At 41.8% G+C, this 288,358-nt stretch overlaps 5 protein-coding genes, 2 long non-coding RNA genes and 1 pseudogene across 21 annotated transcripts; 3 read left to right on the forward strand and 5 right to left on the reverse strand.

Moving 5' to 3' along the window:
• Positions 1-845: 845 nt before the first annotated feature.
• On the reverse strand, positions 846-115,823 carry MEGF9 (multiple EGF like domains 9). 2 transcript variants are annotated; one of them, XM_003911303.5, is made up of 6 exons: positions 115,105-115,823; positions 60,461-60,662; positions 24,240-24,379; positions 13,920-14,060; positions 9,366-9,635; positions 846-7,262 (listed from the first exon to the last, which is right to left on the reverse strand). In XM_003911303.5, the coding sequence occupies exons 1-6, from the start codon at positions 115,700-115,702 to the stop codon at positions 6,811-6,813; spliced, it is 1,803 nt and encodes a 600-aa protein (XP_003911352.2). In that variant the 5' UTR covers positions 115,703-115,823; the 3' UTR covers positions 846-6,810. The 2 variants fall into 2 exon arrangements, with proteins under 2 accessions (XP_003911352.2, XP_021782903.2); XM_021927211.2 differs by lacking the exon at positions 13,920-14,060.
• LOC116270067 lies at positions 68,968-97,908 on the reverse strand. Its single transcript, XR_004177984.1, has 4 exons — positions 97,869-97,908; positions 93,243-93,245; positions 77,504-77,509; positions 68,968-70,498 (listed from the first exon to the last, which is right to left on the reverse strand). It is a non-coding gene; the product is annotated as an uncharacterized LOC116270067 (long non-coding RNA).
• A 6,198-nt stretch (positions 115,824-122,021) lies between the features above and the next one.
• Positions 122,022-124,356, forward strand: LOC101006028 (annotated as a pseudogene). The gene has a single exon (XR_162589.5). The product of XR_162589.5 is annotated as an adenosylhomocysteinase-like (transcript).
• Positions 124,357-157,147: 32,791 nt separating this feature from the next.
• On the reverse strand, positions 157,148-193,229 carry FBXW2 (F-box and WD repeat domain containing 2). 4 transcript variants are annotated; one of them, XM_009188178.4, is made up of 8 exons: positions 193,122-193,229; positions 192,917-193,025; positions 187,228-187,645; positions 177,528-177,722; positions 175,271-175,404; positions 171,489-171,575; positions 170,107-170,276; positions 157,152-164,857 (listed from the first exon to the last, which is right to left on the reverse strand). In XM_009188178.4, the coding sequence occupies exons 3-8, from the start codon at positions 187,328-187,330 to the stop codon at positions 164,569-164,571; spliced, it is 978 nt and encodes a 325-aa protein (XP_009186442.1). In that variant the 5' UTR covers positions 187,331-187,645; positions 192,917-193,025; positions 193,122-193,229; the 3' UTR covers positions 157,152-164,568. The 4 variants fall into 4 exon arrangements, with proteins under 4 accessions (XP_017805084.1, XP_009186442.1, XP_003911350.1 ...); XM_003911301.5 differs by having other exon boundaries at positions 187,228-187,737; XM_009188177.4 differs by lacking the exon at positions 177,528-177,722 and having other exon boundaries at positions 187,228-187,737.
• Positions 193,230-193,272: 43 nt separating this feature from the next.
• On the forward strand, positions 193,273-200,385 carry LOC101004054 (putative UDP-GlcNAc:betaGal beta-1,3-N-acetylglucosaminyltransferase LOC100288842). Of its 3 annotated transcripts, XM_009188173.4 has the most exons (3): positions 193,274-193,715; positions 196,532-196,719; positions 199,044-200,385. In XM_009188173.4, the coding sequence occupies exons 2-3, from the start codon at positions 196,645-196,647 to the stop codon at positions 200,145-200,147; spliced, it is 1,179 nt and encodes a 392-aa protein (XP_009186437.1). In that variant the 5' UTR covers positions 193,274-193,715; positions 196,532-196,644; the 3' UTR covers positions 200,148-200,385. The 3 variants fall into 3 exon arrangements, with proteins under 3 accessions (XP_003911349.1, XP_009186437.1, XP_009186440.1); XM_003911300.5 differs by lacking the exon at positions 196,532-196,719 and having other exon boundaries at positions 193,273-193,422; XM_009188176.4 differs by lacking the exon at positions 196,532-196,719 and having other exon boundaries at positions 193,276-193,715.
• Positions 200,386-218,951: 18,566 nt separating this feature from the next.
• PSMD5 (proteasome 26S subunit, non-ATPase 5) lies at positions 218,952-245,370 on the reverse strand. Its single transcript, XM_031654466.1, has 10 exons — positions 242,824-245,370; positions 234,458-234,602; positions 232,981-233,094; positions 232,463-232,591; positions 230,167-230,276; positions 227,513-227,655; positions 225,301-225,492; positions 222,188-222,297; positions 221,656-221,796; positions 218,952-219,570 (listed from the first exon to the last, which is right to left on the reverse strand). The coding sequence occupies exons 1-10, from the start codon at positions 242,994-242,996 to the stop codon at positions 219,313-219,315; spliced, it is 1,515 nt and encodes a 504-aa protein (XP_031510326.1). The 5' UTR covers positions 242,997-245,370; the 3' UTR covers positions 218,952-219,312.
• Positions 245,370-256,837, forward strand: LOC116270068. The gene is made up of 3 exons (XR_004177985.1): positions 245,370-245,771; positions 250,433-250,482; positions 253,732-256,837. It is a non-coding gene; the product is annotated as an uncharacterized LOC116270068 (long non-coding RNA).
• A 1,312-nt stretch (positions 256,838-258,149) lies between these two features.
• PHF19 (PHD finger protein 19) lies at positions 258,150-282,442 on the reverse strand. 8 transcript variants are annotated; one of them, XM_021927210.2, is made up of 15 exons: positions 282,082-282,442; positions 278,034-278,234; positions 277,469-277,550; positions 273,652-273,747; positions 273,052-273,152; positions 272,404-272,552; positions 270,049-270,144; positions 269,214-269,282; positions 268,894-269,014; positions 266,920-266,987; positions 265,467-265,628; positions 264,797-264,884; positions 263,655-263,740; positions 262,620-262,715; positions 258,150-260,698 (listed from the first exon to the last, which is right to left on the reverse strand). In XM_021927210.2, exons 2-15 carry the CDS (start codon positions 278,217-278,219, stop codon positions 260,356-260,358), a joined length of 1,743 nt encoding a protein of 580 aa, XP_021782902.1. In that variant the 5' UTR covers positions 278,220-278,234; positions 282,082-282,442; the 3' UTR covers positions 258,150-260,355. The 8 variants fall into 8 exon arrangements, with proteins under 8 accessions (XP_021782902.1, XP_003911345.1, XP_031510325.1 ...); XM_003911296.5 differs by lacking the exon at positions 282,082-282,442 and adding an exon at positions 280,566-282,023; XM_031654465.1 differs by lacking the exon at positions 282,082-282,442 and having other exon boundaries at positions 278,034-279,898.
• Positions 282,443-288,358: the final 5,916 nt, after the last annotated feature.

Below are 288,358 nucleotides of genomic sequence, written 5' to 3' on the forward strand. Positions count from 1 at the left end.
TATTTTTAGTAGAGATGGGGTTTCACCATGTTGGCCAGGCTGGTCTCGAACTCCTCACCTCAGGTGATCCACCCACCTCGGCCTCCCAAAATGCTGGGATTACAGGCGTGAGCCACCGCGCCAGGCAGATCATGGATCCTTTTGAGACAGTGATTAAAGTATGGGTCTTCTCTCCAGAAAAAAAGAAACACAATTGCATCAATAAACAAAACAGCATGAAATTTCAAGGGTTTCTCAGAACCTCTGAAGCCCATGTAAACTGACACCTCTCTTGAATAAGAAATATTATCCTATCCACTGAATAGAAGTTTTCTTGCCATACTTCAACAAATAAGTTCACATACAAACTCTTGTATTGTCAACTACCTTTTGTACATAAACCATCACTTACTGAGCACCCACAATGTACCAGCAACATGCCAGATGCCAGAGGCAGAAGAATAAATGCTACTGATTTCAAGGAATACAGAGTCCACTGGGAAAGGCACAAACTAACAAGTATTTATAATAAAATATGTGCAGTAGTAGAAGTATTCATTAGGCAAAATGGAGGTACAAATTTAAGAATTGATAAACTTTTCTTTATCAAAGGTTTGCAAAGAATGAATGAGCATTCTCAAGGATATTATAAGTAGGGGAAGCAGTACCGGCAAAGGGAGGAAGACATCATATAACCTGGCATATATAGGAAATTGCAGGAGTTTAACATGGTTAAATTGGAACAGTAATTAACACTGGAAGAGCTGAGACTTTTCCTTCCTTGGGTCAAAGACTAAAAGAACCAATACTGACATATACAATTTTAGCAGTTTGTCTGACAACACAAAGGAAACCACAAAAGAAGATTTCCTCCCAAACACTTCTTTTATTACCCAAACCTACTCTTATTACATACAAAGAAAACATTTTGCCTGTTTTCTTTTGCAACTGTTTGAAGTGCAGTGTTCCATTCAACAGACAAGGTTTAAAATCTACTTATTATTAATACAAACAAGCAGCACATTGTGAATTTAACATTGTCTGATGGCTTTCATTTTGTACACAGAAGTACTAGAAAGCCTGTACAATTACTACAATAATTCCTCATAAAATTGCCTTGAAAGACTAACTTATAGGTAAAACTACAATTTTAACATTGATTTAGATAGAATGTTGATTTTCAGCCTGTCAATTAACACTCCTAATGCTATCATCTCATGAAAAACATTGTTTTTAATTCAGCTTAACTTTTAAAATATAAGTAAGCACACTGTTACTCTGAAGTTACTGACTTAATTATAATGGAGCATGTGGAACTTTAAAAAACATAGGTGTCTTATACGCCTATGGAAAATGAATACAACCAGTTTTGATAATGCAACCTTGCAAATGTCTTTACTTGTTTGTATATATATATACTTTCTCTTGAAAATGTAATTTGATTAGATTTCTGCCATGCTTATTCTTTTCCCTTAATAACCAATTCATATACATCACAGAACCACATGTATAAACATAAGGTGTTATTATAAAGTAATAAAACCTGTTTTCTTGTGTGGCTAGAAAAGAAAGAAAATATAAGAGTTTAAAAATTTAAATGTCAACCAACTGAAGTTGAACAAAACAATTTAAGTTTATAAAGCTCGCAGCACAAAGAACTGCCTGACTTGTTTTTTCTTTTTTTTTTTCAAATAAAGGAATCTCTCAGATGGCATCCCATTAAACACTATCTAGCTTTGTCAAAATAAAGGTTCTTCAAGAGTAGCTTAAAATATTAAAAAGATGTACTCTTATTACAAGTTACCTAATAAATATGTAGAATATGGTTTCTCTTCAGATTTCTACCAAAGAAAGGAAATTCTTCATATGTGTGACAAAGAAATCCAAAGTGAGCAAGTTTTCTCTATAAAATCCAATGGATCTCAGAGGGAACACGCAAAAGCACAAACAAAAATGTATGTTAATATATTTTCTTCTTAGGTTTTGTTTTGTTTTCCTCTAAGAGAAGGAATCTTCTTCATGGATTTTTTTTTCCCCCAAGTAGAAAACATTCTTTAAATGAACTTAAACAAAATGCATGGCCAATAAATGAAGGGTTCAAAGATTTTTATGAAGTGGGCTGAAAATAAATGATCCTTGGCATGTATTTGAAGATATCAAACAACTCTGACCACAAAAAAAAGTAAACAACAAATCTACAATAGGTACAAATTATATACATTTATTTTTAATAATTTTAAATAACACTCTTGTATAAATTCTTTCATATATTCAAATCATACACAAATTTAGAAATGCATGATGAAGCCTAGTACAGCATATGTATGAGACACGTTTTTAAAGTTTGTGTTAGAATTTTAGTGACATAAATACAAGTTTAATGTTTCAGAAACATTCCCTAATTTCTCGGGCTATAATTTAATGTATTATAGAGTGCTTATGCCTAGCATTACAACTTGACTTTAAATCATTTAGCTTTTGGACTTAGATCTGAAGCCCTGGGCTCACTTTCTAGGGCTGCTGCTGCAGTTATTGCGTATGCATAAGTAACAAGAAAGATTCCCATATTGCCTTTGAGCAAACATCATTCAACCACTGACATTTTAATGATCCATAACCTTTAGTCCGTTTGCTATTATTTGACTTCTTCAGATGTATAAGTGTATTCTTCCTGCCTTTCCCTTTGGCATAGACACTGGCTCAGGGTTAAACAGAAAAATGCACTAACCTTCCCTTACTCCCCCGCACACACCAAATTCATTTAAGCTCCCAAACTCCTTACTATCAAGAAGAGTATAACAGACCAAAGATTCTTTGTGGATGAAGCCAGAAATGCTTTTCTTGCTGTAATACGTTACGCTGGGTTGCCTTTTACTTCTCTGAACTTTTTGTCAGAGATCTTGCCTTGAGCTGTGGAAATTCAATTCCTACCCACCTAGCCCAAAATATAAGAACCAGGTATGTTCATTTTAAGTGGTGTTACGTTCACCAAGCGTCCTAAAAAGTGTAGGACAAAAGTGAATGATCTAATAACCCTGTTCCAATCAAAGCTGTCAAGAGGATTCTCTACTCCCAAAACAGCACTTAAAGGGCTAAAGATCCTGATGGCACTCAGCTGACCAAAATAAACTAGTAGGTCAGTGAGTATTGCTTTAATGGTCAATTTACCTGGGAATATTGGCGCTAGAGAATAGTGATATAATTTGAGGTGTCTACAAATGTTGTCTAAAAAACCTCTCTCCTCTCATCCCATGTTTCATCCGTTCTCTACTCTTAAAATCTAGGTATCACTGGGAAGAGTAATGCACTAGGCCCACAGGACCTTAGTATTAATATAAATGAGCTTTAGTTTTCAAGTGTCATTTTTTTCTCTGTAACTGCAGAAATTCCATTAATAAAAGAACCCTGGGGGACAGAGGGTACAGGGAGTGAGAGGGGAGTAAGGGAGGACAAGGACATACTTAACACTACGTACGGCACCTAACCATCAGAAATGCATAGGCATTAATGAAGATAAAAGCATCGCTTAATGGCAGTATCTGTAATTTCCAAATAAGATTCACATCAGTGCTATCTTATTTAAAAATAAACACATTTCCAATCCTTACACAAACATTCTCCCAATATTAGGCTTTCTTTTTCTTTTTTCTTTTTTTTTTTTTTTTTGAGATGGTGTCTTGCTCTGTCGCCCAGGCTGGAATGAAATGGCACCGTCTCGGCTCACTGTAACTTCTGCCTCCCGAGTTCAAGTGCTTCTCCTTCCTCAGCCTCCCGAGTAGCTGAGACTACAGGCACGCACCACCACACCCAGCTAATTTTTGTATTTTTAGTAGAGACGGGATTTCGCCATGTTGACCAGGCTCGTCTCGAACTCCTGACCTCGTGATCCACCCGCCTCAGCCTACCAAAGTGCTGGGATCACAGGCGTGAGCCACTGCACCTGGCCCAATATTAGGCTTTCTGAAGGACAGATGGCATCCTGCTGCTGGATGCCACAGTTTATGGGGCTCATGCCTTTAGAGGAAAGAACATTGTGCGGTGCATCCCATACTAGTTTCCTAGACTGATTTCAGTGGTAGATCATTTCGTGATTGGTTTATATTTTAAAGCAAATTATTTCCAGAAGCAAAAAGCTGGAGACATTAGAGGATATTATTTAAAACAAATGTTAAGACTTTTTTCCCTTTGAGAAAAATTATAACCATAACCTAGGAGCCATTAACAAATATTTAAAGGTAAACTTCCTTTGTGATTCAATTTTTCAATACTTTTTAAGGTCTGTTTCAAGGAATTTCTACATGGTCAAAATCCTCTTAGATTCCAACAAACCTCTTTTCTCTATTGGTTTAACTTCTGTTTAATAAATGTTCACTTCTCACTACCTTTAATCCTGACCTTTTTTGGGGGGTGGGGGGCGGTGTAACTGGGAGAAAGTCGGGTATGCCATTTTGCATAATTTCTTAGAATTGTGCAGTCTGTACACACATATGCAGCAACTGCTAGGGAAAGCAAGTTTTCCCTCCCTGCGTGAAAGATGAGTTCACCTTAATGAAGCACAAAACTGGCAGTTTTGTTTTCTAATCACTAACACTAGCTTCAGATAGTAAATCTTCCTGTGTTCATTTCGCTAAGTGCTTCATGGTTGTATGGCCCTGGATTGCTCCTGATATTTAAAAAAAATAAAAAACATCCACAAGTAGAACTCTTCCTCCTAGCTTTCTTGTGTCCATGGCTAGGCAATTTCTGCATATAGTTGAAAAAACATATGCTTTAGAGTTAGAAGCCCTGATTCCAAGCCTAATAATGACACACATTGTATAGCCTTGAACAAGACATTTAGCTCCTCTGTGCCTCAGTCTTTTCATCTATAAAATGGGGAGAACAATTACTTCCTCAGGGGGCTATGGTGTGGAAGAGAGGACACACATATGGAAAAGTGCTTTGCAAACTACAAAGGGCTATAGAAAAACTAAATAATTTTCATATAATGTAATATAATGTAACCTCTATTCTTCTGAGCAATGACCAAATATGCAAAGCACCCTCAGATTACCAGAAGTAGATTATCTGCTTGTACTCCCTCCAGAACATCATCTCCAAACCCTGAGAACAACTTAGGGGTCTCCTATAAAGGGATGACCAAGTTCTAGTTTTTTCTCTAGGGAAGTTAGGCAAAGGGGTCAGCTTGGATTTCCTAGGTCTAATCTAATAAGTTTTTATTTTTTTTTCTAACCACTTCACAGTTCACTGTTCCTCCTAATAAGTTATATTTGACTTCTGACCACCTTTCCCACCCACCTTGCTTAACCCAAAATGTCAATATCATAATAAATGAGAGCAACAGTAGTTAGCCTCTAGGAAAAAACTGCATCAAAAAGCAAGAACTAACTATACACACCCATCTACAAAGCTACCCACTAACCAGACAGGAAGACGATGGGAGAACTATAGCACTGCAGGGAGATGGCACATACCCCATGGCAAATGAGTGACAGGCTATGTTCACATTTAGGAGATTTTTTATTTGGGGTGAGGGAGAGATTATAAATATTTCACAGGCATGAAAACTACAGATCCCAAGTAATATGATGGCTTTTCTCTTGGAACTAAAATATTTCTATCCTTTGGAAGACTATCTTTTACATTCAAGAAAAACATTTTTTAATGAGGATATGTTTTATATTAATCTATGTAAAATATATAGGGTAGCTAGTGTCTACTTAGATTAATGTTTTTGGAGAATGCATCCTATGTCCCAGCTTAATGATTATTGACTTCAAAATCTATTGCTTGAATCATAGTAAGTCAAAGAGCATGTAACTCTACTTTTAGACTGAGAAAGGAAAGAAAGATTAGAAACATTCAACCTCTTATAAATTTCAGCAATGTCCTCAAGAGGGACTAAAAATGACTGATGCTCACCAGAGTCCCAGCTCTAGCAATATTGCCATCTATTTTACAGTATTTTAAGCAATCCCCATATTTTTCTTTTTACAACACCATTAACTGCTGTACAAATAAATTCCAGATGATAAAATATGACATGATTTTTTTTTTACAAATAGATACAAATACAATGTTGACCAGATATGCTACATTAACTATGTACACCTTATTTCTCTAGAGGCAGGAATATTCCTTACTTTTAGACAATTGATCATTTACACTGAGACCCTGAGGAGGACCATCAGCCTCCTGCTCCCCAATGCTGCCTTCCTCCATTAGAAGCTTATCCTGTGCTTTCATCTCATCACTGAGCAAGAATCCTAGGAGGAAAAAACCAAGCCCTTCTGAAGATCTTGGGACTTTTCTATCCCTCTTCTAGAAACTATCAAGATTATTTATTGTGATACAGCCTAGAAACCAGCTTTTCCTCAATGATGTCCTTTTGTATAGTAAAATGAATATAATCCCTGACACTGTTTTTAAAAAAATGTTTCAGGAATGGAGATGAAGTCTTCCAGCAGTCTTTTCCCCCTCCACATCCATCATCTTGTTACCACTGGCTTGGTGAACACTTTCCCAGGAGTCTATCTGGAGGTCAAAGTGGTTTGGGGCTGCACAATGGGGTTTAGCCTTTCCATACTCCCACGTGGTTTAGTACAAAAATATACTTTACTTCAAGTCCTAATGACAATGAACACTTCAGATCTTCATGGGAAAACTAAGAGCAATAGATAGGCTAAGCGCATTACAAATTTGTACCTGAAAATTTCAGATGCACTATTTGCCTTTGCTTTCTCAGCAAACTCTAGCCAGGCTTTGTCTGGCCCAGGGGCTGATGCTTATAAGCACTGTGGTTTAACAATTCAGGAGAATATTTCTAGCTCCTTAGGCTTTGTAGTTATGTATGGGAGTCGTCAGGGTCAGTTGCCCATTGGGAGCCACTTCATTGCCATCATCTTCCAACAATCCCGAAACATCTGCATTGGGAATGCTGTCATGGTAGCTGCTGAAACTGATATTGTCTTCTTTCAGCTCGATGGTCCAAAAGGGGGCATTGAGTTTCCGGTTTTGGTACTCACGGTACATATATACAGCCCCCACAAATCCCATTAGCAGCACCACAACAATGATGATGACTGTCAAAATGATGATGTTAAACTGGGTCCATGATACATCAGCTAAAGCTGAAGTGCTGTTTTCAGAAGTGCTTACTGAAAAGACAGTCTGCAGGGTTGTAGGGGTAAAAGTACTATTTATAACAGGGGTGGGCACTGATGTGGTCAAAGAGGCATTGGAAACCAAAATGGTAGAACCTTCAGGTGTTGGAACAATAACTTCTGAAAATAAAAACAGAGAATGAAATGTAAAAGACAAAATTATCTAGTTTTGAGAAACAATAAAAGAAATACACATGGGAGTGAATGTTGATGTAGGATGTTGACATGATATTCTGCTTTAAGATAATGCAAGTTAAAAATAATTTTTAAAGAAATATAGTGATAAGGGTAAGAATCAGGGTCTATAAAGCTAGATTATTACATCTATGGCTGTTTTCCAATATGTATAATATCTACATTAAAATCTTTGAGTCGGGTGTGGTGGCTCACACCTGTAATCCCAGCACTTTAGGAGGCCGAGGCGGATGGATCACGAGTTCAGGAGTTCAAGACCAGCCTGGCCAAGATGGTGAAACTCTGTCTCTACTGAAAATACAAAAATTAGCTGGGCGTGGTGGCGGGCACCTGTAATCCCAGCTATTCAAGAGGCTGAGGCAGAGAATTTTTTGAACCCGGGAGGCGGAGGTTGCAGTGAGCTGAGATTGTGCCACTGCACTCCAGCCTGGGTGACAGAGCAAGACTCTGTCTCAAAAAAAAAAAAAAAAAATTGGGAAAATTCCAGTGGAGTTGTCCATTCTTATTTACTCTTAGATAAAATCATACAAATTCCTGCAAAGGCAGTAAATTTGTCACTACTGAGTTCTAAATCACATAGTTAAAAGTGACAGGGGTATATGGCAATCATTTGAACAAAAATAAGTCTAACAAGTCTGATGGCATTTCATAAAGGTAAAATAATTATCTGCAAAGGAGGTGTAGGCAAAACTGTACCTCGAGTTATGTCTGAAAAACAAATTTTAAATGTCCGAGGCTGACGTCAGCCAAGAGAGAAAACAGCTTTCCTTAATGCCATGTGTAGGAATTCTTCCTTTGTGTAAATTACAACTACTTTATAATTTAGGTACTATACTTTGTATGTCTAATGGCAGCATAGTTTGGTGGAAAGACTAAAGGCTTTGGAATCAAATAGAAGTGTGTGGCTATAGATAAGTAAATTTTTTTAAAGCTCAATTTCCTTATCTGTAAAATGTGAATAACATCAACTTTGCAGAGTTCTTGGGAAGGATTAAATGAAATAATGTACCACACGCATTATCACATTTAATGCTTGGCATATAGCAGGTACTCAATAAAATTATTACTATTATTATTATAATTCTTCACCACAAAAGCCATATCAACTTATTCTAAAAAGAGGCAAAGTTTGTACATATTACTTAATAGCTAATAAGAAAAATCATCAGTCCTGTCAGTTAAGTATGGACAAAGTGTGCCTCCCAAATAGGTAACAGAACTGAGTAGTGGGATCTCTAGCTAGTAATAGGGTTCAATCTGAATCTTTTTGTCTTAATCACAACAGTATCAAGATATCAAGAAAATGGCAGAAAGATGGCACTTGCCACAGACCAACTGCTCATCAGCCTCGTGTTCACAATGTTAGAATATCAAAGAGTGGTTTGTAGAACAGCATGGTCCAATCTCTCTGTGACCTAATAAACCCTCAATATCCCTAACTTATCCTGAATTTATAATCATTAATTTTTAAAATTAATCTTTACTGAGCTTTCCAGTAAGAAATATTTTGCCATGTGAATAAGTTTGCTTTTAAAAATCAAAAGGAATATTATTATTTCCTCCTTTGTACATGGGGGAAACTTAGGCCCAAAGTTAGGACAGATGCTAGAATGAACTCCAGCTTCTCAGCTAGAACTTCTAACCAGATTAGATGTCCCTACTTCAAAAGACCTTTGATGATCCCTCAAAGTGATGAGAATAAAGGAAGCAAAGAATAAAAGAAATGATAGGATTCTTAAATTATTAACATAAAAATAAAAATAGATGAAGAGAAAAATGTGAGAACATTTTGTCTCACTCTCACAACGACTTTGTCTTGGTCCTCAAATTTCTGGAGTTGACTGTGGAGTGTCAGAAGAGCAGCAGGAATGGAAAGAAACCTCTTTAGGCAAATATCTATCAAAATCTATTTCCAAAACCTCCTCTGGTAGGGTTGGAAGGTTTTACAAAGCCTTCCATTTTTCACTGCTGAAATTTTCACTGCTAGGTTTAGATATTAAATTTACAATCACTTAGGTGAAGTTTTACCTTTCTTGATGCAATTTCCCTCGAGGTCTTGAACATAACCTTCTAGGCAGTTCTCACACCAAAACCCAGTGGTGTTATGGAGGCAGTTGATGCACTCACCACTCTCAGGCTTACAAATCTTTGGAGTTTTAACTGGGTCCACATGGCCGTGACATTGGCACTTTCTACAGATGCTGTCAAAATTGTAATAACCATTTTCACATTTATTGCAGTTCGGGCCCATGTAACCATCTTTACACTGGTCACATTCAGGTTCCAATTCACTTGATTCTAAAAGAGAGAATGCCAGAATAGTTTAGTACAGTCGGAAGCTACAATTAAAAATGCAAAACAACAACTAGTCCTTAGAAAGATTTATAACCCCAGAACTTTGGAGGCCAAGTGGAAGGATTGCTTGAGCCCAGGAGTTTGAGACCAGCCTGGGCAACATAGTGAGACCCTGTCTCTAATTTTTATAAAAAGTTTTATAAACCTTCCCTACTGTCTCCTCTCTAGAGACATATAATAATCTCTATTAATTAATTAAACTAAGAATCTATAATCTATTTACTAATTTTCCAGCTTATTGTAGGAATGATGGGGCCATTCAGAGAACCTATTCAGGTAGAGAGCAAAACAAATAGGCTTACAAAAGAAGTCTGACTGATTATGATGAGTTGGCACTCTCATAACTGTGTTATTCCCTTCTTTTTATAGATGACAGATTGGATAAAATATTGTTTTAACAAAAACTTCCTCCATCCCTCTCATACTTAAATGTTGGTACTCTGCAGACTTCTACTCTTAGTTTCTTTCTCTTCTCTGCTCATTTTCCATGGGTGGACTCATCCACTGACATCATTAACAATTCCAACATGTGTATCTCTAGTCTATATCTCTGTCCTAAATTCCAAACTATATACTAACTTCCTGTACACCTGGATCCACAAACAGCTCAAACTTAACATGTACAACACTGTCCTCAGTATCTTCCCTTCCTGAGTCCTGTCTTCCTCCAATGTCCCCTATATCTCAGTGAATGGTACCAACATCTACCCACTTGCATAAGCCAAAACACTGAGAATCATCTCTCAATCCTCCTTCTCCCTGTGTCCCTTCTAAGCAGTTATCAATTCATATCAATTGTACCTGATTAAAGTCTTTCCAATCCACAGATGTCTCTTTTCATTCCCACTGGAGTGATCTTAGATTAAGCCTTCATCATTTCTCACCTAAATTATTGTAGCTACTTCCTCATGGTTCTTTTTATCACAATGCACCCCTACATTCACTTTGAACTTCAAAGTAAATAAGAACATTTTACTTCTCTAGAGAAATCTCTTCAATGGCTCCCTGACTCCTTCAGGATTAAGTGAAAATGTAATAGAATTTTTAGTACCTTTCATAATCTGACCTCTGCCTACTTCTCTCAACTTTTCTCTCTTCACTTCACACTCCACCACCCCCTAAGGTTCAGGCACATTAAATGGCTTAAGAGAACTCCCAAAAACTGCCTGCTTTCTTTTCTCTGAGATTTTGTACATACTGCTTTCTCTGCATGGGACATCCTCTTGTCTATTTCTAGTTCAGTTAGCAAATTCAATCTGTAGAAATTAACTCAGATATTATTTCTTCTCAGAAGCACAAAAGTTTTCCTTGATTTCCTCAGTTTGGGATAGGGTTAGTCTATGCTTAACTGTAACACATGTCATTTGAAATTGTAATTACCTAATTACTTGTGTGTCTCTTCCATTAAACTATGAGCTACTTGATATTTTTCTGTCTTTATTGCTAATGTTTAGCACAGTGCCTAAAACACAGCATGTGTTCAATATATATATACTGAGTAATTTCACCTTAGGCAGTAGGACATAACAACTCATACCTATCTGCTTCTTTTTAATTCTTTATAGGATTTCAATTCTGGATTCTTCATTATATTTAATAAATAATTTTTAATAATGAACAAATCATCTTTTAAATCTGCTAGATAGATCTTTTCTTAGAATTTACTATTATAATTACACTAACAGGATCACTCTGTTATCTAAACACAGACTAATGTTATTATAGCAGGAATACTTTACAGTGGTCATAGAACTTGTGGCAATGAATCATATTTCTGATGCTCTTTATGAAAAATAAATTCCTTTCATCTTTCACTTTTACTTTTTAAAATGGCTTTGAGATATAATTTATATACTGTAACATTCATTAAAAGCATACAATTCAATGGTTTGTATATTCCCAGAGTGTGCAATTGATAAAGAATTCTAACTTACCACTTACAATCCTAGTTGGTAGTGTGACCTCAAGTAAGTTACTAAACTCTGAGCCTCAGCTTTCCATATTTCAAATAAGGGAATTAAACCAGAAATACTTAGGTTACTTTTAGCAATAAAAGGTGGCAGCTGAATTATTCATAACCCATGCAAACAACAATATACAGGAAAAAAATAATTAGTGAAAAGGCATATACTCCTTGTTCTCAATGAAGTTATAGCTTACAACAGTACCATATTTTACAGCATTTTTGTACTTCAACAACTATAGCAACAATAACTAATCTAAAGAATTCCTGATGAAGTAGATTGAAGGACTGAAATTAAGGTTTGTGAAAGTCTTTCATGCCTGTCATGGGCAGACCAACTGGACCTCAAACATGACATTCAATGTGCCTGCCTCATGTTTCACTCCTTCTGTCTTATACTTTGTTTCTGCCATTCCTAAGTAGTTTCTTGATCAAATCGGCTGTTTTAAGATTTCTGTACCATTGTTCCTATTGATCTTTTTATCTGAAATGACCTTCCTTCTCCTGTCTACCTGCTAAATGCAGACTCCCATCACAAGACTCAGCTTTTATGTCACATCCTCCCTGAAGCCATTGCTGATATTCCCCCACTTCAGGTAAAGTAATTATTCCCTCTTGGTGCATCCACTGTACATAAATGCATGATATTGCACTGCAGTACGAGAGTTTGAGGGAGAGGATAATTTCCTACTGGGAGATACAGAAAAGTTTTTATGAAGCAGGTAACATTTGAACTGGGCCTTGCTGGGAAGGTCACCAAAAAGCAAGCAAAAAATTAAACTACAAAATAGAAAAAATATTTATAAATCATATATCTGTTAAGGGACTTGTATCCAGAACATATAAAGAATTATTTCAACTCAATGATAACAAGATAAGTAATCCAAACTTTAAATGGGCAAAGGATCTGAACAGACATTTCTCTAAATATATAAATGACCAATAAGCACATAACTAGCCATCAGGAACATGCAACTTAAAATCACAGTGGAATATCACTTCATATCTACTAGAATGGCTATAATTATATAAAGGCAGATAGTAAGTGTTGGTGAAGCTGTGGAAAATCTGGAACCCACATACAGGGCTGGTAAGAATGAGAATGTAAAATGGTGTACTCATTTTGGAAAACAGCCTGACAGTTCCTCAAATGGATAAACATAGTTACTACATGACCCAGGAATTCCACTCCTAGGTATATACTGAAGATAAATGAAAATGTATGTACACACAAAAACCTGTATACAAATGTTCACAGCAGCATTATTTGTAATAGCCAGAAATTGGAAACAACACGAATGTCTATCAATTGAAGAACACATAAATGAAATGGGGTATAACACAATAAAATATTATTTAGTAACAAAAAGGAATGAAGTATTGGACATGTTATAACATGAATGAACCGAAAATACTATGCTAAGTGAAAAAAGCCAGACACACAAGGCCATATATTGTATGACTTCACTTATATGAAATGTTCAGAATGGGCAAATCCATAGAGCAGAAAAAGCAGGTTACTGGTTGCCTACGGCCAGACAAAAAGGGAGTAATTGCTAATGATTATAGGATTGTTTTTTAGGTCCTTTTGATGGGGGAGGTGATGAAAATTTCTAAAATTGATTGTGGTCATGGTTGCACAACTTTGAGACTATGTACTAAAAAAACTGAATTTTGCATCTTAAATTGTATGAAATGTGAATTATAGCTCAAGAAAGCTATTATTTAAACAGACAGGGAGAAAGAAAGGAAGGGAGGAAAGAATTCAAACCAGCACCACCCAGCTAAGCTGCTTTGAAAGTCCTAGTGAAAATATGTGAAATAATGAATGCTTATTGTTTTAAGTCACTAAATTTTAAGGTAATTGGTTATTTAGCAATAGATAACTAATACATACATCAGTATTAAATGATTCAACTATATTTATTAGATTGCCATATATACGCAATTAGTCAACATTATTTGGTATCTAGGAGAAACTAATTAGTAAATATTACCTTGAAATAGGTGAGCAAAAGTTGCTCAGTCTTGAAGTTCCTGTATTAACTCATTGTGCAGGTTTTTAGACACTTTAAGTCTCATTCACATATATATATTTGAATTAGATTATAAATTCCTGGAAAGGAAAACTTTTGCTGTTTTTTTAACTCCCTTTCACCTATGGCATCCAGAACTTTATTCATTAATGCAATTTATACCTATTGATAACTGATTCACTGATTTTTTTTTCCCCTCTAAAATGAAGAGTTAGAGAAAAGCCTTACTTATAGAGCAGCTGCCTGTAGATGTCACTGCTGAACAAGGGCAGCGAAGACATTCTTTAGTGGCATCAGGACTCTGATAAAATCCTTCTTTACACTCTTCACAGTGATTTCCTTTGCTATTCTGGCAGTTTAAACAAGCACCTAAAAGAAGTAAATTAATTTTAAAAGTTAAAGATTTACCTTGAAAGCCAAGTAACTTTCAAAAATCATGCCTGCAACAAAAAGATCATAAGAAAAAGAAAAACTAATAGGGGTTGATAGAGTTAATTTCTACCCCACCTGATTTCTATACTGCCCATGCCTCTGAATTGTGTCCCCTACTAGTTTGTAAACTCCTTAGGAAAAGGTGAGATACAGGATTAGTGGCTCAGCAAACCCTTGCTGGTTGATCTGATTATACACCAAAAGTAGGCCAAGTATACACCAAGGAAAAAATAAAAACAATCCAAATACATATTAATAGAAGAAACTGTGGCATTTTCATAAGTGAACTAATCATACATGCATGAACATGCATAAATCTTTTTTTTTTTTTTTTAAGAGATGGGGCCTCCCAAGTGGCTGGGACTATAGGAGCATGCCATTACACCCGGCTAATTTTTAAATTATTTGTAGAAACAGGATTTCACTGTGTTCTCCAGGCTGATACTGAACTCCCAGCCTCCAATGCTTCTCCTGCCATCAGCCTCCCAAAGTTTTGGGATTACAGGCGTGAGCCATTAGATTAGCCACCCAGCTTAAATCTTATAAAGAATGTAGGCTGAAAAGCAAATTGGAGAATAACACATACAGAAAGAGAATACTTATTAAAATTTAAAAACCACACTAAGCACGCTAAGCAAATGGATACTAACCAGATGGACATAAATATGAGTACACTAACCAGATGGACATAATATGAGGTAAAAATTCAAATGTGGATTGCCAGGGTATAGGGGAATTTTATACTCCACTTGTCTCTGTGGAGGGAGGGGGGTAAGACAGGACTAGGGAGGAAAAGAGGACCTCAACTTTATTTGAAATTTTCTATTTCAAAGATGTAACTATATACATATGTATATAAATATGAAGTAAAATGTCAAAATGTTAATCTTTATTATTAATAATTCTGGGTGTGAGTGCATAAGTATTTGCTATATTATTCTCCATAGCTTTATATATTTAAAAATTTAAAGTAAAAATAAAAACAATTAATAAAGAAAAGAAAAAAAAAGCGGCAAAGTTAGGTTTTGTAATAATACTCCCTTGGCACTCTATGAATAAGGATGTTCTACAGACATGGAAGCAGCATAACATTTGAAAACAGGAAATGAGAAAGTGTAGCATAATTTACATTCCTTCCTTATGGGGCCACCAAGATTCAAAGGGACACTTAGAACTACTACTATGGAAATTAGTGAGTAAACTCAACATAGAGATCTAGGAAGATAATGACATTTTACAAAGTAAACTAACTACAGTTCAATGCTAAAACTATTCATAAAGTCTTGATTTCTTTTCCTTACTAGTAGAAATATTTTTTAAAAAGGGAGAGAGAATAAGGCTGTGAAATAAAATGGTCTCACAACTGAAGCAAAACTTGAAAAAAACAAAATAATGAAAATGTCATCAACCTACATGTTAAAAATCTCAATTTTTTTTTTTTTTTTTTTTTGAGACGGAGCTCGCTCTGTGGCTCAGGTTAGAGTGCAGTGGCATGATTTCTGCTCACCGCTCACTGCAACCTCTGCCTTCAGGTTCAAGTGATTCTCCTGCCTCAACTTCCCGAGTACCTGGAATTACAGGAGTGTGTCACTACGCCCGGCTAATTTTTGTATTTTAGTAGAGGCAGGGTTTCACTATGTTGGCCAGGCTGGTCTCGAGCTTCTGACCTCAAGTGATGCATCCATGTAGGCTTCCCTAAGGGTAAATCTCAATTCTTAACTGACTACAGCAAAATTCCCCCAAAACTTCATGAATTTATTGTGAAAGATATCTTCAAAAGTTTGTTATATGAACACTTAACATTAAATCAAACTTGTATGTAAATATCATTGTTTTCAATCATGTAATTTTAAAGGCCTGATAGTGTTGATGATTTTTTCCCACATATAACAAAGTAGTATACACTCATGCTGTGGTAGACACTTTAGGTACTAGCTTCTTTCCAGATCTTCCTATATCATGATCTCTCTTTAGCTATGTATCTTTGTGACAATAAAAACAGCTGAAAAATACATACTAGGAAACTGGAGTTTTGCTCTAAAAATAAAACAATTTTAAAAGTTAAATTGTTCCTCAGGTTGGACACGTCAAAACCTGCATTATGTGTGAAATCTGTCTACCTACTCTCCCCCTATTAAAAATGTTCAATACAAAGAATTTTTAAGAGAAAAAGTTCTGATAAAGTGCTAAGCTTTAATATAAAAATACCTGGAAAAAAAAAAAAGCTAACAGTTCTGTAATAAAATTTGCATGTTCAAGGTAAGATGCAGTCCAATAATAAGTCCTTTGTGCATAACTGATGTGATAAGAAAAGGTCATGTTGCGACCCTTTATATATATATATAAAGGGTGTATATATATATATATATATATATATGCCAGGCCTGGTGGCTCATGCCTGTAATCCCAGCACTTTAGGAGGCCGAGGCAGGCGGATCACCTGAGGTCAGGAGTTCGAGACCAGCCTGACCAATATGGTGAAACCCTGTCTCTATTAAAAATACAAAATTAGTCAGGTGTGGTGGTACATGCCTGTAATCCCAGCTACTCAGAAGGATGAGACAGGAGAATCACTTGAACCTGGAAAGCAGAGGTTGCAATGAGCCGAGATTGCACAATTGCACTCCAGCCTGGGCAACAGAGTGAAACTCCTTCTCAAAAAAAAAAAAAAAAATATATATATATATATATATATGTATATAAATAAGTAACATACTTGTAACAGTTTACTCCTACAGTGCTACTGGGCTTACATGCTTATTATTTTGGGGCTTTTTACTATTCTAAATAAGACTCCACATGTCTGTGACTACCACAATATAATTCTACTCTCTTAAGCCATTTATACCAGAATATTTTTTCCAGAAGAATTTTTTATTTCTGTTTGTTTTTTGCCATACCCTGCAATGAGAAATCAATGAGTAAAAAAATAACCTTACATGGTAAACAATGCTATCTCAAAAGTAAAAATGAAAGCAAGTATAAGTATAAAATGTAGCCCAACACAGTGGCTCAAACCTGTAATCCCAGCACTTTAGGAGGTCAACACAGGTAGATCGCTTGAGCCCCGGAGTTTGGGACCACCCGGGCAACAGGGAAAAACCTTGTCTCTACAAAAAATACAAAAATTAGCTGGGTGTGGTGGTGCATGCCTGTAGTCCCAGCTGCTCGGGAGGCTGAGGTGGGAGGATCGCTTGAGTCTGGAAGGTTGAGGCTGTAGTGAGCTATGATCATGCTACTGCACTCCAGCCTGGGAAACAGAGTGAGACCCTGTCTCAGAAGAAAAATAAATAAATTTTAAAAAGGATAAAATTCATTGATTCTTAAATATTCATCACTGTTTACATTGCTTTACGGTGCATGTACCTTAAGTACAACTATAGAGAAAGAAAACTAATAAAGATAGACCAGCCATAAATAACCAAAGTGTTAACAACAGTTGTGAGAGGCAATAGCCCTTTCAGTGTTTTCCCCCTCTAGTCTTCAAATTATCTCTAGTATACATGCATCACTTTTATTTTTTGTTATCTTGATTTTTCTTATTGTAAAATAACACACTGTAAAATATATCACAAACACATTGTAAAATATTTCAAGAACTCAAGCAATTTGAAACACTTCCTATATATATTTAAGAATTATTTATTTTTACAATAAAAATAAAGACCATAACGTTTAAAACCTATATACGGTAGAAACTAATGATGTGAATTTGCTTTTTTAATAGCTTACAACTCCTCTGTGAGAGGCAACATAGCATTTAAAAAATGGTATGGGATTTAATGTCAAATTTGTGTTCCATTTCCAGCTGAATTTCTCACAAACTATGTTACCTCAAGCAAATCGCTTCTCTGATTTTCACTTTTCTAATCTATAAAATGGGATAATAATTCTTTGGCTAATGATTTAATATAATGTGAGCATTTCAAAGGGTGAAAGACTACTGCATAGGACAAAATGTTTTCTCTTTATGTCTTAATTTCCTCATCTGTAAATTTTAAAAGCTGAACTAGATGAAATCTAAGGTTTCCTTTAAATCTAAAATCTAAGGGCCTTCTTTTATGATCAATGATATATAAAAATAAGCTGAAGTTTAACATTGTTCATTGTGCTCTGCCTGGAACCCCCAAAATATAACAATACTGCCCTAAAACTCACATTCTCATTGCTGAAAGATGGCCAAAGGGTGGATCAAAAGAAAAAGGAATGTTTCCTGAAGATGATTTTTTTCATGCTCCTTGACTAAGCATCTCAAAAATCTTTGTAGAGATAACCAAGAAAATAACTAGTCAAAGAAAGGAATGTAGGGCTCCTTTCCAGCCAAATTCAGGGACAAAACATTGAAGACATACCTGCAAAAATTGTTACCTGCAAAAAGACCTTTCCTTATTCCTTTATTTATTTTACCATTTCATCATTTATATATAAACCTGTCGGAAATACAGTAATGTGCTTTGTCGTAGGAAGAAATGCCTTACCCTCTTTATAGAACAAAAGGCAAGCTTCAACCTGTCCAACTGAAAGAAGGCCACTATGAAGCCCAGCTTAACAAGGGAGAGAGTAATAGGACATAAGGTCAGAGAGAAACGCAGGACCCAGAAAATGTAAAACCAGATAGGCCACGGACAGATGTTTGAATTTTGTTTATTCCAAAAGGGATGAGAACCCATTGGAGGGTTTAAGCATGAAAATGACATGATCTGGTTTTACATTTTAAAAAGATTGCTCTGGTTGTTATATGGAGACTAACTGTGGTGGGGTGGGGATCAGGTAAGAGGGAGAGAAGAGAGGAGGCTGAAAGACCAGATGAGACTGCACCAAAGTAGTTCAAAGGGATGACAGTGGCTTGGTAAGGATGATGCAATAAAAGTCATGAGCAGTGGTCAGATTCAGAGTATGTTTTGAAGATAGGGCTGATGGAATATACTGATAAGCTGGATATTTGCAGTAAGAAAAAGGAGAAAAATCAAATATGACTACTAGGCTTTGGGACTCAGTAACTTGGTGAAATGGATAGAGCAGGCTTAACTTATAAAGTTGAAAAAAAGTTGTTTTGCATGTGTTAGGTTTATAATGCCAATTAAAACATTCAAGTGAAGATGTCAAGTGGATATTTGACTGTTGGATATTTGAGTGTGGCGATCAAGGGAGAAATGTAAATCTGATAATAAGCACATATATAGATGGCATTTAAATTAAATCCAGGGTTAAGGGAGAAAATGAGCTAAAACAAACAAACAAATACAAATTAAATCTAGGGGACTGAATGAGACCACTTAGGGAGAAAGTTTAAATGGCAAAGACAAACGTGACAAGCTCTGAGCCCTGAGGCACTCCAATGCTTGTAGTTGAACTGAGGAAGATGTAGTAGAACTAATAAGAAGGAAAAGCTGGTTAGGTAGCACAAAAACCAGGAAAGCATGATACCCTGAAGTAAGTATCACTGGGGAGTAGATTAGTCAACTCAGTCAAGCTACTCAGGTCAAGTTACTCATCACAGGACACTATGAATACATAAAGGTACACTGGATTTTCAAAGGAAGTATATTATATGAACATAAAGTTCCAGTTTTAAAAATAATATCCCCCTACCTCCATTTTAAGGGAAACATGCTTAATAAAGAAAATCTGGAAAAATACAGGAGTAGAAAGGGGTAAAAAATAATCCTAGGAAATCTCTCATTAAGATTTTTAGGCTGGGCTCCATGGCTCAAGCCTGTAATCCTAGGACTTTGGGAGGCTGAGATGGGTGAATCACCTAAGGTCAGGAGTTCAAGACCAGCCTGGCCACCATGGTGAAACCCCATGTCTACTAAAAATACAAAAATTAGCCAGGCATGTGATGGTGGGGGCCTGTAATCCCAGCTACTTGGGAGGCTGAAGCAGGAGAATCGTTTGAACCTGGGAGGCAGAGGTTGCAGTGAGCCAAGATCGTGCCATGCACTCTAGCCTGAGTGACAGAGCAAGACTCAGTCTCAAAAAAAGAAAGGAAAAAAAAAAAAAAAAAAAACACAGATTTTTAGTACTTCTCTTTGTAATCTTTCGTCATTTACAGGGGTTTGGCTTTTGTTTTTTAACTAGTCTAATTATATGGCATATGTCATTTTATACCTTGCTTCTTTTACTTTCTCATATTGCTATACATCATTCTCTAAAACATTTTATCAGCCAGGCACAGTGGCTCATACCTGTAACCCCACCACTTTAGGAGCCTGAGGCAGGCGGATCACCTGAGGTCAGGAGTTTGAGACCAGCCTGCCCAACATGGCAAAACCCCGTCTCTACTAAAAATACAAAAAAAATTAGCTGGGCATGATGGTGGGCGCCTGTAATCCCAGCTACTCAGGAGGCTGAGGCAGGAGAATCACTTGAACCCAGGAGGTGGAGGTTGCAGTGAGCCAAGATCGTATCATGCACTCCAGCCTAAGTGACAGAGCAACTGTACTCCAGCCTGGACAACAAGAGTGAAACTCCGTCTCAGAAAAAAACAAAATAAAACATTTTATCGAGAATGTAATAACAGTTACCATTTACTGATTACTTGTGATGCGTCAGACACTATATGAAGGCTCTACTAATGTACTGCATTTAATCTTCACAACAACCCACTAGGCAGTTACCGCTATTATATCAAATTTATAGGTGAAGAAACAGATTAAGTAACTTGCCCAATGTAAGATCAACATTTGGTTTTCTGTGTTTTTAATAACATACTGCCTAGATAACAGTATTTATTTCATACCCTATTGTGAGAAATTGGGGTGTCTAGCTTTTTAAAATTGTAACTACCACTTTGGTGAGCATCTTTGAACATAAGCTTCTTATGAATTTAGAATTCTTTCCTTAGAATAGATTCCTGGAAATAGAATTACCGGATCAAAGAAGAATTTTTAAGATTTCTAATACTTACTATCAAATTGCTTTCCAAAATGTTTATCCAAATATATTTTACCACAAAAAAAAAGAGTACTTTGAAAATCTACTTCAATCTAAAACAGAAGGAAGAGAAAAACAGTAGAGGGGGTGAAAATAGGACTGTAAAAACGTAGTAAGTGGCCACCAGAGGGCAACCTTATCACAGCACTGTTGAAAATAGACACTTGACAAGAGTGGTTTTATATAAAGCTTGTAATTTTAAATAAAGTATTTGCACTCCTTCATGTTGGATTCCACTTTTATTATAATTCCAAACAAAGAAACCATTTATTTCTCTCACTACTAGCTGCTTTTAGAAACCATAACCATGAAAAAGAATTATTTTGCCTTAAATTATCTCCAGATCAAGGACAGGTCAGCACTTACATGACAGCAAAGAGAGTGGCCTCATTGCTGTAAGAAAAATTAAAACTGAGAATCAGCAATGTAGACTGCTTTTTGGTACTGTAAAAGATCTAGGGAGTAATTTTAATCAGCTCAATATAATGAAATATTCCTATTGTTACCCAGTACTGAAAATCATTTTTCCTAGGCTGGGCACGGTGGCTCAAGCCTGTAATCCCAGCACTTTGGGAGGCCAAGACAGGCAGATCACGAGGTCAGGAGATCGAGACCATCCTGCCTAACCCAGTGAAACTCCGTCTCTACTAAAAAATACAAAAAACTAGCCGGGCTCGGTGGTGGGCGCCTGTAGTCCCAGCTACTCGGGAGGCTGAGGCAGAGAATGGCGTGAACTGGGAGGTAGAGCTTGCAGCACGGTGATCCGCCACTGCACTCCAGCCTGGGGACAGAGAGCGCAGACTCTGTCTCAAAAAAAAAAAAAAAAAAAAAAATATTTTTTCCTCTGTATGTCTTTCCATTCATCTGTTCATTTATTTGATAAAAATTTAGTGAGTGGTTACTATATGCTAAAGCTCCATGCTAGAGATTGTGTATACAATGGTGAAAAAAAAACTGTTCTTGCCCTCATGAGTGAGCCATATGTGACTCAGAACCACAAATAAACATATAATTACAAACTGTGAAAAGTGCTATGAAAAAAATACAAGTATATGTAAGAGCATATAATAGGGACATTACCATTAAGCCTAGAGCATCAGGAAATGCTTCCTGATGAAGTGGCCTTTAATTGATGACCCGAGGGAAGAATATGATTTAATAAGGCAGAGAGGTCAAGGATGGAGGTACAGGTGGATTAGAAAAACCATTCTTGGCAGAGGAAAGATCATATATGAGAACCCTGGAAGCAGGGAACATGCCTTGTTTTAGAAATCAGTGTGACTGGATCACAGATGTAAAGAAAAAGAACACCAGAAGATAAAACTGGCAAATAGGCAGGGACAAGATCACATAAAAGAAAAAAAAAAAAACAAAACACTTTCTTCTAAATCAATTCGTTTCACTATAGAGTATTTGAATGAAGAATAAACTTTCAACCGATTTTTCCAGGGTACTTTCAACTTCAAATATTTTGCCACCCTGTTCTCTTAAAAACACTTGTCAGACTAGTGTGTCCTGATTTTTTTGTTTGTTTGCTTGGGAAAAAAAAATGTTTCCAAGGAAGGACACTTAATCCTCACCTTTAGGAAAACTAAGATCAGAAGTTAATTGGTTTTAGTTTTTAATAGTTTGACTACGTTTGCCTAAATGTGGTTTTCTTTGTTTTTATACTGCTTAGGGTTTGCTGAGCTTTCTGAATCTGTGGGTTGATGCCTTTAATCAATTTGGAAAATTCCTGGCCATTTTCTCTTCAGATATTACTGTGACCCAATATCTCTTTCCTCTCTTTTTAGCTCTCCAATTACATTTATGCTAAACCTTTTGGCTGTGTCCCACATCTTCCCTGCTCTGTTCTTCCCATTATATTTTCTCGAAATGCTTCAGTTTGGATGTTTTTAACTGTACTGTATTCAAGTCTACTAACTTTGTCTTCACTGTGTATAATTTACTGTTGGATTAATGCAATGAGTTATTAATTCACATGTTGTATTTTTCAGTTCTAGTTTGTTCATTTGATTTTTTAGATTCCAATTTCTATTGAAATTTTGCCTCTCTTCACCTATTTTGTCTGATTTTCCCTCTGTTGTATGAAAATACGAATTTTAGTTAAGTCTTTCTATGCTAACTCTAACATCTAGATCACCTAAGGGCCTGCTTCCATTGTTCATTTTTTTCTCTTTGGTACTGGTCACATTTTTCTGTCTTTGCATTGTCTAGTATTTTTTACTGTATGCCGGACACAGTATATAAAAGAACCAGAGGGGGCTCCGCTTTTATCGATTAGGCAGATATAATGAGAGAATTACTTCAATCCAATTGGAAGTTGAGGCGGCCTGAAGGTGGACTACAGTTTTAATATGAGTGAATCAACTTCTGATTCCTTACTATTTCTTGGTCATGGCCCTCTAAAGCTTTTGATTGAGAGCCCAGCAAGCCTGTGTCTCCTTGGCCCTAAAAGACTGTGAGAGATCTGTACCGGCCTTTGGTAATTTGAGCCTAGGTCCCACTGCATGCACCTTCAGAGTCTGAGAACATCTTGAGGGGGAGATAATTGAACGTCATAGCAGGCCCTCTCTTTCTAAAGGGATTTTGTCTCCTCAGCACAAGACTGAAAGAGAAAGAGATTTTTTTCTACCTTTCTGGCCCAGCCTTCCATCTTCTGCATAGTCAGCTAACATCCTGTGGAAAAGCTGGCCTTGTGTTTAGGGATCCTCTTGTTTCCAACCATTATGCAAGCCTTAAATGACTGCCAAAAACATTTCTTGTATCTCTTTCCTAAAGAAGAATTCCTTTGCGTGGATCTAGCTCATTCTTTGCCTTTGCTCGGAATCAGCAAATGTCCCCTGGAAAGACAATGGCTGGTGATCATCAGTTTACCTAGACAGAGTTCCAACCTTTCTGGAATTGTAGTTCCTATAGTTCTCCTTGTCTCCATAGGTGTGTGTATACATACATATATATACACACATATATATATATATATATATTTTTTTTTTTGAAATTTACATACTTTTTCAAGTTTGTTGTAGCAGGAGTTTGGCTTGCTGTGATCTATTACATCCTACTTAGAAGATAAAGGCCCTTCCAAACTATTTCAGAAGAATCAACCTATAGCTGAAAGATTTCCAAATGAAAAGAACAGTGGAATAATTACATGACAAAGTTAAGGAAAGTATGTACCTGTGAGGGCATCACAACTGGCAGACCGATTATTGCACTGGCAGGGCAAGCAGCCATTCTTACTAAAGCCATAATATCCATCTTGGCATCGGTCACATGTAGAGCCAATAACACCCACTTTACACTGGCATTTCCCAGAACTGCAAATAAAAGCAAAGACAATGAATAAAAGTAAATCAATTTAAAAGTTGTATTGCCTAACATCCCAGAAGGGAAAGAAAGCCCAGCTCATGTAAATCATATATACTTACCATATCTCAAAGCCTTGTGTCCAAAGAAATCACCTTTCAAATTCTGTATTGCTATTAAAAGCTGCCTAGTGTATTGCATAATGCCATTTCTTAGCTAACAAATAATTTTACAGAAAATTTAAAATGGAGGCATTTGAAAGCAGGAGTAATAATTATGATGATGATCATGATAAAAACAATGAGGTATCACTTATTGAGGGCTTGTGTAAATAAATATATTTTTTCTCTAATCCTCAAGGTAGTTCTACTTGGTGAGGGTCATAATACTTATTTTACTACCGAGAGAATTCAGATAAAGTTACTGTCCTCAGCTAGTAAGTCAAGTCTATTCACACAAAGCCAGACTTTTCCCTACCATACTATCTACTCCTAAGATTGACTCTAAATTGGTACAAGAAATTTGTCTGCCAAATAACTTGATATTCCTTAGGTATCAAGCTTCATTCTGTAGATCCAAAGCATTACAGTTCACCATCTATATAGGTCCTGACTGTAGTGATGGTGTTTATGCTCTGTCCAGAATAAATCTTGGTCTCTTTTCTCACTGCAAGTAAATTTCAGGTCTTTAACAAAAGCTGAGAAATCTTATTGCTTAAAGAGAAGCTGCAGCCTAACAAAGTCAAAGGTTCTCAGAGATATAAGCCCAAATATTTTGATGTTTAAAGCTTAATTAAAATTTGTACTGATCATAGATGTTTTTAAAAATGCAACAAAAATTTACATTATCTAATTTACACTATCAAACATAAATCTATGAATCTTAAGTAATTTAGCAAAGAAAAAAGAAAAGAAGCCACACACATATACACAGTCTTACACAAGAATATCCCAAGGCACTTAAAGATCTAGCAAATAAAATCTGTATTCATAAAAAATAAAATTCAGGAATATTTTATGACTCAATAAGAAGGAACCAATCAATCGAAGCTCCTCTACACTATCAGAAAATTATAAAGAACATAAAGTACCTTTCAAAGAATGGCTTACAACACTTCATTATTTCCAAGGCTTTTAAAATGTTAATCAAAATATGCTTACTCCTCATTCCTCTAAATACATTTATTCAGTATACAAAAGGATAAACAGTTACTTTCAATGATGGTATTTGCCTAACCCACAACCTATAAGAAGAAAAAGGTATTCCTTTTGAACACAAAATCACTTAATAATATTGTGTAACCATAATATAGCCAATGTTCCCAAAGCAGTCGCTATTCCTAAAGTGAGTTTTCCCTTCATAATTCTTGGGACACTAAAAGACTTTCTACCTGGAGGATCTGCTCCTTAATTGCTGATTTAAAAAAAAATCATGCGTGACTTAATGAATCCTGATAAAGTAGTTGTCTGAGTGTACATATCATGCTTTATTTTTTCCTGGGTGTTTTTTTTTTTTTTTTTTTGGTTTTTGGTTTTCGCTTTTTTTTTTTTTTTTTGAGAGGGTCTCATTTAGTCCCCTAGGCAGCAGTGGTGCGATTTCGGCTCCTGGGTTCAGGTGGTCCTTCTGCCTCAGCCCCCCAAGTAGCTGGGACTACAGGTATGCGCCACTATATCCGGCTAATTTTTGTATTTTTTGTGGAGACAGGGTTTTCCCATGTTGCCCGGGCTGGTCTCAAACTCTGGAGCTCAAGCAATCCACCTGCCTCGGCCTCCCAAAGTGCTGGCATTACAGGTATGACACATCACGCATGGCCAGATTTTAAAACAAGGGGAAAAAAAAGGTGCTTTTCTCTCTTTTAAAAGAAAATATAGGTCAGGCGTGGTGACTCATAGCCTTTATCCCAGCACTTTGGGAGGCTGAGGCAGGTGGATCACTTGAGGTCAGGAGTTCAAGACCAGTGACCAGCCTGGCCAACATGGTGAAACCCCATCTCTACTAAAAATACAAAAATTAGTCAGTGTGGTGGCGTGTGCCTGTAGTTCCAGCTACCCGGGAGGCTGAAGCAGAAGAATTGCTTAAACTCGGGAGATGGAAGGTGCAGTGAGCCAAGATCATATCACTGCACTCCAGCTTGGGTGACAGAGTGAGACTCCGTCTCAAAAAAAAAAAAAAAAAAAAAAATGAAGTGAGGAATTTTGGTTGTGAGGTTGCACTACTAGTGCTTTTGCATCATGTTATTCATGGTCCAAGGCCAATTTCTGCATGTATAAGAATTAAATTTATCAGGCATGGTGGCACATGCCTATAGTGCCAGCTACTCAGGAGGCTGAGGCAGCAAGCTGAGGCAGGAAGATCACTTGACACCAGGAGTTCTAGGCTGCACGAACTACTCCAACTGCAGTTAAACAGGAATAAACAGCTGGGTCCACTTATCTCAAATTAAACCTATCTCTCATAAAGTCCCATAGGCCAACGAAACACAGGAGACTAATCCTGCAACCACCCAATGGGTTCACCTTGCCCACTGCCTAGACAGAGCTGATTTATCAAGATGGGGGAATTGCAATAGAGAAAGAGTAATTCATGCAGAGCCAGCTGTGCAGGAGACTGGAGCTTTATTATTACTCAAATCAGTTTCCCTAAGTATTCAGGGATTAGAGTTTTTAAGGACGACTTGGTAGGTGGGGTGAAGTCAGGGAGCCAGAAGTGCTGACTGGTTAGGCAGGAGATGACATAGGGAATTGAAGCCATCCTCTTGAGCTGAGTGTGCCATGATCGTGCCTGTGACGATCCAGCCTGAGTGACATAGGGAGACTCTTCTCTCAAAAAAAGATTTAAATCAGCTGGGCACAGTGGCTCATGCCTGTAATCCCAGCACTTTGGGAGGCCAAGGCAAGTGGATCACGAGGTCAGGAGTTCGAGATCAGCCTGGCCAACATAGGGAAACCTCGTCTCTACTAAAAATACAAAAATTAGCAGGGCATGGTGGCACACGCCCGTAGTCCCAGCTACTCGGGAGGATGAGGCAGGAGAATTGCTTGAACCTGTGAGGTAGAGGTTGTGGTGAGCCAAGACTGCACCACTGAACTCCAGCCTGGGTGACAGCGAGACTCTGTCTCACAAAAAAAAAAAAAAGAAAAAAGAAAGAAAAGAAATCACTCAGCAAATATAAAGCTTTGCCTGTGTGGCTTCTTTCATAGAATAGAGACTTTACAACACTCCCTTTCATGGTCTCTGTTAAAGACTTGAATGCTTTCTGAAGCAAAGGTCAATGATATAAATGCAATGAAACCAAAAAAAGAAAAAAAAAAGGCTATTAACAGACCACTTATGCTTATCCATAGATTTGAAATGAAAGAACCAAATCCCACAGCTTCATAACTGGAGAATAAAGGTATAGAACTGGATTTTAAATAGAAATCAGACATCTATACTATTGAGATCAGCTAACAATTAATTTAAGATAAAATTAGCTAATCTGGTCTTAATGACATGTTGCTAGTAAAGATAGCACAAAAATTATATCAGAAAAAAAGAATATAGAATTATTCATAAAGGAAGCATAAGCACTGTGGAGTTATGTTGCATTAACTATGCAATACTACACATTTCTTAAATTATCCCAAAAGGGATTCTCAGATTTTCTTGTGGTAGTAATGCTCAATTATGGAATTTACATACTCATGGGTGTGAACAACTCCTGCAAGGTTTTAACACTTTAGAAAAAATCATTTTTTAAGTGTATATAAATAATAATATATTTTACAACACTAACAGTCATTACTTTTTCAAAAGAAAATTCTATGTATATTTTTAGGTATCACATTATCAATTTTAACTCAAGCAGTTACAGAATAACTTAAAAATTATACATAGTTCTTCCCTTTCTCTTTTTTTTGAGATGGAGTCTTGCTCTGTCGCCCAGGCTGGAGTGGTGCAGTGGCACGATCTCGGCTTACTGCAACCTCCGCCTCCCAGGTTCAAGTGATTCTCCTGCCTCAGCCTCCCAAGTAGCTGGGACTACAACAGGCAACCACTACCACGCCCAGCTAATTTTTGTATTTTTAGTAGAGACAGAGTTTTGTCATGTTGGCCAGGCTGGTCTTAAACTCGTGACCTCCAGTGATCCACCCACCTGGGCCTCCCGAAGTGCTGGAATTACAGGCATGAGACACTATGCCCAGCCCATAATTAATTAGAGAAAATTAATTCATTTGTGGTCATTTGGGAACTTTGCTTTTCCCCTTTCCTTCTTCCTCAGACAGCATGCATGTTGACACTCTGACATGAAGAGAATAAGAAACACAATAAAGAGATAATGAAATGTATCAGTTTTCTTCTTCCTCCACTTTTAAAAATGAACTTAAAAATAACTTTTTAAAGCTATTTTTAAATAACTAAAAAACAATTTAGTTTGGGAGGAGACTCAAACTACTAATTAAAATAGTCTGAAATCAGTAATAGCAAACTGCTGATTATAAACTCTCTCAATATATTAAAATCAAACTTTAAAAGGTAGCTAGAAAAAGTTTTTCCAGGCCGGGCGCGGTGGCTCAAGCCTGTAATCCCAGCACTTTGGGAGGCCGAGACGGGCGGATCACGAGGTCAGGAGATCGAGACCATCCTGGCTAACACGGTGAAACTCCGTCTCTACTAAAAAATACAAAAAACTAGCCGGGCGAGGTGGCGGGCGCCTGTAGTCCCAGCTACTCGGGAGGCTGAGGCAGGAGAATGGCGGGAACCCGGGAGGCGGAGCTTGCAGTGAGCTGAGATCCGGCCACAGCACTCCAGCCTGGGCAACAGAGCGAGACTCAGTCTCAAAAAAAAAAAAAAAAAAAAAAAGAAAGAAAAAGTTTTTCCGACTAGAAAAAGGAAAAATAAAATGAAAAGTTATTAAAAATTCTTAATTTCATGTCTGGGTCATGGTTTTGTAGAGGTAAGAAAATAACAGTTTCTCCTCTTTTGTTAAAACAAATTTAACAATTGGACTTTCTGGCAAAAGATTATCTGAATTTAGTGTTCTTCTGCCTTTCCACAGTTATGGAAAAGATCATTATGCAGTAAGCGAGGCTTCTGGAGGAAAAAAAGGATAGCTTTATTGCTGAAAACATTGGGCTATTATGCTAAACATTCCTTGTATTTTTGAGGGCAAATAGTCTAAAATATGTTTAGAGGAAATCCATATTCAGACAGAAATTCTTGTGGGTTTTTTTTTTTTTTTCCAGAGACAGAGGACAGTTTATTCCTCCCAACAAAAGCAGTAGCTAGAGTAGAGTATCAGCATTTGCACCATGTCCCCAAACCTCAATTCCCAACGGTCATGCAAAGAGGGCCAGTGATGCCTGCATATGAGGTGGGTTGTTACAGAAGAAGAACCCCAAACTCAGAGAATTCAAATCTTTTATAATGGACAGTGAGCTTACCTGATCTTTGCCCAGGAGGGAGACTTTATTTTTATTATATTGGACAGTGGCAAATCTGTCCTTTACCCAGAGGAAGATATTAGCTCTATTTTCCAAGGCAGTTTGCTATGCAAATATCCTTGAATAAATAGTCCAGAACAAGGCAGGGCCTCTGCTTGCAAAAGCACAAGAGACCTTTAGAGAATTGTCTTGAAACAATAACCACCTCTCAATGATACAATCGCTTAGTCTCTGTAAACTTTTCTCATGAGTACAACACTCCAGTCATGATGACTTTGTTTTGTTTTTTGTTTGCTTTTTGAGACAGGGTCTCACTGTGTTGCCCAGGCTGGAGTGTAGTGGTGCAATCACAGCTCATTGCAGCCTCAACCTCCTTGGCTCAAGAAATCCTCCCACCTCATTCTCTTGAGTGTGAAACTACAGGCATGTACCACCATGCCTGGATAACTTTTTGAAATTTATTTTTTTGTAGAGACAGGATCTCATTATATTGTCCAGGCTGGTGTCAAACTCCTGGGCTCAAGCAATCCTTCAGCCTCATTCTCCCAAAGTACTGGGATTACAGGTGTGAGCCACTGTACCTGGCCCAGTCATGATGATTAATCTGAACAACAGAGCCAAATCCTGCCTGTGACACATTTTAAATAATGTTTTATTGGAACACAGGCTGGGTGCAGTGGTTCATGCCTGTAATCCCAGCATTTTGGGAGGCCAAGGCAGGCAGATCACTTGAAGCTAGGAGTTCGAGACCAGCCTGGCTAACAGGGCGAAACACTGTCTCTACTAAAAATACAAAAATTAACTGGGCATGGTGGTGCACAGCTGTAATTCCAGCTACTCGAGAGGCTGAGGCACGAGACTCACTAGAACCTGGGAAGTGGAGGTTGTTACAGTGAGGTGAGATTGTGCCACTGCACTCCAGCCTGGGTGACAGACTGAGACTCTGTCTCAAAAAAAAATTTTGGCCGGGCACCTGTAATCCCAGCACTTTGGGAGGCCGAGAAGGATGGATCACCTGAGGTCAGGAGTTCAAGACCAGCCTGGCCAACATGGTGAAACCCCGTCTCTTCTAAAAATACAAAATTAGCCGAGCATGTTGGCACGTGCTTGTCGTCCCAGCTACAAGAGAGGCCAAGGCAGGAGAATCACTTGAACCCAGGAGGCGGAGGTTGCAGTGAGCCGAGATGGTGCCACTGCACTCCAGCCTGGGCAACAGAGCGAGACTCTGTCTCAAAAAAAAAAAAAAAAAAAAAAAAAGGAAAAGTTATTGGAACACAGTCATTAATTTACGTATTGTCTATGGCTATTTTCACTCTTTAATGTTACAGTTCAGTATACCTTGACTATCCTCCCATTGCTGAGTGGCCTTTTTTGCTATTATTTTTAATTGACAAATGGTAATTGTACATATTTATAGGGTACAGTGTGGTATGTCAATACAAGGCCTATACATATACTTTTGTATCTGTTAACCAACCTTTGGCTATCCTCCCCCTCCCCCTTTTTCTACCTTTAGTAACCACTATTCTACTTTCTACTTCTGTAAGATGAACATTTTTAGTTACCACATGAGTAAGAACATGCAGTATTTCTGCACCTGTCTTACTTTACTTAAGATAATGTTCTTTGGCCGGGCGCAGTGACTCACGCCTGTAATCCCAGCACTTTGGGAGGCCGAGGCGGGCAGATCATGAGGTCAGGAGATCGAGACCATCCTGGCTAACACGGTGAAACCCTGTCTCTACTAAAAATACAAAAAATTAGCCGGGCGTGGTGGCGGATGCCTGTAGTCCCAGCTACTCGGGAGGCTGAGGAAGGAGAATGGTGTGAACCCGGGAGGCAGAGCTTGCAGTGAGCCGAGATCACGCCACTGCACTCCAGCCTGGGCGACAGAGCGAGACTCCGTCTCAAAAAATAACAACAACAACAACAAAAAGATAGTGTTCTTCAAGTTCATCCATGGTGCCATGAATGATAGAATTTCATTCTTTTTTTATCACTAACTAGTGTTCCATCGCATACATTTCTTTATCCACTCTTCTGGTGATGGACACTGAGATTGATTCTGTATCTTGGTTATTGCGAAGTGCTGCAATAAACATGGGCAGGCAAATATCTCTTTGGCAAACTGATATCCTTTTCTGTAGATATATACCCAGTAGAGGCATTGTTGGATCATATGATAGTTCTATTTTTAGTTTTCTGAGGAAACTCCTTACTGTTTTTCATAATGGCTGTGCTAATTTACATTTCCACTAGAACAGCATATAAGAGTACCCTTTTCTCTGCATCTTTGCCAGCATTTATTCTTTGTTGTATTTTTGATAACAGACATTCTAATGGCGGTGAGATGACATCTCACTGTAGTTTTGATTTGTACTTCTCTGATGACTAGTGATGTTGAGTACTTTTCATTTGTATGTTTTTGTTTGAGAAACGTTAATTCAGCTCCTTCGCCCATTTTAAAAATTATTTGTTTACTGGTTGTTGAGGTGTTTGAAGTTATCTGGATATTAGTCTCTTTCAGATGAATAGTTTGCAAATATCTTCTCCCATTCTGCAGATTGTCTTTTCTCTCTGTTGATTGTTGCCTTTCCTGTGCAAAAGTTTTTTAACTGGATCCGATCCCATTTATCTATTTTTGCTTTTATTGCCTGTGCTGATAACGTCTTCATAAAATCATTGCCCAGACCACTGCCCTGAAACATTTCTTCTATGTTTTCTACCAGTAGTTTCATAGTTTTTGGTCTGGCATTTAGTTCTTTAGTCAATTTTGAAATGATTTTTATACATGGTGAGAGATAAAGGGGTCTAGTTTCATTTTTCTGCATATGGATATCCAGTTTTCCGAGCACCACTTATTGAAGAGACTTTCCCATTCCCAATGAATGTTTTTGGCACCTCTGCTGAAAATCAAGTTGGCTGTAAATACGTGGATTCATTTCTAAATTCTTTATTCTGTTCCATTCTTCTATGTGTCTGTTTTTATGCCAGTACCATGTTGTTTTGGTTACTATAGTTTTGTACTATATTTTGAAGTCCAGCAGTGTGTTGCCTCCAGCTTTGTTCTTTTTGTTCAGAATATTTGAGGTCCTTTGTGGTTCCACATGAATTTAAGGATCGTATTTTCTTTTTCTTTTTCTTTTCTGAGATGGAGTCTTGCTCTGTTACCCGGGCTAGAGTGCAATGGTGCAACCTCAACTCACTGCACCCTCCACCTCCCAGGTTCAAGCAATTCTCCTGCCTCAGCCTCCTGAGTAGCTGGGATTACAGGTGCATACCACCATGCCCAGGTAATTTTTGTATTTTTAGTAGAGATGGGGTTTTGTCACATTGGCCAGGCTGGTCTTGAACTCCTGACCTTAAGTGATCTGCCAGCCTCAGCCTCCCAAAGTGCTGGGATTATAGGTATGAGCCACTGTGCCCGGCCCTGTATTTTCTATTTCTGTGAAGAATGCCATAGATATTTTGATAGGGATAGCATTAAACCTGTAGATCACTTTTGGTAGTATGGTTATTTTCACAATATTAATCATTCTTCTCCTTCTCCTCCTTTTTTTTTTTTTTTTTTTCTTTTTTTTTCTTTTTTTGAGACGGAGTCTCGCTCTGTTGCCAGGCTAAAGTGTAGTAATGCGATCTCAGCTCACTGCAACCTCTGCATCCCAGGTTCAAGCAATTTGCCTGCCTCAGCCTCCCGAGTAGCTGGAAATACAGGTGTGTGCCACCACACCCAGCTAATTTTTGTATATTTAGTAGAGACAGGTTTTACCATGTTGGCCAGGATGGTCTTGATCTCTTTACCTGGTGATCTACCTACCTCAGCCTCCCAAGTACCCAGCCCACAATATTAATTCTTCCAACCCATAAACATAGAATATCTTTCAATTTTTTAAATGTCCTAATCAATTTCCTTTCATCAGTGTTTTATAGTTTTCCTTGTATAAATCTTTCACATTCTTGGATAAATTTATTCCTAGGTGTTGTTTTATTGGGGGGAGAGGAAGCTATTTTAAATAGGATTGGTTTTCTAAATTTCTTTTTCCACTATTTCATTGTTGCTGTGTAAAAAAAAAACAAACTGATTTTTTATGTTGACTTTGTATCCTCCAACTTTACTGAATTAATTTATCAGTTCTAAGAGCTTTTTGGTGGAGCTTTTAGGGTTTTCTATATAAAAGATCATGTCATCTGCAAACAGACAATTTGATTTCCTCCTTTCAATTTGGATGCCCTTTATTTCTTTCTCTTACCTTATTGCTCTGGCTAGGACTTCTGGTATTATGTTGAACAGGAGTGGTGAAAGTGGGCATCCTTGTCTTTTTCCAGTTCTTAGGGGAAAGCCATTCACCTTTTCCCCACTCTGTATAATGTTGGTTGTTGGTCTGTCATATTGGCCTTTATTATTCTGAGGTATGTTTCTTCTATGTCTATTTTTTGAGTGTTTTTATCATGAAGAAATGTTGAATTTCATCAAATGCTTTTTCTGCATCCATTGAGATGATCATATGGTTGCTGTCCTTCATTCTGTTGATTGATGTATCATGTTTATTGACTTGCATGTGTTGAACCATCCTTGCATCCCTGGTATAAATCCCACTTGATCATGGTGTATTTTCTTTTTAATGTGTTATTAGATTTGGTTTGCAAGTATTCTGTTGGGGATTTTTGAGCCTATGTTCTTTAGGGATATTGGCCTGTAGTTTTTTTGTGTGTTGTGTCCTTGTCTGGTTTTGGTATGAGGATGATGCTAGCCTTATAGAATGAGTTAGGGAGAAGTCCCTCCTCTTTGATTTTTTGGAATAGTTTCAGGAGGATTAGTATTAGTTCTTCTTTGTATGTTTGGTAGAATTTGGCTATGAATGCAACCAGTCGGCTTTCCTTTATTGGTAGGCTTTTTATTGCTGATTCAATCTCATTACCTGTTACTGGTCTGTTCAGGTTTTCCATTTCTTTCTGATTCAGTCTTGGTAGCTTGCATGTTTCCAAACAAGTAGAATTTATCCATTTCCACTAGGTTTTCAGATTTCTTAGCATACAGTTGTTTGTAATAGCCTCTAATGATCCTTTGTACTTCTGTGGCATCAGTTGTAATGTCTGCTTTTTCATTTCTGATTGTATTTATTTATGTTTTTTTCCCTTTTCTTCTTGGTTAGTCTAGATGATGGTTTCTCAATTTTGTTTATCTTTTCAAAGCCAACTTTTCATTTAGTTGATTTTTTGTAATGCTTTTTAGTCTCAATTTTAAAATTTTTGCCCTGGTCTTTATTGTATCTTTCCTTCTGCTAATTTTCAGTTTTGTTTGTTCTGGCTTTTCTAATTCCTTAAGCTGGATCATTAGGTTGTTTATTTGAAATTTTGCTAGTTTTTTAATATAAGTGTTTATTGCTATAAAGTTTCCTTTTGATACTGTGTTTGCTCTATCCCATAGCATGTTATGGGATGCTGTGTTTCTATTTTCATTTGCTCCAAGAAATTTTAAAATTTCCTCATTGATCCAGTGGTCATTCAGGAGTATATTGTTTAATTTTTGTGTATTTGTATAACTTTCCAAAGTTCCTCTAATTGTTGATTTCTAGTTTGATTCCATTACAGTCAGAAAAGATACCTGATATAATTTTAATTCTTTTAAATTTGTTAAGACTTGTTTTGTAGTCTAACAGGTGGTCTATCCTGGAACATGTTCTATGTGCTATTGAAAAGAAAGGATGTACATTTTATAGCTTTTGGATTAAATGTTCTGTCAATGTCTGTTAGGTCCATTTGGTCTCAAGTGCAGTTTAAGTCAAATGTTTCCTTGTTGCTTTTCTGTCTAGATGATCTGTCCAGTGTTGAGACATTAGATATTGGGTATTGAAATCTCCAACTATTATTGTATTGGAGTCTAACTCTCCCTTTAGATCTAATATTATGTATATATGTGGGTGCTCAAGTGTTGCGTACATATATATTTACAATTATTATATCCTCTTGCTAAATTAATTCCTTTATCGCTATATAATGACCTTTTTGTCTCTTTTTACAGTTTTTGACTCAAAGTTTGTTTTATCTGTTTTAACTCAAAGTTGTGTTTTAGGCATAGCTATTTCTGCTCACTTTTGGTTTCCATATGTGTGGAATATCTTTTTCCATAACTTTACGTTCAGTCTATGCATGTCTTTACAAGTGAAGACAATTTCTTGTAGGCAGCATACAGTTAGGTCATATCTTTTTATCCATTCGGCCAGTCCACATCTTTTAAGTGAGGGATGTAATCTGTTTACACTCAAGGTTATTACTGATAGGTAAGGACTTACTGCTGTCATTTTATTAATTGTTTTCTGGTTGTTTTGTATATCCTTATTTCCTTTCTTCCGCCTTTATTGTTTATCATTGATGTTTGTTGGTTTTTTTGTAGTGATAAGGTTTGATTCTTTTCTCTTTCTCCTTTGTCCATCTTTTCTACCAGTGAATGTTACACTTTTGTGTTTTTTCATAATAATTATTATTGTCCTTTCACTTACAGATGTAGGATTCCCTTGAGCCTTTCATGTGAGGCTGGTCTAGTGGTGATGAATTCTCTCAGTTTTTGCTTGTCTGGGAAAGACTTTATTCCTCCCTTATTTCTGAAGGATAGCTTTTCTGGGTATAGTATTCTTGGTTCACTTTTTTTTTCCTTTTAGTACCTTGAATATATCAACCCACTCTTTCCTGGCCTGCAAGATTTCTACAGAGAAATCTGCTGTTAGGTTAATGAAGATTCCCTTATACATGACTTGACACTTTTCTCTTGTTGTTGTTAGAATTCTCTCTTTGTCTTTGACTTTTGATAATTTGACTATTAAGTGCCTTGTGTGGGACCTTTTCATGTTAAAACTATTTGGGGACCCTGAGCTTCCTGAAACTGAATTTCCATATTTCTCCCCAGACTTGGGAATTTTTTAGCTATTATTTCATTAAATAGGTTTTCTATGCCTTTTCCCTTCTCTAGAACTCTCACAAAACAAATACTTGTTCACTTAATGGTGTCCCATAAGTCTTGTAAGCTTTCTTCACTCTTTTTCATTCATATTTCTCTTTTTTTCCCTTTGACTGGGTAATTTCAAATGACCTATCTTCAAGTTCAGGGATTCTTTCTTTTGCTGGATCAAGTCAGCTGTTGAATCTCTTGTATTTTTTAATTCACTGAATTCTTCAGTTGCAGGATTTCTGGTTGGTTCTTTTTTTATGATTTCTAGCTCTTTGTTGAATTTGTCATTCACATCATAAATTCTTTTCTGATTGACTGAACTACCTGTATTTCCTTATATATCATTGAATTTCCTTTAAAATCAATATTTTGAATTCCTTTTCTGGCAATTAGTTGATTTCCTTTTCATGGGGGTCTGTTACTAGAAAGTGACATTCCTTTGGTGGTGTCATGTTTCCATGCTTTTTCCTGCTTCTTGTGTCCCTGTGTTGATGTCTGTGCACCTGGTGGAACAATCGCCTCTTCCTCTTTTTTGAGATGGAGTCTCCCTCTGTCACCTGTGCTGGAGTACAGTGGCACAATCTCGGCTCACTGCAACCTCTGCCTCCCAAGTTCAGGTGATTCTCTTGCCTCAGCCTCCCAAGTAGCTGAAATTACAGGTGTCCATCACCACGCCTGGCTAATTTTTTTGGTATTTTTGTAGAGATGAGGTTTCACCATATTGGCCAGGCTGGTCTTGAACTCAGAGCTCAAGTAATCCACCCATCTTGGCCTCCCAAAGCGCTGGGATTACAGATGTGAGCCACTGTGTCCAGCCTACCTCTTCCTAACTTTCTGGAGTGACTTCCATAGATAAGGACTTTCATCTGCAGTTGGGTTTTAGTTTGCTGGTTGAAAAGGAGGTGGTGATTCTGTTTCCAATAGGTTGCGGTGGTAGAGTCTTCATGCAGATTCTTCATCTTTATTCAATGTCAGCAATAACTGTAAGCATCTCAGTGGCATAGGCTATACACATTTGTGGCAGCGGTGGCCAGAAATTCATAATACTCAAAAAGAGTACTGTTTAAGTGCAAAAATATTTTGTGATAACTGATCTTATCAAAATAAAATTTAAAAATTCAAAAACTCAGAAGTAAAACTTAAAGGCATAAAAATCAAATGTGAAACATTTGCACAACTTGCAACAGTTAACTTAATTCAACTAGGACAGTGATTTTTCACTTCCTTCACTGTTTTCTTTTTAAACAGAAAAAATACAAGCATAAAAATGGTGCTCCAGGCTGGGCGTGGTGGCTCATGCCTGTAATCCCAGCACTTTGGGAGGCCAAGGCATGTGGATGATGAGGTCAGGAGTTCAAGACCAGCTTAGACAAGATGGTGTTACCCCATCTCTACTAAAAATACAAAAATTAGCTGGGCATGGTGGTGGGCGCCTGTAATCCCAGCTACTCAGGAGGCTGAGGCAGAGAATTGCTTGAACCTGGGAGGTGGAGGTTGCAGGGAGGTGAGATCACGCCACAGCACTCTAGCCTGGGCAACAGAGTAAGACTCTGTCTCAAAAAAAAAAACAGCACTATATTATTTGATAGACTTTCTGCATTTCAAAAGTCATTCTGAAAAGAGAAAGTGTACAGACAAATATAGGGTCAGGTATCTTGCAAAGAAGTTGCTTCTCAAATATGTTAATATTTGTATTCTTTTGTAACCACTGTAAAAGAGCTGTTTAGTGAAAGGGTAAATTTTTTTTTAACTTTTTTCTTTTATTTTCTTTCTTTCTTTCTTTCTTTGAGACAGGGTCTCACTCTGTCACCCACACTGAAGTACAGTAATGTGATCACAGCTCACGGCAGCCTTGACCTTCTGAGCTCAAATAATCATCTTGCCTCAGCCCCTCTGAGTTGCTGGGACAATAGGTGCACGCTGCCACACCTGGCTAATTTTCTGATTTTGTAGAGACAGGGTCTCACTATGTTACCCAAGTTGATCTTTAACTCCTGGCTTCAAGTGATTCTCCCACACTGGCCTCCCAAAGTGCTAGGATTACAGGCATGGGCCACCACACCCAGCTGAAAAATTATTAATACCTAATTTTTGAACTTGCTGTATTCTAAGAACTTGTAGTGCCTATAATTTAGAACTCATTTTCTCAGAGAAACAATTGCATAAATGGTGGCTTAGTTTTCAGATCAGCAAACAAAAACCTGCTTAACTTGAAACATTACTGACAGGGTTGAAGCCTAAGTCCTTTATACCCAAGTTCTACGTCTTTGAGTTTTGAATCCTATAGGGGGTAGAGTGATCAGTAGGCAATATTTGGGCATGATCAATTTTACTGGGCAATGCCTATTTTCCAACAGGGTGGTAACAATTTATACTCCCATCATTAATGGAACGATGGTCTCACTGCTCTATATCCTCATCAACACTTGACATTACCAGCTTTTACATTTTTGCCAATCTGATGGCTTGAAGTGGCATCACAACATGATTTTAAATTGCATTCTTCGATTATTAATGAGATGGAACATCTTTTCACCCTTATTAGCCATCTGAGTTTCCTCTTTTATAAGGAATCTGCCCAAGTATTTTTGGTTTGTTTTTAGAGATGGGGTCTCACTCTGTCACCCAAGCTGGAGTATAGTGGCACAATCATAGCTCTCTGCAGCCTTGAACTCCTGGGCTCAAGTAAGTCTTCTGCCTCAGTATCCTGAGTAGCTTGGGCTTAGGTGTGCACCACCATGCCCAGTTTGTCCAAGTATTTTTGACACTGATTTGTAAAAATTCTTTATATATTTCTGTAAAAGTAATTATCTGTCAGTTTCATGTGCTGTAATTATCTTCTCCCAGTTCGTGGCTTGTCTTTTCATTTCATTTATAAAGTCTCTCGACAAACAGAAGTTCTCACTTTTAATCCAGTTGAATGTATAAATATTTCCCATATGTTTTTTATATTTTGGAGAGATTTTAGTGAAATAATTAAGAGTAGGAACTCTGGGCCGGGCACGGTGCTCATGCCTGTAATCATAGCACTTTGGGAGGCCAAGGTGGATGGATAATTTGAGGTCAGGAGTTTGAGACTAGCTTGGCCAATATGGTGAGAACTTGTCTCCACTAAAAATACCAAAATAAGCCGGGCATGGTGGCATGTGCTTGTAATCCCAGCTACTCGGAAGGCTGAGGCAGGAGAATCACTTGAATCCAGGAAGCAGAGGTTGCACTGAGCCGAGATCATGCCACTGCACTCCAGCCTGAGCGACAGAATGAGACTCCGTCTTTAAAAAAAAAAGAAAGTAGGAACTGTGGAGCTAGAATACCTGGATTAAAATCCTGGCCACTAGTCATATGACCTTAAATAAATTACTTAATCTCTTTATGCCTCAGCTCCTCATTTGTCAAATAGAGGACCTAGCTCACAGGTTTGTTAAGATTAACTTAGTTAATATGTGTTAAGCACATATATAGAACAGTGCCTGACTTAGAGTAAAAACTACCTAAGTGTTGCTATTATTTTAGTATTATTGTAGAAGAAATCCCTCCCTACCCCAACATCATTAAGTTTTACATTTTGTCTTTCACATTTAGGTCTTTGATCTACCTGAAACTTATTTTTGCATAACATATAAGTGAACGCTCCGAACTCATTTTCTTCCTAATAGAGAGCCAAAACTCTAGTATGATTCATTGATAAGTCCACCCTTTATGCCCCTAAGCTTGAGTACCTCCTCTGCCATATATAAAATGTCTTTATACATATGATTTACTTCTGGGCTTTCTTTCTTTATCTATTTGTTTATCCCGAACCAATACCACCCTGTCTAGATTACTATAGCTTTACCTATCTCCAATGTTTCTGTATAAAAACTTTTGAAAATATACATAAATCAAAAGAATCGTATTCTGGATATCTGTGTATATATTTTGCTTTACATACTACCCCCCTAACTCCTGTTCCCAATTTATATCACTTCAGCCACAATGACTTTGCTGTTGCTCAAATACATCAGGCATCTTCCTGTATTAGGGACTCTACTTGCTGTTCTCTCTATTGGCAATACTTTTCCACAGGGGATCCACATGGCATGCTCTATTACTTCTTTTTGTTCCTTATTCTAATGTCATATTCTCAACATACCTTGCCTAGCCATACTATCTGAAATTGTAATGTCTCTTATTATTTAATATACTATAAATTTTATTTTCTTGTTTATTATCTCTCTTCCCATCTAGAATGTCAGTTCTGTGAAATCAGGGGGGTTTTATGTGTTTTTTCCACTGCTATATTCCCAGTGCCTAGCACAGCGCCTGGCATGTGATAGACATGCAAACTTTGTTTAATGATTGCATAATCTGGCTCCAAAGTCTATGTGTGCTTTCTTCATTAACTCTTGATGACTTCTAAGTGCAATATTTGTTTTCATTTCAGTTCATTTAACATTTTCCATGTACTTAATCTTTTTAAAAATTTTATTATTGTTCTTTTGACTTTTATGCAGGTTTGTTACATGAGTAAACTGTGTTGCTGAGGTCTGGTATATGAATGATCCCCTCACCCAGGTAGTACCAAATAGTTAGTTTTTTAACCCTTTACCCCTGCCCACCCTCCCACTTCCAGTAGTACCCAGTGTTTACTGTTCCCATCTTTATGTCCATGTGTACTCAATGTTTAGATCCCACTTATAAGTGAGAACATGTGGTATTTGGTTTTCTGTTCCTGCATTAACTTGCTGAGGATAATGGCCTCCATCTGTATCCATGTTGCTGCAAAGGATATGATTTTGTTCTTTTTTACAGCCGCGTAGTATTCCATGGTGTATATGTACCACATTTTTTTTTTTTTTTTTTTTTTTTAGAGAGGGTGTCTCTCTCTCTCCCCCAGGAGTGGGGTGGCCGGATCTCAGCTTCCTGTCAGTTCTGGCTCCCGGGTTTACGCCATTCCCCTGCCTCAGCCTCCCGAGTAGCTGGGACTACAGGCGCCCGCCACCTCGCCCGGCTAGTTTTTTGTATTTTTTTAGTAGAGACAGGGTTTCACCGGGTTAGCCAGGATGGTCTCGATCTCCTGACCTCGTGATCCGCCCGTCTCGGCCTCCCAAAGTGCTGGGATTACAGGCTTGAGCCACCGCGCCCGGCCCACATTTTCTTTATCCATTCTACAATTTATGGACATCAGGATTAATTCCATGTCTTTGCTATTGTGAATAGCATGCACTTAATCTTGACACTTTATGTTACATTTAAATAAACCTCTTAGAATCTTGGAAATAGAATATTCACTCCAGGTGAGCAAAATGAGACATTTAATGACTAGCCCACAATAGGTCAATCAACCTTGTAAGACAGTGATACCTCAGGTTTGTTCTTTAAAGCATGATAAAGAAGAGTAGATAGGAAAAAAAAGTCCCAGCCCTCAAAGAAAAATCCATTTTGCTCGGCCCCAATATTCCATCATGACCCTACTGAATAGGACCTCTTTAGCTTATACAATTCTCACATAAACAAAGAATAGAGGTTGAAATGCCTCAAACAAATCCCTTCTTTCTTAGTTCTAGTTTGCATCTGCATAAGATGACCTTAGGTTTTGGGGAGAACATACTCAAGGCCACTGACATAGATCAGTGGTTCTGAAACTTTAGCATGCTGATTCTTAGGCCCTATCCCAGATGTTTTTATTCAATATGTCTGGTGTTGGGCCTAGGAATTTGCATTTCTAAGCAATTTCCAGGTTATACTGATACTGCTGGCCTGGGGACCATAATTGGAGAACCACTCTACTAAATTAACTGTACTTATTTCAGTCTATTTTTTATATCCCTATCCCTGACTGGTAAAACTGCTTACTTTCTACTTCCAGGCATAGTGATGAACCCTGAATTTGGTATCAATCCTAACCTAAGAGGAAGGTCCTTAAGGCAATCAACCTCAGTGGTCTGTCAAGTCCTGTTTGCTACTGGTTCCTTTGTCCTTAGTCCCCTATATTCCTAATGATTAATTACAACTATTGTTCCTAGTTTCTCAATGCCTGGCTCCTGGTCTCAGTTGCCCTGCCTCTCCACTTTCCACCCCAATGACTAGGTCCATGACACTTGCTTTCAAACTTCTCACATATCAAATGCCTGCCTTTTAACTTAAACCCAAGCAAGTCAGATGTTCTGACACCCAAACCACAGACCTAGCTTTAAATATTTATAATGCCCTAATTCCTGCCTTTTCCTTTCAAATGATTCTGTATGTATAGTCTCAACAATTTTTATTGTTGCCTTCTATTTAGTATTTATTTTCTTGTAGCCCAGTTCTGATTTCTAGATTTATATTTCCATAGGCCAATATCTAAACTGATGAGTCATACTCACCCACAGCTAGCCTTGCATTTACACTGAGATGCTCACACTGCCATATCTAATCTTGCCTATTCTATTTCAGGGTACAGTGGGAAGAGACTTGGAGCCGGACAGATCTGGGCTCAAAACTAAGTTCTGCCATTTATTAGTTATGCCATGTCGCTAAGTAACTTAGCTGCTAAGAACAAAAAGGATGAGTTGTCTGAGAAGTCAGAGAGGTTTCATGTGTAAAATATCAAGAATGGAGGTTTAAAGTGTTCAATGAATGTTAATTTCCTTCTGTTCCTCCTGCTGCCTCTCCTGGATTATGCAGCTTCTTTAGGTGAACATGTTAGTGAAGAAAGCTAATATATTTCTCTGTAAAAATGTTTCTTTCAAATATCCACAATACCTGTTTTATTGGACATTCTATTCAATTGCAGAACCCTTTGAAAATCAATTCAAGGCCAGCAAAAGTAAAACTTAATTAAAGAAATGGTCATGGTATATGTGTTGGAAACTGGCAGAAGAGAAGGAAGAGATTTTGTTATTGACAATATAAGCCATATTTGCATTACTGCTTTTGGCAATGTGAGAAACATGCCTATGTTCTTTCTGTAGTGTATGTAGAAAACCCCAAACTGAAAAACGAAATTGAAAACCCCAAATTGTTGAAACACACAAAATATATCACACCAGAACATTCATTTAATCTACACAGAGCCATAATAATGGAATTCATAGTTTTAAAACTAGCCCTATATACTATGTCAAAATAATCATGGCTGAAGTATTTGTGTCCCTTTTTATGGAAAATCTAAAGAAACTTCAAGTCCAAGTCTCCCTCTAGGATTCACAAATTTAGGTATTTTGAGAAGAAATCACATCCAGGGAGGAAAAAAAACTGAACAGTCCCATATTTATCTCCATCCTCTAGGAAACATACTTCTTGCTATGAAAAAAAAAGTCTGAGCTGGAAAAAGTCATGATGATTTAATTTTCTTTCAGGGAATAGAGAGGAAGACAAAGCCTTCTCTGTGGGAACAAGAGGCCTTCTATTTTAGCCTAAGTCTACTAACATGTGTCTTAGAAGCTATTCATTTTAAACTGCAAAAAAAAAAGAATATTAAAATAGGCTATGAATTTGATTGTACATTCTAACCACAATGTCATATATCTAAAATGGCAGGTCAACAAAGTAAGTTTATTTCCTTATCCTAATTTCTCTTCTGGACTTAAGGCAAGGACCAACTTTGCCCTCAAATAAATAATATTATCTATATTCCCTTGAACGACTGCTTCAAATAACAATTTTATTAACTTTTTATTTTGTAATGATATTAGATTTCAAGAGGAGTTGCAAAGATAGTACAGAAAGTTCTAATATACCATTCACCCAGCTTCCACTGATGTTTCTTTTTTTTTTTTTTTTTTTTTTTTGAGACAGGATCTAGCTCTGTTGCCCAGCCTGGAGTGCAGTGGTGCCATCATGGCTCACTAAAGCCTTGACCTCCTGGGCTCAACTGATCCTCCTACTTCAGCCTCCCAAGTAGCTGGGACTACTTGCATGTGCCACCAAGTAGCTGGGACTACAAGCATGCTTGACTAATTTGTAATCTTTTGTAGAGACAGGGTCTCCTTATGTTGCCCAGGCTAGTCTCAAACTCATGGGCTCAAGCGATCCTCCCGCCTTGGCCTCCCAAAGTGCTGGGATAACAGGTGTGAGGCACCAAGAGGCTCGGCCTGTTTAACTTCGTATGTAACCAGGACATATTTATCAAAAAGGAGATATTAACGATGGCACAATACTATTAACTACTCAGATCTCCCTAATTTTTCCACAGTTATCCATTTTTTTGGATCCAGAATCTAATCTAGGATATTGTCTTGCATTTACTCATCATGTCTCCATAGCCTCTTCCAATCTGATAGTTTCTCAGTCTTTTGTTGTCTCTTATGACTTTGAAGCTTTTAAGGGAACTTGTCAAGTTATTTGTGAAATTTCCCTCAATTTGGGTATGTCTGATCTCTTGTCACAATTAGAATGAGGTTATGAATTTTGAGGAAGACTGTCACAGAGGTAATGTATCTTTCTCATCTCATCACACTAGGGATATATACTATTCATGACATATTGCTAATGATGTTATCTTGATCACACAGAAGATAATTTTTAATGCTAGGAATCTGTTTGTATGATAGCTAAACTTAAAGGATGGCTATCAGGCTTACTGAAAATAAGCATTGGTTCAGCCAACCAATTAACAAACACTAGGACCTACTGAAGGCAGGATAGTCAGACAGATGTTAATTTGAGCCAGTTTCTGCCACTTATTAGTTGTCTGTTTTGGGGCAAATTAAGTCTCAGTTTCTTCATCTGTAAAACAGAATATACCACCTTCAATTAATTGTTATTTTATCCTTACAAGATAGTAAATATAAAGCACTTACCCTGGCACATAGTAAACAGTCAGTAAATGTTAGTGTTGTTCATTCTGGAGTTGATAGTGGTAGTAATAATGTCAGGAGCATTTGCCAAGTTGTGTGGTATTTTTGTCTCAGAAGGAAGTCAAACTACAGACAGGAAAACACTACATGTTTGTAAGACTTTAAAACATATTAGGTATAGTAAAATGCCCTATAAGAGAGATGTTTATAAAGATTAAATTTGTAGTTTCTTTCTTCTTTAGCAAGAGAAGTGTGCAACTGCTTTGCCATTTGGGCAGAGGTAGGAAAATAACCTTGAAGCAGATCCTCCTGACTGTGAAAAATCATTTAAGTTGTGTTTCCTTTAGTTACATAAGTATAGCGTGAACAGGCCCTACTGTCCTGAGAGAAGGGTTTAACAAGACTCTGTATATTTTGAGTGATTAAAGAAACGCGCTTAAGCCCTGGGAAGCGAAGAAGGTTTGAGGTTTGTTAGTGAAAATATTCTACAAAATGTCCTCAAAAAGTACTCTTGGGACTGGCTTACACAATGAGATGTGGCTGCACATATAAACTGAAGGAGTTGATTGTTAAGATCTAGAACCTGGGAGACCCAATTTAGAGCATTCTTGAAAGAATGTGGCATTAAGGGAGTGGGTTCATCCTCCCTTAAAGAATCATTGCTGCCTCTGCAAGGATCTGGACCAGTTAAAGCATCATCACAGTTGTGAGCAAGCATCATCCATCCATTAGGTTGTTCAGGGACCAGGCTTCACCCCAGCAATTCCATGTAGCAGTGAGAAACAGTAGGATTAGTGAACTGATCAGAATCACATTCCTTTTATACCTAGCATCACAGAAGGACAGACCCCTAGAGTTATTGGACAATTAGTTACCTGTTGGATAATGTGTTGCCTCAAGAGGAGAGAGTACTTGACTTTATGCTATTTAGGCATATGAGGGCCAGAGTAATTAATTGGAAAAATAAAAGAAGTAAAGTTTGTCAATTATATAAGCTTTCAACTTTCCAATATCTATTATGTTTGCTACCCTCAAAGGCCTCCTTATAAAGATTAACAGTTTTAAAAACTCTTAAAAGGTAAAGGGCCTTTGGGTTTCTTTTCAGTAATGCAGAAAGAATATGGGTATGGGGACACAGCTTGACACTCAGCAGCAAGGCTTATGCAGGAATAAAAATCCCATGGGATACAGTGGGTGGTAGCAACTGCTGGAGCATAGGAAAGCAGATTCAATTTCTGCAGCCGGCAACAAAAGAAGAATGGTAAGCACAGGGAGAGGGTGTGGGCCTGAGAAGGAACCTTGTGCCTAAGCATTTCCATAAGTTCAACTTAGAAATACAGACTACCTTTAGATTTGTATGTATTAATGCAAAAATCACAAAATTTCCACAGAATTATGCACTGAAACACGGCTGTCATGGCATATCACCCTTCTGATTACTCTCCATATTTTCAATATTTTACCCATTCTCACTAATATTACCCTAAAATATTAGCCTAATTTTGGCCCTTGTTAGTTTTCACTCTGCCTCTAATCTCTCCCTACTTACATCTACTCATTCTCCTACTGCTACAATCCAGTGTTGATCTTTCTCCTGCTTAAAAACTGCTTTGTGAATAAAACTCAAATCATCTGTCTGGCCCTAAAGGCTCCCTGTGACCTGACCCCAACAGGACTTACTAGACTCATCTCCTGCCCCCACTCCTCTTCCACTTGACATCTTCAGTAAGCCCATCTCTGAGACTTTAATCTTGCTGTTTCCTGTCCGTAAAGTCCTTTCTCATCTTTTTTCACTTCTGTATGTCTAAATTCTTTCCTTCCTTCAAAGTTGGGATCAAAAGCTACCTCCTCAATGAATTCAGCTCTGAGTTTTCCAGCTATAAGTGATGTCTCCCAGCTTCTTAATCCCCTTAACATTTTATCTTTATACTGTATTTTGTGATGTGGGTCAATTTTTACTTTGTATTGTAACTATTTACATATATTTAATAGTGTCCTTACTAGACCAGAAGCTCCTTTTGAATGAGACCTATTATCTTATTTATCTTTTATCTCTCACAAGGCTTATTAAATTGCCTGCAGATAGATGCAGTATTTGGTATAAGGTATTTATTTTATTCAACAGAAACCATAATACCAAATACTGCATTTATACAAACTTAATTATTTAAACTATTAGCATATATTCAACTACAGATTTAGAGGGGAGCTTCTCAGAAAAATGAAATAAATGATCTAACACTATAAAGAACAAAATTAATAAGATATTTCTTTAAAAAATTATAAACTGGGCCGGGCGCGGTGGCTCAAGCCTGTAATCCCAGCACTTTGGGAGGCCGAGGCGGGTGGATCACGAGGTCAGGAGATCGAGACCATCCTGGCTAACATGGTGAAACCCCGTCTCTACTAAAAATACAAAAAAAAAAAACTAGACGGGCATGGTGGCGGGCGCCTGTAGTCCCAGCTACTCGGAGGCTGAGGCGGGAGAATGGCGTGAACCCGGGAGGTGGAGCTTGCAGTGAGCCGACATCGCGCCACTGCACTCCAGCCTGGGCGACAGAGCGAGACTCCGTCTCAAAAAAAAAAAAAAAAATTATAAACTGGCCTAAAACTAGCTTAATAAAATGAAATAAGTAAAGGAGTCTGCAACATGGCTTAGGGACAGTAACATGTTTAATTAACGGCAATATCAACAAACTGTGACATGTTAATGCTCACAAAGGTCACCGAGACCTGGACAGAAGTTTTTTTTTTGCTTTTTTTTTTATTCATTTAACTACAGCTGATATCCAGTTAACAATTAGACTAGGAGGGCAGATTATGCCCTGTATTGAATGGAGACTTTAAGACAAAAGTCCACTGAAAAAAACATAGAGCTTTCCAGACTGTATTAGATATGTATTATTTATACCCAAATCCCAACATAGTCAGTGCCTTTTTCTGAACAAGCTCTTCTCTGACTATTTATTAACATTCAAACTTAATTTGTTTTTCCATGAACTTAACATACTTGATATCTTCTAAGACATAAGCCATTTGGTCCTGTACAAGCATTTATTGAATCAAATGAATCACAATAAAATCAAGGTTAAGGGCAGTTACCTACTTTTGATCAAGATGGCTACCTTTAAAAAGTCGACTTCCAAGGAAAAAAATATTCAAGTGTACCAAAAAGGTAACTTAAACTAGAGACTGGTATAACTGCAGGAATAATTGGGGTACAGAGTAAAGTCATCTTAAAATAAAAAAAGAATGAAGTATTGTTCTGCTTTTCTACAAAATTGCATAAGAATATGCTAGATTAGATTTTCAGTTTGACACACAAAGAATATGCAAATGTTTACTTTCAAGTGTCTACCCAGACATCTCTACCTGAATGTCCCACAGTCACTTCAAAATCAACATTTTTGAAACCTAACATCATCATCTTCCTCCAACTTGCTTATCTATCTGTACTCTTTAGTTAGTTATTAATAATAGAATAGCTCTTCACTTATGTGCTCAAGCCAGAAACATGGGAGTCATCTCTCTCTTTCTCTCTCTTGCTTTCTCTCTCTCTCTCCATAGACAAGCAACCATTTAGTACTGTATATTTTATTTTCCAAATATCTCTTAAATTCTCTCCAGCACCATTGTCAATGCCAATATTAATATCTTAAGTCAGGCCTTTAAGTTCTCTTGCTTAGATTGTTACAACAGTTTTCTCAATCTGGTTTCCTTGCCTGAGCCCACCCTCTCGAACCACCAGACTTCTGGCAGAGTAATTTTTCCAAAAAACAAATCTGATGTCACCTCTTGTTAAATATTCTTCAATGGATAAATGTATTTACAAGGCACATCAGGGCCTTCATGGCTTGGCCCCGTTTAGTCTTCATTCATTCATTCATTCATTCATTCATTCTGTTCATTCATCAAGTATGTATTGAGTATCTAGTATGTGCCAGTCACTGTTGTAGGTGTTAGAGATATAACAGTAGACAAATAGACAAAAATGTCATCCTGTCATTGCCTACTCCCTTTCAACCCTTCTTCCCCACTACTACCAAGCTTTGTCTTCAAGAAATAGTGAACCACTTGCAATCAGTGACGATGTCTTTTTCTTTTATACAAATTTCTACTCTCTTCAATATCAATCCAAATGCAATTGCCTCTCTTAAGACCTCCCTGACTTGCAAGTCTATCTCTGCAAGTCCACTAGCCAGTAAGTTCCTTGAGAACAGAGATAACATCTTTTGACGTATAGTTGGCAAATGCAATGTCTTTTTAAAAATAAAACATGAATGAAATGACTTTTTTCTAAATTGTTGATTGTTTCTAGTGATCAAATAACCTTTGTCTTAATCTTCCAGAATTATAGGCAAAGTAGTAAATAAGAGTTTGCAAAAGCAGCTGTTACTGTCTCATATTACACAAGAGATGATCTTCAGAGCCCTATACAAATGTAAGCCTCCAAGGTGTTTTGTCATCTTTCCATTTGAAATTTATTTTGGCATCAGTTTACCTCATAAGTTTGCCTTCTAACCTGGGGCACATTCCCATAATTAAAATGCAAAAGAGTAAAGACAGTTGTCCCTGAGCATGGGATGGGGGGTTGGTTCCAGGACCTTCCCACCATACCAAAATCTTCAGATGCTCAAGTCGCTTCCATAAAATGGCACAGTATTTGTATATGCACATCCTCCCAGATACTTCAAGGTTACTTATAATACCTAATACAATGTAAATGCAATGTAAATAATTATTGTTTTATATTGTTTTCTTAAATTTTCATTTTTTATTGTTGTACTGTTATTTTTAATTGTTTTTTAAAAAAATACTTTCAACCTGCATTGCTTGAATCTGCAGATGCGGAACTCACAGATAAGGAAAGCTGACTGTAAATTTTAAGATACACTATAGAGCTAGTCCTCAAATAATGTAGTTCCAGTACAACATTGTTGAAGAAAAATGATTCCCAGTGGAAGCTACTATCTGTGTGGGGTTTGCATGTTCTCCCCATGTCGGTCTAGGTTTTCTCTGGGTACTCTGGTTTCCTCTCACATCCCAAAGATGTGCATATCAGGCTCACTGGCAGGTCAAAATCATCCTAGGATGACTGAGTGTGGCGGGGTGTGTGAATGCACTCTATGACAGAATGGTGTCCTGTCCAAGGGTGGTTCTGCCTTCAGCTGCTGGGACAGACTCCAGTCACCCATGACCCTAAACTAGAATAACTAGGTAAATAATTTTCTTAGTTGTTATTAAATTTTCTTACATATATATATAGCTCACATTTATTTCAATGTTTGTTATTAGAAGTGTCTTTGGTCTTTTTTTTAGTAGTTTAGTGATGTTTCTGTGGCCAGAAACATGCCGAATGCACTTAAACTCTTGTTTATATCTATTAGCCTATAGTAAAATTGGTTTTGTTGTACCTTGTTTTGCTTAAAGTTGCAGTTTCCAAGAACCTATGATGATGAGGAGGACTTACTGTGGAGCAGCAATGACAGATTTTATGGAAAAGGATATTAGACCAATACAGAATTACTTTGTTATCTAAGACAGTCTAAAATGATGCACCTTGTACGCTAACCTACCGTGAATATATTAAAAAATCTCAAATTAGGCCAGGCACAGTGGCTCACGCCTGTAATTCCAGCCCTTTGGGAGGCTGAGGTCAGGAATTCAAGACCAGCCTGGCCAAGATGGTGAAATTCTGTCTCTACTAAAAATACAAAAATATATTAGCCGGGCATGGTGGCGGGCGCCTATAATCCCAGTTACTCGGAAGGCTGAGGCAGAGAATTGCTTGAACCTGGGAGGCAGAGGTTGTAGTGGCAAAAAAGTCTCAAATCAATATGTAATTGTTTACATATAAAGTCATTCCTGATAACATTTTAAGAGCTATATTGAGATTCACACTTTCACTAAGCATATTGTTTTTTGAGATAAAATGCTACCAGATTTCTCTATTCATTTATTAAGCACATGTCAAAATATAAATCAGGAAAAACATTTGAAATGTGTTCCAAAAGCAAAACTGAAAGGTTCAGATATTGTAGACCAGTTCCTTCCAATTAAACAGGTTGGAACACCAATGGTGATGTGAGGGGGTGGACATCTGTCAGTACAAAAAGAACTTTGTGTTTGCACACAAAGACATTGCTCAACCCACATCTGACTCCTGCAGCCAAAATCTACCCTCACTGGGGCGACTCCCACTAAAATATATGGGCATAAAGAATAGGGAAATGAATTTTTTAAAAGCGAATTGTTAGTTCCACAGACTTCAAATAGATGAGGGAATCAGGATAGAATTGAATCCACTTTTCTACTCTTATTTTTAAAAGAGAACAGAGAGGTCACAACAGAAGAGAATTTGGTGTTAGGATATCAGATTTCTCATGTTATTGTATAATCTTAGGAAATTCACTGGAATTTTCATTTTTTTTTTTCTCCTGATAGGTCTTCTCATCTCTCTGCCTCTCTAAATCGTAACTTGTAAGACCCCCTTTCCTATTTTCCTGTAATAGGAAAAGCCGTTCCTATTACACTTCAATTTACTTACTCCTGTTCTTTTTCTACTCTAAACTACTATACTTACAAATTAAGCATATATTCATAAACTATTATGTATTGTATGTGTTTCATAGTTTTGCACAGATTAGATTATAAATTTCTTGACAAGAGCAAAAGCAATGTTCCAAAGTGCCTAACAAAAAAGGAAGGGCAATACAATAGATATTGCAATTGATATTTGTTCATCAAAGGGCTGGTCCTTTCATGTTCTAATTTCTACTAAGCCAAAACTAGGATTAGTCCTTACAAAGAAGAGTTATTATTTACGTAACATGTTATTATTTACAAAGAGTTATTATTTACAAAGAGTTATTATTTACAAAGAGTTATTATTTACGTAACATGAGCTACATCACACCAGGGTCAGTGTCTGATTACCAAAAGACAATTAGAAGAAATTTCTAGAAAATATCAAGAAGTCTGCACCATAGCATCAAATTTCTTACAATACTCACTCTCTTTGCTCAATATCTGAGATTTTGAGAAAGGCTGTACCAGCATAGCGGATATGGATATACTCTAGATCCAGACTGCAAATGTATTAATTCCAACTCTTTTACTTACTGACTGTTATGCAGCAAATTAGGCAAATTACCTAATTTGCCTTTTTTTTCCTGTACAAATGAGAATAGTAATAATAGTGCCTACATTATATGGTTGCTATGAGAATTACATAAATTAATAACTGCAAAGGGCTTAGGATAATGCCTAGCAAGTATTCAGTTTAAGCTATTATTATTCTAAAATATATAACATTCCATTTTAAAAGGTATAATAGGTTTTTAAATAAAAATTGAAGAAAATCAGAGAATTTTTTCTGTTATAATGAACAATTTCTTCTCTAGCATACCAACAAAAAACAAATACCCCAATATCTTCTCATACTCAAGGGCGGTTGATTTAATCCTCCTTTTTGGTATAACACTAATTATATTCCTCACTTTAAAAAAACAAGCAAAAATAAATAAACAAACAAACAAACAAACAAACAGGTCAGGCATGGTGGCTCCTGCCTGTAATCCCAGAACTTTGGGAGGCCAAGACAAGTGGATCACTTGAGCCCAGGAGTTGAAGACCAACCTGGGCAACATGGTAAAACCCTGTCTCTACAAAAAATACAAAAATTAGGCAGGCGTGGTGGTACATGCCATTGGGTCCCAGCTACTTGGGAGGCTGAGGTGGGAGGATCCATTGAGTCCAGGAGGTTGAGGCTGCAGTGCGCTATGATTGAGCCACATTGCACTCCAGCCTGGGTGACAGAGTGAGATCTTGTCTAAAAAAAAAAAAAAAACAGAAACAAAAACCAAAAAGAGATTCAACTACTAGAGAGTTATTGAGCTGAATCTATGTGCCAGTCTAAGTAGACACACACACACACACACATATGCGCACAATTTAGTTTTCTTCTTTTAAACTTTTTTAATTTTTAATTTTTATGGATATATAATAGTCATATATATTTGTAGAGGACATGTGGTTTTTATATAAGCATGCCATGGGTTGATTTGTGTTGGAAACATTCCAAATCTACTCTTTTAGCTTTCTGAAATATACAAAATACATTGTTAACTATAGTCACCTTATTGTGTTACCGAGCACTAGATCTTTATTCTCCTATCTAACTGTATTTTTGTACTAACTATCAGAAAAATCCTTCATGTTAGATATATTACAGATAAAAGCACTGAGGTTCAGAGAGGTCAAACAGCCATTTTAATCAACATCACACAGTAAGCCAGTGGCTGAACCAAGAATAGAAACCAAGTTTACCAATTTCAAATTCCACTCCTTTCTATTACACATCATCACACTATTGTCCACAATTTCCTTTCTCCATTTACCCACTCACATATAATTTCTAGCAGAGCAGAACAGAGCTGTTTCCTCATAGTTCATTCATTCATATCTTCTTGCAAAGTACATAGTCCCACAACTTTCCATTTCTGTTCTAGTTTCACGTCAATTTAACTTCCCACTAAGAAATTCAGTGCTTAGGGCTATGTGGATTTAGACCTCCTAAGCCTCCTTGTAAAGACTTCCTTTAAATACAGGCTTTTAAACTACTTTTGTGATACACTACTTGTTCTGACAAATTGCCTGACATTCTGAAATAATATTTTATTTGTTTTATTTTATTTTTTTGATACAGCCCAGACTAGAGTGCAATAGTACTATCTCAACTCACTGCAACTTTTACCTCCCAGGTTCAGGCAATTCTCCCACCTCAGCCTCCCAAGCAGCTGGGATTACAGGCGCATGCTACCATACCCAGCTAATTTTTGTGCTTTTAGTAGAGACATGGTTTCACCATGTTGGCTAGGCTGGTCTTAAACGCCTGACCTCAGGTGATCCACCCACCTCGGCTTCCCAAAGTGCCGGGATTACAGGCGTGGGCCACCGCGCCTGGCCTTTATTTTTTAATAATATTTTTTAAAACTAAAAAAATTACTCTGTTGTGACCAAAAGAAGTATAAATTTATCTCGGAAGTTTGATATGCCAAAGACAAACAAGAAATAGGGCAAGTAAAGAAACAAAGACTGGAAGGCGCATGGAGGAAAACTTACTGGAAGTAAGTTTCAAGAAACTGAGAAGCCCAAGTATTGTTAGGCTTATCTATAGATACTGCAGTCATCTAAAACTATGGCAAGTGTAGTGTCAGAGATAACAGTGAGCCAAGTGTAAGAAATAAAGCCTGGTGCCCAGGAGTAGAAACAGCAACAAGGAGGTGTGACAGCATAGTCAGCTGCCATGAGCTTCAAAGGAGTTTTTAGGAAGGAGGCTGGGAAGAGCACTCTGAGAGCAGCAATGAAGAGCAAGAGAGAGATCTATTGCAACTCCAGGTCCAGAAGTAAGAGTGTGAGACAGAAAACAGTCATTACTTGCATGGGCTGCAGGGGAAGCAAGGTCCTTCCAGATTTCACTTAGAAGAAGATGATACAGGATTTGAGAAATCAATACACTTTGATGCTATGAGGATAATATAAAATCATGTGTTACCTCATTAAAAAAAAGAAACCTACTAAGGATAACAGAAGCTATCAGGTAGGTACACACAGAAAATAGTCCATATAGAATGGAAAAATAATATAGTCAGGTGCCACATAGTGACATTTCCGTCAATGATGTATAGAATATATCATGATGGTCCCTTAAGATTATAATGAAGCTGAAAAATTCCCATCACCTAGTGAGATCATAGCTGTGGTAACACAGTGCAACATATTATTCATGTGTTCATGGTGATGTTGGTGTAAACAAACCTACTGCACTGCCAATCATATAAAAGTATAGCATGTACAATTATACACAGTACATAATACTTAATAATGAAAATAAATGACTGTTACTGGTTTATGTATTTACTATACTACAGTTTTTATTGTTATGTTAGAGTGTACATCTGCGTATTTGTTAAACTAAAATTTTTTAACTAAAACAGCCTCAGGCAGTTTCTTCAGGAGGTATCCCAAAAGAAGGCACCATTATCATAGATGACAGCTCCATGCATGTTATTCCCCCTGAAGACCTTCTAGTGGGATGAGATGTGGAGGTGGAAGACAGTACTTACTATTGGTCCTGACTTTGTGTAGGCCTAGGCTAATGTGTATGTTTTTAACACAAAAGTTTAATAAGTAAAAAATAAAATTTTTAAATAGAAAAAAGCTTATAGAATAAGGATATAAAAGAGAAAATATTTTTGTACGACTGTACAGTGGGCTTATGTTTAAGCTAAGTGTTATCAGAAAGAGTCAAAAAGTTTTAAAAATCAGAGATTATAATGTTAAAAAGCTACAGTAAGCTAAGATTAATTTAGTATTGAAGAAAACTTTTAAAAAATAAATTTAGTGTAGCCTAAGTGTGCAGACTTTATAAATTCTACAGTAGTGTACAATAATATCCTAGGCCTTCACTTTCACTCATGACTCAATCACTGACTCACCCACACCAACTATCAGTCCTGCAAACTCCATTCATAGTAAGTACCCTAGACAGGCATGCCGTTTTTATCTTTTATATGTTTAGATACAAAAATATTTACCACTGTACTAAAATTGCCTACAGTATTCAGTTCAGAAACATGCTGTACAGGTTTATAGCCTAGGAGCAACAGGCCATACCATATAGTCTAGGTATACAGCAGGCTATACCATCTAGGTTTGTGTAAGTACATTCTATGATGCTGCGTGACAATGAAATTGCCTAATAACACATTTCTCACAACATATCTCCACCATTAAGTAAAGTAGTAATAATATTATTGTTCTCTTCCACCTCTTGCATGAATCGTCCATCACTGAATATCAGATATTCTACATGAGATACTAACAAAAAACCTATTTATCAATTTTAAGTGAAAAAAATTACAGTTCATTTCATGTCAACCCCAAACAACTAACCAAGTTCCTAAAGTGTAACTAAAACACAGTAAAGCACCTATACAAAAGTAACAAATTCCTATGTTAGGATATAAAATGCTGAAAACATCACTTCCTGAGCAAAAACCATTCCTAAGGTTAACAGTGGCTACAAGTAGTAACATGCTACATATCCTCTTTGTTGATATTTGGTGCACCTTTCAAATTGTTGACATGTAATGCTGACAGTCTACCTATTTGGAATTTAACACAGACTTCTCACATATTATTTTGTTTAAAATGCAGTATTTGGCTTTATTTCTGGGACACAAATGTAAATATGTCCCATCTTTTTTTATAATCATCAGCCAAAACACACTGAATTGAGAGGTAATTAATTCTAGGACATTTGGGTGTTAAATATCAACAGGCTTTCTACTAGGAAAAACACGAACTTTGAAGTCATTCTGTGGACTCTGCTTACGTATTACATTTGTTTAAACGGGTTGAATGGCAGCTTTAGTGTATAAACTTAGTCAAGTTAACTTTAAACATCAAAATTCTCAGTCAAAATGGGAAAATAATAATGTTCTCAAGGGAGTTTTTGTAAAGATTAAATGAGATGGCCAGGTGTGGTGGCTCACACCTGTAATCCCAGCACTTCGAGAGGCCGAGGCGAGTGGATCATGAGGTCAGGAGATCCAGACCATCCTGGCTAACACAGTGAAACCCCGTCTCAAGTAAAAATACAAAAACATTAGCCAGGCATGGTGGCAGGTGCCTGTAGTCTCAGCTACTTGCGAGCCTGAGGCAGGAGAATGGCATGAACCCAGGAGGCAGAGCTTGCAGTGAGCCAAGATCGTGCCACTGTACTCCAGCCTGGGAGACAGAGTGAGATGTCGTCTCAAAAAAAAAAAAGATTAAATGAGATAATGCACATCAAGTAGTTAGTAGAGTGTCCTAGCATATAGCATATGCTCAATAAATGGTTCCCATAATTACTTGTATTATCTGTCTAGCAATTGCAGCTTAAAAGATTTATGCATGCATTATCTTGCTTGATTCTTAAGACAAACAACTTTATGCAGGACAGAGACAGGACATGGATTATTATCTCCACTTCACAAATAAAAAGACAAACACTGAAAAGAATTCAGCCAGGCACGATGGCTCATGCCTGTAACCCCAGCTCTTTGGGAGGCCAAGGCAGGAAGATCACTTGAGTCCAGGAGTTCAAGACCAGCCTGGGTACACAGTGAGACTCTGTCTCAAAATAAAATAAAATAATAAATAAAATAAAGGTTAAAGTGAATTGCCTAAAGTTACATGATTACCTAGAAATACCCACCATGATTGGATATAAACCACCATATAAACCAGGGGTTGGTAAACTTTTTACAAAAAGGCCAAATAGTAAATACTTTAGGTTTGTAGCCCATACAGTCTCTATCACAACCAGTCAATGCTGCCACTATAGCACAAAAGCAGCCATAGACAATACATAAATAAATGTGTGGAACTATGTTCCAATAAAACCTTACTTACAAAAACAGGCAGTGGGTTGGATTAGGTTCATAGGCCATAGTCTGCAGACCCCTGCCCTAGGCCTTTAGATTACTAGTCTAGTGTACTTTTCCATTACTTTATGGTTACCACCTATTTTCAGGATAGAGTTTCAGAATAAAACTTAGTAGCATTAACTGTCACAGAAAAGATAAATCAGGAATAATTTGCAGAAGAACTATGAATACAGTAAGACAGTATGTAAATATTAGTACTATTGTTTTTTCCTCTTTTACAGCTTCTATTATAAAACTCTCTCTTAATCCTTCCTTTATTTCCTTCTCTTCTAATAAAGCTTTGGGCCTAGAAGTGAACACTTTTCTATTTCTCCAAAAGTACTCAAAGCAAATATGTTTGCAGAATATTATTCCAAAGAAAGTAGTGGACATTCCATGAGACACCAGAATGAACAAACTTATATTATCTCATCTTTTAAAATGGTAAGCAATGCGAAACTTCTGAATCTAACTTGCATGAGCATGTTTTGGGGAGAGTGGAAGGAATAGCGTTAAGCTACTACTCTATTCTCAATCTCAAAGAACAGAGTGATTATCAGTTTTCTAACTATATAATCTATATGCTGTGGTATGCTACAGTGGTAAAGACACTAGACTTGGAATTGGAAGACCTAATATGGAATTCTTTCTCTGGCACTTACTATCTTTGTGATCTCGTAACCTACATATAAGGAGTTGCTGTGAAAATTAAGACAAATAACTATTTTAAAATACCAAGCATCAGAAGCATTGATTATTGCTGCATTTCAAATTACAAACTTCTTTTTTTTTTTTTTTTTTTGAGACGGAGTCTCGCTTTGTGGCCCAGGCTGGAGTGCAGTGGCCGGATCTCAGCTCACTGCAAGCTCTGCCTCCTGGCTTTATGCCATTCTCCTGCCTCAGCGTCCCGAGTAGCTGGGACTACAGGCGCCCACCACCTCGCCCGGCTAGTTTATTGTATTTTTTAGTAGAGATGGGGTTTCACCGTGTTAGCCAGGATGGTCTCGATCTCCTGACCTCGTGATCTGCCCGTCTCGGCCTCCCAAAGTGCTGGGATTACAGGCTTGAGCCACCGCGCCCAGCCTATAAACTTCTTAATGAAGTTCTCTTCTACCTTTTTTTTTTTTTTGAGACAGAGTCTCCTCTGTCGCCAGGCTGGAGTGCAGCGGCGTGATCTCGGCTCACTGCAACCTCCACCTCCCGGGTTCAAGCAATTCTCCTGCCTCAGCCTCCTGAGTAGCTGGGACTACAGGCATGCGCCACCACGCCCAGCTAATTTTTTTGTATTTTTAGTAGACACTAGGTTTCACCATGTTGGCCAGGATGGTCTTGATCTCTTGATCTCGTGATCCACCAGCCTTGGCCTCCCAAAGTGCTGGGATTACAGGTGTGAGCTACCACGCCCAGCCTCTTCTACATTTTTAATAAGCTACCATATGATACAATATTCCATAACAGTACGATATCATTTATAAAGCATCCAAAATATTTATTGCTAAAGTATAAAGCACTTCTTTGTCAAGGAGCTAAAAGTTCTTAAAACATGTTCTCTCATTTCAGCCCTTAATATTCCTTTGAAATTAAAACAAACCAGAATTTATTGAGTGACATGTGTTAGGCAGTTTATATATATCAACTCATTTAATCTTCACAACAACCTTGAGAAGAAACAAGCTCAGTTCCTTGCCCAAGGAACCCAGTTCCTAAGTAGCAGCAGATCTTGGGTTACACCCCAGGTTACACTGAGTATAAGCTGTCATTATTTTTTTCATTATTTAATACTGTCTCTTCAGTTTTTTGACTTGGGGGTCCACAAAAAGTCAAGTGCCTCATATAAGGTCAAAGAATAATTACTTTCAGTGTGGTACAAGGCAAACGTTTAGATAACAGTACATTATTCCACTAGATTAAATCACCTCCAAATAACATACTATTTTAAAGATAATTCCTGCTTAATCTACTTTTGGTTTCAAAAATATACTGGTAAATAGAGTAAAACCAGTCTACTTACCACTAGTTAAATAAATTAGGGTATTCCCAAGTTAAGCTTTAGTTGTCCAAAGAAACAAATGTAGAATTTTGATTAGAGAGAAAAATAAACCAAAGAACAAATTTCCTCAAACTCCAATGGTATATTAATAAACATAAGAACATTTCTAAACCTCCTAGCAGGTTTCATGCCTGGAAGCCCTTCCAGAAAGCAGATTTCTTCTTCAATAATTTTTTTCCCATGAAATTTACAGAAATTATCCCAGAGAAAAATTGGCAACTCTAGTGCTTTTGAAGAATTAAATCAGTAAATTAGAAGTTTTTAAATCCTGACATTAAATATAACATATAAAGTAAGGGAATAAAAGTATATAAAATATTTTGTAAATCTATGACCCTCATCCCCCTTTGTTTAAACCAGTATGGTCCTTAAGAGTAGGACCCTTTTTTTTCCCTTGCTAAAATAAAATAAACTTCAGTTCCACCCTCTGTTGCTTACCTGTTGCACAGTATGCTGAGAGCTCCATGTGGACTACAGTCACATGGCTGACAGAGCCCAGAAGTGTAATTTGGGTAAAAGCCCTCTTTGCAGGTTTCACAGTGAAGCCCCTGATAACCTGGCCGACACTCACACTGCCCTGTGGTCTGGTTGCAGTGATTCACATCCAGGCTTCCAACCACAGAGCAGTTACATACATACTCTGCAAAGGAAAGAAGGAAAGAGACATTACCAACCAAGATTTAAGGCCCTCTTAATAAAATGAACTCTATTTTATTTTTCTTAATAAATTTTCATGACAACTTTGTAAGGACAGATAAAATTAACTCTAGTTCAAATTTACTTTCTATCCTGTTTAGTTTATTCAAATCAGGAAACATATAGGGTATATAAATTATGGTTTTGTGTGTGTGTGTGTGTGTGTGTGTGTATTATGTTTTTCTGAATTAGAAGCCACCAAAGGCAGGCTTATCTACACAGCACTAAGGGCACATGTTGGAAATGACAACATGTTAAATAATAAATAATCCCATTGTATAGCAGCAAAAGCCTAAGGCTCAGATGATTAACTTTGGTAACCTTATTCAAGGTCATATTAGATTGTGCCACAGCTAGAATCATAAGTTAATGTGTTCTGCCCAGGAAGAAATTAATGAAGAATAGAAACTTTAAAGTAAGGAAATGATGAACAATGAAACCAGAAGAGAAAGTTTACAGGTTCATCCTGATCTGGGAGTTAAAACCAATCCCAATTTGAATGTCTTTCCCAAATTAAAATATTTGGAAAATAAACATTTCTTTTAAGTATATTTCAAACGGTTCTTTGTTATTTGCTTGTTTGTTTCACTTTTTTCACTTTTCAAAAGAAATATTTTAATTTTTAATTTTTGTGAGTATACAGGAGTATAAGGTGTGTATATTTATGGGGTACCTGAGATATTCTGACAGGCATGCAGTGTGTAATAATCACATCAGGGTAAATGGGGTATCCATCACCTTAAGCATTTATCCTTGTGTTACAAACAATCCAATTCTACTCCTTTAGTTATTTTAACATGTACAATCAAATTACTGTCCATAAATTACTAAATTATTGACCACAGTCACTCTGTTGTGTTATCAAATACTAGGTCTTATTCATTCTTTCTATTTTTTTGGTACCCATTAACCATCCCCACTTCCTTCCCACCGTATCCCTGTCAGATGGTTCTTTGGATAAAAATATTGAGAAGCCCTTAGTTTTAGACTTCTAGTGCAAAGACTCATTTAAAGGTCAGTTAGGATTTGTTTTTTGCTACTGCCTCTATTCATTTTATCAAAAGGAAAGTGTTTTCAACATAGCTTGACACAGTATTAACTGAGGACTTTGTATTAATATATATATCCTAGGAATAGGTCCCATTACAAAATAGCCATGATGCTACCCTTAAAGGGTCCTGAGAAATCTATGGTACAAATTACAGTTCTAAATAGGTAAGGCACTATATAAAATGGCACTGTACCGATACAGTTTAGCTTGGAAAAAATAATCTTTGATACTATTTTTGATTACTTCAAAAAGCTACTAGACAACTACAAATCCAGAGTCTCAAATAGAGAGTTATAAAGGGGTTTGCTTCTCCATTCTAGAAAAGGAAATTAAGCTTCAAAATTCTTTATGTAATCACAAGCAGCTTATTTATCCACACAAGTAAAAACAAAAGATTCCTCAAAGGAATTCCCACTTGGCCAACTCTATACCTCCCACACTTCTGCAATTCCTAAACTTTGGTGTCACTTTTTCCCTGCTCTTCACAGCTCTTCTAGTTTGTAAAGACAACAAATAACAAATAAATAGGCCAGGCGCAGTGGCTCATGCGTGTAATCCTAGCACTTTGGGAGGCCGAGGTGGGCAGATCACTTGAGCTCAGGAGTTTGAGACCAGCCTGGGCAACATGGTGAAATTCCATCTCTACAAAAAAAAAAAAAAAAAAAAAAAAAGTATAAAAATTAGCCGAGCATCCTGGCGTGCGCCTGTAGTCCTGGCTACTCAGGAGGCTGAGGTGGGAGGATCGCTTGAGCCTGGAAGGCTGAGGTTACAGTGAACCAAGATCTCGCCACTGCACCCCCACCTGGGTGACAAAGTAAGACCTGTCTCAAAAAAAATAACTAAAGTAAATAAATAAATATTGGCAACTTATTTGTTTATTTTATGTGTATTTCAAACTTGAGTGGTGCACAAAACCCAAAGGAAAATTCAGATTTCTTCAGCCTCAAGCTTAGGAAAGGAATGAGCTTCCCACTACTTCCCATTTCTTATTTTCACTAGGCTACATAAACATGACATTTCTTTGACAGAGTTACATGTTTTCACATGATATTTACTTTCTGTGTAGGTGTGTTGTGGTTTTTGTAACTAACAAAGCCACGTTCAGTGGTCTGTAAACCTGCCAATGACAACTTCATGACAGGACCTTCACTCCACCAGAAACGACCAGAACACTTAAAATAACATTTTTCTTCTGAAATCGGGCAGAAATTCAACTTACATTCAACTCCTCCTGCTGGACCTATTTTATTACAAGTTAAAGTAATTAAAGTATGTTGATGTCAGTAGAACTAGCTCAAGAAAAAATGAAAATACTAAAAAAAATTTTTCTATAATAAAGACTATGAATTTTATTTCATTATTTCCTTACTAATGTATTTCCATCTGAAAACTGAGTCAATGTTCCCAATGAGTAAGATTAGCAGTATTTTCTAAAGAATCCAATTGAATTTAAGAACTCAGATATAAACACTCAATATTTTTTCCAGTTAAGTTCTAATGGATAAACTTTCAATACTAACCAAGTTCACTGGTTATTTATTATTTCTATAGTCAGTCTAATATCTTCATTATTCCCTGAACAGACTCTGGTTAGTCCTGTCTGTGAACCTTTGCTTATTCTGTGCATCTTAGAGTGTTCTTTTTCACATAGTCAAACTTATTCTCTATTTTAAGAATCAGCTGAAACTCACTTCTCCATAAACTCTAACTGTACTGCCCCTATTATAAATCCGTAACAACACCTACTACCTAAACCTCTCAAATGACAATAATTTGAAGAGGCAGTAAAGCAAAGAGTTATGAGCACAGATTGTAGAGGTAGATGGCTAAGATTAAATCCTGCTCTCTCACTAACTTTATACCCTTAGGCAAGTTAATTAAGCTCTATGTGCCTTCATTTTTTTCTCCTGTAAACAGGGCATAATAGTAGCTATACCACTCAGTGCCAATACTTAAGCTGGAAGTGGTCTGGAGTATTGCAATAATTAATACAACAGCTGGAAAAAAAGTAGAAAGTGTTATCAGATAAAATAATAAATGCAATTCGGATGTTAGATTCACAGGCTATAGCTTCGTTATACCCTGAGGATAAGATCTAAAAGCCTGACAATGGGTTTAGTACCATAGCAGCTTTGAATAATGTCTGGGAAACAGAATTAGTTTCCTATTACGCAGAAATCCATGTTATGGCTCATCTAGGTAGAGAATAAGATGATATTCTACTTATACTAGGCTCCACTCATTAACAATATGCGTGCCTTAAAATACACAGTGGTAAAAACAAGGATTTAGGATGCGGCTTCAGAGAAGATGAAAAATGAGCATTTATTTATTATACATCCTTGGTACTAATCAATTTAACAGTAGCAGCGTGAATGGCAAATGTTTCAGCAAGAGAGACCACCCCAGGGATAAGAAGGGGGCTGACACATCAAGACAAAAAGGCACTATCATGTTAATACTTCTCCCCAAAATAACAAAAGGAAAGGAAGAGAATACAAAGTAAACCAAGTGCCAGGGAGCATGGGCATCTTTTCTGTTTGTAACTCAGAATTTAAGGCCCGTCCCAGTGACTGACCTTAAATGAAATGACGCAAGTTAAATGAATAGTATAAGCAACAGTAATAAATGTAAAACACTCCGGGTATTCATTAAATTGTGCCAGGATAATTTGTTAGCTTGTAAGTAAAGTAAAATCTCAGACCCTTCACAGGTCTAGACATTTGTGCGGAACCAGACAGGAGTTAATGCAGAAATAATGCAGTCCCCTTAGTAAAAATGTGGCAATATGAAAAAGAAGGAAGTTTCAATTGATAGAAGCAATGAGAAGGACCAAAGACAAGAGGAAGTGCTGACTTTTTAATGAGTTAGAATCTTAGACATCAGAACAGCACAAAGGAGTCTGCAACATGATTAATGGAAAGTCACCAGTGTGGATGTTAATGGGAATGAAACAATATGAAGAGGACACCAAAAGCTAATTACAGACAAGTATGAATAAGATGCCGAACAGCTCATTCAATTGCCTAAAAGTAAATACGGAATAAACTCTGTCATGTGAGTAGCAGGCTTCCTTTCAGCCCTTTAATTCTTTGGAAAACTCTATAGAGAAATGATTAGAGAAGGGTAATGTAAATGTTCTCAGAGAGAGCAAAATCTTGGCAACATTTTTTCCTTTTGTTGTCTGGCTTCTGAAGAACAATAAAATATAGTGATTTTCACCCTGAAGAAGAATAAGAAACTAAACTCTTTGCCAAACTGCTTTAAGTATTTGAAAATAGACACATAAAGTCCCAGAGAAAATCAAATTCTGCACTTTTTCAAACATTCGAAAAGCCAAGAGTTGAAGTTTTTTAGCCCTAAAAAAATGAGAGTATTTTGTTTACAAATCCCATAAGTTCCCTTGCCACCTACCTCCACCTGCCCTGCCCTTTGTGCACAAACATTTGCCCTGGTAAAAGATTATCTACTTGAACATACTGAAGACCTTTTCTAGGCCTTTCATAAACCTTGTAGGCTCTCTCTTCATCCAACTTTTAACCATCTCACAGAGAATATTTGGTGTGTTCTGGTATTCAGCTTGTTTGCATTTATGATGGGAGTTTTTGAAAAATACTAATTGTGATTGTATGTCCTAATGAATGTGTCCTCTCTGTGTCTCTTTTTGAAGTCATTTCTAAGTGCTAGAATTAACTGTAATGCTCAAGCAGTTTGGTACAATTGTGTATTAAACCTTTGCAGATAAAAATCCATAAAAACAGTAAATGAAAAATTTGCATAACAAAATTTAAAAATTATGTCCTCAGTCATGATGGAAATCTCCTAAACAAATAAATGTTACCCTGACAACAATACTGTTGGTAAACTAAAATGATTACAAAATTATTGCATTTAAGCATAGATACTAGAAGACTACTAGTGGCTATAACTAATACAGAGCACTCACAGGAATCTGGTTCAGGAAGACAGCCTGAAATTCAATTTACAGCCTTTTGCAAAACTGCATAAACACCTTTGCAAAACTCAATTTCTGACTCCTTTTCATTCATTGAACAACAATTTCACCCCTTTTATTGTTAGCTGACGTGTAATAATAATACCTATTTATGCAATACAGAGTGATATTTCAATACATGCATACAAATGTGTAATGATCAGACTAAATAGCATATCCATTACCTCAAACATTGATCATTTCATTGTACTATGAACATTCAAAATTCTCTCTTCTAGCTTTTTGAAAATATAGAGTAAATTACAGTTAACTATATTTATTTACCCTATTGTGCTACAAAACACCAGTACTCATTTAGTACTATACAGCTATAATTTTGTATCCATTAACCAATCTCTTCCCATCCTTCCTTCTCACCTACCCTTCATGGCTTCTAATACCTCCAATTCTACTCTTTTTTTTTTTTTTGAGACGGAGCCTCACTCTGCAGCCTAGGCTAGAGTGTGGTGGTGCAATCTCGGCTCACTGCAACCTCTGTCTCCCGAGTTCAAGCAATTCTCCTGCCTCACCTTCTGAGTAGCTGGGATTACAGGCGCACACCACTACACTCGGCTAATTTTTGTATTTTTAGTAGAGACGGGGTTTCACCATGTTGGTCAAGCTGGTCTTGAACTCCTGACCTCGTGATCTGCCCTCCTCAGACTCCCAAAGTGCTGGGATTACAGGCATGAGCCACCGCGCCCGGCTCCAATTCTACTCTTTACTTTCATGAGCTCGATTTTTTTTTAATCTCCCACATATGAGTAAGAACATGCAGCATTTAACTTTCTGTGCCTTATTTTACTTAACATAATAACCTCCAGCTTCATCCATGTTTCCATAAATAGCAGGATTTCATTCTTTTTCATGGCTGTATAGGACCAATATTCTAAAGCATTTCCCCTGTGTTTTCTTCTAGTAGTTTATAGTTTCAGATCTTACTTTTAAGTCTTTAATCCATTTTGAGTTAATTTTTGTATAAGATGAAAGATGAGAGGTCTAGTTTTATTCTTCTGCATATAGATATCCAGTTTCCCCAGCATGATTTATTGAAGAATATATCCTTTCCCCCAATGTATGTTCTGGGCACCTTTATTGAAAATCAGTTGGCTGTAAATACATGGATTTATTTCTGGATTCTCTGTTCTGTTCCACTGACTTATGTGTCTGTTTTCATACCTATGCCATGTTGTTTTGGTTACCATAGTTTTGTAGTATATTTTGAAGTCAGGTAGTGTGATGCCTCCAGCTTTGTTCTTTTTGCTCAGGATTGCTTTGTCTTCTGTGATTCCATATGAATTTCAGGGTTGTTTTTTTTTTTTTAATTTCTGTGAAGAATATCACCGATATTTTGATAGGGATTGCATTAAATCTATAAATTGCTTTAGGTAGTACACTCTTGCTTTTTAATATCTTCAAATACTGTTATCTATTAAGAATACAAAAAACCTGTATTAAGCTATTCCTAAACTTACAATATTTATCAGAGCACTGGCCATTCAAGTTCTAAGTCCCAAAGATATATCATCATTTTAGACAGTTGGAACTACAGTCTGACTTGCAAAAGTAGATGGAAATAGTTCTATTCTCAGCACACACAATGCAAACATTATAGGAACATCCACTCAATGGAAGTCAAAAAGCAAAACTGTACTTTGAAAGGCAATGAGTATCCATCTATTTGAATAGCTAAAGTACACAAACAAAAAAAATTTGACAATACTAATTCCTGGCAAGCATGCAGGACTTTCAAAAATTACTGGTGTAAGTACAAAATAGTAGAGACACTTTGGAAAACAGTGTGACAGTTTCTTATAAAGTTAAATATACCTTTACTATATGACCCAGCAATTCCACTTCTAGGTATGTATCTGAGGGAAATGAAAAGTTATAGTCACACAAAAACTTGTACAGAAATATTTATAAGTGATATTAATAATCACCAAAACCTGGAAATCAACCAAATGTCCTTCAACTAGTGAATGGATACAGTATGGTACATTCTCATAATGGAATGCCATTCAACAATAAAAAGGAATAAACCACTGACATCCAAGAACATGGATGAATCTTAAATGCATTATGCTAAATGAAAGGAGCCAGGGGCAGAGAATAGATCAGGGAGGGATTTGCCAAGAGGTGGGGGCAGAAGGGAAGGGCTGACTACAAAGGAGCAATACAGGGGAATTTTGAGGGGGTAATAAAACCATTTTGCATCTTGATTATGCACATATCAAAACTAATAGAACTATTGCACATCAAATGAGTAAATTTCATTGGATATAAATTTTAAAATATGCAAAAAAATTTTTTTAAGCAATGAAGTTTTACTAGATTCAATTTTTAAAATGTTGCTGGAAGGATGCCTTGGTGTCCCACAAGCAACTATTTCAACTGAACTGTGGCACCAGCGTCCACAGGGGATCCAACTAATGATTGAGGCTTTCTCAAAGTGACTGTTACACTTAAGATAGCAGGAAGTTATTAATGCTCCAGCTGATTATTGCATAAGGAGTTGCGGAACATTTTAGTATTTAAAATGCTATTTCACTAAAAGGAGTACAATCTTTTCTTTTCCCTTTGGCTCCAACTTAAGTCTTAGGCTGCAACTGTTCCCATGTACAATGAGAGACAAGAGGAAAAAAATGAAAGATAAAGATGTATAGGATTACCATCCTTTTTTCATACGCAATTGTTTGTTTCCTTTTGAGATTCATCATTAAAAACCCTACTCTGTTTAAACAAAGACCAGGAAAATGCATGTAAATATAACTTTCAATCTATCTAATCTATTCAACAAAGAACGTCACCCATTTTCACAAGCCTAGGATTGGATCCACAAAAATTACATCATTCCTGATTTTCGAATTGAAAAGAAAAGGAAAAATATTGTCAAAATCAAGAGTAGGAATACACAACTCAAACCTCTGCATGTACATCAAATGATTCTTTAAAAAAATCCAACAAACTGGCCAGGTGCGGTGGCTCACATCTGTAATCCCAGCACTTTGGGAGGCCAAGGTGGGCAGATCACTGAAGGTCAGGAGTTCAAGCCCAGCCTGGCCAACATGGCAAAACCCCATCTCTACTAAAATACAAAAATTAGTCAGGCATGGTGGCATGTGCCTGTAATCCCACCTACTCCAGAGGCTGAGGCAGGAGAATCGCTTGAACCCGGGAGGCGGAGGTTGGCAGTGAGATGAGATCGTGCCACTGTACTTCAGCCTGGATTACAGAGCGAAACCCTGTCTCAAAACAAACAAACAAACAAACAAAACCAACAGAACTATATTATCTTGACTACAGGCCTGATTTCCTAAGTATATGGTGTATTTCAAAATGTACTTTTTATTAGGACCATAGTTTATGTTTTAGGTTTGAAGAAAAGGAATCTCAGAAAAGCCTCATTCTAGGGAAAAGGAATTATCAACACAAGAATTTTTGTTTTGAGAGTCTTACTCTAGAGTAACATTAATACTCAAATTACATTTGACTATTGCCAAGGTATTGCCACAAATCTTTGAAAACTTGGGAAACTTAATATTAAAGCTGATGAATTTCTTTAGTTAAACTAGACTTTGTAGAGATGTGTAGTATTAAAGTCACTACTTTTAAAGAAAAGTTTTAAGCTTTATTTGAAAATAAAAATGTATCAATTAAAATTTACTAGAGCAAAACATTTCTTCAACTTCATGGCAGACATATGAAATAAATGGGGCAACATAATCCAGGTTTTGTAGAAAATTTTCTGTCTCACATTTTAAAATCATGTTGTTAGTGCTTGTCCCTGGCTCACTGCCAGTTTTCCACAATTCAGAGATAATTCATCTAATTAATGAGACAAGATGACAAGTTCTGGAAAAGGCTGTAAAGGCTAGTTTTTACTTCTAATAACAATGATGATATTACCAGCTATTAAGCATATCCTACACATATATCAGATATCACACTAGAAACTGGACACAAATGGCCTCCTTTAGTGTTCACCATAATCCTGTGATGCAGGTACCTTAAGCGAGGAATCTGAGTCTCAGATAGATGAAACAAATCACAGAACTAATCAGTACAGAAGAAGAGACTAAAGCCCAAAATGAGTAACTCCAAAGTCCATGTCTTTTCACTCTGAGAAGCCAAACAATCAGACAGACCCAGAACACCTTAAAATCAAACTTTGCTGCTAATTAACCAGCTCTAGGACAGTTAGTGAATCTAACTGCTCTGAGATTCAGTGTCTAAATGTACAAACTGTGGCTAATTCTTTTCATCTATCATGAAAAACAATTAAAGGTCAAATTATATATGGCCACGTATATTGTTTTTAGTTTACAAAAACTTTCGTTTAATTGAGCCACTGGTGTATCTAATAATCTGAATAAGTAAATCAGAAGGCAATTTCCTTTGAAAATTTTGAATGTATATACTATGTTTTAAGGGAAAATCATAGGTTTTAAATTGCTCAGTGGTGGCAAATTTTCTCATATCTCTACATTTCTCATAGTGGTTTAGCACAGTAGTGATCAATAAATAGCTATAAATGTCAGTTCAAATCAGATTCCATTTTATAAATTAAAATTAGAGTTGGTCAATTTAAAAGACAAAGATCTTCAAGATTCAATGAAACCCACAAAATCCAGCTACAAACACATTACAAAAGACATAAAACAGAATTATACATTAAGGTTAAAAGTAACTGAAAGGAAAAAGATGAAGCAGGTAAATATTAACTAAAAGAAAGCTTGTAAGAAAAAAAAAAAAAGCAATATAAGGGGACAAGAGGTCTGGTCACTATATAAAAAAATGTACAATTCATTAAAAATATGTAGTTCTAAATTAGATGTGTATCTAATACCATAGTCTCAAAATACATGAGGCAAAATGACAGCAAATATATTTAATATGGTTATTTGAGGATGAAGTGAGATAAAAATATGACAGTACCAGAATAGGATATTTACTGTTTTATCTCCCCAGATGTCCCACTTTTCTTGAAATGTAGAAAATACTCTCAGAAATATATATCAGAAACAAGATATGACAATAAATGCTCTAAAATAAGGGATTGGGGAAGATTAGGAATTAGAGTTGGTTAAACTACAGCATTCTACAATGTTCTGGCAGAAGGGACTTTCTTTTAATCCAGAATTAGAATAATTCAACAAATTTCCTGAAGTCATAAAAAAGGCAGAAGAGAGAAGTCTAGTCTAGACTATAGAAAAATATTTACTATACAGGATCATGTACTCAAATACTTTCCTCATTAGCATTCTAAACACCCTTATTCTCCAAAAGTTCTTTTATTTTTTGAGACGGAATCTCTGTCACCCAGGCTAGAGTGCCACGGCACACTCTCAGCTCACTGCAACCTCTGCCTCCCGGATTCAAGCGATTCTCCTGTCTCAGCCTCCCGAGTAGCTGGGACTACAGGCAAACGCCACCATGCCCGGCTAATTTTTGTGTTTTTATGTAGAGAAGGGGTTTCATCAGGTTGGTCAGGCTGGTCTCAAACTCCTGACCTCAAATAATCTGCCCACCTCAGCCTCCCAAAGTGCTGGGATTACAAGCATAAGCTACCATGCCCGGCCTCTAAAAGTTCTTTGTACCTTCCACTATGTATCCTCTACCGTGTTCCTAGAGCACTGTTAGAGACAGTTACAATATAAAGACCTGGCCTGTTAAAGGTTTTACTTTCACTAAGTCCCTAGAACTGCTCCCAAAGCTCTTTCCAGGACTCTATCTCATTGCTTCCACATCTCCATTGCCGGCATTGGCTATTCCAAGCTTCTCTTTAAGTCTTCCATCCCACTTTTTAACCAGCAATTCGCCTTCAAATATGCATTGGGTCTCTCACGATTCTCTGTTCAGTCTCCTGTTCCATTTAACTAGCATTTATTTTCTAAATAAAATTTCTCAGACAAAAATACAGACTGCCTCCTTTTCTTCACCACATGTTTTCTTCTTAATGCTCTGCAATCTTTTCTAAACTCTACTAAAAATGCTCTCTCAAAAGTTACTAACCCAAAACAAAACAATAGCCTTCTCAGGCCATATTCTGCTTAACCATTTTGCAGCATTTGACATACTGATACCCCTTCCATTTTGAAATTCTTTCTTTGGTCTCCATGTCATTGGATAAATCCATGAGCACTTATTGAGGATTTTACTATGATCAAGTTCTCTCCTTATGCTTCCACTTCCACATGGCAGACAGATCATAATGGTTCCCAATGAATCCATGGAGAGAGACAAGTCTCAGCTACTCCAGTCATCCCCATCAAGGCCCCAAACATATGGGTGAGGCCATTTTAGATCCTCCAGCTGTAGCCAATCTACCAATACAGCCAGGGTAAGCCCAAGAGAGACCAGGAGAAGAATCATCAGAATGAGAAATAAATCATTGTTATTGTTTTCAGACACTAATATCAAGAATGATATTACTACGGGGAATATTATGCACAACTCTATACATATAAATTCAACAACTTTGATGAAATGGACCAATCTCTTGGAAACCAAGCTATCAAAACCTAATTCAGATTACCTAAATGGTCCTATACCTATTAAAGAAATAGAATTTATAGTTTAAAACCTTCCAAAAGAGAAATTTCCAGGCCCATATGGCATCACTGGAGAATACTACTAAGCATTTTAATAAGAAGTAACATCAATTCTATAAGACGTCTTCCAGATAATAGAAGAGGTAGGAATCCTTTCCAATTAATTCTATATGGACAGCATTATTTTGATACCAAAACCAGATAAAAACATTACAAGAAAACTACAGAACAATATTCCTTGTGAACATCTTGGATCAAAAACCTCTCAACAAAATAACCAGTAATATATAAAAAACAAATTGAACCCTGCAATATATAAAAAGATTAAATGAGATTTATTCCAGAAATACTGGTTCAACACTTGAAAATTAATAAGCGCAATCCATCCTGTTAGCAGGCTAAAGAAAAATGCCATCTCATCTCAACTGATGCAAAAAAAGATTTAAAAAAATTAACATCCATTCATAGGAGAAGTGCCCAGAAAACTACGAATAGAAGGAAACTTTCTCAGCCTAATAAAGGGTATCTATGGAGAAACAACATTTAACATTATACTTCATAGTGAGAGACTAATTACTTTCTCCCAAGATCAGGAACAAGGCAAGAATGTCCCCTCTTGCCACTCCTGTTCAAAATCATATTAGAAGTCCTAGACAGTGGAATAAAGCAAGGAAAAGAAAGAAATGGTCTTCAGATCAAAAAAAGAAACAAAACTGGGCCACAGTAGTAGCTCAACATGTATAAAATCCCAGTACTTTGGGAGGCCAAGGTGGGAGGATTACATGAACCCAGGATTTCAAGACCAGTCTAGGCAACATAGTGAGACCCCATCTCTACAGAAAAATAAATAAATAAATAAATAAATAAATAAATAAAAGCCAGAAAGGGTGGCCAGGAATGCCTGTAGTCTCAGCTATTCCTGGGGCTGAGATGGAAGGATCACTTGAGCCCACGAGGTCGAGGCAGTAGTGAGCCACGATCATACCACTCTATGCCAGCCTGTATAACAGAATGAGACCCTGTCTCAATAAATACATAAATAAATAAACACTGTCTCTATTCACAGATAACATGAACGTTTATGCAGAAAAAAAGTTTAATCTATTACAAAAATTCCTAGAACTAATAAATGACATTAATAAGCTTGCAAGGGCTGGGCCTGGTGGCTCACGCCTGTAATCCCAGCACTTTGGGAGGCCAAGGTGGGCAGATCACCTAAGGTCAGGAGTTCGAGACCAGCCTGACCAACATGGAGAAACCCTGTCTCTACTAAAAATACAAAATTAGTCAGGCATGGTGGTGCATGCCTGTAATCCCAGCTACTCGGGAGACTGAGGCAGGAGAATCGCTTGAACCCAGGAGGCAGATGTTGCGGTGAACCGAGATCGCACCATTGCACTCCAGCCTGGGCAAGAAGAGCGAAACTCCGTCTCAAAAAAATAAAAAATAAGGTTGCAAGACACAAAATTAACAAACAAAAATCAACTGTATTTCTATGTGTTATGAATGAACAGATGGAATTTTTAAAATTTTAATACCACTTGACTAGCTCCAAAAATATGAAATACTTACATACAAAATTAACGCGTATGACCTTTATGCTAACAACTATGAAACATGATAAAAGAAACAAAAAGACCTAAAAGTATGGAAAGACATAATGTAAACAATTAGATCTATAGATTTAATAAATCCCAACCAAAATCCCAGAAGGATTTTTTTGTACATATTAACAAATTGATTCTAAAATATATATGAAAAAGCAAAGAAACCTCAATAGCCAAAGAACAAAGCTGGAGGACTCACAATAATTGATTTCAAGACTTACTATAAAGCTATGGTAATCAAGACATGGTGTTATTGGTAAAAAGAAAAAAGAAAAAACCGACACAAAGGCCAATGGAATAGAGAGCCCAGAAGTAAACCCTCAGAAATATCTAATTTAATTTTTGACAAGATGAAAAGGCAATTCAATGGAGAAAGGATGCTTTTTTTTTTTTTCAAATAAATGGTGTTGGTACAGTTGGACATCCATAAACAAAAGATTAAAACTCGACATTAACTCACACCTTATATAAAAATTAACTCAACATGGATCATAGCCCTAAATGTAAAATGTAAAACTATAACACTTCTAGAAGAAAACACAGGAGAAAATATGATTGACCTTGCATTAGGCAAATAGCTTACAAATAAAATACCAAAAGTAAAATCCATAAAAGAAAAATGTATAAGTTGGACTTTACTAAAATGAAATACTTTGTTCTTCAAAAGACTGCTAACAAAACTAAAACACAGCCATAGACTGGGAGAAAATACTTACAAATCACATTTCTGTCAAAGCACTTGCATCAAGAATATACGAAGAACTCTCAAAACTCAACAATAAGGAAATAATGCAATTTAAAAATGGAGAAAAGATCTAGAAACTTTACCAAAGAAGATATACGTACAACAAATAAGCACTTGAAAAGGTACCCACTATCTTTCATTAGGAAAATACAAATTAAAACCAGAAGGACATACTACTACACATCTTAAAAAATGGCAAATTTCAAAAAACTGTCAATACCAAATACCACAATGCTGAGGAAGTAGAACTCCAGTACACTGTTGATGGGAATGCTTGAAAAATAATTTGACAGTTTCTATTTTTCTTCTCTCTCTCTTTTTTTTTTTAAGAGACAGGTTCTCAATTTGTCACCTAGGCTGGAGTACAGTGGCATGGCCATAGCTCACTGTAACCTCAAACACCTGAGCTCAAGAGACCCTCCTGCCTCAGCCTCCAAAGAAGCTAGGGTTACAAGCACACACCATCATGCTTGGCTAATTTTTAAATTTTGTGCAGAGACAGGGTGTTGCTATGTTGGCCAGGCTGGTCTCAAACTCCTGGCCTCAAGTGATCCTCCCTCCTCAGCTTCTCAAAGTGCTAGGATTACAGGTGTGACCACCACACCGGCCAGCAGTTTCCTTTCCTTTCTTTTCTTTTCTGTTCTTTTTTTTTTTTTTGAGATGGAGTCTTGCTCTGTCACCCAGGCTGGAGTGCAGTGGTGCCATCTCAGCTCACTGCAAGCTCCACCTCCCAGGTTCACGCCATTCTCCTGCCTCAGCCTCCTGAGTAGCTGGGACTACAGGCGCCCACCACCAAGCCCGGCTAATTTTTATAAAATTAAATATATACCTACCATATGATCCAATAACTCTGCTCCCAGGTATCTACCCAAGAGAAATGAAAACTGAGTTCACACATACATGTAACTGAATGTTTATAGCAGCTTTATTCATAATCACCAAATATTGGAAATAACCCAAATGTCCTTCAACTGGTGAATGGCTAAACCAACTGTGGTCCTTTTTATATTATATATGAGAATATTTTTACACGTCAGAATCTATGTCGGATCTATTAAGTTGATCTAGTCTGGCTAGGTGCAGTGGGTCACACCTGTAATCCCAGCACTTGGGTGGCCGAGGCAGGAGGATCCCTTGAGCCCAGGAGTTTAACACCAGCCTGGGCAACATAGTGAAACCCCATCTTTACAATATAAAAAAATATAAAAAATTACTCGAGCATGGTGGCTCAGACCTGTGGTTCCAGCTATTCAGGAGGTTAAAGTGAGAGGATGGCTTAAGCCTGGGAGGTCAAGGGTGCAGTGAGCTGTGATCACTGTACTCCAGCCTGGGCAACAGAGTGAGACCGTGTCTCAAAAAAAAAAAAAAAAAAAAAAAAAAGAGTGGCCAGACATGGTGGCTCACGCCTGTAATCCCAGCACTTTGGGAGGCTGAGGTGGGTGGATCACAAGTTCAGGAGTTCAAGACCAGCCTGGTCAACACAGTAAAACCCTAAATATACAAAAAATTAGCCAGGTGTGGTGGTGGGTGCCTATAATCCCTGCTACTGTGGAGGCTGAGGCAGGAGAATCGCTTGAACCTCGGAGGCAGAAGTTGCAACGAGCTGAGGTCGCGCCACTGCACTTCGGCCTGGGTGACAGAGAGACTCCATCTCAAAAAAAACCAAAAAAACAAAACAAAAAAAAACCTATTCTTATATCAGCACACAGAAAAGTTTTAATAACTGCAGCTTGACAATGTGTTTCACTAATGTATTATCCTTCTTTACATTTTTTTAGTTGTTCATAGTTACCAATGTTTCCACCCAAACTTTATTGCCACATTCCCTCCAAAAATATTCCTATTGTAATTTCCCCAGTAATTCCACTTATCCTAAAAATTAATGTATCAAGAACTGGCAGCTTTACAATATTCAATTTTCAGCCAGGCACATTGGCTCTGGCTTGCATTCCCAGCACTTTGGGAGGCCAAAGGAAGGCAGATCATTTGAGTCCACAAGTTCAGCCTGGGCAACATGGCAAAATCGGTTCCATCTCTACAAAAAATAATTTCAATTTTCCCATCTATGAGCACTGACATGTGTCTCCACTTATTCAGTCTACTTTTATATCAGTGAAATTTTACAACTTAAAAAACATATATATGAGTTTCATACATATCTTGTTATGATGATTTCTAAACTTTTTATCATTAGTGGTGGTGGTGGCAGTAGTGGTTAAAACTTCTATCTTCTAATCAATATTAGTAATAATCATTCAATTAGATTTTTTGAGATATCCACACAGGCATTTTGATGAACTCCTTATTGTTTCTAATGGTATCCCCCCTTGATTTTCTTGAGTAAGATTTCTATTTTTAAGTTACATGATATGAGATCTCCCATTAAAGGTCATATCTTACCTGGCTAACAATAGATATAATTCTCCGCTTCCTCCACAACAGCTTGTGATAAAATACAGGAAACTGTTTCACACAACTGCTTATCTTAATCCCTAGGTAGGCCTCATTACTATTAATTATAACAAAAATAATTATCATTTACTATGACCTGCAATGTCCCAGACTTTGTTGCACATTTTACTTGCACAAACACTTAGCTTTACAACAACCTTGCAAGTGTAGAGACTGCAAGTCCCAGTTTATTAATAGGAAAACTAAAACTTAGAGAACCTAAGTGCTTGCCCAAGACCAGAGTTAGTGGGTAATGGGTTGAGACAACATTCACATCCAGGTTTACCTTACATCAATACCCTTCCTCATTTCACTTCACCTCACCACTTCTTCCTTTACAAGAAGGGGAGGAGATAAGGAGCAAAAAGAAGAAGAAATTCTACCTAGTACTATTAAATGTAGTTGTGTTTTCTTTTCTTTTCATGTGTATGAGTGTGTGTGTGTGACCGGATCTCCCTCGGTCACCCAGGCTGGAGTGCAGTGGCGCGATCACAGCTCACTGCAGCCTCAACCTCCCTGCCTCAGGTTATCCTCCCACTAAGCTTCCCAAGTAGCTGGGACTACAGGCGTGCACCACCATGCTGGCTTAATTTAAAAAAAAAAAAATTTTTTTTTTATACAGATAGGGTGTCATCATGTTGCCCAGGCTGGTTTTGAACTCCTGTGCTCAAGCAATCTGCCCACCTCAGCCCCCAAAGTGCTGGTTCACAGGTCAGAGCCACTGCGTCTGGCATTTTTTTCCAATCTGTTTTTCTGTAAGCAAGTGACATCAAATCAAATGATTACCAAATGGTGTGGGGTAGGAGGGAAGCAGTTGCTCAAGCTACAAAATAAATTCTCAGTTGGCAACACCTTGCATTTGTTTTCAGCTGGTACACCTTAACATACTGTTCAAAGCCAAAGACACAATCATGAGTTAGTATTTGTCATCTGTTTATTTTATTTAAATGCACTCTCATAACTAAAACAATACTGATAATTAGTATTTCAAGTATCTCTCCAAAAGAAACGTGCTAATTTGGGATCAAGAGTTCTGGATAGGGACTATACTAAGCTACCAAACTGCTACTTGAACCTAGGCAAAACACTTATCTTTTAGTGCCACCGCTTTTCCATTAGTATACATTTTTCAAAGTTTTGAGAAAACTAATTTTGTCACTTAATAAGAGTTAATCATTTATGTTTTGAGAGTATATTTTATTTTCTGTACCCATTAACCATCCCCACTTCCCCTCCACGCAACCCCCGACTACTCTTCCCAGACCCTAGTAAATATCTTTCTATTTTCTATCTCCATGAGTTCAATTGTTTTAATTTTTAGGTCCCATAAATAAGTGAGAACATGCAATATTTGACTTTCTGTGCCTTATTTCCCTTAATGTAATGACCTCTAGTTGTTGTTGTTGCAAAACCATGTTGTTGCAAATGACAGGATCTTATTCTGTTTTATGGATGAATAGTAGTGTATATGCACCACATTTTCTTTATCTATTTGTCTGTTGATAGATACTTAGGTTGCTTCCAAATCTTGGCTATTATGAACGGTGCTGCAACAAACATGGGAATGCAAATATTCTTCGATATACTGATTTCCTTTCTTTTGAGTATATATCCAGCAGTGAGATTGATGGATTGTATTGTAGCTCTAATTTTAGTTTACTGAGGAACCTCTAACCTGTTCTCCATAGTGGTTGTACTAATTTACCCTCCCACCAACACTATACAAGATTTCCCTTTCTCCACATCCTCACCAGCATTTATTATTGTCTGACTTTTGTGGGGGATTTTTTTGTTTGTTTTCCTGAGACAGAGTCTCACTCTGTCACGCAGGGTGAAGGGCAGTGGCATGATCTCGGCTCACTGCAACCTCTGCCTCCCGGGTTCAAGGAATTCTCATGCCTCAGCATCCTGAATAGTTGGAATTACAGGTGTGCACCACCATACCTGGCTAATTTTTTTGCATTTCAGTAGAGATGGGGTTTTGCCATGTTGGCCATGCTGGTCTTGAACTCCTGCCTGAAGTGATCCACCTGCCTTGGCCTCCCAAAGTGCTGGGACTACAGGTGTGAGCCACTGAACTTAGCCTGATTTTGTATTTTTAAATAGCCTGTCTTCATGTTCATTAGTTCTTCTGCTTAATCAATTCTACTATTAAGAGACTTTGGTCGAACAGACACACAAAAAAATGCTCATCATCACTGGCTATCAGGGAAATGCAAATCGAAACCACAATGAGATACCATCTCACATCAGTTGGAATGGCGATCATTAAAAAGTCAGGAAACAACAGGTGCTGGAGAGGATGTGGAGAAACAAGAACACTTTTATACTGTTGGTGGGAATGTACTAGTTCAACCATTGTGGAAGACAGTGTGGCGATTCCTCAAGGATCTAGAACTAGAAATACCATTTGACCCAGTCATCCCATTACTGGGTATATACCCAAAGGATTATAAATCATGCTGCTATAAAGACACATGTACATGCATGTTTATTGCAGCACTATTCACAATAGCAAAGACTTGAAACCAACCCAAATGTCCATCAATGATAGACTGGATTAAGAAAATGTGGCACACATACACCATGGAATACTATGCAGCCATAAAAAGGGATGAGTTCATGTCCTTTGTAGGGACATGGATGAAGCTGGAAACCATCGTTCTGAGCAAACTATCACAAGGACAGAAAACCAAACACCACATGTACTCACTCACAAGTGGGAATTAAACAATGAGAACACTTGGACACAAGATGGGAAACATCACACACTGGAGCATGTCGTGGGGTCGGGGGAGGGGAGAGGGATAGCATTAGGAGCTATACCTAATGTAAATGACAAGTTAATGGGTGCAGCACAGCAACATGGCACACATATACATATGTAACAAACCTGCACATTGTGCACATGTACCCTAGAACTTAAAGTATAATTTAAAAAAAAGAGAGAGAGAGACTCTGGCCAGGCGCAGTGGCTCACGTCTATAATCCCAGCACTTTGGGAGGCTGAGGCAGGCAGATCACCTGAGGCCAGGAGTTTAACACCAGCCTGGCCAACATGGTGAAACACCATCTCTACTAAAAATACAAAATTAGCCGAGTGTGGTGGCAAGCGCTCATAATCTCAGCTACTCGGGAGGCTGAGGCAGGAGAATCACCTGAACCCGGGAGGCGGAGGTTGCACTGAGCCAAGATTATGCCACTACACTCCAGCCTGGGTGACAAAGTGAGACTCCGTCTCAAAAAAAAAAGAGACTCTGATGCATTCTTCAGCATGTCAGTTGCATTTCCAACTCCAGAATTTCTGTTGATTATTTTTACTTATTTCAATTTCTGTTAAACTTCTCTAATAGAATTCTGACTTCGTTCTCTGTTTTATCTTGAATTTATTTGAGTTTCCTCAAAACAGCTCTTTTGAATTCTCTGTTTGAAAGGTCATATATTTCTGTTTCTCCAAGATTGGTCCCTGGTGCCTTATTTAGTTCATTTGATGAGGTCATGTTTTCCTGGATGGTGTTGATACATGTAGATAATCAGCGGTGTCTAGGCATTGAAGAGTTAGTTATTTATTGTAGTCTTCACAGCCTGGGCTTGTGTGTGCCTCTCCTTCTTCGGAAGGCTTTTCAGGTATTGGAAGGGACTTGGGCCCCAAATGCAGCAACACTGGTTTTTGCAGACTTATACAGGTACCGCCCTGGTGATCCTGGATAAGATCTGGAAGAATTCTGTGGACTACCAGGCAGAAACTCTTATTCTTTACCCTTGCCATCTCCCATATAAATGAAGTCTCTCCCTGTGCTGAGCCACCTGAAACTGGGGGTGTGGTAACGCATGCACCCCTGTGGCCACCACCACTGGGACTGCACTGGGTCAGACCTGAAGCCACCACAGCACTAGATCTCTCCCAAGGCCCTTCCCTTCAGGGCGGCAAGCTCCCCTAGACCCTGGATGTATCCAGAGATGCTGCCTGGGAGCCAGCGATAGAAGTAAAAAATCTTAGTAGTTTACCTGATGTTTTTCTACTCTACTGTGGCTAAGCTGGCACTCACACCACAATGCAAAGTCCTTCTCCCTCTTCCCCCCTCTTTCCTGAGGCCACCACCACTGGTTCTGCCAGGCCACTGCCGATGTTCATTTAAAGCCCAAGGGCTCTTCCGTCAGCTTGTGGTGAATGCTGCCAGGCCTGGGACTCTGTTTTCAGGGCAGCAGGTTCCCCTGTGGCCAAGGGCAGGTCCAGAAATGCTGCCTAAGAGTCCAGGCCTAGGCTCCTTAGAGTTAGGGACTCCAAAAGCCCAATTACTGCTCTATCCTACCATAGATGAGCTGGTACCTAAGGTGCCAAAATGCCCTTTACTTTTCCCCCTGCTTTTCTCAAACAGAAGGAGTCTTTCACCATAGCCACCACAGCTGGGAATGTGCTGGATCACCTCTGAAGCCAGCACATCTCAGAGCCCACGGCCCCACAGTATCCTCCCTGGCTACTGCTGCTGGTTATTCAGGGCCCAAGGGCTCTTTAGTCAGTAGGTGATGAATGCTGCCAGGACTGGGTCCTTCCCTTGAAGGAGCCAGATTCCCTTTTGGCATAGGGTGTGTCTAGAAATGTTGTCGGGGAGCTAGGTCCTGGAATGGGGGCCTCACAGCTCTGCTTGATGCCCTATACTACTGTGGTTGAGCTGGTATTCAAGATGCGAGACAAAGTCCTCTTTACTCTTTGCCTCCTCTCCTTAAACAAAAAGAAGGAGTCACTTTTGTTGCTGCAAGATGCATTGCCTTGGGGTTGGGGGAGGGATGGCACAAGACAAGAATGCATTTGACTCTATCAGGCCACTATCAAATTTAGAATGTGTAATACTAAAATAATCAACCAAGTACTGCCTAAAAGGCTTGAAAGAGTATTCTATCTTAGTTACCATATACCTGTTAATATAGAGTAGCTATTATCTTGGCAATTATTCTTGAATTTATATGGACTTTTTGATTTACAGCATTATCACAATATCCTGAGTCCAAGGGGAGGTAGAGACAGCGAGAGCAAACACAGAAACTGAATTTGAATAACTTGAAATCTGGCTCCAGGCCACAGTAGAAGAAGATCCGTTTATGAAGTAAAGGGACTTGGGTGCAAACCTGAATCCATTGTTTACAGCTCTGCAATCTCAAATGTCATGCCCTCTTTGTAAAGACTTTTCTTAAAATTAGAGTAATGAACCTTACAGGGATGTTTTCAGAATTAGAAGATACAAGCAAAACCAAAACAACAAGCAACAACAACAAAAAACACCTATGACAGTGGCCTTTCCCTACCCTACATTTTTATTATAAGCAATCTGTTTGGCAAAGTAGCATCCTTAGATGTTACTACAGACTGCAAAAATTAAAAACTAAAAGGGATCATCAGAGGTCTATTAATGAATTCAAAATACCCAAATTCATTAATGCCTGATGAAGGCTTAATCTTATAGGCAATATAACAGAAAGCATAAGAAGAAAATAACTTCAATTTCAAGTACTGCCAATTGCTTCAGAGGTTGGGACCAGATTTGCCTTACTGTCTCTGTTTACAGAGAGGCCAGCTGAGCAACTTAAAGGCTAGAACTATTTGCTCATTGTAATGCCTGGAAAATTTATTCAGAGAAAAGTAGTAGAAAGAGAACAAAAGGAGAGGTCAGTTTAAAAATGCTATCCTAAGGTGTGCAGTGGTAGGAACTGTCTACCAATATTCAAAAAAGGGAAGGGAAGATTGGTTCTACATTTTGTAGTTTCACATTCATCCCCAACCAATCCTTACACACACACATACGCACACACATATATTTGAAACAGGGCCTTGCTCTGCCACCCAGGTTGCAGTGCAGGGGCATGATTATGGTCTACTGTAGATCACCCAGGCTTAGGCCATCCTCCTAACTCAGTGTCCCAAGTAGCTGCGACTACAGGAGCAAGCCACCATGCCCAGCTAATGCTTTTATTTTTTGCAGAGACAGGATCTTGCTATGTTAACCAGACTGGTCTCAAATTCCTGGGCCCAAGTGATCCTCCCACCTCAGCTTCCAGAGTGCTGGGATTATAGGCCTGAGCCACCTCACCCAGTCCTTACACATATTATTAAATGAATATTTTGTAGATAACTAGGAATAAATATATATTTGCTTACAAAGTTATGCCATACTATCTTGGGAAAATACATGGGGCATATGGGGAAGAGTGAGTAGAGGAAATGTACTTGTTATGGTTGCAGCAAAGACTAATATGGAGGAACAGGAGAATATACATATTAGAAAGGTATATTAGAGCCCTGAACTCCAGTCTAAAGAGTCTGCATTTCATCCTACATGGAATGATTCCCCAACGAAGGTTCCAGTACCACCAGCCTCAAAATCACCTGGAGAGCACAGTAACACACTGATTCCTGGGTCCCATCCTAGGCCAACTGAATAGAAATCTCTGGTGGGGGTACTAAGGAATATGCATTTTTACACAGTTCAAAATTCATTCTGATTTACCCAAAAAGTTGGCCATAAGCCAAAGGGAACGAAATGGTTTGGCTCTGTGTCCCCACCCAAATCTCATCTCGAATTGTAATCCTCATAATCTCCATGTGTTGAGGAAGGGACCCGATGGGAGGTGATTGGATCATAGGGGCGGTTTCCCTCATGCCGTTCTAGTGACAGTGAGTGAGTTCTGACAAGATCTGATGGTTTTATAAGGCAGTTTTCCCTGCTCTTGCTAGCTGTCTTTCCTGCCACCATGTGAAGAAGGTCTTTGCTTCCCCTTCAGCTTCTGCCATGATTGTAAGTTTCCTGAGGCCTCCCCAGGTATGTGGAACTGTAAGTCAATTAAACCTCATTTATTTATAAATTACCCAGTCTCAAGTAGTTCTTTATAGCAGTGTGAAAACTGGCAGTGTGAAGCCTGGGCAACATGGTAAAACCCTGTCTCTACTTAAAATATAAAAAATTAGCCAGGTGTGGTGGCACACACCTGTAGTCCCAGCCACTCGGGAGGCTGAGGTGGAAGGATCATCTAAGCCTGGGAAGTTGAGGCTGCAGTGAGCCATGATCATACCACTGCACTCCAGCATGGGCAACAGGAGTGAGACCCTGCTTCAAAAAACAAAAACAAAAACAAAAACAAAAAACTTACAAGGAAAAAAAATTAAAAATAAAATAAAATCCAGGTACAAATACAAATAAAAATGTACAAGGAACCTATAAGATAGTTACAACCTTTACCATAGAGAGGATAAAATAAGAAAATAGAGGCACAGAGAAATTAATTTTCCCAAGGTCAGATGGTCATGACCATCTTTAAGAGCAGTGTGAAGAAAGGACTAGAGAAGGGAGACTAGTGCAACAGGTTTACTGATGAACTACTGTAGCAATTTGACAGGAGAACCTGAATTTGGGCAGTCACTAGTAAAGGCTGCTTCTTCAAACGTACAGAGGGAACAGTAAGTAGGGTCTATCTGTATATTATACACTGAAATTAAGTCTGCTTCTTTTTGAATAAACACTCCAAGTTCAAAAATATACCTGTCTGCAGTTGTCTACAGTGTTAGAAGTTTAATAGATTTGCAGTTAAGAAGCAAGTAAAATAGCTGAGCCTTGAGTCATTCCAAAGGACATTTTTAAATAACTACTTTTTCCTTTCAGAAGTAGAAGGAGGTTATCTTACTTTGTGTTCCCTATCTAATCCTCTTAATCCTCAAAACTTGTTGACAAATTCTTCCCACTCTCCTGCCACACTTCACTATTATCAAATACTTATACAGTATAAACACTGTTCCACACTGCAAGCTGTGAAGTTCTTTGCTTTATCATCATGACTAAGCATTTGAGTAACACTTCATATTCAAAAGGAAGGGCACAGTAGAGAAGAAATCCCTCTTCTAACTCTGCTAATCATTCCTGCTCTTGCACACACCATTAGTGGAACTCAACCACCTCCCTGCCAAAACATATATGCCATGTATACACTAAGAGCCTCAAAAGAAAACTGATGTTGAGAACTCACAATACTAAAACAGATTGGGAGGCTTCATTTTTTAAATGCAATTTTGGAAGCATCAAGATGTTGAAGACTTTGTTCAAGGCTGCAAGCAATGCAGACACAGAATTGCATTCCATGTTCCTGACATACTCCTAACCTGCTAATCACAATGTTTACATCAACATCATACTATTGCACGCTCCTTCACAGAAAAATACAAAACACAGTCCTCAAACTTCCTCTAATAATTGCCAAGGCACTATTAGATGTTAACAATCTCAGATATTCCCAAGGACCAATGGTCAATAAAATATCAAAAAAGAAATAATTGGGCTCCCTCCTCCCCTCCTGAAGTAATAGTCTTGGAGAAGCAGGCAATGTTAGATAAAATATCTAAGGGAAACAGACTATGGCTAAGTGATATCTATATCCATACTAGCAGAATTTGCCAATTCTTTCTACTTCACTTCTGATTTCATATATCCCATTCACTACTTTCTGTACCATTAAAAGCTATCACCATAGTCTTGATGGAACTGTAAAATGGTACAGCCACTATGAAAAACAGTATGGCAGTTTCCCAAAATATTAAAACTAGAATTACCATATATGATCCAACAATCTCATTAATGGGTTTATATCCAAAAGAACTAAGCAATGCCTCAAAGAGACACTTGCACAACCACGTTCATAGCAGCACTATTCACAATACTCAAGAGGTGGAAGCAAATCACATGTCTATTGATGGATAAAAAAAATAAAATGTGGCATCTGTATACAATGGAATATTATTCAGCCCTAAAAATGAAGGAAATCCTGTCACATGCTACAGCATGGAGAAACCTTGAGGTCATTGTGTTAAGTGAAATAAACTAGTCACAAAACAAGAAATACTCTATGATTCCACTTATGAAGTATCTAAAGTAGTCAAATTCACAGAAACAGAATAGAATGATAGTTGCCAAAGGCTTGGGGGAAGAGGAAAAGGGAGTTGAGGGAATTCTCTTTTTTTTTTGGGACAGTCTCGCTCTGTCGCCGGGCTGCAGGTGGGGTGGCCAGATCTCAGCTCTGCAAGCTCCTCTCGGGTTTATGCCATTCTCCTGCCTCAGCCTCCCGAGTAGCTATAGAGGCCGCCACCTGCATACGGCTAGATTTTTTTTTTTTTTTAGTAGTACAGGGTTTCACCGTGTTAGCCAAGGATGGTCTCGATCTCACGACCTGTGATCAGCCATTCGGCCTCCCAAAGTGCTGGGATTACAGGCTTGAGCCACCGGCGTGACGAGAATTCTTATTTAATGGATACGAAGGATTTCAAATTCGCAAGATGAAAAAGTTCTGGAAATCTGTTTTGCAACAATGTGAATATACTTAACAAACTGTTACACTTAAAAATGGTTACAGTGGGCCAGGAGCAGTGGCTCATGCCTGTAATCCCAGCAGCGATCGCGGAGGCTCTAGACTCGAGCCATCCTAACAATCAATGAAACCCGTCTCTACTAAAATACAAAAAAAATTATCCGGAGCAGGTGGCGAGCACCTGTAGTCCCAGCTGTCGAGGCTGGCGGAAATAAGCGTGTTGAGGCCAGCTGCACAGTGAGTAGACCGTCTGCACTCCCAGCCTGGCGTGGGCTCTGTCTCAAAAAAAGTTTACAATGGTCAGCTTTATATGTTTTTTAAGCCACAATTTGAAAAGGAGGGAGGGAGCTATCACCATACAGTATGCTGGTAGGCATTCCTTACTTCCCTAACTAGAAGCTAGTGAATCTTAAAGTGCTGGAAGTTAGGGATCTGATTATCTGCTCTGCTACTACCTCCTTTTTACAGATAACTAAAGCTAGGCGTAGTACACCAGTCTTTAAAGTCAGGTGGACTAGAATCCAAACACTGGCTCTAACACTTTGCTGTGAGCCTCACCTCCCTCCCCTGTACAAATGTGGGTATTAAATGAAACAATGTAGCATAGTACTTGGCACACAGTTTTCCTTCCCTTTCAACTCTCTGAGATGGTTCATTTTGTAGCCAAAGCCCTGTCTTGGTTGGCAATGGTAAACAGAGTAACTATTTGAACGAAAAGGAAACAGGTGAATTTTTAATAAAATAGTGTGTGTGTGTGTGTATATATATATATAGAGAGAGAGAGAGATGAGAGAGAGAGAGAGATCAATTCCTGAGAAATGCTGAAATTAAGCCAACTATCCACTGAAGTGGTTCTGCTGTATGTTTTAATGCTTTCCCTCCAAAAAAACTATCTAGTTTTAAGGAGAGAATGGTTACACATTAAACTTATATAATCATCTAAAAGAGGCTACTCCTGGAACAGCCAAATCTCTCATACATTCCTAGTTGAAATATAAACTTGTATAACCTCTTCAGAGAAGAATGTGCATATTCTAGAACCTAGCAGTCCCTTGCAACTCCAAGTGTGGTCCATGGATCTGCATCACCTGGGAACTTGTGAGAACTATAGATTCTCAGGCCCACCTGAGAACAACTGAACCGGAACCTGCAGTATCATAAGGTACTCAAGTGATTCCTATGCACATTAATTGAGAAGCACTGCTCTAGAGAAACTCTCCTACATGTGAAGAAGAAAACAAGTGCAATGTTGTTCATTGCAGCATTACTTGAAAAAGCAAAAAATGTATAATCAGCTCAAATGATTATCAATAAAAAAATGAGATATTGTGGACTATTCATACAGTAGGAAACTATACAGCAGACTTGATACAGTAGAAGTACATGGAACAATATAGATAAATCTCAAAAAAATGGCGAGTTTAAAAAAAGCATGGTAAGAGTTCATTATGCAAAATTTGAAACATGAACACGACACTGTGTGTGTGTGTGTGTGTGTGTGTGTGTGTGTGTGTGTGTGTGTGAACATTTTTAAATGCATGGCACCAAATTCAGGATAGTGGTTACATCTGAGTAGGGAAGGAAGAAAAAGAGATTAAAAAAAAAAGAACACCTAGAGGCTATGATCATATTTAATATTTTATCTCAAAAATGAAAACAATCCAAAGCAAATACAGGAGAAAATTCAGATATTACAAAGTTGGCAGGTATACAGAGGATGTTCACTATAATACTTTTTATACTTTTCAGAAAACTTAATATATTTCATAATTTTTAAAATGAAGAATAAGTTTCTCCCCATTGGTTAGCACTTCTCATAAACAAATATCACCATACTCAAACTTGTACTATAGAAATAATCCAACATGGCACAAGTATACATATGTAACAAACCTGCACGTTATGCACATGTACCCTACAACTTAAAGTATAATAATAATAAATAAATTTTAAAAAAACACACACACACAAAAAAAAGAAATAATCATCTGTTTGTCCTATCTAGGTTTGAAAAGAACAAGTTATGCATCTGACTTATCTCTGAATGCATCATCTCCCCTCCACAACACACACACACACACACGCACACACACATACGACTTCTCTTTGGGTTTCAGTTATCAAGTTAGGAGATGTGAAGGTCAGATTCAAGTGAAGATATGGTTACCTGAGCCAATCAACATGGAAAAACAGAATCTCTGCCTGGGGTAGCCAAGATTATGGCCCCTAAATAGGACAAAACATAAAGTCTGCAAAATGAAGGAAGGAAAAGAAACAGTACAGTGCTAACAGCAGGGCTGAATCAGGTGCACCAAAATCAACTGAAAAAGAAAAAGACATACATCCAAGGGCATGAATATGTTCATTCATTCAGCAAATACATATTGCCTCATATATACCGGCTAAACATTATTTCAGATGCTAGGGATGCGGCAGTAAACAAAACAGGCCAAAATTAATGCCCTCATGGACCTTACATCTTAGAAAGTGGACACACAATTAGTTACTTAAATAAGTTAAATATTTAGTATGTTAGAAGGTAGTTAAATCCTAAGGAGGAAAAACAGCAGGAAAGGGAGACAGGGGAGGATGATAGTGGGGAGTAACTACATGTGTGTTGTGGGAGTGCAGTTTTAGATAGGATGGACATAGGAAGCATATAGTAAGTATATGCAGGAGCTTTTCATTTTGCATGTTCTTTACACGTGCTTCTGGGCAAGGTATAGAAGTTTAAAACGTTCAAAGCAATGTTCTGTTGATAATTGAATTAATATGAATAGAAGATAGAGAGGAAAATATGAAGAGCACAAAACCAGAGAACTGTAATTCTTCTCTGAGGTTTCTAGAGAAAAGATTCCTGGCAAAGCACATGAATCACTGGTTCAATCATCAACAAACTACTGTTATGCCAGAAATACAGACTACAATTTCTAGGTGCTAAAGATACAATAATGAGAAAGACAGACATGGTCATTGTTCTCATACAGCTTAATGTCTTATAGCAGAGAGAAAAACAAAGAAGCAATATCGTGTGATAAGTACTGAAACAGAAATATGAATAGAGCATTATGGTATGTGTGTTTGCACATGGAGAACCACCTAATCCAGACTTCGTAGAGGAAGCTTGGACATGAAGAATGAGGAGTTATAGCTAAGCTAAGGGTGGAGGAGAGGAGTATCCCCAAGGTAAGGAGCAGCATGTGTAACAACATAGAGGCAAAAGAGAGCACAGTACTACAGAGAACTGGAAAAAGTGCATTTTGGCTGGGACACAGAATGGGGTCAGAAGTGGTGACAGGTGGTTGGGCGTGGTGGCTCAAGCCTGTAATCCCAGCACTTTGGGAGGCCGAGACTGGTGGATCACGAGGTCAGGAGATCGAGACCATCCTGGCTAACACGTGAAACCCCACCTCTACTAAAAGATACAAAAAACTAGCCGGGCGAGGTGGTGGGCGCCTGTAGTCCCAGCTACACGGGAGGCTGAGGCAGGAGAATGGCGTAAACCTGGGAGACGGAGCTTGCAGTGAGCTGAGATCCGGCCACTGCACACCCCCCAGGGGGAAAGAGAAAAAAACCCCAACAAAAAAAAAAAAAAAAAAAAAAAAAAAGGGAAGTGGTGACAGGTGAAGGCCTTTCCTAAGAGCAACTGGATAGCCATGGAAGAATTTTACACAAGAGAGGAGGAATAATCAGATCTACATCTTAGAAACATAATTCTGGCTACAGTGTGAAAATGGACCAGGGAAAGAATGAATGCAAAGAGACTTTTTAGCAGCCTGCTAAAAAAAAATCCAATTGAGAGATGAAGATAGCCAGAAAAATAAATGCCAAGAGCATGTGCATGTTGTTATGACCACAGGATATTTATCATTACCTGTACACCAGATGGTATGCTAATATCCTAAAAACCTAGTTTTTCCCCTATTGTAGTAAAAATGAATCATGTGTGCCAATGAATTATCATTGTCTCTTACCCACAAGGTAGGAGAATTGCATAAAAATCAAAGACCCTAATAAACTAGGCCCATAAAAATGTTGCCCGAGTTGTGCTTTATAACCACCTGAAGTCATTATGCTCTTCTCTAAAAGAGCACCTTTACTTGCACATTATGTCAATACCTGATAACAATTTTCATCCTCTCCCTTCCCATAACAATTTTTCTACCCGTTTTAACAGCTTCTGAGACTCTAAGATTCATGACTGGCTGTGTAAGAGGCAAGTACTTGCTTTTCAGCTGAATAAACAAAGACAGACAATGAGGGTAATGTGGCAAATGGGTCTGCCCACTCAGATATTTTCCAAAGTAGGAGTTCATGCTGGGCTCCCTCAGTTGGAAAGCCCAGGGGAATAAACATACCAGATATATAACTAAACTAATATCGAAGTCATACTTCATCAAGCACTATTACTTCTGCTGTTGAGGGAACGGCACACAAAACTTTGGGGAAATTATGAGGTCCAAGGACATAAAAATTAAAGAATGGGAATAAAGAAGGTAGGTACACTGGGCTATTTTGTTGACAAAATCAAACCTGACATATTAAAGCAACTTTACTCACCCAGAGACCAAGAAAGCAATGAACTTTCATCAATGCCCTGGAGTCAGTGTATGTGTGCGTATATATTAAAGGATATGTGGCTATAGTCAAAGATGGCAACATTCAAAATGAAAACTATTTGTATTTTAGGGTACACTCTAAAAGACTTACGTTTTGTATCAACGATACATCAGATGTAGAATGTCTGGCAATGCTTGGGGCAGCTTCTCTATCCTTTTTATTTATTTCATTCAAAATGAGCAGTACATTCCTAACCAGGTCTGCTCAGACACCCAGGGTGCTATTGAATGGTAGTACAGACTCTTCAGTGACCAAGCAACCAATATCCTGGAATTTGAAAAGAACTTTTTATAATGAAAAGTTCCACTATCAATAGACCATTTGCCTGAGTTGTTTTCATAGTTGCAACTGACCCTCTGCTGGAGACCAAAATTTCCTCTGTATTATCCCTAAAGTCACTCTACTAGCTAAGAATTAGGATAGGACAGAGGAGAAGGGAAGTACTTTAAATTCTAATGTAATAAAAGAAGAAATTAGGTGATCAAAATAAAAATGTCCTTGTTATAAACATAATTTTGGCCATAGACATTTAAAAAGAAATATTTTATTGAACTCAATAAATATTTATGGAATGAGCATGGTTCCAATGACAAATTTTAGCACAAGTTGTTTGTAGCTAATATGACCATTGATAAGAATTTCTTTGAGTCATAGTTTCTTCACATGTAGAAACTGGGTAATAATCTGTATCCTACCCTACCCAAACAATTCCAGGAGTACTTACGTTGCCAGTTTTCATCCTCAGTTGGGCTACTAGGTATTTAACAATGCCAGAAATAATAACAACAAAAAAGCCACCATTTTTCATTACTTCTCTCAAAAAATGATCAATCAATCAAGTCTCTAGATTTAGCTTTAGCAACATAAATGGATAGGGGTGTGGATGAGGCAGGACTGGCCATGGAGTGATAGTTGGTTGTGCAGGTGGGTGAGAGATATGAGAAAGGTCAAAACCCTACTCTGTTAATTTTGGTATATATTCAAAATTTTCCATAATACAAAAGTTTTTAAGTATCTTTATGTTACTCTCACAGGCACATTCTCCTAGATATTTTTGGGGCATCTTTGCCACAGGTCACTGATGCCCTGAACAAGAAGTCAGATTTCAAATATGCACACGAGGCAAAAGCTCTTCACCAAGATTAACTTCAATAAAGTTGGATAGTTTAAATGCATTTTATTAAAATTTCCTGAATGTTTGGAAAGTAGATGAATTGCTATTCCAATGACAATTTTAGGTAACATCAATTGAATTCTTTCCCTGTGCTTTCACTGTTTTAAGTGCTTTACCGACATCATCTCCTAATTCTATGATGTAGGCTGACAGACAGGGAGCAAGAGATGGAGCTGGGATTGGAATCCAGACAACCTGACTTCAGAGCCTGCACTTTTAACCAACAATGACTGGATACTTCAAGGCTGAACATTACTGGTTTGGGTAGCATTAGAAAGAACTAAGAAAAGAGAGGAAGAAAACTACTTCAGGCTCAAAAGTATATATGCATTGCCCCGTCAAGAGAAGCAGTACAATATGGCATGGAAAAAATTGAGTTAGGTACTTTGAATACTGAATCGTGCCTATTTACCACTCATTATTACATGACCTTGAGTAAGTTAAATACTTCTTATCTTCGGTTTCCTCATCCATACTTAAGTTTAAGGTAAGGACTGAAAGTGAAAATGTACATTAAGGAAGCTAATACGTAAGTATTCTAGAGCACTTGCATTCGTGTATGAATCTGTCTCTCCACTAGATTGTGAATGCCCAAGTCATTTGCCATTCTCTCTTCAGTTCCTAGCACACTGCCTGGCACACAAAAGGCACTTATGTTTGTTTAGCCTAACACCAGATCCATCAGGAGGTCCAGCACCAATTGGTAGCTTTGTCAAGTCTCTAATTTTAATTATCTAAGTCTATGTATTATACCAACAAGCAAAATAGGTTTCAAATGTTTGCTTAATAACAGAAGACAGGAAACTCACTCATAAACCCTCTATTATTATGTTATCTAGCATTTAATCCAAAATTAATGATGGAAAAGATTTAAAGAGACAATAAGTGCCCTCTAATTATCTTTACTGATGATCATTTGCGCTTACAGAAGTATGTTGCAGTTTCTAGACTGATCTTTCCAAACACAAATCTCATCATGTCACTTCCTGGCTTATACTTCTTCATGGCTCTTAGAATACATTTCTGAGCATGACATGGAGAACACGTCATGATCTGGCAACTTTGGACCATCCCAGCCTCAAATCTCTTCATTCTCTGTTCCACTTTCATGTACCTTTTCCTCCCCTACTCGAGCCACTCAGGACTTTGGTTCCCTAAATGGGCCATGTATGTGCTCTCTTACCTCTGTACTTTTTCAACATGCTGCTGTTTCCTCTTCCTACAGTGTCCTCCCCCTCTTCTACCTGAATAATTCCTATTTGTTCTCAAGACTCAGCTCAGAGAAAACTTCCCTCAGAAAGCCTTTCCTGACATTGTCCTTCATCCCCTAAAAGTCTGGGTAAGGAGTCCGGACTCTCTCTGCTTCTGTAGTACATACCACTATGATAGAACTTACCATTCTGTAGTCTAATTTTCCATATCCTTCGCTATGTTCTCAATGACAGAAACCAGGTCTTATTTGTCTTTCCAGTATCTATCTAGCCCAGCTAGGTGCACAGTGGGTGATGAACAAAGATCTGATGAACGTAAAAGAACCTTATTTTGTATAACAGAAAGCCCAGTGTAAACTTATTGATAAAAGCACACCCTTTTCTTTATTACTTAAATAAATGTAAAGTCAAACAGAAGCACTTTAGTGAAGCATTGTTAAAGACCAATTTGAGCATGGCAAGAAAAAATAAAGAGGATCTGAAATTTGGTCTGGTTAACCAAAAAAAAAAAAGAAGAAGAAGAAGGAAAAAGAGGATGACACCATTGCAGATTGGTTAAGCAATAAGGAAACAGAATGCAACAGCAACAGCATCCTGCTGCTTGTGGCTTTAGTCCCTGAAGACCATTTAAACATTGATTTTAAGTGTGTATATTTCTAAATGAGTGCCCTATTACACAAGATCATCAACTAAAAGAAATACAGCAAAGAGAAATGCTTACATTCTGATAAACTGTTAAAAGGCTTGTTATGAACAAGAAAGACCATATGCTAAGAAAAATAATTCTCTAAAACAGCAAGTTTAAGTAAATTTTTGGTTTGCAATAAATGTCTGGAATCCATTTGGAATTTTTCAGTATTATGCACAAGTTAAAAATAATTGATACACATAAAAGTACATTACTAGGTTGCAAAGCATTTGTAGCAACTCAATATCATTACTTGCTATTGTCTCTATTTCTGACCAACTTGTGTTTCATCTTTTACACTGGCTAAAATGACTCTTAGTTTGGGGATGTACGCTATTAGCCCTTAAATGTCATCCTGGCTAATGTATAAGTTTACTCATCTGACTCATAATAGATATCTAAGTCTTCCCTCTGGAAACCAATCCACTGTACAAAAGAATTAGGCTAACAAAAAAATAAAGGCAAAAGTAAAATGGACAGAGCAGTATGTAAGGATGTGCTTTTTCTTTTGGGTAAAATGTATACTTTCTACTCTGAAGAATCAGGAGACAAACTGAAGAGAGTAGTAAACAAATTTATGACATGGACAGTAAAATAATGACTACAAATCAGAAAAGAGAAGCAAAGGTGGCGGGGGCAAAAGATGTATTAAAACTAACAGTGGTTAGAAGAATATAATAGAACACATTAAACTCAACCTACATTTAGCATGTTATTTTGTCATGCTAGAAAGAACTTAAAAAATAAGATAGATCTGCGTTTGAATCCCAGCCAAATAGCACTTCTCAGCTGTGTAACCTTTGGGCAAACAACCTCATCTTAGATTCAGGTTCTTTATTTGTAAACTAGGGTAACATTGTTTATCAACAGAATTGAGAGGATTACAGGTAATGAATTTAAAAGGACTGGAAGCAGTGAAGTAAAAAGTCTGAAATACTAAGTTTTCAATATACAATAAAAAGTACAGCTAATATTTAGAAGGCCAATTTATGCCAAGAATTCTAAGTATTTTACATTTATATGAATCATTTCACAATTATGGACCTCCACTTCTTCATTTCTTCAAAGTGAGATGCTACTGCCCTAGGTTATGCTACTTTTTTAAACATAAGTACAAGACAGTTTGCCCAACAGCCTTTTCTTCCCAGAGTAGATGCAATCTCAGGATACAACTGGTTATATACAAAAGGAGACCAAAAAGAATGTTTCATGTTTAGCCGGTATGGTAGGTACTTCAGTCAATTTTTGAGGATAGTGACTATCATGGTAGGTCTAGGAAAGAATTTCAAATTGCCCTTTTCTGTATGTTTCTGGATAGGAACAAGAGGTAACCAAAGATGAATAACGCAGTTTCTGTCCTCACTGTTTGTGGTCTAGTTGTATATTATAATATAGTGCTTTGAATTTCCCATTCACATTCAAAGGCCTTTTTGACAGCATCACTCCCAGAGATAAATAATTTACTATTTAGGAGTATTCATTAACAAATATTTACCACAGACCTACCACATGCTGGGAATTAATCTAGGTGCTGGCCATATGGTGGTTTAAAAGAGAGAGAGAGAGAGAGAGAGAGACAAAGACAAAAACCCCTGCCTGTTATGGACCTTACATTCTAGTGCTAGTGGTGAGTAGGGACAATTTATGCACTAATGCTGTTCAATCATTTATTTAGTATTTACTACATGCTGAACACTATCCTATGTACATGTTGGGGAGTACCAACATCAACAAGACATAGCCAACAGCCTACTTGAGAAAAGGTATAGAGGAGTCAGTTACATAGACAAGTAATACTTAAGAGTCCTTAAAAAGCAAGTAATCAAAAGGCCGGACGCGGTAGCTCACGCCTGTAATCCCAGCACTTTGGGAGGCCAAGGTGGGCAAATCACGAGGTCAGGAGTTCAAGAGCAGCCTGGCCAAAATGGTGAAACCCCGTCTCTACTAAAAATACAAAAAATTAGCTAGGAGTGGTGGCGGGTGCCTGTAATCCCAGTTACTCAGGAGGCTGAGGCAGGAGAATCGCTTGAATCTGGGAGGTGAAGGTTGCAGTGAGCAAAGATCACACCACTGCACTCCAGTCTGGGTGACAGTGCAAGACTCCATCTCAAAAAAGAAAAAAAAAGCAAGTAATCAAAAATGATGTAATGTTAGAAAGTATAAGTTATAATAGGAGACTGCAAGGATGTTTTTAAAGGACAAATAAGTTTGCAGGTAGCCAAAGAAACGGTGTGGGTAGACATGTGCCATTCTTTCTGGCAGCCTAAGTATCATAGTATAATTTCTCACCATTCTCAGGATCCCTTCCTATTTGGAGGAATTCTCCATATTTTAAGGCTTGATACCCCATCACACAGGTTCATAATGTCAGATTCTTGTTTTCCTGGCCTTCCCTGCAGCCAGGCCATGGGCCAGTCATTGAGGTTCCAACAATCAGATGCACCTTTACCTGGCTTGGAATTAGAAACTAACGATTCAAAGGAATGAACAGGAGGCCCTCTCTCTGGTGGCAAACAGGGAGATGGATGGAGTATGATAAGTGGCAGTAGCACTTGTTCTAACATCCAGTACCCAAGGTTAGCAGTGTGAGTGGTGATGTCAGTGGCATAATATATTCAATGGACAAAATTGACTATTACCTCTAACTCCATGGCCTGAATTTGGTACCTCTGGAGATTGTGTGAACTCCTCAATATCCTTTTAAAAAATTTCAATCCTAATTGAATCAATAAATGATTTCTATTGCTTAGAATTAAGACCCCTATTGAAACTGAAGAGTAGGGCATCCCAGGTAGAGGGAACAGCATATGCAAAACAAGGAGAGTCTAGTTAACTTAGTGATTAGGATAGGCAGCTCTAAAGCTAAACAGATCTGAATTTGAATCAAGGTTCTACATTGTACTAGCTATGAAACCCTGCTTTGTGTATTTAAACTCTCAAAACCTCAATTCCTGCTTAGTAGAGTGGGGATAATAATACAAATTTTTTATTAGGTTCTTTTGGTAATTAAATGAGGTCATGGAAATTCATTTAACGCTTTTAGTATCTGACAAAGAGTAAGACCTTCACAGATGATTGCTTTATTAATAATGATAATGAACATAAGCATAGTACTTGAAGGAAAATATAAGCCATTTGAGTCTGCTAGAGTTTAAAGCACAAGGGGAAGAGTACAGGAAATGAGGATGGCAGACATCTTGGAGTTTTAAATCATACCAAAGAACTTGAGTTGTATGGGCTGGGCTCACTTTAATAGTGAGTAATAGGACAAGTATAGTGAAACATAAATACTATATTAAATGACTAACTAGGCAAGTATGATTAGCTTTTGCATTATATGTGTATTCTCCACATCTGTAGTTGTATAGTATGATCTGACCACTATACTTATGTACCTGTAGGATGTAATATTATTGTTATTGTTCAGTATGGATACCAAACTGAAGCTATTTCATTTTTTCTAATAAACATAAATCTTCCAAAATTTTGCATATCATCTGTCAATATGTTTTCCAACTAGATTAAATGAGGTCGGGTCTAGAGTTGAATAACAGCTGCTCCTTTGTCTCATCTGAGAGATAACTAACCTTTGAGTAAGGAGGGAAGTTTACAAAATAGGGAAGGGGAGGCCGGGCGCGGTGGCTCAAGCCTGTAATCCCAGCACTTTGGGAGGCCGAGACGGGCGGATCACAAGGTCAGGAGATCGAGACCATCCTGGCTAACATGGTGAAACCCCGTCTCTACTAAAAATACAAAAAACTAGCCGGGCGAGGTGGCGGGCGCCTGTAGTCCCAGCTACTCGGGAGGCTGAGGCAGGAGAATGGCGTAAACCCGGGAGGCAGAGCTTGCAGTGAGCTGAGATCCGGCCACTGCACTCCAGCCTGGGTGACAGAGCGAGACTCCGTCTCAAAAAAAAAACCAAAAAAACAAAAAAAAAACAAAATAGGGAAGGGGAATGCACCCTGAAATGAATGGCAGAGTATGAATCACATTTGCAAGTCTGATATTCTATGACCTTTCTTTCTTTTTTTGAAGACAGGGTCTCACTCTGTCACCCAGGCTGGAATACAGTGGGATGATCTTGGCTCACTGCAACCTCTGCCTCCTGGGCGAAAGCAATCCTCCCACCTCAGCATCCCAAGTAGCTGGGACTACAGGCGCAAGCCACTATACCCAGCTAGTTTTTGCATTTTTTGTAGAGAAGGATTTTCACCATGTTGCCCGGGCGGGTCTCAAACTTCTGGGCTCAAGTGATCTGGTCCTCTCAGCCTCACAAAGTGCTGGGATTACAGGCATGAGCCACCGCACCCAGCCTATTCTATGACTTTTATATAATCGAATGTCACTTTTTTTTTTTTTTTTTTTTTTTTTACAAAATATTGTTATGCATTAGCATCTTCGTCTAGAGTCCATATTATGTTAAAGATGAAAGGTTTTATTGTCAAGTCACAAACAATCAATACTACCATTTCACAGTATGTGGTATTATTGCTAAATGCTGATAAGCATTACATTGTCTCTTGTTAGCACCAATCCTCTTTGTGCTGAATAGACAATCACATAGTTACTATTCAGTTCTGCTTTATATTTGCCATGCTTTTCTACCTGCTTACCCTCATTTAATTTCCACCATTATCTCCTCTCCCAACCTCCACGCCTCACCCATATCTGCCTTCAAGAAACACTCTTTGATCTAATTTTGATTTTCACAGCAGCTACTGAAAGCAAATCTAGATCACTGTGTACATCTCAGAACCAGCGCTGAGAGAGAAAATGTATGAGTTTGCTGGAGGAGGATAGGGGAGGTAAAAAAAAAAAAAAAAAAAACAGAACCCAAAATGTGCTCTGTAACTACTAAATGCTTTACTTCATTTTCTGCTACTCCCATCTGCTTTGGCAATGTAGCACAGTTTCATCAAAGGAAAAAAGGGGCACAGATTTGAGTCAGAGGGCTAGTTCTGAATTCTAGGCCCAACACCCAAGAACCTTATTTGGTAGGTTACTATTATACTCATGTTTCAGAAGATAGTATAGAAGCCCAAGAAGATTATGTGACTTGCACCTGTATGCAACTATGTAAGGTTAGAAAGTATAAGTTTTAATAGGTTATAATAGGTGTATATCAATGTGCTACCAACATAAAACTGAGTGGTCACATCTTTCTATAAGCCCAATTTTATTTTTACTTTACTAGGTCATTTGTAGCTAGGGCCTACATAAGATCCCAAGGAGTATATACCCACTGGACAATGGCTGTTTTGGGGATTCCCATCTTTGCATTTGCCTTTTTAAAATGTCTTCCATTTAGTCCAGTTCTGAGCAGTATCATTACTGTTGTATCTGGCAACATGACACAGGATAATTCTAGCTTGACCTGGGCCATTCTGGAAGGATAGAAGGTAGCCTTTGCCTCAAGCATATTGTTCCTACCCTCCATCTTAGAACCACCTATTAGAGAGTTGATATGCAAGTATTTCTGATTACCAACGTGTTACCAGTCTACGGATTATATGATAGAAGTCAGTAAATTAATTAATCTAGAATTAACAAAGTTCTACTGCTGTCTTTGAAAAATCCCTGCTTTTCAAAAACTGTTTTGAGTGTTTACTATGTGCTGATGATTAATGTATGTGCTGGTTGTTAAGCACTGCTGAATTAAGGGTTTTGCATGCATTGATCAATTTAATCCTCTCTCAATAACACTATGATTCATTACTGCTTGGATTTCAAAGTTCAAAATTCAGAGAAGAGTAATCATTACCAGTTTCCTAAAGGCCAGAGTTATTCTCTGGCATATTCTTTAGGGTAGCACCTAGGCCTTTTGGCAATGCACAAGCCAGGCAGATGGGTACCTTGTCTTCTCTCACCACAGTACTGAAAAATACCAAATGCCTGGCTTTGTTCCAGGCTGCTTTGGGCTTTCGGGGGCCACGGGAACCAAAGACAAATCATGTCTGTGCTGGAGCAGACACAAGAAAAACAGTCACTGACTTGATTCTGTCAAGGAGTACCAAGTCTCGAGTAAAGCATCATATGGAGTCTTAGATCAAAATAGATTTACGTTCTTTTTGGTGACATGACAAATAATTTAAATGTGGTGAATTTTTTCACATTTTGATCTGTCTTATATTTGTCTTCAGAAGAGTGTTAAATCCTACTTGCACCTCTGTTTTCACAACAAGTAAGTGATCTCATTTATTATTGTGAGAAATGAAGCAATATATGCAGTAATAAAATATTAAACTCAATCAGTGATTTTAAAAGAGCTTTATGGGACAGCTTTTTTCTCTATTAAGATACCTAACATAGTAAATTGAACATAGTAAGCACTTAAAGTTTGATGATTTAAATAACAGAAATAGTACCAACAGTACTACTTTCATTTCCATTTGAAAGATGTCCCACTTCAAAACATTAAAATGTTTCAAATACGTTAAAGAGCGGTTTCAAAGCAATACTTCCAAACAGAATTATCTCAATGGCAGGGAGGGGGTTAAAATATTGATGTTAAAAATATTCCATAGTTACCACTAAATAATTACTTTTAGTTATCTCGGGGTTCATGTTCTGTTTTCACATTTATGTTTTCTACAATAAACATTGTAGAAAATGAACATCGATTATTTTTATAATTGTAAAAAAACTGGCCAGGTGCAGTGGCTCACACCTGTAATGCCAACACTTTGTGAGGCTGTGGTGGGAAGACTGCTTGAAGCCAGGAGTTTAATACCAGCCTGGGCAATATAGCGGGACCCCATGTCTACAATCTTTTTTTTTTTAATTAGCTGAGCATGGTGGCACATGCCTGTAGTCCCAACTACTCAGGAGGCTGATTTGGGAGGATCACCTGAGCCCAGGAGTTCGAGGCTGCAGTAAGCTACAATCACACTACTGTACTCCAACCTGGGTGAAAGAGTGAGACCTTGTTTCTTAAAAAAAAAAACAAACAAAAGTAAGTAGAATCCATTCTAAACAGATCAACCAAAAATAATATTACATAAAGCACAACTTATGTATGTTGTGAGTTTAATGTGAGATAAAGATTATTTTGTTTTCTCAAGGTAGTGGGGAAGAAAAATAATACTAAAGGACCCCAAACCTTTGGAAAATACCATAATTTTTAAATTATACAAATATGTCAACTACAAAATAGCATAAAAATATATTTTGTGTAAAGAAACCACATATAAATGCATGTGTTTATTTCTTTGTTGTGTTTAATCAAAGCTATCTTGATCACATTATATTATAAGCTAATATAAACCATGTAATCTGGAAAGAATATTAAAGCCTTTATGTCTGAGAAAGTCAAAAGTAGTTTACATGTGTTACTTCTCAAAAACCACTGGTGACTAGAATTAAGTTTCATTTTATAGTCTGGGAAACTAAGTCATAGAGTCATCAAAAAATGTATTCAATAACTCAAAAAGTGAATAGAAAGACTACAATTTAGTTCTTCTGATTTCAATTCCACTGATTAGCTGGACCTTCCAGCCCTGCCTTTGTGGACAAGTTGAAGCAACAAACTAACTTAAAAACTAAAACCAGTTGAACAGGATAGGTTTGCAGGCAATACACCAACAATTTAGTATAATAATACACAATAGCTAGATTGCTTTGGGTTTTTGGTACACTTTATAACTACTCAATAACCCACACAACATCAATAGATGGTGGGACTATGCTGTTAGTGCTATTCATATAGAACTGATAAAACACACTCTAGGATTACAATAAATATAAAATCACAGAAAAATCTACACTGGAAAAAGTCCAATGCCTTCCTCTCATCAAGACTCAATAAACAAACACAACAGGATAAATATATTGGAAAGCAAGTCCTTTCCCCCCATTATTTCCAATAACTCTTCCTGATCCCTATAATGATTAATAGGACTTAAGAGAATCTAAAAACCTATTCAAGTTATCCAATTTCCTTCAGAGTGAATAACATCTAAACTTTTCCTAGAATATTTTTAAAGAAATTTTATCTTTAAAGACCATTTCCAGGCCAGGCACAGTGGTTCACGCCTGTAATCTCAACACCAAAGAATGAGGTGGGCTGATCGCTTGAGCCCAGGAATTTGAGACTAGCCTGGGCAACATGGTGAAACCCTGTCTCTACAAAAAAAAAAAAGGAAGAAATTAATGTTTACAAAAAATTAGCCAGGCATGGTGGCGCATGCCTGTAGTCCCAGCTACTTGGGAGGCTGAGGTGAGACGATCACTTGAACCCAGGAGGTCAAGGCTACAGTGAGCCACAATCACGCCACTGCATTCCAGGCTGGGTGACAGAGTGCAACCCTGTCTCAAGAAAAAGAAAAAAAATTCCAAATTTAAAAAGGAGTAGGAAATATGATATCCTCCTTGTAGTTAACAACACTACTACTTCTCATCTCTTCCTTTTGCTCACATAAAGTAAAAGCACTAGATTATTAAAAAATAAATGATAAAAATCTAATAAGATTTGTGATAATATGCCAGTTTCTTGGAAGCATGCAAGACTGAAATAAGTTTTCAGACTCAGTTATCTAAAGGGTCTAATATTTAGTAAATAAAGGTTATTTAACATTCTCCAGCCAGGTTGACAACATTCCTACTCCTTATCACTTTCCCTGTGAGTAGGCAGAATGCATTCCTTTTTCCAAATGAATAAATTTCCCCTTCCCTTAGAGCTTAGCTGTCTCCCTGGTGAGGTATCATATAGAACAGCTGTTATATTACCAGTATAACAGCAATCCCATCTGATCTAATTGGAAAACATATGGACAGACTGAAACCAAACTTTTGGGGGCTCAGTAACTTTAAGGAAGAAATAATCAAATATATTGATAAAGACTATGAACAATGCCATGAATTCAAATTTTGCACAATCTAAACAAGATCAATTTCAAAAAGCTACTTTAGGTAACGTTAAAGTGCATGCTTTAATTACCTAGACAAGGCGGGACACGGTGGCTCACGCCTGTAATCCTAGCACTTTGGGAGGCCGAGCAGGTGGATCACAAGGTTAGGAGATTGAGACCATCCTGGCTAACACGCTGAAACCCCATCTCTACTAAAAATACAAAAATTAGCCAGGCTTGGTGGTGGGCGCCTGTAGTTCCAGCTACTCGGGAGGCTAAGGCAGGAGAATGGCGTGAACCCGGGAGGCAGAGCTTGCAGTGAGCCGAGATCATGCCACTGCACTCCAGCCTGGGCGACAGAGCGAGACTCTGTCTCTAAAAATAAATAAATAAATAATTTAATTAATTAAAAAATTATCTAGACAAAATGAAATGGAGAAAGAGCCAGCTCTCAATTTTCAGCCTCTGCTGAAGATCTCAGTTAAACTTTGCCTAAAGGTACCAAATCTTAGATATGTCATTCCTACTCTATGTTTAAGATTTGTCAGCCCTCAGGAATAGTTTCCTTTCTTCAAAACCCTGACTCACTTAAACAAATACCCTGATATAGATCAAACTTGCTTAGTCAATGACAGAAATTATAAGTTGCCCTGGGTAATATCATCTGACTTGATCTTATATAAGTAAAGACTTACCAAGCTTATCAAAACTTTTTATTCATTTTTAAATGTTATTCATTTATTTTTAAGACTATAAAATTAGAATTGGATATAGTCATTGAAAAAACTTTAAAAATTCAGAAAAACACAAAGAAGATAATTAAAATTACCCATAATCCCATTACTTAGATTTAACCAATTATTATTTTGGTATATTTCTCTCCTTTTATGCATATTGCTACTTAATATAATGTAAACATTTTAGTGTACGTTTATAAATTACCAAATTTAGCATAAAATGTGAGAGTAGGAGAATTCCTCTTTCAAAAATCTTCACTGAAAGGGCAAATCCAAAATATAAGCCAAACGAGAGAAGAGCTGATGTAAGTGTGGGTGGTGATGTGGAGGTGAGAGGTGAGAGTTGGGCGTGAAAGGTCCAGAAGTAAACCTGTTGGCCTCTCCACTCCCTATAATGGTTCCCAAACACATCTGAGGAACCCTAAGTCCCCAAATAATACTGTTTAAAAATCACAAATCTAGTCTAACTCATTTAACAGATGAAACTACTTGCTTTTACTAGATAGAGAACTAGTAAAAGAACTAATGAAAGAACTTAGGATCCCACATCTTACAGACAAGTGCTCAGGTTTTGCAACTTGGCTACCCTTTCTACAAAAGTCATCAAATGTTCATTTATCCATTGTTGTTCTTCCTTTAAGAAAAATACAAGGGAAAAAGTTACATAACAAAAAATGAATAATTAATATAATAAGCTAGATCTCAAGGAGTTCCACTTGCCCTAAGCAGGTTCTCATACTATTCTTCATATTACTATGAGTGAGAGAAATGTTCATTTCTAAACTAAAGAGAAAGGCATGATTACATTATTTTCCTCAAGAATACACTGCATGTCCAGTATACCTACAAACTGTTCCTTCTTTTTCACTAATTCAACACTAAATATTTATTAAGACTGTATCTGGGCTGGACAGCAGAGGTATAATTGTGAACAAAACAAACAGAAGTCCTGCCTTCATGGAGTCTGTAAGCCTGACAGGCTTGAGCAAACTGCTTTAACTTTCTGAATCCCAGTGTTTGCCAGTCATAAAGTAAGGCTAATAAGATTTAACTACTGCATTGTTTAAGAATTAAATGACATGATGTAAGTAAAAAAATCCTTATAGGTAATCAGGCATATAATACGTGTTCAGTTAACATTAGTTACCTTTCCTGCCAAAGTGTTAAATATCAGATTAAAAATGAGAGGTGAGAGTGTAAGTCTCTTTGCTATTAAAACACTGATTTGAGGCAGTACAACTGAAACAGCAGGTTAAGATAATTCCAAAGAGATTCTGGGCCAGGCGCAGTGGCTCATGCCTGTAATCCCAGCACTTTGGGAGGCCGAGAGGGGTGGATCACCTAAGGTCAGGAGTTTGAGACCAGCCTAGCCAATATGGTGAAACCCCATCTCCACTAAAAATACAAAAATTAGCTGGGAGTGGTGATGGGTACCTGTAATCCCAGCTACTTGGGAGGCTGAGGGAGAAGAGTCACTTGAACCTAAGAGGCAGAGGTTGCAGTGAGCCGAGATGGCACCACTGCACTCCAGCCTGGGAGATAGAGTGAGACTTTCTAAAAAAAAAAAAAAAAAAAGATAATTCCAAAGACATTCTTACACTAGGAAAGAAGTAAATATTTCAATACAAAGAAATGAAATTCAGGCCAGGCACAGTGGCTCACACCTGTAATCCCAGCACTTTGGGCGGCCAAGGCGGGCAGATCACTTGAGGTCAGCAGACCAACCTGGCCAACATGGCAAAACCCCACCTCTTCTAAAAATACAAAAATTAGCTAAACATGGTGCCAGGCACCTGTAATCCCAGCTACTAGGAAGGCTGAGGCAGGAGAACTGCTAGAACCCAGGAGGCAGAGGTTGCAGTGAGCTGAGATCGCGCCACTGCATTACAGCCTGGGCAACAGAGCAAGACTGCGTCTCAAAAAAAAAAAAAAAAAGAAAGAAAGAAATGAAATTCACATGAGCCCTCCCAGTCAAATTCTGTAATTCACCTTGTTTCCTCTGTCACCATTTACTTTCAGTTACTTCTGGACTCTTTCCACAACATTCAGCCCTGTATAGTGTTTAGGAAAGAAAATATAAAGCAAGCAGTCCTCTTCTCCAAATACCATTTATTCATCATATAAATATGGGCAGCTAAACAAGCTAAGATTTATACTTAACAAAATCAACTTAAAAGACAATGGTTTAAAATACAAAATATCAAATCTGAAACCCACCAAAATCTATAAAGGTTTGATCACTATTCACCAATAAGAGTACAAACAGAGGACATAAGCCCTTTTCATTAATATAATATGCAGAAATCAACAAAATGTGAATTGCAAGGTCTTAGACATTCTAAGAGCACCTTGTAAGCCATAGTGCACTGTACACTTGTTAATTATTAATATTAAAGGCACTCTGTTCACTACTAACTTTAATTATATTTCTAATGGGGAAATTTTGTCATTCAAAAGATCAAACATTTGTTTCTTAACCAAATTAATTATACTGGTATGCATCTCAAAACCACCTACCAACAAAAACAGTCCATGTTATTCATAAATAGGAAAATAAATTTGCTACTTCTTCAAAGTACTTAATTTTTTTTAGAGCCAGATAACTTCTGTTTTGAAAGTTTTTTCTTTATGGTTCCTCAGAAGAAGGTGGCAGGGGATGGGGGGGTGTAAGTTGGACAATAAAGAAGACCCCAGCGAAAAAAGAAAATATTTTCTCCATTTTTTTCCAAAAAGAGAGAATACCATGTTCTGAATATGGTACAAATGATGACATTTTCATAATAAGAAGGCTTCATAATCTAAATTAGACTAAAACAAATCAATAGGAAAAAAGTCAAAGTCACAGAGAAAGACAGATTTTGTTCTCAGTGCAAACTGTTCAACGCCATGCATGCTGACACTAACACATCTTCAAGGACTTTTTGTTCATCTAGAAAGATGTCTTGGAAGAATTAGGCTTTGAGGAAGCACTGAAGGAGGACAAAGTGGTAAATTGTTAAACAGAGAGGGTAATTTGGTTCCTTAAAGATCATGGAAAGAATAGATGGGGCTGAAAATAAAAGATATGAGTGAGAGGAACAGATAGAAGACTTTAAATTGAAAAAAAATGAGCAAGGAGAATGGAAGAAAGGTTGTTTTTGTTTTTGTTTTTTCCAATGAAGACAAAATAATAGGGAAAGACTTTTTCTGACAATAATTATCTGTAGAACAGTGATATTATGAGAGAGATTATTTTGATACAAATTTATCACAGGTACTCACAGAGATACATCCAAAAGGATAATTACTTTAAGTAAACCTTTACTATGATTCAAACGTAGGCGTCCAGACATAATCTGTATCTTCTTCATCACATTTTTAGAAATCCTCCTTTAAAGTTACCAGGGCATTCAGGGTAGTCATTTCTAGTCAAAAACAGATAAATCAAAATGTATACTTGAAAAAAAGACTAAGTGATCAAGAAGCGGTCCCTATAATACACTGTCAATATTACTAATAAGGATTTTTGTATCACACCTAAAAAAAAAAAAACACACAAAAATCAAGATAAAGGCAAAAATCAAGGATTAAAGCTATTTATAACTTAAAATATCATCTAACACTGTCTTTCAGCTAAACAAGGTCTTACATTTTTATTTTCTTCTGATCTATTAAGTACCCTACAGCAGAACTCTCTCCACCCATAATGGACTCCTCAGTAAAAACAGCACTGCAATACTTTTCTTCCATTCTTTTTATAAGGGTGCCAGAACATCTGGAAGTTAATATACACGTTTAGAAATGCTAAGATGAAAAGTTACACACACTTTAATTTTAGGGGTCTTTTAAAAAAATAAAGATAAAAAGTCCTAGTCAGACTATTTCAATGTGTACATTTTCAACTAGGCAGGAGGCTTCCTGGGGACATAATTCAGAAGATTTGAAACTAATGTTCTGGAGTTTATGCTGCTCCAGAAACTAATCAGACTAAGGAATTTCTACAGAAACTTCAGCACTTAGGCCAGGCATAAGGTATGATAAATTTAGAAGTCCCTGGGCTGGGCCCCACAAAAAATATAAACAAATCTCTCCATCACAGAGAAACTTAGAACCTAATTAATGAAACAATAAGAGCTACAATTTAATATAACAATTGTAAAACATTGTCAAACAAAAAATTCAGGGAGGTGGCTGGGCGCGGGGACTCACACCTGTAATCCCAGTACTTTGGAAGGCCAAGGTGGGTGGATTGCTTGAGTTCAGGAGTTCCAGACTAGCTTGGGCAACATGGCAAAATCCCATCTCTACTAAAAATACAAAAACCAGCTGGCTGCGGTGGTGCGTGCCTGCAGTCCCAACTACTCTGGAGGTTGAGGTGAGAGAATCATTTGAGCCCAGGAGGTTGAGGCTGCAGTGAGCCATGATCGTGCTGCAGCACTCCAGCCTGGGAGACAGAGTGAGACCCTGTCTCAAAAAAACAAAAACAAAAACAAAAACAAAACAGAAAGAAAGAAAATTCGGGGAGATGAATGAATAGCACACAGTGGAACGAACACAGTAAAAGCCAAGGAAGAGTAGAAATTTTCCCAGATTAATATCTAAGGACCAATTATTTTTAGCAAAATGGTTTCCTACTCTTCTAGACAGTTGGTTTCTTTAAATGCCAATAATATGGATTCTGGAGCTAGACCCACTAGGTTTGAATGTAGGTTCTGCCAGAGCTGGGCTTCTACGGAACTCAATTTCCTTATCTATAAAATGAGGATAATAACAGTAACTAACTCAGTAGTTCCTGTTTTGGAGATTAAATGACTTAATATACATAAGGCACGTAGAACAGTGCCAGGAACATAGTATGTTTGTAATTACTATTACAATAGTCCACAGTCCCTCAAATCTGATGCTCAATACCAGAAGCTGTGAAACTACAAATTTTCCTGTAACTCATTTGGTGGCAAATATCTGACCTACCCTGAATACGTTTGGCAACAAAACCTGACCTGAGCAAATGCAAATAAAACCTGACCTGAGCAAAGGCTACTGGTAGTCTTTATTTATCCTACTTAGTGTACAGATATGTGCATTTTGCTGCAGATATCTTAATGTGTTTGATTACAAGATGCTGCCCCCAATTCACTGGAATGTATTTATGAAAAAATGAAAAAATCTAAATTCTGAAACACATCCAACCCAGAGGTTTTAGATAAAAGACTGTGGGTCTATGTTAACTTTGAAGCCTAGACAGTTTGTATTTCCTTAAAATAAATGGCATCTTCTTAAAGAAACACAAGTAAGTAAGATCCTGAATCTAGTATTAGAGAATATTAGGATGAGGAAAACATTTCCCAATACAGTTAGAAGGGTCCTATATTCCTAGGTCCTACATTTCCAGGATGTTCTTTTCAAATATAATCCATCTTTGCCGGGCGCGGTGGCTCACACCTGTAATCCCAGCACTTTGGGAAGCTGAGGCAGGCAGATCATCTGACGTCAGGAGTTCAAGACTAGCCTGACCAACATGGTGAAACCCCATCTCTACTAAAAATACAAGAAAGTTAGTTGGGTGTGGTGGCACATGCCTGTGGTCCCAGCTACTCAGGAGGATGAAACAGGAGAATTGCTTGAAGCTGGGAGGCAGAGGCTGCAGTGAGCCAAGATGGTGCCACTGCACTCCAGCCTGGGCAACTGAGACTCTGTCTGAAAAAAAAAAAAAAAAGACAGGCTGGGCGTGGTGGCTCATGCCTGTGATCCTAGCACTTTGGGAGGCCGAGGTGGGAGGATTGCCTGAGCTCAGGAGTTTGAGACCAGCCTAGGCAACATGGTGAAACCCCGTTTCTACTAAAATACAAGAAATAAGTAAATTAGCTGGGTGTGGCGGCAAGGGCCTGTAGTCCCAGCTACTCGGGAGGCTAAGGCAGGAGAATCGCTTGAACCGGGGAGGCGGAGGTTGTAGCGATCCAAGATGGTGCCACTGCACTCCAGCCTGGTGACAGAGCAAGACTCCCGTCTCCAAAAAAAAAAAACAAACAAACAAAAATAAATAATCCATCTGTAATATTTTGTTTACATGTCACGGTAGTCAGAGTTTTCAAGTTCTAAATTCTAGGGCTTGCTTAAACAAAGTCTATTCTCATCACTTAGATAACAAAGAAATAATTAAGGTTCTTTGTGGGGCATAAATATGCCTTGAATCATGCAGACCAAACCATCACAGAACTTTAGAGCTGAAAGAAACCCTTCAAAACTAATCTAAATTATTATCCTTTACCTTCCAAATTATTTTATCATCTGTAAATTCACTCTTCCCTATGAGGTAAGAATAATCTGCCCTAACTTGTCCATAGACTCTGTCTATAGGAACACCCTGTAGGTAAATGCAAATAAACTGGGTGGAGTACACTAACAAACTTGGGATCTAAAAGGATAATTGAATTTAACACAATCAATCTTATAAATTTAGTAAAGTCTCAGATCATACTTTAGAAAATTATAAGAATTTCCAAGTCCAGAATGAAAGGAGACTCACCTAGCACATATTTAAAAATAAATAAATTTTAATAGACCTTAGCAATCTTAATGGGCTCAATGAGTCAACAACATAATGTGGCTGCCAAAAAGCTACCGTGATTAGGAACTAACCGCACCAACATCAGTATCCCATCCAGAAGGAATGAGGCAACTGCCCTCTCTGCTACAAGCTGGTTAGAGCACATCTGGAGTATTATATTCAGCTCTGTTCCACATTTTGGGAGAGACACAGAAAGACTGAAAAAGACTAGAAGAGGGCCAGGCACAGTGGCTCATGCCTGTAATCCCAGTATTTTCGGAAGCTGAGGTCGATCACTTGAGGTCAGGAGTTCCAGACCAGCCTGGCCAACATGGTGAAATCCCGTCTCTACTAAAAATACAAAAAGTAGCGAGGCGTGGTGGCATGCACTATAATTCCAGCTACTCAGGAGGCTGAGGCAGGAGAATTGCCTGAAACCATGACGCAGAGGTTGCAATGAGCTGAGACGGCGCCACCGCATTCCAGCCTGGGCAACAGAATGGAACTCCATCTCAAAACAAAAAACAAAAAAAACTATAAGAGAAGTAACCAAGATAGTGAGAAAATTTGAAAACATGTCACATAAAGACCAGTTGAAGGAGCTGAAGCTATTTAGCCCAGACTGAGAGGGATTATGATCCCTGTCCCCAAATCTGTAAGAGCTGTCAAGGCACAGAGACAGCCAACTTTTTCTGCATGGTCCCAACAGGCAGAGCCAGATCAATCAGTTAACTAAAAGAAGAAATTTCAGCTAAGCCTATGGAAATATTTCTTCAAATGTAGAGTCACATTAGGAAGTAGTGGCATTTAAAGTCCTGTCTAACCCTAAGGGTCCATAATTTTAAAAATCAAACATTTGGGCCAGCCCACGGTGGCTCTTGCCTATAATCTCAGCACTTTGGGAGACTGAGGTGGGAGGATAACCTGAGGTCAGAAGTTCGAGACCAGCCTGGCCAACGTGGTGAAACCCCATCTCTACTAAAAATACAAAAACTAGGCGGGCATGGTGGTGTGCACCTGTGATCCCAGCAACTGAGGAAGCTGAAGCAGGAGAATCGCTTGAACCCAGGAGGCGGAGATGGCAGTGAGCCGAAATCGCCCCACTGTACTCTAGCCTGGGCAACAAGAGCGAAACTCCATCTCAGAAACAAACAAACAAACAAACATTTGTCATTACCTCAGTGTCTTACTGATTATTATTACTTCTAGTATCACAGCATCTCTCTTCACCCTGCTTAAAATGTCCTACCCAGGACCAGGTGCTGTGGCTTACAACCTGTAATTCCAGCACTTTGGGAGGCCAAGGTGGGCGGATCACCTGAGGTCGGGAGCCCAAGACCAGCCTGACCAACATGGAGAAACCCTGTCTCTACTAAAAATACAAAATTAGCTGGGCTTTGTGGCTCATGCCTGTAATCCCACCTACTCGGGAGACTGGGGCAGGAGAATCGCTTGAACCCGGGAGACGGAGCTTGTGGAGAGCCGAGATCGCGCCATTGCACTCCAGCCTGGGCAACAGGAGTGAAACTCCGTCTCAAAAAAGAAAAAAAAGTCCTACCCAGCCAACCAATCAGCTGAATGTTTTGCTGGGTTTGTGGGAGAAAAAGTGCCTGCTTGCTGGTCAATTAGTTTCAGTTTGCAGATCAGTGTCCATGTAAACAAAAAAGGGTCCTAATTGAGGGGCAGGCAAGAGCTCCCAGCTAGATCTCCATGAAAGAAATTATTATTAATTCAAAAAGCATCTATAAGACCTATCCAATCAAATAATATATTATCAATGGCACTTAGTTCTTACAGGAACGTTGAAATTAAAAAATACTGTACAAGCATCTTCTCAAATGCCAGGGAATCCAACTTTGCAAGCCAAACCAGTTGTCTCAAATTCAATTATAAGTTTTCCTTCTGCCAAAGAGATATGTTTTCTGTTTAAAGCAAACTGGAGCCCATGCTCCATACTTGATCAGATCATGGTAGAGTCAGTTTAGCCGCTGAGAACTAGATACTGGCAATCCAGACTGAATTCACAGAGAAGTACAAACTACCTAATATTTAAAACACAGGAAAGTTATCGAAACTGGACATCCTTCTAAAAATTTTTCACCCAAAGACTACCACAGACATAAGTATAATGTTCGTTCATGAAAATTACTAAAAGCCTTGAACAGTTCAGATGACAAATATTATTCAATCCGGCTTTACTGCAGTTTAAACTGAATTGGATTCTAAGCAACTCCAGTGAAAGTATTAGAGAATATAGTAAGTATATGATGGACTTAACAGAAATACTCTGTGCTGCTTCCTCTCTGTGCTTTTTAAAGTGAAGCCTAGAAGCAATCTAAGTGTCCATAAATAAGGGCTTGGTTAAATAAATTATGATACATTCTTACCCTGGAAAATGCAACTATTAAAAAGAATAAAGTAGGCCCTAGATACTGACATTTTTTTTTAAAGTCCATGATACCTAGTTAAGTGAATACCACAAGTGGCAAAACATGTAGAGAATTATTCCATTTTGATTTTTTAAAATCTATTTTTAAATACCCTGTGTGTATGCTCATATATGCCCAGCAAAAACAGTTGAAAAAGATCTGACAAATTGCTAACAGTAGTAACCTCCAGGGACTGACTGAAACTAGGAGGCAGTGAAGGAGTGACTTTCCCTTTTTCCTTTGTGGACTTCTGGTTGTTTATATTTTTTTGCCAGTAGGGGTAACCTCTGTGGTTGAAAAATAACAACACAAAAATAGTAAAAGTAAAATAAGATGAATTACACAGATCTACGTATCAGATACCAACCAAAGTGATCTTTCTTCTTAAATGCTACTGTATGCTTAAAACTCCAGAGAATCTAATTCATTCTTTTTCTATTATATTTTACTAAAACAAATAAAAATCACCACAAGTCCCTAATAGTTTTCTCAAATGCTTTCTATACACACACACACACACCCCCCACAGGCCTGGTCATAAGCATAGCTAACACACATGGAGCTTATTCTACACTAGGAACTGTTGTAAACACAGTAAGTGTTAACTTATTTAATCTTCCCAGCAGGCCTGGTGCAGTGAATCATGCCTGAAATCCTCGCAGTTTGGGAGGCCAAGGCAGGAGGATTGCTTGAGTTCAGGAATTCAAGACTAGCCTGGGCAATATAGTGAGCCCTCATCTCTACAAAAAATACAAAAAATTAGCTGGGCGTGGTGACTCACGCCTATAGTCTCAGCTACTCAGGAAGCTGAGGTGGGAGGATCGCTTGAGCCTAGGCAGCAGAGGTTGCAGTGAGCCAAGATTGCACCACTGCACTTCAGCCTGGGCAACAGAGCCAGACCCTGTCTCAAAAAAAAAAAACAAAAACAAAAACAAAACAGTCTTCACAGCAACCTTATGAAGTAAGTACTACTATAATATTATCTTCATTTCACAATCGAAGAAACTGAGTCCAAAGAACTTCAGTGAGCCGCCTAAGCTTACACAGCTAACAAGGGGAAGAGCTAGGATTCAAACCTAAGAATAAACTCCAGAGTCCATACTCTCAACCAGTATGCTTCCTGTCTCTCAGTAATGTCAGTCTTCCTATATGAAAGCCAAAAGGGGTTACAGGTAAAACCCAGCTAGCTAATGTGCTCCTTGAAGCTGGAAGAGATGCACACTTGGCTTTTTATGGGTGAATAATCCTACTTATGTCATTGCCAAGCTCCAACCCAAGGCTCAAGACTGTATTAAGGCTCATAATCACGTGGGAAAATTCTCTACACACTCAATTATAGTCCAAAGTCCATACCTGACTCCACAGTAAATCACTAAGCCTAAGATTTAGGTCAGAGATCCAGCTAGACAAACGATTTGGACAAATCTCTACCCCAACTCAAAGCAAGAGAACTCAAACTTTTGCCCAACATCTTGACAAGGTAGGTTTTCGTTTTGTTTTGTTTTAGTTCTAGGCCCACTTTAGATTTAAACGGGGAAAGAATAGGAGTTGTCTCTAACTTTGGTTGAAGACTTCAGCAAGAAAAGCTTTTTCTACATGGGCTCAAACAGAAATTGGCATTTATCAGCATCAGCAAAGTTGAACATCCTGGCTTAAGGAGACAAAAATAGGCATCCTTGCTTAAATTGTGTATTTGTCCAAACATGTTGACCTTATAATTGTGGAAGAAAAAAATGGTGCGAGGAAGAGATTTAACCTAATTTGTAAATGTGCTCAGCCTAGATACACACCTGTCCCAAATGACCTACTGAATCCACTTATGTGCAGAGACAACATGAATTACAATGCCTTTTTTGTTTTTTTGTTTTGCCCTCAAGTGGTCCCTACTACTGTTTGTAAACAAAATCCTCTCACTACCTTTCTTCCACCTGTCATACACACACATCTGATATTTACATAAACAAGAAGAAATGAACGGGGAAACTGGAGCTCTGGGAGGAATTCCTTACCCTCAGCTTTTGACCCAGTGGTTGAAGGAGGTACTATGCGGGCTTTCAAACTTCCCCAAATAACCCAGGCAGAGAGGCTGGGTGCGCGAACCCAACCCAAAAGTTGGCGCCCATTCTGGGTCTCTGAAAAAGGCCAGAAAGCCCTGTTGGGAAGAAGATGAGATGCCTTCCACCCAGCAGCCACCCCCTCCCGAGGGAGCACAGCCCACGGGGGACAAAAGACTTTCCAGATTGATCGGGGGTGGGAGGAGGACTAGCTGGAGCTGGGATCCCCCCTCCGGAGCCAGAACCTGAGAAGTCTTTGGGGCAAGAAACGATAAATTATAGGCAAGAGCCCAACCCCAGATGCCGGGGCTGGGGTGAGGACGGGTCCTGCCCGAGAGGGAGCGCCGGACTCACCTGGAGAAGGCGAAGAGGGGGCCTCGGTGGCAGGTGGGGTTGGGGGGACGCTGCTCCTGCTGCTGCTGCTGCTGCTGGGGAGATCGGGGGTCGAGGTCCGGGGAGTCGTGGGCGCCGGTACGGTGGTCGCTACAGGGGTGGTCGGCACGGGGCCAGTGATCGTCGAAAGGGTGGTCGGCGGGGGTCTGGTCGGCGCCTGAGAGGTGGTCGAAGCGCGTTCCGCCGCCGGAGGGGTAGTCGGCGAGGGGCCGAGCGGCGTCTGAAAGGTGGTGGAAGCGGGTCTGGCTGTCGCCCGAGGAGGGGTGGTCTCCGGGGACTGGGCTGGAGAAGTCGCAGCCAGGGGTCGGTGGACGGTGGCGCGCAGGGGCCCGGTCCTCGGGGCCTGGGCCGTAGGAGCCGTCGCCCTAGGGAAGGGGTGGCTGGGCTCGCCCCGCAACCCAGGGCCCGGCGACGCGTCCACCTGCCCTGCGGCCCCGCTGCCACCGGTGACATTCCCCGCCGAGGCGGCCGAGGCGGCGGCGGCGGCGGCGCAGCACAACAGGGCGAGGCCGCCCAGGCTCGGCAGGCTCCTCATGGCGCGCTCGGCTCCGCCATTCATTCATTCAGCCAGTCGGTTGGTCAGTCATCTTCTCCTCGCTGCAATCCTACCGAGGAAGCTTCCGCAGCCGCCGCCGCCACCGGGCGCACCATCGCCACCTCCCTCTGACAGGCAGCCGGCCCCGCGGGCGGGCCCCAGCGCGGAGGGAGCGACCGGACCAAGCACGGACCGCCCGCCCTCCTCGATTGGCAGCCCCGCCTAACCAATGGGAGGCCAGGGTCGCCCACGTGATCCTCCCGCTTCCCGGCCTCTTTGTGGGCCCGTGGGCCAATCAGAGGACGTCCAGGAGAGGAGGCGGTCCGTTAGGCGGGAGAAGGGTGGTGCGAGCCCAGCTCCAGCCCGCCGGGCTCGCGGCGGCCCCGGCTTTGTCTGCCCAAGGAGTGGGGCGCGGGCCTGGGGCACCGGGCGCCGCGGAGCAGACAAAGGATGCGCCCCGCGCGGCCGATGCCGGGCCTAGTCATCTGCTCCACCGGGCTGCGAGCACTACCCGGGGGTGGATCAGCACTCGGGAGCGTCTCCGCCCTCCTGAACAATGGGGCGCCGGCGCCGTACCCCGGCTCGGGCGGGGACCACGCGGGAACCCCGCGATGGGAGAGGGCGGCGGCAGCGACGATGTAGAGCTTAACATGCCCTCTGCTGCTCCAGAGAGCCTGGTCGCAGCCTTGCGAGGTCTCTGCCGCCATTCCCATTTCAGAGATGGAGAAACTGAGGCCCTTGCTGAGGCCCTCTCTGAACCGAGACCCACGCCCTCACCAGAAACCTGCTGTGGGCCAGGTTGTGTGCCAGGCTGGACGAGGGGGCGGGACCGGGCGGTGGAGACCCCTCAGGGCAGAAGGTGCAGGCCTCCTGCGTGGAGGAGACAGTCTCGCAAGCACACTTGCCTAAACCGCAGGAAGAATAGGATCAGACAGGGTTGAACCTCAACTTGATGTCTCTTGCTGAATGGTTTTGTCGCTTGAGCGCAGTTTTTTCACCACTAAAATGGAGACGATAGGACACCCCTCACCCCGCTCACAGAGCTGTTGTGAGAATTAAGTCATGGACATAAAGGGTTTAGCCCAGCCCCTGGCCCACTGTTGTAACCCTCATTATTGCTAACTATTCTCAGCATTCTGCGCCAGGGCAAGCCTAGGATTAGAAAGCAGCCCCAGGCCACAGCCCTTCAGTGCCCCCAGAGCCTCCGGCTGATTGCAGGGATTGGGGTGGGGCTAATAGCCGAGCTTGACCCTGGGTGACATTAAACCCTGGATCAAGCTGGAATTCGGACACGCAGCCTCGCATCATCCGCCCAGGATCCGAGCTAGGTCAGGCGCTGCTGCTTCGGCTCAGCAGCTTCCAGGGGGAGCCAGGCAGGGCGGGTTTGTCATCTGATGGGGCTTAATCCAAGCCCCACTGCTAACCCAATCGCGGCCTCCCCTACGTGATGTTTGGCTTTGTGTATGGTTTCCCATTAGTCACTGGTCTTCGACCAGACTGGCAGGATGAGATTTATGTGTGAACTTGTGTATGTTAATGAAAGCATGCATTTATTTTCCTTCATGAACAGTGGGTGGGGGAGGCTGTGTATGAATGCATAAACATGTTTGTGAGTCTTGTGTGTATGAGTATTGTATGTATCTGCGTGAGTTTATGAGTATGGGAGATTGTATCTATTTTCATACATTGTGTCTTAATAATCTGTGCATGTGTACTGGTGTGTGTTTTTGTGTATTTTCTGTGTTTTTGCATTTGTGGTTATGTATGGGTGTGTCTTGATAGGTCTGTGTATATAAGACAGCGGGAATGAGGGAGAAGGTGAGTGTTCTGTCTTCAGGACCAATATTTAGCAAGCACTAACCAAGGTTCTATTTTTACTTTGCTTTGGAAGTATTCCCTTGCTGATCCTCCCTGGCCCTTCAAACCCCAACCAAAATGCCACATTCTCTAAAAGACATTCCTGGATTTGAGTGGGAATTAATCTCTCCCCTCTTATTTCCCCACCACCCCTTGTTTATGCATTGATTACAGCCCTGATCTACCAATTTACCTCATCCTCGCCTCTTCCTAAAAGGATTAAGGATGGCTTTCAGAAATATATACAACAGGATAAATCGAATTGCCCACATGGCTTTATTACTTCTCATAGGCATGCATCAGCCTTAATACTAGAACTTGTTATTTATGTGTCTGTCTCTTACATCAGCTGTTCTCCCTGTTCTCAGTACCTAGCAGGGGTAACACATGTAAGTGCTAACCCATGCTGGTTAAATTGAATTAATTGAAGTCTTGTGGTGCTTGTGGGAGGAGCTTGTGTCTTTAGAGTCAGACAGACTTGGTTCGTGACTGCCAACTCTGTGACCTTGGAGGAAACCTTTCACCTCTCTGAGCCTCAGTTTTCTCTTTTTTTTTTTTTTTTTTTAATTTGAGACAGAGTTTCACCCTTGTCACCCAGGCTGGAGTGCAATGGCGCCATCTTGGCTCACTGCAACCTCCGCTTCCCAGGTTAAATCCATTCTCCTGCCTCAGCCTCCCGAGTAGCTGGGATTACAGGCACCCACCACCAGGCCCAGTTAATTCCTGTATTTTTAGTAGAGACGGGGTTTCATCATGTTGGCCAGGCTGGTCTCGAACACCTGAGATCAGGTGATCCTCCCGCCTAGACCTCCCAAAGTGCTGGGATTACAGACATGAGCTGCCGCGCCAGGCCAGTTTTCTCATCTATTAAATGGGGCCAATAAATCGTCTCTCATTTGTTGAGCTAAGGATTGAGGAGAATGGTTTTACAGAGCCTAGCACACAGACAGTGCTCAAGGTGTGTAGGTTCATATTTTTGTTATACTATTGCTAACTTTGAGCCTTGTTGGCTGAAGGACCAGAGCAGAAACCCCTGCCCCGTAAGTTCCCCATCAGGTGACATGGCCTGACAGTTGCCCTACCTGATATTTCCAAATGATATCTGAAAGGTGCTGGGTTGGCCCTGAGCTTTGCTGTATCAGAGGTTCTCTGGCAAGGGGGAAAAAGCTGATGCAGCTTCTTGGCCAGGAGAGACACAGAGCAAATGACTAGAAGACCTTGTCTAGTGATTCAGGTCAGCTCTCTGCCTTAGGCAAGGATCATCCATGCCAGGGCTTTTAAGATGGGATAATTAGCCTGTAATATGTATAGAAAATATTGAATTTTTTGAAAGATATTACTAATTTAAATGTATTAATGTCCATTCAACATTTAATTCTTAAATTTCCTTAATCTTAAATCTTCCTTAATCTCTAAACTACAAGATGACTTTCTTAGGAATTATGTTTGTGTTTAAAAATTGGAAACACCTTACATATCTGCCATCAGAGAAAGGTATTATTATACCAGTTAAACTTAATCATATAAAGTCATTGTACGTGTAGCTATGAGGACAGTATAGCAAATATTAATAGTAATAATTGAGCTCATAGTCTGTGCTAGACACTATACCAAGAGCTACATATGAATTATTTTGTTTAATCCTAAGAACCCCAGGAAGTAGGTACTATTGTGTCTTAGTCCATTCGGGCTGCTGCAACAAAGTACTGTAGATTGTAGCTTGTAGACAACAAAAAATATATCTCTCTCAGTTCTGGTGCCTGGGAAGTCCAAGATCAGGGCACCAGCAGATTCAGTGAGTTCCCTGGGTGTCCTTTAAAAGGACACTAATTCCATTCATGATGGCTCTGCCCTCATAACCTAATCACCTCCCAAAGGCTTCCAAATACTTTCACATGGGGTGTTAGGATTTCAACGTATAAATTTTAGAGGGACACAAACATTCAGTCTATAGTCTATTATTATCTGCATTTTACAGATAAGGAAACTAGGACGCAGGTTAAGCAACTTGCCCATGGTCACTTAGTAAATAATAGAGCTAGAAATCAAACTGAGGCTGGCTGGCTCCCACTGACACCCTTAACTATAAAGGGAAAATACTTATAATGGTAAGAAGAAAAGAAAAAAATTATAGCTGTGACACTCTGTGTAACAGAACATCAACTGGCACTTTTTCTGTTGCCCCAGAATTGTAGCTAAGGCCCATGAGACCTGGAGCCAAAGGCTTAGGGAAGGACCACAGAACAGCAGGAGTCAGAGAGGGCCTTGCTGGAGCCAATGTGCAGCCTGACTTTTCTCCTAGGCAAAGGAGATGCTGTAAAGGGCCCCATCTGATTTCTCACTTTATAGTCAGCACCTAGCACAATGTCAAATACGCAGAAATGGCTCAAGAATTATCTGTGAGCCAGGCACGGTGGCTCACGCCTGTAATCACAGCACTTTGGGAGGCCAAGGTGGACGGATCACAAGGTCAGGAGTTCAAGACTAGCCTGGCCAGGCTGGGCACGGTGGCTCACGCCTGTAATCCCAGCACTCTGGGAGGCCAAGGCGGGCAGATCAGGAGGTGAGGAGATTGAGACCATCCTGGCTAACATGGTGAAATCCCGTCTTCACTAAAAATAGAGAACATTAGCGGGGTGTGGTGGCGGGCGCCTGTAGTCCCAGCTGCTCGGGAGGCTGAAGTAGGAGAATGGCGTGAACCTGGGAGGCAGAGCTTGCAGTGAGCCGAGATCATGCCACTACACTCCAGCCTGGGTGACACAGCAAGACTCCGTCTCAAAAAAAAAAAAAAAAGAAGACTACCCTGGCCAACATAGTGAAACCCCATCTCTACTAAAAATACAAAAAAGTTAGCCAGGTGTGGTGGTGAACACCTGTAATCCCAGCTACTCGGGAGGCTGAGGCAGGAGAATTGCTTGAACCTGGGAAGCAGAGGTTGCGGCGAGCCGAGATTGTGCACTCAAGCCTGGGCAACAGAGCAAGATTCCATCTTGAAAAAAAATTTTTTTTAATTGTCTATGAAGTCTTATGATGTGGCAGATGCTGTTCCAGGAGTTTTACATTCATAACACATTTATTCCTCAAAGACAAGGCTATCATCTGCACTTCAAAGAAGAGGAAACTGAGCCTCCAAGAGCTTAAGGGACTTACTTGGCCAAGGCCCTTGTGACTCAAAAGCCCAGGCTCTTCTCTATCACTACAGTCCATTAATGTGGCCGCTATGCGTTGCACATAGTAGGAGGTCAGTGAACACATACTAAAAGAAAGGCTACACATGCACCAAATTTAACCCTTCTGCTAGAAAAGAGAAGCTTTGGGAGTGAGAAAATAAAAGAAAGCATAATAATATGATAGATATGGCTCAGCAAAATAACTTCATCTCCCAGACTCCAATAAAACACAGACACCTTTCCCCTTTCTTGTTTCATTGAAACAGCAATGCTGACATGGACTATTTCTAATCCTGCCGGAGGCTGGCCTCCTATCAGATGTGGCTAAATGCAAGGTTTGGCATCTTCTGCAGACAACTGTGGGATTATGGGGCCACTGTTCACAAAGTCGGCCCAGCAAAGGACACTAACAGACAAGTCACAGAAAGGAATACAAATGACTAAGAAATATGAAATACTGCATATGCAACTTGAGTAATTAAAGAATTGCAAGTTGAGATAAGGAGTTGCCATTTTTTTAACCTATTGATTTGGCAACAATTTTTACAAACTGGTAATATTTGTTATGGTCTCTCACGTTGATAGAAATATAAAGTGAAACAACCTTTCCAGGAAGCCTTAAAAGTGTTTATACTCTTTGACCCATTATTTCCACTTTTTTTTTTTTGAATGAGAGTCTCGCTGTTTTTGCCCAGGCTGGAGTGCAATGGTGCGATCTTGGCTCACCGCAGTCTCCACCTCCTGGGTTCAAGCGATTCTCCTGCCTCAGCCTCTCAAGTAGCTGAGATTACAGGCATGCGCCACCATGCCCAGCTAATTTTGTATTTTCAGTAGAGATGGGGTTTCTCCATGTTGCTCAGGCTGATCTCGAATTCCCGACCTCAGGTGATCCGCCTGCCTCGGGCTCCCAAAGTGCTGGGATTACAGGCGTGAGCCAGTGCACCTGGCCCATTATTTCTGCTTTTAATAATCTATCCAAAGGTCAGGCACAGCAGATTATGCCTGTGATCCCAACACTTTGGGAAGCTGAGGTGGGCAGATCACTTGAGCCCAGGAGTTCAAGACCAGCCTGGGCAATGTGGTGAAACCCCGTCTCTACTAAAAAAAAAAAAAAAAAAAAAAAAAAAATACTAAAAATTAGCTGGGCATGGTGGTGTGCACCTGTAGTCCCAGCTATCTGGGAGGCTGAGGTGGGAGATCACCTGAGCTTGGGAAGTCGAGGCTGCAGTGAGCCATGATCATGCCACTGTACTCCAACCTGGGCAACAGAGGGAGCCCCTGTCCCAAAAAGAAAAAGAAAAAAAATCTACCCAAGGGAAATAAATAATCAGATGTAAATATATATGTACAAAAATGTTCACCAGTGTTATATAATTAGAAAAATTAGAAAAATCTAAACAGTTAACAAAGGATTAGTTGAGTACTTTGTGCTCTATGATGTTTCTATGTAGAAATACTATACATCTATAAAAAATGATACTCACCTGCCCAGCGCTGCCTGCCCAGCACTGCCCACCCAGTGCCTGTCCCCAGACCGAGGCCCAGTCCCCTTTGCCCTTGTCCATCAAAGGTGCCGCCAGCGTGTCTGACAAACTGCCCTACAAAGTTGCTGACATCGGCCTGACCACCTGGGGACACAAGGCCCTAGACATTATGGAGAAGGAGATGCCGGGCCTGATGGGCATGCAGGAGCTGTACTTGGCCTCCAGGCCACTGAAGGGCGCCTGCATTGCTGGCTGCCTGCAAGTCACTGTGGAGATGGCCATCCTCATTGAGACCCTCATTTCCCTGAGTGTTCAGGAGCAGTGGTCTAGCTGCAACATCTTCTCCACCCAGGACCATGCAGTGGCTATCTTTGCCAAGGCTGGCATCCCAGTGTTCATCTGGAAGGGCAAAACAGATGAGGGGCACCCATGGTGCATTGAAAAGACACTGTACTTCAAGGACGGGCCCCTCAACATGATTCTGGATGATGGGTGTGACCTTACCAGCCTCGTCCACACCAAGTACATAGCCACAGCTCATGTCGGGCATCTGAGGCATCTCTGAGGAGACCAAAACCGGGGTCCGTAACCTATACAAGATGATGGCCAATGGAATCCTGAAGGAGCTTGCCATCAAGTCAATGACTCCATCACCAAGAGGAAAATTGACAGCCTCCATGGCTGCCCGGGAGTCCCTCATAGATGGCATCAAGTGGGCCAAGATGTGATGATTGCCAGCAAGGTAGCAGTGGTAGCAGGCTATGACGATGTGGGCAAGGGCTGTGCCCAGGCCTTGCAGGGTTTTGGGGCTCATGTAATCATCACCGAGATTGATCCCATCAGCACACTGCAGGCTGCCATGGAAGGCTATAAGGTGACCACCATGGACGAGGCCTGTCAGGAGGGCAACATCTTTGTCATCACCACAGCCTGTGTCAATATCATCCTTGGCCGGCACTTTGAGCAGATGAAGGATGATGCCATCTTGTGTAACACTGGACGCTTTGACGTGGAGATCGATGTCAGGTGGCTCAACAAGAATGTTGTGGAGAAGGTAAACATCAAGCCCCAGGTGGACTGGTACTGGCTGAAGAATGGGTGCCACATCATCCTGCTGGCTGAGGGTTGGCTGGTCAACCTGGGTTGTGCCATGGGCTGCCCCAGCTTTGTGGGGTGTAACTCCCTCATCAACCAGGTGATGGTATAGATTGAGCTGTGGACCCACCCAGACAAGTACCCCATTGGGGTTCACTTCCTGCTCAAGAAGCTGGATGAGGCAGTGGCTGAAGCCCCGGCTGGGCAAGCTGAATGTGAAATTGACCAAGCTAACTGAGAAGCAAGCCCAGTAGCTGAGCACATCCCGCGATGGCCCCTTCAAGCTGGATCACTACTGCTGCTGAGAGTCCGGCCTGCCCTTCACCTTCCAGCTGCTGTCCTTGCTCAGGCCCCATCTCTTCTCCCTCAGAGCAAATGGCACCAACTTTGCGATTGATTTGTCAGTGTCTCCCATTGATGGGGCTGGTCACTCAGTTTTTGGCCTCTGCAGCATCCCTCACACTATATCAAGTGTGGCAGGGGGAACTGAGAGGCCTCTCCTCAAGCCCTGGTCATGATGGAGGTACAAGGGAGGCATCCACAGGGAACCGTGAGTTGAATGGTCTTGGAACTGCTCACTAAGTCAGTCCTTCCTTAGTCTGGAAGTTGGTAGTGGAGTCACAAAGCCCGTATACCTTACCATTCAGGTAAGGTTCCCGGTCTGTGGACTTATGTCCGTGTGCTTGGTTTATAGGTTCAGTGGTTCCTCAGCCCATGGCAGATGAGAAGGAGCTACATTGAAGGGCAAAGAGGAACTGTTGTTTGACTTTTCCTGAGAGCCTGGCTTAGGGCTGGGCCTTCTCTTAAACCTTATAACAATGAGGTTGGTACTTTTAGTCCCTGTTTTACAGGGGTCAGAATAGACTTTAAAGTGATAACTGAGAAAGGACAGAGAAGTGACAGCCAGAGGGGCCATAAAAACATAAAAGCAGGCATAGATCTGCTACCACTTTGTAATAAGATGGTTCCTATCACAACCCTGGGTCAAAAAGATAATAATTTGGTTTATAATGTTAAAAGAAAGCAGGAAAGTGGGTAAATAAAAATCTTGGTAACTGAAAAAAAAAAAAAAGATGATACTCAGGCACAGTGGCTCATGCCTGTAATCCCAACACTTTGGGAGGCCCAGGCGGGCAGACTGCTTGAGCTCAGGAGTTCGAGACCAGCCTGGGCAAAATGGTGAAACCCCATCTCTACCAAAAATACAGAAAAATTCGCCTGGCATGGTGGTTGCACCTGTAGTTCCAGCTATTCTAGAGGCTGAATTGGAAGGATCACTTAAACCCCAGAGGTGGAGGTTGCAGTGAGTGGAGATGGTGCCACTGTACTCCAGCCTGGGTGACAGAGTGAAACCCTGTCTCAAAAAAAAATAAATAAAAAGATACTTATGAAGGAAATTCTTACGACATAAAATTGTGGAAAAAATCATTAATACAACTATTTATGCCATGACCCCCAATTATGTAAATGATAATATAGGCAGAGAATAAAATACCAAAAGGAAATACACCAAAATGTTAACATTCTTTTCTTCTGAGTGACTGCATTATGGATATTTAACTTTTTTCTCCTTCATAGTTTTCTGCATTTTCCAATTTTTTTATAGTGAGCACTTATTACTCTCAAAAATCAATAACAATCAACAATAGAATTAATTTGAATCTGGAGCTATGTCTCTGCCAACCACATCCCTGACCTGCCCTCATGGTATCTCAAGAGGATGAGAGGAAGAAAGGCTCAAGTTGTAAACCCACATTAAATGCAAGGCACCATCCCCAAACAATGAAGCTAAATGTTGAAATCCTGCTTCAAAGGTCCTCTGATGCTAAAATAAGCCCAGAAAAGCATTTGCTACAGTTCTTGGAGATCTATTGAAGGACATCATTCACAGTGGGCACCAAGTCAAACCCTCACTCGTCATCAGTGTTGGCTGCAATACAAAGAATTTGAACCAATTTGGGGAGGAAAAGGGTTGGAGCTTCACAAATAACTCTATCCCTTAGGTTGCTTTCATTGTAATAAAGGGGATTACTGACAGGTGCACAGCACAGAGCTTTCCCAGCCATCATCTCATTTGAACTTGACAACAACCTGGAGAAAAGATGTTGATAGTAACAACAACAACAATAACAACGATGACGGAGACTTAACATTTACTGAATACTTATTACGTGCCAGGAATCAATTCTAAACACTTCACATACATTGTGCCTTTTAATTAAAAAGCAAAAACAAAACAAAACAAAACCAGGGGCTTGCTCTGTCACCCAGGCTAGAATGCAGTGATATAATCATAGCTCACTGCAGCCTCAAACTCCTAGGCTCAAGTGATCCTCCTGCCTCAGCCTCCCGAGTAGCTGGGACTACAGGTGCACATTACCTTTTAAAAATTTTTTGTAGAGGTGGGGTCTTGCTATCTTGCCCAGGCTGGTCTTCAACTCCTGGTCTCAAGCAGTCTTCCCCTCAGCCTCCCAAAGTGTTGGGATTTCAGGCTTGAACCACTGTGCATTCCCCTTTTAATCTTTTTAGCCTTATCTGTGAAGTAGAAAGAGTGATTACCCCCACTTTAAAAGCTAGTATGTTGTCACTCAAAGTAGTCAAATGACTTGTCCCAGATCACCATGCTTACAAATGAAAGCATAGAATTTGTAGTCATTTCTTTAGACCTCAGGTCCAGATTTCCACAACTGCCTACTGTTGTTCCTCAGCTTTGAGGTTTTTTTTTCATTGCTGTATTATTAGAGGAGACAGTAGTTTAGCAGTAAAGAATGCCGGGTTCAAATCTGGTGTTTCTAGCTGTATAATCTTGGACAAGTTACTTTAGCTCTGTGTCTCAATTTCCTCCTCTGTAAAATGGGGATCATAATATTTATCTCATAGGCCTCAAAGTCAAATGAATATAAAGCTTTGAGCCAAAGTCTGCCCCGAAATGAACACTCAGAAGACCTTGGTATGTGTCTGATTTTCCTATACCTTGCCTTCTCTCATAGACGGTCAAGGTCAGGAGGGTACAATGTCCTTGGGTTCAATGCCCAGAACTTCTAGATTTTCAGAAGAGTCATACTCTCTGACTTCCATGGCCTCGGCCCTCTTGAAGAGCCTCCTTTGCTGGAGCATGTGCCTGTCAGAGGGTAGCTTCTAGGACTGAGAGAGTACTTGGAGGAATGAGCACTTGACTCCTTCTCAGAAATCCTTAGGCCTTTAGGACTATGATGCCCTTTGTTGAACTATTTGAGGTAGCTGTGTTGATTTCTTGCTGGCTTCTAGGGGCTGGATAATAAGGAAATCCACTTCTGGAAGAGCAACTGTTTCCCTGAAAAGACCACAAAAACGGCAACTATCACAGCTGGAAGGGGACTTGGCATCAGTCCTTTCAAACATGTCCTTGTACAGATAATTAACCAAGAACCGCAGAAGTAAAGCATCTTGATAAGATCCCACACTGTCAAGAGCCAGGGTCATATTCATCATCAGACTCAAATCAGTCCATACAAAGGAGGCAGCTGAGGGCCAGTGAGAGGCCTAGAGTCTACTGGCTGGACACCGATGGACCTTCCCACCTTCTGACTCTGGCCCAAGGCTCTCTTTATGTCCCCAAGCTCCCTCTCTAGGAACTTCCTTCCTCGAATCACAGAAATGGCACCCCACTGCCAGCTTCTTAACAATGGCCAAGGCAAGATTTTAAATAATGACAATACCAAGGCGGGAGGATCACCTGAGGTCAGGAGTTCAAGACCAGCCTGGCCAACATGGTGAAACCCCGTCTCTACAAAAATACAAAAATTAGCCAGGCATGATGGCAGGTGCCTGTAATCCCAGCTACTCGGGAGGCTGGGGCAGAAGAATCTCTTGAACCCAGGAGGCAGAGGTTGCAGTGAGCCGAGATTGTGCCATTGCACTCCAGCCTGGACAACAGAGCGGGACTCCATCTCAAATAATAATAAAATGATAGCAATAATGAGGATCTGCTCTCAGGAGGCAGTTGGGACGTTAGGAATTATAAAATCTTCCAAATTAGGTCACATTCATGTAAAGGAATTAGAAACATCTTTCCCATTTCTTCAGGCCCAAATTAGAACAGGCTCTGCAGAGGGTCCTGGTAGATCAGTCCTCCTCTCAAGCCCATGGATCTGATTTCCTTTCTCAAACAGCCACTGAACTTTTCTTATGATTATGGAGTGTTTATTGGGTGTGTGCAACGCCTGAAGTGCAGTCTGGAATTTGGAACTGTCACATACTGGCAGCACGACCTCTTTAAGAGGCAGGGACTGGTTATCTCTGCCATCCAGTCCCATGTTGGGGAACTGTCTATGAATCAGCTAAGATGGGTTCCCAGCCCTCCGTCTATCTCCCTTCAAGGCAAAATGGGCTAGTGGGAAAAAAAGTCCATGATCTAGAAGGCCTGGCTGGTCTACTTCCAGCCTATGTTACTTAGAGCAAGAATCGACCTTTTTAAGCTTCAGTTTTGTCATCTGTACAATAAGCATACAATACCTGGTCTACCTATTGTGTTGCTAGGAGGATTCATTCATTCATTCATTCATTCATTCAGCAGAAATGTATAAAACACTGATATAGAGATACCCTAGTGAACAAGACAACAAAAAAAGGTGCATACAACATAGTAAGATAATCAATTAACAAATAAATGGGTAAATAATCAAGATATTTACAGGTTAAGCAAGTGCTACAAGGGAGATAAAAATGGTGCTGTGACACAGAATAATATCCCCTTAGAGTGATCAAGGAAAGCCTTGCTGAGATGTGACATTCAGCCTGAAAGCAAAAGGGGACAACTCTGTCAAAACTGGAAGGAACAGCAAGTGCAAGACTTTGAAGCTGGAAAGGAACAGAAAGGAAACCAGAATGGGTGAAGCATATTAAGTGAAGGAGAGAGTGGTACAAGCTAGAGTGCAGGACTCTGTAGCCAGGGAAGAAGACTGGGCTTCATTCTAGGAGCAAAGAGAAGTCAGGGAGTGTTTTAAGCGGGGAGATGAGGGCAGATTATAGAGCAGCAGGGACAGAAGCACAGACGGCAGTCAGAAGGCCGAGTTATCCAGGCTTGAGAAGATGGTGGCCTGGACTGGCTTAGAGGCAGATTCAGAGTCTGTTTTAGAAGTGGAATTGTCAAGACTTGCTGTTGGTTTGGGTGTGGGGTGAAGGAAAGACAGAAATACAAAGTTACTCCTAGATTTTGGAATCCACAGGATCACTCACTCACTCATTCATTCAACAAACATCAATTAAACACATATATCTGCCTGTCTCTAGGCATGGTGTTGGGGATAAAGATGGAGATGAAGAGCACAGCTTTGTCAGGGAAATGGACCAGAAAATAGGCAAATATAGTGCATTTAAGTAAATGCAGTAAGTATTAGAGAACATCGAACTCTGCTGAGGGGACAGAATCAAAGAAAAGTCTTCCTAGGGGAGGGAAGTTTGAGCTAAGCCTTGAAGGAGCAACAGGAATAGCAGAAGGGCTTTGGGGTTATAGAACAGAGCTCTGAAATAATAACAATAGTAGTAGTAGTAGTAGTAGTAGTAGTAGTAGTAGTAGTAGTCGTAGTAGTAGCAGCAGCAGCTACTACTTGTTGTTAAGCCCTAACAATGTGCTAGGTCCTGTTGTAAGCATAAATGAATCATTTAATCCTCACATAAGAATCCTATAAAATAGATCCTATTGCTATCATCCCCACTTTACAGATGAGGAAGCTGAGGCATAGTTAACTTCTCTTACATAACTTGCCCCAGATCACGCAACTCATAATGACAGAGCCCGGCTTTAATCACATGCATTTTGGTGCTGGAAGCTATGCTCCAAACACCACAAGAAACTGCCTCACTGTGGGACGTCACTGCACATTTAGGGGCTGAGAACAAGTGAAGGACGCATAGGATGTAGGAAGATAGGAACTGATGGGAGGTCAGATAAATGACATGAAGGTATTTTGCAAACTATAAAGTACTGTCCCCAAGCAGATCGTCATCACTACTATTATAATAAATAACTACCTTTCCTCCCTGTGAAAAATGAAGGCTTCTCAGCAGTATCTCTGGATTATTGACCTTGGAAAAAAGTGGCTGCTTGGAGGGCCTGTCCAGACAGAGGGACTCCCAGGAAAGGTTGGGCTGATGTGAATCTGACCCTGAGTTGGGAAGCAGCAGATATGGGCTCCAGTCCCAGCTCTGCACCTAACTTATGATGTGGTCTTGGGTGGGTTACCTCCCCAGCCTGTCTTTAGTTTCCCCATCTCTAAGATAGAAGAAGGAAAGAGTGGGGATTTTTTTTTTTTTCCAGATGGAGTCTCACTCTGTCACCCAGGCTGGAGTGTGATGGTGCGATCTCGGCCCACTGTAACCTCTGCCTTCTGGGTACAAGCAAATCTCCTGCCTCAGCCTCCTGAGTAGCTGGGACTACAGGCCCATGCCACCATGACCAGCTGATTTTTGTATTGTTTTTAGTTGATGTTGGGTTTTGCCATGTTGGCCAGGCTGGTCTTGAACTCCTGAACTCAAGTGATCTGACTGCCTTGGCCTCCCAACGTGCTGGGATTACAGGTGTGAGCCACTGCACTTGGCCAAGAGTGGGGATTCTAAGGCCTTTTTCAGCCTTCACATTTTGAACAATCGCTGCTACTGTTGGTGTTCCGCTTCTCCGAGCTGGACAGTGACCAAAAAGGAATGTCAGCTTGGGGCCCTTTACCAAAACAAAGGCTTGGTGGCAACCTCTGATGGGAGTGGCACCTTCCAGAAAGCAGGACCCATGCTGGATGGGAGGCCTATTGCTTATGTCCCCTGAGTCCACAGATCTCCAGTTCAAACGCTGCTCATCACTCCTGTCCCTGCCAGGACACTTGCTGGTTTCAGGCTCCTTCAACCAGGCCCATTCCTGTTCCTTTTAATGCTCCAGTGGGAGTCTGAGTAATGACAGCATTCTGGACACCATCCTTTTGAGGATGTGGCCAGAAAACACAGATGTAGTTTACATCCTAAGGGGTCCTGTTTTGATTTTTCTGTGAGCCAAAACCCCCAGGGCTTTCTCACATGTGCTGCTCCAGGCTCCATCTTTTGCCATTGAGGGTTTTGTATTCACTGTCCTGGAATTAAAAGTGTTCTTGAGGGATGCAGCATTGAGTCTTTCTCCTCATGTCTCAGGATCTTCATCATGAGAATAGAATCATACACCTGCAAGAGATCCCCTTACATCAGGTCATTCAATCCAAACCCTTCTCGCTGACACAGAACTCCATAAACTGTAAAGCACTGTTGTACATCATTAATTCACGTATTATTCCTTCTGTACCTTATAAAAAGTACTAGTTTGGGTAGGGCTAGGATTATCAGATAAAATGCAAGATCCCCAGTTAAATTTAAAATTCATATTTAACTAGGCATCTTGTGATTTGATCCATTAAATCTGGCAGCCCTGGATGGGATCATCACTCCCATTTTGCAGAACTGAAGCTCAAAGGGGTGAAAGGATTTTATCCAAACTGCTTGAGAGCAGGGACTATGTCCCAGAGCTGTGAATAAACATAGACTTTCTGAGAAGACTTGAGCTGCCGATGACAGAGGTCAGGGTTCTTGGTTCCTTTTAAATATTTTTTTCAAACATGAGAAGTATATTCCCTTAAAGCTAATGTATCAGTCCATTTAGCAGTGATCTAAAAGATTTATGTTTTGTGAAAAGCCTATTCCTCTATGAATACAGAATCTATGTCCTGTGTCTGTGTAGGTATATATGTTGCACAGAACATTAAAAAGTTAATAAATTCATTTTTAATCCTCAGTTCCCAAGTTGGGGTTAGCTCAGGGAAGATGCTTGAGAAATGTTTACTCAACTGGTGGGCTTTCTGAATATTTCATTCCTACAAGAACCCTACAGAATGAAAACAAAATTGCTGACTCAGGACAGAGAATGGCCCCAGAATGCAGTGTCAGGCTTCCCTGATCTTCCTACATGGCTGTGCCAAAGATGAGTTGAGTTTCAGGAAAGCTCAGTGAAACCATCACATCATGAAATAGTCATGGGCCTCATGAAAGGGCTTCTTGTCATTACACTCCCTTCCTGCTCCAGGTTTAGGACCACAGGGAGGCTTCCCTAAGACTACCACTTGCAGGGAGGTCTTGGCCATAAATGTTGCCCAAGGAGTCCTTACACCATCAAAGGCAGAGGCACAAAGTCCCTTTCCTGCCCTTTGGATGAGTAGACCTGTTGGGGGTGCTGGTGGGACAGCCCCCAGGTGGCTTCTAGACTTAGCTCATCTCCCTCATGATGGACAGCTCAGGATCTGTCCACTGACAGACCATGTACTTTTCTCAGCTGCCTAGCCAGAGCTGTGAATAAACATAGATTCTCTGAGAAGACTTGAGCTGCCAATGACAGAGGTCAGGGATCTTGGTTCCTTTCCAGGCTGTCAGCTAAGAAAGAGGATCTGCTGAAGAATTGAAGCCTGGGCACGAGCTCTTGCCACGGATGGAACTTTTTTCATGTGTGAGGTTCACTAGTAGAATCCTAGAATGTTAGAGTTAGAAGAGATGGCCTTAAAAAGCACCTAGGTCAGGCTGCGCACAGTGGCTCATGCCTGTAATCCCAGCACTTTGGGAGGCCGAGGCCGGTGGATCACCTGAGGTCAGCAGTTCGAGACCAGCCTGACCGACATGGAGAAACCCCATCTGTACTAAAAATACAAAATTAGCTGGGCATGGTGGCACATTTCTGTAATCCCAGCTACTTGGGAGGCTGAGGCAGGAGAATCGCTTGAACCCGGGAGGCGGAGGTTGCGGTGAGCCAAGATCACACCATTGCACTCCAGCCTGGGAAACGAGCAAAACGCCATTTAAAAAAAAAAAAAAAAAAGCATCTAGGTCTAATCCAAACATTCTTCCAGAAAGACACACCAAGGCTCAGAGCAGGAAAGGACTTATTCAAGCTCACATGATAACTTGGCAGCAGAACCAGGCCTGGAACGCATATTTCTTCTTGGTGCTGCATTCCTGATTCAGATGAGCAGCTCGCCCTGCTAAGCAAACAGCAGGTGGGCAGATGTGGTCACTAATCAGTGCACTGGCACTGTGGGTCATTGAACTTTAACTCCAGGGCACTATTAACAGCTTAACTCAGTCTGTCACCCTCTCCTCCCTGGAGGCCCTGCAGTCCTCAGGATTAGAAATAAACTGCTCTCAGCCGAGCCCCTGAGATGGGAGAAGAAATGGCCCACAGAGACCATCCAATTTAGTTCTCCCAGTGATGCCGAATCCCCACCCTCTGTGCTGGGAAGCGGTTCCAGTGACCAATGAGCTCCGTGAGCTTGCAGGTGGGTGGGCAGGCTGCACAGAAGCAGAGGTTTGTGAGTGGACCATGGCGGGATGGACGGGCATGGAGCTGGTGCAGTTTAGCAGCGGCGTCCCCATTCTGTCTCCTGTCAGCTCTGTTCTCAAGTCCTTTTGCTATTACACTAAAGTCCATCTCTGCAAACTTCTGTCCACTGGGTCCAGCTCAGATCCCTGGAGCCCAGGCCTCACCCCTTGTGAAGCTGCTAAGTTAAGCGGGAACCCTGGTCTCCATGCAGGGTTGGCTGCCTGGTTCTATTCACTGCCAAGCCAATATCTGTATACCACTTAGGAGGAAAACTATAAAGCCGAATGAGGAAAAGCAAGGACGGCTCTGCCTGCGATCTTTGGATGGATCCCCTGTCTGTGCCAGCACTGTTCTCAGCTCTTAGCAGAGAACAGAAAGGCCCTGTCGCTGTTCTCATGGAGTTTATGTTCTGGTTAGGGAGCCAGACAGCATATGGGTACATAAATAAATCAGATAATTTCAGAAAATGACAGTGCTAAGAAGGAGATACAGACTAATAATGGGATAGGAAATGACTCCAGGCTGGCATGTCACCTTCACAAGCATGGTCAAGGAAGCGCCCTGGGAGAAGGTGCACATTGAGCTGAGGCCTGAATGAGAACGAGGAGGCAGGCTTGGGAAGACCAGGGAGAGAGAATGGGAAATGCAGAGTCTCAGAGACAGACACAAGCTTTGTGTGTGTTTGAGGAGGAGAAAACCCAGAATAGGTAGACTATAGCAAATGAGAGAGATAGAATCTGAAAGGAAGTTTTGGTCTGAGCCACAGTCTAGTGCGCTGAGCTGGGCTAAAGGTTAAATCATGGTGATGATTCTGCTTCCAGAGAACCAGAGCCACAGCAAAGCAGAAATCACAGCATCATCGTGGTGCTAACTGTGAAGGCCAGGTGTCCACTGGGGCAAATCCACTGCAACTGCAGCTCAGTCAGTTCTCCAATCCAACAGGAAACGCCCATCCCAGGTTTCTTCTCAGGGAGCCCCCTGGGGCAGAGGTAACTAGAGAAGGAAGCCTAGGTTTTAAGAGTTTTTGTGAACTATAGAAGGCTAGACCATGAGCTTAGCCTCCTTCACGGGGCTCCTTTTCTTGCTTTCAGGATCTTTCCTTTCTTCCTTCCTTCCTTCCTTCTTTCTTTCCTTCCTTCCTTTCTTCCTTCCTTCATTTCTTCCTTCCTTCCTTTCTTCCATCCTTTCTTCCTTTCTCTCTCTCTCTCTCCTTTTTTTAAATAAAAACTCTCACTGTGTCCCAGGCTGGAGTGCAGCGGCGTGATCTCAGCTCCCTGCAACCTTCACCTCCCAAGTTCAAGTGATCCTCCTGCCTCAGCCTCTTGAGTAGCTGGGACTACAGTCTTGTGTCACCACACCCGACTAATTTTTGTATTTTTAGTAGAGATGAGGTTTCACCATGTTGGGCAGGCTGGTCTTGAACTCCTGACCTCAAGTGATCTGCCTGCCTTGGCCACCCAAAGTGTTGGGATTACAGGCGTGAGCCACGATGCCCTGCCTTGCTTTCAGGATCTTCGTGGGGCCTCTTCACCTCCTTCCCCAACCAGACCTGTTCTTAGAGTCAGCTTTGGTAAAATAGTTCGCTCTGGGATAAAAATGGCACTGTGCCCTCTCCCAGGAGTCCTATATTTTATCAAGAGTCAAAGTCCTGGCCGGGTGTAGTGGCTCACACCTATAATCCCAACACTTTGGGAGGTCGAAGCCAGTAGATCACTTGAGGTCAGGAGGTCAAGACCAGCCTAGCCAATACGGTAAAACCCTGTCTCTACTGAAAATACAAAAATTAGCTGGGCATGGTGGTGCGCACCTGTAGTCCCAGCTACTTGGGAGGCTGAGGCAGGAGAATTGCTTGAACCCAGGAGGCGGAGGTTGCAGTGAGCCAAGATGGTGCCACTGCACTCCAGCCTGGGTGACAGAGTGAGACTGTATATTTAAAAAAAAAAAAAAAAAAGGAATCAAAGTCCTAGGCCAAATAAATGCATCTATAGTTGTGTAAATTAAGAAATCTGGGCCGGGCGCGGTGGCTCACGCCTGTAATCCCAGCACTTTGGGAGGCCGAGGCGGGCGGATCACAAGGTCAGGAGATCGAGACCACGGTGAAACCCCGTCTCTACTAAAAATACAAAAAATTAGCCGGGCGCGGTTGTGGGCGCCTGTAGTCCCAGCTACTCGGGAGGCTGAGGCAGGAGAATGGCGTGAACCCGGGAGGCGGAGCTTGCAGTGAGCCGAGATCGCGCCACTGCACTCCAGCCTGGGCGACAGAGAGAGACTCTGTCTCAAAAAAAAAAAAAAAAGAAATCTGCCATCCAGGTGGGGAGGGGGTACCTGCTGCATCAGCAGGTTGACAGCGGGGCCCTGCCTGGTCAGTGTGGTTCTCCATCTCCCAGGTCATGCCACCTTGTTCAGGTAGAACATTATTCCTGCCCACCACAGGCATTTGACTCTCCAGAATTCATGGGAGGTTCTAGAGCGCGTCCGGCTCTGTGTCAACTGCCACTGTACAATTCCTGCAAAGGCAGTTGAGGCGGGGGCGGAGTAGTCCTGCACAAACTGACAGTCAGAGGACTGGGATATCAGCTGAGAACGTTCCCATGGAAAAGAAAAGTCCAGCCCCTTCCAGCAAATGCTGCCTGGCTCTGCGAAAATTGCCTTGTCATCTCCTTGGCATTGCTTCTGTATTTTTTTCCTATTTCAGACCAGAAGTGAGTGCATGGAGGATCTCTGTGAGCTGGTTTTCTCTATCTTCAAGATAATCCAACCTTTAGTAACAAAAGCAGAAAAATCTATTCCTATCCTTTGGCTCCTGAGTCCACATTTAAGTGATTCATCCTAAAGAAGTATTTCCAAAATTGTTTTAAAATCTTGTTTTAGGCCAGGAGTGGTGGCTCACGCCTGTAATTCCTGCACTTTGGGAGGCCGAGGCGGGTGGATCACCTGAGGTCAGCAGTTTGAGACCAACCTGGCCAACATGGCAAAACCCCGTCTCTACTAAAAATACAAAATGTAGCCATGCGTGGTGGTGGACACCTGTAATCCCACCTACTTGGGAGGCTGAGGCAGGAGAATTGCTTGAACCCAGAAGGTGGAGGTTGCAGTGAGCCAAGATGATGCCATTGCACTCCAGCCTGGGCAACAGAGTGTGACTGTCTCAAAAAATAAGTAAATAAATAAATCTTTTTAAAAATAAAGGTTGCTAGTATTGTGCATGATTACATAAAGTGGGGCCTACCCAGGTCCCAAATGACAGGTGGATGAGCAAACTTTGGCCCCCATTTGAAAGAATATTATGACAAACTTTAAAATGATGAAATGAAATCCATCAAAATATAGAAAAGTATATATGAAAGAATGTCCAGGGAAAATACTGGAAACCCAGACTGCACAAGTCAATCAGTTTCTCCCTGGAGCCCTGTTGATGAAAACTGGAAGAGTTCAAGAAATAATTGTGTAAAATTTCAATAAAGCCCATGTTCTTTTTTGTGGGTATTTGTGTGCTTAAGTAATGTAAGTATCATAAACCCTAAGAAAATACTTTCTAACTTTTAAATATTGTTCACTATAAAATTATTATTCACTTTCTTCAAAAAATAATAAATTAGTTTAATAATTGTTTGTTTTTTTTGTTTTTTGTTTTTTTTTTTTGAGACGGAGTCTCGCGCTGTCGCCCAGGCTGGAGTGCAGTGGCCGGATCTCAGCTCACTGCAAGCTCCGCCTCCCGGGTTTACGCCATTCTCCTGCCTCAGCCTTCCGAGTAGCTGGGACTACAGGCGCCCGCCACTTCGCCCGGCTAGTTTTTTGTATATTTTAGTACAGATGGGGTTTCACCGTGTTCGCCAGGATGGTCTTAATCTCCTGACCTCGTAATCCGCCCGCCTCGGCCTCCCAAAGTGCTGGGATTACAGGCGTGAGCCACCACGCCCGGCCCAATAATTGTTAATTGCTCCGTCTAGAGGTAGGTGGTTGGGATACAGAAGTAATTGCTTCCTGGCATTCAGGAAAGTACGGGTCTTGTTTTGACCAGGCCTCTGCCTTCCCAGGAATTGGGATCTAGAACAGCATATGTTCACACCCAAAGGTGGGAGATCACTTTCTCAGGCAGGACTGGTCCTGGACTGGGGAAAACTACTCATCTAGCTGAAACAACCTGTCCTTCCAAAGAAACTATTCTGCTCCCCCAACTAATATTAGCCATATCAGGATTCTTAACTGCAAACAAGAAAAAATTTGCCATGGACAGTTGCGATAACAATTATCATCATTGTTATCATCATTTGTGGTGGGGTTGTTGTATGCAGGCCCTGTGCTAGGCTCAATGGAAGGGTTTTATGTGCATTATCTCTTTTAATCAACAGCCTAGAAAAGGAGGCAATTACTTCCTGTTATGGATGAAGGAATTGAGGCTAAGAAAGGTTGAGAAACTTGCCCAGAGACCTCAGATTTAGTAAGTGGTAGAGGAGATTTTCAAAGCTAGAGCTGACTGCCAAGCTTGAGGTCTTAACAAGCTTAGTTTCTGCAGTGAAAATCCTGCTGGGCTTCAGTGAGAATCCAGCAAGCTGGTGATGCAGCCTCCATCCTTGGTGGGCCTCTACTAGCCTTACTATTTCAGGGCAATTTCCAGGAGAGCTGGCTGGAGTCAGTGGTTGGCATCCACACGCAGCAGAGCCATGAAGCTGGCTTTCCCAGCAGCTCACATTAACTGGCAGTGGCAACCAAGGCAGCTCAGAAGCAGAAATGCTCTCAGGTCCTCAGGAAACATCTGCAAGTCCTCAAGGAGGCAAGACCTGCCCCCTTATCACCTCCACGGGGGGAGACAGTGGGCCTATTCCATTTGCAGGGAAAGGACAAACACATTGCTTTTATTTTCCAAGCTGTGTTTCTGCAAATGAAACAATTCACTGCTATGGAACTTTTAGGATCGCCACATGAGAGCAGGCCTTGTACTGGACAATGGGGTGGCAGTCCTGAAATCAGAGCCACCACCTGCCTACTAGGGCTTGCGGGGCAATGGTGAAGATGGTGACAAGTGACAAGCAGTATTTGCAATTCAAAGTGAACGGTGCAAGGAAAAGGGGATGTGGTGTAAGGGGAAAGTACGAACTTTGGGGTCAGAAAGATCTGTTTCTTCATGTCCTGGTTGTGAGACTTTGGGCAAATTTCCTAACATCTCGAGGTTGTTTCCTCATCTGGAAGAAATGTAAATAGTTATACTTGTATTGCATAATTACCATGAACATTAAAAGGAACAAGTATATCAATACTTAAAATTGCCTAGCGGATAATGGGAGCTCAATATGTGATAACATTACCAGTGTTATTAAAAAGGCTCTAGTTGGTGGATCTATAAATGGTGTTGTTAAAAAGAAAACAGAAGGGACATATTAGCTGGGTTTTGATGGGGAAGTAGGAGTTTGTTGACTAGCTGGTAGGCAGGAAGGCTTTTTTAGTTAGTAACCTAGCAAGGACAGCTTTGTGAAGGTGCATAGAACATCCAGGCAACATGCGTGGACCAGTTAGGAGCTACTGAAATATTTCCACCAAAATGTAGGGCGTCGGCCGGGTACGGTGGCTCATACCTGTAATCCCAGCACTTTGGGAGGCGAGACAGGCGGATCACGAGGTCAGGAGATCGAGACCATCCTGGCTAACACGGTGAAACTCCATCTCTACTAAAATACCAAAAAAAATTAGCTGGGGGTGGTGGCGGGCACCTGTAGTCCCAGCTACTGGGGAGGCTGAGGCAGGAGAATGGCGTTAACCCGGGAGGCGGAGCTTGCAGTGAGCCGAGATCGCGCCACTGTACTCCAGCCCGGGCAACAAGAGCAAAACTCTGTCTCAAAAATATATATATATTTTTTTTTTTCTTTTGAGTCTCTGACATCCACTTGCTACCATTCTCAAATAAAGGACCATGAACAACGTCTCAGTGTAAATTCATAAACCAGCATTCTTGTAAGCTGTGCTTCCTGAAGTGGAGCAGCCTCCAGGTCCTTGGCCTGACGATCCACAAAGAACAAACAAAGCTGAGAATTAGATTCCAAGAGCCCAAGCTCTTCCTTCTCTGGAGTTAGACAGGCTTGAGTTTTCATTCCTGTCCTTGCCGTGTAAACTTGGCAAGTCACTCATCTCTCTTACCTTACAGTTTTGCCATGTGAAAAATTGGAATAATTATACATTACACATAAATTGTTATACATTATCACAGTGCCTGGTGCATGGCAGGTGCTCTCTACTCTTTAGAGAAAGGAGCTGCTCTCTTGCCTGAACTTATGGCAGAGTGAAGGCAAGACTGACATATTCTAGAAGAAGCCCCACAGTCTCGACCATGAAATACAGAAAAAAGACTTTCACAAAAATGGCATAGGATAGATGTTATTCTGTACTTTGCTTTTTTCAATGAGTAATACATGGTGTGAATACATTTAGATCTTTCTCGTTTGTTTTTTGTTGTTGGTGGTGGTTTTTGTTTTTGTTTTTTTTTTGTTTGTTTGTTTTTTTGAGACAGAGTTTTGCTCTTGTCACCCAGGCTGGAGTTCAATGGCACAATCTTGGCTCACTGAAACTTTCACCTCCCGGGTTCAAGAGGTTCTCCAGCCTCAGCCTCCCAAGTAGCTGGGATTACCAGTGCCTGCCACCACACCCAGCTAATTTTTGTATTTTTAGTAGAGACGGGGTTTCACCATGTTGGCCAGGCTGGTCTCGAACTACTGACCTCAGGTGATCTGCCCGCCTCAGCCTCCCAAAGTGCTGGGATTACAGGCATGAGCTACCGTGCCCGACCCTCTTCTTTTTTTAAAATTGAGAATTTTACAGTATTATTACAGTATAAAGCTCACCCTTTTAAAGTGTACAAGTCAGTAGTTTTTAGCATATTCATGAGGTCTTTCTTGCAGTCATCACTATTACCTAATTCAGGACAATTTCATCACCCCAAAAAGAAACCCTGTATCTGTTAGCAATCATGCCCCATTGACCCCTTCCCCTGGCCCCCAGGGACTGCTTATCTTATTTTCTGTCTCTATGATTTGCCTATTCTAGCCATTTCATACAAATGGAATCATATTATATGTGGCCTTCTGTGTCTAATTTATCTTATGTAGCATAATGCTTTCAAGGTTCATCCATGTTGTAGGATGTATCTCATTCCTTTTTATGGCTGAGTAATATTCCACTGTATGGATATAATACCATGTTTTGTTTATTTATTAGCTGATGAACATCTAAATTGCTTCCATTTTTGGCTATTATAAAGTAATCCTAATTTCTTTAAATAGTTGCCTAGTATTTCATTAATTAGAGGTAGCATAGTTTAGTTAAGCACTTCTTCCCGAAGGATAGTTCTGGTCTTCTTCATTGTTTGCTAAGCCAAAAAGGATATTGTTACCACAATATCCTTCTCGTCTAAGAGGTAGTCAAAACTCACCCCATTTCCTGAGGGAATTATCCAACAGAAGCAAAAAGTCGTATTGCAAAAGATATTAATTGCAGCAATTTTTGTGGTAACACAAAATTGGGAACTACTTAAGGAGTCCACAGTAAGGAGCTCTTTACGTAAACTCTATTGTTCAGTCAAATAATGTACAATTACTAAAATGATAATTATGAAGGCAATGTAGCAACAAGTGAATTGCAAATGGTGATGTTAAGTGGAGGAAAAACCATGACAACATGCAAAATGGCATCCCTTGCCCACACTGGTTCTCGCGATAGTAAGAAGTGGGGCTGGAAAGCACATCCATGCCCTCTGGCCTTGAAATTCCTGTCTCTGCCATGTCACAATGAGAAACAGAAGCCAGGCTTCCTCACTAAGGAGCAGGCTGGGGATCACTGACATCCTACATCTACTGCGGGTTCTAGGAGAGGGCCCACTCAGGAGAAAGGAAGGGTCCCCTCCTATGTGACGAGGGGAAGCTGAAGTCACTGTTGCCTTCCCTAGATTTTGAAGGTCCTGACTCCCTGGGTCCCCAGGGGGTGGGTCATAGCTGGGCTGTATAATGGTGATGAGAATCGTGGACCCAAGTCATCCTGGTGGCTGTGGAACCAGTTGTTCATGAAGATAGTGGGTGAACCGTTGTGATGAGTACCTTCCAAACTTCCTGTGTATGGTGCTGGAGTCTCTTGCCAACATCCAGTATCTGGGACAAATGCTGACTTCTCAGAGTGCCACCTGGCACTGTACTTTCCAGAGTAGTGACTGCAAATACATTCAACAGCAGTAATTGTGAATCCATTCAATTGAACCAATAATGTGAAATATTTATTTCACATTATATTTATATATTATTTTTATTATATTTATTTAGTTAGTTATTATATTTATTTAGTTATTATATTTATATTATATTATATTATATTTATTTAGTTATTATATTTATTTATTTATTTATTTGAAGACAGAGTCTCACTCTGTTGCCCAGGCTGGAGTGCAGTGGTGCCATATTGGCTCATTGAAACCTGGGTTTTGAGCAATTCTTCTGCCTCAGCCTCCCAAGTAATTGGGATTACAGGTGCCTACCACGATGCTCAGCTTATTTTTGTATTTTTAGTAGAGACGGGGTTTCATCATGTTGGCCAGGCTGGTCTCCAACTCCTGACCTCAAGTGATCCACCTTCCTTGGCCTCCCAAACTGCTAGGATAAAGGTGAAAGCCACCATGCCCAGCCTGGAACTGTTTTTTAAAACTGTTTTTTAACAGTTCCAACCTGGAACTGTTTTTACAAGCTTCTTGCTTGTAATCCCAGCACATTGGGAGACCAAGGGGGTGGATCACATGAGACCAGGAGTTTGAGACCAGCTTGGCCAACATGGTGAAACCGTGTCTCCACTAATAATACAAAATTAGCTGGGCGTAGTGGCGTGCACCTATAGTCCCAGCTACTTGGGAGGTTGAGGCAGGAGAATCACTTGGACCCAGCAGGCAGAGGTTTCAGTGAGCCAAGATCGCACTACTGCTCTCCAGCCCAGGCAACAGAGTGAGACCCTGTCTTTAAAAATAGAATAAAAATGGCCAGGCGCGGTGGCTCACGCCTGTAATCCCAGCACTTTGGGAGGCCGAGGCAGGCAGATCACGGGTCAGGAGATCGAGATCAACCTGGCTAACATGGTGAAATCCCGTCTCTACTAAAAATACAAAACAAAACAAAAATTAGCCGGGCATGGTTGCAGGCGCCTGTAGTCCCAGTTGCTCGGGAGGCTGAGGCAGGAGAACGGAGTGAACCCAGGAGGCAGAGCTTGCAGTGAGCCGAGATGGCGCCACTGCACTCCAGTCTAGGTGACAGAGCGAGACTCGGTCTCAAAAAAAAAAAAAAAAAAATTTGCTTCTTATTGTCTTGATCATGAAAACCACAACCATTGCCATTAAAAGCACACAGTGTAGCAGAACCACTGATAACCTGTAGCCTTAAAAGTATCAATAAGAAATTTATCCTCAATGGAGTATGTTGGTTGGCAGCTTATTTTTTTGGATACTTATAGTGTGATTTTTACATTATGATTTTGTATTTTGTATCGACCATTAATTATATTTATTTCCAAACCTTGTAAACAAAAAATATACTAACACAGAATTTTGTTAAAATTTATATGAAGGAATATAAAAATACCAATATTTTCTAGTATTCAGGAAAGTACACAGTAGCTTCCCAGTCCTCTGCTACCAGCTTCCAAACAGCTCCACAAACTGTGAAATGGACCCCAAAATGTCCCCAGTCTTAGGGAGAAGTTTGAGATTATTAGGGTCACAGCTACACTGCTGTAACAGAGGCCCCAAAATATCGTGGGTGCAAACAACATCAAAATTATTATTATTATTATTTTTTGAGACGGAGTCTCGCTCTGATGCCCAGGCTGGAATGCAGTGACATGATCTCGGCTCGCTGCAAGCTCTGCCTCCCGCCTCCATTCTCCTGCCTCGGCCTCCCAAGTAGCTGGGACTACACGTGCCCACCACCACACCCGGCTAATTTTTTGTATTTTTAGTAGAGATGGGGTTTCACTGTGTTAGCCAGGATGGTCTCAATCTTCTGACCTCGTGATCTGCCCACCTCGGCCTCCCAAAGTGCTGGGATTACAGGTGTGAGCCATCAAGCCCGGCCCAAAATTAATTTTTCTCTTACAAAACAAAACAACCAGGCTGGGTTGTTCAGGTGATGCTGCTATAAACAGATACAGTTTCAGCCAGGTGCGGTGACACATGCCTGTAATCCCATCACTTCGGGAGGCCGAGGCAGATGGATCACCTGAGGTCAGGAGTTCAAGACCAGCCTGGCTAATGTGGCAAAACTCCGTCTCTACTAAAAATACAAAAATTAGCGGGCGTGGTGGTGGACACCTGTAATCCCAGTTACTTGGGAGGCTGAGGCAGGGAGAATTGCTTGAACCCAGGAGGCGGAGATTGCAATGAGTCAAGATGATGCCACCGGGCCACAGAGCAAGACTCTGTCAAAAAAAAAAAAAAAAAAAAAAAAAGCCAGGTATGGTTTCCCTGTTGCTCTCCATCCCCTAAGGTGTCATTATTTGCTTAATCAAGGCTGGGTTGCTCACTCTGGGAAAGGAGGAAGAACCAACATTCCAGATAAGGAGCTTAAATCTGGAAGTGACCCAGAAAATGTTCACATCACTTCCTTTCAATATTTGGTTAGTCCACACTTAACCACATGGTCACATCCAGCTGCACAGGAGGCTAGGAAATGTAGCCTCTAGCTGGGCAACTGTGCCCAGGAAGAGGGGAGGAATTTGGAGGAACAAGTAGCCATCTGCTACAGAGATTCTTTTTAATTTAAAAAATTTACAACATAAAAGAATTATATCACAATCCCATCATAGAACTACTGACATTTTTCTATTGTTCTTTCCACACTTGATACATGCGTGTTCCATGTATTTTTACAAAGTTGTAAAAATAGTGTGTATGCAATTTTACATTCTACCAGAAATAATACAGTATAATGAAAATAACATTAGGTTCAAACAACGATATGCTATTTTTTTACCCATGACATTGGCAAGATCTTTTAAAAAACCACAATAACCAATGTTGGAGAGATCATGGGGAAACAGCCACTCAAATGTTACTAATGAGAGTGTACATATGTGTAATTTCACTTGGAGGGCAATTTGGTGATATATTTAAAAGTTTTGGCCGGGTTTGGTGGTGTGCACCTGTATCCCCAGCTACACAGGGAGGCTAAAGTGGAGGATGGTTTGAGCCCAGGAATTTGAGGCTACAGTGAGCTATGATCACCCCATTGCACTCCAGCCTGGGCGACAGAGGGAGACCCTGTCTCATTAAAAAAAAAAAAAAAAGTTTTACAATTTAACCTAAAGGGGAAAAATTTAGAGATGTGGGTACAGATTTGTATAAAGGCTAGTTGTCAAAGCCTTACTTATGCTAAAAAGTAGAACTAACCTAAATATCCAACAGGGATTGTTTAAATGAATTATGATTCAACCGTCCACAGAGATTAGAATCATGCTCTTGAAGAACACTGACGATGTAAAAATTCTGCTAACATATTAAGTGAGAAAGCACATTACAAAATGGAATGTATGTTCTGATAATTTTTGGTAAAAACTATCCATAGCTATAAAGAGGACTAGAAGAATATTCACCCAAATGTCAACAGTGGTTCTTCTGTGTGAGTGCTATTGACAGTGGTTTTTACTTCCTTATTTACTCCTTTTGGTATTTTTCAAATATTTGGCAATAGACATGTATTAGTTTTATGATAAAGGGATTATTTAAGACACTGAACTAGACATACAGAATCTTAACACATTAGAAATGATCCTCAAACTCCCTCATGTTCCAAATGGGGAAACTGAGGCTCAGAGTGGGTGAGCGACTTGCTAAAGTAACACAACTAGTTAGAACTGAGATTTGAACTGAGGTAGTTTGTCTCCAAGGCTGGTGTTCTTATCACTATATAACTAAAACAAAGAAACAAACACTTTTTTTTTTCTTTTTCTTTTTGTAGTCAATGTTCTGCTGAACAAAAAGAACTTTTCTAAAAACAGCTTGACTCCTGGCAGCTTAGTCAGTGTTGAGATACACAAAAAACAAGTGTCTGCAAGTCCTTGGAGAACTTAAAACAAAACAACTTAAAACACACACACACACACACACACCAAATTTCTGGTACATCCAGTGCTTATAAAGAAATATACATTGGGAAAACATTCACACTGATAGAAACAGGATGTGAGTGCCTCATTCATTCATTCAAAAAATATTTGTTGCGCACCTACTGCATGCTGTTTTTAACACCCTAGATCCTAGTAATCAATGGTAAGCAGAAATGATTCTCACTCTTCTGGTGCTTACAGTATTTAAATTCTGCTAATGTTCGTTGGACATCTATTATACACTTTACATATTTTTAAAGTTTTTTTCAATATAGAGATGGGGTCTCACTATGTTGTCCACGCTGGTCTCAAATTCCTGGGCTCAAGTGATCCTCCTGCCTTGGCCTCCCAAAGTGCTGGGATTACAGGCATGAGCCACCACACCTGGCCAACACTATACATTTTTATGAACTTTGGCATTGTGCTATACCAATAATATTAACCTCCACTTAATGAGTTATAATTTAGCCACTAAGCATTGTAACTAGGCACTATTTCTAATCTTACAACAGCCCTATGAGATAGGTACCATTAATTCTATTTCACAGATGAGAGAACTAGAATCACAGATATTAAGTGGATTTCCCATGGTTACACAGACTAAGTGACAGATCTGTTTTCTAAAGCTCATCTCACTGCCCTTAAACATAGGGTCCTCTTCCCACAACTGTAGCCTCAACCTCGAGCACCCACTCATTACAGAGATTGAATAAAGGGCTAGGACTTAGTGAATTTAGACCTTTTCAGACTTATTGAACTTACTGAGATAGAGCCCAGGAATCTGCTATTCTTATTTATTTATTTATTTTGAGACAGAGTCTCTCTCTGTCACCAGGCTGGAGTGCAGTGGCGGATCTCGGCTCACTGCAACCTCTACTTCCCGGGTTCAAGCGATTCTCCTGCCTCAGCCTCCTGAGTAGCTGGGATTACAGGCACGTGCCACCATGCCCAGCTAATTTTTGTATTTTTAGTAGAGACGGGGTTTCACTATGTTGGCCAGGATGGTCTCGATCTCTTGACCTCATGATCTGCCTGCTTCGGCCTCCCAAAGTGCTGGGATTACAGGCGTGAGCCACTGCGCCCGGCCGAATCTGCCATTCTTAATAAGATCACTCTATAACTTGTATCTGTGCTAAAGTTCAGGGGCCACTGCCCTTATCTGTAACCTGGATTCCTACAATTCAATCTCCCATTAGAGAATGTGTCCCAGGTCTCAGGTGGGATGTACCAATCCTCAAATTCCACTAGGGGACAGTATAGGCCAATATGTCTAGAGAAGTGGCACATTGTTGAAGACTGTGGAATCAATCACTGATGACATTCATTCATCACTGGACCAGCAGCGAGGGCTTGTTGGCTGCCAGGCACTGGGCTGAGCAAAGGCGGATGATTTCTTTAATGCTGTTTACAAACTAGGAAAACTGCTTTGGGGCCAGGCGCGGTGGCTCACGTCTATAATCCCAGCACTTTGGGAGGCCGAGGTGGGTGGATCACCTGAAGTCAGGAGTTTGAGATTAGCCTGGCCAACATAGTGAGAGCCCAACTCTATACTGAAAAAACTTTTAAAAAATGTATAATGTATGGTAGATGTCCAACAAACATTAGCAGAATTTAAATACTGTAAACACCAGAAGAGTGAGAATCATGTCTGTTTACCATTAATTACCAGGATCTAGTGTGTTGAAAATAGCATGTAGCAGATGTGCAACAAATATTTTTTGAATGAATGAATCAATGAAGCACTCATATCCTGTTTCTATCAATGAGCGGAGATTGTGCCACTGCACTCCAGCCTGGACAACAGAGTGAGACTCTATCAGAAAGAAAAGAAAGGGAAGGGAAGGGGAGGGAAGGGGAGGGGAGGGGGGGGGAGGGGAGGGGAGGGAAAAAGAAGGAAAGAAAGCAGGCTGCTGTGGAGTAATGTGGTATGTTGAAAAGCAGGGTCATGGTGTTTTGCAGTTTCTCCCATCAAAAGGTAGATCTATTTCCTCACCCCTTGATTCTGGACTTGCTTTGACCAAGAGAACGTGGTAGAAGTGACTTGCCGAGTTCCGGAGCCTAGACCTCGAGGTCTCACTGCTTCTCCCTTTGCTTTCTTGGGAGGCTTCTGGCATTGAGTTCAGAAGCCTAGGTTGAAAGACCATGCAGAGAAGCCCAGCTATCCCAGCTGACGCCCCAGCCTCGTGGATAAAGCCGTCTTAGCCCACATATTCCTGGACCAGCCACCAGTGATTGTAAGCTGCCTGGTGAGCCCAGCAGACCCAGTCAACCCACCAAATTGTGAAAAATAACAAATCATTATTTTAAGCCACTAAGTTTCAGAGTAGATTATTACACAGCAATAGATAACTGACAGACGTGGCAATGCACAGGGGATTTTTAAAATTAATTTAGCAGTTCTTTAACTGAGTGTCTGCTTTGTACCAAGTATTGTATTATCCCATGTGTTGGAGAACTGTGCCTTGTGGAACGAGATGGAAGAAGCCCCAAGCCTCAGATGGGCGAAGACGTGCAATCAGTTAGTAAATGGATAGATATATGGGACAGTATAATCCCATATGGAGATAAGTGCTGTGAAGAAAAACAAAATATGGAGTTCAAGAATGATTGAGGGTGGAGATCAGGTTCTTATAGATAGAGTGGTCATGGAAATCTTCTCTACAAAGGTGAAATTTGAGGATAGCTCTGAGTACTGAGAAGTAGCAAAACCTGTGAAGATCCAGGAGAAACACTTCCATTTCAGGCAAATGGAACAATAGGTAAAAAACTCCAAAGCGGTAAACATCTTAGTATACTCAGAGTACAGCCTGGAGGCCAGTGGGATTTGTTGAATGCAATGTTAAATGCAAATTAATACAAATTTGTTAAATGCAACTGTCAAATGCAAATTAATATAGTTTAACTTGTTAGGCCGAGCACGATGGCTCTTGCCTGTAATCCCAGCACTTTGGGAGGCCGAGGAGGGTGGATCACGAGGTCAGGAGTTCGAGACCAGCCTGACCAACGTGGTGAAATCTCGTCTCTACTAAAAATACAAAAATTAGCCGAGCGTGGTGGTGCGCATCTGTAGTCCCAGCTACTCAGGAGGCTGAGGCAAGAGAGTCGCCTGAACCCGGGAGGTGGAGGTTGCAGTGAGCCACGATAGTGCCACTGCACTCCAGACTGGGTGACAGAGTGAGACTTCATCGCCAAAAAAAAAAAAAAAAAGGGTTAACTTGTTAAACTGGTGCAAGATATCATTTTAACTTATTTAGGATTCCCTATACTTCAATTTTCTTAACGCTAAGAACAGGGTCATGTCAGCCACTCACATTCACTGAATGCTAACTTGAATGAATATTATTCTAAAGTATTTGTCAAAATATGTGTAAAAGTTCTTTCTTTTTCTGGCTTTTGAATCAGTAAACTATTTTACACTTCTCTGAAGCTCTTATTGCCTTTAGTGTTATGATGCTCAGAACCTAATTTTCAGATCTAGACTACCTCATCAAAGAATACTAATTGGTTTTACAGAGTAAACAGGCAGCTTACAGAATGGGAGAAAATATTTGCAAACTATACATCTGACAAAGGTCTAATATCCAGAATGTACAAAAAAAACTTAAATAAATGTGCAAGCAAAAAATAACCCCATTAAAAAATGGGCAAAGAATATGAACAGACACTTTTCAAAAGAAGACATACATGTGGCCAACAGGCATATGAAAAAATGCTCAGTATCATTGATTGTTAGAGAAATGCAAATCAAAACCACAGCAAGATACCATGTCACACAGGTCAGAATGGCTATTACTAAAAAGTCAAGGCCAGGCGCAGTGGCTCACGCTTGTGATCCCAGCACTTTGGGAGGCCGAGGCAGGTGGATTACCTGAGGTCAGGAGTTCCAGACCAGCCTGGCCAAAGTGGTGAAACCCTGTCTCTACTAAAAATACAAAAATTAGCTGGGCGGGGTGGCGGGCGCCTGTAATCCCAGCTACTGGGGAGGCTGAGGCAGGTTCATTGCTTGAACCTGGGAGGCAGAGGTTGCAGTGAGCTGACATAATGCCATTGCACTCAAGCCTGGGTGACAAGAGCAAAACGCTGTCTTTAAAAAAAAAAAAAAAACAGTCAAAAAATAACAGATGCTGGCCAGGTTGCAGAGAAAAGCAAGCACTTACACGCTGCTGGTGGGAGTGCAAATTAGTTCAACCACTGTGGAAAGCAGTGTGGCAATTCCTCAAAGAACTAAAACCACAGCTAGCATTTGACCTGGCAGTCCCACAGCTGGATAGATATCTAAAGGAATATAAATTGTTCTGCCATAAACATAAATGCACATGTATGTTCATTACATCACTATTCATAATGGCAAATACATGGAATCAACCTAAATACCCATCAGTGGCAGATTGGGTACAGAAAATGTGGTACATATAGACCATAGAATACTATGCAGTCATAAAAAAGAACAAGATCAGCTGGGCATGGTGGCTCACCCCTGTAATCTCGGCACTTTGGGATGCCAAGGCGGATGGATTCCTGAAGTCAGGAGTTCAGGATCAGCCTGGTCAACATGGTAAAACTGTGTCTCTACTAAAAATACAAAAATTAGCTGGGTGGTGTGGTGGGCACCTGTAATCCCAGCTACTCAGGAGGCTGAGGCAGGAGAATTGCTTAAACCCAGGAGGCAGTGAGCCGAGATTGCACCACTGCACTCCAGCCTGGGCTACCGAGCGAGACTCCATCTCAAAAAAAAGAAGCAGCCGCCTCTGGGGTGACAGAAGTCTGTCTGCAATGATTTCTATACTCAAGGGCAAGGAGGGAAGTGCCAGCAGCCTGGGTTAAGGGCTGATGGAGGCGGTAGAGAGAGACTACAGGCCAGGAAGGTCGCTGTTGCTCACCCACATGTTGTCTTGGGACAATCACTACCTACATCCTACTTCTTCCCTTTAGAAACCATCAGCATAGCCAGGCCACATGGATCAGCCTTCCAGGAAAGCAACATGCCCTAATAAGGAGAAAAGTTAAGTGAAATTAAGAGATTATTTCCCAGAAAGACGCCTCCTATCACTGCTGGCTGTTTAGTACAAATTTAAGGGCAAATCCCTGACCAGAGGATAACTCTCACCTAGAAAGATGTGATTAGACCAGAGGGATCAAGAGGGGTTTTGGACAGGTGTGGTGGCTCACGCCTGTAATCCCAACATTTTGGGAGGCTGAGGTGGGAGGCTCATTTGAGGCTAGGACTTGAGACCAGCCTAGGCAACACAGTGAGACCCTATCTCTACAAAATAAAATAAAATAATTAGCCTGGTGTGGTGGCGCACACCTGTGGTCCTAACTACTCGGGTGGCTGAGGTGGGAGGATTGCTTGAGCCCAGGAGTTAAGGGTAGCAGTGTGCTGTGATCACACCATTGCACTCTGGCCTGGGCGACAGAGACTCTATCTCTTAAAAAAAAAAACTGGGGGGCACTCTGTGACCAGGGCTTATCTCCTCTCTCCTTAAACCCAGAGGGAGAGACAGACTGGTCCTCAGTCCTTCCCCTAGAAGTTGCCATGCAGAGTGGCTGATAACTTCAGCGGAACAGGAGCTCATTGATCAAACTAATTAGCCACCTGAGGAGTACAAACACAGTAAAAAGAGGACGACGAACATCTACCATCTGAAGCAAAATTATTGGAATAGACCAACCAAGAACATGCGCGGTAAATAAACTTAGGAAAATAAAGATAAAGCAAGAACAAGAAATCATTCTGTACCACTTTAATGAAGTATACTTAACATACAGTAAACTACACATATTTAAAGCATTCAATTTGATGAGCTTTGACATAAGTATACACCTGTCAAACCATCACTATAATCAAGATAATGAACATCTCAATCACCCCTAAAGCTTCCTTGTACCCCTCTATCTTAGCCTGTTTAGGCTGTTATTAACAGAATATTATAGACTGGGTGGTTTATAAACAACAGAAATGTATTTATTTATTTATTTATATTTTATTTTATTTTTTGAGACAGAGTGTCATTCTGTCACTCAGGCTGGAATACAGTGGCGTGATCTCGGCTCGCTGCAACCTCTGCCTCCCGGGTTCAAGCAATTCTTGTGCCTCAGCCTCCCAAGTTGCTGGGATTACAGGCACCCACTACCACTCCCAGTTAACTTTTTTTTTTTTTTAAAGTAGAGACGGGGTTTCACCATGTTGGCCAGGCTGGTCTTGAACTGCTGACCTCAGGCCATTTGCCCACCTCGGCTTCCCAAAGTGCTGAGATGACAGGCGTGAGGCACTGCACCCAGCCAACAACAGAGATTTGTTTCTTACAGTTCTGGAGGCTGGAAGACCTTGATCAAGATGTCTGGTAAGGGTCAGCTTCTTCATAGACACCTGTCTTCTCACAATAACCTCCCAGGCAGAAGAGGGAACAGACTCACTGAGTCTCTTTTATGAGGACACTAATCCCATTCATGGAGGCTCCGCCCTTACCACCTAATCACCTCCTGAAGGGCCACTTCCTAATACCATCACCTTGAAGGTTAAGATTTCAATATATGAATTGTGGGGGGACACAAACTCAGACCATAGCACCTTCGTGGTCATCCTTTCCTCCAGCTCCATCCCAGATAACCATTGATCTGCTTTCTGTCACTGGAGATTAATTTTATAGATAGAATTTTGTATAAATAGAAGCATATGGTGTGCATTCTTTTTATCAGGCTTATTTTACTCAGCATCATAATTCTGAGGTTCACGCATATCATTGCATATATTGATAATTTTTCCTTTGATTGTTGATTAGTATTTCATTGAACAAATAGATCTCAATTATACATCCATTTATCTGTTAATACATATTTGGGGGTGTTTCCAGTTTGGGGGCTATTACAAATGAAGCTGCTATAAATATCTAGGTACAAATCTTTGTGTTGATGTATGGGTTTGTTTGTTTGTTTGTTCTGAGACAGGGTCTCACTCTGTTGCCCAGGATGGAGTACAGTGACGCAATCTTGGCTCACTGAAACCTCCTGAGTAAGTGGGATTACAAGTGCGTGCCACCTCTCCTGGTTAATTTTTGTATTTTTAGTAGAGACGGGTTTGTACCATGTTGGGCAGGCTGTGTGTTGATGTATGTTTCTATTTCTTTTGGATAAAAAAATAGCTGAGAATGGAATGGCTGTGTCATATGGTAGGTGTCTATTAAACTTTAAGAAACTGCCACGTCTTTTTCCAAAGTGGTTGTGTCATTTTTCATTCCTGTTAGCAGTGTTTGAGATCCCCAGTTGCTCCACGTCTTCTCTAGTACTTGGTTTGGTTGGTTTTTTAAATTTTAGCCATTCTATTTAGATGTTTCCCTGTTTACTAACGATGTTAAGCATCTTCTTAAGTTCTTATTCATGTATCCTCTTCTTCTTTTTTTTTTTTTTTTTTGAGACGGAGTTTTGCTCTTGTTGCCTGGGCTGGCGTGCAATGGTGTGATCTCAGCTCACCGCAACCTCCATCTCCCAGGTTCAAGCGATTCTCCTGCCTCAGTCTCCCGAGTAGCTGGGACTACAGGCATGTGCCACTACGCCCGGCTAATTTTTTTGTATTTTTAGTAGAGATGAGTTTCATCATTTTGACCAGGCTGGTCTCAAACTTCTGACCTCAGGTAATCCACCTGCCTCAGCCTCCCAAAGTGCTGGAATTACAGGCATGAGCCATCACGCGTGGCCCTGCCTCTTTCAATTTATGGATTCTTCCTCCACCCCTTTCATTTCCTTACAATGTATCTGTTGAAAAACCCAGGCCATTTACTGCAGTTTCTTGCAGTCTGGATTTTGCTGATTTTATACTCCTGTTGCAGTTCAACATCTCTCGCTATCCTTGGCATTTCCTGCAAGTTGGTACCTAGGTTCAGAGAATGGTTCAAAACCACGTTTGGTCCCTTTGGCAAGACTACCAAGGGTATTTGGCATGACTATAGGAGACACATTATGATTCGTTGTTTCTTTGAGATCTTAGGAGTGGCTGATGCTCAATGCCTATCTATTTATTCAGAGGAGTTGCAAACTAGTTATATTCTATCTTTTTCCCATTTAAAGTTGGAATACTTTTATTAAGAGGAATTTTTCCTCATCAACTATTTGGATACCCAAATAATATTTGCTTTTTATTTAAAGTTTAACAAGTTTAATGGAATGTTTTAATGTTGGTCCCTCAGGGTGTATATTCTGTTGGTATACTTTCAATTTTAGTTTCAACCTTTTTTAATTTCTGAAATGTTTTCTTGAATTATATCTTTTGGCATTTGTTCTGTTCCTCCCTTGCTTGGTTTTCTTCTTTTGGAACTCCTATTACCTGTATGTTTCATCTTTGCTGCTTTCAATATTTGTCAGTTTCCCTCAAATCTTGTTTATCTCTTCATTTCCTTTTCATTTAAACATATTTTTCTTTTTCACTGTCTTTTATCTCTTAAGTCATTATCTGTTTATCTGTTATTTTTTTTTTTTTTTTCTTGAGATGAGGTCTCACTCTGTTGTCCAGCCTGGAGTCACTGGCTCAACCATGGCTCACTGCAGCCTGGACCTCCCAGGCTCAAGTGATCTTTCCACCTCAGCTTCCTGAGTAGCTGGGGTTATAGACACATGCCACCATCCCCAGCTAATTTTTTTTTTTTTTTTTTTTTGTAGAGATGGGGTTTCACCATGTTGCTCAGGCTGGTCTTGAACTCTTGGGCTCCAGTGATCAGCCTGCCTCGGCCTCCCAAAGTACTGGGATTACAGGTGTGAGCCCCCATGCCCAGGCTGATGTATTTGTTTTTAAGTAAGTTAGTCTTGGTCTGTTTTATGGTGTCTCCCTGGTGTGTTTTCATTGTCTGTAAGGATGTTAATCTGCTCCCTCTTTGCATTTTTTTTCTTAACAACTGTGTACAGAATTTAATCTTGATACTTTTATATTATTTTTATGTAAAATTTGTTTTCCTGACTTTTTGGAATGAGTGTTCAGGCAAGCTTTTCAACCTTCTTAGAGCAGCCCCTCTTCTCTTGTTTATGTGTGGGGTTCAAACATATTGCAACCTGCTTTCTGGATTTTCCTGCCTCTGTTTTTATCCTTTCTTGAGTCTCGGCCATCTTCTACTTTCCTCTCTTGTCGCTGTCCTGCTCCCAGGAGTTTTAGCCCCAGTTTTCCCTGGTGTGGGGCCTTGTCTTAAAAGACAGCCGATCAGCCTCAACTGTTTATAAGGGCTACAGTGCTCCAGCCCTTTCAGGCGTTCTTGCCTTAGGTCCTTGTTCTCATCCACTGTTGGAGAGGACAGCGCCTCTCCCAGCTTCAGCTGATGTTTTCAGATTGGCAGCCCAACTTTCCATTGATCACCTGTTACCTATTTTGGATTCTCCTGTTCTCAGGCCTCTCATATACTATCTCTTTTCCTTCTTTCATTTTCCTCTTACAAAAATGTTCTTGTGGCAATAGGCATTTTGCCTCAACCACTTGTATTCAGGGGCTCATGAGGTTACCTTGTACCTAGCTTTGTTGAAAGTACTGTTTGGGTCCTTGGTTTTGCTATTCAGTTGCTGGTTTTTTGTTTGTTTTTTGAGACGAAGTTGCCCAGGATGGAGTGCAGTGGCCTAATCTCAGCTCACTGCAACCTCTGCCTCCTGGGTTAAAGCGATTCTCCTGCATCAGCCTCCCAAGTAGCTGGGACTACAGGTGCACGCCACCATGCCCGGCTAATTTTTGTATTTTTAGTAGAGATGGGGTTTCACCATGTTGGCCAGGCTGGTCTTGAACTCCTGACCTCAGGTGATCCACCTGCCTCAGCCTCCCAAAGTGCTGGGATTACAGGCATGAGCCACTACACCCAGCAGACTTGCATGTATCTTTATGGTAGAACGATTTATATTCCTTTGGGTATATACCCAGTAGTGGGATTGCTGGGTTGAATGGCAGTTCTGGTTTTTAAGCTCTTTGAGGAATCATCACACTGCTTTCCACAATGGTTGAACTAATTTACACTCCCTTTACACTCCCACCAACAGTGTATATGTATCCCTTTTCTCCACCTCTCCAAAGTTTTGTTTTTTTTTTTTTTTTAGACGACAAACTGTCACTGTGTTGCTCAGGCAAGAGTGCAGTAGCATGATCTTGGCTCACTGTAACCTCCGCCTCTCGGGTTCAAGCTATTCTTCTAACTCAGCCTCCTGAATAACGAGGATTACAGGCACCCACCACCACATCCGGCTTTTTCGTATTTTTAATAGAGATGGGGTTTCACCATGTTGGCCAGGCTGGTGTCAAACTCTTATCCTCAGGTGATCCACCCGCCTCTGCCTCTCAAAGTGTTGGGATTAAAGCATGAGCCACCTGGCCTGGCCCACTTTTTTTTTTTTTTTGAAACGGAGTCCTGCTTTGTCACCCAGGCTGCAGTGCAGTAGCATAATCATGGCTCACTGCAACCTATGCCTTCCCGGCTCAAGCAATTTTCCCATCTTAGCCTCCCGAATGGCTGGGACTATGTGCGCATGTCGCCACGTCCGGCTAATTTTTGTATTTTCTGTAGAGATGCAGTTTCACCATGTCACCCAGGCTGGTCTCCAACTCCTGGGCTTAAGCAATCCACCAGCCTCAGACTCCCAAAGTCCTGAGATTACAGGTGTGGGTCACCACACCTGGCCATGTTGTTTTTTGACTTTTTAATAATAGCTATTCTGACTGGTGTGGTTTTGATTTGCATTTCTCTAATGATCAGTGATATTGAGCTTTAATATGCTTTTTTTGGACACAGGTATGTCTTCTTTTGAAAAGTGTTCATGTCCTTTGCCCACTTTTTAATGTTTTTTTTTCCCTGTAGATTTGCTTAGGATCCTTATAGATGCTGAATATTAGATCTTTGTCAGATACATAGTATGCAAATATTTTCTCCTATTCTGTAGATTGTCTATTTACTCTGTTGACAGTTCCTTCTGCTGCCTACTGATGTCTTGACATGACACGCCCTGTGATAACTGGAAATAAAGTAGAAGGCAAGTACAGTATTAGAACACATTCAGGCCGGGTGCGGTGGCTCACTCCTGTAATGCCAGCACTTTGGGAGGCCGAGGTGGGCGGATCACCTGAGGTCAGGAGTTTGAGACCACCCTGGCCAACATGGTGAAACCCCATCTCTACTAAAAATAAAAATTAGCTGGGCATGGTGGTGTGCGCCTGTAATCCCAGCTACCTGGGAGGCTGAGGCAGGAGAATTGCTTGAACCTGGGAGGCAGAGGTCATGCCACTGCACTCCAGCCTAGGCAACAAGAACAAAACTCAGTCTCAGAATGTGCAGTAACCTTAAGTGCAAGAAAGTCCTTGGTATAATGAAATGTCTTCAACAGCAACAGAATCTGGCTCTCATTACCAGATGCAACTCCCAAACTTTCCACTAGGTGGCAGAACAGGCTAGATAATAGCTGGGGTTCTCACCCTTGGGGAGCATGGCCAACAGCTGTGGGTCTCCAGCCCCAAAGTTTGATTCATTAGGTCTGGGTGCGGCCTGATAATTAGCATTCCTAACAAGCTTCCAGGTGACACTGATGTTTCCAGGTGATACTGGTGGAAAGTTTCCAGGTAATGCTGGAAGGAAAGTACATTTTGTGAACACTGGATTACAGAAATGTAGACCAACCCAAGGCCCGTTCACCCATCAAGCCATTCATCCCTTCCTCCAGTTTACTTTGTAGTTCTAGGTGATGTAAGCACAAAGGATGAGACATGGTTCTTGTTCTCAAGACATAGTCGGGTGAGGGAGAAGAGGAAAACTAAAAAAGCAACTCTTAATTACTTCCACCTCTCCATTTCTTCCAACACACAGACTTCCTAAGTGTTGTTTTGCTGTTCGTCTGTCAAATACAGTTTAAGCCTTAGGCCCTTAGAGTCTGCATGATGAACCAGTGCAAGAGCTGCCCTACATGGCTAGACCTGCCGAACGACAGTCTCAGGAACATGTGCTGTCCTATGACAAGTTTCCGACGGAAAATCTCTGAACTTAGAGGCTGAGATATAAAAGCACACCTGACACCCCCGAGTCTGCACTGAGTAAAAATAAAACACAGGATTACTACGTTCTTCGAATCTGTGCTTGGTTGCTTTCCAAAATGAATTCCTCATTTTAAACTTCAATACATATTATGGTTAATTTGGGGAAAAAATCTTTTGACTCATGATTGTCCATATTTTCCTTTAAATAGTATTGTTGACTAGCTCTAATCTTTGGTACTGGGTCTTACTAGATCTACTTTTTGCATAATTTGTGATGTACCATATAAACCAATAGTATGTAAACAGATTGTGTATAGGTTCACTTGACACAAATCCTTTCTATGTAATCAAAGAACACTTCAACGCATGTCTTGGGTTGAACTATTATTTCTAAATCAGTGATAACTAGATTAGTGAAATTTTATTTATAGCCATAATTCATCTCGACCAATGTTTTCACAAGTATTTGAAAGTGTAATAAAATAAATGGGTAAAAGATGCAGACAGAATTCAAGAGATACAAATAAGCACACATAAAAATATGTCATTTTCTCTCTAGTCTCCCCCCCCCATAAAAATATGTTGTCATGTGTTAAAGAAATGTCAGTTAAAGCAACCTTGAGATACTTCCTTTCTATCTATTAAATTGGCAAACATGTTTAGAAATGTTCTTTCTTGACTTGGGCAGTGGTTAGACAAGTGTTCACTTCATAACTATTCAACAAAACTGTGTGTTGTAAGCACTCTTCTGTACCTGTAACAGAAAATATTAAGAAAAATTTCCATTGTTTTTGTCAGTAAGTCTTCTACTGGAGCTGGTTCTAAGGAAATATGCACAAAGAAGTTCTCTGTAGTATTTTCTAAAAAGCAGAACTGGAAACTACCTAATTATCTACCAAAACATAAAAGGTTTAGCAAATTACAGTAATGAAGGAAAATTACAAAATATTATGGTAGTTGTAAAAACCTAACACGCATTTTTGAGAACGTATTACAAAACAATGATTTGCAGTACATAAATCCATACACATGCGCATAAGGGTTAGAAGAGAGTATTAAAAATCATAATGATAAAGGAACTCTGGGTAACTTTCTCCATAAGTTTTTATTACTGTTAGATTATCTTTACCACAGAGAGCACAGAACATGTGGTTAAAATGCAAAGGACAGGCACATCCTACTGGCAAGGACTACTCATGTCTAATCACAGTGTGATCATTAAATATTCTGTCCAAATGTACTCAGAACACTTTAGATGTTTACAGGATATGGCAGAAAAGGGAAGTCTGAGAGAGGAAGAGTTGTGTGGAATTGATCTTTCATTTTGCTTCTGATCTTTTATTTTCAATTTTAGATGCTTTGGAAGTTATTTTTCTTCCAAGTTTAGATAGCTCTTAAGACAATCCATGGAATTTGTTAAAATCTCACTGAGTTCCTACTCTCAATCTTACAATGTTGCTGGGGAAACCAGGTATTCACCTGTATTTTGAAAAAAAATTGAGAATCAAGATGAAAGTTAATAGTTGTCTACTGCAAGAGGTACAACAGTATTTATTGCTAAATGAACTGCACCACTAACCTTACACAAAAATGCTCAGTGAGGCTGGAGTAGGGTATGCTGGTCAGCAGAGGCTTTAAAGATAGTGGGAGATCAACACCCAAAGTGCAAGGGTGGGAATAAATAGAAGAGCAAGAACTGTTTGCTTGAAGAAATTAGCTAGGGCTCCATTATGTTAAGGAATCCAGATGTGCCCTGTTGGTAATGGCAAGTTACCAAGGTTGAACAAGAGCCAAGTAAATGTTCAAAGATGTGGCTGGGGAGACTCCCTGGAAGCAAAGCATAAGACAGGTTGAACCGTGCACACAGGTGGTGGAGGGAGAAGGCAGCAGTCGGGGTTTGAAAAGACTTGAAATACAGAAAGAACAGACAAGGAAACATGAAAACATGGAAAAAAATCCAGGTTTGTGGTGGCTGAAAATCAGGGCTTCGGCCTCACCACCTACTACAACTCCTCTAGGCAATGAATCACTTTACCAAGCCACAGCTTTCTCATCTGTAAAACAGGAATGACAATCTGCCCTTAATGATGCTGTCAGGGGATCAAAGGTGCAGGGCCATAGTATGCAAATGACAAGAAGCCCCGTAAGTTTAAGTGAGGAGGAAAGAACTCATGCAAAGATGTGCTGGATAGACACATCCTTGGGTAAGAGAGAAGAGTATTCCAAGGTCTGGAACCTACAAAATGGGACGTTTACCCACCCCATCCCTTCACTTGCAACTATTCATGAAATGCACCAAAATTATTTCCTAGAGTTTTACTTCTATTTTTTTGCTTTTTGGATCACCCTCAGAAATGGTTATATTGTTGAGTTTACCTTCTAGAAGATGTAGAAACAGTAAAAGAACAGAGCCACCTCAGATCACTCAAGGGGTTGTTCCGTTTTCAAAAATACACTGACTTTTGAAAAGTCCCTCAATTGGTTGGATAAAATGTCTGAAGCCATTGTGGGGAAAAGCAAGACAAGTCTTAACTACAGAATATATTTTTAAGGAGATGCAGCTTTAGTACTTTCAAGTACAAACAACAATTTGGACTTGGCTAACCAAATTTGCCTAATTGAGAGAATCTGCTTTAATGTATAGATATAAATGATTTATAGTTAGCACAATCACTTATGGGTAAAAAGAGTGCTTCTATGATGCAAGAAAATAGCTTCTCATCTTAGAGACATCTTGTTCCACAATCACTCCACCATTTGCTTAAGCAATCCCTTCTTCCGCCTACCCCACACAGTTCAAATATAAACTTTATCTCACGCCCTCTAAATCACAACATACATCAAATTAGTGAAATATGAGTTGATGACTTTTTCCGCATTGCTATAGATGTTGGATTAGTGACAGAACTCTCTCTTCAACCTGAGCATTCTCATCAAGTACACTAAGTCCAAATCAGTGAAATATGCCTGTTCACCATCTGAGTACAAAGACGCCAAAACATGATGAGCTTTTATCATCTGAATTAGTAATTTTCCAGGGTTGAATATTAAAAACACATCTTTACTTGGTTGGGCGCATTTATGAAGAGTAGAAGTAGCTGAATTCTTTAGGCTGCAGTAATTAAGTGGGTTTACACTGGTCAGGATTGAATTACTAAATTTAAACAACTGAACTGTTCCAGGGAAGACCAGAAACACTGAAACATCTTGACAGCAAAACAGCTTTTTGCACTGAGCGTGACCGTTCAGTTGGATGAGGCTGATGGGAATGGTGCAAAGACTACTCAGTAATCCATCTGAGGATTTATTCTGAAAAAAAGTTTACTTTCCTAGAGCAGGCATGGGGAACCTTCGATTAGAGACACTGCCAAAGATGGCTAATGCGCATTTTGTCAAAAAAGTGAATCTGTTCTTTTCATCAGACACTCCATCTGAGGACAGGGTAATTCTCAAGGGTCTTGGTTGTCTTAAACCAAGCGAAAGCACCAGCATAACCTGGTAGGAGGGCTGTGTCAAGAAGACAGACCTAAAGGGCTTCTCCCCTATCCTGACAACTGTGTCCACAGGCAAAGGTGACAGTATGCCCTGCCCAGACTGCATCATGAGTAGTAATCTGATTCTGCTCACTTCCCTACAGAGAAAGGCAAGCGGCTTCATACACCAAGGCCCACAGAAGGAGGCACAGAAAGCTATAAAAGTGATGTTGGGGCTGGGCGCAGTGGCTCATGCCTGTAATCCCAGCACTTTGGGAGGCCGAGGCGGGCGGATCACGAGGTCAAGAGATTGAGACCATCCTGGCCAATGCAGTGAAACCTCGTCTCTACTAAAAATACAAAAATTAGCTGGGTGTGGTGGCACGCGCTTGTAGTCTCAGCTACTCGGGAGGCTGAGGCAGAAGAATCGCTTGAACCCAGGAGGTGAAGGTTGCAGTGAGCTGAGATCGCGCCACTGAACTCCAGCCTGTGGACAGAGCAAGACTCTGTCTCAAAAAACAAACAAACAAAAAAAGTGATGTCGGTAGGATTCACCTCTAGGCAACCTGGAAGCCACACCATAACAACTTCAAGTTGCCAGCTGGGTTTGGTCAAAGAAATGTGTAAAGCCAGGATCCACTATCCTTAGCTGATTCTGTTAGATCAAAATGCCTAACCTAATACAAACAATTTCTTCAGGTCTAAAATACTGTTTCCGAAAGTATTTCTTTTGTTTTACAAATGGAGAGCCGTAATTATTTTCCTATGAATACGAGAATGATTATATAATCCTCATCCAAACCTCACCAAGTGTTTTCAACAGCCAGAACACAGCAATTTTTAAACTATGAAAAATGAAGTGCAAAGCTTACGATTCAATAGCAATGTTGCCCACGTTTCACTATCCAACTGCATGCACCTTCCTGCAGAACTTCTTCCAAGTCCAGTCCTTCCACTGGAGGGGCTTTCTTCCTATTTCTCTAATAGGTCTAAAATGTCAGGTTACAGTCAGATTTGGCAATGTGTTTTACTTCAAATAATGGAGCTGGAATGATGACAGAATCTACTAGAAACGTCACATATCCACTCAGCTCTCCTGGATCCCTGTCCACACCATGAAGCCCGAAGTTGTTATGATGGCCTTTATGAACCTGAGAGAAGCCCCTTGCTTCCACCACACCACAGTGCCACCCAAGAAATCCAATCCTTGTAAGAAAGGATGGGGCTTATCTTCTCATGACTTAGAATTTTTCAGAAATGAGAATATTCACAAAAGAGGGAAAGGCAATTCCCTTCCCTATGCACTAAGGAAGCCAAAGTCAGTGTGTGCATGAGCTAGTTCTCAAAGGCAATAAAAGGAGAGTAAATAATAGTTTTAGTTATCCCCTACCCACTTCTCACTCTGACTCCCCACTTTGCTTTCTTTTGCAAAAAGGATGAGCTAGTTTTCCATTTTTATAACTGGCGACAGTACGAATATATCCAGCATCTACAAAGCAGTTAAATAAAATCTCAGGCCAAATAAAGGCCTCCATAAGGAAGAATAGACATTAGGACTCCAATTACTGCCCAAAGTTCTGCTGTCAAACTCTAGCTGCATGATGATGCCACTGCACTCCACCCTACTGTATAACAGAGCAACACTGCCTAGGAAAAAAAAAATTCCAGCGGCACCAAGTACCACCTTGATGACTTCTATATTCATCACTAAAAACTGAAATAGAACACACTATATACAGCTTCAAGTTTGTCACTTTAATAAAACTTTTCCCACAAATAATTATAATTACTTGCTCTTTGAAGCTATTGGATAGATCTGAAAGTGAGGTGGGGTGGGGATGGGCATTAGATCAGTAATAGTTACCTGTTCAGGCTCGATAAAAAGTAAAAACTCAGCCAGGCGCGGTGGCTCACGCCTGTAATCGCAGCACTTTGGGAGGCCAAGGCGGGTGGATGACCTGTCAGGAGTTCGAGGCCAGTCTGGCCAACATGGTAAAACCTTGTCTCTAATAAAAATATAAAAATTAGCTGGGTGTGGTGGTGGACGCTTGTAATCCCAGCTACTTGGGAGGCTGAGGCAAGAGAATCACTTGAACCGGGAGGCGGAGGTTGCAGTGAGCTAAGATCGTGCCATTGCACTCCAGCCTGGGCAATAAGAGCGAAACTCCATTTCAAAAAAAGTAATAATAAAGTAAAAAGTAATTTACCCTCATCATTGCCCAAAGTCTCCTGGGGCTTCTGCAAAACAGATTCAGTTGCAATTCTGGTTCTATTTCTAGGAGTACTAAGCAGAGCTCATGCACAGAACTCAATGTGAGACGGATTAAACCCAGATTATGTGGGATGGGGGGAAGATATTGTCCCTTTGCTTAAACCCCACAGAGTTTCAACATGGATATTAATGATACCTGTCCTTGAAATCCACCATTAATTTCTATCAACTTCACAGCACTCAGAGGTCCACAGTCTGGCTCTATGCTAATGCAGACTCTGGAAGAGACAAGTCCCCACCCTAGAGTTTACATCATTCTCAGCTCTGCTAGCAACACTTTTTCTCACCTGTCAGATGGATATGCTTTATACTGGAGTCAGCAAGAAGCTCATGTTCCCAGACATAAGCTGTCACTGAGGTTCCAATTCTTATGTTCATCTTCAAACTACCTTCCTGTTGGTCTGTGAATGAAATACGTCCCTCCCCATCACCCCTGTAATACAAGGGAAGACAGCTGAAGAGTGGCTGAGATTTTTCTACTGCTTGCTCCCTCTACTCTCTCCCTGATTGTGGCCACTAACAAACATTACTACTGCTGAACCACAAAATTACCTACCTTTAGAGAGGGAGGACAACACAAACTGGCAGCCCAGGGACATGTTTTGTTTGGCTCACCTTATATTAAATTTTATCAGTTGTAACGTTTTAAAAATCCAGGATTTCAAATAAAAATCTGGATTTCTAGCTCCTCCTGAAACAATCTAAAGACCTGCCAACACTGGGCTTCTTTCTCCTAATGATAAAACAGAGCTGAATAACTGCCCTGTTATATCAACTTTCCAGGGGACAGCACAATCCTCCTCAGAACGTTTTACTCATTTATATTACCGGCATGGCTCCCTTAGGCATTTGGGTGTGTGAGCCCTAATCTAGGACAATTCCCTCATTTAAAAAATGAAGAAAATCATGGTATTAGAAGAGAAAGTTAATCTGCCTGAAGCTGTGGATTAAGTTAGAGACAAAGAAGGAAGTTAAACTGGGTTCAGGTATCCTTCTAATATAGCATACTGTGTCCCTATTTAAACCATGGCTTCTATCAGCATTTCTTCAACCAATTACTTAAACTGTCTAAGTGAAATCAGTTATATTTTCTACATTTTCCTTTTATTCATCCTTTTCATATAATTGATGTTCTTACAGAAAACTTTTTATCAGTCATTTCATTTAAATATTATCCTGCCAGAAAGAAACCATGAATCAGGGATCAGACAAAAATGCATTACCAATTTTTACACATTTCAGTAGGTAAAGGACCAGAAAGAATCTTAGAAATCACTGAGCTTAATACTTGGCTGTGCAGACAAGGAAGCTGGGACCCAGAGAGGCTGCAGAGTTCCTGGGTAACAGGCCCAGTCTCTAACCTTCCAGCTCACTGCTCTTTTCTGCTATACCAGGGCACGGCTGTGCAGTCATCCAGGCTGTCGGGGACTAGCCTCCCCAACATGGAAACAAAAACTACAGAACTTGCTCACATCTTAAACATGGCCAACCTTGACTCTGCCAAGACATAAGGTTTAGAATGAGTTGCTAACAATCAATTTACAGAATCAGATTTGCACTGGAAGACAGACTTTCTTTAGAACTGGTATTTGGTGGAAGTTTTAACAGTGGCTCTTATAAAAGCTAAACCCTGTGTAAGAAAAGTTGCTGTAACAACATCATAGCACCTTTGCTTCAACTTCAAAAGAAAAAAAGGCTATGGTAAAAAGCTTTAATAACACACAATGTGATTTCATAGGCAACCAATTAGCAGATTAATGGATCATTTAACTTTCTTTACTTAAAACCAATACTCCACTCAAGAAAGATGAACCCAAAATGCATCCTCTTACACTGACCAACTAAGTACAAATGAAGTCAATGGTGTACCCCATTAGCATGCTGCGTTGTATGTCAATAAAACAAGCCCTCCCCCACCCCGAGCCCTGGCCCCTGGCAAACATAGATAAATGATTGTGCACTGCGTGATGATACCATTAGGTGAGAACTTTGGTTCATGCAGTCGGCTGCCACAGAGGTTGCACCCAAAACCCGCAGCCCCGGCACCCAAAGTCAGTCAGCGGTGGTGGCTCATGGTGTCAGCCGTGCTCCTTCCACAACACCAGGTGAATACTGTGGTCAGGCATGCTGGTGGCAAAGACCAAGCCCGTGTCATTGTGCCCATCCAATCCATTCAGCCAGGATGCTTCGCCTGCCAGGAAGCTTGAGCCTCTCTTTGACTTCCTGTACTCTGGCAGAGGCCAGCGACTAATCAGGCTCTCTGTCCGCAAGTCCATGATGTACAGGTAGCGGTTGTCAAACAGCAGGGCAAAGATATCTCCAAAGCCAAGCAAGGCCAAGTTTGCTATCTCAGGTGTCTTGATGACCCTACAAGGATGAGAGTTAGGTACTGTGAAAGAAGGCAACTTTGCTTCTGTTTATGCTACTGTAATCTTTTCTGGAGATATTTAAAACCAGTATTAAATTCAAGCAAATTTAGAGTTAAATGTTTTTGATAAAAAGTAAAATATAAGGAGAAAAAGCTCAGCCCACTTATAAAAAAGCTGGGGGCGGGGGGGGTTCAGTCATTATATAATATTGGCATAAAAGGGAAAGGTGGTGTCTGATGAAAGTTTTTTTTTTTTTTTTTTTGAGATAGGGTCTCACTCTGTTGCCCACACTGGAGTATAGTGGCGTGATCTTGGCTCACTGCACTTCCCAGGTTCAAGTGAATCTCCTGCCTCAGCCTCCCGAGTAGCTGGGATTACAGGTACCCGCCACCACACCCAGCTAATTTTTGTATTTTTTTTTTTTTTTTGAGACGGAGTCTTGCTCTGTTGCCCAAGCTGGAGTGCAGTGGCGCAATCTTGGCTCACTGCAAGCTCTGCCTCCCGGGTTCATGCCATTCTCTTGCCTCAGCCTCCCGAGTGGCTGGGACTACAGGCGCCCGCCACCATGCCCGGCTAATTTTTTGTATTTTTAGTAGACACGGGGTTTCACCGTGTTAGCCAGGATGGTCTCAATCTCCTGACTTCATGATCCACCCACCTCGGCCTCCCAAAGTGCTGGGATTACAGGCGTGAGCCACTGCGACTGGCAATTTTTGTATTTTTAGTAGAGACGGGGTTTCACCATATTGGTAAGATGGTCTCGATCTCTTGACCTCGTGATCCGCCCACCTTGGCCTCCCAAAGTGCTGGGATTACAGGCGTGAGCCACCGCAACCGGCAATTTTTGTATTTTTAGTAGAGACGGGGTTTCACCATATTAGTAAAATGGTCTCGATCTCTTGACCTCATGATCCGCCCACCTTGGCCTCCCAAAGTGCTGGGATTACAGGCGTGAGCTACCAGGCCTGCCATGTTATCTCAATCCTCACAATGCAGTTAGGTAGAGGTATTCTCTCCACTATATTAGTAAATAAGACTAAAACATCTTGCTATGAGTCATACAGCTAACACGATACAGGCCTAGCAAATGTTTTCTGAGTATCATAGGTGCTGAGTGCTGGCTGGGCCCTGGAAAGAGATAAGCAAGATAGTCTTTGCCCCTTAGAAGGGGAGGGCATAACATATAACCACCAGAGTATGTGAGAACATGCTGAGCACAAACACTCCAACGGATATAACGGGAGTATCAAGGAATGAGCAAACCTTTCTGCCTTTTTATTTTTTCTCTTTCTTGAAGAAGAAATGCAACTGGGCAATATGGATTGAGAGAATACTGAAAGCCTGTCTAAATTTTACAAATTCTCTCTCATGGGCATGTGGTTCTCTTATAGTTAATATCTGAAAAAAAAAAGTCTGTGATACTAAGATACTAAGAATATCAACATACATCACTTCTATGAAACTAAGAAAATAGTTAACAGGTGCTGGCCCCTGCTTGAAAAGCAGTCAGAGAATGAGTTCACCCTCCTAGATTGAAAAAGGAAGAAACTTCTGCTAAAAGAGGTAGCCATTTAGATGACATGTTTGAGAACATCCAAAATCAATCACTGAACACTCCCTATGGCGTGAGCCTTTGTAAACAGGTTTACAAGATGGGAGTCTGATCCCAGGGAAAGCAGTAAGTTCAGATGACCTTGAAGTAAAGGGGAAACAAAGGTCCCAATATGTGTGCTCCAATGAGTTACAACTGATAACTCATCCATCATTTTCTACTTAGATGACTCATGTTCATTCACTCAACAAATATTTACTAAGAGCCTAAAGTGAGCTAGTCAATGCTGGTACCAGGATTTCGGTAGCGAGTAAGACAAAGTTCCTCACACTCAAACTATCCAAAACTGAATTTTCTAGTCAAACCTGTTTTTTCTATTTCTTTACTTGCTCATTCACCCAGGTGCTCAAGCTAGGAAACGTGGCAACCATCCAATTCTCCTCCTCCTCAAATCACAAATTCAGTCACCAAGCTCTATTGATTATATGCCCTAAATTTTTCTAATTTATTCACTACTATCTGCACTACCACACCTCTAGTCCAAGACACCATCTTTTGCCTGCACTGTTGCCAACAGCTTTCTACTGATCTCCCCACATCTACTCACTCCCTTTGAATCAGTTAACCTCACATACAACCTGATCTGTTACCACCTTGTTTCAACTTCTAAACTCTTTGATGGTTCCTTACTGTGCCCCCATCTTTAGTCACACTGAGGCATTTAAGGAATTTCCTTCAATTTCTCAAATGTACCTGAGGCTCCTTTAACCTCAGGGCCTTTGAACGGACTAGTGTCTCAGTCTAAAATTCCTCACTGTACATCCACTCCTGGTACTTAGTTAAGGCATTTATACTCATCCTTTAGAGCTCAGCCCAAATGTCTCTTCCTCTTAGAAGCCTTCCCTTACTCCACAAACTAGGCAGGGCCTCAAAGTACTCCATACTAGGCTCCTCTTAACCCAACCATTAAACAAACTGTTTGCAATTAGCTATTTAACATCAGTCTTTCCCCTCCTGCTGATCATTAATCTCCCTGAGTTTGGTAAGTACTCCTTATGCTTCCCAATGCATACCACAATGCCTGACACAAAGGTGGGTGCTCAATAAATATCTAAAGAATAAAGTAGTGGTGAAATAAACAGAGGCAAATGCAAATTCCTACAAAAGAGATCTAAAGGAGGCTAGGAAGCCAGGCATGGTGGCTCATGCCTGTAATCCCAGTACTTTGGGAGGCCGAGGTGGGTGGATCACTTGAGGTCAGGAGTTTGAGACCAGCCTGGCCAACAGGATGAAACCCCACCTCTACTAAAAAAATACACAAAATTAGCTGGGCGTCGTGGCAAGTGCCTGTAATTCCAGCTACTCAGGAGGCTGAGGCAGGAGAATCGCTTGAACCTGGGAGATGGAGGTTGCAGTGAGCCGAGATCACACCACTGCACTAGAGCCTGGGTGACAGAGTGAGACTCTGTCTCAAAAAAATAAAAATAAAAATAAAAATAAAGGAGGCTAGGAAAAACAAATAGGAAGTCTGGTAGGTCCCACATCATAACAGAAACACAAAAAATAGGTGGCTACCGAGTTAGGGCTTAAGATCTGTGAAGATGAGCTGATTCCAAAGACTGAACCACAAATACGTTGCAGAATAGAGCACAGGTCTTGACAGGTTTGTGGCTTTCACTTTGATCACTTTAGAAATGGAACCGGACATCCCTGCTGTGCACAGTCTGGGTCCTTGAACCTAAGTAACCTTACATGCTGTAGAGATAACCTAACTCAGACAATCACATATCTCAGACTTACTGAGTAACATGCTGTTATTTGTGCTTTGCTTCTTTTCAATTAGCTTCAAAGCTAAGTAGCCCTACCTGGTCCTAGCAATAGAGGTCAGAGGATTTGTAGTAGGTTTCAATAGAGGTTGGTTTATTTGTGTTTGGGAGGAAAAAAGCAGACACAAGACAGATTCTTTTCGGAGAAAAAATCTGAACCTGGCAATTCCTACCAGCAAACAATCCTGCAGGTTTATTATTTAAAACTATTATTCAAACACTAAAAACTAACAGAACTTTCATCTAGGACTCTAGATAGTCTCTATATGCCACTCCGAGTCAGAAGCATACATGAGAAAGCAGATGTGGGACCAAATTAAACCCTTTAGAGATGCTAAGCATTAAAACAACTATGACATCTCTAGCCCACCTTGCCTTTGCACCTTCCCTCCTAAAATTTTCATTAAAAATAAAAACAATATTAAACTACCAAAGATGTGATTTTCCCATGGTGATTACTTGAATATTTTGCTTTGCAAAATATCAAATTCTTTCAAAACTTTATTTTCCCCTGTTTCTGATGTCCCTGGCTTTCTGGTACCATAAGTATATGCCTATTGGATAATCCAGCTATGCATGAATGGACGCATGTTGGAATAAAGTGAGAAGTGGAATGCTGGGCAAGGCCCCTACCCTGTCTCAGCTTCAGTGTCCCCATCTACAAGAGGAAAAGCTTAAACAGATGTTTTCTAGGAAAGGTTTCAGTCTTTTTTCTCAAAGCATAAATATCAATCATTTCTATAACTGATTCTGACACCTCTGAAACCTAACTGGTTAGAAATGTTGGTCTGACTCCAGGAAGGCATAAATGGGGTTGTAACTTTGTGATCAGAGAGATGTGGCCCACCAAAGTTTTGTGGTTACTGTGATCAGATCCACACAAGCTGACCTCAAATAGTCATGCATAAAAACAATTAAGAGAATGTTCAATTTTCTGTACTCCTCCAAGTCCTGAACCATGCTATGGGATGCTAACTTTGTGAGTTGTTATTAGTAAGTGTGTGCACAATAGGTGTGAAGTACAGTAGGTTAAACAAATTCAAACAGGTTTCTTTATATGGGGCCTCTCAGACTTAAATTATTAATAAAGATCTGCCAGGTGGTGTACTAGGTCCTCATCATAAGCATTTCATTTAATAGTCACTTTACAGATGACGAAATTGAGCTACAGAGGAGTTAAGAAAGTTACACAAAATCACACAGCCCATCAGAGATGGCACCATGTCTTAAACGAAGGTTTGTCTATCAGCAAAGTTCTCTTAATGACCACATGGCACTGGCTTCCATCAGCCCCAAACATGCTAACAGATATTGTCAATTTCCAAGAGGAGCCTATTGTATGCAGTGAATCACAAAATTATTTGTCTATGGACTGCTGCTTATTTATTTCTTTGGAGGGAAACCCTGCACATTTTATTTTTCTCTAAGTATCTCTGTCTTTCTACTAGTCAACAGAAGGTCACTTGATGCCTGGATGCCACTAAAGTTTAACCAAGTTTGTAAAACAATGCAGAATTTCAACTGAATATGAAGTAGAACTTAAAATATTAGAACTTATGGAGATCTGAAAGGTCTTTTCATCCACACCCCTCATTTTCCAGAAAAGCATGTTAAATATGAAAGAAGTGGCTCATGACTCACACAGTCAGGCAGGGGGCGTTCCAGTATGTAACTCTTTTTCATGTGCTTACTTCCTCTAAAATATTTTTCCTGAGATGTTCAGTATATATAACCTTGTTTACAAGTGATACAGTAAACATTTCATAAAAGCCAGCTACTGACTGGTAGATCCAAACATTTATTCTTGTCTTTCCTACCGAACTACAGCAGGCTTTCAAAGGTAAAGCGTGAGGTCAAAGTAAACATTACCTGAGAATATCATAACTAGCAAAGTCCCACTGGTAGAGACCAAGTGCTGAACTGCAGACAATGTATTTCCCATCAAAATGCAGTCTTGGCTGCAGGCAGATGCTTCTATCCTCAGAGACAGACAATGTCTTTAAGCACTTGCAGTTGATTTCTCTCCCAATTGGCCAAATCTACAGAAAAAAGAAAATGAGGAAAGATGAGAGATCACATCACTACAGAAAAGCTTGTCCTTAAAATGGTCTGTGTTTGCTGAAGTCAGATAGAAAGTGAAGTATACTGGAAAGACCACAGTCTTTATAGCCAAGAATCACAGGTTCAAGTCTTAATTATCCTGTGCAATCTTGAGTAAAATTATTTAATCTCTCTTAACTCCAGCTCCTGCAATGAAGATAATGCCTATCACATGGGACAGTTTAAAAGATCCAATAATGGGCCAGGCACGGTGGCTCACGCCTGTAATCCCAGCACTTTGGGAGGCCAAGGCAGGTGGATCACTTGAGGTCAGGAGTTCAAGATCAGCCTGGCCAATATGGTGAAACCGTGTCTCTACTAAAAATACAAAAATTAGCCAGGCGTGGTGGTGGGTGCCTGTAATCCCAGCTACTTGGGAGGCTGAGGCACGAGAATCACTTCAACCTGGGAGGCAGAGGTTGCAGTGAGCAAAGATTCCACCACTGCACTCCAGCCTGGGTGACAGAGCAAGACCCTATCTCAGAAAAAGAAAAAAAAAAAAAAAGAGAGAGAGATGCAATAAGAATGTGAGAGTGCTTTGTGAACTCTTTGCAATTCATTACAATAAATGAGTATTTATGTTTTCATAGTTCAGATCTAAGAATTAAGGACGGTAGGAGACATGTAAGAAAGTATTAAGAATGGGCTGGGCTTGGTGGCTCATGCCTGTAATCCCAGCACTTTGGGAGGCCGAGGCAGGTGGATCACAAGGTCAGGAGTTTGAGACCAGCCTGGCCAATATGGTGAAATCCCATCTCTACTAAAAATACAAAAATACCCAGCTGCTCGGGAGGCTGAGGCGGGAGAATCGCTTGAACCCAGGAGGCAGAGGTTGCAGAGAGCCAAGATTATGCCACTGCACTCCAGCCTGGGCAATAGAGCAAGACTCTGTCTCGAAAGAAAAAAAGAATTAAGAATAAGCTGAACATAAATTTATGTGAATTTCTTTTTCATCTACAAATCCAAGTTAAGAAACTACATAGGACATAGAGCTAGCAAATCATCTCTTCTTCCAGTGGGTTTAAAATGGCTTGGACTAAGACATTCCCCCTCCTCTTCCCAGAATGTTTACCCTTTGCCATACCACTTTAACTTTCTTATGTTTTCCAGTTTTTCTTTAACGAAGCAAATTAATGGAGAAAAAAACTCACCTTAATCTCATATTTGTCTGCACTTAAGAGGATGTAGTCTCCAGGACTGTGCAAGAGAGACTTGACTTTGCACTTCTGCAAAACTACCTGCAAATGTAAACCATGTTACGGAAAGATCCTTTTAATGATTCTCCTACAACGATTTTATTCTTTAAATTAAAATATGAAAATGAGCTTAAAATATGCTAGAATAGCTAAGCCATAGCTCATTACCAAATTAACCTCTGCTAAACATTTTACTATTCTCTGTTATTAGCAGTATCTAAAAGTGTCTAATGTTAGCCAGATGAGGTGGCTCACGCCTATAATCCCAGTGAGTCAGAAGGCTGAGGTGGGAGGATTGCTTGAGCTCAGGAGTCGAAGGATGCAGTGAGCTATGATTGCACCACTGCACTCCAGCCTGGGCAACAGAGCAAGACCACAACGCTTTAAAAAAAACAAAAAACAAAAAAACTGTCTAAACATTGGCAGCATTTAATCTTAGCATTCATCTAGAAGCAAACATTAGGACTGATTTTTAAAAATTATAATATGTTACTTAAGAGAAGGAACAGAAAAGAAAAAAGCCCATAGACACTGAAGTAGATGCAAATGATCTGCTTTCACAACCATGTGAATCATAAATGAAAAAGCACTGGACTTGGCACCAGAATCTGTCACACACTGACTTTATTTATTTATTTATTTATTTTGAGACGGAGTCTCACTCTGTCACCCAGGTTGGAGTGCAGTGGCTGGATCTCAGCTCACTGCAAGCTCCGCCTCCCGGGTTCATGCCATTCTCCTGCCTCAGCCACCCGAGTAGCTGGGACTCCAGGCGCCCACCACCTCACCTGGCTACTTTTTTGTATTTTTTTTTTTAGTAGAGACGGGGGTTCACCGTGTTAGCCAGGATGGTCTCGATCTCCTGACCTCGTGATCCGCCCGTCTCGGCCTCCCAAAGTGCTGGGATTACAGGCTTGAGCCACCGCGCCGGCTACATGCTGACTTTATAACCCTGGGCAAGACCATCTAAACTCGGCCAGTTTCCTGATCTTTAAAATAGGAGACAAGCACCTATTATCCTACCTCATTTAATTACAGTAAAGATAAAATAACAATGTAAATTATAGTAGTAACATAATAAAAGCTAACATTCCGTTAGCACTTGAGATAGTTTATAAACATCAGGTTCTAGCTAATTTTGTAATCAATCAGCCTAAGGTGAGAGGGGAAGCAGGGTTCATTCATTCAGAAGTCTGGATTGCAGACTCAACTGAAACAGACCAATTACTAAGTATCAGGCACCTTGCTGGGTGCTGTCCCAACATTTCATTTCATGTTCACAGGAACATTTAGCAGATGATACAACTCAGGTCCTGAAGGAGGAGTAACTTGTCCAAGACATCACCATCAGTATCCTAGCCCCAATCAACTGTGTTTTCCACAACACCAAACTGTCTTACACTATATAGCTTTTCTATGTAAAAAGTTAATGTGGGCTAGGCACAGTGTCTCATGCCTATAATCCCAGCACTTTGGGAGGCTGAGGAGGGAGGACTGCTTGAGGCCAGGAGTTCAAGACCAGCCTGGGCAACACAGCAAGAACCCATCTCTACAAAAAAAATTTTTAATTAGCTGCCAGGCACGGTGCCTCACGCCTGTAATCTCAGCATTCTGGGAGGCCGAGGTGGGTGAATCACCTGAGGTCAGAAGTTTAAGACCAGCCTGGCCAACACAGTGAAACCCCGTCCCTACTAAAAACAAAAAATTAGCCAGGCATGGTGGTGGGCGCCTGTAATCCCAGCTACTCGGGAGGCTGAAGCAGGAGAATCACTTGAACCCAGGAGGTGGATGTTGCAGTGAGCTGAGATCGTGCCATTGCACTCAGCCTGTATAACAAGAGCGAAACTCCATCTCCAAAAAAAAAAAAAAAAATTAGCTCAGTGTGGTGGCACATGGCTGTAGTGCTAGCTACTCAGGAGGCTGACGTGGGAGGATCACTTAAGCCTGGGGATTTGAAGTTGCAGAGAGCTATGATCATACCACTGTACTCCAGCCTGGGCAACAGAGTGAGACCCTGTCTGTATTACAACAACAAATGAAGAAAAAAAGAAAAAACTTAATGTGCCCAATACATAATAATGGTCTTACAAACTACTCTCCATTTAGCCCCATGTATTTCAAAACAAAGATATAATCATCCACCCCATCTAAAACCCACCAATCACCTCTGATTCTTCTTCATTTCCCACAGTGAATCTGCAAGTCCAGGTGGTTTTCCCTTAAAGACATATCCTTTATGGGTGTCCTTTTCATTACTGCCAGCCAAATCTAAGTTATGGGCATCTTTTGCTTAGACTACTGCCAAAGCCTAAATGGTCACCCTGTATCCACTTGTGCCCAACTCTAGTTCATTCTTCATTCAGCAGTTAATTTTCTTAAAACATAGATCGCATCAGACACTTGCTCAGAACTTGTAGATTGCTTCCTAGTACACTTCTGATGATATCCACCATACTTACTGTGGCCTCATAAATCATACAGGATGACCACCTATCTGCCCATCTCCCCAACTACAGCATGGCTCCACTGGCTTATGTCCAGGTCATCAAATGTTCCAAGTTCTTTCCACTCCCTGGGCCTGTGCATATACTGCACCTTCTGAAACAATCTTTCAGCTACTCTTTCCACAGCTATCTCCTATTTATTCTTCATGTCTAACTCCCTTCTCAAAAAGCTTTCTCTGAACTAATTACTTTCCTAGACCGTTTTTTTTTTTAAAGAGTCTCACTTTGTCGCCTAAGCTGGAGTGCAGTGGCACGATCTTGGCTCACTGCAACCTCCGCCTCCCAAGCTTCAAGTTAATTCTCATGTCTCAGCCTCCTGAGTAGCTGGGATTACAGGCACTTACCACTACACCAGGCTAATTTTTGTACTTTTAGTAGTGACGGGGTTTCACCATGTTGGCCAGGCTGGCCTCGAACTCTTGGGCTCAGGAGATCCACCCACCTTGGCCTCCCAAAGTGCTAGGGTTACAGGAGTCAGCCACCGTGCCCAGCCCCAGACTGTCTTACAGAACACTGTACTGATCCTTCACAAAACACCACAATTTGAAATGATATATTTACCCATGAAATTGTTTAAAAAAACTATTTCTCCTATTAGACTATCATCCACAGGGTAAGGCCTGGATCTATTTTGCTTACTGTTTCCTCAGCCCCCTCATAGAATGGCATAGTAAGCTCAAGAAAAGTGCTTCTGCATGGTATATCCATTATTAATACTGCATTTGATCCTCACAACAACCTTGTTTTAAAGAAAAAAGAAAACATTACAATATTTTACTAAAGATCCCGTACAGTTTTCTTTGTCCTACTTCTTGTAAGCATTATTTTTTCAAAATGAAAATTGCTTGCCTGATTAAAAAAGAAACATGCTTATTCTAAAGGGAAAAATGCACCCACAACCCCACCAGAAATACCAACCTTCAACATTTTGATGCATGAACACATTAAGAAACCAGTATCACACTCCACATACTTTTTTGTATGTAACCTGTTTTATTTGCCCACTCTATCCACCTAATATATTGTGGGCATCTTTCCATGTCCGTAAGTCATTTATTTGTTAACTATTAAGTACCTTCCTACTTGCTGGTCACTGTTGTATACCATCATGCTTTGTAGCTACAGCAATTCCATCCTATGACTCACCTAACGCTTACAAGGCAGTATCTACCATCCTCCACTCCCTCCCTCAAAAAGCCTGACAAGAAGGAGATTTCTTCTAAGTCTTCCTACCTTGGTGACCCATTCCGTGTGCCCGGTGAGTGTGTTCAGGCATGTCCCAGCAGATAAAGCCCATACTTTCACAGTGAAGTCTGCAGAGCCGCTCACCAAGACATCTAGCTCATCATTGTAGTCCACGCTAAATACTAGTGCATATAATTACACAAAGTTAAAACATGTCTCTGTCAGTGGGTCTTTTATAAGAGAGTTCAATAATGTTTATTTTCCCTAACTGCCCAATTAATTTCCCAACCAGAGACACTGTAAGAATGGTGCTATTCAACTAGCAATTTTATGATAAAAATTTTTCAAAATTCTTACTATTATAGCTATTATTCTAAGGTGGAAAGTCCTAGGAATAATATAATCTCTTTTATTTGTGGTAGCTACAGTGAGAGGCAAAACAAGTGTTAGAGATAATGGCATTCCTTCTTAGGACTGCCTGCCTGATACTACATCATACTTTATTTAATTTATGCAGGAAAACAAAAAGGACATGGTCCTACTCTAATACACACTAACAGTAAGACAAACTATAAAGAATGGAAGCTGCAAAACAGCACCCAGACTCAATAAAACCCAATGTAAAGAGAGAAAAAACAAAAAAAAAACAAGGATCTCAAAGGTCAGATTAAGCCATTAACTCAAAAGTGTCTGAATTTCTTCACAGCTGTATCTCCAGCACCAAAAATAGTATTTGCAGTATCGTGAGTACTCAAATATTTGTTTTCAAATGTATACCAAGTTCTAAAGGAACATTAGGGACCCAGAGATGGAAGACACTGATTCTTCCTTTAAGGAACTCAGTCTAAGTAGGGAGTAGAGGAGGAAGCCCAGAAAATATAAATGTTTACCTCTTGCTAGGGAAACATCAAGGAGAAAGACTAACTCTGCCCAGGGGTATCAGGGAGGACTTCAGGGAAGAGGCGATATTGGAGATGGGCCCTGAAGGATGAGTAGAGTTTATCAAGGAAAGAAAAAAGAATACTGCAGGCAGAGGGAATAGTAAAGGTATGAAGTTAAGAAAAACCTCGGCAATGTCTAGGCAACAGTAATAAAAATTTTTAGAGCAGGGTTCTCAAAGTTGATCGGGAATAAAATCACCTGGAAGTCATGGTACATCTTAACATTGTGGAACATAACACTCCGTTTAACATATACTTCCATACATACATGCACCTTCGAATATTAATTTCTAAACAAGTTGTAACAGACAGCAAAGACTGAAGAAGAGTATATAGGAGGACAAATAAAACGAAGCAAAAAAATATGTGTTTTTATTAGCACAATGGCTACTTCTACTTCAAAGAATCACTAAGCACCAGGTACAGTGCAAGTAATTCCAGTCACATGGGTGAACAAGACAGATAAGATCACTGTCCTTATGGAGTTTAGTCTGGTGGGGAAGCAAGATCATATTTGTATAAGTGGTCTACAGTAGTACAAGTTACTGGGAAACAGAGGGACCCAACCTGTTAAGGGAGTTTTGGAAGGCTGCTCATAAACGTAATGCTTGACATTACAGACTATGACTCTCAGAGGCTAAAGCAGTGGGTAAATGGGGGAAAGGAAGAAGGCAGCTGCTACACAAGAGGCTGGGAAATAGCTCAATTTCTACACAAAGCCTCCCCGACCAAAAAAAGAACAGCAACAGAGAGAGAAGCTCAAATCTCAAGGCTATATTCAAATGACCAGTTTTTGCAAAATAAGGCTGCTGTACATTAGGAAACATTCAGGTATGTTTCTTTCACCTTATCTCTACGTGGCAGCTTGCTTTAATCAACTGTCAACCAAGTTCCAACTGGATGTAATCTGCGTAGACCACACAATCTAGGAACCACCATCACACCAAAGAATTTTCAGCGCTAATGCTACAAATAAAGTGGAATTTACACGAATAGGATTTACTCAATTTAGAGGTATGGAATCTGATAAAAGCAAAGGGACAGACTGTTCAACAGGATATAAATGAAACAGGAGTGGGGAGAGAGAGAATGAGAGAGAGTGAGACAGAATGAAAACTACCCTTCCCACCAGAAGGGTACATTCACAGAAGAAAGCAAGAAAAAGCAAAACTGGGTAAAACATTCCATATAATAAGAGTAACTAGAATAAAGGGAAATAACTGCAGTGACTAAGAAAGAGGGTTGAAAAAAGCAGGTTAAATTAAAAAAATAATAATAATAATAATAAAGCATTTCACATTCTTAGCTCCTGGCTTAAAAGGATGAGGCTAAGTTGTAAAAACCCTTGAAAAAGGGCAACCCACCCGCCCCCGTGTGCCCCCGAAAGTGCTGGGTCCTGGCTCCGGAACTCCATTCCCAGCAAGCCACAGTGTTGTCAAAGGAGCCTGTCACAAGCTTCTGTTCATCAAACTTCACCGCTGCACAAGTGTGGGTCTGGATGCCATAAACGCACTGCCCTGTGCTCACATCCCACAGCTTTGCAGACAAGTCATCTGACCCTTCAAGAGAAAAACAGGGAGGTTAATAAGAAAACAGACACACTAAAGAAGGAAAATCAATCCCAAAATCATGGTGTTCTTCAAGAACGTTAATGGTCCCCTCCTCTGGCACTCTACTGCTGAGGAAACCAAAGCATGGAGAGAGTAACACAACTTGCTCAGAGTCACCACAAAGGAGTCAAAAGCACTAGGACAGAATCCAAGCTTTTTGGGTGAGACACTTTCCCTTAACCCTCCAGGCTACAGAAGGGCATTAGACTAAAGCATCCCTTGGTGCTTCCACTTGAAAAATGTCATAAATCCTTGGCTATCATGAGCTCTCTGATTTGACTTCAGATAGATGGGTATTACACATGACTGCATGTTTACATTTGCATGCTTGTCCATTACCCAACAGTTCTGAACAAATAAGGACTGTTAAATAGTAAAGGTGTCTGGTGAAACACATTCCATTCTCAGGCAAGTCAAAGACAAACCTCAGAGCATGGGCTAACTTCTGCAAAAGCTAACTGCGAATTGCTCCAGCCATCTCGAAATATGTGAAGGAAGAAACCTCAAGGAAAACCTGGGATAAATTATCCCCGGACATTCACAACTCAACGAACAGTTTGTAAAGCCTCAAAATCCTGTAGGGAAAAGTTGGCCTTGTTTCTGCCTGATGAAAATTATATACTAATCATGGTGACAATTCAGGACTTTAAGTTTAAAATCTTAATGATTAATTCATTCTCACAACGACCCTTTAATAAGGCTCAACAAATAAAGACATTTTTGAGAATCCACCAGTATAGTCACTATGATAATGGCACAGTATCCTAGGAAAGCACCAAATGACCAACTTTTAAAAAGCTGAAATGACTAAATAAAGCCAGCCACAATTCCACCTTTAGTCAAGAGCCACTGTTTGAAACAACGGAAAAATAGCCATCACTTACGAAAAAGCTAGAGTATGAATTTTAACCTCGGAAAACTATGACAGCATACTGAAATAAAGACTGTATTTATTGTCACTTTGCTATTTAGACTATTTCCTTCTGTATAAAAAGGGATAGGACTTGGTTCTCAATGGCCATGTGAGACAGCTGAATCATCTGGGAAGCTTCATCAAAACGCACAGGCAGGTCCCTATTTTCAGCTAGTCTAACTTGGGAACATCTGAGGCAGGGTCCAACAATCTTAAAACGTTTGCCAGGTGATTCTAACTCATCAGCAATATTTTGAGAGCCAATGGTCTAGAACGGTGCTATCCAACAGAAAATATAATGCAAATTGCATATATAATTTAAAATGTCCTAATAGTTACATTAAAAAAATAATGTTGGGCCAGGTGCAGTGGTTCACGCCTGTAATCCCAGCACTTTGGGAGGCCAAGGCAGGCGTACTGCCTGAGCTCAGGAGTTCAAGACCATTGTGAAACCCTGTCTCTACTAAAACACAAAAAATCAGCTGGGCATGATGGCATGCGCCTGTAGTCCCAGCTACTCAGGAGGCTGAGGCATGAGAATCGCTTGAGCTCGGGAGGCAGAGGTTGCAATGAGCTGAGATCACGCCACTGCACTCCAGCTTGGGCTACAGAGTGACTCCATCTCAAAAAAAAAAAAAAGGAATGTTGGCCAACCTGGCAAAACCCCGTCTCCACTAAAAAAAATACAAATATTAGCCAGGCATGACGGCGTACGCGTGTGGTCCCTGCTACTCAGGAGGCTGAGGCAGGAGAATCACTTGAACCCGGGAGGAGGTTGTAGTGAGCCAAGATCACACCACTGCACTCCAGCCTGGGCCACAGAGCGAGACTGTCTCAAAAAAAAAAAAAAAGAAATGTATTAAAATAATTGAATGTGTTTTATTTAACTCAGTATGTCAAAAAATGTCATTTGAATATGTAATCAATACAAATATTGAGATTTTTATATTCTTTTACATTGTAAGTCTTTGAAACCCAGTATTTCACACCTCCATCTGGACTAGCCACAGCTCAAGTACTGAAAAACTACATGGCGCTAGTAGCTACTGTACCAGAGAGCATAAGCCTGGATAGTCTTTAAGGCCTTCAGCTTAGGCATGTTGTGACTGTATTCCTAAGGAGCTAGAGTAGGAAAGGAAATCATTTTAGGTTCTTTATGAGCTTGGTTTTGGTTACCAGTATTCAACTGGGGTCTCATTCATTCATTCAACATATATTTATAGAACTTCTGTGTCAGGCCGGACTCTTGTTCTCATGGCACTCAGTCTACTTGGGAAGACAAAAAGGCTAAACAAGCAATAATAATTCAGCATAGTAGGTGGTAGGCACTACAAAAGCCCATAGCAAATACAAGGAACGGAGCCTCCATTGAGTTTATGACCATGCTCTAACATGTAAGTGGACATGCCTTAGGAGCTGGCATGATTGGCTCTTCAACTACACTCCTCTTCTGTTTCTAAGCTGCACTTTGGTATAAGACTATTTGAAGAAAGAATTTCATGGCTTTAAAAAAAAAAAAAAAACCTTAAAGTTTTAACTAATTTAAATCTAAAGGATGAATAAGTTAGCCAGGACAAAACAAAAGGAATAGTATATACCAAAACTTATTCTGTAAAAGGCCTGATAGTAAGTATTTCAGACTTTGACCTATTGAGTTGTAATTACTCTCTTCTGCTGGATTTGGCCCACAGTCCACAGTTTGCCAATCCCTGGTATATACCTATTAAATCAACTATTAAATATCTCTGTATACAACACAAAAATTATTGAAAAGGAACTGGGATCAATTCATAAAGAACTATTTGGAATCATTCAAAAACCATCTAGGAGGTATGTACAATGCTTGTCAAAAAGCACAGCCTAAAACATGAACACTGATTATGAAAATAGTTCAGTCTGACTGCAAACAGTGGCAAGGTTTGGCTGCAGAACTGGTTAGGAAGATGTTTAACTATGACCTTACTTGGATTTCAGAAAGATCACTATAGCTATATCATGGAAAAAGGTTTAAAGGGGGGAAAACTAGAGGCAAGGCGGCAGTTAAAAACCAGGAGAGAGCACAAACAAAATGTGACACATACAGGGAATACACACACACACACACACACACACACACACACACACACACACACAATGGAATATTATTCGGCCTTAAAAAAGGAATAAAATTGGCCGGGTGTGGTGGCTCATGCCTGTAATCCCAACACCTTGGGAGGCTGAGGTGGAAGGATCACCTGAGGTCGGGAGTTTGAGACCATCCTGACCAACATGGAGAAACCCCGTCTCTACTAGAAATACAAAAATTAGCTGGGCGTGGTGGCGCATGCCTATAATCCCAGCTATTTGGGAGGCTGAGGCAGAAGGATCACTTGAACCCAGGAGGCGGAGATTGCGGTGAGCCAAGATGGCGCCACTGCACTCCAGCCTAGGCAAAAAGTGCAAAACTTCATCTCAAAAAAAAAAAAAAGGAATAAAATTCTGACACATTATGATATGAGGGAACCTTGAAGACATCATGCTAAGTGAACTAAGCTAGCCACAAAAGAACAAATACTGTATGATTCCACTAATATTACGTTCCTAGAATAGTCAAATTCATAGAAAGTAGAATGGTGGGCTGGGCATGGTGGCTCACGCCTGTAATCCCAGAACTTTGGGAGGCCAAGGCTGGTGGATCACCTGAGGTCAGGAGTTCAAGACCAGCCTGGCCAATATGGTGAAACCTCGTCTGTACTAATCCCATACAAAAATCAGCCGGACACGGTGGTGCACGCCTGTAATCCCAGCTACTCGGGAGGCTGAGGCAGGAGAATCACTTGAACCTGGGAGGTGAGGTTGCAGTGAGCCAAGATTGAGCCATTGCACTCCAGCCTGGGTGACAGATGGAGACTGTCAAAAAAAAAAAAAGAAAAAGAAAAGAAAGGTGGTTTTGCCACAGGTTGTAGGGGAAGGGGCATGGGCAATGTTTAGCTAATAGAGTTTAGGCTGGGCATGGTGGCTCATGCCTGTAATCCCAACACTTCGGGAGGCTGAGGTAGGAAGATCACTTGAGCCCAGGAGTTCAAGACCATCCTGGGAAACATGGTGAGGCCCCATCTCTACAAAAATACAAAAATTAGCTGGGCGTGGTGGCATACACATGGAGTCCCAGCTACCTGGGAGGCCAAAGTGGGAGAATCGCTTGAGCCCAGGAGGTAGAAGTTGCAGTGAGCCAAGATCGTGTCACTGTACTCCAACCACTCCAATCTGGGGTACAGAGTGAGATCTCGTCTCAAAAGAAACCTCCCCAAAAACAAAAAAATTGGATACAGTTTAACTATATAGTGTATTATATACTGTTTATATAGTTAACACTGTATAGTGTTTAACTGATACTGTTTTAGTTTGGGAAGATGTAAAGTTCTGGAAACGGACAGTGGTGATGATTGCACAACAATGTAACGTACTTAATGGCACTCAACTGTATGCTTTAAAATGGTTAAAATGGTAAATTTTATGTTACGTATGTTTTAGCACAATTTGCAAAAAAAAAAAAAAAAAAAAGATTATCCAAACTAATTAAACTAGTTGTTATAGGAAAACATTGTGCCATTCAGTTTTACCCCCTAAAAAAAAATCAAAAAATAATCAGGTTGAGTCAAGTTCCATTTTACAGTGATGCAAGTCTACTCCTGAGAATCCTTTAGGAGCCACTGTTCTCTGCTCCTTTCTGGCTTTATGTCAGCCTCCCCTCTGGACTCCCATTTGCTGCACTGGCTAACCCAACATGTTTTCAAAGAGGTCACCAGTGATGCAGCATAGAGGTGAAAGAGGACTAAAGAAATGTAGACTCTTACACTGCATGAAAGAAAAAAAATCCCACCCCATTCAATATCTTAAAAATCTGAATAATACTTAAAAAAAAAATCAGACTATTTCACAAAACTCTAGATTTCAGGCTTCTCTTGAAAAGTGAGATCTAACAACTCTTACCCTGAATCCCACCCACATGGCAAAAATTTATTACAATGGAGCGGCAGCTGCACTCTTCAGAAAGGCAAGTGTTCTTGATTTGCTATAGTCCACACAGAGACTTTTACCTCAGTCAGGTCATCTTCCTGGTCCCAGTGTGTATGTTCCACAAGAAAAGAACTGCTCTAATTCATCCATGTATGCCCTCACTTTGTTTTTCAAACAGTAGGCATCCCATAAGTAAATATCTACTTAACAGCACAAAGCATAATAGGTTCCTTTCTTACCATTTCAGAAATAAATTGTGAAAGAGAAGGATAACTATCTCAATGTCATTAGCCATCCATCTCTTTAATAAAACTGTCTATTGCATACTCAAGGCACTAATGTGAGAGTCACTGTAAGTTTATTGCCAAATTCAGGGTTTCCCAATTCCACCACAGTGAAAATTCAATCTCTTAAGTAACAAGATGACACGAACACATGTATAATTCTGTAACAAATACTTCTCTCACAGTTCCAGGGATGCTGTTGTTAGAAAAATTAAACTAATGCTTTGGATTATTTTCAACCACTGTACAACATAATTTTAAATATGCAAACCTGATGAATTGAATCAGAATAAAAATCCCATTAACATATAGACCCACCTAGAGAATAATCTTAAAATGCAGAATTGCAGGTATTAACTTTCCAGGTAGTTAGAGAATTCAGTGAATATTTCCCATTTACTTCCACTCCAAGTAACTGCAGTTTTTACTACATTTCAAAAATGAGGTTTGATAAGAGAAGAAAAAAACTTTTTAAAGCAAGGGGAGCTAGGCATGGTGGCTCACACCAGTAATCCTAGCATTTTGGGAGGCCGAGGCTGGCGGAGTGCTTGAGCCCAGGAGTTCAAGACCAGACTGGGCAACATGGTGAAATCCTGTCTCTACAAAAAGTACAAAAAGGAGCCAGGCATAGTGTTGCTCACTTGTAGTCCCAGTTAAACTCGGGAGGCTGACGTGGGAGGATCACCTGAGCCCAGGAGGTGGAGTTTGCAGTAAGCCAAGATCGCACCATTGCACTCCAGCATGAACTGTGAGAGGTTGTCTCCAAAAAAAAAAAAAAAAGGCAGCTGGGTGCAGTGGTTCACACCTGTAATCCCAGCACTTTGGGAGGCTGAGGCAGGCAGATCATCTGAGATCGGCAGTTTAAGACCAGCCTGACCAACATGGTGAAACCCGTCTCTACCAAAATACAAAAATTAGCAGGGCTATATGGTGGTATGTGCCTGTAATGCCAGCTACTCAGGAGGCTGAGGCGAGAGAATCGCTTGAACCCAGGAGGAGGAGGAGGTTGCAGTGAGTCGAGACTGCACCACTGTACTCTAGCCCAGGTGACAGAGGAGATCCTGTTTCCAAAAAAAAAAATGCTAGAGGTGGTATGAAAACAATGGTCAACTGCCAGTAGGAGCTCCAAGCTCCAAGGTGATACTGCATCTTAATCTTATTTATTTATTTATTTTTTGAGACAGGGTCTTGCTGTGTTGCCCAGGCTGGAGTGCAGTGGCATAATCTTAGCTCACTGCAACCTCCACTTCCTGGGCTCAAGCGATCGTCTCACCTCAGTCTCCCAAGTAGTTGGGACTACAGGTGTGAGCCAGCACACCCAGCTAATTTTTGTATTTTTTTGTAGAGATGAGGTTTTGCTATGTTGCCCAGGCTGGTCTCAAACTCCTGGGCTCACATAATCTGCCTGCCTTGGCCTCCCAAAGTGTTGGTACTATAGGCATGAGCCCCCTCAACTTAATCTTAATCTTTTAAAATCATGAGGCAAAATCTTTTAAAATCTTTTTAAATCATGAGGGAAAAGAGACATGGAAAAGCCATTACCGCAACAGAGAAAGTACATCAAAGCCTAGAAGAACTGGTGATGCTGTTCTAGTAATCAAGCTTGTAACACAAGGAAAATAAAGTGTGAAATAACATCAGGATGACAAACCAAACCATGAAAAATGCTTTAAATCAAATGTTTATTTTCTAAAATTAGCAGAGTGTCTAGCATTTCAGAGAAAATATCACCACATATTATATACCCTTAATGAATAAAGAAATGCAATTGTAAAATGGTCTTGAGAAATGATACATCTCGATATTAAATATTAATATTTAAATTGAGTCTGGTGAGACTCTTGAGGGAGAAGCAAGTTACTTAAGACTGTATTGTCATTGTATCAATTCAATCTATCTGGAAAGGGCACTAAGAAGAGCTATAAAATCAGGCCAAGCACGGTGGCTCACACCTGTAATCACAGCACTTTGGACAGCGGATCACCTGAGGGCAGGAGTTTGAGACCAGCCTGGGCAACAAGGTGAAACCCCACCTCTGATACAAATACAAAAAAAATTAGCCAGGCGTGGTGGCATGTGCCTATAATTCCAGCTACTCGGGAGGCTGAGGCAGGAGAATCACTTGAACCCTGGAGACGAAGGCTGCAGTGAGCTGAGATCGTGCCACTGCACTCCAACCTGGATGAGAGAGTGAGACTCCATCTCAAACAAACAAAAAAAATCTATAAAATCATTCAATCTTCTGTATCTGGTGATTCTACTTTTAGGCTTCTGTCCCAAATGAGCTCAAGGGAAAAAGAGGTAATACAAAGATACTAATAAAAACAGAAACAATCTGAATATGCATTGATATGGTTAAGCTTTGTGTCCTCACCCAAACCTCATCTTGAATTGCAATCCCCAGGTATTGAAGGAGAGACCTGGTGAGAGATGACTGGATCATGGGGGTGGTCCCCCATGCCGTTCTCATGATAGTGAGTTCGTTCTCTCAAAATCTGATGGTTTTATAAGGGCCTCTTCCCGCTTCACTCGCACACTCTCTCCTGCTGCCTTGTGAATAAGGTGCTTGCTTCCCCTTCACCTTCTGCCACGATCATATTGCCTTCTGCCATGACTGTAAGTTTCCTGAGGCCTTCCCAGCCATGTGGAACTATGAGTCAATTAAACCTCTTTTCTTCATAAATCACCCAGTCTTAAGCGGTTTTTTTTTAGCAGTCTGAGAATGGACTAATACATGCACTAATATGGAAATGGCTAAATAATGACTATTGATATATTTACACAAATGAAGAGTTTATATTGTAACACACAAATGTTTATTAGAAGTTATTTTGGATGAAAAAGAACACCAAGTATTTCTATATATTATATACAATGTAAGGAAACAGGCATTGAATTATTAGTAAGAACTGCTTGGAGCTATTTTAAATGCTGCCTAATAATTATTTACATGCCTGTCAAAATGTATTATCTAACACATGGGCATTAGTTATAATCATATACAGAAACACATGCCCATTATAAATGGAAAATAACATATAATTTTAGATTTTTAATAACTATATTGTTTCATAAAATTACTTAATTGCCTAGTTTAAAACTATCCAACTCTCTCTGTTTCCAGGCCCAAACTCCAACTTCTACTACTTCTACTTAGAAGTAGTAGAATAATATAAATAGTATAATATAATATACTAGTAGTATAATAGTAGTATAATATAAATATATATATATATATATATATACATTTTTTTTTTTTGAGACAGTTCATTCCCCTGTCACTTCCCAGGCTGGAGTGTAGGCGCATCTCGGCTCACTGCAGCCTCACCTGGACCACACCATTCTCCTGCCTCAGCCTGGCAGTTGGGACTACAGGTGCCCACCACCACACTTTGTAATTTTAGTAGAGACGTGGGGAGCCCACCGTGGTTAGCCAGGATGGCCCCAAATTCTGACCTCATGATCCGCCTACCTCGCCTCCCAAAGTGCTGGGATTACAGGCGTGAGCCAATCAAGGCTTAGCCTTTTTTTTTGGAGATGGGAGCCTCACTCTGTCACCCAGGCCAGAGTGCAGTGGCACGATCTCAGCTCACTGCAACCTCCGCCTCCCGTGTTCAAGCGATTCTCCTGTTTCAGCCTCCTGAGTAGCTGGGATTATAGGTGCAAGCCGCCATGCCTGGCTACTTTTTCGTATTTTAGTAGAGACGGGATTTCACCACATTGCCCAGTCTGGTCTCGAACTCCTGAGCTCAGACAATCCACCCGCTGTAGCTTCCCAAAGTGTTAGAATTACAGGCGTGAACAACGGCGCCCGGCCTCCTTTCCCGTATGTTAAAGATACAGAGAGGTTAAGTAACTCAGCCAAAATGATCTAACTACTTGCGAGGAGTAGATACCAATTTTTCCACTGTTTTTCCTCAAATACAGTGCCAACAGAAAAAGAAACAGAATTTAACAACCTGGAGGACTATACATGGAGGAAACACAGAGAAAATGTAATCTACAGCTTTGTAATTTCGCATAATGTTTAAAAGACAGTCTGAAGCGTTTTTCTCATAAAATTTTATAAAAATGATTGTGTTCTCTACAAAGAAGGAAGAGGATAAGGGGGGGAATCCACTCAGGGATAGAGGAAAAAAAAGTCACTGTACATATCTCATATATCAACACTTGTCATTCTCAAAGCTGAAGACTGGTTCAAGATTACACCCTATGAAATTCAAAACAAAACCCAAAAAACAGTTTCAACATCTCTTACCTGTACAGAGAAGTCCATCTTTGTAGTAAAGTGCATACACTCTGGCACTGTGTCCAATTAATGATGAGGTCTCAAAGGCTTCATGGTCCTCCAGTTGCTTCATTCTCAAAATAGCCTTCAAATAAACCTTCTTCCAGTGCAAAGCGTCCTGAACAGAATCATCTATCTGCCAGCCCAAATTTTTACATGCAGTCTGCCACACCTCTGTACAGGCACTTATCACCTTATTCCACTGTTTAGAGACGAGGCAGCATGTGAGTAAAGTCTGAGGATCGAGCCATTTTAACAAATAAAAACTGAGCTCCAGGGGGAGGAGTTTGAGGAAGTCCCGCTTGAGGAGAGTCTCTAGGTTATTGGAGAGATGCCTGAGCTGGACTGCCCCACTCAGACTAATCAGGTGATCCAGAGTTTCATTTTTCTGCAAGTCCGTCAGAGAAAGAAATGTAACAGAAATGTTATCAAGCCATGTCTCAAAGTCCTTTCTCTCCATAAGGTTATGGAAAATTTTACCTGTGGCACATCAAAATATTGTATTAGTTCTGCTCAAAAAGACTGTTCAAGCAAGACTGCTAACAAATGAAGTATTAAAAATTAGTGTAAAAAATCTGCCATTACAACTTTATGCATAGTTACATTACAACTTTACAGTTAATACACTATATTTATCTGAATACTTTCCATGCACACAAAAGAAAACACATTTGAGAAAACATACTTTAACAAATCATGATCTCCAAAACGTAAGTCAGTGAAACAGATTGGTGTGTGTGACTTATTCCTTTTGAAGTCCTTTTGCACATGCTACATGCATCTTCATAGTAACAGATTTACCAACAATTCATTATAAAACAGTATATTTTATAATACACCCCTCCCCCATCAAAACCATTATAAAACAATTTCCTTAATGAATTCCTTAATACATTCTATTTGAGTACTAAAATCACAAAAGTAAGCACCAGGATGTGACAATCAGAAACAAGTTTCCTGAGCAGTAACCTGAGACACTGATTATCATGGCAGGCACAACCTGTCACCAAAATCATAGAACTGACTACTTGGTTTTGCAACAGATGTTCAGATGAAAAGGTTTAGGGAAGAAAAGTAAGCAGGTGTAGTAAGTTATCTGCCTCAGAAATTCTGGTTCTTCCAACTTCTTTATGGCACTGCCTGTTTCTAACATGAATTACCAAAGATCTTATTTGGCTTTAGTCTGTTTTTATAAGCCTCGTATGAGCTAGTGACAACTCTTAACCATGTGCCCCAGGGAGCCATGAGGGTCCTGGAGGCCTGCACAAATAAAGCAAATTAATAATCCTTGTGTTTATAAAATACCAAAAAACAGACATTATAATCTTCACTTTGCAAATGAAGAAACCACAGGTTAGAGAAGGTATGTGATTTGCCTATGTTCACAGGGCTCTTAAATAGCCGCAGAACAGACTGGATGCCAGTATTCTCAAGATCAGGGTACCAAGCTCTCTCTCTGAAATACGTGACAACCAGGAGAACCACGACCTAGTGGTAAGATCTGGGGGTAGTGTGTCTACCCATTAGACCATTTTCTCCTTTAGGAGAACGACAAATTGCTCCTGAGCTAACTGTAACAAACAATTTTTTTACAGTATCCTGTATTAGTGTCAACTAGTATTAATTCACTCTTAATGAGGATTAAACTAATGAAAGATAACAAAAAAATAACCAGTAAAAACTATCTTTCTCAAGACTATGTGTTGATAGATGTTAATGCTGGGTGATGGGTACATAGGGATTTATTATTCTCTTTATTTCCATATATTCAAATATTTTCACGATTTAATAAAAACTTTCCTTCTGAATACTCAGTTTCTCACGAGACTGTCATATTAATTTTATTTATTTTTTTTTTTTTTTTTGAGACGGAGTCTCGCTCTGCCACCCAGGCTGGAGTGCAGTGGCCGGATCTCAGCTCACTGCAAGCTCCGCCTCCCGGGTTCACGCCATTCTCCTGCCTCAGCCTCCCGAGTAGCTGGGACTACAGGCGCCCGCCACCTCGCCCGGCTAGTTTTTTGTATTTTTTTAGTAGAGACAGGGTTTCACCGTGTCAGCCAGGATGGTCTCGATCTCCTGACCTCGTGATCCGCCCGTCTCGGCCTCCCAAAGTGCTGGGATTACAGGCTTGAGCCACCGCGCCCGGCCTCATATTAATTTTAAAAACATATGTCCAAATTAATGTGAAAAAGGAAAGTTAATTTCTTTCCAGACATATCATCTAGATCAGGTCTACACAAAAAGCAAGATCTCATCTTCCAACTTTGTTAACGTAAGGTGAGTAAAATCGTGAGTGTCCAATATCAAAATTGGCAATAACATTCTTAGACAAATAAGCAGTCTGATTTATTAGTAGAAGCAACCAAACCTTGCAATGACATATCTGCGAATAGTTTTGATTTCTGGAACTGTGACTAGACTTCAAGCTAATACTTCTGAAGCCAAAGTTTGGGCTAGAGAGGATTTATTAATTTGTATTAAAAATGTACTTAGCTGACAAAAAATTATCAGATAGCTAAAAGTTTTATCGACTTATCACGCAATAACAAGCCCCCTCCTTCCTCTAAATCCTAACAATCCTCTTATCTATATAACATTTCTTCAAAATCTCTTTTAAAAAATAATTTGCAACAAGACAAAGCAATTATCTTCTGTGGGCATCTGCATACTGTCACAATAGCTAGTTAATTAATATTGGTCAATTAAAAACACACACCAAAACACCTGCTCCGGAAACATTTTTAACAGTGAAAAGTGTGGTGTGGGAAGCTTCCTCTATCACATCTACATATACACACATACACACACATGCTGACACACATCTATTGTAGAAATACTTGTATTTAAGTGAGCTGAATTGTTACTCAAATGGCTACAAGGCAAATTTAGAATACTCATTAAAATCTTATCAGGTTCCCATCATTCACAAATATCTAAGAGACATACTATAACATGCCAAATTCACATGTATACCTATGTAACAAACCTACACGTTGTGCACAAGTATCCGAGAACTTAAAGTATAATTTTTTTAAAAAGTCAAATTAATGTGCCGATGACACCGCTAAAGATTATGGAAGAAGCTTTTTCAGAGAGCACCTCTAAAAAGCTCAGCCATATCTGAGATTTAAATATTCTCCTAACTCTTAATAAAAAAATTTTCCCAACTTTTAGATTGCCTTTTAAACCACTCAATCCCTTGTAGGATTGAGCAGTTCACCTCTGATTATTCTGAAAAAGGCATTTTTTTCCCCCTAAAAAAGCAAGTCTCACTAACCGCAGAATGCATTATTAAAAAACACCAATTTTTTACTTTTCCAAAAGGATCAACAAACTTTGGAGGGGGCTTTCTAAGGTAACAGGTCTAAACTGGACTCTTTTAGGCAGCCTCTAGAAATATCATATACTGGTTGCACAAACCTCAGGAAATGGGATTTCAATTCAACATGAGAAGCTTTTAAATCTCAGCGCTTTCCAACAATGGAATAGCTCCTTCCAGAGTAGTTAGTTTCCCATTACCACGAACAGTCAAGGACAGTTGCACACAGAGGCAGAACGTGATACATGAAAATGCTTTGGAGGTCAAATGTTTTACTGATTCAACCACTTCCTACGTGATTACGGGCATGTCCAACTAACTTTTAAGCTTCAGTTTTATCATCTGTAAAATGGAAGCTATCATCCAACTTGAAGGGTGAAACTCAGAAATATAGCAAGGACAAGCTTAGCACAGTGTACAGTCTAGGGGGTAAAAACTCAAATGGTACTTTTTGTTAGTTTTATTACTATGAATATCTGGCAGGAAAGATTTCTGTGACACTGAGGCTGGAATGGACATGAACACTAACATCTCTTTCGACCCCATCATCTTACCACAAAGTTTCTCTTCAAAATACCCGGAAGAAAAACTCAAGGGCTCAAACTTACTAGGGGTTTAACTTGATAATTAAGAGCACCTGTTGGTCGGACAGGGTGGCTCACGCCTGTAATCCCAGCACTTTGGGAGGCCGAGGCGGGCGGATCACGAGGTCAGGAGATCAAGACCATCCTGACTAACACAGTGAAACCCCGTCTCTACTAAAAATACAAAAAAATTAGCCGGGTGTGGTAGCGGGCGCCTGTAGTCCCAGCTACTTGGGAGGCTGAGGTAGGAGAATGGCGTGAACCCGGGAGGCGGAGCTTGCAGTGAGCCGAGATCGCGCCACTGCACTCCAGCCTGGGCAACAAAGCGAGACTCCGTCTCAAAAAAAAAAAAAAAAAAGAGAAAAGAAAAGAGCACCTGTTTATTGCAGGCTCTCGTTTCCCAGCAGGTGCCTTATTCTATCCACATTCCCTGCTGTTTGGCCCCCTTACCCCACGCCTCTACCTCAGAGTTAACATTCAACTTGCCCTCTTGCATTCAGTATCAATAATCACAAAGTGGGTCATGTAACAAAAAGACTCCTAAATTGGAAAAAGAGAGCCCGGGTTTGGTCTCAGGTTCTGCCATTAACTCCCTATGTTACCTTAGGCAACTCACATATTTATATTGGTTTTAAAGAAAAAGTACCACTGGTAAACATCTCATTTGATCTTCATAACCTCATGGAAGGTATCAGTAATGCCGCCCTTAACTAACATGATAAGGAAATTTATGGCTCAAGAAGTGGAGTGGCTTTCCCAGAACGGCATAGGAAGTAGCAGGCTCAATATTTTGCCCAGTACTCACCCTCCCCAAACCTATACTCTGAGGTGTTAGAGACAAGACCTTCTGGAAAACAGTGTAAATGTGTTTTCCCCACCTCCTCCTCCATCAGAACCTGGCCTAGTCAAGAGTGAAAGCAACATAATTGTTAGTGTTAGAGGGAAGGAGGCTTCATTTCCCCCTCTTTTCTTATCAAGGAGTACAGAGGCGTTGAAAATGTATACACACCTATAAACTTACATATGCATAAAATGTATTCTGAATATTCAAGAAGCTGACAACCCTGGTTGCCTCCAGACAGAACTGGAGAAAAGGAATGAGAGGTCCTTTTTTATCGTATACCTTTTAAAACTGAAAACCATGTAAGTATGATATACTATCAAAAGACAGCCTTTAGTTTTAAGGTGAATTTTTTAAAATTTTGAAAGAATACAAATGTTTATAAAAATGCGTTCTGCAACTCCACTTGTTGCTGGGTGACCTTGGGCAAAACACTTCACCTGTCTCACGCCCTGTTTCCTCACTTGTAAAATACAGCCACGAAGAGGATTACCTACAAGGGCTTTTATGAGGGTTAAACAAGATAGTGCACGTAAAGCGTTTAGCACAGTACCCGGCACGTTGTAAGCCTACAGTAAATGTCGGTTACCATTTTTACTCAGCATTAATATTGTTATCTTTGCTTTACATCAAGCAGCACCCCCCACACACACCTGTTTCCACGGCATACCCACAATTATGGCGCAGCACAGCTCTTTGTACTTCATAAACCACCTCATCACACCTCATCATCTTTCAAACATTTGGTAGCCCTGGGACATCACTGTTAACTCATTTTGCAGCTAAGGAAATGGAGGCAGTAGGAGGCAGTAACTCCGAAACCCTGTTTTCCCATTTCTAAAATCCAGATCCCATCAACCCATTCGTCGCTCCCAGGTCCCTTGCTCTCGGAACCGTGTTCCGCGCGGCACTGACCTGAGCGAGCGCCCCGGGGCCCGGGACCTCGAGCCGGGTTCACAGCTACTAGGCACGCTCGGGCCGCCAGAGCCTCGCAGCGGCCGGGTCCGCTCCGCAGCCATGGCGCCTGCAGGGAGAGAAAAACAGCCAAGGCGCGGCAGGTCAGCAGAGGCGCGGGCGCCTGAAAGTCCCCTCCCCGACCGGCCCCGCCTCGCATACAGACCTGGACCTGCGGCCGCCGCTCCCGGTCCACAGCCTCACTGGGGAGCGGCTTCCGGTGCTGCCTGCGTCATCTCCGCGCGTCCCTCATCTCCGCGCTTCCCTCAGCTCCGCGGCGCCCGGCGGAAGCGGCTGCACTTCCGGTCGCCGCCCCGAGGTGGGTGGTGGGTGGTAGGAGGCTGGAGGCCAGGAATAGGGATTGGGAGGAGAGCGTCCCTGGAAGTTGAACGCTCGCCGCGCGGCCCTGAAGGTGCTTAGGCCGGATGCAACCTAGAACAGAGCTTCTTTTCGTACCGTACATCCAGGTTTGCACAGCGCTTTTGTGTCGCTCCTCCAATCAGATCTTGCACCAGCTCTGCAGTAGGCTTTCTTATTATCCTCATTTTCGGAGGAGAGGGAGCTGTGGCTCAGGGAAGTTGAGACGTGTCCAAATTCATACGACCTGTTGGGCCCCTCTTTATCCCGAACACTGTTCTAGGGGATAGGGTTCGTGAACAAAAAACGCAAAAATCCCTGACCGCCGGAGGCTTACATCTATTAGAAGGAGGAAGACAGATAGACTAAGTAAGGCATGTGAAAAGGAGAGAAATAAAGCAAGGTAAGGAGATTGTTGAATGAAAAAAGACAGTCAAGTGATGTAGATTTGAATGAATCACAACATTTACACTCTAGCTATGGCCTGGTTACTTCACCTCTCAGACTTTGCTTCATCTGCATGGAAGTTATAGTGAACTCCCCATCGGTAGGCTCTGAGGATTGAAGGAAATTAAGCATGCAAACCTTTTTGCTTCAAGAACTAAAACTGAGCTAAAAAATTCCACGCACTCTTTCTCAACACTTGTTGTGTACCATCTCACTCAGCTCCCACAACAACCGCACAAGCTGGTAACTATTATTAGGCCCATTTTTAGAGATGGGGAAACTGAAATCAAAAGAGGTTTAGGCATCTTGCCTAAGGTCATAGTAAATGGCTGTCGTTGGATTTCAACCCAAACTGACTTCAGAGCACAAGTTACCCCTTTTTTTTTTTTTTTTTTTTTGAGGCAACGTATCACTCTGTCGCTCAGGCTGGAGTACAGTGACAACGATCTTGGCTCACTGCAGCCTCAACTTCTCCAGGCTCAAGCGATCCTCCCACCTCAGCCTCCTGAGTGGATGGGACCACAGATGCATGTCACCATGCCCAGCTAATTTTGTGTGTGTGTGTGTGTGTGTGTGTGTGTGTGTATTTTTGTAGAGGCAGGGTTTTGCTATGTTGCCCGGGCTGGTCTTGTACTTCTAGGCTCAAGTGATCCACCTGCCTGGGCCTCCCAAAAAGTGCTCGGATTACAAGGGTGAACCATGATGCCCAGCACACAAGTTATCCTCGTTTCTCTGTAAGGGTTCCTAAACCATATGTGCATACACGCACATTCACATGCATCTTATACCAACACTGTCCAATAGGCCTTTTGCCTATGATGGAGTTGTTCTCTTGGTGCTGTCCAATAAGGCAGTCACTAGCCTCTTGTGGCTACTGAACACTTGAAAAGCACCTGATGTAAATTAACTAAATTCTTAATTTTATTTAATTTTAATAGCCACATGTGGCTAATGGCTACCATGCTTGATAGCACAGTCCAATAATATAAACAATGACAGAGACACATATCCAGTAGACAGTAGAGCATGGCCAAGGTTCCAAGCATCCTGACTTCATCTAGGCTACTTGAAACAAGGGAAATAAAAATTGATTATGTGGGGTGGAAGTCAACTACGGTGTCCTAAAAGTAAGGTCTCAAGAGAGCAAATTTGATTTGCTAAGCAACAGGATGTCACTCTAGACTTCTAAGTCAGAACATGACTGATGACAGCATTATAAGACATTTAGGAAGACATGGATAATACAGATTGGATACTTTCTATGAAAGGGAAGGCAGTAGCAGGGTAATCAAGAAAATCAAGCACCCGTATCTCTGGAGCAAACATTCTCAACCCCAGTACAGTTTGATGAATCAAATTGAAAAGTGCAGATGGAGCTGCCCCAGAGATAATATTGTTTGGACCTCTCATAACAAAGAAACCAAATTGTGCAAATTTAAGCCCAGGGGGGATCCAGGAGCAAAATTCATGACTATAAAACATGTTTTAAATTGCAAAATGGAAGTAATATTTAATTAAATACAAGACCTATTCAATTGTTAATTTCAGTATATGTAAAATTGTTAAATTCAATGTATGTAAAATTCCCTTTCTTTTTTTTTTTTTTTTTGAGACGGAGTCTTGCTCTGTCGCCCAGGCTGGAGTGCAGTGGCCGGATCTCAGCTCACTGCAAGCTCCGCCTCCCGGGTTTAAGCCATTCTCCTGCCTCAGCCTCCTGAGTAGCTGGGACTACAGGCGCCCGCCACCTCGCTCGGCTAGTTTTTTTTTGTATTTTTTAGTTGAGACGGGTTTCACCGTGTTAGCCAGGATGGTCTTGATCTCCTGACCTCGTGATCCGCCCGCCTCGGCCTCCCAAAGTGCTGGGATTACAGGCTTGAGCCACCGCACCCGGCCTAAAATTCCCTTTCATTTGAAATTTTAGGTTAGATTTTTTCCCACCTTGTAAACATTTTCAAGATTGTGTAATGATTGCTGAGAAAACATAGCTTTAAATATAAGAGGTTATTCCTAGCCAAAGAATTACAAAAGCTGTTGTAAATGGCTATTGAATGTTGAAGGAAAGGATGAAATATAGTCTGATATGAGAACAGAATGCTCAGTATAATTGCTTGTGTGACAGGAACATGAAAATATGCTGAATGTTGTTTATTTTCTTGAAATAAACTTGCTGGTAAAAATGATGTTTGGGATAATTCCTACACATGCATGCTCCAGGAAAGGAGAAAACATCAAATGTTTAGTTTCTTCAATTCCGGCTAAAATGGACTATATGTTGTCTTCCATTTTGAGCTAAACTTGCCTGGGGGAGGTAGTTCAGATGACTTAAAATTGATTTAGTAAAGTGCTTGCATAGCCCATACTAGGGATTCTGAATCTTTCCCAATGAGCCATACACCAGACCTCAGCATATGATGTTTCTTTGGGAGAAAATAACGCACCCACTACGGATGAAAAATATTCCTCTATGTCTAGCACAGTTTTTGCATGTGTATGTACCAGGGAGCAGGCATTACTCCAGCTCTTTAGTTTCTTGAGATGCACTCCAAAAATATAGGTTATATCTACTTGCGCAGCAATGCTGTGGAGAAGTGACCTGGGTAACTGTTCTTTGAACTTCCACACATACTTTACCAGGAACTCAGTATAAAGACATGGGGTCAGTTTCATGAAGTACACAGGGTTGAAAGCATTTGAAGAGGTTTGCTTTTTCTATTCTTTGTTCTGGATTCACTCTATAGCTGTAACATGATCAGCACCCACTCTTCTGTGCAGTCAGCAGGTATTCTAGGATCAAAGCTCAGGTTGATTGGCAAGAAACCTTATCCTCAAAGGTTGAGGCACAAAGTACTTTACTGCAATTGCTGTTGGACTGGAGTGATCCTGAGATGCGTTTGGGCATAACTTGGCATCTGAACTCAATAATTTCTAAAACCCTGAAATTGCTCACAGGCAACATGCAAGTAAGTTTCTTATAATCTTTAAAGCATTTGATATCTAGTAAAATAGGCTTTGAGGAAGCTGAAACTTTTTCTATGTGTAAATGAGAAAATGGAAAGGAGTTCAGGTTATCATTGCTGGTTTTTTTGTTGTGTTGTGTTTTTTGACTATTTAAAGAACATAGGGGCCGGGCACGGTAGCTCACGCCTGTCATCTCAGCTCTTTGGGAGGCCGAGGCAGGTGGATCGCCTGAGGTCAGGAGTTCAAGACCACCCTAGCCAATGTGGTGAAACCCCGTCTTTACTAAAAGTACAAACATTACCTGAGAGTGGTCGTGCATGCCTGTAATCCCAGCTACTTGGGAGGCTGAGGCAGGAGAATCTGTTGATCCTGGGAGGGGGAGGTTGCAGTGAGCCAAGATTATGCCACTACACTCTAGCCTGGGCCACAGAGTAAGACTCTGTCCCAAAAATAAAGAGAAAGAAAGAAAGAGCGAGCAAGGGAAGAAGGGAGGGAGGGAAAGAAGGAAAGGGGAGGGAGGGAGGGAGGGAGGGAGGGAGGGAGGAAGGAAGGAAGGAAGGAAGGAAGGAAGGAAGGAAGGAAGGAAGGAAGGAAGGAAGGAAGGAAGGAGAGAGAAAAGAAAAGATAGGAGTTGTGATTCTCCAATGGTTAAAAGTGAGCTTTGGAGCTGGGCACAGTGGCTCTCACCTGTAATCCCAGCACTTTGGAAGGCCGAGGTGGGCGAATCACCTGAGATCAGGAGTTTGAAACCAGCCTGGCCAACATTGCAAAACCCCATCTCTACTAAAAATACCAAAATTAGCTGGGTGTGGTGGCAGACGCCTGAAATCCCAGCTACTCAGGAGGCTGAGGCATGAGAATCGCTTGAACCCAGAAGGCGGAGGTTGCAGTGAGCCAAGATCTGCAGCCTGGGAGAAAGAGCAAGACTCCGTCTCAAAAAAAAAAGAGTGAGCTTTGGAATCTGACCGATTTGAGTTCAAATCATGCCCTATCCTAACCTCTTACCCACTGTGTGATCTTGGGCAAATGACTAAGCTACTCAGATGCTCAGCTTAATTATGAAAATAACCTATCTGAAAGGGATATTACCAGGGCTAAATGAGTTAAGACACATAAAATGCTTATCACAATGCCTGGCACAAAAGCAAGTGCATAATAGGAGGTAACAATTATTATGGGAGGCTTTATTGATTGAAGATCCAATGAAAAGGGATTTAATTCATTTAATATTCCCTGGCTCTGTTATATTACAATTCTGCACATGTCCTTTCAGACAGAAAGTTTTCGTCTGCATTGATGAGGTAGAGTAAGCTTGGCCTAGATCTATCTTACATCTCTGAAGAGGTGCTATGCAGATAGCAGTAATCTGTCCATATCGATGGAAATGTGAGATAGATTAGGAGACGTTGTCTTTATTTATTTATATTTTTTTTGAGATGGAGTCTCACTCTGTCGCCCGGGCTGGAGTGCAGTGGCCCGATCTCAGCTCACTGCAAGCTCCGCCTCCCAGGTTTACGCCATTCTCCTGCCTCAGCCTCCCGAGTAGCTGGGACTACAGGCGCCCGCCACCTTGCCTGACTAGTTTTTTGTTTTGTTTTGTTTTTTTTCAGTAGAGACGGGGTTTCACCGTGTTAGCCAGGATGGTCTTGATCTCCTGACCTCGTGATCCGCCTGTCTTGGCCTCCCAAAGTGCTGGGATTACAGGCTTGAGCCACCGCGCCCGGCCAGGAGACATTGTCAAAACAAACTCTGATTCAGTATTAGATTGAATTGGAAAGTCATACTAGAAGAATGTAAATATTTGATAGTAGCCAGGATGCCATGGCTAACAAAAGCAGCCACTTCATGGAAAAATAGCCCCTGACTTTTGTAATTAGAGAAGAAATGGATCCAGGTGCTCCCATTCAAGAAAGAACATCATGTATTTTCCTACAGGTTTTTATCACAATGATACCACTTGTTAAGTTATATCCATGTGTCTGTGTCCAATTCTTGGTAATCACAATGTCCAAGACAGTGCCTTGTATATAGTAAGTAAGCAAGCTTTTATCCAAACAAGCAAGAAAACAACCAACTAACACTTTACTCAGTGTTCACTTTGTGCCAAATGCTGGAATCAGCAGCACTGGAGAAGACAGAGACACGATGCCTGCTGTCCAGGAGACCATGATGTAGTGGAAGAAATAGATAATAACAATATATCACAATAAACACCTAAAGTAGAGTGTACTGCTAAATGCTGTGAGAGGTCCGTATAGGGCTCAGTGAGGACAAAAACAGGAATAGAGATGAAGCCTGAATGAACACTTGTCCTTTTCTTTTTTAGGTGACTTTCTGCAGACTTCGGACTCACCAGTGGTGTTTCATTCTTTTTAATGTCATCCTATTTCATGCCTTGCTTTTTGGGGCTGACTTTGTGGAAGAATACTTTCTGCATTCTTTGCCTTATATAGATATGAAAGTTCTTGAAATTAAGAATAAGGCAAGAAAATTGAACATAGAACCCCTAAGAAGTAATCTCTCCAAATATTATGTCCTGAGCCAGTCGGAAGTATGTAAAGGGAAGAACATTTTTCTGCTGTCTCTTGTCTTCAGTAGCCCAGGAAATGGAACAAGACGGGACCTCATTAGGAAAACTTGGGGCAATGTGACCAGTGTCCAAGGGCATCCCATTCTCACACTGTTTGCTTTGGGAATGCCTGTTTCAGTGACTACCCAGAAAGAGATCAACAAAGAGTCCCGTAAGAATAATGATATAATTGAAGGAATCTTCTTGGACAGTTCTGAGAACCAAACCCTGAAGATCATTGCAATGATACAGTGGGCTGTGGCTTTCTGCCCTAATGCCCTGTTCATTCTCAAGGTAGATGAGGAGATGTTTGTCAATCTACCAAGCTTGGTAGACTATCTTCTCAATCTGAAAGAACCAATAGAAGATATCTATATAGGAAGAGTTATTCATCAGGTTACACCCAACAGAGATCCTCAGAACAGAGACTTTGTCCCTCTTAGTGAGTACCCAGAAAAATACTACCCAGATTACTGCAGTGGCGAGGCCTTTATAATGTCCCAAGATGTGGCTCGAATGGTGTATGTGGTTTTCAAAGAAGTACCCATGATGGTGCCAGCTGATGTGTTTGTAGGAATTTGTGCTAAGTCCGTTGGCCTTATACCCATCCACAGCTCAAGGTTTTCTGGGAAAAGGCACATTAGATACAACAGATGTTGCTATAAGTTCATTTTTACATCCTCAGAAATTGCGGATCCTGGAACGCCCCTGGCATGGAAGGAAATTAATGATGGAAAAGAATGTACACTGTTTGAGACATACTATGGGCTCGTTTCTTGCAAACTTCTGACGTACCTTGACAGCTTTAAACATTTTCACATGGAGACCATAAAAAACAATCCCATGTATTTTGGTGATTAGGATTTCTTTAATTTTCCTTACGAGTCGATTATTTTAAAGTTACCGTCTACCCTGTTATGGAAAGCATCCCTTCTTTCTGTGTTTTATGTAGGTTCTCTGAATCTTTAATTTTACTTGCAAAGGTACAAAATGTTTTCTGTGCTCTGGTGTACTCAATTACTGAGATCTCATTTTAAGAAATTTAAGTTGGTGTAGCATGATTCTTTTCAAAATAAAATATTTCTTTCAGAAGAGAAAACATTATGTTTCATTGTTTGTTTTGTTTTTTGGGTTTTTTTGTTTTGTTTTTTTGAGACAGGATCTGGCTCTGTCGCCCAGGCTGGAGTGCAGTGGCGCAATGTCGGCTTACTGCAACCTCCACTGCCTGGGCTCAAGGGTTCCTCCCACCTCAGCCTTTTGAGTAGTTGAGACTATAGGCGTGAGCCACCATGCCCGGCTAATTTTTTTTGTTTGTTTGTTTTTTGAGACAAGAGTCTCACTGTGTCACCCAGGCTGAAGTGCAGTGGCACCATCTTAGCTCACTACAACCTCCGACTCCCGATTCAAGCAGTTCTCCTGCCTCAGCCTCCCAAGTAGCTGGGATTACAGGTGCCCGCCACCACGCCTGGCTAATTTTTTGTATTTTTAGTAGAGACAGGGTTTCACCATGTTGGCCAGGCTGGTCTCGAACTCCTGGCCTCAAGTGATCCACCCACTTCAGCCTCCCAAAGTGTTGGGATTACAGGTGTGGGGAACCACACCTGGCCAATATACAATTTATTATAACTAAGTTTTTTTTATAAACTGACAAAAATTATGTATATTTATGTTGTACAACATGTTTTGATATATGTATATGCTATTGAATGGCTAAATCAAGCTATTTAACATATGCATCACTTGACATATTTTTTTTGTAGTGAGAACACTTAAAATCTACTAGCAATTATCAAATATTCATATATTGTTGTTAACTGTCATGACCATGATGTCATGACAGATCTCTTGAACTTACTCCTCATGTCTAACAAAAATATTGGCTCTCTTGGCCATATCTGCCAAGTTTTCCCAACCCCCAGCCTCTGGTAACCTCCATTTACTCTCTGTTTCTATGAATTTGAGTTTTTTTACACCCCACATATAAGTGAGCTCATGCCCTTATTTGTCCTTCAATGCCTGGTTTATTTCACTTAACATAATGTACTCCAGGTTCATCCATATTGTTGGAAAGGACAGGATTTCTTTCATTTATAAGGCTGAATAGCATTTTATTGTGGATATATACCACATTTTCTTGATTTATTCATGCACTGGTGGACACTTAGATAGATGCCACTAATCTTGTGAATAATGCTGCATTGAATATGGGGAGTGCAGATATCTCTTTGATATACTGATTTAATATCTTTTGGATATACATCCAGTAGTGGAATTGCTAGATTTTATGGTAGTTCTATTTTTATTTTTGTGAGGAACTTCCATAATGGCTGTATTATTGGTTTACCATAATGGCTCATTGTGGTTTTACTTTGCATTTCCCTGATGAATAGTGGTATTGAGCTTTTTTTTTTTTTTTTTCCCCACATACCTGTTGGCCATTTGTACTTCTTCTTTTGAGAAATGTCTATTTAGGGCCTTTGGTCATTTCTAAATTGGGTTATTTGGGCAGGGCACGGTGGCTCATGGCTGTTATCCCAGCACTTTGGGAGGCCAAGGCGGGTGGATCACCTGAGATAGTTCAAGACCAGCCTGGCCAACAGGGTGAAACCCCGTCTCTACTAAACATACAAAAAATTAGCTGGACATGGTGGTACGTGCCTGTAATCCCAGCTACTGTGGAGGTTGACACAGGAGAATCGCTTGAAACCAAGAGGTGGAGGTTGCAGTGAGCTGAGATCATGCCACTGCACTCCAGCCTGGGCAACAGTCTGAGACTCCATCTCAAAAAAAAAAAATAAAATAAAATAAAATAAATAAATCAAGTGATTTGTTTTCATGCTATTGTGTTGTTTGAGTCCCTTATCTGTTTGTTCCCCAGAACAGATATATGGCTTGCAAATATTTTCTCCCATTCCATAGGTTATCTCTTCACTGATTGCTGCTTTTGATATGCACAAGCTTTATAGTTTGATATAATCTCATTTGTCTATTTTAGCTTTTGTTGCCTATACTTAAGGGGTCATAGCCAAGAAAATCTTCGCTCAGACCAATGTCATGGAGCTTCCTCCACCTATGTTTTCTTCTAGTAGTTGTACAGGTCTTACATTTAAGGTCTTATATTTAAGTCTTTAATCCATTGTGAGTTGATTTTTGTATATAGTGTGAGATGAGGGTATACTTTTATTATTCTGCAAGTAGATATCCAGTTTTCCCAGAACCACTCATTGTAAAGACTGTCTTTTTCCCAGTGAGTGTTCTTGGCATCTTTATCAAAAATCAATTGACTATCAATGCATGAATTTGTTTCTGGGCTCTCTGTTATGTTCCATTGGCCTATGTGTCTATTTTTATAGTGTACATGCTGTTTAGATTACTGTAGTTTTGTAACAGATGATCAAATCCAGTAGTATGATGCCTTCAGCTTTGCTATTTTTGCTCAAGAGTGTTTTGGCTTTTCAAAGTCTTTTGTATTTTCATATGAATCTTAGGATTGTTTTTTCTATTTCTGTGGAAAGTATCATTGGAGTTTTACTGGGATTTGAACTGAATCTGTATATGGTTTCAGGTAGCAGGGACATTTTAACATTAGTTCTTCCAATCCATGAACATGGCATATCTTTTCTCTAATTTGTGTCATCTTCAATTTCTTTCATCAACGTTTAATAGTTTTTATTACACAGATTTTTTTACCTCCTTGTTTAAATTTACTCCTAAGTATTTTGGGATTTTTTCTGATGCTATTATAAAAAGGATAGTTTTCTTCTTTTCTTTTTCAGATAGTACATTGTTAGTATATGAAAATGCTACTGATTTTCATAAGTTGATTTTTTTCCCTGCAACTTTACTGAATTTGGTTATCAGTTCTAACAATTTTTGTTTTTTTTGTTTGTTTGTTTTGTTTTTTTTGAGATGGAGTCTCGCTGTGTTGCCCAGGCTGGAGTGCAGTGGCACAATCTCGGCTCACTGCAACCTCCGCCTCCCAGATTCAAGCAATTCTCCTGTTTCAGCCTCCCGAGTAGCTGGGGCTACAGGCACCAGCCACCATGCCTGGCTAATTTTTGTATTTTTAGTAGAGACGGGGTTTCACCATATTGATCAGGCTGATCTCAAACTCCTGACCTCAGGTGATCCACCCACTTCGGCCTCCCAAAGTGCTGGGGTTCCAGGCGTAAGCCACCATGCCCAGTGCAGTTCTAACAGTTTTTGATGGAGTCTTTAGGGTTTTCTCTTATAAGGTCATATTGTCAGTAAACAGTGACAGTTTCACTTCTTCCTTTCCTATTTGGAAACATATATTTTTAAAATTTTTGTATTTTATATATATACATATATTTGAGACAGGATCTCACTCTTTGCCCAGGCTGGAGCGCAATGGCATGAACACAGCTCACCACATCCTTGACCTCCCAAGCTCAATAGATGCTCTTGCCTCAGCCCCCCGAGTAGCTGAGAATACAGGTGTGCACCAACTCACCCAGACAACTTTTGTATTTTTTATAGAGATGAGATCTTGCCACGTTGCTCAGGCTGGTCTCAAACTCCTGGCCTCAAGTGATCCTCCTGCCTCAGCCTCCCAAAGTGTTGAGATTACAGGTGTGAGCTACCACACCTGGCCTATTTGGATAATTTTATTTCTTTTTCTTTTTTTTGAGATGGAGTCTCACTCTGTCACCCAGGCTGGAGTGTAGTGGCATGATCTCAGCTCACCGCAGTCTCCGCCTCCCAGGTTCAAGGGATTCTCCTACCTCAGCCTTCTGAGTAGTTGGGATTACAGGCACCCAGCACCACCCCTGGCTGATTTTTGTATTTTTAGTAGAGACAAGATTTCACTATGTTGGCCAGGCTGGTCTCGAACTCCTGCCCTCAGGTGATCCACCTGCCTTGGCCTCCCAAAGTGCTGGGATTACAGGCATTGGCCACCGCACCCAGCCAATTTTATTTCTTTTTCTTGTCTATTTGCTCAGGCTAGGACTTCCAATACTATATTGAACAGAAGTGGTGAGAGAGGGCATCCTTGTCTTGTTCCTGATTTTAGAGGAGAAGCTTTTAACTTTTTTTTTCTGTTGAGAATGATGTTAGCTATGTATTTGTCATGTGTGGCCTTTATTGTGTGGAGGTACATTCTTTTAATACTTTAATTTTGAAAGTTTTTATCAGGAAAAAATGTTGAATTTTACCATATGCCTTTTTTGCATCTATTGAGATGCTCATATAATTTTTCCCCTTCGTTCCGTTAATGTAGTGCATCATCTTTCTAGATTTGTGTATGTTGAGCTATACTTGCATCCCTGGGATAAATCCCACTTGATTATGATGAATAATCCCTTTCATGTGCTGTTAAATTTACTTTGCTAGTATTTTATTGAGGATTTTTGTACCTATGTTTATCAGGGATATTGGCTGGGATCTTGTTTATTTGTGGCTTGTAATTTTCTTTTCATGTAGTCTCTTTGTCTGGCTTTGCTATCAGGGTAATGCTGACCTCACAAAATGAGTTTGAAAGTATTCCCTCTTCTGTTTTCGGGGGAGAGTTTGAGAAGGATTGGTATTAGTTCTTCTTTAAATGTTTGGTAGATGACTTCAGCAGTGAAACCATCAGATTCCGGGCTTTTCGTTGATGGGAGATTTTTTATTGCTGATTCAATCTCTTTACTCTGTGCTGGTTGGTTCAGATTTTCCATTTCCTCATGATTTAGGATTGATAAGTTGTATGTGTCCAGGAATGTATACATTTCTTCTAGGTTATCCGTGTTGTTGTTGTATAATTGTTCATAGTTGTCTCTTAAGATTCTTTTTTTTTTTTTTTTTATTGAGATGGGGTCTCGCTCTTTCGTCCAGGCTGGTGCAATCTTGGCTCATGGCAACCTCCGCCTCCCAGGTTCAAGTGATTCTCCTGCTTCAGCCTCTCTAGTGATGTGGGAATCAGGAGGACCTCTCTAGTGATGTGGGAATCTCTAGTGATGTGGGGTATATACAGGAGGGTATTTATTGAGTGCACTCAGACCCAGCAGACTTAACATCCAAAAACTAGGCCTAGAACAAAGACAGCACTTAACTTTTATATACACTTCAAAAAGAGGGTGGGCTAGCTTGAAGCAGGCTTACAGTGGCGTGAAAGCAAGGATACAGAGGCACAACAAAGATAGTTAATCAAATTGTGACAGGTTCATAACTCAGGATTACACATGACTGTTGCTGTGCAGCCCAGATGTCTGTTATCTAGGTTTGCTCTAGTGCCTAACACGGGCTTATCCATAACCTTCACTATGGTGCCCAGGTGGCTATATCTCAGGCCTGCTCAGACGGTTTATGGCCTTCACTACACTGCTTAGATAAAACAGAATACTTGAAGTTACTAGTTACAGAGAACAGGAATCATAAACTCATACCATAAGAGACAGGAAAATTTCTTTTTCTAGTTATGTTGAGGGAGTGCTGGGAGAGTCTTCAGGGCACGTTAGATAGTATTATCAAGACTTTTCCTGGGTCTGGGCTGTGCCTGTTGCTGCCTCTGGGACAAGTCAGCCTAATACAGGGAAGCTTATTTCTCTCTCTTTTTTTTAAATTTTATTTTTCTTTATTTCTTTAATTATTTCTCACTAGTAGCTGGGATTACAGGTGCACATCATCACGCCTGGCTAATTTTTTGTATTTTTAACAGAGACAGGGTTTCACCATGTTGGCCAGGCTAGTTTTGAACTGCTGACCTCAAGTGATCGCCCGCCTCAGCCTCCCAGAGTGCTGGGATTACAGGCGTGAGCCACTGCGCACAACCGATCCTTTGTACTTTTGTGTTATCAGTTGCAATATCTCCTCTTCCATTTCTGATTTTGCTTGAGTCTTATCATATTTTTTTCTTATTTAGTCTACCTAAGGGTTTATCAACTTTATCTTTTGAAAAAACCAACTCTTAGTTTAATTAATCTTTTGTGTCATTTTTCTGGTGTCTATTTTATTTTTATCTGCCCTGATCTTTGTTATTTCCTTCCTTCTGCTAACTTTGTTTCTTCTTCTTCTTCCTCTTCTTCTTCTTCTTCTGCTGCTGCTGCTGCTTCTGCTGCTGCTTCTGCTTCTTCTTCTTCTTCTTCTTCTTCTTCTTCTTCTTCTTCTTCTTCTTCTTCTTCTCCTTCTCCTTCTCCTCCTCCTCCTCCTCCTCCTCCTCCTCCTTCTCCTTCTCCTTCTCCTCCTCCTCCTCCGCCTCCTTCTCCTTCTCCTTCCCCTCTTCCTCCTCCTCCTTTTTCTTCCTCTTCTTTTTTTCTTTTTAGACAGAGTTTCCCTATTGTTGCCCAGGCTAGTGTGCAATGGCACAATCTTGGCTCACTGCAACCTCCACCTCCAAGGTTCAAGCAATTCTCTTGCCGCAGCCTCCCAAGTAGCTGAGATTACAGGTGTGTGTCACCAAGCCCAGCTAATTTTTATATTTTTAGTAGAGACGGGATTTTGCCGTGTTGATCAGGCTGGATAGTCTTGAACTCCTGATCTTAGGTGATCCACCCACCTCGGCCTCCCAAAGTGCTGGTATTACAAGTGTGAACCACCATGCCCGGCCACTTTGTTCTTCTTTTGTAGTTTCCTTGAGGTGTAATATTAGGTTGTTAATTTGTGATATTTCTTTCCTTTTGATGTAGGCATTTAGTACCATGAACTTCCCTTTTAGAAATGCTTTTGGTGTATCTTACAAGTCTTCATTTATCACAAGATATTTTAAAATTTCCCTTTTAGTTTATTTGACCCAATATTTGTTCAGGAGCATATTATTTTATTTCCACATATTTATTCATTTTCCTTGATTCCTCCTGTTACTGATGTCTAGTTTCATACCAATATGGTCACAAAAGATACTTAATATGATTCCAATCTTCTTAAATTTTTAAAGACTTTTCTATGGGCTAACATATGATGTATCCTGGATAATGAGATGTGTGTGCTTGAGAAGAATGTGTACTCTATTGCTTTTGGATATAATGTTCTGTATGTGTCTGTTAGATCCATTTTGTCTAAAGTGTAGCTCAAGTCCAGTGTTTTCTTATTGATTTTCTGTTTGAATGATCTGTCCATTGTTAAAAGTGATATACTGAATCCCTACTATTATTGTGTTGTAGTCTCTCTATTATAGGCTTTGCTGTGTAATTACCCTGAGGCTTACATAAAACACCTTATTACAGGCTATTTTAAGTTGACAACAACTTAATTTTAATTTTAATGTCATGCTCAAACTGTATGCTTTTATTCCCCCTCCTCTCATGTTATATGCTTTTGATGCCACACTTCCTACCTTTTTATAATTTGTATCCCTTAACCAGTTATTGTAGCTTTAGTTGTTTTTAATAGGTTTGCGTTTAATCTTTATACTACATACTTTAATCTTTGTACTTTATACCAGAGATATAATTCATTGCCCATTGCCATTGCAGAAATAGAGAATTTGGATTTGACAATGTGCGTACTTTTTCCAGTGACTTTTATATTTTCATATGTTTTTATGTTACTGCTTAGCATTCTCTTCCTTCAGCTTGAAGGAAGCATTTTTTGTAAGGCAGGCCTAGTGGTGATAGACTCTCTCAATTTTTGTTTAAGTCTTTACCACCCTATCATTTTTGAAAGACAAGATTATTTGGTATAGTATTCTGGTTGGCAAGATTTTTTTTGTTTTAGGATTTTTAATATACCATTCCATTCCTTTCTGGACTGCAAGGTTTCTGAAGATAAATCTGCTGATAGTCTTATATATGTTCTATTGTATGTGACAATTTGCTTTTTCCTTGATGCTTTCAGCACTTTCACTTTGTCTTTAACTTTTGACAATTTGATTATGATGTGTCTTGGTGTGGGTCTTTTGGATTCATCATTTGCTGTACTTTGGGCTTCTTGGATCTGGCTTTTAATTTCCTTTCCTAAACTTGGAAAGTTTTCTGTCATTGTTTCTTTGAATATATTCTCTCTGTTTTTCTTTCTCTCCCTCTCCTTCTCTGGCACACCAATAATGCATAAGTTTTTCAAATTGATGTTGTTCCATAACTCTATTAAATGATCTATACTCTTCTTCTTTATTTTTTCTTTTTGCTCCCAGATTGAATGACTTCCAGTGACGTGTCTTCAAGTTCTTCCATCCTTTCTTCTGCTTGATCTGGTCTGCTGTTGAACCCCTCTATTGAATTTTTCAGTTTAGTTATAGTATTCTTCAGATTTATAATTTGTTTGGTACTTTTTTTTTTTTTGAGATGGAGTCTCGCTCTGTCGCCCAGGCTGGAGTGCAATGGCACAATCTCTGCTCACTGCAAGCTCTGCCTCCCCTTTACATGCCATTCTCCTGCCTCAGCCTCCCAAGTAGCTGGGTCTACAGGTGCCCACCACCATGCCTGGCTAATTTTTTGCATTTTTAGTAGAGATGGGGTTTCATTGGGTTAGCCAGGATGGTCTCGATCTCTTGACCTCGTGATCTGCCCACCTTGGCCTCCCAAAGTGCTGGGATTACAGGTGTGAGCCACTGCACCCGGCGCTGTTTGGTACTTTTTAATACTTTGTCTCTTTTTGTTGAAATTCCCAGTTTGTTCTTATATTGATCTCTTGACTTTGGTGAGCATCTTTATTACCGTTGTTGTTATTATTATTATTATTATTATTATTTTGAGACAGAGTCCACTCTCTTGGCCAGGCTGGAGTGCAGTGGTGTGATCTTGGCTCACTACAGCCTCCATCTCCCAGTTTCAATGATTCTTGTGCCTCGGCCTCCCAAATAGCTGGGACTACAGGTATATGCCACCACACCTGGCTATTTAAAAAAACTTTTTTTTATTTTTAGTAGAGATGGGGTTTCACCATGTTGGCCAGGCTGGTCTCAAACTCCTAACCTCTAGTCATCCACTCACCTGAGGTTCCCAAAGTGCTAGGATTACAGGCATGAGCCACTACTCACAGCCTATCACCATTATTTTGAATTGCTATTGGGTCAAACAATATCTCCCATTTGCTTGGGTTAGTTTCTGTAGAATTATCTTGCTTTTCTATTTGTAATGTATTTTCCTGTTTCTTCATTTCCCTTGACTCTCTGTGTTGGTTTCTGTGCATTAGATAAGACAAATAACTCTTCCAGTCTTGTCAGGCTGGCCTTATAGAGGAGAAGAATCTCACCTATCTGTTCAGCCACCCGCCTTGGCCTCCCAAAGTGCTGGGATTACAGGTGTGAGCCACTGTGCCCTGCCTACAGTATAAGTTCTTTCATGTTTTTGAAAGAAACTGGAACAAAAGATTTTATCATATTTTTTATATACATAGGATTTTTCTCAAGTGTGAATCCTTTCATGTTCTTTTAAGGTACTTGATATATCTGAATGCTTTCCTTATTCCTTACAATGAACAGGTTTTCTATGCAGTTTGAGTTATTTCGTGTATCTGACAGTAACTGGAAAGGCCACATTTTTAATGCTTACAGGATCTTTCTCCATTTTGAATCTGTTCACATGTTTGAAAGGAACTGGGATAATTGAATGCTTTCCTACATTCCTTTCCTTCATTGGATGACTTTGTTTTTTTGTTGTTGTTGTTATTTTTTTGTTTTGAGACAGAGTCTTGCTGTGTCACCCAGGATAGAGTGCAGTGGCACACTACAGCCTTGAGCTCTTGGGCTCAAAAAGTCCTGCCTCTGTCTCTCGATTAGCTGGAAAAACAGGTGTGTACCACCATGCCTGGCTGATTTTTCGTTATTTTTTGTACAGATGAGATCTCACTACATTGCCCAGGCTGGTCTCAAACTCCTGGACTTAAGCGATCCTCCTGCCTCAGCCTCCCCAAGTGCTGGGATTAGAGGTATGAGCCACTGTACCTGGCATCTATTGCATTTTTCATTGCATTCATTGTATTTTTTCAATTCCAGAATCTTTTTATCCAACTAAATATATTTATGACAAGTGCATTGAGACTATACAGAATCATGGTTAAGAACACAGACTCTGTAGTTGGACTGCTTAGATTCAAAGCCCAGCTCTGCCCAGCCGTATAACCTTGGGCAGTTTTCTTAACTTCTCTGTGCAGTCATTGCCTCAACTGTGAAATGGGATAAAAATATCTAGCTCATAGGGTTCTTAAGGGAGTTCAATGAGTTAAAATATGTTCAGCAGTTAGAACTCATAGTAAGTACCATATATATTTTTGCCATTATTTTCATGTGGATACTTATCTATCATACACAAAAGGTAATTTTCCCCTATTTTTAACTGACATATAATAATTATACATATTTATGGGATAAAGAATGGTATTTTGATGCATGTATACAATGCATAATGAACAAATGAGATTTGTTTGCATACCTATCACCTCAAAAATTTGTCATTTCTTTGTGTTGGGAACGTTCAAAATTCTCTCTTCTAGATTTTGAACATACACAGTAAATTATTTTCAGTCATATTCACCCTAGAGTGCTATAGAACACTATAACTTATTCCTCCTATCTAGTTGTAATTTTGTGTCTGTTAACCAACCTCTCTATATTCTTGCTTCTCAGCCTTTAATAACCATAATTCTTGTACAATTCAATTTTTTTTTTTTTTTTTTGAGACAGAGTCTTGCTCTGTCGCCCAGGCTGGAGTGCAGTGGCGTGATCTCGACTCACTGCAACCTCCGCCTCCTGGGTTCAAGCAATTCTTCTGCCCTAAGCCTCCTGAGTAGGTGGGATTACAGGCACCTGCCATCATGCCTGGCTAATTTTTGTATTTTTATAGAGACGGGGTTTCACCATGTTGCCCAGGCTGGTCTTGAACTCCTGACCTCAGCTGATCCACCTGCCTTGGCCTCCCAAAGTTCTTGGATTACAGGCATGAGCCACTGCACCCAGCTTATAATTCTTATATTTCTATAAGCTCAATTTTGTGCTCCTTCCCACAAATGAATGAGAACATGTGGTTTTTATCTTTCTGTGCCTGAGTTACTTCACTTACCATAATGTCCTCCAGGCTTATCCATGTTGCTGAAAATGACAATGATTTTTATCCTTTTTATGGCTGAATAGTATTTCACTGTGTATATATATCACATTTTCCTTTTCCATTTATCTGTTAATGGACATTTAGGTTTATTCCATATGTTAGCTATTGTGAACAGTGCTGCAGTGTACATGAGGATACTGGTATCCTTTTGATACACTGATTTCTTTTCTTTGGATAAATACCCAACAGCGGGATTGCTGGATCATATGGTAGTTCTGTTTTTAGCTTTTTTCAGAACCTTTCAAACTGTTTTCCATAATGGCTGTACTAATTTCCTTCCTGTGATAGTGCATTCCCTTTTTTTCTGCATCCTTGCTAGCATTTATTATTTTGTGTTTTTGTAATAATACCCATTATAACTGGGGTGAGATGATAGTTCATTGTGGCTTTACTTTGCATTTCCTGGACACTTATTGCAGTTCCCAAATTTCTGGTTTTTAAAAAATAATTTCAGTCTCTGTTAAATTTCTTATTTTGATCACTTCCCCCCAATTTAATGAATTGTTTATCTACATCTTCTTGCAGTTTGCTGAGCTTTCTTAAAAGAAATATTTTGAATTCTTTGTCAGGTAGTTTGTTACCTTTGTTTCTTTGGGATCAGCTACTGGGAGACGATTGTGTTCTTTGGTTGACATATGTCTCCTTGTTTTGTCATGTTTCTTGTCGCTTTTATGGTAATGTCTGCACATGAGATGAAACAGTCACCTCCTCCAGAATTTATAGGCAAGTTTCACTATGGAAAGACCGTCCCCTATGTAGAGGTGGCAAGGGCACTTGCTGAGTGGGGTGCAGTGAGTGATGCCAATCCTCAACTATGCCAATCTTATTAGCAATCCTTCCTATATTCTCTGTATTTTTCGTTTCATTGCGTTGCTGATGTTTTGTTGTTGTTGTTTTTTTTTTGAGACAGGGTCTCCCTCTGTCACCCAGGCTGGAGTGCAGTGCATGATCGTGGCTCACTGTAGCTTCAACCTCCAGGGCTCAAGCAATCCTCCTGCCTCAGCCTTCTAAGTAGCTGGGACCATAGGTGTGTGTCACCATGCCAGGCTAATTAACTTTTTTTTTTTTTTTGAGACAGAGTCTCACTGTGTCATCCAGGCTGGAGTGCAGTGGTGCAATCTCAGTTCACTGCAAGCTCCATCTCCTGGGTTCACGCCATTCTCCTGCCTCAGCCTCCCGAGTAGCTGGGACTACAGGTGCCCACCACCACACCCGGCTAATTTGTTGTATTTTTTTTTTTTTTGTAGAGACGGGGTTTCACCATGTTAGCCAGGATGCTCTTGATCTCCTGACCTCGTGATCCACCTGCCTTGGCCTCCCAAAGCACTGGGATTACAGGCGTAGTTTTTTTTTTTACTACAGGGTCTTGCTATGTTGCCCAGGTTGGTTTGCTGTAGATTCTTTAATGAACCTTGAGATCTTTCTGGGTTAGTTTGGTTTGTAAATAGCTGTCTATATTTGTTTGTTTTTGTGGTTTTTTTTTTGTAGAAGGCTGAAGGTTGGTAATTCCTATCCTGCTATCTTGGTGATATCCCCTCTCAGGCTCTTTCAAGATATTCTCTTCATAGTCTCTCTCTCTTTTTTTTTTTCCTTAGGGCTAGAGAATATGTTTATATGCTTCCACGTTAGGTTCAGATGCCCATGTCACACATGGATGAGGGGGTGTCTCTGTTTCAATTTATTTTCAAGCATTTGATTGTAGCACCTTTTCACAAGCCTGTAGAGCACAAACAGGTTTTCCCTATATGTCATTATATTTCGATAATGCTTTATTAAAGGATAAATGAATATGCAGCTTTATTGGGAAATGTTTACAAATATCAGAAAGGACTAATCAAGCATCCTATATAAAACTTTCCAAACCTCTGGGGACGCCTGCGGAGGAAGATAAAGTATACTATACCCAGAAATCTGTAGTACATTCAAGTATCTGATACCTGCTTGGGGATAATCTAATTATTCTACACACATAGACCAAGGTTGGTCATTCTGTCAGAGGATGCTCTCAGGAGGGGCTGAGCAACTTACGGGCTGCAGGCTCTCACTAGTGTATATTCCAACTGAACCTTCAGCTCCAGAACTTGTTCTACATGGGGCCTAGACCTAACATCTGGGTGTCCATGAACATATGGTCACTCTTCCTCCTTTTGTGTCCACCTGGAAGCCATCTATATCCCCAGCTCCAATCTGCCTCACATGGCTGTGCTTCTTCAATGAATTTGGTGATACACATGCTGCCTGGGGGCTTCCTCTTCAGAAGATTGGTGACTCCTAGCTGGGCCATGGAAGGGACACCACCACTGTCCTCGCTGGGGGCCATCTCTTCTGTTCTCTGAAGCTCAGGGAGGTTGAAGACTAGCAGAACTTGAATGAAAGACACCCTGATAATATCAGCTCCTATTTGCTTTTCCCACCTGCCTCCACGAAGAATCAGTCATATATTTCTCTATCCTCTGCCCCTGCCTCCCAGCTCCTCACATCTGTTACCGTCAGATGCCCTTGGTACCTGGTTATGATATAGGTGGGCAGTGGCATCCTAGCCCTCAGCACTCGTGGCACCTACACTACACTGGAGTGACCAGGCAGCAGGATCCCACCCTTCGACCAGAGAAAAAAGCTCCCAACATCCTCTGACTCTGCCAGCCACGGCAAGGCTCTAAAATCCACAGGTGCATCCCAAAGGTCCAAACCACCTTCTGTGCCTAACTTATTGCCCTGGTGAAGTAGATTCAAGTATTTGATACCTGTTTGAGGATAACCTAATCATTCTACATACATATACCTAGGTTGGTCAGTCTGCGAGGGATACTCCCTGTAGACTTTCTTCCATCAGATTCACATGACAGGGACTGACCAAGGGAAGAAAGGGCCTTATACACAGAGTACATTGTGGGAAAAAAGCGTGTGTGTGTGTGTGTGTGTGTGTGATGTTTACATATCTACAACCAAAAAAAATGTAACCAAGTCTTATTTTGGTTTATAATTAGTGGACTTTTTTTTTTTTTTTTTTTGAGACGGAGTCTCGCTCTGTCGCCCAGGCTGGAGTGCAGTGGCCGGATCTCAGCTCACTGCAAGGTCTGCCTCCTGGGTTCACGCCATTCTCCTGCCTCAGCCTCCCAAGTAGCTGGGATTACAGGCGCCCGCCACCTCACCCGGCTAATTTTTTTTGTATTTTTAGTAGAGACAGGGTTTCACCGTGTTAGCCAGGATGGTCTCGATCTCCCGACCTCGTGATCCGCCCGTCTCGGCCTCCCAAAGTGCTGGGATTACAGGCTTGAGCCACCGCGCCCGGCCCTAATTAGTGGACTTTTAAAAATCATTCCATGGTACTGTCATGACTCAGTGATGGTGGCGAATGCTCAGAATTAAAAGGAAAACCTTAAATAGGGGAATTTTTGTAATAAAATGTTATTCTTGGCTGGGTGTGGTAGCTCACTCCTGTAATCCCAGCACTTTGGGAGGCTGAGGCAGGCATATCACCTGAGGTTGGGCGTTTGAGACCAGCCTGGCCAACATGGTGAAACCCCGTCTCTACTAAAAATACAAAAATTAGCCGGGCATGGTGGTGCACGTCTATAATCCCAGTCACGAGGCTGAGACACAAAAATTGGTTGAACCCCGGAGGCAGAGGTTGCAGTGAACCAAGATCGTACCACTGGACCCCAACCTGGGTGACAGAGCAACACTCTCTCTCAAAAAAAAAAAAAAAAAATGTTTCTTGTCTGCAAGCAAGAAACATTTTAGTAATCTGGGTGGTAGAACTGCAAGTAAATTAAAACTATTAGCCCCCTAGCTTATATTAGCTTAAAACTTCACTAGTGTAAAGAGCTGGATGTCTAACTTTTGTCAAGTTCTACTTAGGCAGTATTTCACAGATGGGGTGCAACAAATTCACATTTCATGTCATGAAATATACCCTATATTCGTTTCCTAGGGATACTATAATAAAGTATCACAAACTGGGTGACTTAAAACAGCAGAACTTATTCTCTCATGTTTTTGAGGCTAGAAGGCTGAAATCAAGGTGTCAGTGCCCTGTTCTCTCTGAAGCCAGTTGGGGAGAATCCTTGTTTCTTGTAGCTTCTGCTGGTTGCCAGCAATCCTTGACATTCTGTGGCTTGCAAACGTGTCATTTCAACCTCTACCTTCACCTTTACGTGGACTGCTGTGTGTTAGTAACTTCACACCATCTTCCCTCTGTGTATCTGTGTCCAAATTTCCCTCTTATAAGGACACTAGTCATTGGATTAGGGCCCGCCCTAATGTCATCATCTTAACTTGATTACATCAGCAAAGATGCCCCACCACCTCTCCATTTATTTATTTATTTATTTATTTATTTATTTATTTAGAGACAGAGTCTCGCTCTGTCGCCCAGGCTGGAGTACAGTGGCATGATCTTGGATCACTGCAACCTCCACCTCCCGGGTTCAAGCGATTCTCCTGCCTCAGCCTCCTGAATATCTGGGACTACAGGCATGTGCCACCATGCCCAGCTAATTTTTCTATGTTTAGTAGAGACGGGGTTTCACCATGTTGGCCAGGCTGGTCTTGAACTCCTGTCCTCAGGTGATATACCCGCCTCGGCCCCCCAAAGTGCTGGGATTACAGGCATGAGCCACTGTGCCTGGCTTCCTCCCCATTGAGGAATATGATCATGTTCACAGGTTCTGGGGGTACCTGAACTTGAACACGTATTTTTGGGGAACACTATTCAACCCACAACACACACTTTCTGATTTCTCTTGTGTAATGATTAGATCAGTAGTTCCCATCTTGGGGCTCTTGAGATTTTAAGTCCCTGCCATGACCCTTATTAGACCAGATTTTTTGATATGTTACTAAGTCATCCTGAGCCTCTTTATGTACAAACTCAATCTTTGTGTGGTTGATGGTCTACATATGGCAAGTGTTTGTCAATAGATTTGGTCCATAGTAAATGTTCACTAAGAGGAACAGGCAGTATTCAGGAACATATGTTCTGTATTAAACAGCCTAGGTTGAAATGTTGACTCCTCTTATTTGCTGTGTGATCTCACCCACGTTCCTGAATTTTGCTGTGCCTTGGTTTTGTTATGTAACTCCTGGAAGTGTGAGGATGGCCACATGAGTTAATACATGAAAACGTCTTAGCAAATGCTTGGGACACATTAAAAACTCAGTAACTGTTAGCTACTATTACCTTCAAATATAACCAAGTGACAAAAGGGGAGTACCATTAACCCTCAGAAAATCAGATTAATATTCTAGCTTTGTGACCTGTACAAAGTACTTAATTTCCCAGTTTTAGTGCCTTTGTCTGTGAAATAATACTTAACTTTTATGGCTATGATGATAAAGTGAGAAAATGCATGCCAAGTGCCTAACATAAAATCAATGCTAAGAAATGGTAGCTATTATTAGTAATAAAGAATTTTGCAAAAATTTCCCTTTAAATCCTAGGCGTTAGTCATATTGAATTACTTGTAGTTTCTCAAACATGTTCTCATTTTCATGTGTACCTGCTATCTTGCTTTGCGACTCCACTGTGTTCTTCACTTGACTGGCTCCTACTAGTTCTTCAAGATGCAGGTGTTTCCTTCCCTGGAAAACATTTCCTAAAGTCTGGGGACATGTTTTCTGTTTTCCTCTATTATTGTACTTCTTATACTCTCTTTCTATTGACCTATTTTCTTCCACTATAAGACACTTTCTTCTTGTGTGATTTTCAGATAAGCTACTGAAAGTCTTGGTTTCCTCATCTGTGAAACAGGGTTGTAAAAGTTAAATGGGATGCACTTGGCACTTAGGCCAATGTCTAGCACTTTTCCCAGTGCCAATAACATAATTGGCAGTCAACAGGTGTTTACTTATGAAATTAAAATGATTTACGTATTTTATTCAATCTAAAAAAAATCAGAATGTGTAGGCCATACATAGGAGGGCATCCCCCCAAACTCTGATGTTAAGTGAATAAAATCAATGTCATAAAGCAGAATGGTGGTTGCCAGAGGTTGTAGAAAAGAGGGAATAGACAGTTATTGTTTAATGAATACAGTTTCAATTGTATAAGATGAAAATAATTCTGAAGATGGATGGTGGTGATGGTTATACAACATTATGAACATATTTAATATACTGAACTGTACACTTAAAATAGTTATGACAAATTTTATTGTATATACTGTACCACATTGAAAAAAAAAATCAACATCATGAATGAAATTAAAACAAAGGTCATTTTAAGAGAATATTTCTCAGGCCAGGAAAGACCTGGCTGTAGCCTAATTAGTAGTGATATTAACAGTAGGGGACTGGTCAGCATGGAAACACACACAAAAAAGAGAGTCACGTTGCCAGGGGAGATGATCAATCTGGGGACTAGATAATTCCAGTCACTTTGAAATAATTTTGTTACAAAGCAGGGGTGGTTTATCAACTTCACCATGGCCTAAAAGAAATACGCTCGTGCATAAACCTCGGAACAGGTGATGTGGTGTGCAGAGTGCTTTGGCTTTGCTGTTCAGAGAGAACAACACTGGAAAACAGGTGGGTGTAGGTGTTGTCAATGAAAAGAAAGATTATCCTTTGTAAATTAATGAGATGGTATCCTGATTTATGCAAATGTCCCTTCTGTTCTGGCTCTGTGTATTAGGAGTAAGTTTCCTTTTCTCTGATCAACTCAAGATTGACTTTATAGGTATGAAAAATCCAAAGCAAAACCCTCAACAATCATGACCTACCAATAAATGAAATGACAGTTTAGGAATCCTTCTGGTTAGCATGTTATCACTTTTCCTCCCCCAAAACCACAACAGGGTAAAATTCATCGGTAAGCAGCAAAAAAAAAAATACATAAACACTATAAACATTTTTTAGAGACTTTAAGTCATTTTTTCAAAGGAATAATAGTAACAAAAAAAGAGCTCATAAAAAGGATTCTGAGTATAGGGAATATAATTTTAATATTCCATACTACTTATTTTTCAAAGAATATATTCAAGACTTTGAAAGTGGAATCAGAAACGGAAAAAAGACCAAAAAGAAAAAAGAGATAGTGCCAAAAAGAAAAAAGAGACAGTGAAGAGAATCCAGAAATAATTTGGTGGCAGGTTTTTGTTTTATTTACTTATTTTTGAGACAGAGTCTTGCTGTGTTGCCCAGGCTGGTGTGCAGTGGCAAGATCTCACTCACTGCAACCTCTGCCTCCCAGGCTCAAGCGATTCTCATGCCTCAGCCTCCTGAGTAGCTGAGATTATACGTGTGTGCCATCATGCCTGGCTAATTTTTATATTTTTAGTAGAGACGGGGTTTTGCCATATTGGCCAGGCTGGTCTTGAACTCCTAGGCTCAAGTGATTTGCCCACCTTGGCAAAAAAGTGCTGGGATTACAGGCGTGTGCCACCGCGCCCAGCCCTGAAGCAGGCTTTTAAATAAGATTGTATGGGCCGGGCGTGGTGGCTCACGCCTGTAATCCCAGCACTTTGGGAGGCCGAGACAGGCGGATCACGAGGTCGGGAGATGGAGACCATCCTGGCTAACACGGTGAAACCCCGTCTCTACTAAAAATACAAAAAATTAGCCGGGTGCGGTGGCAGGCGCCTGTAGTCCTAGCTATACGGGAGGCTGAGGCAGGAGAATGGCGTGAACCTGGGAGGCGGAGCTTACAGTGAGCCGAGATTGCGCCACTGCACTCCAGCCTGGGCGACACAGTGAGACTCCATCTCAAAAAAAAAAAAAAAAAAAAAAGAAGATTGTATGTCCATGAAAATTTCGAGGGAAGAAAAAAACTTCCATCTTGTTGCAAAGATTAAGGCAGTGAAAGGAATCTGAAAAACACTGGATTATAACCAAGCTTGCCTGCTCTTAATGCATTCCAAACTCCTAGTTCCACTTTGCATTTCAATGTAGACACATAACAATGTTGGTGACAAAGTAACATCGGACAATCCATGATAATTCTTGGGGGAAGGAAGTCTCTTTTGTGAAATATAGATGCAGTCAAATGCCTTAGGAGAAGTTTTGGTCAAAGCGTGGTCCTCTACATGAGACTCCAGAAGAAATCATTCGGCTCCTTCTACTGCTGTGGTGGAAACAGGTTTCACATAGTATGGACCTTCACTCAGGTAAGTTCTGAGCCTCAAATAATTTGGGTTCCCAAAGATTTCTGCAGTTGTCTTGGAATTGGCAAGTGCTTTCACTAGTTCATATTTGGCATCCTTTGAAGCTTTGTCATGCTCCACAGACCGGTCCACCACATATTCTACAAAACCTGGACTGTTAAACATAAGTTTCTGAGCCCAGGGTTGGTTTGCAATGGCCTGAAATGGAAGGCAGAAAGAATACAATTCCCCTGAGTCAAAGTTAAGTTTGTTAGTGGGATGACACAATATTTACAAAGAAATCTGGCAACATGAACTTTAAAAACGTTACCTTTTGTCTAAGTAAATTCCTTCCTGAGAATCTAACTTAATAATCTTAAATACAAAAAATCTTTGTATACAAAAATGTTCATAATAGTGTGAAAGTTATAATATAAATATCTAATAATGGGAGAATGGTTAAGTAAATTATGGTATATAGTAATAAAAAATAAACATTAACAGTGTTTACAAAGAATAGGAAATGACATAGGTAAACCTTTTTAAAAATTCTACTTCTAAGTCTTTTTCAAATTTTAAGATTAAGTTTTTCAAAACCTATTACATTTTAATGAAAAAGAAGTAACAATCAAGTTTATGGTCTAGTTTTTTCCTCTCAAAATGCATTCCACAGACAAGTAGCATCACCATCACCTGCGAGCTTGTTAGACATTCAGGATTCCGGGCTCTGCCCCACAACTCCTGAATTAGAACCTACATTTTAATAGGATTCCTAAGACGAATGTTTGAGAAACTTTGGCCTGCCTCACAACCAAGCATGAAGGTAGGCAGAAATAAAAATAGTTATCCCAACCAGAAAATAGAAAATTATTTCTACAATGGAATAAGCACAGGATAAGGCAGAAGAGCAAAACCAAAATAAACCAATAATGAAAATACTAAGCAGGAGCCAAAATGGCCATCTCATACAAGAACTATTTACAAGGGTGAAGCAGTCTTAAAAAAATGTTTCTGGTCAGCTGTGGTGGCTCACGCCTGTAATCCCAGCACTTTGGGAGGCTGAGGCGGGCGGATCATGAGGTCAGGAGATCAAGACCATCCTGGCTAACACAGTGAAACCCCGTCTCTACTAAAAATACAAAAAGAAATTAGCCGGGCGTAGTGGCGGGTGCCTGTAGTCCCAGCTGCTCGGGAGGCTGAGGCAGAAGAATGGCATGAACCCGGGAGGTGGAGCTTGCAGTGAGCCAAGATCGTGCCACTATACTCCAGCCTGGGAGACACAGCGAGAGACTCTATCTCAGGAAAAAAAAAGAAATGTTTCTGAAGATTATAGGAATACCTGTATCCTTCAAGACCCAGATCCTGTATCGCATCCTCAGGAAGCCTTCCCTCTTTTGTCCCTGCCATTCTCCTTATTCCCTCCCAGTCTAGGCCATGTATGCTGTCTGAGATCCCATTATTGATAAGATTACTAAAGTGATTACTACCTTTCTATGCTGTGGCTACAAAGATAAATCAGATATGCTTCCTGCTGTCAACCAACTCTACTTAATAGGTGAGACAGGTCAATAAATAAACATTTGCAAAATAATATAACAAATAGAACACAAAGGTATAATCCTTACCACAGCTGTAGTAATGTAAGTACCTGTACAATTATATTTACTGCCTCGCTCCTTCAATAGGCAGGAAACTACATGAAAGGAAGGTCTTTATATATTTTCTTCACTGTTGTATGCCCTTCACTGAGCAAAAACGGAAACTCAACAAATGTTTGCTGAATAAATAAATGCAACATATGAGAGCCAACATTGTTTAACTCAACCTTATCAATCTGGGCAAAGTGTGCTGAAGACATACCGGAGTTAGTCCTTGACGAATGAGCAAGAGGTTAAGAAGCAAAGTTAAGGAAGAGTGTTAGATACAGAGACCCCAGCAAAGGTTCAGAGACACAAACAGTTTGGTACCACTGGAGCATTAGGTGCCAGAAGTCTTATTTTCTACGGGGGAAATAAGGATTAGGAAGACCAGGGTTAGGTCAATAGAGGATGGCAGATAAAAAGTCTGGAATTAACTGCGTTATCCCATAGCATCCTGTTCAAACCTTAAACAGCACCTAGTATCTTTTACTGAAACAATATGTTTACACATCTATCTCCCTCCTTAGTCTCTAAGGTAGCAGAAGGTAGAAACTATACCATGCACTTGTGCATCCCCAGAGATGGCACAGGCTCTGGCTCACTGTAAGTACTCAAGTGTTGAACTGGCAGGCTCCCAGAAGGACCTATGGAAGTGAATACCTACCGTAAACACTTTTAAGGCAGCACAGTGTAGTTCAGGGAAGGGTTGACTACTAATGCCACGGAAGAGCTCCAGTGGATCCCGAGATAAAGCAGAAAACCAGGATTCTGTCATCCTCAGAAGGTCATCAGTCTGCTGCTCAGGCTACAGGAAAGAAAAGGAAAATCTCATCACAAAGTTAACTGATCTGGAGAAAAGCACTTATTTGGAAGTCAGACACCTGAGTACTAATGGCACTCTGTCATTAATTTGTTGTGTGATATTGGCTAAGTTTGGAGGACTCTTTCTCAAATCCAGCCCAGACCTTTCCCAGTTTTCTCTGAATGTGGTTGATAAAGCAATCTCTAGAGTCTCTTCAGTTCTAACACTCTATGATTCCATTTTAAATTAAAAATGTCACTAGTCATACGAGGGTTATCTCCTTGTATTAAGAGAAAAATGGCATTTACTTCATCACATTTATCATGTTGATTCATACAGATTTATTTTCCCAAACATATCCCACTGTCCTTCATTAATTTCCCAATCTACTTACTGGTAAGTACAGAAGAGATGAAATTGCATCCAAACATCTAATTTTTAGCTCCACTGGGGCATTCTTTGATTGATGTCCTATTCTCATAAGCAAGCGTTCAAAGCGAGTTCCTTTGAAGGGTAACAGTGAGATTCTTCTTTATTATGGTAAAATATACACAACATAAAATTTACCATTTTAATCATTTTTAGTGTATAGTTCAGTGCTATTAAGTACATTCACATTGTTGTGCAACCATCATAACCATCCTAGAACTTTTTCATCAACCCAAACTGAAACTCTGTATCCATTAAACAATAATTTCCTTTCTTCTCTACCCTCATCCCCTGCCAACCACTATTCTACCTCCTGTGAACTGGACTCTTTTAGGTATCTCATCTAAATGGAATTGTACAATATCTGTCCTTATGTGTCTGGCTTACTTCACTTAGCATAATGTTATCAATGGTGCAGATTCCTCCATGCTGTAGCATGTGCCAGAATCTCATTCTTTTTAAAGGCTGAGTAATATTCCATTGTATGTATATACCACATTTTGTTTATTGATTCATCTATCAATGTTCATTGGGTTGCTTGCACCTTTTTTTGGTTGTTGTGAATCAAATGCTGCTACGAACATGAGTGTACAAACATTTGTTTGAGTCTCTGCTTTCAATTTTTTTTGGTATATACCTGAAAGTGGAGCTGTTGGATGAAGGAAATGTAAAATGCACAAAGGTTACAATTTCTCCACATCCTAACACTTACTATTTTATGGTTTTTTTTTTTTTTTTAAAGTAATAGCCATCCTAATGGATCTGAAGTGAAAAATGAGATTTTTTTTTAAAGTATGCTCTCATACACTATGACCTCTACCAACCTAAACCAATACAAAAATAAGCATGTAGTCAGAGAACCAGTGACAGGCCTAGAACACACAATTACACACAACACAGCATATATAAGGCAGAGTTATAAAACTGGAATCAAAGGACCTGGATTTGAGTAGCAGCTGCCCTAATTTGTATGACCTTAGAAATTTTCTTAACTCCTCTAAGTTTCATCTACCTTATCTGGAAAATGAAAATGACAATAGTATGTTCTTTACAGGATTGTAAAAAGATTGTCATAGGTAAAAGCACTTAGAAAACTACATACAACAAAAATATCAGCCGTGATACACAACAGTGTATTTTCTTTTTCTATTCTCTAATTTTTAGTTTTTTGAGATGGAGTCTCGCTGTGTCGCCCAGGCTGGAGTGCAATGGCGCGATCTCGGCTCACTGCCCAGGTTCAAGCGATTCTCCTGCCTCAACCTCCTGAGTAGCTGGGATTACAGGTGCCTGCCACCACACCCAGCTAATTTTTGTATTTTTAGTAGAGACTGTTGGCCAGGCTGGTCTCGAACTCTTGACCTCAGGCGATCCACCCGCCTTGGCCTCCCAAAGTGTTGGGATTACAGGCATGAGCCACCTCGCCTGGCCTCTTTTTAAATTTTTTTTGAGATGGAGTCTTACTCTGTCACCTAGGCTGCAGTGCAATGGAGTGATCAAGGCTCACTGCAGCCTTCATCTCCTGGGCTCAAATGATTCTTCCACCTCAGTCTCCCGAGTGGCTGGGACTATAGGCATGTGCCACCACACCTGGCCAATTTTTTTGTTGTTGTTGCCAAGGCTAGTCTTGAATTCCTGGGCTCAAGCAATCCTCCCCTCTTGGCCTCCTAAAGTGCTGGGATTACAGGTGAGATAATTTTCAACATATGTGTCTCAAGAATTTTAGTAATTGGGCTGCATATTATTTTGTGTGTATAATTTGTTGTGCTGTTGATTCTCATGGATGTTCCATAAAAGTATCTTTCTTTTTTTTTTTTTTTCTTTTTACAGAGTCTCGCACTGTCACCCAGGCTGGAGTGCAGTGGTATGATCTTGGCTCACTGCAACCTTTGCCTTCTGGGTTCAAGCCATTCTCCTGCCTCAGCCTCCCGAGTAGCTGGGACTGCAGGCATGCGCCACCATGCTCAGCTGATTTTTGTATTTTTAGTAGAGATGGGGTTTCACCATGTTGGCCAGGCTGGTCTTGAACTCCTGACCTTAAGTGATCCACCTGCTCTGGCCTCCCAAAATGCTGGGATTACAGGCATGAGCCACCTTGCCTGGCCTCTTTTTTTTTTTTTTTTTTTTTTGAGATAGAATCTCACTCTGTCACCCAGGCTGGAGTGTAGTGGCACGATCTCAGCTCACTGCAACCTCCACCTGCCAGGTTCAAGCGATTCTCCTGCCTCAGCCTCTCAAGTAGCTGGGACTACAGTTGCACAGTACCATGCCTGACTAATTTTTGTATTCTTGAGTAGAGACAGGATTTTGCCATGTTGCCCAGCCTGGTCTTGAACTCCTGAGCTCAGGCAATCCACCCACCTTGGCCTCCCAAAGTGCTGGATTACAGGCATGAGCTACTGTATCTCGTAACACGCCAAAAGTATCTCTTAACATGAAATCATATAACAAACTTTTATTTTCCTTTCTTGACATTACAAAAAAACCCAAAATTTTGTAAATACTCCCAACAACCCTGAGAAGTAGTTGTTATGCCATTTTTATAAATGAAGAAAATGAGGCCTAGAAAAGCAAAGTGAGTAAATGAAGTTCAAAAAGTGAAGTCAGGGCTGGACACAATGGTGTGGACCTGCAGACCCAGCCAATCAAGAGGATGAGGCAGGAGGATTGCTTGAGCCTGGGAGTTTGAGGCCAGCCTGTATAACAGAGAGACACTCCCAATCTGAAAGAAAGAAAAGAAAGAAAGAAATAGAAAACCCAAGGACATGAATTCAGGCCTTTTTGATTCTAGCCCATCATCTGTACCATGAAATCTAGTCAAAGAAGACACAGAGGGGAAACAGGAAACAATGTTTGGTTGAAATAGATTGGTAGAAACCTAAACAGTGAAAAGTCAAAAAAAAAAAAAGGTTTTCCATAGTAATTATTAGACTTTCAGATATGAGTCCAAGGTTATGGTTAACAAGACTGCCACCCATAAAATAGTTTCTACAATGTAGTTAACCCACCAGCAAATGAACTTACACATTGAACCCCTGTCAAAAATTAAGATATCCCTGAACAGGGCCAAGTCATACCAACCTGTTTTCTGTAAAACCTGTTTTCCTTCAACATTGGATCCCAAGATTCCAACTGTGTCTACAGCTACACCAGTCATAGTGGGGTCCTGACTTTCTGTCATTTCAAAGACTTTTTCCACAAAGATAGGATAACGCTCACAGATCTGTTGAGGACTATCCATGACAGCCAGGTTTCCAAAAAACTTCACGAATCCTAAAGAGATTTACAAGAATATATTTTAATAGGGGAACAAGACAGCATGAATTGTGGGCCCTATAACTTCACAGGAATAGAAATGAACTGCAGGCCAGAAAGCGTAGAAAGGTTACAGTAGTGTGTTGCTTGGAGATCAGAGAGACCATTAGGAGATTCTGAAGGACCTGTGATGTGTGATCCTGAGAGAGGGTGTCAATGGAGCTGGGACCAGCTATTGAAGTACTGGCATATGCAAGAGGGAGAACAAAGAAAAAGGACCAGTGGATACAAATTATAGGAAGGCAAGTTTAGACTCATTACCAGGAAGAAATTTTTAAGTGGATATGTTCATTAATAAATGAAATAGGTAGCTAGGTAGCTAGGCTACCTAAGGAAGGCATACATCTCCAATTTCTGGAAGTGTTCAAGAAAGACTAATTAACCAAGACCCAGAATAGAATGGCAAGAGTAGATCCTACAATAAAGATTCCCACTCAGAGACTTGATTAATCTGTGAAACATACTGTAAATGTCATTACTAGTATTTTTATTTTTTTGTTGATATTCAAAAGAAAAATTTCCTAATGTTCTAAATAGCACTGATGTTTCCTGAAAATCAAAGTCAACAGTACATAGCTCCCACAGCAACAGATTCCACCTCAGTAAGAGGCTACAGGTATCTTTTTAATAAAATTAACTTTTAACTGACAAATTAAAAAATCATATATCTTTATTGTGAACAATGTATTCTGAAATACGCGTATTTTTAATTTTTTTTCTGCTTTCGTGAAAAATGTCATTAAATTTAAGAATTTTGGTGGGGAATGCACTGAATCTATATGGTGCTTTGGCAGCACCAACATTTTAATAATATTAATTCTTCCAATCCATGAACATAGGATACCTTTCCATTTATTTGTGTCTTCTTCAATTTCCTTCATCAGTTTTTATAGTTCTCACTGTATAGATCTTTCACCTCCTTAAATTTATTCATAAATATTAAATTTTTTTGAATGCTATTGTAAATGGGAATGTATCTTTTATTACTTTTTCAGAGTTCACTGTTAGTGTATAGAAATGCTACTGATTTTTATGCACTGATTTTGTATCCTGCAGTTTTACTGAATTTATTTATTCATTCTAACAGTTTTTTTGTGGAATCTTTATTCTATATATTAATATAACACTACATCATTTACAAATAGGGACATTTTCACTTCTTTCTTTCTGATTTGGATGCCTTTTGTTTTTTTTATCTTGCCTAATTGCTCTGGCTATAACTTCTTGTAATTTATTTTATTTTTTGAGATGGAGTCTCACTCTGTCGCCCAGGCTGGAATGCAGTAGAGTGATCTTGGCTCACTGCAATCTCTACCTCCAATGTTCAAGGGATTCTCCTGCCTCAGCCTCCTGAGTAGCTGGGACTACAGGCGTGTGCCACCATGCCCAGCTAATTTTTTTGTATTTTTAGTAGAGACGGGGTTTCACTGTGTTAGCCAGGATGGTCTCGATCTCCTGACCTTGTGATCTGCCTGCCTTGGCCTCCCAGAGTGCTGGGATTACAGGCGTGAGCCACCACGCCTGGCCTTGTTCCTGATCTTAGAGGAACGCTTTCAACTTTTCACTGAGTATGTTAGCTGTGGGTTTGTCATACTTGGCCTTTATTGTGTTGAGATAGATTTCTTCTATACTTAATTTGTTAAGAGTTTTTATTATAAAAGAAAGCTAAAATTTGTCAAACGCTTTTCCCCGCATTACTTGGTTTCCATCTTTATTCTGTCAATGTAGTATATCTTATTTATTGATTTGTGTATGCTGAACCCTCCCTGCATCCCTAGGATAAATCCCACTTGATCAGGGTGGATGACCTTTTTAATGTGCTGTTGAATTTGAATTTGGTAGCTCTAGATATCTTCTAAACGAAATCAGCTCTAAGGAAAACAATCCCTGTCCACTCCCAACCCCAACCCCCTGCCGTCAGAGATAACTCAGAAATAAAACATGCACCATCATTTCCATAGGCATCAGTGTTTCTTACCTGGCAAATAGAAGCTAGAGAAAGGGTCTGAATCTGCCCCAACGATTATATTAGAAATTTGGTCAATTACTCCTTCTTGAGCAAGATACTGTCGTCCATGATGAGTATATGCCAGTGATGTCACCATTTCTATACAGGTGGCTCTAAAATGTCAGAAGGACAAAAACAAGATTTTTGCACAGGATTTGCATAGTTTATAGATTGCTCTCATATAGGTTATCTTATTTAATTCTTCCCATCATATTTGAAAGGTCAATAATCTTGGCTCCTTTCACATGAGGCCCTAAGGCCTAGAAAGTTGCAGTGACTTATCTGTAATCACATTGTTATTACAGACAGAGTTTAGATTTAAATCTAGACCTTCTGATTTGAAGTCCACTATTGTTTCCACTATAACCTAGCTGCTTCCTAAAATATTTTTTTAAATTTTGTTTTATTTTGAAATATCAAACATACACAAAAGTAATGAGAATACAATAAGCCCCCATATACCCATAACCTGATTTTATGGTTATGAGGATTTTGCTTTACTTATTTCATCTCTTTTCCCTACTTTTTGCTGAACTATTTTAAAGCAAATCCTAGTCACCCTGCCATTTACCCCTGTGTACTTTAGTATGCATCTCTGCAAAACACGTATGTTTCCTCACACAATTATAATGCCACTGCCACATATTAAGAAATTAACAATAATTCTTTGGTATCATCTCATATCCAACCCTGATCAAAGAAAATAACTAAAAAATTTATTTTTACAGTTGGTAATTGATCCTAAAGTGTTTTGACTGACCATTGATAGGGTTTTTTCCTATGTCACAAAATTTGATACAATGCTAAAAAATAATTAACAAAATTAATTGTCTCATTAGGTTGAGACACTCAAATGCACTGAAGCAATGTAACTAGTGACTGATTTACTATATGGGTTTAATAAATTCAGCCATGTTTAAAGAACACAGGACAATCAGAAAATCATTTAAGATAAGAAAAATCAAAACCTATATACACAAAGATAACTATAATGCTATCATAACAGCAAAATACTTGAAGCAAATCAACTGTTCAACAGTGAGGAGGTATTAATAAGCTGTGGAATATCAACAAAGGAACATTTGGCAGATATTAAAGGGGATTTAGGGAATGGGGGAATAAAGGGTGGAAGAGACTGGAATTAACATTTCTTTGAGAACCTATGTCAGCCATTGTACTGCTTTCTAAGGTCAATTAGCTTAATTCTTTTTTTTTTTTTTTGAGACTGAGTCTGGCTCTGTGGCCCAGGCTGGAGTGCAGTGGCGGGATCTCAGCTCACTGCAAGCTCCGCCTCCCAGGTTTACGCCATTCTCCTGCCTCAGCCTCCCGAGTAGCTGGGACCACAGGCACCCGCCACTTCGCCCGGCTAGTTTTTTGTATTTTTTTGTAGAGATGGGGTTTCACTGTGTTAGCCAGGATGGTCTCGATCTCCTGACCTCGTGATCCGCCCGTCTCGGCCTCCCAAAGTGCTGGGATTACAGGCTTGAGCCACCGCGCCCGGCCTGCTTAATTCTTACAATATCTTTTTATTTATTTATTTTTTTGAGACGGAGTTTTGCTCTTGTTGCCCAGGCTGGAGTGCAATGGCGCGATCTTGGCTCACTGCAACCTCCACCTCCCGGGTTTAAGCAATTCTCTTGTCTCAGCCTTCCCGGTAGCTGGGATTACGGGCCCCTGCCACCACGCCCGGCTAATTTTTTGTATTTTTTTTAGTAGAGACGGGGTTTCACCATATTGGCCAGGCTGGTCCTGAACTCCTGACCTCAGGTAATCCACCCGCCTCAGCTTCCCAAAGTGCTGGGATTACAGGCGTAAGCCACTGTGCCCAGCACAATATCTTTTTCAGTTACTGTTCTGAGAGATGAGGAAACTGAGATGTAGAAAGCTTATAATAACCTGTCCAAGGCCAAACAGCTAATAAATAGTAGAGAGGTATGCAAGCCAAGTCTTCCTCATTTTGAAAAGCCCATATTCTTTTTTCTTTTGAGACAGAGTCTTGCTCTGTTGCCCAGGCTGGAGTATAGTGGTACAACCTCTACCTCCCAGGTTCAAGCAATTCTCCTGCCTCAGCCTCCCGAGTAGCTGGGACTACAGGTGCATGCCACCATGCCCGGTTAATTTTTGTGTTTTTAGTAGGGACAGGGTTTCACAATGTTGGCCAGGCTGGTCTTGAACTCCTGATCTCGTGATTCGCCCGCCTTGGCCTCCCAACGTGCTGGGATTATAGGCATAAGCCACCACACCCGGCCTAGCCCGTATTTTTTCTATCATGCTATACTGTTGCTATTTAACAATGCCAAAATAAATGCATATGACAAACTATTAGTAATTCAAAATGGCAGTTACCATGTGATTGCAACTGTTTAAGAGCACACAGGACTAGGGACAGGGAACACAGTCACTTGAAAGTAGCTGAATTGTCATGTGGGGCTTTGCCAAGTTCCAGTATGTTGTCATGATGTAACTTGAGCAATTTTCTAAAGGTCCCTCCTTCAGGACACACATCAGTCATGAGATTGTAACCTGGGCAAAGTCTCTAATAGAGAAAATCACAGACGTCCCAGGGTTGTTTCCCAGCCCTTCAAAAGAGGACATTTCACTTTAAGAACTCTCAGTCAACACACCTGACCAACACATCCTCACCAGTCAGCTCTCTCAGGAGCTGGGTTACCAATCCACTTGTGGTACAGTAGTTTAAAGATTCTGGTGACACAGAAGAAATCTCTACAATTAGCTGAAATAAAAAAAAAAAACAGAAAAAGAAAAAGGTCAAAACAGCCCTACGCCTGATAGATCTCATTTTAAGTTAAACATAGGACTAGGTACTTTCTATAAATGAGTTTTAAAAAATCTATTATTTAAGTAGAAAAACTTCAGTGAACACATAAGAAATTACTTTGGCACAGATTATTATTATTTTTGAAACAGAGTCTTGCTCTGTCACCTAGGCTGGAGTACAGTGGCATGATCTCAGCTCACTGCAACCTCTGCCTCCCGGGTTCAAGCGATTCTCGTGCCTCAGCCTCCCGAGTAGCTGGGATTACAGGCACATACCACCACACCTGGCTAATTTTTTTGTATTTTTAGTAGCGATGGGGTTTTGCCATGTTGGCCAGGCTGGTCTTGAACTCCTGGCCTCAAGTGATCTGCCCACCGTGGCCTCCTGAAGTGCTGAGATTATAGGCATGAGCCACCATGCCTAGCCACCTTGGCACAGAAATGTTCCATTATATCTGGAACATTTATATACTTTCCTGCCCAAGCAATCATCAGTCAAGGTACAAAAGCCTCAATCAGCCACAACAAACGGATTATAAAACCATTCACTCATTCAGGCATTCTGTCAGTCAGTCAGTCACTCAGTCAGTCAATCATTCACTTACTCGTTCAGCAAGTATTTGCTGAGGTCTTACTGAGAGGTATAGGAAGATACTGAAGGGTTTTAAGCAGAGAAATGACACAATCAGATTTGGACTTTTTTTTTTCTTTTGAGACAGAGTCTCGCTCTATCGCCCAGGCTGGAGTGCAGTGGCGCGATCTAGATTCGGACTTTTAAAAGACCATTCTGATTGCATGTGAAGATAGACTAGGGATGATAAAAACGGATGAGTGGAGACCAGTTTGGATGCAAATATAGTAGCCCAGGTGAGTGACACCAGTAAGTTAGTCTAGGGTGGTAGAAGCTGTACTAATGAAGAAAAATGCATGGGTTTAAATAAAATCGACACAATGTGATGACCAAATGGATATGTGGCAGGGAAAAACAGGCTCAGAATGAGCCAAGGTCTAATACCCAACTAAGCAAACTGTGAGACAGGGCCAATTCGTTGCTCTTGTTTTTTATTAGGGGGATAGGGTGGATAAGGAAGATCAGGAATTTGATTTCAGCATGAGTGTGAGGGACCTAGAATATACCCAAGGGGCCAAGAATGAGTAAGCAGTTAAGCATGAAGGTTTGAGCTCAGAAGAAAGGTCTCAGTTGTAAGTTTACATCTGAGAGTCATCATCACAGATGGGAAGTGAAATCATATGATGAGTAAAACTGCCTAGGAATGAGTATAGAGTACAGTGAAAGCAGGGCTTGGAACTCTGTTTTCACGAACTCCAACAATTAAAGATTCAATGGAGGATAATGAGCCAGGAGGCTGAGAAGAAACTGAGAGGCGGAAGGAAAAGCAGCATAATATGGTATGACACGCAAAGAAAGTGTTCTGAAGAGGGAATTAAGACTGCAGAGGATTCCATTTCAAATATGCACCCTATTAATAGTGTGTGGCCTTGGATCAATTGCTCCATCAATATGAGGTTAATGATAACAATATACAAAGTTTACTGCAAGAATTAAAGATAATATATGTCAGTATTTTAGCATAGGGCTTAGTACAAAACTGGTACAAATAAGGGCCATTTCTTCTTATTACTACTACAAATTTTTTCAAGTCTGGTTTCATTATCTTCTGTATCATAGTAATTATACTGCACTATAAATATATATATATTTAGAAAGGGTCTTGCTCTGTTGCCCAGGCTGGAGTGCAGTGGTGCAACCACGGCTCACTGCTGCTTCAACTTTCTGGGCTCAGTTGATCCTCCCACTTCAACCTCCTGAGTAGCTGGGACGACGTGCACATACCACCGTGCACAACTAATTTTTAAAATCTTTGTAGAGATGGGGTCTCGCTATGTTGCCCAGGCTGGTCTGAAACTCCTGGCCTCAAGGGGTCCTCCTGCCCTTGCCTCCCATAGAGCTGGGCTGTATATGCCTGTCTCATATACTAGGCTGGGAATGCATCCTTATATTCCCAGCACCTACTGCAAAGCCAAACACAGATTATATACTCAGTGAGCCATCTTGCTTTCCAGCATAAGCCAAACTGCATTCTGCTTTGTAAGCATGAGAAAGTATGCTTTTTATCTTACCTCATACACCCTGTATCGAACAATGTCATTTGTTTTCATTACACTTTTCAAATCATCCAGCAGATTGCTTTCAAATAAAGCCTCCAGTCCAGCTTGGGTTAGTGATATTCTTGAGAGGGATTTGATGGCCTTATAAAGAAAGAAAATATCTCTTATGTCCCCAAAATACAGAATATTATTATCTACTTCATAAGACTGATGTGAAAATAGCGCACGGAATGCACCTTGCCCAATGAGCATTCACTATGTTTCAGCTATTATTTATAATTGGAAAAGACACAAGGTGTCCCCCATAGAATTATGATGGATACTGTAGATATTTATATCCTAGAAAATAAAAGGGATTTACTAGTATTTACTTGACAACCATTTATTTTATACAATTCATATGAGGTTGTAAATTCCATTACACAAATCATCCATTCTAAACCTTCACCTCTCAATTCAGAAGGCCTTTCTTTATCTTTTGGGACACCAATGTCTCTGCACATTTAAGTCAATGATTCTAATAGACTCACCGCTTTTGCTACAGATAGATTCTCTCCACCGATGCAATAAACAATTTGTTTTAGTAATTCAGCATTATTTAGAATCTCAGTAACAGCATCAGAATTTTCAACAATTCTTCCAATCTGAAAGAAAAACAATCAGAAACACTCTTCTAAAGTAGGGCAACATACAGTAAACACACAATGGTCCAATTTCCTTACTGCACAGTTATTTTAGGAGTTAGTGATCACAGCTATATATCAAGTCATTAAAAAATCAAAATGACCTAAATTCATTCAGTCAAACACACATATGGCATAGTCACATCTGTTAAAGGAAAGAAAAGAAAGCGGGTAAAGAGGTAAGATAGCTCAGTGAGTGAAAACAATACAAACCCAGCTCTATTTTTAGCTAACTGACCTTGCACAAATTTTAGCCCCGTTTCTTATCCGTAAAATGGGAACACAATATTTAATTCCAGGATAGTTATGAAGATTAAATGAGACCGAATAGGCAAAGCACCTGCTACAGTGTCCGGCATATAAATGGCCAGTGAATAAACTGGTATCTTCTCCCCTTCCCCAAACTTTTTCTTTTTCTTTTTTTTTTTTTTTTTGAGATGGAGTCTCGCTTTGTGGCCCAGGCTGGAGAGCAGTGGCACGATTTCGGCTCACTACAATCTCTGCCTCCTGGGTTCAAATGATTCTCCCACCTCAGCTTCCCGAGTAGCTGGGATTATAGGCACCTGTCATCATGCCCGGCTAATTTCTGTATTTGTGTAGAGACAGGGTTTCACCATGTTGGCCAGGCTGGTCTTGAATTCCTGACCTCAGGTGATCTGCCCGCCTTGGCCTCCCAAAGTGCTGGGATTACAGGGTTTTTTTTTTTTGCTGAATAAACACAGAAAAGGAAAAACAGTAGTTCAGTATCTATTGGGTAACTGTTTAGCTCCTAACATTTCAACAAGATAATCCTTAGCAGCAGCTCTTCACTCAAATAGTAGGATGCTTTGGTTACCAGGATGATAAGAGTTACTGTATTAATTGTTGGTTTAGTGACCTTTACAATAGTATTTGATTCATCCAGTGTAACAGAATCTAAAATGAATCTAAAATGGCAGAGAGCTATTTGAACACATAGGAATCTTTTTCTTTACACTAGGAGCTCCTTGAAGGAAAGTAACTGGTTTTGTTAATCTTGGTAACTCTAACAGCAAATGGCACCATGCCTGGCATATAAAAGGAACTCAGTCAGTATCTGATTAATGAATGATTTAGATGGTACTTAATGGAACTTCTTTCATTTGCTTGTATCTGCCAGGTTATAGTTAGCTATGCACATTGGAATAGACCACACATTTTCCAGGAGGAGAGAGGGAGCAGGGCAGAGGGAGAGAAGGGAAGAGGGAAGGAGAGAGAGATACTATGCTTTCTTCATCTTTCTGTCCCAGTACAGAACCTGGTCCAGAGCAGGTGGTCAATGTCGGTTCCTAGTAAAATTTCATACCTGGGAAAGGGTGAGGATTTTTACAGAATCATCAGGGTGAATTAGTCCCCTCTGCAGGTCAACCCTGAGGTTCCGGGCCACGTGAACTGGTTCCATAGCTTGCAGCAGTCTCTCCAGAATGGATACACACAAAGCAGTCTTTTCCCTGAGGAGACATCATAAATCTTATTAGTTCATATCCTGCCCAGGTAGGAAGTAACAACCTAATAATAGCTGAAGCTTGGGTCAGCATCTCCTCCACACAGACTTCTTTTTGAAACAGCAGATTTCACTCACCTATTAAACATTTGCAAGAACCTATTATGCGTATTGCCTGTGCTGGGGCTACAAAGAAGAATAAGATATATACTCTAGTCTTTTTTTTTTGAGATGGAGTCTTGCTCTGTTGCCCAGGCTGGAGTGCAATGGCCCGATCTCGGCTCACTGCAACCTCTGCCTCCCAGGTTCAAGCGATTCTCCTGCCTCAGCCTCCCGAGTAGCTGGGATTACAGGGGCCCGCTACCACGCCTGGCTAATTTTTGTATGTTTAGAGATGGAGTTTCAGCATGTTGGCCAGGCTGGTCTCGAACTCCTGACCTCAGGTGATCCACCTGCCTCGGCCTCCCAAAATGCTCGGATTACAGGCTTGAGCCACTGCCCCTGGCCTTTTTTTTTTTTTTTTTTTTTGAGACAGAGTCTCGCTCTATTGCCCAGGCTGGAGTGCAGTGGCGCAATCCACTCACTGCAATCTCCACCTCCCGGGTTCAAACGATTCTCCTGCCTCAGCCTCCCCAGTAGCTGGGACTACAAGTGCATGCCACCACACCCAGCTAACTTTTCGTATTTTTAGTAGAGACGGAGTTTCACTGTGTTAGCCATGATGGTCTCGATCTCCTGACCTTGTGATTCGCCCACCTCAGCCTCCCAAAGTGCTGGGATTACAGGCATGAGACACTGTGCCTGGCCTGATATATTCTCTAGTCTTAAGGAGCTCAATCCAATGAAAGATATAGAAAAAAAGGCAACTGTAATCCAGATAAATGCTATAGGCTAAGACTAGAAACTATAGGAGCTTAAAAAAGAACAGAGGGTACAAAGAAGGCTTCCCAGAAGGGTAACATCTAAACTAAATTTTAAGAAGTAGGAGTTATCCAGAAGAAAGGTGTTCTAGGTAGAGGGAGTAGCAGCACATAAAAAGGCAGAGAGGATAGTGTTACACTTTGAAGGAACAAGTAGCTTAGTATGACTGGGGTCAGAATAGGAGAGAGGTGGTGAGAAGGTAAAAGGGCGAGGTGAAGGACAAGCACTGAAACTGAAAAGATGCACAGAAGCCAGATTCTAACAGGTATTTTATGTCATGCTTGGAATTTAGACTTTTTCCAGAAAATCACTGGCAAGCCATAAGTGGTTTTAAACAAAGAAGTAAAATGACAAGATCTGATTTATAGAAATCACTCTGCACCAGTGTTAGGGGAAAAATTTTCAATTACAAGGCAGTAAATGGTAAGAGGTGATGAAGGAGTAAACTAGGGGAGCAGCAGTAAGGATAGAGAGAAGGAGGAAGAACTATGTAAGAGAACCTGATGACTACCAGTGGTAGATATAGAAGATGTTTTCAGAACAGTTTTCTTGTCTCTTAATAGACACTACAAATAAATGGGCTAATATATTGTTAGTAGTAGTATACAATTCAACTGGTACAACTTTTCGGGTAGGTAACTACATGATACAAATGAAAAGCCTTAAAAATGAATATACTCTTTTAATTCAGGGATTCCACTTTGCATAATTGAATCTAAAATAGTATTAATAATGTTTTTACACCCAAGATAATAGAAAACATGCTATTTTCACAAAACTTGCATACAAATGTTCACAGCAGTGGAAACAATCCAAATGTCCACCAAGTGATGAATGGATAAATATGTGTTATGTGCATATAATGGAATATTATTCAGCCATAAAAAGCAATGAAGTAATGACACATATTACAACATGAATAAACCTTTAAAATATTATGCTAAGTGAAATAAGCCAGACACAAAAGCCTTCCTTTTGAGAATGATTCTATTTATATGAAATGTCCAGAATAGACAAAATCCATATAGAAAGTAGATTCTGCTAGGCGCGGTGGCTCATGCCTGTAATCCCAGTACTTTGGGAGGCCACAGCAGGTGGGTCACCTGAGGTCAGGAGTTCAAGACCAGCCTGGCCAACATGGTGAAACCCCATCTCAACTAAAAATACAAAAAAAATTAGCTGGGCATGGTAGTGGGTGCCTGTAATCCCACCTACTTTAGGAGGCTGAGGCAGGAGAATCGCTTGAACCCAGGAGGCAGCAGTGGCAGTGAGTCGAGATAGTGCCATCGCACTCCAGCCTAGGTGACAGGAACAAAATTCTGTCTCAAAAAAAAAAAAGTAGATTCAGGGATTCCACTGGTTGCCAGAGGCTGGAGGAAAGGGGAAGAGGAGGAATGGGGATATTTATAAGCATGGCTTTTCCTTTATAAAAAAAAAAGTGATTACAGGTAAAATTTACCATTTTAACCATTCTTAAATGCACAGTTCTATAGGAATAAGTACATTTACTTTGTTGTCTAGCCATCACCATCGTCCATCTCCAGAATGTTTTAATCTTCCCAACCAGAAACTCTGCATCCATTGAACACTCCCTATTCTCCCCCTCTCCAAGCTCCCGGCAACCACCATTCCACTTTCTGTCTCTCTAGATTTGACTACTCTAGATATGTAAGTAAAAACATACAACATTTGTCCTTTTGTGTCTGGTTTATTTCATTTAGTACAACATCTTCAAAGTTCATCTGTCAGAACTTCCTTTCTTTTTAAGGCAATATGTACAGTATCCCATCATATTTATATACCCCATTTTGTTTATCCATTCATCCCTTCATCACCACACCCAGCTCAATTTGTTCTTGTATAGATCATGCGTTTGGTGTCATATTAAAGAAGTCTGTTTAACTCAAAGTCATGGTGTGCAAACCAACACTTTGGTTGCACACATGTGTTGCGTTGCTTCTGTGCCTTTTAAAATTTTAGCCAATCTAATAGTGTGCAGTAGAATCTCACTGTAATTTTAATTTGTATCTCCCTAATGTTGAATATCTTTTTGCGTGCATATTTACCGTCTGCACTTTTTTTTTTTTTTTGAGACGGCGTCTCGCTCTGTCACCCAGGCTGGAGTGCAATGGCATGATCTCGGCTCACTGCAATCTCCACCTCCTGCGTTGAAGTGATTCTCCTGCCTTAGCCTCCCCAGTAGCTGGGATTACAGGTGTCTGCCATCAAGCCCAGCTAATTTTTGTATTTTTAGTAGAGACAGGGTTTCGCCAGGTTGGCCAGGCTGGTCTCGAACTCCTGACCTCAGGTGATCCACCTGCCTCGGCCTCCCAAAGTGCTGGGATTACAGGTGTGAGCCACTGCGCCTGGCCCCATCTATACTTCTTGTTCAAATCTTTTGCCCATGTTTTAATTGGGTTATTTCTTGCTATTTAGTTTTGAAACCTCCTTACATATTCTGAATACAAGTCCTTTATCAGATATATTCTTCACAAAGATTTTTCTCCATTTGTGCATTTGTGACTTTTCTTTTCATTTTTTTTTTTTTTGGCGGGGGACGGAGTCTAGCTCTGTCGCCCAGGCTGGAGTGCAGTGGCGCGATCTCGGCTCACTGCAAACTCTGCCTCCCAGGTTCACGCCATTCTCCTGCCTCAGCCTCCCGAGTAGCTGGGACTACAGGTGCCCGCCACCGTGCCCGGCTAATTTTTTGTATTTTTAGTAGAGACGGGGTTTCACTGTGGCCTCGATCTCCTGACCTCGTGATCCACCCGCCTCGGCCTCCCGAAGTGCTGGGATTACAGGCGTGAGCCACCGTGCCTGGCCACTTTTCATTTTCTTAACTGTATGTAAACTTCAAAGAATCTATTTTTTTTTTTTTTTTTTTTTTTTTGTGACTGAGTCTCATTCTATTGCCCAGGCTGGAGTGCAGTGGTGTGACCTCAGCTCACTGCAACCTCCGCCTGCCAGGTTCAAGTGATTCTCCTGCCTCAGCCTCCCGAATAGCTGGGACTACAGGTGCCTGCCACTATGCCCAGCTAATTTTTTGTATTTTTAGTAGAGACTATGTTTCACTGTGTTAGCCAGGATGGTCTCTATCTCCTGACCTCGTGATCTGCCCGCCTTGGCCTTCCAAAGTGCTGGGATTACAGGCATGAGCCACCACGCCCGACCAATTTTGTATTTTTAGTACAGACAGGGTTTCACCATGTTGGTCAGGCTGGTCTCGAACTCCTGACCTCGTGATCTGCCCACCTCAGCCTCCCAAAGTGCTGGGATTACAGGTGTGAGCCACCACCCAGCCTGAAGAAGAATGTTTTATTTTGATTAATTCTACTTTGTATCACTTTGTATCACTTTGTTCTTTTTTTTAGACAGGCTCTCTCTGTCACCCAGGCTGGAGTGTAGTGGAGCAATCACAGGTCACTGTAGTCTCCACCTCAGCCTCCTGAATAGCTGGGACCACAGGCATGAGCCACCACACCCAGCTCAATTTGTTCTTGTATAGATCATGCGTTTGGTGTCATATTAAAGAAGTCTGTTTAACTCAAAGTCATACATTTTTTTTTTCCTATGTTTTCTTCTAGAAGTTTTATAGTTTTAGGTTTTATATTTAGGTCTATGATCTCTCTCATACACTGCTTGTAGAAATGTAAAATAGTATAACCACTTTGGAAAACAGTTTGCCAGTTGCTTAAAAAGTTAAATATACACCTACCATACCATCTAGCCATTCCACTCCTAGCTATTTACTCAGCGAAAAGAAAGAATATTTTTATGTAAAGACTTGTACATGGGCCGGGCGCGGTGGCTCAAGCCTGTAATCCCAGCACTTTGGGAGGCCGAGACGGGTGGATCACAAGGTCAGGAGATCGAGACCATCCTGGCTAACATGGTGAAACCCCGTCTCTACTAAAAAATAACAAAAAAAACTAGCCGGGCGATGTGGCGGACGCCTGTAGTCCCAGCTACTCGGGAGGCTGAGGCAGGAGAATGGCGTGAACCCGGGAGGCGGAGCTTGCAGTGAGCTGAGATCCGGCCACTGCACTCCAGCCTGGGCGACAGAGCAAGACTCCGTCTCAAAAAAACAAAAAACAAACAAAAAAAAACTTGTACATGAATGTTCACAGCACTGTTATTTTTAATATCTCCAAACAGAAAGGTGGGACTTGCTAGCGCAATGCTGCTCTTTATGCACTAAAAAGGTTTATGGAGATGTTTACATATGCATATAAAGGCACAGCACTTTTCCTTAAACTTATGTCACAGAGATCTTTATTCATATGTCTTACTGCAGACCTTCTCCCTATGATGATCCTATTATGCTGCCACTTACCTTTTTCTAAGATGGTAAAGATAATGATCAATAAATACTGAGGAACTCAGAGACCCGTGCAGGTGTGGGTCCTCTGTATGCTGAACGCCGGTCCCCTGGGCCCACTTTTTCTTTCTCTATACTTTGTCTCTGTGTCTCATTTCTTTTCTCAAGTTTCTCGTTTCACCTAATGAGAAACGCCCACCCACAGGTGTGGAGGGGCAGGCCACCCCTTCAGGAAACCATGGAAAGGATTAGCACCAACTGACTTGAGATGTATGCTCACTGGGGTTACAGGGTGGGAAGGACTTGCTAGAACAGGAATTTCAGAGGTAATGAGAGGTCAGACTAACACTACAGACCTACCAAGAGGGAAAAAATGAGGGCTTGACTTAAAGAGGAGACAAATAAGAGATATTTCATAGGCCGGCCCAAATAATGTTAACTGATAGACTTCATGAACGGAGAACACTTACAGAAAAGGAAGGAATCTTAGAAGGTCAGAGTGAAGAAAGTGCTCTGAAATCATCCAGTGTTGATTCAGTGGTTCACAATCTTTTCAAGTAGTAAGGTCACTTTAAAGTCTTTGGATCACAAACATTTCAAAACTCTTTTAAATGATCAAAGCATCAAATACAAAGTGGGTTTTTTTTTTTCCTTTTTTTCCCCCAGATCCAGGTAAGAAAGAATTATAAAATTTTTAAAAATCTTATCTTATATATATATTTTTAAAGACAGAGTCTTGGCTGGGTGCCGTGGCTCACGCCTGTAATCCCAGCACTTTGGGAGGCCGAGGCAGGTGGATCACTTGAGGTCAGGAGTTCGACACCAGCCTGGTCAACATGGTGAAACTGCATCTCTACTAAAAACACAAAAATTAGCTGGGTGTGGTGGTGGTGGCACGTGCTTCAGACTTTGTCTCAAAAAAAAAAAAAAAAAAAAAAAAAAGGGCTTCACTCTGTCACCCAGGCTGGAGTGCAATAGCACAATCTTGGCTCACTGCAACCTCCGCCTCCTGGGCTTCAAGGGATGCTCCCGCCTCAGCCCTCAAGTAGCTGGGACTACAGGCACGCACACCCAGTTAACTCTGTTTTGTTTTGTAGAGATGGGTTTCACCATGTTGCTCAGGCTGGTCTTGAACTCCTGGGTTCAAGTGATCCACCCGCCTCAGCCTCCCAAAGTGTTAGGATTACACAAGTGAGCCACTGCTCCTGGTCTACAAAGTGTTTTCATTTTTATTTTTATTATTTTTTTGAGACAGAGTCCCATTCTGTCACCAGGCTGGATGCAGTGGCGTGATCTCGGCTCACTGCAACCTCTGCCTCCCGGGTTCAAGTGATTCTCCTGCCTCAGCCTCCCGACTAGCTGGGATTAGCCATGCCTGGCTAATTTCTGTATTTTTAGTAGAGATGGGGTTTCACTATGTTGGCCAGATTGGTCTCGAACTCCTGACCTTGTGATCCACCCACCTCGGCCTCCCAACATGCTGGGATTACAGGCATGAGTCACAGCGCCCAGCCTATTTTTGTATTTTTAGTAGAGACGGGGTTTCACCATGTTGGCCAGGATGGTCTCGAATCTCTTGACCTGGTGATCCGTCCGCCTCAGCCTCCCAAAGTGTTGGGATTACAGGCGTGAGCCACCGCGCCCAGCCTACAAAGTGTTTTAAATCAAACACTACGGATGTGAAAAAAATAAAAAGTAAAAGTTGTCCTACTTTTTTCAGACCCACTTCCCTAATAATACTTTCTGGTGTGCCTTTGCAGATATTTGCAATGTTATACAAGTTATACAAGCCTGTGGGGGTTGGGAGGATTGTAATCCTTTTTAAAAATTACAGGTTAAAATTATAGATTCATAAACCCTGCAATTTTCTTTTTCATTCAACAACACAGAAATCGTTCCATGTCCACATACATATATACATCTACTTCAACGTCTTAAATAACTGCATAGTGTTACAGAGTAGTAGTGCATAATTTGGAATCCCCTGTTAACGGATATTTAGATTGTTTCTAGTCTTTTGGTGTCACACACGATATGTTACAGATATTCTTGCACATAATACTGTAGGGTCCTCCAGTCGCCCCCTTTCTTTCTGTGTGCTGATGGAAAATCAGAGTGCCTTGATTGCTCTCTGACCTAGCCAGCAGCAGGTTTCCCTAGCAGGCTTGACCATAAACCCGGGGCCTTGAACATTCCCAGGCCTGATAAAGGTACCTAGGCTGTTGCCCAAAACACTGGAAGAAACTGGCCTCAATCCCGAGCCAAATTCCTTTAAACTCTCATCTAAACTCCAAACCCAGGAACACCTCTTTTCTCCCGGTGTCCGTCTTGATAATTTCTGCAGCCCTCCGTAGGTTCCCCCTAAACCCTTTTGGACGGATCGCCTTGGCATTCAGTGCTTCTTTCTCTGGCATCCCAACCAGCCACATCTCGGGAAGGTTTGAAGCACTCCCTTGTGGGAACTCCCTTGCCGCTGTTTTTGGGGCGATTCCAGCCTCGGGTTCGAAAGAACAAAATAACTGCACATTTTGTGCGCGCATACTTGCATTAAATTTTTGTGTAACAAGAATGCCTGGATGAAAAGGCATGTGAATTTAAAATGGTGATGGTTCTTGCCACATTGCCAGGACAGGATCCTTTTAGAAGAGGTAACAAATCAAGAACCTGTACAAAGAGATGTGGAATGCTCCTTGTAAGTGGACAGCTTTGCTTTTCTCCTTTAATTTCTATCTGAAGGAGAAGGCAGTGCCTCACTGCTCAGAGGCAGCGAGGCCAGGCGACGGGAGAAAACACCCTGGGGCACTCTCAGAGGCTGAACCTGAATCCCATCTCCTGCCCTCTGAACCTGGGATCCTTCCCTCTTTGCAAATTTCGGCTACTTTCCACCTCCCCTGTGACTGGGAAAAGCGGTGTTCTTGCCCTCAACCACTCTCGTGTCCATATTTAGGGGTGCCCCTCTCCTCGGCTCAAGGCCCCGGGGTCCTCTCACCTATGGTTCTCATTAAGCAGGGAGAAAAGCGGGCCGAGGCGCAGCTCCGCCGCTTGCTCGCGAAGCTCGTTGAGCGGCACTGCCTGCAGCACTGAGTGAAGAGCGCGTAGCTCCTCCAGCGGCGCTTCCAGCCTCGCTACCTCCCTCAGCAGCGCCAAGGCCTGCGCCGCCATCTTGCCCCTCCCCACGCAGGGGCTGGCCCAGCGGCCCGGTTCCCGGGGCGCTTCCCTGAACGTCGCGAGATCTGCTGATCACAGCCTCCTTGTCCCTGAGATTGCTATGGGGCTGCCAAGCCTCGCGAGAAGTGTCCGTTAGGGCCGTGTCAACTGTAGCCAGTGGCTGCGGCTCCCTCTGTCTGGCGTCATCTAGGGCGCTGCTCAGGAGATTGTGGAGGCCAGTTTTCCAGTTGGCTTACGTGTTTATCGCGTAGGGCAAGACTTGCCAAATTCCCGGCCAGCGGAGCGGCGAGGATGGGGACTTACGGGAAGTTAAAGAGCTTCGTGGGCGGCCTCGCGGCTCCAAAACCAGGCTCTAGGCGGCGGCGACCGCAGCCGTTAGGGAGGCCACCGCGGCTACGACCGCAGGTGAGGCCGCCCCAGGCGGAGCGGAGGCCTGGAGGGGAATCTTGATCCTGGGCCAGACACCTGTCAAGAGGAGGCGGAGCGTCGTGCCTCCAGGAAGACTGGATGAGTATTCTGCAGGAGCCAGACATAGGCGTGAGTAATAGGGACGTGCGCCGCCTTGTTGGTGTTGATCAGTCCACCAAGGAGAAGCAGCTGTGGGCGCGGTGGCCGTGCCTGTAATCCCAGCGCTTTGGGAGGCCGCGGCGGGAGGATCGCTTGAGCCCAGGAGTTCGAAACCAGCCTGGGCAACATAGTGAGAACCCAGTCTTTACCAAAAAGAAAAAAAAAAAAAAAGAAGAAGAAAAAAATGAGTGCGGTGTGGTAGCACGCACCTGTAGTCTCAGCTACTCGGGAGGCTGAAGCGGGAGGCTCACCTAAGCCTGGGAGGTCGAGGCTGCAGTGAGCTGTGATTATGCCACTGCACTCCAGCCTGGGTGACAGCAAGACCTTGCTTCCCCAACACCTTGGCGCCCTCCCCCGCCCCCCAAAACCAAGAAAAACCAGTGTGGAGAGTTGGTCGCCCATCTGCTCCAAGCTGCTGTGTATTCCCGGTAATGTAAACATCGTGAAGGTGGAGATCCAGTTAACCTTTTAGGTGGAGGGCCAGATGATAGAGGGCGACATCTGACCGGGAAGGCCATCTGCAACCAGGGCTAATATATCCACAGGGAACCAGTAGGAAACATCTGGGGAGGACAACCCAAATAAGTATCATGGGAGCAAGGGGTGGTTTGAGAACTTTAAAAATCGCTGCTGTTTTGCAATGTACCAGGTTGATGGGGAGGAAGGACCCTTAAATGCTGAGTGGGCACCGAGTATTCCAAGCAACTGGAGAGAGGCTATGTGCCTCAACAGGTCTTCAACACCAAGGAGACGACCCATCTTTTCTGTGCATGCCTTCCTACTTTTGGGGCAAAAGACAAAACTCTGGAAAGCTTAGAGGAAGCTAAGGACAGGATTTCCCTCATTTTTTTTTTTTGTGGCAGTGCCTCAGGTGACAAAATGATAAAACCACTGCTGCTTTACAAAGACTCTAAACCCCCACTTGTCTTTCAGAAAGAGATAAACGCCTTCCTGTTTTCTTGTGAACACACCCAGAATCACCATTGCCACTTTATGGATTGGTTTTGTTATTTTTTTATCCATCAAGTCCGAAGTCATTTAACAGAAAAAAAAATCCGGAAATCAGAATGTTGCTAATTGTGGACGGAGGCCCCAATCACCCAGATTCATTATTCTTTGTTCATTCTGATGTTGATTGTGTTTCTCCCTCAGGAAGGCCCTAGCTTTCTTCAGCCCTTGGGTTAGGGTATAATCGAAGCATTTGGGAGGTATTACACCAAACATATGTTTGACCACTTTGCTGACTGTATTTAAAAAAACCCTCGCCTTACTCTGAAAGAAACATGGCAACAGTACAATATGGCTGATTCTTTGGTAGTGATAAAAGAGGTGATGGGTGATATAAAATCAGCCACTCTTAAGCTTGCTGGAAACTGTGGGAGGATGTGTGAATGATGATGCATTTTCCCTAGAGCTAATGAAGAAGTTAAAAAAACTTAGTGTCTGCAAAACAGGTGGGTTTAAGATTCATTGATATCAGGGAAAGTGAAATTAGTGAGCTACTCAAGTTTCAATCTTCAGTCACAACTGAGAGTCTATGTCCATAGGAAGAAGTCTTTGCAGACAGAGGAAATTGAATGCTGTCTGATGCCAGACCTCAGGCCTCACTGATGCTGCAATTGATATGGATCCTTTCCTGTATTAAAGCTTGGCTTTTAAAAAAGATTTCAATAAATTGCTTATACCTATAAAGAGATGCAGAAGAACCTTCAAAATAAAGCAAAGGACTTGGAAAGAGAAAGAAGACATGAAGAAGAGGATGTCATCTAGGTGAAGGTGATGGATACAGAATCTGAGTCTGAGGGGAAATCTGACTCTGAATCAGGATCCGATAAGGAGCAGGACAAGATGGAGGATAAGAAGCTGCCAGAAGAAAAGCCTGGACCCTCTGGCATGGCACTCAGAGTCTTGATATGTCTGAAGAAACTGTCCAAGCCATTAATGTGAAGTTGAACCTTTGGAATGTAACCTTCGAAGTGAATCTGGAGAGAGTAGAGGTATCTGAGTTGAAGGATGAAGAGGTTCCAGAGACCATCCTTCCCTTGTTACGCTAACATCATTTTCATAATTACCATCATCCTTTTCATCACCAGCCACACATCCCTATCATTTTAGTCATGTAACAAACATTGCGCTTAAACTCCGCAGGGTCCTGAGCTAAACTTGGGGACATCGGCTCAGGAAATCATCTCAGGATCTGAGGTAAATGGTCATTAACAGTTCCATTCTTATTAATGTAATAGCTCTAAAAGATCATGGTCTTGATTTTAGTGACTTAAAATATAAAGGTTTCCTTAGGACCACTCAGCCTCATTTTCTCTAACCATATTCTATAGATAGTAAGTTCTTCAATCACAAATGGAGGTTTTCAGAGTTTACATTGGTAGTTGACAAGAGACTACTTGCTCTTGAATGACATGGCCTTACGTTTTATAAGCGGTTTCTTTTTTTTTTTGAAATTGAGTCTTGCTCTGTCGCCCAGGTTAGAGTGCAATGGAGCAATCTCAGCTCATTGCAACCTCCACCTCCCGGGTTCAAGTGATTCTCCTGCCTCAGCCTCTTGAATAGCTGGGATTACAGGCGTGTGCCACCACGGCGGCTAATTTTTGTCTTTTTAATAGAGATGGAATTTCACCATGTTGGCCGGGCTGGTCTTGAGCTCCTGACCTCAGATGATCTGCCCGCCTCAGCCTCCCAAAGTGTTGGGATTACAGGTGTGAGCCACTGCACCCAGCCACATTTTATAAGCACTCTTAACGTTAATCTTGTCTGTTAATCCTCACTTCAGACCCATGAAGGAGATATTAGACTTTCCTTTATGAGAAAAATCCCCTGAAAGCACACAGAAATTAAGTAACTCGCTTGAGTCTGCACAACTAACAATATAAATGACAGGAGTAGGCCTACAACTGATTAACTATTGGATTTTGTCAGACACTTTGCTAAGAAGTATATTAGGCCTTTAAGAATTTCTAAGGCCGGGCGCAGTGGCTCAAGCCTGTAATCCCAGCACTTTGGGAGGCCGAGACGGGCGGATCACTAGGTCAGGAGATCGAGACCATCCTGGCTAACATGGTGAAACCCTGTCTCTACTAAAAAATACAAAAAACTAGCTGGGCGAGGTGGCAGGCGCCTGTAGTCCCAGCTACTCAGGAGGCTGAGGCAGGAGAATGGCATAAACCCAGGAGGCAGAGCTTGCAGTGAGCTGAGATCTGGCCACTGCACTCCAGCCTGGGTGACAGAGCGAGACTCCGTCTCAAAAAAAAAAAAAAAAAAAAAAAATTTCTAATCCCAGGGAACGAAACAGATAGGTGAACAGGTAATTACAATAAATGCAGAGACTGTCAGCTGGCAATCTGCAAGCCAGATTTGATTAACAGATGTGTTTTGTTTGGTCAGCCTAGTTGAAAACAATTTTGAATTGGTTTCCAGCATTTTGCCCTCTCTATTTTAAGATACTATTTACATAAAATTTGCCAACTTAAAGTGTGCTGTTTGTTGAATTTTTAAAACACTTGTGTTACTCTTGCCACAACTAAGACATAATTCTCTTAAACAGTTTACTTACACTTTTCTGCTCTGTATCCCTACCCCCAGAATTGTCATTTTTAAAATGAGGATACTTCACATTAAAAAGCTGGATTAAAAATTTGGAAATTCTGATAACGAGTCCATATTCAGAAGGGCAACAGCCATTAGTTTGCTGCTTTTCTTGTTTGTTACTGCTCCCCATAGTTTATGCTACCACAAAAGTGTGTGCAGGCGGGGCACGGTGGCTCACACCTGTAATCCCAGCACTTTGTGAGGCCGAGGTGGGCAGATCACAAGGTCAGGAGTTGGAGACCAGCCTGGCCAATATGGTGAAATCCCATCTACTAAAAACAAAAATTAGCCAGGCGTGGTGGCGTGTGCCTGTAGTCCTAGCTACTTGGGAGGCTGAGGCAGGAGAATCGCTTGAACCCAGTAGGCGGAGGTTGCAGTGAGCTGAGATCGCGCCACTGCACTCCAGCCTGGGCGACAGAGCGAGAGTCTGCCTCAAAAAAAAAAAAAGTGTGTGCAAAGTGCCTTATGGGCAGAGAACTATGGGAGTATCTTTTGGATGGCCTGGAAAGAGTTCATTAAGGACAGAAGTAGGGATTAAGAGTGTTCTAAGCCAAGGAGAATTAGAAGGGAGATTCTGGGAGGAAGGGGCCAGAGAGGCAGCCATGTGCGTGCTTCTCTTGTTTGTTTTTGTTGGTGGGTTGGACCTCTTTAAAGTGGAAGAATTTTGTGTACGTGTGTGTGTATGCTGTGGATTCTGAAGGTTTTGTGTTCTTAACAAAAGTTTATGTCTTTGGGGACGTCCCAAAATTTTGATTTTTTAAAAATTGTTTGAATGGAAAGTGAAAATAGTGTATTTTTGCAAGGGTTGTAGGTCTGGTATGGTGCTTGCATTGTTTCAAGGGTGAAGGATGTCCAGTGGAAATTCCTTCCTCTCTTTGCTGCTGCCTCCACTGTCTCTCTCCTGGTGTCCTTCTGGCAAGCCTGGCAGACCAGGCCAGGGAGGAACAAGGAGGCGGTGGTGGGAGAGAGGTTAGTTTAGGCCCTCAGTGCCTGCCCACTAGGACCTCTGCCCATGGCTGCCATTCACTGCCATGGTGCAGCTAAATTACCTGTGATGCTCTGGACAGGCTGGGCTCATGATGCCCTCTGCCAAACTGCCTGCGGCCCTCTGTCCTCATGTGCCTCCTGGTGAGTGCCCCGTGCCAGCAGACTATGAACTTCTTCATCCCTAAACCCCCAGCTTCAGGACTGAGGGGAAGGGAAGGAAGGGAGAAGGCAGACAGATTTCTCTTTAATGCTCCTGGGGATCTGTGCTGGAGGCAGCTAGGTAAGGGCAGTGAATTGTTTGGTCCTTGGAGGCACCACTTGGTGTCCTGCAGATTGTGGGATGTTTTTCTAATTTTACCAGGAAACTGTCACTCCCAGCTACTTGGGGAGGAGTGACTGGGCTGTGTCATTGCTAGATGGAGGAGGGGAAGGGGTGTCTGCTGGTGAATCCTTGTCTAGGCATCACGTAAGAGGTTATTTTCTTCTGTCTATTGTAGTTACCATCTCATTTTTCTGTAATTGTCTGGGGGGCTTTGTTTTCTCATCTTGGAAATATCTTGAAGTGTTAAGGTTGGAAGTGACTACAGAGTAACTCCAGAGGTGGTGAAGGGGGCAGAAAGAACCGTAGGGGAGGGTCAGAAGCACAGGGTTCCAGCTCAGCTTTGCTGCTCACCTTTTGGGTGATTTCTCCCCTTCTTTGGCCTTTATTTCGTCACCTGCAAAAACTGGCACAAACCAGTAGACCTTAACTTTTTTGGGATTGTAGGTCTCCCTGAGTAGTTTTGTGAAAGTATATCCCTGAACTCCAGCCTCAATCTACTCAATAACCCCCTGAGGATGGGGGCCCAGGTCTCTGAATTTTTAAATACTTGTATAGATGAGTCACATTTAGCCAGTCTGGAGACCAGTGTTGGGAAATTGAGTAGAATTTCATCCTACTATTTCCTTTATATGCCCATCCTTTCTCGTGATGTATTCTTTTGCCACAGTCCTGTGACACAGGAAGGGCCAGTGACCTTGGTCATCTTAGATTTGCCCTTGTTGATATTCTCAGGGTGTAAATGTCTTTCCTTTCCCCTGATGGCGTTCTTATACTGTCTTCTGATCATCATTGCTGACTTTGTTTTCAGCATCTAAAAGTTTCCATAACTGTAAGGCTTACTTCTTCCCTGCAGTCTTCTGTGTTTTTTAGTTATTCATTCATCGGCACTCGTCTTGGAAAGTCAGTGATCAAAATAGCACCAGTGTGTAGGGATGAGCATTGGAAGAGCTCAAGCAGAGAAGACATAGGAGTTTCTGCAGTGCTGTCCTGGGGTGGTTCTTGATGAGGTCAGCCGGGGAATAATCTAGGTGGCAGATGTTGGCACACTATAAGAAAAAGCATCTTGTGAAAACCTTTAAGTTAGATGGACTTCATCAAGAGATGATGAACCTCCCACCTCCAGGAGTGTTCAGGCAAATGTGAGATGCATGCATTGGACCAGATGACATGTGAGGCCTTGGTCAACTCTAGACTTGTTTATATAGGCTTGGAAAGATTTTAAAGTTTTCTCCTTAGTAGGTCACTTAGGTGGGCCAGTTTTGACAGTTCACTGAGCTCCTCTTAGGAGCATCATAATTTGGTTTTGTTCCCTTCTCCAGGTACTTTTGGGAGGGAAAAATAGAAGCCACTAACATCCTGTTAGTGAGTGAGGATGTGAGCATAGGGGGGTCGGTTTTTTTTTTTTTTTTCTTTTTTGAGACGGAGTTCCGCTCTTGTTGCCTAGGCTGGAGTGCAGTGGCACAATCTCGGCTGACTGCAACCTCTACCTCCCGGGTTCAGGTGATTCTCCTGCCTTAGCCTCCCAAGTAGCTGGGATTACAGGCATGCACCACCACACCCAGCTAATTTTGTATTTTTAGTAGAAATGGGGTTTCTCCATGTTGGTCAGGCTGGTTTCGAACTCCCCACCTCAGGTGATCCGCCCACCTTGGCCTCCCAAAGTGCTGGGATTACAGGTGTGAGCCACCAAGCCTGGCCCATAGGAGGTCTTGATAGGGGAGTGAGTGAGACCATGGCCTTTTTCCAGGTTCCAATTAAAAGTCAGCAGAGATAACTGATTGAGGTGTTTCCCCACATAAGATGCCCTGGGTTCATTTGTAAGCTAGTGACAGGGCCTGGTGACCCCAGAGGAAAGCTGTCTCCTAAACCAGATGAATGAGCAGTGGCAGCACTGGGGATCAGGCCCTAAAGCAGCAGTTTTTAGTTTTTGTTTGTTTGTTTTCATCTATAGTTAATGAAGACAAAGACTTCCAGGGTCTTCATGCTGTCCATCTGCATCAGGTAAGGTTGGCATGTCTTCTCACTCCTTTACCATAGGACCAGCCAAGGTACTAAGGGAATGACCTTGAAAAGCTGGAGACCTGGATCCCAGCCAGCCACCTTCTATGTGACTTTGGGCAAGTCCCTATCCCTCTCTGACCCTCAGATTCTCCATCTGTATAATGGGGGGCTAGAATAAGATAGTTTAAACCAGTGGCCTTCAAAATGTTGGTCTCAGAACCCCTTTACACTTTTAAAAATTGAGACCCAAAAGAACTTTATGGATTATATAAAAGTTTACTGTTTTAGAAACTAAAACAGAATATAAAAATATTTTTATTTCATTTAAAATGATAAAACCATTACATATTAACATAAATAATGCATTTTTAAGGAAAGTAAGATTTCCTAAAGACAAAAAAATTTAGAAGAATGACATTTTACATTTTAGCAGATTCTGGCTTAATAAGACAGCTGGATCTCCTCTGAAACATCTTTAAATTCCGGGACACTTTAAGCTCATGGTGATAAAGTCAGGTCTTTCAAAATTTAGTTTTGTTTGAAAACATCAATTTTATCATTGGCCATACATGATGTAAATTGTCTTTATTTGAGTGGTGGGCTCAATTTATTCATATTTGAGGAAGTGCCTACCTAATACTCAAGCCTGAAGTAACTATAATTTGTAGAAATGACAAATTATGGTTACTCGGACTTGAAAGTAAAATTGGTGTTCCACCAAAAAAAAAAAAAGTTTAACTTGTACTAAAACAATCAGACACGCAGTGAACTTAGGCATGTAGTAGAAATGCTTTATGTGTACTTCCTACCAGTGTTTTGTCACACAGAATATTGAAAAGGCATGTACACAAGGATTGAAATTTAATTAAAGTAGTAATTTTGCCTACTTCATCAGAGATGCTAAGTGAAATTGACTTTTTAAAGTCCAACTGTGTGGCAGTGAAGAATATAATGACAATGAGTACAGGTTAGTGTCACTGTCTCAACTCATGCTGAAGTGCCAGCAGTTTTACCTTTTTTTTTTTTTTTTTGAGATGGAGTCTCGCTCTGTTGCCCAGGCTGGAATGCTGCAGCATGATCTCAGCTCACTACAGCCTCTGTCTCCCAAGTTAAAGCGATTCTCCTGCCTCAGCCTCCCAAGTAGCTGGGATTATAGGTGCCTGCCACCATGCCCGGCTAATTATTATTATTATTTTTGTCTTTTAAAGACAGTTTTGCTACGTTGGTCAGGCTGGTCTTCAACTCCTGGGCTCAAGTGATCCACCTGCCACGGCCTCCTAAAGTGCTGGGATTATAGGCATGAACCACCACACCTGGCCTGTTTTTTTTTTAAACCATTAGTGCAAATGTCAACATAGTAAAAGAACAAATAACAAAATAATATTATGAAAGTAGTTTTGGCCCCAAGGACCCCCTAGAGTCCTGGAGATCCCCAGGCGTCAGTGGACCTTCACTTTGAGAACCTCTAGTATAAACCTTTATCATTCTGTCATTCAAAGTGGAATTTTTGGAATTGGCATCACCTGGGAGCTTTCAAGAACTGTAGAATCTCCTGCTCACCCCAGACCTACTGAATCAAATTATAGTTTAACAAGACCCCCAGGTGATTTCTCTGCACATTAAAGCTTGAGAAGCACTGGTCTAAACCAGTGTTTCTCATAACTGCCTGCTATGTATTAGCATCATTTGGACACATTTTTCAAACTACCAATTTAGGCCCCACCTCACAGATTTCGACTTAATTTGGCCAGGGCGGGGATCAAGTATAGTGGTATTAAAAAGCACCTTTCTTTTTAGATGACTAATGTGGTCACCTGAATCTTCTCAGGTTGACTCTAACATAGGGCCAGAGATGCAAACCACCTATATGGATGATGAAACCTTTTCTTTACTTCTTGGGGAACTAGGATTCTGTGAATACACGGTTACATCTGGGTCTCAAACTAGCTATAGAGGGGGCCCTTATGATACCACCTCAGCAGAGGTGAGAGAGTAAGGAACCATTGGTAGAGCCAGTACTGTGAAGAAATTAAAATTTTAACTGGTGAGGGACAGCTTCAGGGTTAAGAGAGTTGGACCTCCTACCTTGAAACCTGGCTCCCCACCTGCCACTTGTTCCATAGTGCTTGGAAAATATGAATACTTTCTGTGCCTCAGTTGCCCCTTCTGTAAAATGGGGATTATACAAATGGGTTGTTATGCATATGGAAATTAATATGTGAAATCCATATATGAAATGCTTTATCAGTCTCAGCTCTTATTACTAATGTGTTAAAAATGTCTTTGAATTCTGTATGTCCGCTTATAAAAACACGGTAAGTTAACAAAATTCATTATCTTCAGGCACCCAATTTACAGAATGTTTAAGCATACATGTGAAGCAACATGTGAATGTATACATGTGCTGTGATTTATTAAGCATGTTATGGGAAGTTTAAAATACCTCATTCAGCAGAAAGGAGGCAGAGGATTATAATCCTCATTCGACAGATGGGACACTCTGGTCCAAGTCCTCATGTTTCTTCAGCCTAGAAAGTGAAGAGAACTTGCACTGTGTGACAATGGCCAGGTGAACGAAACAGGAGAGGAGGAGATTCCTCTAGACCTGGATTGTCAGGGAAGATCCCTTGGAAAAGGTCAATGGTTGAATTGGACCTTGAGGGATAGAGAGATGTTTTTTTGTCTTTTTTTTTTTGTTTTTTGTTTGTTTGTTTGTTTTGTTTTTGAAGCAAGAATAGGCTTTTGATTGATCAGCAGGAGCAGGTGGAATCTAGGTGGGCAAGAGAATACAGAGATATTGGTGGGGGGATTGTTTTGGGAAGTGATGTGCATAGGATAATAATAAAAAGAGTAGCTAGCATTTAATGAATGCATACAGTGCCAGCTGGTGTACTGGGTAAGTACTTTGTATACTTTGTGTTAATTAATCCTCAGCAGTCCAGTCATGTAGGGCTTTTTTTTTTTTTTTAAGGAGCATTTGAAGAAAACTAAGTGACTTGTCCATAATCAGACAGCTAGTAGGGGCAAACTTAGAATTTGAACCCATGTCTGTAAGACTGTAAAGCTATCTGGCCTAACTGGCCACTTGTTGACAGATGGGAAACATAGGCTGGAGAGTGACAGGCCGTGGACCTGGACAGGTGGGGTGAGGCAGGTTGCAGAGAGCCTCCCATGAGGCTGGCCAGTTGGGTTTTATCACATGAGTTGATTCTAATCATAGTCACTCACGGCTTTGCTTTCTCTCCAAAGGCTATACATACTTTTGAAATCCCAGAGGTCTTCAGTCTCCCTGTGGGTCAAGGAGATGTGCAGTATTTAAAGTGGATTGAGGACGGCATGGAAGAGGATTGAGTGGGGAAAGCTTTTTGTGCATTCTGCTGGCTACCTCCAGCGGCTGCCTCCAGCCTTCATCAACTGCACTCTGGGGAAGAGGAGGACACCTTCTACCTCCCAGCATCTCTGGATTCCATGTTCCCATCGGCACGGAGGAGCTAAAAATGGCCTGTGGAGGCTGAAGGTCTGAGGCTCCTAAAGCTGGAAGAAAAGGCTGGGCCAGTCAGGCCAAGCAAGAACATAGTGTAACTTGTCTCTGAGTGCTTCATGGTTAACAGGGATAAGGGGGCACGAGGGCACCAGGATGGTTACATGTAGTGACTGAAGGGAAGACGCAGTGAGGGTGAGACTTGTCATCTTGAGTCAGTAGGCCTACCTCAAGTGCCTAGGATGTAATTGCTTTGCTGCTTCTCATGGGGAGGAGTGGCCCTAGTGACCTTGTTCACCTGGAAGAGTGTGGGATGAATGTCTCCTCCTACGGGGACTGTCAAGTGCTTTATCAAAAGGATAAATTGCTAATGGTGGCATTTCATGGATCAGCAGGATTATTTCTCCTTGGTAAAGAGGCTTTTGTTGGTCCTGAATTCTGAGGAGGTGGGACTACGAATGGACTCCATGAACCTGTGTATGACTCAGGGAATATTAGGACTTTGGCACAGCCTCATGGGTTGGGAGTAAGTCTTGGCTCTTCCCTAGCCTGAATGACAGGTATCAGATAATTCTGGTGTTTTGTCAGTGAAGATGTAGATTCTGAGCGCACAAAACTAACCTTTTCACTTGAACACAGAAATAGCCCCAGGAATCGGACAGACCTGTGTCTTTAGGTTTGTTTCATTGAGCCCCAGGGGTTGACAGTAGTACCTTGGGGACTGCCTGCCTGGGGATTTTTTTTAAAGCGTCCTTTGTTAAAGGTTTGTAAACCACCCCTCTGAGCCAGTTTTCATTTTATACATTACTGCAGGAAACTGAACTGCATGGAGGTCCAGAAAGTGGGTAGTGCAGGGTGTAGTGCTGATAACTACTGTACTTCTTGGATCTTCGTGCTCCCAAATACCAAATGGAAGACAATCTCTGAGAGTCCTTTGCAAAGATCTTGTAGGGACTTTAGGCTGGGGCCTTTGGAAAGTTCCTGAGGATTCCAATGAAGATTTTGAGGGATTATCTTAGAACAACAAAGAGAATGATAATGGTGATGTCCCTGCTTTTTACAACAGATCACGTTGTGCTACATATGCAAACCTGTGTAAAGTAAACCCTATCTAAAATGCGCTGGGGACCCAAGGTGGACTGCCTGTATTGCTTCCAGGATAAAGTCCAATTTCTAGCTCTGGTTTTTATAACCTTGCTTCAGCTCACCTTTTCCATCATTATCCCCTGCATCTCCTCTCCCACGCTGGGAAATGGATGGCTCCACTATACTGTGTGATGTTACTGCTATGTTCATGCCGTCCCCTCTGCGTGGAATGCCGTTCTGCATGAATGCCTGTGAAATGTTGCTGCTCCTTTGTATGGCCTGGCTTCCATGGTTGGCAGGAATCTCTTCTTTTGTGGTATTCCTGCCATCTTTGTGCATCACAGTCAGCTTCGTATTCCTAGATTGTAAGCTGCTTGAGGATAGGGGCATGTCTTGCACCTGTTTGGCAAATTGATGTTTAAAGTATTTAAATAACTAAAGCTCTCTCTACAGTACATAGTCACTTTTGATTTATGGAATTGGCAAAATTAAACTTTTTTCCTTGAATATTCTTAAAGTGAGACTAATTCCAAAGGAGATTTTTCTGTCTGTGGCCTTCATTGGGTGGTTTGCTGTTATCAGAAAGCTCTTAGTGGCCTTCCTCTTCCCTGGTGTCAAGGTTGACTGTAATAGGAAATGGGAGGGGAGAGGGCCATTTCTGCCAGGCATTGTCATAGGTTCTTAACATTATATAATCCTTATAATGCAATATTTTCCTCACTTTACAGATGAAACCTGAGACCAGAGAACATGTAACATGTAAAGTACGTGGCAGAATTAGGATGTGAACCCAACTCTGATTTTAAACCTAATGCTCTTACTCTTTCATTCAGAGGTTCAGTCAGTTCTTTGTAGGCCATAGATCCAGAGAAGCTGCTGTAGCCAACAATAAAGTTGTTAGTTTTTAAAACATCTATATGGTGTTGGTCTGGCACTTAAAAATGTATTGTTTGCTGGGCACGGTGGCTCACACCTGTACTCCTAGCACTTTGGGAGGCCAAGGTGGGCGGATCACGAGGTCAAAAGATCGAGACCATCCTGACCAACATGGTGAAACCCCGTCTCTACTAAAAATTAGCTGGGCGTGGTGGCACATGCCTCTAGTCCCAGCTACTCGGGAGTCTGAGGCAGGCGAATCACTTGAACCCAGGAGGCAGAGGTTGCAGTGAGCCGAGATCTTGCTACTGCACTCCAGCCTGGCAACAGAGCGACACTTCGTCTAAAAAAAAAAATAAATGTGTTGTTTACTACTCACCACAGATCTGCAGGAGTTCACTGATCTCTAGGGTCTGCCTTAATGCCAACTTACGTGGTTTGGTCACTATTACAAACCGTCATCCCAGAATGATGATGCAGAGGCTAGGGCTAGGACCCAGACCAGTGTTTCCACGTGGGAATTCCCTCCCAGTATTTCTTCGGAAATGTATGTTTTTTGAATCCATAAACCCTAGAAAAATCAGTTGAGGAAATGAGAAGTATTGTAATTATTCTGTGAATACTAACACTTACCATTATAGAGACATTACTAGTTTGAAAGAATCCAACTTCATCAAATACTAACATACTGAATTGAAGGCTGTAAGAACTGAGACAGGAGTATAGCAGAGAGAAACAGTCACCATCTAATTAGCCCTACTTTTGGTTGCTGTGATGTCATTATGTCTGTATGTCTGGCCATATCAGCTGCTAATGGTGAGTTCTTGCAAATAAAATGATTTGATAAACAACCTAGCATACTTTATACAAATCTTATGGTGTTCTGAGAAATAAACTGTGGAAGCAAAATAAGTTAACAGTCTGGACACGATTGATTCTATATTCTGTTTACCTTGCTTTAGGATATTCAAATGTTATGTTTATTTGAATGCTATCCAATATATGTTGCCTGGTGTCTTCCTGTCTTTTAAATATTCTCTGTACGCTACAGTTCTTTGTAAGTAAAAATAGGCTTAATATCTCTACTTAGTAAACAGAGTGTTTCCAGATACCTATGATAATGAAGAAAAGAGTATAAAGAATGAAGTATTTTAAGAATAACTTATGATTTGGGGGATTTCTGAGAATTCTACTTCCTTGTCCCTAAATTCCAAAGGTAAATGTTAGTTGTGAATTTGGAAATACTAGACTACAGAGAAGCAGGCACTCTCTAGCCTGGGAGGCCCACCGATCTTAGGAGGGTCCATACAGCTGCTTCTTGTAGACCTTGCACTAGAACCCAGGTCTTTTGACACCTGGTGCCACTTTTCATTCCATTCCATTAATTATAGCCCAGAGAATAACCACTGCCCCCCCAACTCCCATTGTGGTTTTATTCTGAGGACAGATAAAAGATTGAAGCTGATGGAGTGGTAGAAAGAAGTGGGAGCCATAGTGAATGAAGACGTTTAAGGGCAGATGTTACCACCACTAAGCCCTTCACTCGGGATTACAGGCTATACTTTACCCCTCAAACTGTAGAATTCAGTGGAATCCATGGCCTTTACCTCTCTATAGATGACCTTTTTCCTACCCCTTCACATCGCCTGTTTTTTTCCTCTCCAAACTGCCCTAGATTTAGAGGTTTATTTTGAAGTAATAATCACACACAGCGAAGTCTCTCCCAACACCTGGGGAGCAGATGTGCTGGGATTATCACTGGCATTTGAAGGGTGAGAAAACTGAAGGAAAGGAATCTGACTAAAGTGGCACAGGTTAGAACTAGCAGAGTCAGGTCTAGAACTCATTTCATATTTCTAGAATTGTGTGATGATGCACTGATAAAGTTCTTCAGTGCCTGGACCTAAGTATTATAGTAGGGTCAATTTCTAAGTTCATTTTCCGTCTTTTACCTCTCAGTGGCCCTCAACTAATGTTTTTTGCCCCCACAGGTCGGGTACTCGCAAAAGATTCCATATTCTCTCTGGCAGTAGGGGTGAGAATGTTGCTGGCAGTGGTAAGAGTGGCAAGGTGGCCAGAGGACAGGGTCCTGCCATTCCTTCTCAGCCTCCAGTAAACCAAGAGCAAAAGCCAGAGCCAATTCCTTCTGATACTCAGCAGCTAATTCATTACAGGGAAGACAGGTAATTGTTCAAAGGGAGCTTTTAAATCATAAAACAGACACATCAATTATAACTTTAACAAATGTTATTAAAAGCAGCAATTAAAAACCATGAATCTTTTTGAAGGTGCAGAGGGTTATAAGGTCAGTTGGCAGTAATGCAGCTATTATCTGGTATGAATGAAATGCTGGGGTGGGCAGTCAGGGTGACCTCATTAGGCCTTGTGCTATCTTCCCAGGTGGTGAAGACACCCCTTCCCCGCTTTTCCCTCTCCAAGCCCAGAGCCTCCCCAGAGCCCAGGTAGGGAAGGTCCAGGTGTACTGTAACAGGATTGCTCGTCCCAGGCTATCTCAGAAGTCTGGAAAGCAGGTGGTTGCTGGGCTCTCTGAAGCCAGGCAGGAAGCTACAAATTGAATCCCAGGTCCCACAGCACCCCTGGGCTAGGGGCTGGCTTCTCAGCTCCCCTTCCACCTGGCCCCAGTTGGCCCCTGTGGCAGCAGCTGTGGGGCTGAGAAGGGGGAAGAACTGGGCCCAATGCCAGCTTATCTATGCCTGGGCTGTGCCAGGGAAGCAGAGGAAAGTGGGTGGGCGGTGCACAGGAGGTGAGGTCCCCCTTAAAAGGCACTGTGGGAGCTGAGGTCTAAGAAGGGGGACATCTAAACTATCTCAGGGACCCCCTGAACGCTCACAGGTAGAGAGGCGTCAGGCCTAGTAATGGAAAAACAGCTCCTGCAGGCCTGCTGCCCCACCAGTGCCTCTTGCTCTACCACCACCTTCGCCTTCCTGCTGGTGGCCTGCAAAACCAGCCAAGCTGGAGGCCACAGCAGCAGTTGGCAAGGCTGGTCCCCATCTGGTGCCCACCCTCCACGTCAAGGCACTTTTGTCCACTTTCCAATCAAGTGAGTCAGTTTCTAATATCTCTGGAAGCAGCAAAACATGAGGGGTCCTCTTCCCCCTCCCAATTTTGGTTTCCCTCCAGATGAGGCAGAATTTGAATGTTGTTCCAAAAATTCTCTTTCAAACCCCCACTGGCAAGGGCTTCCCTTTGAGGGAACTGAATGATGCAGGCCCTTTAAAAGTTTCAACCTATCCCAAAAAGTGATTGTCCATTTCAGGGCAGGGCAAGGGATATGAAAGAGGGTGAGTCCCCTGTGCTTCCCTATGGAACCAAAGCTGGTTGATGGGCTGAAAGAAAGGGCGGGAGCTGAGCTTTCACATTTAGTTGCAGCACTTGGGCCCTGGAAGTGGGCCAAGAGAAAGCCAAGGGAGGAGCCAGCAGGCCCAGAGGGACTGTGTGGCTCTGTGTGTGAGTACACTTGGGCATGTGGTGGTGTGGCCGTGTGGGGCTGTCTGCGTGCCTGGAGCTGAAAGTACAACACATGTGGATGGAAACTTGTGGGAGTGGGTGTATATTGTCTGCTGTGTGGTGTCTGGTGGGTCTGGGGGTGGGAGGCACCAGAAACAGGTTTAGCATGACATGGTTTCCCTCCTACCACCACTGTCCAGCCCCGTCCCCCAGGTCTGGAAGGATGCCTCCATTCCAGCAAGGCCAGGCCCAGCTCTATGGAGACTGAGGGGGTGTGGCCAAAGCTGACACTGGCAGCCTTCACTCTCAGCCTGGACCCTGGTGCTGGTGCCTTCTGAGGCAGACCCAGCCCTTCACTCTTCAGATCCTCGCAGGCTTTCACAGGGGCTTTCTCCCACCCTACCACCTCTCTCCAAGGGCAGTGGGGAGTGGCAGGAAAGTGGAAGAGAACAGCGCTGAGCGGCATCCTCTTATCCATCTTCTCCCAGGCTCTCTCAAAGGTGCCTGTTATGTAGTCCCTGGGAGGACTGGCTGCCCCACGGGTCAGGTGTAAAGGGTATCCAGTGGAGGGACAGCTGTGCACACACAGGATGTGCAAACACACCCAAAAAGGGGCGAGAGAGGTCAAGGCACACAACTGGGGACAAAGACCTGGGCCTCAGGAGGAAGGGTCCCAGAGCAGGGGACTCAAGGTCAGAGGAACAGATAAACAGAGTTTGAGGGTTTGTGGAGTGTGTAGAGACACAGGCACAGGGGTAACGAGCCCGAGGAGGCCCTGGAACAGAGCTGGTACAGCAGAGAGACGGAGGCCTTGGCCTGGCAGGCAGGCAGGGCCTTCTGCCAGGCACTTGCAGCTCTGTCCTGCTTCCTTCTCCCACCCCAGCCTGGAGAAAGCTGGGGAGCCTATGGCTTCTGCTGCTCCTCCTTTGGTTTTCAGGACCCCTGGCACCCCTGGGGGCTAGTCAGTAAGGGGTGGTCCCTTCCCACTCCACCAGGTACTGAACTTTGCCCTCAGGTGTGACCCTCCGAGCCAACACCTGGTACTTCTCCCCACAGGCCAATCGCCCAGCTGCACCAAAGTAGTTGGTGATAGATGACTTGAGGTGGGACAGGGATGAGTCATCTTCACTGATGCTCTCAAATGTGTGGCTGTCAATGCCTTCGTCTGGCCGCTCAGGGACCGAAGCCCCCTCTGCACTGCTGTCCGAGGGGCAGCGTCCATCCAGCTCAGCTGCCCACCGCTTTGCCCGCAGGGGCATGTATGCCTTGGCTGCCAGCTTCCTCTTTCTGCTGCCCACTGTCCATCTGTATCAGGAGTGAGAGAGGAAGATGATGAGAATGAGATAGAACTATCAGGGTAGATTCCTCTCCCTGAGCCCTCCCCTCAGTACCAGGAAAGTGGAAGAGAACAGCGCTGAGCGGCATCCTCTTATCCATCTTCTCCCAGGCTCTCTCAAAGGTGCCTGTCATGTAGTCCCTGAGATAATCTATTCCCAAGGCATAGATTATCTCACCAGATCCTCACAAGAGCCCTGCGAGGAGGGAAACTGAGGGTCCAGAGGAGAAAACCAGGTAGGGAGTGGCAGAGCCAGGATTCAAACCTATGAACATCCAACTCCAAAGCATATGCTCTTACAGCCAGGATCCCAGCACTGCAAAAGCGTAAGAGCACCATTCTCTGAGCCTCCTGAGGCCATGCAGTGCAGGGGCCCTGCTTATCCTGCCTTGCCGCTCGCCAGACTCGTGGAACTAGACAGGTCACATAGGGCTGGGGGTTAGGGACTGAAGGACCCTATACCCTAGACCCTGGATGGAGAGGTTGACAGACACATACACATACACACACACACACACACACACACACACACAGAGGTGTTAGAGAAATAGACACACAGACACACAGGGCAAGGCACAGATTCAGATGCTTAGAGACAGAAACCGAGACCTGAAGTGCTGGTGAAACCAAAGAAACAGGAAGAAACAGGCCAGGCATAGTGGCACACACCTGTAGTCCCAGCTACTCGGGAGGCTGAGGCATGAGAATCACTTGAGCCTGGCAGGCGGAGGTTGCAGTGAGCTGAGATCATGCCACTGCACTCTAGTCTGGGCAACAGAGCGAGACTGTCTCAAACCAACCAACCAACAGGAAGAAAGAAAAATACAGAGGCAACAGCAGAGGACACCTAGACAGATGTCAAGAGACACAGACTCCAAGACAGATCTCTACAGGTACTATACCATTGTACTTTTTTTTTTTTTTTGAGATGGAGTCCCACTCTGTCACCCAAGTTGGAGCACAGTGGCACGATCTCAGCTCACTGCAACCTCCACTTCCCCAGTTCAAGCGATTCTCTTGCCCCAGCCTCCTGAGTAGCTGGGATCACAGGCACGCGCCACCATGTCTGGCTAATTTTTTTTGTATTTGTAGCAGAGGCGAGGTTTCATCATGTTGGCCAGGCTGCTCTCAAACTACTGACCTCAGGTATCTGCCCACCTCGGTCTCCCAAAGTGCTGGGATGACAGGCATGAGCCACAGTGCCTGGCCAGGCATTATACTTTTAATTCTACTTTTGCAAGGGTCTCAAATATCTTAAAATACAGTGCAGCCTGAGTGCAGAGGAAATCCCTGTGCTCGACCACTCCCCATACTGCTGAGGACCAGCTGTTGCCAGATCAGCTGTATTGGAGATAGGCCCTCAGGGATTTCTGTCCCCACTCCTAAATCTTCCACCCTGCAGGATGCCATCTTCTGTCTTCCCCTCTGTCAGGCTTCTAAATAAATGGCTCTTTCCCTTAGAGACTCCAGAAGACAGGCACCATATTCAGACAGCCAAGAATCAAGGTCAGGGAACCTTGTAGTCCAAGAGGCAGAGACATGCAAGCTCATGGCATGCAGACGCCAAAAGTGAAAGAACCTCTGGTCCAACAACCCCAGAACTGGAATCGTCCAGTGGGAGGCGCTGTACAACCTTCTGCAGCAGGTGAAGCATTCCAAAGGGATGGAACCACGGGAGCCTGAATGCCTGTACTTAGATCCCATCTAAAGCCCCGGGACTCAGAACCAGAGGGTCCGAGAGCCAGACTCACAATTGCAGAAGGCCAGGTACTGCCCGCCCGAGACTGAGACACATAGAATGACCCACACATTACAGAAGTGGGAAGTGGAGGGGCTGGGAGGAATGATGGTCCTGGCAAAATGTGAACGCCAGACCTCCAGGAAGCTCACCTGGAGTCATAGGAGAGGCTGGTGGAGGCAGAGCCCGAGGTGCTGGCAGCGTCGGTGGAGTCGACATCTGAGAAGAAGGTCTGGCCTGAGCTGGCACTGAGAGGGGCAAGATGGTGAGCCTGCTGGTGGCCCGGCCAGCAAGGTCCTGCCAGCCTGGCCCACAGGGTCCCCTAACATGCATCCTTCATCGCGGTGGAGGCCCATCTTCCCACAGCTAAGCTTCCCACCACCACACCTGTCTGTTTCCTACCCAGCCACCCTTTAACCCTTCAAAGTCCAAGAAGTCAAGAAAACCTCCCAGGGCACCCTTCCCTGGTGGTGACGTAAGCACTGGTGCCAGTAACTCGAGCGTGATCCGAGGCACCTGTGCAACACTTCACAGGTCAAGAGTGCTTTCATTTGCATTATCTTGTTTGAGGAAAATAGCTGAGGAGGTTCAGAGAAGTTAAGGAATTTAGGTAAAGCAACATAGCTAGTACTGATAAACAGGGTCTGGAGCTCAGGTCTGACTCTAAAGCCCTCCTGTGTCCTCAGGAAAATACTAAATGACCTTTAATAATTTGGGAAATAAAATGATGGAAGATGCAGTTCCTCCCTTGGGCGTACTTAAGTACGGGGAGCTGTGGAATACAAAGGAGGGCATCCAGCTCAGCCTGGGGAGGGTTAGTGCAGACTTCCTGGAAGAAGCAGGGTCCTGAGTTTTCAGATGGGCTAGGGCAAGGCAAAGGCTATTTCAGGCAGAGGGAGCAACATGAGCAAAGATGAGCAGGCATCAAACAGCATGGTGAATGTGGATAACCATGGGGCGAGGCGGGGAGAAGCAGGAGGGGAGGGCTGGAGAAGAGGGGAGGGCTGGAGAAGTGGGGAGGGCTGTGGTGCTCTGGGAACAGGGATGTTATGCTGAAAGCTCTACTGCAAAAAGCCCCTTCAGGCAGACTCGCGCAGCAGGGATCCTTTTCACTGGGGGCTTGGCTTTCTGCTTGCTTCCCTCCCTGTCTCCAGAGGAGACTTCTCCGCTAGGTGCCTCACTGATACCTTTTTAAACTTTGAATTTCATCCAGCGTGAAGTCAAATATGCTAGCCAGGTGGTGGTTGGTGCTCCAGGCTGAGGTGAAGTCACTCTGTGGACACAGGAAGGAGAGAGGGAGGGTCAGATAGTGAGTATCAAATCCGCCTCCCACACAGGCTGCCTCCTATCCAGCCAGGGCCGCTGAGGGCTGGGCCCTTCCTAGGGTAAGACCGTCACTTTTATTCTAAGTGCTGACCAGGGAGCCAAGTCATCCCAGTTCTAGCCCTGCCTTTGTCTCTAGCTGACTGTATGACCTTCACCTCTCTGGACCTCAGTTACTTCGACTGCAAAATGGGGACAATAACCCCTGCCTTGCTTCACTCTTAAGAGATGTCAGGGCCAGGCGTGGTGGCTCACGCCTGTAATCCCAGCACCTTGGGAGGCCGAGGTGGGCGGCTCACGAGGTCAGGAGATCGAGACCATGCTGGCTAACATGGTGAAACCCTGTCTCTACTAAAAATACAAAAAATTAGCCAGGTGTGGTGGCGGGCGCCTGTAGTCCCAGCTACTCAGGAGGCTGAGGCAGGAGAATGGAGTGAACCCCAGAGGCGGAGCTTGCAGTGAGCCGAGATGGCGCCACTGCACTCCAGCCTGGGTGACAGAGCGAAACTCCGCTTCAAAAAGAAAAAAAAAAAAAGATGTCAGGAAGTGCAGTAAAATTAAATACTGCTTCTAAACCGCAAAGTGCTGGGACATGAGGCATTGCTAGGATTACTGCCCACGGGGAGGGGGCTTCAGGGAGGAGGTGGGGTTACTGAAGGAGGAAAGAAAGTGCTCTGGAATCCTGGTTCCAGGCTGGGCTCTGCCACTTTGACGTGTGGTCTCAGGAAAGTCACTGCCCCACCCTTCCCTCAGTGTCCCTACCTGGACAGTGGGGACAAGAATATTACCTGCCGTTGTACCCCAACTTTGGGTTCCTGGGAGAACTTGGGGGGAGATAAAGCAGGGGTCTTGGAGTGCCTGGCTTAGCTGTAATAGGGACTGGCTTCTCCTTTAAGGGACATGAGAGAGTTCTCTGGGCCTGGGGGACTTAGTTTTCGGCACAGGAAGCCCTAACATGTGCTGACCCTGTATATGAAAATGGAGAGTAAGAAAACAAGGAACTAACACTGGGAATAGCATCTTCCAGCAAAAACTTTGATCTTTTTCTTCTATAAACTCGCCTTTTCTGCTGCTGGAATTCGTGAGGCAACAAACTGTGGAGACAGAAGAGGGAGAAGGTGGCCCCGTCAGAGCCTGAGGGCCCTAGGATGGCCCAGAGGGAGGCGCCGCAGGGGCGGGGGTCACAGCAGTTGGGGAGACAGGCTCTGAACACAGCTGCACCTTCACAGGGAAGCCTGGGGAGGAGGGAGAATCCTTGGGGGCAGTAGGGGTGGGAGGGTATGGAGAGGGTATAGTGGGCAGAAAAAGAAAAGGTGCCTCCCCAGGCACATGCATCCAGTTGCCCGGCCCCCCAGTGCCAGGATGAGGGGGCTCAGATGAGCCAGGAGAGCGAGGGACCCCTCACACACACTGCCTTCCCCTTCACCTCCTTGCCCAAGTCCTAATCCAGCAAGGCTGGGTCTTCAGATCTGGCTTTTCCTCCCTGCGAGGCAATGAGGGGGCTGTGGTGGTGAAAGGAGTTGGGGATCTGGGATCTGGGATCCTGCTCAGCCACTACCTAGCCCTCTCAGGGTCCTACAGCTGGGACTGGCTGGGTGCAGGTCCTCCTTGCTTGCTTGGAAGCAGAGAAACCGAGTTTGGCGGCAGCCCTGGCCCCTGGGTCCCCGAGCACTGACCCAGGCTTGCTCTTTCCTCTCTTACGCAGCTCAGAGGAGGCGCTGTTCTCATTTGGCAGCAGTCCCTTGTCAGGCAGCAGCTTCCCTGGCGGGTTCGGTGGGACGCGGATGCGCAGGCGGAAGATGCACTTCTTCTTCTTGATCTCCTTGCCACAGAGGAACCTGGGGGGTAGGCAGCGGGAGGAGGAAGCTCTGGAGTCCATCAGTTCATCCTCCTGGGGAGTGGGGTCAAGCATGACACAAGCCTCTCTGCCTCCCTGGACCCAGAGCTAAAATCCGGATGCCTCTGGAGATGCTGATTTCCTCAAAGCCCATGGGATGCGGGGTTCCAGGTAGAAGATGAGAACACAGCTCGTGCCTCCTCCCTGTGCTTCCTCCTGCACAAGTATGGTTCTTGCTGCTCTTCTCCCTTTTGTTTGCCTCAACCAGCCCAAGGCCACCTCCTGCAGGAAGGCCTCCTCCAGCTCACAGTGGAACTCCTGTGGTCAAGATACTGGAACCTACTTCATTCTTTTCTCTGGTTTCCCCAGGAGACTGAAAGCAACACTGGGTGGGCTGCCCTGAGGCTGAAGAAGTGACCCAGACACAGCCCTACCCTCTTTAGTACAAGAGGCCCCCTGCCATCCCAATGGACAGTCCTCCATTAGAAGGGCAGGGGGCCTCTCGTACTGAAGAGCAGGGCTTTGTCTGGGCCCTAAACCATGAGAATGTGCAAGAGAGTGGGTAATTCTGCCTAGAGGTGTCTGGAAGAGTTTCAGGGATGAGGACCTTGTTTTATTCCCCACTATGACCTTAGCACCCAGACAGGCCCGACAGAACAGCAAATCAATGAATACTTGTTGATGGAACAAATGAGTAAAAAAGACTGAAGCACATCCTAGGCAAAGGGCAGAGCATGAGTAAAAGCACCAGGTAGGAAACCAAGGGCTCAGGATGGCTGGCACCCAGAATACAGAAAGCAAAGGGACAGTGGCAGAGGACATGGGCACAGCCTGGTCTTAAAAGGCCTTGAGTGCCAGGTTCAGGAGCCTTGGCATGCCTCTGTGGTGTGGTGAGGGACGTGACCAGCTGTGTGTACTGAGAACTCTGGATGGGAAGGCAGGGGCTGAGGGATGGGTCAGGAGGCTGTAGCCCACCTCAGATGATGCACCCATCCCTCAGTGCCTGGCCCATAAGGCCTAGATGTCTAGAGCAGGAGGGGCCTTCAGAGAGCAGGGGTGCGGCCCCCACTACAGAGCTGAGCCCAGTACCAAAATGTAGCAGGCTGCTGGGGTGGTTGGAGTGGCTGTGCAAAGGAGGTGGGGTGCTCCCTAGATCTTGGAGAATGGAAATGATTCAGAGAGAAGGGGAGGAGGACCCAGGCAGGGAGCACAGCCTGAGCAAAGGCTATGAGGTAGGAAGAAATCTCACCTGTAGATGGCCCCACCACGCTCCCTCCCCACCCTGCACGCACCGGCTTTTGTAACTGTTCAGAGCGTTGAGGAGATGTGGTCCTCGATCTGTCACAGGGGTGCTGGTGAGCTGTGGGAGAACAGGCCAGCAGAACATCAGACCCAGGCACATGGCGCGTGGGGAGGCCCCAGCCCCTACTCCCTCCCTTCCATCTCCTGATGCTTCTGAGTCCTCCAGGTGAGGACCACTGACTCACTCCAGGATCTCAGATAAGCCTTTTCACCTTTCCAAGTTCATTCCCATCTGTAAATGGAGAGAATACCTCCTGACCTAACTGTATTGGGAGCTTTAAAAAGTCCACACCCTTGACCCAGTAATGATACTCCATGGAATCTATCATGGAATCTATGTATCTGCAGATACAACATGAAATGGGAACAAAACTTCACATACAAAACGGTGGCATTGTTTCTAATGGTGGACGAATGGGAAAGAAACTGCCCAACAGGAAGGAAACAAGTAAGCTATGGTAGAAACCAATGCAGCCATTAAATTAGCTGGGCATGGTGGCAGGCGCCTATAATCCCAGCTACTCAGGAGGCTAAGGCAGGAGAATTGCTTGAACCCAGGAGGTGGAGCTTGCAGTGAGCCAAGATAGCGCCACTTCACTCCAGCCTGGGCAAAAGAGTGAAACTCCATTTAAAAAAAAAAAAAAAAAAAAAAGAAGTTTAATGAAGATTCTAATAATATGGAAAAGAATAATGTATACTAAAAATAAGATTATTTAAAATTGCATATACTGTATCATTTAAACCATGAAACAGAAAAAAATATTCATAGAAGAGAGTCAGAAAGGAAATGTACCTATGCATTAGTTCTAGTGATTTCTGGGTGGTATGATACGGATTTTTAAAGAAGTATACTTCCTTATACTTTTTGGTACTTTAAAGATTTTTCATCAGGAATATGTACAATTAAAAAAAAAAATCAGGGCCGGGCACGTGGCTCACGCCTGTAATCCCAGCACTTTGGGAGGCTGAGGTGGGCAGATCATGAGGTCAGGATATCGAGACCATCATGGCTAACACGGTGAAACCTCGTCTCTACTAAAACTACAAAAAATTAGCCGGGGATGGTGGCGGACACCTGTAGTCCCAGCTACTTGGAAGACTGAGGTCGGAGAATGGTGTGAACCCAGGAGGTGGAGCTTGCAGTGAACTGACATCAAGCCACTGCACTCCAGCCTGGGTGACAGAGTGAGACTCCATCTCAAAAAAAAAAAAAAAAAAATCAGAAAAAAAGTTACTAAAAACCAACTCTGTGTGTATCTTTTAAGGTTTTATAATATCTATTTTTTTAAAAAAATTATCAAACACTGTAAATGAAGATGTTATTACATAAAATGTTTTACAAAGCATAAAGGTTATTCTTTTAAAATTCCTTTTCATCGAAGAAGGATTTGGGGCAGTCTATAGAGAAGATGCCTCACTCTGTACGTGATGGAGGGGATTCTAAGGATGTCATTAGGGAAAAGAAGACACAGCACCCCGATGGGAGTGATTAGGGATCACTGGCTCTAGCTATGGCTCAGCCCCAAAGCTCTGCTGACCACAGGCAAGTCACTCTCCAGCTCTGACTCTGAAAGTCTCCGTTTGTTACTTCACTCCATGGATCTGAGGCTCCCAGGCTCCTGGTGACCCACTATTCCGCATAGGATCAGCAGTGGGCAGACCCACTCCATGTTGCATTCTAGCCAGGAAATCTGGAGTGGGTCAAATACTCAGCAGAGAGTTGTGTTCCAGCCAGACTTGATCTAGGGCCTCAGCTCCCCTCCACTGAGCTGGGGAGGCCCCAACCTGCCCACTGCCAAAATCTGGGATTGGGAAGGCCCTTAAAGGACACAGGCTCAGAGGGCTGGACTCAGGGATGCAGCAACTCAAGGGTGAGAGTTGAGACCTCCATCCTAGTCCTGCACTGCGTGGCCCTGGGCAAACCTCTCTGTCTCCTGCCACTGACATCCCACAACCCCACATACCTTGCCAAGCTGCAGGAGCTCCCAGTGGTGGTTGACAAAGGCCAGAATCTCCTCAAAGTCAAAGTACTTCTTCTTGCTCTGTACCCCCAGATTATAGAGGGCCAGGTGAACCACATCCACCCTGGGCAAGGGGGCAAGGAGGTGGGACTAGGTGAGGTGGCAGCCTGCTCAGCCAGCATCACAGCTTTCTGGGTCCAGGCTGAGAGACAGGGGCAGAGCTGGGACCCAGTAGCTGGAAATGGAATCGTTCCAGGAGGGAGGAGGGAGGGGAGAAGCTGGAAGGAGCAGCGGTCGGTTTGGACTAAGCCCCACCCTCTCACCATCGCAGGGGCAGCCTCTCGATGTACTCTGGGCCCTGGTTACACACCGAACAGAAGAACAGGTAAAACCTGTGGGTGGGCAGAGAGGGGGGCCTATGGTGGGAGGGGCTCGGACACCCCCCCAGTCCAGCCCCCTGATCTCCTCACTCGCCACCTGCCTTCCCATAATCTTCTCACTCCCAGGGCTGCTGGCCACTGGGGGGCAAGGACAGAGCAGGACAGGGACTAAGAGATATCCCATATTCCTTCTAGCCCCTGCCCTCAATCCCCTCCCCAATTCTTGCCCTGAAGCGTGGCTGAGTTCAGAGAGAGTGAGCTGAGCTAGGGCTGCCATGGTCACCCTCCTCCCCTCAGAGACAGACACACACACAATCACAAATGACATGAGACACCAACCAAAAGATGCATAACATCAGGTTTGACATCCATAATGACTCCATTAGCTTAGCTCCATCAGCTAGAAGCCATGTTAAGTCGTCCATTTCCCCAGCGGCTTCCGTAACAACCCTGGGCAGGGCTGGCGCAAAGACTGTGTCACCCCTTCTTCCCCAGACACTTAAGAGACTGGGGCGTAGGGAAGGCAGGCATTTATCTAAGGTATGCCACAAATCAATGGCAACAAGGGATGTGGCCCAGAATACTTCTTTATTGCCTCCTGGCCCTGCATAGCTGGGAGATCCCCTACCTTGAGCTGCCTCCATTAAACAGGTAGGCATACATTGTCACAGACCCCCTCTTGTCTGGAGCCTGGCAGTCACCCTGCAGGAGTTGTTGCTGCCATCCCTGCCCCCTCCCTACCACGCTCAAAGCCCAGTTGGACCAAATTAGCACCTACCGGTCTCCAAACATCATGGGCTCATTGAGGCACTGGGTGCAGGCCTCGTGGAACCACTGTCTGCACCGGTAACATTGCAGCATCCGCAGGTACCATCTGGAGAGACAGAGGAGCCAAGGTCAGCCAGAACCACACCCCCAGTCAGGTATGAGCTTTGGCAACCTTTCCCAACTTAAATTTGCCCTCTACTGGCAGAAAGGGAAGATAATTCATAGTTACTGAGCACTTAGGCTATGCCAAGGGAGGACCTGGGAGTTGGACATATACTCTCATTTGACCTCACAACCTGGTAAAAGATGGGACACTGTCTCCCTATTACACATGAGTCACAGGTGAAATGGCTTGCTCTAGCTCACTCAGAAGGCAAGTGGAGGATGATGACTCAAATTCTAGTCTCCCTAACTTCAAAGGCTGTGCTCTCCTTGCCATGCCACAATGAAGCCACCATTTCTGGACTTGCTGCTTCCTAAACACTGCTGACAGGGAAACGTTTGCCTTGGAGACTACACAGGAGAATAATCGTTTCTGTCAGCTGCCCAGGGGCGAGACTACATCTGGCTTTTCTCACCTGCAACTGTATCTGCTCTATCATGGTCATCCAATAACTATTCATGGAATATGAAGAGCAAAATACTCAATGCTTCATTGACACCTTGTCAGGTGAGCTCCAGGTTAAAATGCAGATTCCTTGGTCCACTGCAGACCTATTCAATCTTTGGAGAAGCCTCTGGGATGCATTTTTAATCAGCATCCTGTGCAACCCTGCCCATAGGTGTTGAGAAGCACTGCGTTAATGCAAGAAAGGTTTCCATAAGCATTTCTCCATCTGACAATATTTGGGGAAGTTCATAGGCCTGAAGTTAAGGTTAAGCCCATTTGAGAGATGAAGTAGTTCAAGCATTGCCCAAGTTACCCCGCTGGAGCTTGGGGCTGAGATTCAGGACTTCAGAGGGTCCTGAAGGCTGAACTTCCTGAGGCCAGAGACGCTACCTCTTACATCTATGGTTCCTTCCACAATGCCAAGTGCACTCAGCCCAAGGGAGCAAGCTCAGCTGCTATGGCTACATAGGGACCCAGGTCGGCAAGGAAGCATCAAAGACTCTTGCCGCAGAGCCAGCACAAGAATTCCCTCCACAGTGGCCCCGACATAACATGCCCCGCCCCCCGTCCCCTACCGCTGCCTGACTGCACATCTCCAGGGAAACCAATCTTTCCTATTTTTGGAGACAGGGTCGTCTTGCTTTGTCACCCAGACTGGAGTACAGTGGCATGATCATGGCTCACTGCAGCCTCCATCTCTCAGGCTCAAGTGATCCTCCCACTTCAGCCTCCTGAGAAGTTGGGACTACAGACATGTGCCACCGCGCCAGGCAGGAAAAGGATCTTAACATCTTACCAGCAGCCGGTTCCACTGACTCTGACAGTGAAAAGGTTATCTTGACTTTCATGCATTAGTACCACCACTACCACCAGTAACAGCTCACATTTTTTCCAGTGTTTACCAAGTGCCAGACACTATGTGAACCTCTATGTGAATTATGTAATTCACGCTCTGCTCATAATCACCACATGATGGGGAAACTATTCAGAGAGCTGAGGCTCAGGGGTTGCACAGCTGGTAAGGAGCAGGGCCAGGACGTGGACGTCCAGGGAGGATTCGCACTGTGTCCGACCCAGGCTCTTAACCACACTTCAATACTTCCTCGTTTCCTACAGAGCTCCAAGGAAACACCTCTGCCCTCTAGCCCTGCTCCACAGTGCTGAATGCCACGCGGAGCCCGGCCCTCGGTTCTCCCCTTCAGGTCCCGCCCCCTCGGGCCCCACCCCGAGGCCTCCCCTTCGGGAGTCGCCCCTTGAGGCCTCGCCTCCTCAGGTCCTGTCCCCGAGGCCTTACTATTCCCTCCTCCCCACCCCGCCCCTCCACAGGCTGCATCTCAACCAGCCCCAACTCCCTGGCATCCTGCTTGGGCTGTCGTAACCCGCCAGGTCCGCCTCCCGAGACCTCGCCCCAAGGTCTAACCTTCCGGGCCCGCCCCTCGAGGCCCCGCCCCCAGGTCTAACCTGCGGAGTTCACTTCCCGAGGTCCCGCCCTCAGGGCCAATCTTCCGGGCCCACCCCTCGAGGCCCCGCCTCCGTAGCGGCTGACACCCCAGTCCCGCCCCCTGGGCCCCACACCCCCGGCTGACACTTCAGGCCCGCCCCTCGAGGCCCTGCCCCCACAGCACAGCACGCTGGGCCCGCCCTCAAGGTCCCCGCCTTGGCTGACACTCCAGGCTCGCTCCCTATGGGCGGTCCCCGCCGCCGATTCTCGCAGACCTGCCCTGCCGCCCGGGGGGCCCCGACCCCCCGCCTTACTCTCCGGGCCCGCCGCAGTAGCAATAGCATTGCTGCTGGTTGGTGCGGTGGGGCGAGTCCCACTCGAGCTCTTCGGGCTGGTAGGACAGCACCATCTTCACGGCCTGCAGCGTCCTGGCGATGGCGCCCTTCTTCAGCGCGCCGCCTTTCTGGGGGGAGACGAGGGCCCCAGTCAACCACCAGGTCCGGGTGGACCACGCGAGTCAGCACAAGGCTGTCTATCGAGGGAAGTGCTGCCAGGGTTTGGGGGACCCGCAGATATTCCAATGTAATCAGAAAAGCAAGACGCTTTTTCTCATTAATTCCAAACCCATCCCCTCTATCCCAGAAGGAACTCCGTTGATAACAGAATTAAGAGTAATAAGCACAATAAAGGCAACAATTACCAACATGTATTTACATGGATTTTCTTTTTTAATAGTAAAGTATCATTTATTGGTCCTGTTATTCCCGACACCAAACCCATCTCCACTTTACAGTTGAGGAAACTGAGGCTCAGGGAGTCTACAAATCCTGGCCAAGGACAGTGGCAGAGGCGCTATCTGTCTCCAAAGCCCAGGTATGGCCCTTCTGCTTGGAGCTCAGGCTCTGTGATTGGAGTCTCTGGGCTGCCCAGAGGGCAGGGACTGGGGAGGATGAAAGGCTCACCCGCACAGCCAGTGCGAAGATGCAGCGTCGGCAGAACCAAGGTGTGAGCAGGGGCTGGTCAGCACTGCCCGCTATGGGGATGTGGCACTGCTGGTGGTAACCTACGGCAGAGGAGGGGGCAGTGAGCGCCCACAGGGACGCCGTGGCCCAAGGCCAGTTGGCCCAAAGGAGGCAGGACTGGGAAGGCTGAGGGAAGTCCTAGGAGCTCTGCCTGCCAGCTGCCAGGAGCCTGGCTGCTGATGCCCACCAAGGTGGCCAAGTCAGTGTCCAGGCTGGGAATTAAATGACAGCATTGGCCAGTTGGGGTGGGGAGGGGGGGGCACAGGAAGGTCTGACTTCAGTGCCTGAGCCCCATCTTTCCCACCCATCCTCTCTGTTTAGCAGGGCCCCAAATTACATACACCATCATACCCTCCCAGCTTTCCCCAGGATCTCCTCCCGAGCCCTCACTCACAGCAACTGGCCCCCTTTCACCCTGGAGTGCCAAGAGAAACAGGAAGCCAGCAGAGGCCCCAACAGGCTGGAGCAGTACCCATCAGGGGCCAGTGCGTGGAGACCCATAGGTTGGGGCCTTCTCAGGGCCCTGCTCTCTCCACTCACCCAGGCCACACTTCCCGCAGATGAGGATCTCATTCAGCGGCCCTGATGTCTTCCCCAGGCAGATGTTGCACTTGGGCTCCTCTCCTGGAACGCCGGCTGAAAGAGAGGCCCTGGAGGGTCAGATCCAGCTCACAGGAATGAGAAGTTTTATACTCACTCTCCAGATGCCCAGCCTCTACTGTCTGCTAGGCCTAGCACTAGGCCCCACATGCCGCCTCACTGAATCTCCCCAACCACTCTGAGATGCCTATCATCATTACCATTCTAAAGATGGGGAAATTGAGGCTTTGAGAGGTTAAGTCCCTTGCTTAGCTAGTAAGGAGAGGGTGGGATTAAACCCATGGCTATTTGACATCTAACCCTTTGTTCTTTTGACCACATCATGCTGCCTCTCCCGCCTTATTTAACTTGTTTTGTTAAATTGTCGTTAAATAATTTTTTAAAACTTTATTATGGGATAATATACCTTTTTTGTTTGTTTTGTTCAGATGGAGTCTCACTCTGTAACCCAGGCTGGAGTGCAGTGGCATGATCTTGTCTCACTGCAACTTCCGCCTTCCTGGTTCAAGCAATTTTCCTGCCTCAGCCTCCTGAGTAGCTGGGATTGCAGGTGCATGCCACCACGCCTAGCTACTTTTTATATTTTTAGTAGAGATGGGGTTTCACCATGTTGGCCAGGATGATCTCGAACTCCTGACCTCAAGTGATCCGCCTGCCTTGGCCTCTCAAAGTTCTGGGATTACACACGTGAGCTACTGTGCCTGGCCTAGAAGTTATAATGAAACTCCATCTTCTCATCACTTATGAACTCATGGCCAATCTCGTTTCTACTATATTCCCACATACTTCTCCTTCCTGTAATTATTTTAAATTGAGTCCCAGATACCCAATAGATTTTCCATAAATATTTCAGTATGTATTTCTGAAAGATCAAGACTCTTTTTAAAAAACATAATTACAACACCTTTACTGCACGTAAAAGTTAACATAATTGCTTAATATCATTAACAAATTCAGTTAATTTCTCATTTCCAATTGTCTCTTAAGTACAAATGCCTTAATACTTTTCAGTCTGTTCTTCTGAATCAAGGTCCCCAAGTAAAGTCCATACATGGTGACTGGCTGATGTTTTTAAAATTACTTTTAATCTACAGGTCCCCTCTCCATCTCTTCCTTTGCATTTTATTTTGGTTGAAGAATAAATATGTTTTTATGTGTGAAAGGTTTGTACCTATACATTAAACACATTTTGATATGTGTTTCTGTCTTCTTTCTCCAGCACGCTGAAAGTTTTGTAAGGGTAGAAATGGTATCTCTTCAGCCGGGCACAGTGGCTCACGCCTGTAATCCCAGCAGTTTGGGAGGCCGGGGTGGGCGGATCACAAGGTCATGAGTTCAAGACCAGCCTGCCCAATATGGTGACACCCCGTATCTACTAAAAATACAAAAATTAGCCAGGCATGGTGGTGTGTGGCTGTAGTCCCAGCTACTCGGGAGGCTGAGGCAGAAGAATCGCTTGAACCCGGGAGGCTGAGGTTGCAGTGAGCTGAGATCACGTCACTGCACTCCAGCCTGGGTGACAGAGCGAGACTCCATCTCAAAAAAAAAAGAGGCTGGGCACAGTGGCTCACGCCTGTAATCTCAGCACTTTGGGAGGCCGAGGTGGACAGATCACAAGGCCAGAAGATTGAGACCATCCTGGCTAATATGGTGAAACCCCGTCTCTACTAAAAATACAAAAATTAGCCGGGTGTGGTAGCGGGCGCCTGTAGTCCCAGCTACTCGGGAGGCTAAGGCAGGAGAATGGCGTGAACCCGGGAGGCGGAGCTTGCAGTGAGCCAAGATCACACCACTGCGCTCCAGCCTGAGTAACAAAAAAAAAAAAAAAAGAAAGAAAGAAAAAAAAAGAAATGGTACCTCTTCATCTCTGTATCCCCAGGACCTTATAGAGTGTGGCATGTAACAGGTGTTCCAAGACATGTTTGTTGAATATATGGCCAAGCAGGAACCTTGCCTCTTATTCCTGAACATGCTCCCAGGAAGGTGGTGTCCACAGTGCGTCTCAGTAAGTCCTCACTGGCTTAATGAAGCAATGGATCAATAACTACAGTGGTGTTCAACCTTATGCTCTAATCTCGGGAGATACCGGAGGGTCACCATTCTGCCCAGAAGGGGCAGTTCTGGCTAGGAGACAAGCCATTCTTCAGCCGATCACTGTGGGTACCTCCAAGGAGCCTGATATGTGGTGGGCCTCCACAGGAGGTCAGCTAAGGTGCATGGTCTTCTCCATCTGGCTCCTTATGCTTTCAGTAAGGGGGTAAACCAGGAGAGGAGATCCTCATTGCTTTGGATATTTATATAGTACATTTCAGGGGTTGGAGAGGAATCGGTCTGCACTGGCCACAATTTCTTGGAGAAGGGGGCAATTTGAAAGCTTTACTAACTGGCTGGGTTGTGCAGCCTCTACTTGGCAGGCTTCTTGGAATCATCTCTTACGGTAACAAATTCTTTTTTTTTTTTTTTTTTTTTTTGGGACGAAGTCTCGCTCTGTCGCCCAGGCTGGAGTACAGTGGTGCAATCTCAGCTCACTGCAACCTCTGCCTCCTGGGTTCAAGCAATTCTTCTGCCTCAGTCTCCTGGGTAGCTGTATTTTTAGTAGAGACGGGGTTTTACCGTGTTGATCAGGCTGGTCTCAAACTCTTGACCTCAGGCGATTCACCCACCTTGGCCTCCCAAAGTGCTGGGATTACAGGCATAAGCCGCTGTGCCCAGTTGGTAACAAATTCTTGAGTAACAGCTTCTCTAAAACCAATAGCACTGAGCTAAGCATTTTACATGGATTAGCTCACTTAAGCCTCCCAACCACCCTATGAAGCCAGTAATTTCACTTCATCTTTCACATGAAGAAACTAAGACTCAGAGAGGTCATATTACTTGCTCTGCAAATGCAGCTAATAAGTGGCAAAGCTGGTCCAAGGTCTACCTGACCCTAAAACCTGCTTCTTCCCCCTCTAGGGGCCATGTCTCTTCTCCTGTTAGAGTATAAATGGCAAACATGTTTCTCCTCTCATGCCAACTCTGATTGACAGGTTTTGGGGCTCCATGTTGAAAGCACATGTGTTGTCAATGGCTACTGATGTCTGTTGTGTGTATAGGAAGGGAGAATGGTGGCAAAGATGGCCCTGACTTGCCATCTCTGTAAGGGAGAGATGTCAGCTTTCTGAAGGCAGGGATGGTACCCAACCCAGATTCCTTTCAGCCCTGAAAGCTGGTCTAGCTCCATCCAGGCATGTCCATCTTCACCCTGCCTGACTTATCTCTGCTTTATTGTTTTTTCTCCTATTCCTCCCGACTCCTTGCCCCGTGGAGAGGGCTGCTTCCACTAGTTTTATTCATATGTTAAATCGGGGATGCTGTGCTTGCATCTAGAGCTGACAATTCTGATTACCTGGATACGCCCCCTTTTCTAGCCCAGATTGACCCAGAGCTTTGAGCAGTTGGAGCTATAGTGTAGCCAGGAAGCAAACACAGGCCTGAGGCCCAGTCTGGCCCTCCCAACACCTCCCTGAGCTACCTTCCCCACCTGCCCAGCCTCCCTCCTGAGGTATGAATCCTCAAGGGGATGACTGATGTCCTAAGTACCTTCCCAAGTCAATATACAACCAGATTAGATCATCATCACAGGGGGGCTTGGGGTTCATGGACAAGGGCAGATGCCAGGAGTAAGAGATGGAAGGAGAGAAGGAAGAAATGAAGGCAGCAGAGGAGAGAAGACCTGGCGAGGGTGGGGGCTACCTGAAATGTTAGGAAAACTCACCATGCTGTATGTCCTTCCATAGGACCCAGTATTTGGAATTATCTTCGAAAGTCACGAGGCAGCTTTGCTTAGAGCTGCTGACCTGGGGCACAGATAGGAAGGAGCAAGTGAGAAAGGGTTGGGGAAAGCCAACCTGGAACATAGTCTTCCTCCCCCATTTTTGTCTCCATATGCTCCAGAAAGCAGGGCTAGAAGGGGAAGGAGGATGGCAGTTCCTGGACAGGGTGTACTCCTTGTCATTGGAGTTGCACAGCCAGGGACCCATGGATGAAAACTTGGTCAGAATGTTGAGGACAGAAGCACAAGTCAGATGCTCCTCTGTGATCCTCTCGAACCTGACTTTTTTGCTTTGTAGGCTCTCAGAGCACTTTTCTAAAGAACTGGTTGACCCTAAGGATGGTGCCTGCAAGACCAGGCTCTGGCTCCTCCCACCACCAGCTTTGGGCATGAGGGACAAGAAGGGAATTCCCCGGCAATCCCCCTGCCCCCTGGTCTGACAGCCAGGCTGGAACATGAGCAGAGAGATGCTGAGCCTGAGAACAGGGGCCAGGGAGGACGAGTTTACCCTCTTGATCTTCCCGAGGTAGTACAGGCCATCTGTCCACCGGCACAGCACATACTGGCCCTCCGTCAGCTTGGACATCAAGTCTCTGAAGTTGTTCTTGACCTTCGCCAGGGCTCCCTTGTTGGGGAGGTGGCTGGTGGCACCATAGGAGTCCCGAGTCCCTGGATCCAGAGCTCGATTCTCCATCAGTTTCCCCTGACACTGGGAGAGGCAGAACAGGGTTTTTACTTCTTGCTTCCCTGCTTCAGAAATCCCATTAGGGGAAGGAAGGAAATCTGTATACTGTGCTATAAGCCAGACTTATTTATTATCTCACTAATTCCTCGTGGCCATCCTATGAGGGAGATATTACTATTCATGTCTTACAGATAGGCAAACAGGTGTGTCAAGGAGAAGAGGCTGATGGGCCAAAGGCAGAACCATGGCCCATACCACACTGTCTTTTAAAGAGAATGGATCTCTCAACCCACACAGAACAAAGTCCCCTACCCAGTGGGCCTGAACTGCTCCCTGTTTCAGGAGGCTGAGGTTTTATTCCTTAAGCAAACACACTCCGTGTGATCTGGATGGATGATCTTCTCCAGGGGAGTGGCTGGGTTTTATTTTTACCCCCAACCCCTGCAACCATCCCTACCCTGTCCAGAGAAAACTCACCTAGAAAGGAAAACTGGGTGGCTTGTAACTAGTGTAGCCTGGGTCATCTGTCTTTTGTAATCCCCCCTTCTGTTCTAAATTATGAGCTGATTTAATGGAAACCAATTCTGGGACATTTAAACCCACTTATGCTTTCACCCAGATACACATTTGCTCCAAGCAGTGAAGTCATCCATCCCCATGCCAGCCTCTCCACGCCTGTCTCTCACCATCCTAGTCAACGTGCAGTTCACCCATTGATTTCTCTCTCCCTGCTAGTGGCACTGCCTCCATGCATCTCAAACTCCTCTAAGCAATGAGTTGTGACAGCAGGCCATTTTAAGTGCCATGATTTCTGGTTTTCCAGCTCTAGCTTCCATCCTCCTGCCCTGGTCTGAGTTCAGGCCTCATCTTTTGCTTGGGCCATTCATTCATTCATTCATTCATTCATCACTCAGTAACAGTTTCCTGGGCCTTGTGCTCACCTCCACTAGGCATCTGGGGTGGAGAACGATACTACCTGCACCCAGTGCTAAACAGGTCGCTCCTGCATTCCTGCTTCTCCACCAGACTCATCCGCAGGGCCACCAATGTCCTTCCAGAAACCTTCTGGGGCTCCCCACTGCCCTCACTAGTGCTCAAAGCGGTCCCTAACGCCCCCTCCTTCCCCGCTGGGCTCACCTGGTTCCATGCCCCTCCACACACTCTCCACTACAGCCACACATAGCCTTGCTCTTTCCCCGAGGGCCTACTCGGGTCTCCTCCTTGTGGCCATGGCGCTGGGCACCTGGTGTTATGACTATCTGTTCACAGGGAGAGAGTCCAGTGCCTGTTTCTGCGTGGTGCCTGTGTGTACTCCTGTGCGACTGGGCAGGATGATGTCTACGGCATTGTGCCAGGGAGTGTGTGAAGCTAAGTACGAGTTTACGTGCGGGGCCCCGGGGCGAGACCGGCACTGCAGTGGTCTCGGCTCCCCAGATGGTGGCGTGGCCACGACCCTCTCCACCCCCACTCCCATCTCCTTTCTCTCCAGCGCAGAGCGCATAGGCTCCCGCGCAGGGGATGCGGTCTGAACCCCTGTCCTCTCCATGCCACCTGGCTCGCTCGGCGCTGCGAGGTCCCCGCCCGCCCGGCCTGCGGCCAGGCCGGGGCCGCTGCAGGTTCACAAACTGACACTTCCTCCCCCGCTGCGCCTCTGGGAGCCGGCCGGGTCGCCGCACCCGCCTCCACCCTGGCCGGGCGGGGGCCCCCGGGTGGCGCCCCCCCAGCCCCCGCCTCCGTCCTCCCGGAGCGGGCCCCCGCGGGCTGTGATTGGTTGATTCAAACCCATTTGCAAAGAAATGCCTGTTTGCGGGTTCCCGTCTGCGTCCAGTTCAAATCCGCGGCACCGGGAGCGCGGGGCCGGGCGGGGGCAGGAAGCGAGGATGATTCATGCGCCAGGGCCTCTCCCAGGGCGGCCGTTGGCTTTTTAAAAAGGGTGTTCAGGAGGGGGTAAAAAGCTTGCAGAAGCACCCCCTTCGGGTTCAGCGCTCCTCTCCTCAGTCGCTCGGACGCCAAGCCTCCCCCATCCCAACCCTGCCGCAGCCTGACTTCGGACGTGAGCGAAATGCCAAACGCTCGTCCGTCCTTCCCCCACCCCGACAGGAAAATTAAAGATCGGGGGCAAGGAAGAACGACCTGTCACCCACGCCCCCCGGGGCTCGGGAACCCGGGTGGGGCCCCTTTGCCCCGCAGGTACCCTGCACGCCCCGTCCCCACCCCCGAGCGCCCCGCTCCATAGGAGTCTCACCCCCCGGAGGCGTTCGGGCCGCCAAAGTTCAGGGAGATTTCGAAAAGAGAGGGATGAGGGCCGGGAGAGGAGAGTGTGGCGGGGAGTCCGCCCAACAGCGCAGAACTCACCGCGAGGCTGCGTGTCCGCCGGTCCCACTTGGAGTCTGGCCACCAGGCGCATCGGTGGCGGAGGCGGCTGCGCTCGGCCCGCGGCTGCCCGGCCGAGTGTCCGCCAGTGGGGCCGGGGTCGGGGTCTCGGCGGGGGCGGGGCGGGGCGGGGGCGCCGCGGGGAGGAGGGGGAGGCGGCGGAGGGAGGGGCCGGGGCGCTCAGGAAGGGGCCCCCCGGGCGCGGGGCGCCATCTTTTTCGCGTTTTCCCGCGAATTATTGACGTCCCGCTTATGTAATTAGCCGGGGCCGCGCCGGCCTCGCCATTGGAGCCCGCGGCCGCCGGGCCCCGCAGCGCCGCCCGCCCCCGCCCGCCCCGCGGGCGCGCATCCTCCGCGGCCACTATCCCGGACCTGGGCCCCCCGCCGAGGAGCGGCCACACCGCGGCGCACACGGAGACGCCAGGCAGTGCGCATGGCGCACACTGCCGCTCGCACACTTGTTGAGGAAACACAGCTCTGCGCGCAGGCACCGGCGGACCCTGGCACAGACACACAGCAGGGCGGCGCGGACCCTTGGCGCAGACAGGCAGACACAGACCCAGGACGGCCAAACGGGGCACACAACAGCTTGCACTCACAGCACAGGCGTTCGGCACAGAGACACAGCCCAAGCGTAATGTAGATACACAACAGACAGTGCACAGCGCACAGACACAGGTCAGAACACACCGCAGCATGTACAGGACACACACCACAAAGAGAAGTACTGTACACACCAGCCATAGGCATAGATACACAAGGAGGAACACACTGTACACAACAGAGACACAACAGAACATGCATGTAAGGTAGACGGACATAACACATAAAGCCACAACGCAAGAACAACACAGGCGGGCAAGAGACGCAAGTTTTCCTGAAAAGGGGGCATTCAGATAGGTTGTGGAAATAGGTTGGTGGGTGTGCCAGGTGGAGGGAATTTAGTGGGCTAACAATGCAATTTTTAAAATATGGGTTAAGAATATCAAAAGGCAATTCACAAAAGAGGAAACCTACATGGCCGAAAAATAGCCCCAAACAACAAACTGCATAGACAGTGCACAGAAATACCTGGTACAATCGCAAATATATGCCACACGCATAACACGTCATGTAAATAAAGGGCACACAATGAAAGATAACATGCACAAAGTCATAGGAATGGCAGATGGAGGCAGTGGGCAGAGCTCCAATCACAGGGTCCCTGCCCTGGGGAGAAAAGGCAGACATGGTCTCACCCAGACTCACTCTTGGGGGAAGGGGGGAAAAACGCTTACCAATAACCCACCCCCATCCTTGTCCTCAGTCCACCGCGCCCACTTCTGTGGCTACCATCCCACTCTGCAGACACCCCCACCAGACAGGGATGTGTCCTTTCATGGGTGTGGCCTGTGGCCAGCACCTTCCCCCAGAGCCTTCCCTATTCACTGTCAGTTGCTCAGTCTGGGCCCTCTGCCTCCTGGCCTTGGAGCATGATCTGTGCTGCCCCCCACCTCACCTTCTCAGCAGAGATCCAGGAATCCTCTCACCTCCTTCCTCATTTCCTTCCGCTCCTTGATCCTCCTGCTCTCACCTGCCTCACTGCCCCGTTCTGGATCCTGGGCCTCAGCAGAACCTAGCACTGCTGAGCACCTGCCTGAACCTGGAAGGAAAGCTTGGGAGCAGCCTCATGGCACAAAATCTCCCAATCCTGGAGAGCACATTTTCAAGTCCCAAAGGAGCCCTAGGATTGTGCTACTTAACCATGTTCTGCTCAGAGAACGTGTGTCCAACGCGGGTAGGGTTGATGATGGGAGCAGAACACTCCCACTAGCTTCTAAGCTGGCTGGGTCTGCCTTCAGGATGCTGGGGGACAGAGATGACAGAGGGAAGTGCTCACCTCTGAGGCTATAGGCCAGCTGCACCCACTACTGGCCATGGGAGCCTAAGTGTGTCACTTCAACTCTTTTTTTTTTTTTAAACAATTCTTGCTCCCGAGACTTTAACTCTTAAGCCTCCGTGTCCTCACCTAAATAGAGTTCTTGGGAAGGTTAGAGTTAATATATGCAAAGCCCCTGGTGCCTGGTGGGTGTGCAGTAAGTGATCATTGTATTAATTCTTTCTTAAGAAATTCTGTATTCAGAATCTTGATGGCCCCACTGTGTGGGACTAGAGCACGGGGATGGGAGACACACAGGTGGATGGGAGACAAGGGACTGGCAATCTCGTGGAGAAGGTGGTGTTGATGCATAAATAAATAAGGGGATTGTGCTGTGAGCTGCACATGGAATTGAATTGTCCTGGCTTCAAGTCCAGCTCTGCCTCTGAGCCAGGACGGGGTCTTGGGTTAGCTAGACCCTCCTACACCATGTTTCTTTGTTTAAAAGAGGGTAATAATACTACCCATCTCGTGGGGCTGTCGCATAAATGCTCAAATAAGACAATGAAGGAGCAGGTGCTTTTGTAAACTAAAAAGTTTGATACCAAAATAAGAAGTTAAAAGACTACCGAACAGGAAATTATAAATGCCACGAGAAAGGTACAGTGTCACCAGTGATTGTTTAGAGGCAACTCTAACTTTGAATTGAGGAAAGAGAATAAGTTTCCCAGAAAAAGTAGCATTCAGTTAGGTTGTGGAAACAGGGAGGTGGGTGTGCCAGGTGGAGGGAGTTTAATGGGCTCATCAACGATCCAATTTTGAAAATGCGGCTTAAGGATATCAACAGGCAACTCACAAAAGAGGAAACCTAAATGGCTAAAATAACCTAAAATGTGAAAAGATGTTCAACCCCATTGGCCACGTGAGAGATGCAAATGAAGAGAACTGTGATACACCATTACACATCCACCAGATGGGCACGGTAGTCGAGTCTGTCAATACAGGGGAGTGGGGGGTGAGGATGTCGCACGGTGGGAACCCTCAAATGCCTATGGAGATATGAACTGGCAAAACGATTTTGGAGAACAGTTTGGCAACATGTAAGAAAGTGGAAGATACTCACAGCTACAATTCAATGACTCCACTCCAGTCATTCAGCACATAATTGTGAAAATTTAGAAATTAATGAATTATCCATGAACAGCAGTCCAGATAGGCCGGGCAAGGTGGCTCATGCCTGTAATCCCAGCACTTTGGGAGGCCGAGGGTGGATCACTTGAGGTCAGGAGTTCGAGACCAGTCTGACCGATATGGCGAAACCCCATCTCTACTAAAAATACAAAAATTAGCTGGGAGTGGTGGTGTGTGCCTGTAGTCCCAGCTACTTGGGAGGCTGAGACAGGAGAATTGTTTGAACCTGGGAGGCAGAGGTTGCAATGGGCGAAATCGTGCCACTGCACTCCAGCCTGGGTGACTGAGTGAGACTCTGTCTCAACAAACAAACAAACAGCAGACCAGATTAATTGTGATCTTGTCATACAATGGAATAATATACTGGGAGTAAAAATGAACTAAGTCTGTAGCCTCAACATAGTTACACTCTAGTGGCATAGGTACGGTGTGACACAAATGATACAAAATGTTTCTTAATGCATTCAGCTGGGCCCCGTGGCTCAAGCCTGTATTCCAGCGCTTTGGGAGGCTATGGTGGGAAGATCGCTTGAGCTCAGGAGTTCAAGACCAGCCTGGACAACATGGCGAAACCCCCATCTCTACTAAAAATACAAAAGTTAGCTGGGCATGATGGCATGCACCTGTAGTCCCAACTACTTGGGAGGCTGAGGTGGGATGATTGATTGAGCCCAGGAGTTTGAGGCTGTGGTAAGCCATGATTATACCACTGCACTCCAACCTGGGTGACAGGGAGGGACTTTCCCAAAAACAAACAAACAACAACAACAACAAAAACCCAAAGAAATACAAAATAAGCTACGTAGATATTTTGGGGCTACAGACAGGTAGTAAAAGTATTGAAACATGCATGGGAAATGAAAGACCCCAGATTTAGAATAGGGTAACGTTTAGGAAGGGAGGGACAGGAATGAGATCAGAAGGAAGAACACAGGGGGTTTAATTCTATCTGTATGTTTTATTTCTTAGAAAAGATATTAAAATCTGAGGCAAATATGACCAAGTGTCAAGATGTAACAGAGCTGGGTGGTTGATCTATAGTTCTTTCTGATCCCTCTCCTTCTCAAGTCTAAAACTTTTCCGTGTTTGAGATATTTGGTGATTTTAAAGATGGAAGGGGCAGGAAGCTATGAGGAGATTGTAGCAGAGGAGATTTTGATGATAGCATTGTTTGTTAGGTGTGCAGGGTGGTTACAGTGCACAGTGTCCCCTCAAGCATGGGACTGATCACCCTTCTTATTTGTTTGTTTATTTATTTATTTGAGACGAAGTCTTGCTCTGTCACCCAGGCCGGAGTGCAGTGGCACGATCTCAGCTCACTACAACCTCTGCCTCCTGGGTTCAAGCAATTCTCCTGCCTCAGCCTCCGGAGTAGCTGGGATTCCAGGTGCATGCTACCATACCTGGCTAATTTTTGTATTTTTAGTAGAAGATGGGGTTTCACCATGTTGGCCAGGCTGGTCTTGAACACCTGATTTCATGATCCACCCGCCTTGGCCTCCCAAGGCCAAGTGTTGGGATTACAGGTGTGAGCCACTGCCCTTGGCCCACCCTTCTCTTTTAAAGCTTGTCACAGCTTGGTGAGCCAGGTGTGGCAGGCATCAGGTCCATTTTGCAGGGGATGAAATGGAGGTTTGGAAAGGCGTAGTGATATACTCAGCGTCACACACAATAGAGAGTCAGGGCTTGTCCCCTCTGCTTAGCAGTGTCTCAGCACCTGTCTGTCCGAGGAGACCACCAAAGGGCCAGAGAGCCCTGAGAGAAGGTCGCGCGCCTCCCAGTAACCTATGCTCTTCCTTCTGCTGTGCTATTCTATGTTTTCTTTCAATTTAGGACAATTTGGAAAATGTCAAAAAGCATGAGGAAGAAAATAAAAGTAACTTGTGATTTTCACTGTTACTTTTTTTTTTTTTGAGACGGAGTCTCGCTGTGTCACCCGGGCTGGAGTGCAGTGGCGCCATCTTGGCTCACTGCAAGCTCCGCCTCCCGGGTTTACGCCGTTCTCCTGCCTCAGCCTCTGAGTAGCTGGGACTACAGGCGCCCGCCACCGCGCCCGGCTAGTTTTTTGTATTTTTAGTAGAGACGGGGTTTCACGGTGTTAGCCAGGATGGTCTCGATCTCCTGACCTCGTGATCCATGCGCCTCGGCCTCCCAAAGTGCTGGGATTACAGGCTTGAGCCACCGCGCCCGGCCTCACTGTTACTTTTAAAATCAGATTTATCAAAGTATGCTTCACACATGACAGATTCACTTATTTTAAATGTACAGTCATTATTTTGAGAGAACATCATTTTCTTTCAGAAATACTTATTTGAATACCAAACAAGTTAGCCTATATGAAGGTGCTCCACAGCTGGGCACAGTGGCTCATGCCTATAATCCCAGCACTTTGAGAGGCTGAGGCAGGAGAATCTCCTGAGCCCAGGAGGCATAGGTTGCAGTGAGCCAATATTGTGCCATTGCACTCCAGTCTGGGTGACAAGAGCGAAACTCCATCTCAAAAAAAAAAAAAAAAAAGGGGGGGGGGGGCTCTACACAGAAAAGGCTTTTCACAAATATGACTAATTATTATTACGTAATTTTTGAAAATAATTATTATGCAGGTGACAGGTTAGACGAGCCCATGTTTTATGGCCTGAATTTGTGGGTTGGTTTATCATGTCCTCAGCATGGAGGTACAGTTTTCAGATTATAGTAGAAAGCATGGTTATTAACACCAGTTAAAAAAAAAATGTTTGCCAGGGTCAGGCTGTGACCTGTTGGCGTGGCTGTGGCCTTGGTTAGCTGCCAAGCTATAAACACCTTTACCTGTAGCTTTTGTGGGGAAATGAGAGAAGTCTGCCCGCCTTCTCTGTGAACCCAGGGGGTGTAGAAAAGAAAATGGAGCCTTCACTAGACGCTGGAGATCCTATTTCCCTGCCTTGCCAGCTTGCTATGGAACCAAGGATCCCTTCCCTAGTCTAAATTTTAGTCTCCCCATCTGTTAAAGATAAAGTGGTGGTTTGTTCACCCTTTCAACATAGTGCATGTGTGTAAGGAATCATGCTGTAGGCAGGTACCATGCTAGGAATGACAGGTGTGGCATGAAGATGAATAAGATGCAGCCTTTGACCTCAGGAAGCTCCCGGTCCAGCCGGCCGTGGTGGCTCATACCTGAAATCCCAGCACTTTGGGAGGCTGAGGCAGGTGGATTGCCTGAGCTCCAGAGTTTGAGACCAGCCTGGGCAACATGGTGAAACCCCATCTCTACCAAAAATACAAAAAATTAGCTGGGCATGATGGCATGCACCTGTGGTCCTAGCTACTTGGGAGGCTGAGGTAGGAGGATTGCTTGAGCCTAGAGGCAGAGGTTACAGTGATCTGAGATCGCACCACTGCACTCCAGCAGCCTGGGTGACAGAACAAGACCCCGTCTCAAAAAAGACAAAAAAAAAAAAAAAAAAAAAAAAAAGAGGCTCCTAGTCCAGAGCTAGGAGGTGGGACTAGGGGGACAGACAGATTGATAGATAATTGTGGGAGGGTGTCGAGTAAAGGTGAGATCAGCTCTGTGCAAACCACAATGACCTCTAAGGTGTCTCTGATGGCAAAATTATTCGATTCTATGAAGTCAGTCTGAGCTTTGTTTCTCCCTCACTGGGTAACCTAGGATAGGTCACTTCTCTAATCAGGGCCTTCAGATTGACTCACTGATCAATGTATGAAGTCTAGAACAAATGAGTTACTCCCAGTCATTCTTCATAAAGGATGTTATATAAAGATTTGACCCACCAAAAGCTGCACTATTTGAGAGATATTTTGTCTTCTTGTTTTTATCAATTAGGTCTACATACTACATTCAATTAGAGATTTTTGATTGATATGATTAAAACAGTGTGATCATAAAAGACTGACTTAGATAGATAGATATAGTTATTAGAATTCTTACCAAAAGTAAGGACACTGGGTAATTAGTCAATCTATGTCATTTTATAGCAGATACTTCCAGAGAAGATTAAAGCTATCTTTAAAGTTTTCCTCACATTAAAATACAGAGGAGCCATTTTATTAATGAACTCCAGTATTTACAAGGCATCTTTTCTGGAATCAAGCAATCCATGAGTTAATCCACGTGAGGTGGCTGAGTTCCTGGCCCCAAGCTGGGTGTGTGTAGGAGAAAGAGAAAATGTATGAGAGCTGTTGCCTGGGAGCCAAAGCTCTTGCTGGGCATTTCATGAAGGACAAGATATAACTAACTGCCCAGGATATAGCCAGAGGAGAGCAAATAAGAAGAGAGTGGATACAACAGCGTCATTTGTATGATTCAGCTAGTATTGATGGAACTAAGGTTTGAACCCAGTTGATATGGTGTATTCAAAAGCTAATACCAGACTGGGCATGGTGGCTCACACCTGTAATCCCAGCACTTTGGGAGGCCGAGGTGGGCAGATCACATGAGGCCAGGAGTTTGAGACCAGTCAGGCCAACATGGTGAAACCCCATCTCTACCAAAAAATACAAAAAAAAAAAAAAATTAGCTGGATGTGGTGGTGCATGCCTATGATCCCAGCTACTCCGGAGGCTGAGGCATGAGAATCACTTCAACCCTGGAGGCAGAAGTTGCAGTGAGCTCAGATAGCGCCACTGTGCTCGGGCCTAGAAGTGAGACTCTGTCTAAAAAATACATAATAAAAAATATAAAAAGACAATACCAGCCACTCCTGTAAATCCCAACTACTTGGTAGGATGA

This window comes from Papio anubis, chromosome 13, assembly GCF_008728515.1.
Source record: "Papio anubis isolate 15944 chromosome 13, Panubis1.0, whole genome shotgun sequence".
Lineage (NCBI taxonomy): Eukaryota > Metazoa > Chordata > Mammalia > Primates > Cercopithecidae > Papio > Papio anubis.

Bases quoted from the DNA above. Each gene is read 5' to 3' on its own strand.
- MEGF9 (XM_003911303.5), bottom strand. From the start codon at position 115,702: ATGAATGGCGGAGCCGAGCGCGCCATGAGGAGCCTGCCGAGCCTGGGC. The intron at 14,061-24,239 runs GTACATACTTTC...TACTTCTTTTAG, and splicing joins CAGTTGTGATGCCCTCACAG to GTGCTTGTTTAAACTGCCAG. The intron at 7,263-9,365 runs GTAAAACTTCAC...TTTTATTTTCAG, and splicing joins GGGAAATTGCATCAAGAAAG to AAGTTATTGTTCCAACACCT.
- FBXW2 (XM_017949595.3), bottom strand. From the start codon at position 187,717: ATGGAGAGAAAGGACTTTGAGACATGGCTTGATAACATTTCTGTTACA. The intron at 177,723-187,227 runs GTAAGAGATGTT...TTTCTCTTGAAG, and splicing joins AGATGGACTTCTCTGTACAG to GGTCAGATGACTTGTCTGCA. The intron at 170,277-171,488 runs GTGAGTTTTTTT...TTTTTTCTGTAG, and splicing joins CAGACAAATATGAGATTAAG to ATTTGGCCAATTGGGAGAGA.
- LOC101004054 (XM_009188173.4), top strand. From the start codon at position 196,645: ATGCGTTTGGGCATAACTTGGCATCTGAACTCAATAATTTCTAAAACC. The intron at 196,720-199,043 runs GTAAGTTTCTTA...TTTCTTTTTTAG, and splicing joins TGCTCACAGGCAACATGCAA to GTGACTTTCTGCAGACTTCG.
- PSMD5 (XM_031654466.1), bottom strand. From the start codon at position 242,996: ATGGCGGCGCAGGCCTTGGCGCTGCTGAGGGAGGTAGCGAGGCTGGAA. The intron at 227,656-230,166 runs GTGTGTTGACTG...CTGACATTTTAG, and splicing joins GGTGAGGATGTGTTGGTCAG to AGCCACCTGTATAGAAATGG. The intron at 221,797-222,187 runs GTAAGTAGATTG...TCTTTCCTGTAG, and splicing joins CATCTCTTCTGTACTTACCA to CCTGAGCAGCAGACTGATGA.
- PHF19 (XM_021927210.2), bottom strand. From the start codon at position 278,219: ATGGAGAATCGAGCTCTGGATCCAGGGACTCGGGACTCCTATGGTGCC. The intron at 272,553-273,051 runs GTGAGCCTTTCA...GTCTCCCCCCAG, and splicing joins TCTTCGCACTGGCTGTGCGG to AAAGGCGGCGCGCTGAAGAA. The intron at 260,699-262,619 runs GTGAGCTTCCTG...CTCCTGATACAG, and splicing joins AGCCTCTCCTATGACTCCAG to ATGGACAGTGGGCAGCAGAA.